We start from the raw sequence: 251,122 nt of genomic DNA on the forward strand, positions 1-251,122 counted from the left end.
GCCATTAAACTGTTATTCGGCATTAGTAATGGGTAATTTATTAGCCCATTACTAATTCAGACCATTTTAGGTAAAAGTCTCAGCTAATGAATGTGTGTCATGGAAGTCCATGACTTTCTTTGGAAAGTGGGCAAATGACGACAAATGATTTAAGCCACCACACCTTTTTTTTTTAATATATATATTTAATTTATTTATTTATGTTTGGTCTTTCTATAATAATAATACACAGGTACTTTCAAGCACTTCCAAATCTCAATGTTGACAATCAGTGCCTGGAGAGTCACGCTTTCCTCGCAGAGAGGAAACATGATTGCAAAGTTGGGAGCCAATGTCATTCCTCGCCGCAGCTGTTGTTGAAAGCTTCTTTTATAGACTCTTACCTCATCATAACCGGGTTATGAAAATATCATCACTCCTTGTGTCTGTGTAACGATGGGAGGCACTGGAATGGTGTCATCTCCGCTGTGTGAGTAGATTAGAAAGTCATATGCATTATTATTTGGCTGTTCTAAATTGAATTAACAAAGATGTCACTGAATACTTGCTTTGAAACGAGGCATTGTTGAAATTTTAAGGAGCTATTTTTTGTCCAGACATTTTCCATCCTTCACCTTGAGTTCATGGACTCCAGTTTTTTTTTCTCATTTTCACATTTTTTCAGACAGCCTTTAAAAACAAATTCTATACCAGAAAAAAAAAAAAGAGTTCAGCTCTTTGCGCTGTGCTTATCATATCATGTATGACGGTGTCTGTGTTCAAAACAGAAGAATGTGAAGTGTCAAAAGTGCGTTAAGAGCCTTCTCGTAAATTACATGAAGAGGCGCGTGGGCTTGCAGTGCCACTGAGGAAAAATTGGACAGAGGTTGTGATCTAGGGGCCGCCTGTCTGTCAGTCTGTGGGAGTGAGAGTGTGCTGCTTGGGAGCTGACTAATTGACTGTCCAGAAAAGCAGAGCGTGCGTTTGTTCAAACTCCCGCCAGCGGGCGGGCCACTTCAACTCCAAGCAGTCATTTTATTTCACTCGGTAGAAATGAAGACACGATGTGACTTTCTTGACAGTCGTGATCTCAACTGTGGCCCAACAAAAAACGCGTGTCTGTCTATGCCGTCATATCTCGGATCTCATTGTGGCTTATAACAGTGGCAACGTCTGTGCCCTTCCACAATGTACATACACATGATGTCACTGACAAGACAGGAGCCAAGAATGACAACATAATGTCACCAGTATGGTGCTCTCCAAACGTGGATGTACAGTACCTTTTGAAGGACTGTTAGCATTTGTTGTGTATTTTTATTTTTTTTTTTAGACAAAATCAAATTATTTTATTCAGGACAGAAAGCTGGCTTGAGTTTGTCAGTAAATTGGATCTCCCAAGTTGAGCATTTGTGTGAGCCCCTTTAAAAGCTTTGCTGTCATTACAATAAGGCCAAACAAAAGTTATCAGCTTCACATGATAACCACCCAGACTGATGTTCAGCATCCCCACAAGCTTGGGAAAATGACATCTTTCAAAACATTGAACCTGGATGAGTCATTTTCTGATAATAGAAATCCTTATCTGTCTGTCGCCGGCTTTTGTTTTGAGTCTATTACAAGGCTTGTGTATCTTGAGTAACAAAAAAGAAGTTATTTGATTTGAAATGGAAGAAAAACAAAACCCCCTCTTCTGTCCGGGTATTTCTAGGTGGGTCACGAGCGCCACACTTGGTTGCCCACTGACACTAATCCACATTGAAAGTCGGCAGTCGCTTGAGACCCAGCAGCCAAAAGCAGGAAAAACATAACTTTAAATTGCTGTGTACAACTACTTTTACAGCTGAGTGAACACTTGCAAGTCTTGTGTCATTGCGTCCATTTTTAGGATTATTTCTGGTCACAACCTCTGGAACTTTCTGCATTCAGCTTTTATAGATAAACATTCACAAGTTTGTCAATGAATGCTCGCTGAACTGAGGTCTTGTACGCTTGTTTCTTGTGTGGTATGCGGTTCGCATTTTGAACGCCTTTATATTTCTCAATATTTGGGCCAATATTTGACCTTTGACTTGTGTCTCTGGATCTCTTTGACCAAGTTGACAGCTCTCAAACGGACTTTTGTTGTTGCTCTTTTCATGTAGTTGTGGCTCAACCTGAAAAGGCTCCGAGACATCCTCGCCACAGGAGTGCATCCTTGCTTCGCCGAGGAAAAAAACATTGCTCATTTCTCTGATCTGTTGAACTATCCCCTGGAGATGAGGTTTTCATCTCTATTTCCAATGAATGTATGAAGAAAAACAAAAGACACCAGTGTTCTTCAAAGGCAGCCGAGAAGATCTGTAACGTCAGTGTAGAGTCCCTCATTCATATCACATGAGGATCTCCCCGGATTATTTATTTTTTTAAATACAGAACATATGAAGGTTCTCATTCTCACTTTTGCACAAGTTGCTTGCCGCATGTCATCTTCCGTACTGTACCACTCCTGTGGTGCCGAGGAGCACCAATACTATTTTGTCAAATGCGTTGGTTCTGGTTTGGATGACCAGAGCTGGTATGTGTAGAATTTGGACTGAGGTTTTGTATGTCTAGGCAGTGGCTTGACCTCTCTCTGGCTCTCATTAGGCTTCTCGTCTGAGACAAGGAGGCATGGAAAGAGGAAATGAAAGAGACAAAGTCACCATTGCCTTCTGTCCCTTCACGTTGTCACTTGGAATGCCATCAGAGAACCTGCACGTCTGTCAAAGAGGCCCCTTAAACATGGACTAACAGTATGGAGGCAAAAAAAATAATCTCCCAACTCAGAGGGCGGCCATTTTGTTACTTGCCGACCACTGAAAATGACATCACAGTTGCTCAGGGCTCAGGTGACAACTAATCACGGTTCGAACTGACTCAATAAAGTATTCATCGACGTGACACAGTCGACAAAATGACCCCAAAAGCAAATAAGTGCTTTTTCTCTTTTGGTGGTTAAAGTGATGAATACAGTAGTGGACTTGAGTTAAAGAGTGAATAAATAACACTATGAGTAAGGTTGGTATTGGAAAGTGTTGCTGCGTGTGTCACTCGGAGTCGTTAGCCACTTCCTCCTCTTAGCAAGCGCAGGCCACATGACCCCATAAACATGATGAACAGTCTGTCTTCAGATACCTCCTCAGGTTAACTCCAAAAAGGTTACATTTTCCCCATAAAGAATTTGTTTTATTGTTGAATAAATTCAACTGGACATAGACCTACTGTACCTCCTCTAAATACTCTGTGTGAGGAGCTCCTCATTAAATGAGTATTTAAAAGCTCTCCTAGCATCTTACAGTCACGAATGGATTTTTTAAGACGTCTCAGTGGCATAGCTGCACATCGCTTAGCAAACACGTGACATTGATTAATGCACAGTAAGGTTGCTTTTATGGGGTTCACTGTAATGCCACACCATAATTTGGAGAGCATTAACTCTGCTTGTTTGACTTTAATGGAAACTAGGGACAGGGGAGCCTCACGTTTGCCAGCCAGCGTCCACTTCTCTCACGCCTTGGCCTACAAATCCTCCGTTTTCCTTCCTCCCTTACAAAAGTCATGCATTTCCCCTCCATATCTTTTAACCCTGACTTTTATAGATTGGAGTTTCCATGCATTGCTTTAGGGAGAAACAGACCCGATTGCTGCATAAAAAAAAAAAAAAGACTTCTCTTGGTAACCTAAATGGCCTCAAATATTAATCACAAGAGCAAAAAGTACATTGTCAGAATTTCATGATGTCATTTGTACTTGTGAATGTGAAAATGTAGCTCTATCTATTTTAAATTTGTCTAACTGTACATTTCAGAAGCTACGGCATGGGTGGAAGTAAACCAACCATTCACATCTACCGTATTTTCCGCACTATAAGGCGCACCTAAAAACCTCCAATTTTCTCAAAAGCCGACAGTGCGCCTTATAATTAGGTGCGCCTTATATATGGACCAATATTGAGCCACTACAGCAGGCGTGTCCAAAGTCCGGCCCACGGGCCAAATGTATACATCTTATATATGGACAAAGTTTTAAAATGGGCCATTCATTGAAGGTGCGCCTTATAATCCAGTGCGCCTTATATATGGACAAAGTTTTAAAATGGGCCATTCATTGAAGGTGCGCCTTATAATCCGGTGCGCCTTATAGTGTGGAAAATACGGTAAATGATCACCAATACAATTTCAACTGTAAAAAAATAAAATGGCATAGTGGGTAGCGCATCCAATAAAAACAAAATAGCAGCACTCGGAGCTGATCCAGTGAGTTGTGGCAAGGGCTCATTAGGGCTCACGCGAGGCGCGGTGTTACTATGACTCATAAAACAAAACATGGCCACAGCTGTGGACGTCGCTTGTGTATACAGTCATGTTGTGCAAGAAGGTGCTTGGTGCACTGAGTTCTCCTCAAATAGTCCGACACTTGTTGCCCATCAAAGAGTGGAGCGTACACCGAGGGCCAATTGTTACTCATCTGTCAAATTTCGATGTATCCAGTCAGAATATCTACAAAGTTAGTCACAGAATGACTTCTGTAGCGCAAATAGTGATTCAGGGCTTGAATACAAATGGGATCTTTAGGATGACCACCACATTCGTATTTTATACCTAAACCACTATTTACTGCTCATGAGTCAAGCTTGTACAATGAGTAGGAATATTCTTACCGCTAATCAATGTTGAATGAATTCGTAATGTGATTAATTTACATTTGAATGTACATATTCCGAATACACGTAGTGATGGAAAATGACATTTATCATCTACTATATTTTAAATTCAAGTTATAAGACACATCCCATATTTTTGCCAAGCACTCATCTGTACTGTAATATCTAAACAAATGTTCCTCACTTTTATTTTGCATATTTCCAGACTCAAGTACTGCCAAGTGACGCTTATCTATTCCCCGTGCAAAATAATCAGACATCCCACGAGGTTTGAATTCATCTGTGTTGCATCATGCCCCGGCATCTGGGACCATTTGTTTGTGGCATTTGAAGCTTTCCGAGGAGCGGATGGAACCTGAGAGCCTCTTCTATTCCCATGAGTTCAGGATGTGCATCATCTCCCCTGGTCCACCACGGACTCACGCACGTCGCTGTCCACAAACTACAGCAGATGTTATTGAGTGTGCGTTTGTAAATATTTATTTTGGGGAGCCGTCATTGGATGGAGGCGCTCGGTCGATGGGGTTGCAGACAGATCCGCAAATATTGTTCTTTACATTCAAATGCGTGTTTACACAAAGACTCCCCATTGCCCTTGAAAATTTCATAAAGGAAGAGGGCGAAATGCCCTTCTGATGTAGTATGAAGTAAATTCTGATGTCTCGGGAGAGATGAGCAAAAACATTTTTTTTTTAAATTTAGCTCAAAGATCCCTTTTTCCTAATGAAGATTAAACAGGCATGCTGAAGCTAGTCTGCTTGGATGCGAATCATTACCACAGCTAATTACTAGATAAATCAGCCAAAAGGCCTATCTTCAAGGCATTTGATCTCCAAACTGATGGAAGATTAGGATGAAAATCATCTCGTGTTTGGATACATTGTTATGTGCTGTTCTTTTTTGTGTTCACACAGTGTAGATGTGATATCAAATGTGTAGATGTGATATCAAACGTGTCTCGAATAAGCAATAACGTAACGAGTGATCCAGGATCTTTATTGGTTCCGAGACGTAACCAAAATACATCCAAATTTTAGGCCGCACCTTTTTATTATGGTTAAGCTAATATTTTATTTCAAGGGTCCTGACAAAAAAACGTATTTATTTATTTATTTATTTATTTATTTATTCCTTTCTTTCTTTCTTTCTTTCTTTCTTTCTTTCTTTCTTTCTTTCTTTCTTTCTTTCTTTCTTTCTTTCTTTCTTTCTTTCTTTCTTTCTTTCTTTATTTATATATTTATTTATTCATAGCCCCTCATAGATATACTCTGAAATGTTGTATTTAGTCTTATCAGGCTGGTGTAGCAGTTCACTCGCCTGACATTAAGGACTGTTTTCCATCCGATAGGCTGCAGCTTCTCGTGACCCTGAACAGCAGAAAATAAAATGAATGGATGGTAGAAGCTTGTAAGTTGCAAACACATTAATATTTCATTTGGTTTTCCATTCCCAGAAGTGTGTGGGCCAAACGTTCAAATATTCCATCCAGCCAACTTCTAATTCGCTTTAAAACATCGTTGACCCAAAGATGGCATGGATCGTTAGCTCACATGAAAGATCGGCAATTCATTAACCGGATTTTTATACAAGCATGTGTAGTGATCATCTGTGTCGTGATAACAGCCCATGTATGATCCAACATTTCTCATTAGCTCCATTCCCACAGCTGGAGGAATGGACCGAAAAAGATAGCCGGCGCTCACTTTAATTGGTTCCTTTGGTACTCCACATTCGCTGCATGGAGCGCAGAGTTGGGCCTCAACATCGGGGCCTTGCTCTGCCATGCTGGGTTGGTGTATGTATGTGTGTGTGTGAGGGGGGGTATGGATTGTTCTTCTGTAATGATAAATTCCCTTTGTTGAAGCCAGTCAGTGAGGTCTGTAATAGTGGGTGTGGCTTCTCGCTGTGAAACGGCCTTTCTGTTTTTACATATACTAGAGAGTATCCACAAAACATGGCGCCATTTTTATTTCTTTTTGTGCAACGGCTGCCCTCCCAATCCTCGTGCCGTCTTCCATCTCTCTGCTCTGTGTTAGCACGCATATATTCTCACTGGAGTGACATGAGGAGAGCTTTATCGGTCAAAATGCAAGCCAAGCCTCTCCCTCTCGTGTTACACAGGATGGCGACTGCTCTGTCTGCGATGACCCAAGGGTGGATGCAAAGCTAAGCGTCAGGGGGGTTAAGTTCCAGTTATGGCCATTAGAAAACACTCGCTTCCTGTTTTATATGCTTTCTGGATCCATTTCAAATTGGGCTCCACTGAGTGATATTGTGTATGACTGACAACACATCTGATACGGGTGGCGCTGTTTGTCCAATCGGATTTCAGCCACTATTTGCTGCTATGCTGATCTCGTAATCAGTTGCGCTGACAACTAATCTGACCACAAAAATGACATCAGAGGCACATAATAAAATGCCTAAAGTCATGTCTCTTGTGTTTGTATGTGTACAAATATGGTTGAATAGAAAACTTGCGTAAGAGTAGTTGATGTATCATAGTTGACTCCGTATTATTAAATGAATAACACATTCTCAATCAAAATGGTCTTTACTCGATAATCCGCAAAGTGGCTTGCTATTTGTGAATAGGCCCAGAACCTCATTCTTGGACCAAGATGCTTTCTGATCAAAAGCAGATGCGCAAAACAAATCAAGAGTCAACTCTAAAGATGACATTGTATGTGTCAAACCCCGTGTGGCCAGATGACTTGTGCATCTGATATAAATTAATAAATTCATCGGGAGATAACGGAGGGACTATGAAGTTACGTGAGTGTGTGACTTGCGAGGTCAAACAAAATCCGCAAGGACGAGATAAGATTCATCCCATCCCTATTCTCCATCCTAGCACAACAAAAGCAGTCACTTGGTATTCCGCGCGGATAAATTGCGTGAAGACGTCGGGACCCACAGCAAGGAGGGGGTCGTTTTCATATCAGGCATGGCTTTACATCTGTCTGCCTTTTGTTTTGAAGTCCAGATGGAATCTTCACGCAGGCAGCTAGCCTTCAAGGCAATAAGGGCCGATAACAATGTTTGATGCCAGTTGTAACTGGGGACAGAATGCAAGTCTCCAGAGACAAGCGTGTAATTAACAGGCTATCATAAGTCTAAACAATGTGAGGCCACATGGGAAACACGCTCAGATCGGAATGGTTCGATTTCACAGGCAAAGGAATCACAAATACTTTTGTTATGTGTTGACATTTTGGTGTCAAAATCTTGGACTGACTGATCATATAAAAGTCTGCTATCATGTTTAGGGTTAGGGTAATAGTTCAACCTCCAAATCCATCCAAATCTGTGATTGCATTACATAAGTAATAATGACAAACTGCTACTAAAAGTTTTATGATGTCAAGATTTCAACTACTTTCTCAAATCGACTTTGAAATCTGGAAAAAAAGGACAAAAGGCCCCTTTATAATCGGTATTTCATTTTCCAAACTAAAATGAAACATTTCCAGATTGACTCACAGTTTGTCAAAGATACAAAAATGATCATGCTGTTACTTTTAAAACGACTACAAACAAAAGTCTCCGACGAAACCAGCAGCCATGTGATCCCAGCGGCTTTCCTCCTCATCAGCGTGCGCTGGCATCGCTCACACGTTGACATAATGCTTTAGTGAAGCATAAAGAAATCCCCAGCAATAAAGATATACTCAAAACACATGTTTGCCTTGTGCCTCTGGAGCCTTAATCACGTTCACTGACAGCATTACAAGACCCGTGTGAGGAGAACGCTGGCCAATATTCACTTTTCCTATTACTTAAAAAAAAAAAACTAATCCAGCAACTAAACGTTTTTTTTATTGAGTGTGAGTCAAAGCTGAAATTTCTTGTATCTGTGAATCGATGACCTTAAATGTGTGTCCATGTTTACAGAAACGTGCTGGAGGTCATCTTTCCAACCGCGCAGAGTGGACGTCACGCTGATTCCCCGACTGGCAAGAGGAAGAAAAGGACCAACTCATTTAAATGCTGAGGTAGGCCTTCCCCATCAGGGCAGCTTTTCCGCCAGCCCCGTCACTTGGGCCCAACCTTTTCTCCCACTTCACCTCTTGGAAAAAATTGGAACATCTACCTCAAAACATACAATGCCCCAAACCTTCTTTTGTGGTGATCATGAATACAAAGTGTCTGTTTGTAGGACATCGGAACACTTTTTTATCTTCTTGTGCAAATTCTCTTCTACATCTGCTCTGGATTTCGGGAGAGTTGCAGGAAAACTAAATGCTTTGTTGAGCCTTGTCTGAAAATGTGTGTAGGACAATGAGGTGATTATTACTGCGCTGAAATGCTCAGTGATGCCACGTTGCTCGAGTTGTTATCAAATGCCAGCATCTGTGAATCAGCTGCAGAACAGGTGCTTCATTCTTATCATTGACACACACGCACGTACACACACACACTGCTGATGATTGAATGTTTGAGGTCAAAGTCATTTAATGACACTTCTTTGTACTGCTGACATTTTCGACTGTTGTTCCCACTAATTGGCAAATCACATGGACATCGGTTTCAGCGCAACCTTTGGAATATTTTGCTCTAGTTTGGTGTATTGTGAGGTATCAATAGTTTTAAAAGATCTTGAGTTTACCGTGAGTAAAGTAGCTGAAATAAATGATCCCATATTTTGTATTTTTGCGAGCCTTCTACTGCATCATGTCAACACTTCCGATGGGAATAAATATTTGTTCATAGAGCCAATTAAATAGAAACTTGCAGTATTTAGGTTGTAGAGATACAGATGAAAAGTGCAACGGATTTATTTGACCATTTTTGTAGCCGCTCATATGAAAGCTTGAAGCATCATCCTCAAACTCCGGTTACCATAGTAACTTGACAATTAATATGAGCCTGATCTGAGAGGCAACATCAACATGGCTCGGATCCAAGACATAAAAAAAGGCGTGCCAGACTCACATCAGCCTCACCCGACCGCTGAACGCTCGCTTGGTCTAGACACTTCATGCTGGATTCTGACTGCAGCGTGGTCACCATGGATACGGCATGCTCAACGCCAATGTCTTTGCTATGTGAAGGCCATGCTGCCTCAAATGCAACTCGAAGCATCTGAAATAAAAGTGTTGACTCTTGGCCTGAAGATGAATTGCAATCTAGCGTTTTATTTAATTGTGATAAATATTCATTCACTTTTTTATTCATCATCCAAACCGGCAAAATGGTGATGATTTGACCTGGATAATTGATTGTTACAAAATGGCATGTTAGATGATAAGATTTTCCACATTTGCTTGTGAACACAACCCCCCCCCCCAAAAAAAAATGCAGTCCAACCTCAGGGTGACTTTAGAATTCAGAAGACAAACTTTTATCTGCCCTCTCCTCGCCTCTCTTTTATCATCTATTCTGTTTGTTTGGTTAGTCCCCGGGAGAGAAAGTGCTTGGATGGAGAAACTCATTTATTGCATCTCGCTGTCAGTCTCCATCAAATCATTATCCTCCTTTCCGACTCATCCAACCATTCTCAGGCTGTATTGGTTCAAAATATGACCTCTTGAAGATAGGACTAGATTTTGCTTTTGTTGTTGTTTTAAATCCCTTGAAAGCATTCAAACTAATTGCACCTCTTTTGAGTACTTCTGTAAATAATCCACCAGTAACCGACGGCGGCCACATTTTCTTGTCTATGGATTTCCGGCGTCTCGTCGATGCTTGTGATGTAAATATGGACACAGTGGGAAACCTCTCGGTTGAAGCTACAGGTAGCGTTCAACCGACAATGCGTGTGCGTGTTTGTGTGTGCGCATCCCAGGTGGGGGTCACGCATAAGAAAAAGGGAGCTTGAGCAAAGAGTGAGGGTCAAAGGGACAAAGAAGGAAATTCGTCAAGCAGGAGTCAAAAAGGCAGTTTGTTTCCGTGAACCCAATAACAATGGCTGGGATTGTCAAGTATGTGAAACGATGACTATTAAGATAACTTTTAAGATGATGGTCTTTTTTTTTTTTAAAGCCTTGGTCATTTAAAAAAGCCTTACTACTGCATGGTCCTTTTTTTATATATATATATATTTTTTTTTAAAAGACCTACTATGCATGGTCAACCCTAACCCTAGTTTGAAACCCAACTTCAAAATCCCACCTTCTGTCTTCTGACTGGCCGAAATGACAATAACAATAATAAACCTGTGGGGGAGGGGAGGGGGGGGGCGTCAGCATTTGAGAACAGAGGGCTATTGAGAATCTAAGTGTACTTCCTCCAGGGCTGATGTCGGTGCTTGTGATTTTGCACAGCTTGAGAATATTTACCTTTCACACAGTGTCAACACCGATTCAGCGCCGAGGAGGGTCAAAATGAAGTCACCTGCTTCTCAAAATATCCATTATATTGTGCCCAATATATTCATAATTTAAAATGACATGGCATGCGTACACACGCATACCAACTGTAGCACGAGTTTGTTTGTACAGCTTGTTCAAGACACTATATGGTCCGATTTCCCTTACTCATTCGATGTGCGAAAAGTGGAAGGAAATCAAAAGCCGTTTCCTTCACGTCGACTGTCGTGGCTCGCAGTTCCCTCGTGTTCGCGGTCTGCGGGTGGGTACAGACTTGCAGTCAGCCTGCAAAAGTGAATGAAGCCCAACCAGTTGCCAAGAATAACAGAAGAAACTGCTACTCAAAGGCACCAAGCACACTCTAGACGTAAATGTCGGTGGTCCAAGCGTGCTCGACGGCAAGGAGTGGCTCACTCGATTCTGAGTGATCACTCAGCCAGACGTCTTTAACCTCACCTTCAACCATCCCTTTCTAGGTTATTTGTTCTTTCACTCGTTAAAATAGCTCAACATTGTCAATCTTTGAATTAGACAGGGAAGAAATTATGATTCAAATACTTCCACTAACTCCTCTTTCCTACGTAGATTAGAAAAGTTTCTCGTATTGAAGTCATGGACTCGTGTTTTGCAGTGGTCGAGATATGCCGCTTCTTTTCTCATTTAAATGCTAATAACTTTGAGGACATTGCGCCTCTGAGTGAAGGTGAAACACCATATTGGACGTTTTGAGTCATTTCAATTGCCATGACTGTGCTCGCGCTGGAATGCGGAGGGTGGTCGGCCCATACAGTATGCTCTCCAACGACTACTCGAATATAATCTGCAACCCAGCACGTTTTAGCACAGTGCAAATAAACAATCAGCTTTTACTGAACTTTTCCGCCTCAAAAACATTCTGTCAGTGATCTCTTGAAGCCCGTAATAATCCGAAATGTTGATTTACCACCTGCCATTCGTAGACGCCCCGCAGGCAGAGTCCCTTAGAAATCACAGCTCCCATCTCAGCAGGAATGTGCGTTTCTCGACGTAACTTTAAAACAATTTCATACACGATGTCAACGGTAGGGGTGAAACATGCACTGGCAAGATTTTGATCAAAAATATTATGGTGCAAGCCCACTTAAGAGCATGGAGTGTTTGGGGTGATGTACACAGCTCACCTTCAATTCGCATCAAGCAGAACGTGCCTGCAAGTGTCGATGCGCTGCCAAGGCTGACAGTTGACACTTTGGATCCTTTCACGGGGCTTGAATAGATGCAAAAAGTGGAATGACTTGGCTTTGTGCAATCTAAAGGTCTTTGCCTCTGGAGGATTCAACTATTTATCTCAAATAGAAAAGTTGTCCAGAATGTGCATGATGTCTTCTGGCAGGAACTGGACTGATTCCTTTTTGGGCCAAGTCGCTTGGAAAAACATTCTTCTTCTATGCTGGGTCAGTTTGAAGATTGAGGACTTTGGAGCCAACATCCTGCCTCCATATGGAAGAAAGGATGAACAGGACAGCTCCCTTTGACCCCATTGAGGTGACAGCTGAACACCAGACAAACTTTTTTCCCCCACCTCAAATGGGCTTGATGGTGAATCAGCTGCATATTAAAGAACCAGGTTGAACTAGAATTAGGTGCATGTAATCTGAACGGAAGAGGGCATAGAATGGATTGTGATTAAAAAGAGGACAATCTACGTGAGCAGATGTTCAATCATTGTACGAATAAAAGAACAAATTAAACTTTTTATCATCACTTTCAGGTTGGCATCTACATGAATAACATTCCTTGCCCTTTTCTTACCAACAAGTAACCCAGATAAGGCTTTAAATTTGTGATCATTTCAAGTGGCATTCATGACATTGTCTGTGCTCTCATTCAGTCAAATGGATTTATAATAATGTCACGCTGTGATAACCTTTTAAAAATACAGACTGTCATTTAAATTCCTTTAGTTGGGGAAGATTTATTTGATAAATGAGTCAATTGAGAAATGCTTCTCCGAAGTGCCGCGTACAGTATCCTCCGCTCCGCGGCCGGTTGGGCGAAGGGGCGGGCGGCTCGCCTCGGCGTTGCCCGCCCCCGTGGGTGTGTTCAGCACAAGTCGTCCGGCCTCCGCATCCACCTGCTCCCACCCTGCTTCTGCCTCTCGCCAGTCAGGAGCGGCCAACTTTTAGCCAGCGACGAGCCCACGCTGCGTGTCTGGCTGGACCTCTTCCACCTCGGGGACTTAGAGATGTTGCTTGCGCTGCTCGCCTTTCGTGCACCGACTGTCAAGGCTCAAATGAACATTTTGAATTTCTTTCTTTTATTCTCGTGCTGATATAGCGGTGAGCGAGCGCGCACAGGTACACTGCTGCTTCTGAACAAGGACCGTTCAGAATCAGCACCGGGATTTAAATATTTTTGAGCTCAACTTGGACGCAAAAGTGATCGATATTGGATTTTTTTTCTTTTTCTTTAATTACTGTCCAGAATGCCTCTGAAGTTTGGTCTTTAATTTAGACGCTTTGACAGCCAGGTAAGTGATTTCCTTATTGTTTTGTTTTTCCTCTCAGCATGCTATTTTGACTACACCTGCAATGTAGATTCAAAAATCTCCCCCCCCCCCCCCCCCCCCCCCCCCCCCCCCTATTTAAACGAAATCGTATTTCACTGTTGCTTTTTGCAGTTGAACTAATAGCTCAGCAGTCTGTTTACTGTTCTGTTGACCATGTGTAGCCAAGACTGCCAATCTGTCACACACGTCTGAGTCTAGATCCCATTTTAGCAACACCTCATCTTTATTGTTTTCATTCTCATCCTATCAATTTTTTCAATGTGAATGTAGAGATATTCCTCAGTAACTGGAGAGATTGATTTGTTCATAATGTTGCTGCATGCATTTATAATTCCTTACATGGCCGAAAGGTTTTGTTTTCAGATAATGCCAAAATTATACTTATGGTGAATGCATTCAAATATGTAAAATACTAAGTGGGAGTAGATGTGCTTAATTTATTTTTTTTACACAGAAAATAGATTCTTCTGAATAGAGTCGACCTTCTACTCTCCTCGTTGTCATTTGCTCGCAGTGCCTTGTTTGATTTCATTTGCTGGTGTGAAGGACTTGGCTCCTGTCTCAGAATAAACAGCTGGCTGGTTAACAAATGGTCTGTAAAGAGCAGAGGTTTAAACAGCTGCTTTTGCTCACAAAGCCACTATGGCAAAGCAATTTGGGAGCCGTTTTGTCTTTGCCTGCTTTTGAAATGGGGACACCAGGCAGGTCCACCTGTAAAGTGCGTCTGGCAGAAAGATTGGCGCGTAGTCATCATCGCAATTACCGTAACGTGTTCAGACACTTGGCGCAACATGTCTGGGAGGATTGTCTTTTCTTTTTTTTTTCTTAATTAATATTTTCTAAATTCACCAGACATCACAGCTAAAAAATATTTCTCTGATGGCCATCATTAATTAACCAACTAAAAGATGTTTTTCCACACCCACTGTAATGTCAGTATGCAATATTTATTTTCAGTTATGCCATCCACACATTGTAGCGTCCCCAGGAAGCACATAAGTTACAACCGTAATTTGAATTCTTACTTTGGCAATATCTTATCCGATAGGAATGTGGTTTTATTTGCGGCGATGGAAACCACACAGACACACACACTAAATATGTACCAAATGGAAATGGGTAGCAAATCTCCAAAAGCTTGGCTCGGTTCCATCGGCATTCATTGACTTTGAGAGGGATCCAGTTTAAGTTCAGGGCTGCGTTTCCACAACCCGCAGGGATGAGCCCCCTGGGAGCCACTCAGTTGACTTTTCACATCACTTCATAAACAAAAGCAGCGAAAGAATCTGGCAGATTTATAATGTGCAGTTTTTTTTCCCTGATGGACTCAATTTTGTTCCTGCAGATTGTTTTTCTTTCTTCTTTTTTGGGGGGGTTAAATCACTGATTGTGTGCTACTGGAAGTGGATCGGCCATGCAGCTGCACAGTCTGTGGACAGTGCACATCATTGTGGCGCTGTGCAGCTTTGCCCTGGGGAACCCAATGAGCAACGACCCAATGGCTGCGCCCCGTGTCTTCGTCTCCTTCAAAGGTAAGGCCTGATCATCTTTGTAATGATTGATTTTCCCGTAATTTTTCCGTCTGCCGCAGACCGTTATTGTTGCCAATGCACTCATGTATGAAAGGTAAGCAGAGCTGCATTGTGTTTCTGGGCTCACGGATTATTGTTAGATAACAGTGTTGGCTTCTGATAATTATCACTTCCTTGATTGCTTGGTGAGGATGTTGAGGGAGGGGGAAGAGGGTGTTTATATTTGGTGATGCGCCACCAAGTTGCTTTCATTGTCTTGTTTTCCACACTGTGTGAAAAAAAAGAAGCTGGCCAAACACTAGCTGGAATGTGCAAAGTCTCGCTCGACAAGATCCGGCTCAGTAACGAAAGCCGGACTCACCACTGGCCGAGAAGTATAACAGGGCGAGATTTGATGAGGAGGCTCCTCAAACGGTTTGATTTTGAAAAGACAAGAAAAATACACACTGTAGTATATTATTCTTGATACTTCCAGTATTTTGAACTATTGAGAAATGCGGTTTTAAATTGGGAGTTTCATAATGGTTTTTTTCCCCGCTGTTCTTTGTTCAGCCTCTTTTAGTCATTAGTTGTAATTTCAGGTAATTAACATGCGGACTGTATTTAATCACATTGGTTACACTTGCCAAACCAATTATGGAGAATAATACGTTGTGCGTAATAACTTGTTGACCGTGATGTGATCATTGCCCGGCGATGTGTATTTTATGGTCTTTGTTTGTGTGTCAGTGGCTGCTCAAATGAGGTGCGATGCATTCTGTCGGGGTCCGAGTTAGAGAGCATATTAACAAGAGCAAATTGCCAGGATCACTCGAGCAGAACGACATCCCTGAGGCCCGTCCAGCTCGCAGATCAAGTCTTTGATTAGCATCAAGAGAAAAGCCGAGGAAGCGAGCGGCGGTGGCGCCCCTGTTTGCTTTGCTTTCCATTTCCCAGCGCTCCCTCCAACAAGTTGACTTCATTAAGTGGACCGGCACGGTTCCTTGTGGAAGTCGTTTTCTTTCTTTAATCAAGAAGGATTTAACACATCAGTGAGCATAGCCAGAGCCCAGCCATTTTCATTTTACATTTCAAATATTATTTTAGTCAGCTTGGATTTTTTGACAATTTGTGTGTCTTCTTTTCTCTCTGTGATTCATTGCAACCAGTTCATAGTGAAACGACCTCATTGGATGCTTTTGAATTGGCACATTCTTGAATGAACTCTACTGAGATAATTTGCAGTCTGAGGCAGGCGCTCCGCTTTGATATGAAAAAAAAAAGAGGCTGGACTGCGTTGCCTACCTGTTTGGCTCTCCAGTCGATATGAATTTCACCGTCGACTGAAGCTGCTTCTCTCAGAAGACTGCTCCCCCTACATTCAATATCGTGATTCGAGCTGCGTTAATTGCTTTTGAGAGGCCCATGCAGTCCTCACCTTGGCAAGATGGCTGCACTTCTTCTGATGCATTAGGATGTGCAGTTTTGACTTGAGTGCTATGGGAAGGTGCTGAAACTTGTAAATTTGTTTGCAGTTATTGTTATTATTTATTTTATTTTATTTTATTTTATTTTATTTTATTTTATTTTATTTTTTATTTTTATTTTTATTTTTATTTTTATTTTTATTTTTATTTTTATTTTTATATTTTTATTTTCATTTCAGTTGTGCACTCCGTTTTTATGACAGGGCAGTCAATGCATGCAGACAACAATGTTGTAAAACAAATGTGAAACGGTTCCCAGAACACTTGTTTGAAAACGGATCATCTCCAACGAGACGTGAAAGTCCGAGGGAGAAACTTTACACGTAGAACTTTGTCCAAGCTTATCACGACTTTTGCGCTAGTAAACTGAGGAGAAAGGGCAGCGTTAGCAACAAGTCTGCCAGTTTCGACAGGAAAGGTGTAATCAATGTCAGATGAGGAACTTGTTTCCACTGAAGGAGGTGCAGCGCTGAAACAAATCTAGCCCCAGGTGATCAGTTGGCATTTGAAGATTAGTTGAGACAAGACTGCCGTCGCCAGCTAGTCCACAGAGACGTTCTCAAAGTTAATCTGCAGGTTTAAGTGAATACTCAAAAAGATTTGGGTCTGCCTTTAAATAAGGGAAGCAATCCACTGTAAATCAGTCTGCTGTATACTTTAGTATTGTATGGTAAGCATACTGCTACTTCACTATCGTTCCTCCATCTGGAATAAAATCAAGGCCAAATCCACTGGGACAAGAGAATGTGGGTCACCTTTGCCACAATACAAAAGCTCACCAATGGCTTTGCAGGTGGCAGTGATCACTTGTTATTCTAAATACAGCTCATCTGCATTCTCTACACCAGGGGTGTGTCAAACTCATTTTTTTCGCGGGCCGCATTGTAGTCATAGCTTCTTTCGGAGGGCCATTATGACTGTCAACCCAAATAAATGTATGAGCACCTCATATTATATACAGTAAAAGCTACGAAACAAACCGACAAATAATTCGTTTTTAAATCAGACGAGTAAAAACTGGTCAAATATTTAAAAAAAAAAGAAATTATTAAAAGTGAAGACAATTTGCAATTCTAGTAATGACACACGAATTTGATGCACAATTTGGCTTCGCGGGCCACATAAAATGACGCGGTGGGCCCTATCTGGCCCCCGGGCCTTGAGTTTGACACCAGTGCTCTACACTAAACATCCTATTTTAAGTTCCTAGCAAATTCTTTGGCTATGAACGTTTGTGCGTGGCGAGGCTGACCGCAAATCAATATTATAATTGCCTGTCCAGGTAACGAAGTAATAAGTGAATCTGAGAACTGGGATCGACTGTATATTTATCTTGAACACCTAGAAATACAAACAGGCGAGGAAGATATGAACTGAAAGTTAGTTTCGAAGTGCACCGGCCGTTAGTTGTCAGCAGTTCACTGTCAGTTCGTCTTTGGGCGTGTCCATTTACAGCTGCTTCGTCATTTAAACTAGTAAATGTTTAAACGGACGACACATTCTGGTGGTGTTCCTGTGCTGAGTGTTCAACGAATAACAAATTGACAAAATAGTGTCAGTGCAATTCTCCGTTTCCTGAAGCAGTAAAGACTCGTTAACCTTTCACACTGGATCCGAAAATCTACAGTTTGCGAATCCTGGCATGGCAGAGGTGCTTTGTGGTGCCTTCTGAGAGTGTTCCACCTGTACGGCATCCCGAGTCGAGTTTCAGGCTCTGTCTGTGGCCAGCCTCCGTGAAACTGAGACTCATTGTCCAAAAGACTGAGGACCCAGTGTTGTCTGTCACTCTTGTGTTTCAAGCACATGTTACATTTGTTTCCTTACTCAAACCACTCCTCCCTTAAAATACAAGATGAGAGGAATCACTTTGTCCCCGCCGCTTTAGTTTCTCCTTTTATGCATTTACACGGACGTTTATCTGCACACTTTAGACGGACAAGCGAACGCATTAAATGATTCCATATGTTAAACCCGCACAAGACAGAACCGGGTTCTTTCCTGAAATGAAAAAAAGCTGGCAGGGCAAACGCCGCAGATGATTTCTGTCAAGACCTTTGCAAACGTCTTTATGAATGTACAGAAAACTTTCTTTGTTCAACCTCTCAGACCATCTCAAAAGGATATAGAGCGACAATGTTAAGCCACACTGGACGCATTTATTCTTCGTGTCCGGGGACGAGGCACCAAAACTGAAGTTTTTAATGTGAACACTCTGAAAAATCAGATTGGTTCCAACGAATTCTCGATGCCCGACCCTCACATTTGGGTGACTGCATCTCGTCACATAGTCATTCCTGTTCCGTGTGGCTCATAAGTGGTGCTTGTGAAGATTGTGAAAGCTGGTCTCCATGTTCGTAACTAGCGTAAGAACCCTCGAGCGCAATACAAAGCAAGCGCTTTGATGTCTTTGTGGTGCCGTGGTTTTGAAATGCTGATTTGGAGATCTCCCGATTCCTTCCTACTGCCTGTTTTTGGAGTAGGTGTTAATTCTAATGTGTGAGGATGGACTTTAGTTAGCATCCATTGAGACTCGCGCTGACCCCCTGGAAGGTTGTTTTTGTCAGTGACCCATCCTTTTTGACTCTCTCCCCCCGGCGGTGCCTCCTTGTGATTGGTGACAAAGTGAAACCGAGGAACTCTGGCATGCAGTTCCCCTTGTTTTTTTGGCCTCACCCACACGCAATGAAGGTCCTAAAGCTGCAGGGGCGTTTGTGTAGGTTTGGGTTTTTTTCAAAGAAGTTCATTCACGCTCTGGGAGACCTGGGGGTGGCCATCAAACTGGCATCAGACTTTTTTTTTCGGTCAATGAATGTGGCGCAGAGTCTCCCGCTGGACCTCCTCCGTGAATCTTATAGATTCTCCATTCCACGTTCAAAGAGCACGCTGTGAGAGGATGGCAGGTTAGAATAGAGGTGAAAAATGAGGTCTTTACATAGAACGGAAAATAGAAGTAGCAGTTTAAATACGACAACTCATTCTGGCATTGTGCTCAATGGAAAGTGGGCGATGCAAATGACAGAGGATGAAAAGTTCTAGAGGTAGCGTCAGTAAAACGATTTGGTCATACCCTAATGTTGCTCATTTTGTTTCGTCCCACCTCCTTTTGATTTGCGCAAGATGCTTAAGCTCCGCAGCTACGAGAAGTTTTTTTGTAGATGTTTGAGTGAGAGAGGCCACGACTACTAAATCCATGTTTGACTTCCCAATTGCTTGTTTTTCTACTTAGCCATTGAATGGAAAGGTAATGAATACTTTATTGCTAGTTGACCATGTGACTTCCAGTGGGTATATTTAATTCCCCCCCACCCCCCCAGGAAAGTCCTGCGGTGTTTCCCAGAGTTTGCAAGTAGCCTGCTTTGCATTTCCTCTCTGAAAGACAAACGGCCTGGAATCCAAGATGAACTGCTTCGACCGAGGGAGGCAGAAAAATGTTCACAGAGAAACGAGGCACGCCGAGGTTGGACTGCTAGTTGTTTTCCTCCATTCTAGGAGACAATCCATAGTCTCCCCCTTTAAATCTGAAATGACTGATAGCGATCACTCCTGTTTGATGCTCTGTCAGCCAAATTGTGACAAGTATTATTTTAACACCTGCAATTAAGGCAGTTACCTCCCAAACCCTTCAGGACCAGAAAAAGATTCCACCTCTGTCACATGCCTGGACCCTGTGGGCAGCAATGGTTTTTCAATGCAGACAAGCCATCAAGAAGAAAAAAAAAAAGCTGATGGAACCAGCTCGAGGAAGACGGGCAAATGAGCAGGAGTGAAGGAGATCTTGCTGTTTTTCTAAATGTGCATGAGGCATTGAGAAAAAGTCATTGATTGGAATTAATTAGCTCAGAGAGATAAATGATGGTTTGGGGCAATGTGACTCTCTCATTGTGGTGTAGTAATTCTGTTCTACTTGGACACCAAGAAAACTCAGATAAGCATAAAGTAATTGTACAGTCCACATGGTGGTCCCCCGAATTGTGACGCACAGCTATTCCGATAAGCTTAAAGTCCTTACATCCTTTCATATAGTTAAGACATAGCCCGGGGAAGATCGAGTTCTGACATGCTCCGAAATAACAGCAGGCAGCAGGATTAGTATCAATGCAGCAACAAGCCTTTGACTCCCGGCCAGCGCTAACCTCTGCCTCCTCATCGCTTTGAGTTGAACACATCCCCGATCTCTCTTAGCAACATGAACTGGCGGCTTGGCGATGGCCTCTTGACGTCTTGAGGAAATTCACTTTCATCAGAGGGCAAGTCTCAACCATCTATGAATAGAGCTGTCATGACTGTGGATGGGGATTCGAGTTATGTGGGAGCCAATGGGAGCTAAGCTCCCACCTCCGAGGGCCCCCGCCCCCCCCCCCCCCCCCTCCCATAAAGAGAGACAATTAGGGCTCCCGCAGTTCTGTATTTATAACTTGAACCCTGTTTTGAATGCATCTGATTTTTAATCCTTTCAAATTGTTGTCCTCCAAGTTTATAACTTGAACCTTGATGTGAAAATATGACGCAGAAAAATAATGATTACAAAGATAATCATGTGTCTGGATAATTATCCCGTCTGTTTCAGGACCTCAAATATTTTCATTATATCCTTGTTGTTTACTCGACTTTCTCAAGATAATCGAGCTGGTTTACCACAATTTCTGTTTTGACTTGTCTCCTTTGAGGTCAATAAAAACGTTTTAGAGAAACATTATTAATTACTGGGAAAGAGCTTTTGTTTAAAGTTGTTTTTGCCTCAAGGTTTGAAGGGAAAGTTAAGAGAGTCACCGTGCTTGGATTCAAATCCAATGCAATTATTCTTTTAAGAAAGATGAGGTGAAGCCAAAATATTTTATTTGTGAACGTTGGCGCCAATCTTTTGTTTTTCTTTGGTTTCTTTCGTTTTTATTATTGTCTGCTCTCTCGGGAATCAACTTAAAGAATATAAAAAAAACTCCGATTTTAGCTCATTATCCCCTGTTGGAGTCGCTCATACAGAGGTCAGAATGTGGCATATGCTGCCCGCCAATCAAATATCAAGACTGACAGGTGTATCTCTATGTTTTCAATCCAAAGTGTGGAGAGACTGACTGGTCATTAAAATTTTGATTTTGTCATTCTTCAGCGCTTTTCCTCAGCTGTCAAACTGTCCAAGTTTGTTCCCATGTGTGGTTGTCACCTCAGGCACAAGTGACATTTTTCAAGCAGTGTTCCTCTTGTTTAATGAGGAAGAACAACGGTGATGGGAAATACTCGCTGCATGTATGGTGCTTGCCGAACTCAGAGGAGCAGCTTACAGTCACTTGTGTTCACGCCCACAACGGCACAAATACCTCACTCATTTTACAATTCTTATTTACCAAACATTATTGTGTGATTTGCTGTTGTGTAGAGACAAATTCCTCCTCCCTTCTGCTGACTTGTTTTCAAGGCTGCGTCCTCTCTGGGGCTTCGCATGTTCCATTAATACCTTACTGGTGTGTTACTTTCTTACTACATTTTGTCTGATATTGATCAAGCTTGAAAGTGGAGCCCTTAAGTGAATGCGTCGAGCCTCCCGGCAGTCGGTGATTGACAGTTGCTATTTCAACTTGCGATTCAAGGTTACTTTGATTAGTTCTGTGGGAAGCAGAGCAGCAGTGCAAAGCTGATGAAAGAGGCTCGTTGTGTCTCTTTTAGCTTTTGACTGAGACTGTGTCCATCTATAAAATAAAACAAACAACTCTGAAAGGACAAATTAGAAACATCGACGCTTGGTTTAAGTGTGCGACCTCGACGTGTGAAAAACAGGGGTTAGCTTCAAGAATGCACGCCCTCGCCCTGAAGAGCGCAAACACAAACAAGCACGCTTTACATCAAATCTCTTTCTCACTCACTTGGTCTTATTCTTCCTCTCTCCATCTCCCGCTGATTGTTTCAGCCTGTTAGTTGCCCAGAGATTAACAGCGACAAACTGGGATGTCTAAATCGGCTTGGCAAACTCACTGACCCGTCATCCCCGCCGTCCACTTCGCACCTTCACCTCCTCTTATCCATTATCTCCCTTGAATCACCTTCCATTTGTACAATAGGCTTGCCTGCACATGCTGTCTGAAAACATATGTTAGTAAATAACGGGAAACACATATTCAATCCAAATTGGGCACTTGGACCTGCAAATCATACATATAAGAGCTATGAAATGCCTTTAGTCAGGTGGGGACAGCCCCTCCCACTAGATTAATTATTTACTTCTTTCAAGAACCAATTATCTTGTTCTGCTTCAGAAACAGGATAAGAGCTGAGAGTCTTAGAATGCCTTTAAAAACAACCGTGATTTAGCAACAGCAAGCTTCTACCATCACCGTGCATGTTAGAATGAATGACCTCAGCACAGGCGGTGTATATACAAGACGGTTCATGCCATGACCCTTTGGGGGATGCAACCCTGTTGGGACTTCCCTTGGTTGAGTGTTCCAGCGAGACGGTAGCAGCCAGAAACACAAAGCTGTTTGGAGAAGGATAATCACATTTGTTTCAGATGAATAGAGATGGAAAGTGAGGAGGCCAAATCTAGTGGCTGTGCTGACATATACTTTGAAATTCCGGATTTGTCTTGTAATCCCACTTCCTGTCTGGGAAGGTCCGGCTCGACTGTCTACCCCTGAGCGGACAAAAGGCTTTGTGGGCTTCATTTGTTTTGCTTTGGACTGGCATGCCAGTGTAGCAGGATGAAGCTTTTCATTCTGATTACAACCAACGTGTTTAAAGAGGGCATCGATGCACTGTAGGACGATCAGAAGAAGATGCTTGGTTATACATTCTAACAGAGTGAGAAACTACACAGGAGCATAGTGGTAGGAAGAAACTTGGAATAGATCCACAATGACTTCTGTCACCACCAGTCCGGCTTTCCCCTCATTCTCACGAAGGGGCTGGAACAAACGGGACTCCCACGTTGTGACGCCCATACAGCTTCAACAAATAACGCATTCATGGCTACGGGGCATGGCAGTGGGTGCCCCGTCCAAAGGCTGCTGCGTCCTGTGTTTTTCTACTCGTAAATCTTCCGCTGACTTGTCAGGATGCACCTGAGGCAGTCATTGTCCCGTTAAGACGTTTCGTCACCCCCGCAGACTTTTTTTTAGCTAAAATTTGTAGCTCTAGCAAAAAAGGGGAAGCGTTGTGTTTTTGTAATTCATTATTTAATTGCAGTGTTGAGAAATAGATTTGGACAATTAAGATATAAATATAGGTAAAACTGAATGAACAAGTTCTGCTTGTTTGTTGTCTGGTGACACATTTCTGGTCTGGGGCACATAAATCTTCAAGCATTGACTTAAAGTTGGACAAGAATAGCATTCCAGCGTCTGGAATTGGCCATCCCATCCGACAAATGCATCTTTTTCTTTTTTTTTTTAAAGTTCCAACATTCCCACAGTGACTGATTTCTCGACATAGTCATCGGTGCAACATTCCACACCGGGAGAGAGGGCTTTCCATCTTCATTACAGCAAAACTGTCCAAAATTCATATCTATGTCTGTTTCCGAGACATTGGGCAGAGATGTGGAGTGTGTCTCTCCCTCGAGTGTGTCCAGAATGTGGGGATTATTTTTTGACATGAGTCTGCGACCTGCCAAGATAAGGAGGAAAGGTAATATTGCTCATTCGGACAGGGCTCAATATTTAGTCTTGGGGTCTTATCAGAATTCCTCTGCTCACTTGCAGAACTAACTACTACAGGCTATTTCTGGTCTCAGTATTTGTATTAAAACTAATGTATCGTGCAAACTGTATCTTTGCTGAGCTGGAGCGCAAGGATTTGGAATTGTTAGAAAGGCAGAGAGGATTCAACGTCGTGTTCATTGTGATTTTGTCCGTGTCCGTCAGCCTTGTGAAATACATTTGCGATCCTGTAATGCCACTTCACCTCAGGCAATCCCTGTTTCCTGATTCTACTCAGACTGAGGAGAGATAACACTGACCCTGAGCTAATCCCGGATTAAACCAGAGCAGAAAGCATTGCCAGTGCTTCCCAATGACCTGTGATCTCATCAGGTCTCGTGGCTCAGGTTGACCAGCATTTGTGGAAGCTCATGCTGGGGAATACAACTCTTTAGATCAGTCAAGAAAAGACTGCATAGGATTATACTGTACATAATCAAGCAATCAGTTGTTGGCCGGGAACCCAGAACACATGTTGAGTGGAAGATGATGACGTGTGGAGGAATTGGCGTGTTTTGGGACAAGGACATTGTATACTGAGCTGCAGGCAGTTAGTAAGAACACAAGTTAAAACACAACCGTGCTCTCTTTGGGAGGAGGGCGGGTGTCTCCTTCCCTGCAAGTTGTCTTCATTCCATATCCACATATATGTCTGTTTTGAATGATGTGATTGCTGCTGGCAGGGGCTACCGAGACAGGTTTGGTCACAATCAAAGTGAAATTTGGACTTTTATTATGCTTGAACTTGGCCACTGAGATTCTGCAAACCACACCTTACTAAAGATGTTAGTGTTGTCAGTCAAGTGCGGTTTAACTTTTGCAGCATGAGCTGGCATCCGTGACACGTGCAAACCCGTTTGAACTCACCACACAAATGACGAGCGCGTCATGGCTATTTGATTTACGCTTAACCCAATTGTTACACGAATATTTGCAGTGCGGTAAGCGTGCATGAATTGGTCATGCCTGGAGAGTGATGAGCAAGGATGCCATTTTGTTTATTTAGTGCTTTTAGAATAGACTTGATAATTGAGACACCAGATCCTCCTGCCCCCATCGTCCTTCTGCCATTTTTGCCTGTCCATCAGCATTCAGGGCTTGGCAGGCAACAGCGGAGCTTAGGTGATGGTAGCCAGAAGCCTCGTGATAAGGCCGTCGTTTCGCATGAGAGCTCATCAGAGCTGACAGCGAATACAAATTGGTGCCATTAGCAAAGGAGTGACAGGGGATAGGCCAGGGAAGGGGCTTACAGTGAATCCTAATTATAGAGCGGGTGAGCACCCGTAGGTCGGCACGAAAGCAAAGGGTAGTAACGAGGTGCCTGTGGTGGGCAGCAGGAAGGGTCACCCCTCCAAAGGCAAAACAGGACCCGACGGGAGTGGTTGTTCATGTTAGCGATATGTTAGCACTCGTATAGCGAAGGATCACGTGTGACGTGTTGAGACATGAGAAGGTCACACCTTTTCCCTTGTGAAAAGAGCTCACAGCAACGGAATACAAACAAACCACAGTAGAATAGCTCGTCTTGATTCCGCTTCATGATATTATGTGCATTTGCGTGCTATTTGATGAATGGGCACCTATCTGAGATGACACAGTGGCCGAGCTTCTAGCTGCTCTATTATTCTCCACCCTCAGTCTGCAGAAAACAGGTGTCAGATACCGTCCCTTTTCATTTACTAGGAAAGCTAACCGCAAACACAGAAATCACATACTTTGCCGACGGTGTCATCTCTTTTATTGCCGTTGCAACGTCACAAAGCAAAACTATCCACGTGAATGTCTGCCACAAACACAAATAGTGCTGACGTCGCAGTTTGTTGTGTGGGAACGTGCCGTGATTGGATTTTGTGACGAAAAGCAGCCACACGCACAGCAAACGTGCCTCCTAATCTTCCTGATTGTCGTTATACCGTATCAGGTACGTCCTTATCCTGCTAATACGCGGTATCACTGTGAGAAACTTGCGCTGGACAGATAACAAGGAAAGCCATCGACTTGAGATATAAGCTGCCGGACAGGAGCCAATTCGGACAGTCTACCATTTTGGCTAGTTCGTGAGGGACGGTGCTAGGCCGGGGTTGTCCGAAAACTGTGTTGCCCTAGTTAAGCTCTTCCAGCATTTATTTGATTCAATCATTGCTGTTCAAATGTAAAAGAGCTTTTCGGAGACAATAGATTTGTTGCACCCCCTCTTAATGCTGAAAATATTTGGAGAATCCTAACACCACCTTTGTTTGATGTGTAAGAGCATGACACCACTCCCACCCAACTTAAAGACCTTAATTATTGCTCCTGCCTTTCTAGCGTGTGATCTAACACTCCTCCTTCAAGTGCCTCAGGACACAGCTCAGGTAGACCAATGTGGATGTGATGTTCTGGAGGTTAGTAAGGTAAAGCTTGTGTCATACTTTCGGGTCCTTTGAGATAACGACGGGTTTTTAAAAACGTTTGCTTACAAATGATGAGATGGTAGTCAAAGCAATCGCAACTGATTAATCGTTTCGACATTAGAGTATGCTGACGCATGTCCTACAGTTATTGCTTCTCAGTTGCACATTTCATTCACAAAGTGGAATCCACATATCAAAGACTTGAGGAGGATGATTGCTCCACACTTGGCTCATCATTAATCATCATGACCCCCCCAAGCAATAGCTTGCTTGTTTACTTTTGATATCCCTCATCATGAAACTCCAGTTGTTCAACAAGAAAGCGCACTGTTGGCAGTGCTGTGTGCTTTTATTTTTATTTGAAACCCGAGCCTGATGTTCTCGACTACCCATATCACTGTCTGGTTGTGAATGTGCGATGCATGGCTTCATGTCGGCCGCACCCTTCATACCTATCCATGTTGGGTTTTTTTTTGGCTCCTGAACTTGAAAAAGATCTAAAAACCAATGTATTCTGTTTTTATGGATGTTTTAAATAACGTTCAAATTCCGTTGGAATATATCCTGCATATGAAAAAAGGTTATTTCTTTTACATCAGGTTCAGCTGACATATTCAGGACTCATCTTTCTAAACTTGCCCTCTTTTGCATCCTGATATGTTGTGTGAAAGAGCGCTTGTCTGTGTTCAGCAGACTGAACGGTTTGGATGCTTTTTTTTTTTTTTTTTTTTACCTGAGGACAGGGCTCATGTTCCTATCGGGCCACCTGCATACCACACAAGTGTCCGTGTACAGGTGCATGACTCGGAATGAATATATTGCTGAGTGCAAGGATCTTATTCCCTCCCTGGTTTAATTTCACCACTATTGCCAGTCCAACGAGGGATTTGGGAAGTATTCAAAGCCATTACTGAAATCCTTCTCAAAGACAGAACGGCAAGTCTTTACACCAAAATATACATGATGTAATTGTTTATTTTTTATCGAGCAACGGAATGACGTCTGGTCGCAAGTGGTCACTAGAGGCATATGATTAGTCGTAGCGACTCAGATGCCAGGCGTGAGCTAACGTGTCAGCTTGTAATCGGATCACCTGAGATGCACATTAATGTCAGGTCTCAACATTGCCAAAGTCTTAACTTAAGCTTTGAGTCATTCACTATAATGAAAGAGCAAAGTTTCCCTACAGGCTTAGCTTTTGTCAACAACACCATCACCTCATGCGATAGGTGTTACATTTTATAAGGAGTGCATGAAGTCAGAGAACAATCTTGACATGTGGCGTAATGCCTTCAGACCACACCGTATATTGTATTTATCGGATTATTCTAAGCTTGGGTTACACATGTTTGTTCTGTACGGCGTAGTTCGCTACTCTGGGATTTGTTGACATTCCCGCCTCAGCTGACAGAAGGTGACGTCCCGTCCAGCTATAACAAACATACTGAAGAGTTGCTGAAAACCTGCCTCAGGAAGGACTTTGACTGCTCCTTGCCATGGTTGCGCATGTGCAATATGTGTCTGGCCTTTGTGTTCGTAGTAACACACACACAGGAACACAAACACCGTAGCTCGAGCGGGTGTACGGGGAGTCATCATTCAACTTAAGTCTCCAACACAAATAATCACAAGATCAGGCCACACTGCACGGTTTTGACAGCTGTCTATCTTTTGGCTAACGCGTAAACATTCACTTGATGGGCACTGCGATGAAGTCAAACCTCCCAAATATAGCCAATGTCATTTTTAAAACATTTGCTTATTATTTTAAATTGGCGAAATAATTGAGTGGTATCGGTGGGTCGCTCCAGTTGAAAAATACTTTTGTCCTACAGTATGCAAATTGGAACTCCTCCTTGCTTCTCTCCGATTGATTGTATCGGAGTGTGTTTGCCCATGGCGTGGCACGGCCTCCCTGCTTTGCTTGCTGGAGGTGGCTGAACCCACAAGACCGTACCAAACAAACACTCCAAAACATGCTGTTGGAAGATTGGGTTACTCTTGACGTGAGAGGACATGTTTACTGCATTGTGTTACCAGAGGCACACTCCAAGCTGACCTTCACCAAATAGGGCTGAGAAGAAATGAAGATCAAAACTTTATGCTCGTAAATTGATACTGTAACAGTTGAGCTCTGATTTATTCAGGTCAAGTTCATACCCAGCGAATCTCAGGTGTTAAACTCGATATTCTCTGTACATGATGATGATGTTACGTATTCGTGGCTAAGCTTCAAATCTCAGTTGCTCGTGGCTACCTTACCCATAAAAAGACTGCTTAGGTGACCACTGTAGAAGGTCTTCCGTATGTCTGGTGTGTCATTTTAGGATTTGATATGACAATGTCTCTTTCATGGAAGTCATGATGAAAGACTTTCCAGATCTTTAGATCTACTCAGGTGGTATTAAGCCATCAACACCATGTGACAGACACTCAGTAGCACTTCTTCCTAATGTGTGGGGTTAAGTTACATTCCTGTTTGTTGAAAACCATCAGAGAACTCCAAAGGGATAGATAGGCATGCCACTGAGACCATTTAGTTGGACAAGTGATGGTTTTATCAACGCACTTTAAAAAAAATATTTCTTCGTCCATACAGAGCTGAGATCGACTGGTACGGCTCATCATTTTGCCTACCTCCTCAACACATCTGATTACCGGATCTTGCGGATGGATGAGGACTATGACCGCATGTACATTGGTAGCAAGGATCACATCCTCTCTCTGGATCTCCATGACATCAACAAAGATCCTCATATTGTAAGAACTGCTTTTTCCATCACATTTTTACCGTTGCCCAAACTGTTCTGCTCCAGTGCACCAGCAGCAGCCATTCGCATCAGCTCCAATTTAGTTTTTCTTGGCGTTCACTTTCCTGTTGTCTAGTGAGTCATTATCAGGCTTATAGAGTTAGGATCATTCCTGCGGGGCTAATATTAGCCTTGGTGGACGTCCATCGAAAACGTAGACTGAAACGTTCATAAATGCAAGTGACGTGTAACATATGAACTGTTTTCTGCTCGCAGATCCACTGGCCAGTGTCCGAACGAAGAAAGATGGAATGCCTCGTAAGTGGGAAAGACGCCAATGTAAGTATGACGCTCAACAGCAAATCTGTCGTCCCAGCGCAAGTCATGAGATTTGGATTATTTTCAGCGGCAAAACAGCCTTTTATCAAAAAATGTTTCGTTGAAAGTTGGCACTTGGCTCCATATTGGAACATGAAGCTTTTTGTAAGCATGCAAAAAAGGGTTGGAAAAGTAAACATTCCAGGGAAAGATATTGATAATATGAACATTAACCTTTGGGCTGTGGAGGCACAAATCAAAATAAAATATCTTTCCATCCATCCATCTAAAATGACGGTCGGTATATAATATCAAAAATAACAAATTGTTTGTATTCTTCCTGACTGGAAGGGTATGAAAGTTGTTTTTTATTCATATATTGGCACAATTATGGTCTCTTAATCTCTTCAGGAAGAGTGTGCCAACTTCATCCGTCTAATTGAGCCATGGAATAGGACACAGCTGTATGTCTGTGGAACAGGCGCTTACAATCCCGTCTGTACTTTTGTCAACCGCGGACGAAAATCTCAGGTAAGACTTTACAAAAAAAACACATCATTGTCCAATGATCACCTTGAGAGCTTTAGGACCTCATACCTAAGATTATTCTCTACCCACCTCATGGTAGGGTACTTATATTAATAGCTAATGATTTTCCAACACTATTAATCGTATTTGTGGTACTTTGGCTGTAATGAGGCACCGCAGATTGACTCGCTCACAGCTGTTGTCCCAAATGAGCTGTTAAAGGAACTCAGCCTTTAATAGCGCCACTGGAATTCCCAAAACCAAGCCAGAAATCATAACCTCCCTGTTCCTTCACATTAAAACCTCACACTTGTTTAAGTATTGTACTTGTTTCCCAATCATGACCACGGGACTTCAATAAAAAGGGCGCGTTAGGTGGAATTGACTACTGGACTATCCCGGGAGAGTCGATTAGGAACTGTGCTGAGAACATGCAGCAGCAAGTGTGGCTTTTATGGGTCGCTTATTGCATCTGGTTTCGATATGGCCTCTTCTAACAAAGGTCTTCCATCTTTTTGGTCAACTTTTTAATCTCTTTAAAGAAGTTCCCAGACTTTTTTCCATTTAAGTGGCATAACACGCCGACTGTGTTGCTATCTCCCGTTGTAGACATCCATGTATCTACAGATGGCGCAGGCCAGAGGAAGGGCCAATCGTGCCGCTGAACCCAGCGCGGTGCACGAGACACTCGGACTAAAGGTGTGATGTCGGCCTTCTGCGTGGGTTCATAATGACAAGCTGCATGTGCCATTTCTTTGTGTCTGGCCATCACTTGATCAACCTTTTCAACCCTATGCATGCTCTTTGACCATTTAGTGCACTTTGTTTTATTTGTGGTCAACCCCCTCCCTCCACTGGTTTTAATAATGTTTCTGTTAACATCATGATCTCATCGTCCTTACGTATCCATACTCTGATGTTTGTTATTGGAAGAAGGCATGTTTGTAACAGGGCTGGTTCTTAAAAATGATATTAGTAGGACAAAGGCTTCAATGCACGGCATATCACAGCTGCACATGGACGACCGAAACAAATCTGATTGAACAATTTAGCTTTTAAAAACAGAAAGGTGCCGTCGGCATCGGTTCCACACGGCCCTCAAACTTCAACAGGAATTTTTAGGCGTCTCCTCCTCGGGAGGAAGCAGGTTTCGTCAGCATCGAAGCCACTCCAACAGCGGGCTATTGTTAGCCCAGAGCAAACACAAGTCATCTGGCTGTGCAGCAATGCAAATAAAAGGCCTACACATTTGAACATGTTCTCCGAGCATTTGAAATAATTGACTCGTAGTGGCTTGAGTGAAAAAGTGATCTTGTCACATTATTTGTAGGACCCTGTAAGCATATCCACTACAGCAGGGTTGTGATTTTAATCAAATTTGAGTCGGAGTACGTAGAGGGGTGGAGAGCCAACGTGAGTTTGCTACTGATGGACCATGACAGGCATCGCTGTCCCTACAGGGAATTGAAACGAGGATTTGACATGATTTGCCGGTGTTGGAGGTGCAGCCATAGGACATGCCATTGCATGCCACTGATTCAATTTTTCTCTCATAAATTCCTAACAATCACTTTTCACTGCTGGCGTGCTGGGATGCGGCAACCAATCTTGGTCTTGTTTTCACTGTGCTGGATTACAGGTGTCAAGCGTAGACCTGTACCACCATAGGCAGCAAGAATATGAGACATTTTTGCATTATGCTGAGAGAAGCAGCACAGGGCACATTACAGCAGCTTCCAAATCCCACCTTCACACTGCATATTTCTTTTTCTTTTTTTTTTTGTGAATGCACACTATCAGGCCTCAAAGGTCCCACAGGAGTCCGAGAGAACCGCATTTTCCCAACCCAAGGGAATCGCTGTGACAAGATCAAGAGTGCTGAATTTAATGCCATCTCCATCTGACTTTGTAATTGCAGGAAGACATTTTCCATTTGGAGCCTGGCAAAGTCGAGTCCGGGAAAGGAAAGTGCTCCTACGACCCTAAACTCAACAGTGTTTCAGCTTTAATCAGTGAGTGTCATTATTATTATTACCATTATCATTCATTATCATTAGATACTGTATGTGCTGCTTTGTAGATTTTACCCTTTACAATCCCTAACAGGTTTTGATTTGGATGTTCCTAAAAGTGTTGATGCTACCATGACACACTGAGTAGTTTTAAAAAGACAAACAAACAACCATTTTCATTCCATTCGTGAAGATGGTCCAAGGTCATATCCAGATCTCAAACTCGAAAGGTAGTCTGTCATCCAAGTCCGTTGTCATGTGTCGGCAACATTCAATCTACCAGTCGGCTGTATGCCACATTACACATGAGATCAAATCATCCGTCAACGTTTTAATGATGGATGGGAATATACGTCATGCCGCAGAGAACTGGGACATTCAACGTAGAGTGGGAGTGTGGGGGGGGTCTTTGTTTCCTCCGCACCCCCCCTGCCGTCCCACCTGCTCTCTAGTGGGGCCCACAAAGCAGCTGGACCACAATCACCTCGCCTTCCTGTGCCATAACGAGGCTGGCGTACTGTGTACGCGGCCCATCTGTCCGCACACATGCACTAACATTTTATGCCTTAATCATGTGTGAAGGCTTGTTGAAGACGTTTAAGAGACTGCTTCTGCAAACAATGCTTTACCTGTAATTTATCATCTTCATTTTCGGGGTAACTTTTAAAATGGTAATTACAGACACAGCAACCTATAATGCAGTCTTAAAATGATACACTGGATTGTTAAATTATTTTATACCGTACATTTTGTTCCAATTGTGGCTGCAAAATTTGACTAAACCATTTGTATTTCATTTTCAGACGGTGAACTCTACGCAGGAGTCTACGTTGACTTCATGGGAACCGACTCGGCCATTTTCCGGACGTTGGGAACAAAGATTGCCATGCGAACCGATCAGTACAACTCCAGATGGTTGAATGGTAAACGTCTTACTTTTTGAGGACATTACAACCAAATAGTCAACTCCCCCGTCCATTCGGAGTATCTCAACAAGTGATAAACAGGAAATGCATTCAGTATATAAAATATGTCAGCCTCTTCTACCCACAGATCCCACTTTCGTCCATGTGCACCTCATCCCCGACAGTGCGGAGAGAAATGACGACAAGCTGTATTTCTTCTTCCGGGAGACATCCTCCGAGATGGGCCAGAGTCCCGTGACCCAATCCCGCATCGGACGCATCTGCCTGGTGTGTGTTTGTTTCAGGCTGTAAACATGACGAAAACAAAACCACATCCATCTAAAAACAGTCCCGAATCTCCTTAGTCTCAAGAGTCAGCGGGCATGTTTATGTTAGTGTTTATGTGTTGAACTGCTATTTGACCAACACTGATGTGCTGGAATCCACATGTGTCTTTAACCTTCCTGTCCACAATGCGTGCCTCTGTCTGTTAGGCTGCCCTTTGCACTCTCACCTTTTGACCTCACAGCCTTCTCTGTCTGATCGTCCCACAACACTTTCAGACCAGTTCAGAGTCGTACTTCATTAATCAGTATTTTATCCACCCCCCCAAATAAAACCTATAGGCTTCATACAAAGAAAAAAGTATCTGCAGAGATGTTCTGTAATGCTTTCTTACTTGTAACAAAAAATGGTAAATATAGATTGTCATCTTAGCTGCTCAATGTTTTGTTTATTTGAGAGTGTCATGCATTCAGCCGGCACACAAACATCCATCCCTTCCACAGTATGTTTTGTCAAGGTCTCGGGAGATGTGGTCTTGTCATTCATTCTTCGTCACGCATGTGGACATGGCACTTCTTCTACAACTTTCTAGTCCGTCCTTCTGAATTGCAGACCACCTACGGCCTTTTGCGCAAACATACATGCGATTATATGATGAATATATCCAAAAATATAACCCAGCAAAATTCAAAAGGATTTTGTTTCCGTCATGTAGCAATAATAATAATGCTCTCCTATCAAATTGTATTGTTTTTAAGGATAATTCCAGTCTTACTTTGCATTTAACTCCACCACAGATGGAAAAGTATAAATACGAGGAGACTGTGTTTACCCCCCCCACCATCCTCCATTAAGCTTCCTCGTAACGCAAACCAACATGTTGAGCTTTGTGTGGGAGACTCCACCTGTGGTTTGTTTTCATTAGAGTAGGAAGATGAGTAGGCGGATCGGATGTGCGTGTGGCCAAACGACAGCAAAACGGTTTTGTATTCTTTCCGCAGAATGATGATGGCGGTCACTGCTGTCTAGTCAACAAGTGGAGCACCTTCCTCAAGGCCAGGCTCATCTGCTCCGTACCAGGGGCAGATGGGATGGAGACGCACTTTGATGAACTCCGTGAGTACAAAATACACGCCTTGCATTGTCATCACTTTCATATTTCACCTAAACAGACAATTAAATACACATTTAACTCCTATGTGGAGTTTTTATTTATTTATATATGTATTTATTTATTTACTCCGTTGTGGAGTTTATTTATTTATTCATTTATTTATATTTGTTTATTTTATTTTTTTATTCATATTATCAGATACATTGACCAAAGTCTAACATTTTTTAAAAGGGGAACCGAACTTGAACGTATCACCTCAAGTAGAAATACAAATACATTCTCCAAAAGTTAAATCGGAGAGAAACTTTTGTGACCATCTATGCTTGAAGTCTAGTATGTCACGCAGTTAATCATTTTGACAGTAAGTATCAAATTGCTTTGACTAAAAGACAAAATGACGAGATTTATGAAAGGCATATTTAATTCCAAGTACCTGTCAAATACGATCACATCTGATATTGCTAAAAGAAAAACTATTCTAGAACAGCACCTGCCAAAAATGTCCTATATTCATACACACTAAGGCACATATGCTGGATCTTTAGCTTTCTTCCTTCTTTCTTTCCTTCCATTTTATGAGCCATCAAGGGTACTGTAATGGGACACAGGAAAACACACACACATCATGTCATTTCTTTTCAAGATGTCTTGCACAAGTCTCTTTTTTGTGTGTGGAAAAGGGATGGTCTGCAGATCAGATCACCAAATAGGAATGTGTGTGACTGTGAGAATCGCAGCCTCTCCGGGGTTGGGGGGGGCAGTCTATGTCCCTGTGTGGTTTAAAATAGAGGCATGCATTAACTGAGGACTGATGCACCAGCTCACGAATGCTCTTGAACTCATGTCAAGAATGAAAAGTGCCATGCTGAAGGTGTCTGATTGGAGTTGAGGCGGCTTTATCATGATGACCCACTTCTTGCTTTCATCTCAACCCCTCTGCTGTCCCCAAATGCACCGCTTGCTTTTTATGGCTGACAATTATTTCCTTTGAACAACTGGACTTGAGAAATATGTGACACGTCTGTTACTGCGCAAAACAATGACTCTAACTTTTGACAAACGGTGCTCTGATTTGAGTGACACGCTTCTTGTAACTAGTTCTTTCCCTGCAAATTGTTAGATGAAGTTTGCATGTTCTCCCCGCAGTTGTGTTGACTTTCACCTGGCACGCTAAAGAAAATGGACAGCCGGAAGGATTTCTGCAAAATGGCTGGCTGGAAGGATTTCTGCATAATTTATTTATTTAAAGTCCTGCTCAAATGTCACATGACCCACCTGACCTTTTATAGCTACCGTTTACCTTCTTGTGGGATTTTGGAGCTTTTCAGAGAGTGAAGACAAAATCTCACTTTGTCTAAAGGCAACAATTAGTAGCTTTTTTTTTCAACAAAGATGAATATTCAGCATCTTTTGCAGAGGACTTCCTTTCAGGGAGGGTGGGGGTAGGGGGGGTCTCTACAAAGCTGCGTTCACCTGTGTAAATATTTAAGATGAGTATGATGTTGCATTCCTTTGTTTTCTTTTTGCAGTGAAGTAATGTGAGGCCTTTGTTTTGTCTTGCAGGTGACGTTTACATACAGCCAACACAGGACACCAAAAATCCCGTTATATATGGAGTCTTCTCTGTCTCTGGGTCTGTTTTCTGCTCGTCAGTACAATTATATTTGCATTTTTACGTGTTCATCTTACCTAGAAATATTCTCTCTCCCTTCCTCGTCACAGTTCTGTTTTCAAAGGCTCGGCCGTTTGTGTCTACTCTATGGCTGACATCCGCATGGTCTTCAATGGACCTTTTGCCCACAAGGAAGGTCCTAATTACCAGTGGGTGGCCTACACGGGGAAGATCCCGTACCCTCGCCCAGGCACAGTAAGTCTCACCTACAAGTCTAATCTTGCATGGACCCCACACGCGAATCCCACGACAAGCTGGCATAACATTGATTTTGCTTTGCCCAAAACCACAAATAGAAAGCAAAGCACGGTCAGCACAAGTTAACTCAGTATTTCTTTAAGTCAGGTCATTATGTGTGTTTTTCTACACCTGAGCATGTTGATTCGGTTCTTTCTGTAGTGCCCCGGAGGTACATTCACCCCCAACATGAAATCCACCAAGGACTATCCGGATGAAGTGATCAACTTCATGAGGAATCACCCAGCCATGTACAATTCAGTGTACCCAGTGCACAAGCGCCCCCTAGTGGTGCGAACCAACGTGGACTATGAGTTCACCACCATTGCAGTGGACCAGGTGACCGCTGCGGATGGCAACTATGAAGTGCTTTTCTTGGGAACTGGTGAGTTTTGTTTTTACCTTCACACAAATACTAGGAGTCACCTCTTTAATGATGTCACGAAATGCGTCAGTGGTGGTTATGATAACATCAAGTCAAAGGCAGGAGCAGTGTGAAGTTGAAATGATGTGGACAACCTGTTGAGAGAATCCCATAGAGGGATTTATAATTCAAATAAAATCATTCTTACAGTTTGTGCTGGTGTGGTACCTGCTGGTTTGACCTATTAAAGCAACTCATTCTATTGGCAGAAACTTTCAATAAAAAAAATACAATTGCTCTTGATGTGAGAATTATCATCTGTCGGAGGCTGCTCAGAGAAATAAGTGTGTGTGTGTGTGTTTGTTTTCCCCACAGACAAGGGAACAGTTCAGAAAGTTATCGTTCTTCCCAGAGATGACCTGCAGACTGAGGAGCTAGTACTGGAGGAAGTTGAGGTGTTCAGGGTGAGCATTGGTTTTGGGTGTTCTATATACATATACTCATATATACATATAAACAAACACACGCGCACATTCGTAGATTGAATCAATTTTATATTTTACATATTCTATAGCTCGGTCTTTATAATTGCTACTTACCTCACCCACATAATTCCTTTGTTTGACAATTTCCATAGTAGATAGAGAAACCACTTTGACATTTTTTTTTTTATGTTTAAGGTTGCAACCCCAATTACAACAATGAAGGTGTCCTCTAAAAGGGTAAGCATGTTTGTACAACTTTTATGTTTAGGGGTAGAGACCATGAATTGAAATGATAAAAACCTATTTTAAGTGCGGTTCAGACGGATTTTTTTTGTTGTGATTATTTTGATGATCATAGATTATTATACTATGTGTGTGGAGGGAAAAAACGAAATCGATTGAGAGTTACCTTAGTTTTTCAGTTGTGCTTTTTTCGGGAGCAGCATTGTGTTGCCTGATTTGACATTGCACCAACATTTTCTTTGCACCTCTCGGTTTCTCTCACCAGCAACAGCTGTACGTGTCATCTGCGGTCGGGCTGACCCAGCTGGCGCTTCACCGCTGTGATGTTTATGGCGAAGCGTGTGCCGACTGCTGTTTAGCCAGAGACCCGTACTGCGCTTGGGATGGCAAGTCGTGCTCCCGTTATTCCGCTTCCCAGAAAAGGTGAGCGCCAACACACATTTAAAACTTTGTGATGCACTTAGTGAAGACTGTCCGAATAGATTGGACACAGGATGATTCATTATTATGAATGATTAATTTCATAGGATACATATAGGAGAGTCTTTCTGAGTTATGCATCTTTATCTTAAAAAAGTAATCATCAGAATCATACTATCTGTTGTTGAATGGCTTAATGGCTTTTTTGATTTCGCACCACAGGTCTGACCCCTTTAGACGCAGCCGAAGACAGGACGTCAAATACGGAAACCCTATCCGCCAGTGTCGAGGCTTCAACTCCAACGGTGAGGCGCTTGTTTTTCAGACCGTCCCCAAGTTTGCGTTTCTGCTTTTGTTGACGCTTTTGTTGTCTTTGTTAAAAGCGATCATGTTACTCATTGTAATGGGCCCTAATGGTTATATTGTGTCAATTTTATGGTAATGTGTGGAAGCCAAGTGCTTTGATTTGCCACTCCTAAGATTTTGGGTGAAGGGAGCTGATGGTAATGAGTCTTTTTGTTGCCATGGTAACGCTTCTCTCCTTTTGCCCTGCAGCTAATAAGAATACTCTTGAGATGGTACAGTACGGGGTGGAGGGAAGCAGTACGTTCCTGGAGTGTCAGGCCCGCTCCCCGCATGTTGTCATCAAATGGCATCTACAGCGAGATAACAGCGACCGCAGGAAGGAGGTGAGATGCAAGAAAATGTGCTTTTCAAAGATGCCAATGCTAGTGAGCGCATGGCATTTGGATTTATCTCTTAGAACAGCCCTAAACTTTGAGATAAATAATTCCCTTTGAAGAAAAGAAGAATACAACTCCGGTTTAATGCAGACCAATTGATCACTTCACTCCTGTCTATTTTTCTCTTCAGTGAAGTCCCGGTTTATTTTTCTCTTAGGCACTGCAGGGACACTGTCACTCTTGAATAATGCAAACTACCCGAAAGGTCATAGTATATAGAGTGTGGACCCTTGGACTCCAAGCAGCTTCTTTTCTCTGAGGCTATTCAACCTTCAATATGTGCTCATTTGAATGCAATTTTCCCCATGGCTTATACAGTATACTGAAATGATGTCTCGGTTTACTCTCAACTTTATTTGGTGGGAAGTCTCGATTTGTTTTGTTGAACTACATCATGTTTTATTTTCTGCGTAGATGCGTTCTGACGGTCGGATCTTAAAAACAGAGCAAGGTTTGCTCCTGAGGTCTCTGCAGCCTTCCGACTCTGGAATGTATCAGTGCACTGCCACGGAGAAGAACTTCAAGCACACTCTCGTCAAGCTGCAGTTGGTGGTGCTGTCAGGCCGTGCCGTCAATAACGCCCTGGTAGAAGGCGGCGTAGGCTTGCTGCCATCTTCTCTCCACTCCAGCACCCAGTGGACTCCCAGCACAGTCCAATACAAGGACCTGCTGACCATTCTAAGCCAGCCCGAGATGAGCCTCATCAATCAATATTGCCAGGACTACTGGCAGTTTGGAGACCCCGTGCCGGGTGCCCTTAAGGTCAAAGACCTCAAAGAGTTCAAGGAGCACAAGAAGCCTCGCAATCGCCGGCATCATGGGGACGTGGCGGAGGAAGAAGAGGAGGAGGACGTAGAGACATGAGGAGGCCATTTATGTCCCAAACACCTTCCTCGACCACCTTCCCCACCCTCAAAACTGGGAGGGACTCATTGAGTGAAGCAACAAGATGAAAAATATATACACAAACCAGAAAAAGAGGCTTAGACACCCCCCCCAACATCCATCGTTTCAAAGCGTATGCTACTTCAGTATTTATTGTAGGTTGTATATAGTAGGCCTGTCATTCTGTGGATTTATTTGTACTTAAAAGAAAACAGGCTCTTGTGTATAGGTAACTTTGGGGCAAATCTTGTTGTTGTTCAATTTATTGTCGCTGTTACTGTCATTACAACGCTCGTCTGTCACATGACATTGGAGACACTTTGTGCTATGGAGTGTGTGAGCTGCAGGGAGCCCAGCTATGAAGCTCTTCATGTGACAGGGGAAAAAAAGGAATTGCTCATAAGAGGTGACGGGATCGCTGTTGTTTCTTGGCGCGGTATTGCAGAAACGCCTGGCGCACAACCCCGACATGGATGCATGTGGACTGACACTTAGGGGACCATGGACATGAAGAATAGGAACAGTTCCTCACTCTGTAATATTCACACTGTTTTAACCAGAAGATAAGAAAAAAAAATGTCTTCTTTTTATCAAATGTATTCTGCTGCGAGTTACCCTTACGTGAACGTTACAGTGGACAAAAATAGATGATGCAATGGTGGGGCTTTATCAAATGCAAATTTCCTATATATTGAGACTGCGGTGCAATAAAAAGTCAAGGTTTTGTATAAAGGGCATTCTTTTAGTTTTAAGGGCCAAATGCAACAAGCACACTTGTAGACATCTGTGAATAATGTAAAAAAAAAAAAAAAAAAAAAAGGTTTAGGTTGGCAATAGGTTCATAGAACTTTTGTTCTTCTGACATCTGTGTTAGGAAAGGAGATTTCCATTTACTGTATACACAACTGAGCATTGTAACAATGTTGTGACACTAACCAAATATTGGGAAGCTGGCTTTCTTTGTGTGCATGAAAATGTATTTGTACTGCGTTTCTAATAAGGTGTATGTGTGGTCTGTTTTGTTTTCCTGTTCCTACCTTAAGGGATCAATAATAGGCTTTGTGAATAATTGCTAGCACAACAAGGGTAAATCTGAATGTGCTGCAGCTCCAAACAAACTGAAATAATCATTTGTAACTGGACATTCAACATTTTTTGGTATGTTTTAAAATGACTTTACTGTATAGTACCATTTATTTGTACTCTCCATGTAAATGACTGAGTTAATATACAGTAAATGGTTGTGACAGTCCTGAAGTAATTAAAAACAAATGTTTACAAACTAAAGAAAGATTTATTTAATTTAGACAAATTAGGCCTTTAACACTCTTGTCACTTGTAGCTCAAGAAAAATACTCAAGCAAAAATGCAAAAAAAGTTTGTCTTTAGGTTCTGCATTATTTTTGCTATATCAGATTTAGAAAAACTAAGCTAAACAAAATGAGGGGACGTTACGTACTGACCTAAATGTGCAAATTACTTGTACCATCCCACTCCATTGTTGTTGCCAACTAATAAATTAAAGCTCTATATTTTATAAGAATGGAATGCTTTCCCCACTCATTGTGATGAACTTGATCCTGGATGTTTTCTATGTTCTGCCCTGAATAAAGTTGTATCTGTTCAAGTGTTAAGAATGCATATTTGTGTAAAATACTCCTCACATTTGCAGATAAATAACCCGCTTACTTGTCTCATCTTTACGCCGTTGCTGTTATTGAATAATAGGACCTGCTATGATAAGGGATCAAATCTTGTGTGATTAAATGTTTCCCCAGTCGAGCCCGCAAACCTTGCAAAAACAGAGTAAGACTTTATTTTGGAATTTTTTAAAAATAATGGGCGATTCTCTCCCAATTACATCCGCCGGTTCAGGTGAAGACGCTCGTCTCGGTCACGTGACATGTCACCTCAGTCGAGCCAGGTAAGCCTAGCAAAAATGAGCAAGAAACAGAGATGTTTGGAACGCTTCCTTGGAAAGGGAAAAAAGCCCCATGAGGAGACGGAAGAAGAAGAAGAGGCTACGACTTCTAAGAATCGGAAAGCTGCATTTAAAAGAACATTTCTGGAATCCTACTTAAAATATGGATTTATTGCCTGAAAGACAAACCTTAACCACTTCGGGTGTCATTGTCTCCGATTACGCCTAGATGGGACCGGCTCGTTTCTGAGAAACACACTCCCACTAATTCAACTAATGGTGAGTTTTATTTTTATGTCGTTTATACTTGTTTTTATGCCAGTCATATTATTTTATTTCATCGTATTTGTATCCATCCATCCATCCATTTTCTGAACCGCTTAGTCCCCACGGGGGTCGCGGGAGTGCTGGAGCCTATCCCAGCCGTCATCGGGCAGTAGGCGGGGGACACCCTGAACCGGTCGCCAGCCAATCACAGGGCACACAGAGACAAACAACCATTTGCACTCGCACTCACACCTAGGGACAATTTGGAGTCTTCAATCGGCCTACCAAGCATGTCTTTGGGATGTGGGAGGAAACCGGAGTGCCCGGAGAAAACCCACGCGTATTTGTATATTTATTATAAATGTATTATTTATTTAGCTAAATCACAGGTGTCAAATGTAAGGCCCGGGGGCCAGATACGGCCCGGCACATCATTTTATGTGGCCCGCGAAGACAAATTGTGCATCAAATTCGTGTCATTACTAGAATTGCAAATTGTCTTCACTTTTAATAATATATTTGAACAGTTTTTACTAATCTGATTTGAAAACAAGTTATTTGTCAGTTTGTTTTGTAGCTTTTACTGCATATAATATGAGGTGCTCGTACATTTATTTGGGTTGACAGTCATTATGGCCCTCCGAAAGAAGCTATGACTACAATGCGGCCCGTGAAAAAAAATGAGTTTGACACCCCATTTAGATTCTAAATGTATTATTTATTTATATAAAGGCCGGTCCGCGAAAATATTTCTGACACGTAACCGGTCCGTGGCGCAAAAAAGGTTGGGACCACTGCCTTAGACTCTAAGGCATTTTTCTAAGGCTTAGAGAATGGGAAACAGAGCTGACACTAGAGGGACCCATCTGCATATGCAAGAGTCGGAAAAAGATGATTCATTTATGGATAGCACGAGTGCGGATGTAGGCTTTTTTTTTTCTTCCTGAAATCATAATGCTTTTTCATGGCACTGAAAGAGACTTCTCAGCAAAAACGCAAAAATTGATCAGAGATACAATGAATTTAATTTTATTACCACCAACTCAATCAGGTAGAACATTACAGAGCCCACAAATGCAAATTAGGACCACTAGTCCTGGCAAACATCACAACCGCAAAATACTGTGGCAGACACGGAACACAACAGTGAGAAGTGTTATGGGGACACATAGTGTTCAAACAGTACTGACTCTTTCTGTCATCTAAAAAAAACAGGATGGACTACATTACATCATCTAATCATACAAACATCTCTGAAATTCAGAATTAACATCATATCAAAAACTCCATAAGAAATAATAATGGAATTATCTTCACCACAAACAGATGTTAAACTGCAGCAACAAATCAACCTTTAGATACGTTGTCTCATTTTTTATCGAAAATACATCTTTCTTCATCACTTCTATGCTATGGACAATATTTTTAGTGAAGACAAAATGTGCACAGTCTGTTTGTTTTCTAATGGACTCGTGTTTTAGGGTGTTAGCTCAGGACATCAACTGGCCCAACAACGCCTGTCCGCGCACGCACAAACACAAACGGTCTCCCATTGACTTGGTGGCCAAATGGCTGCTTGGCAGGGACCGCAGATTTCTAACAACAACAACATTAACGCGGACAATCCAAAGGACAGCGAGAATCACAGTTTCTGCAGCCTGTCAAGTATTGCTCAGTTTTCTTTCCAACTCCTTCTGTGGCTCATAATTAATGCTCAAGGGGACCCGTGCCAAGAATGGGGAGATATTGATATTACTGGACATCAGCAAGTAGATCTAAAGATGTCAGCTAAATTTAAAATGAGTGTTTATTAAAAAATGTATGCGAACTACATGAAAGACATATGATGTGAGTTAATGCACGTGTCAATGTGGTACAGGAGTATATATGATATATGGCCTCACAATGAGATGTTACCAAACAATAAATATAATCAATTTGGATGGCATCAATTCTATTGTGATGCCTTTAGCAAAGAAAAGCTACACATTGATTTTAAAACGCATCGAGCTGCCGTGAGATGAGGACGAAACAAAGTTAAGGACAATCTTACAACGGTTTAAACACGCTGGATGTCAGTGTAAAGTTGGAACCACCAAGTGGCTGTGTACAGTGAATATATAAAAGGTCTACACACCCCTGAAAAACAAGTTTTTTGTGACCAAAAGAAATAATTTAAGTCTATAAAACTTTTCTAACCATGAATGTAACCTATAAGGTGTACGACGCAATGGGGAAAAATCTATAAAAGAGAAAATAACTGAAATAAGGTGGTTGCACAAGTGTGCACACCCACTAATGCAACCACATTATTTGACTTATTTTTACTTCCCCTCTCCCAAAAATTTTTTATAGGTCATAATAATGGTGGGAAAAAGTGTTTATCTTGGTCTTGTATTTTCCACAACACAAAAATCTTGCATTTGTTTGAACAGGGGTGTGTCAACATTTTCTATGACTTTAAATGCAACATGAACAGCAAAAAGTGAGAAGGCATGCTCTTTTAGCTACTTCTACAAAGTTGTCTATGTACAAAATGTTTTGACCTACAACGATGAGGTTCTTTCCTGAGCACGGAGTAAGCAAAGGACCAAACAGTTTTGTTGTTCTGTGCTTATGTGAGAGATCACGCCAGGGTCAAACACTTGGCCGTGTCAGCTTTGTGAAAGGTACGGTAGATATGACAAGCGCAACCTTAACACAGTTTTCAAGTCGAAACCTTTCTCTGATTTTAAGAGCAAGTACTGGCAGAGAGACATTTCCCAAGTCAGCTTTTAAAAAAAAAAAAAAAAAGAGAATCAACTTGTTAAATTCTTCTTCTACTAAGCACAGAGACATAACAGAAAAAAAGTCTTTGTTAAGCCACAGCTTGACAACAAATCTGCTCATCCCCCTAAAACTCAAGGAAATATTTCAGAGACGCTGTTCTACACTCGGGGCTGCTGAAAGATGATGCAATTTGTTTAAATAGAATGCCAATGCAATGCAGAGCACTCAGGAAAGGTAGCTCACAGCCTCCAAAAGAGAATAATGCTGCAAGTGAAAAAGAAGCGTCACCATGCTAGCAGCTAATGTACAGTGTGCAGGGGTCGACGGGTCTGCAGAGGTCACAGCGGTACGAGCAAGTTGGGTGGGGGGGGTGACCTAGCCTTGTTCATCCTCCGCGTCATTGCCACCATGGAGCGGAGCCACGGTATCTCCATTGCAGCCAGACGTGGGCTCTGCTTCCTGCGGCGGTGGCTCCGCCCCATCCACAGACTCCGGAACCAGCACGTTTATCTCCGTGACGGTTTGGGGTGGTGCGGCAGCAGCAGGTGAAGGTGCGGACGGGTCTGCGTCAGCCTCGGGAGATGCCGGGTCTTCTGCGGCGCTGGCGGCCGGACTGGAGGCCTTGCTGTTACTTTGCTCGGTTGCTCTCAGTCTCTTCATGATTGTGGTGACCCGCACAGCTTTCTGTCAATATCAATACGCTCGTCATGTTTGAAAATTCAACCATCTGGAAGAAGGGGACTCACCTTCCATTTGGCTCGAGCAAAGTTCTTCTCAATTTGCGCGCATACGTTTTCCTTGATGTTTTTATCCGAGGCTGCGCCGCCGGAGATCCTGTTTTATAAAAATGGGGACAGAGAACACAGAAATCATCTGGTATTCAATTTCTCTGCTCGTGTTTACAAAAGAAAGTTCGCCAGCGGCTACCATTCATGGTTGATAGCCTCCTGGGCTGTCAGTCTCTGCTCTTGATCCACCTCCATCAGACGTGAAACCAGCGTCTTTGCTGTCACAAGGAAACGAATGGAAACTTCAAAAAAGGCTTGATTCTTTTGATGGATGTCACATTTTATGTTGGAATATTTCACTTTTACATCAAAAGAATGCCAATACGAAATCTAATAATATAAAAGTACCTGAATCTGAGATCTCATCCCAGTATGGAGAGTCAAACTCATAATCGCCTGCGAGGATCTTTCGGAACAGGTTCTTGTCATGATTTTCGTAATCATCTTCATCACTCTCATCATAGAAAGGAGGGTTGCCTGATAGTCTACACTTGCAAAAAGATAAGAAATTGCAAAAAAGCAAACAAACATGAGCCTAGTCTCGTATTCTCAAAAATGTTCAAATTGAGCATGCGTGACCTAACTTTGTAATCCAATACAGGTATGTATTTTGAAAAATATTTTGATTTAGCACGAGTCACTATAATGCAGAATGCAATAAATTATCAGTAGTAATTGACATCATAACTCACAGAATGTACATGATGACACCTGTTGCCCAACAGTCCACAGGTCGACCGTATCGCTGTCTGCCAACCACCTCTGGAGCTGCACAGGAACAAAAAAATTGGATAAATTATTGAGTACAATTTATACTGTTTCATTCGTGTTTTGATATGCTTCAAAATCTCACCCAAATATTCAGGTGTCCCACAGGGGTCTTTGATTAATCCATTCTCCAACTTGGCAAGATGGAAATCACTGATGACTATTTTAGAATGCTTCAGGCGGTTGTAGTAAACCAAATTCTCCAACTGTGCCCATTAGAAAAAGTAAATGTCACAATCATGTTGAATGTAGATTGAAAGAGTTGAATGTGAAAGCTCTGAAAGAGAGTCACATGACACCTTTAGATTTCTGTGGACAATTTGCAGGGAGTGGAGGTAAGCGACAGCTTCCAGGACCTGGCGCACCACATTGCTGGTATCGCGCTCTGAGTAATAGCCTTGGTCCAGGATCCAGTCAAACACTTCCCTTCCTGTTGCACTGAGAGAGAAAATGATGTCACATCTCTACAGAAGGTGTACATTCATAAATACCGTTCTGTAATTAAAAAAAGTTGAAAAGCTGGACGTTCCCCGAATGAAGTTGTTACTATACGATCAACGTGGCAGGCCGGAATAATGACAAAAATACAAACAGCCTTTTCCCCCTCCTTCAAACTCACAGTTCAAGAAAGATGTAGTATTCCTTTTTAGTCTCAAAGACATCCACCAATTGGAGAATATTGGGATGCTTCACCCTGAGGAGACCAACAGTCACGATGAGAAAGCTTTCATCCATTTGTTTACAAACAGTCAAATCTGACCCCAAAAAAATCAAACCTGTTACATAATCCATTTGGAAAAATAGTATGCAACAAGCCATATATATATATATAATTAAATTCATCTTATTATCTTTTGAGGCATCACAAATAAAGCCCGTTGAGAGAAACTTGATGAATTGAAATGAAGTGATGTTGATTAGCAAGTAAGCATGTGTTTCTATCCGCAGCATTAAAAGGGGAAGCTCATCAGGAGCCAAACTGTGATTCCCCTACTGATTAACTATATTACATTAAGACTTAAAACGGAAGCCTCTTCTGCTCATTAATTGCATTCCGCAGCAATTATTCGCTGCCGTTGACAATAATAAACTGCTTACGTCTTTCTTGCTGACGCTTAAACTGTAAATAAATGTAATTGAGAGTAACTTGAGTGCAGACGTTGGCACAGGAGCTGAGTGCTACATCAGCTCTATTGTGACGATATCTACATACGGACATTCAAGTTATTAATGCTACAAACTCAACAACATCAACGATGTAGATTTTCCTCGCTGGCATGACAGTTTGAAACGTCGTTTTTACCCTTGTCCTTAAATGAATCACATTGCACTGTTGTTTTAACTAGCTGCTGTATAATTTTTGTTTGTTGTTGTTGTAGCAGTACAAAGTTTGTCTTTGATTTCTGAGTAGAGTATTTTCATGATGGCTAAAAGGGTCTTTGAGTCTCTGAGTCCAAGGGAGTTTTAAATAATCAAATGTGAGCAGAGACGCTAACAAAAGCATTCTTAGTTTAAAACAAAGGAACTTACATCTTTAAAATGAGGATTTCATTTTTTGCAGTTTTGCGCACCTTCCTTCCATCCTTTTTCAGGAACTTTTTGCATGTGTACATTCTCATCGTGTTTTTGTCCTTGGCCCGGAATACCTCACAAAACTCCTCCCTGGAAACAAGAACAGCCTCCAAAGTTGAATGTCACATAATTTAAATGTTGTCTTTTTTTTTTTTTTTTTAGCAAACATGACTTGTTCAGCGTGTTTCAAGGAATTAACCAAACTATTGCAGATAAGATGTAAAACCTTGAAACAGATTATTTACAGTACATTGGGATTATATACTATGGGGGGGAACAAAATCCAAACACAAACATTCAACGCTCGGCGCTTCCACTTTATATTGAGACATTAAACTGAAGTTTGGAGATATTTGCAGTACTCACGATTTAACAATTTGACCCATGTCATACTTGTCGGTCACTTCTGAAGGACTGTGGTAATCCTTCTTTTCGCCAATTGTTAAACAGCCAAATGGCATAGCCACTCCGGACCTGTTGGGAGAAACAGACAGAGACTATAGATAGAGAACAATATTTTTCCAACCAAAAAGTCACCATATTTGTATTTGGGAGAGAGAGGCAAAGTGTCAGTATTGCTTTGGTGAAATTTACGATGACCTTTTGCGGTTCAAATGTTTTCTTAGTGCTGTTTTCGTACACGTAGAGGACAAGAACGGCTTTTCATCTTAGTCATGGCGGAAGGTTCGTATAAAATGTGGCTGGTAAATGCTGAGGCTCAGCATTGTTTAACTCCACTTCAGTAAATCAGCGACCGCTCGGAGTCGTCAGCACTTCCGTAAGTTGCTGAGCCAGAAAGACACCGCACAGGCGGGCGGGCGGGATGGATTTGAAAAATAAACATCAAATGCATGTTTGCCAAAACTTGCTGATGTTGAAGCAAGTTTTTTTTTTGGATAATCACTCACATTCGAGTAATGACAGACAATTTCCCGAGGATGTAGTTCCTAGCAGCAGCAGGAAATGCAATCTTGCCTAATCACTAAAATGTGTTGACTGATAGCATAGACATGCCGCGGTTAGCCACGCAGTCAGCTTTGACCCAGACACACAAACTAACTGCTGAGGTACAAATCCACCCCCGTTTATCCATTTGTATTTGATCGTAAAATGACATTATCTGACCTGCTCGTTGTTCTCTGGAAAAACGTAACCATATCGTAGACCTTCGTTGTTTCCGTGCACAGAAACTCTTTGCTCTTTCTGAGTCCAACTTTGCTGAGCCAAAGCATTTATCCCACGGACGGTAAAGTGAAAGTGACATGAAGAGATGCAGAGCCAGCAAAGGTCGCCCACTCGCATCAAGCAAGGAACACAAACAAAAACAGGAGTTCAGAGCGCAATTCTTTTTCTTAAATGACTTTGTGCTGACCCTTGTCCACATGCATGCCGTTATACGTCAGCTTGTTGAGTTTCTATGTTCTTAACTGGTCAGCAATTCGTGCTCAAACCTTTTCAATCCCTACTGACTGACTCGCTGGGTTCTGGCAATCCTTATTTTTTGGAGCACTCTGTGACTAAAGAACACATTTGAACAATGCTCTGAGTTTCCTCGTGCTCAAAATTGAACTGGACATTAAGAAGCAACATCCTGCATGATCATGGTACTGCCTCACTTTATTTTGTTTGACAAAGAAGAATGTTCATGTTAAAGTTTGTCCCTTCTCCCCACCAATTAGAGCCGCACTGACGAGAAGCAGCAGACGACAATATAGTGATGAAAAGTATATAACGAGGAGAAAAGATCGGGATTTCACATAGAAAGTCACTGAAGAGATGGAAAGTGAAATAAATAAGTAGGCTGCTTGGATCCAAATAAAGATAGTGCGGTTTAAGAGTAGCCATGCATACACAATTAAATGAATTATTAATATAACGGTCTCCTTGTCTGCTGTGTTTCACAAGCCCCTGCGGTTCATGTTTTACTTGGATTCAGAATCTTTATATCCCGGAGCGCTTGCTTTTACAGTGTACAGAGAGCACAGACATGGCAACTGTGGCAAGCGTAGTAATAATTATCAAGCTTCTCCTTTCAGCCGTCCTCAAATCCCTCATCAACTTAGCGCATATCTCTGATTCACAATTCTTGAGAATCTTTTCAATTTCTCATTTGTTTGTTATATGGAGCCTGTGGAATGCAATTTCATTTTAGGATCTTATTCATTTGTTGCCTGCTGTGCTGTCACACCTACAGTACGGATTTAAGTCCCATTGAGTAATAGCTTGTGAAAAGAAAGCCTCACCTCCCTCACTCAGCGGCTAATGGCCAAATTACTGCTTGTCGTCAAAAAGAGCAAGACGGCGTGATGGTAAAAACATGCAAGTTGCACTTTTATGCATCAACCAGCCCGCTGGCGCTTTTTTTATGTACCCGCCACCTACCTGAACGTTATCGTCTCGCTTTGGGGCAGGGAAGTCTCATTAGAAGCCGAAGCATTTAAATCATATTTATGTTATTGCAAAGCCGGTGAACAGCACCTCGGCGCTTGCTTGCAATAAAACCGACAAACTGAAACATGCTTGTTTCTGCTTAGAGAAACTTCACACCTGCAAAACTATTGATTTCCCACCAGCATGTCAGTTTTGCCGTGAAAATGGATGTAAAATCTGTACAGCTCCTCTCGGTCAATCGAGGGCCAAAACATATTTTATTTATTTTTGTCTAGATTACACAAATCCATCCTGAATAAGAAATTCTGCAGTTTTGTCTCATCAATTATTAACCCAATTCAAGAAGCTAACTCTGCGTATCTTGCTAGCATTGGTTTGCCAGAGGCAAGGTTTATATTTGCTCATTTACATTTTCAACGTGGTTTACTGTACAGAATTTCACTTCCTTGAACCCAGGGGTGTCAAACTCATTTTTTTCACGGGCCGCATTGTAGTCATAGCTTCTTTCGGACGGCAATTATGACTACCAACCCAAATAAATGTATGAGCATCTCATATTATATACAGTCAAAGCTACAAAACAAACTGACAAATAACTCGTTTTCAAATCAGACCAGTAAAAACTGGTCAAATATTTAAAAAAAAAGATATTAAAAGTGAAGACAATTTGCAATTCTAGTAATGACACACGAATTTGATGCACAATTTGTCTTCGCGGGCCACATAAAATGATGTGGCGGGCCGTATCTGGCCCCCGGGCCTTGAGTTTGACATCTGTGCTTTAACCCCAAAGTTTCACACATCCTTTTTTGTAGCGCTTGTTTTAAAATTAACAACACAATGTTGCTGTCCTGCACCAATAATACTTGAGTGGTTTCTTTACTTGACAAGATTCTTCTTGAGAGAAACCACTGCCAGCTCATGTTGAATTTATGGTTCTTGTCCAATAACCAGTTTGTGGGTCCGTTCCTGCGCAGCTAAACAATTCTCGGCCACCTTTCAAACCAACCGATTCACAAAAGCATATGACCTAAATGCTTACGTGTAATAGAAATGCCAGATATCAGGCCGGTTGCCATGGTAACACTTGTGAATTAGCATTCTTTCCACAGGAGACCACATATTCTTTAAGAAAAAACAACTTTGCCTGCTGCTGTCCACTCAACCAACGAGGGCGAGTGCATGTCCTACTGTGAGACCTAATAGAGTTTAGTAAGTGGTTCTGCATATGGCCTTGAAGAACCCTAAGATCCTCCATGTGCGATCGAGTAGTAACCACATTTACTAGTCCTGCAAAACATGAAGAAACTCTTAGGTTAAGGTTGATGTACAGTCAAATTCTATTTTCATTTCCAGTCTAACTTGTGTTCTGTGACAACATTGGCTGAAATGAAATGCAACTCTGCGGGCAGGCAGGAAGGATGGAGCCAATTTTAACGAACTGACTCATCTGACGCAAACAAGTGGCTGCAGCAAAAGTGGACACGTAACACTAAAAGCCCACGGGGTTGATCCTCTGATGCATGCTTGGCCTTTCTCATCTCAACTAATGGGGCTCGAAGAGCAGACTTGCCACACTACAAAAAAGAAATTCCATCTTTCACAAAGCTAGACTCGAGTTTCTTTTCCACCCACGTAAATGAGGAAACGTAATCGCGGAGGCCTTTCTCCAGTCAATAGTAGCAGTCTGTACCTAAATATACTTGCCTCGGTTTTCCTGCCTCATGTCGATGCACTTAATCTGTTTTGCTGTCTTGTGATGTGTGGCGGCGCTCACCGAGGAGAGCGCCCAACGTGCTGCGAGAACAAGCCGGGTGGAGCGGCGTCATGCCAGCTTCATACTGTGACAGGACATGGTGACGTGCTAGGAGTTGTTGTCGCTTATGGAGCAACCATAGCCACCAAGTTCTTACCTGATGCACTTTCTTCACCTGTTCCCCAGTAAAATGGAGTTTGAACTGGAAGTTTGGCATATTTATCGCATTAATTCAAAAGGTACGCCATTGAGTTCTGTTTTCATGGTTCTGAAAAACAGCTTGACTCTTTTCAGGTAGCTTCATGTAACATTGGAATCGGTTCCTCACCTCAGTTGCTAATCTGACCATTCTCTGTGACTGTTGTTGGTTGCCTTGGTTACAAAGTCTTCGACTCCCGTTTCTGCTTCGGGGGTGGGGGAATGTTTCATACGGCACATATGTAGGGCGCACGTATTTTTCCCCTGTTGTTGTCTGTCTTGAAAGTGCAATGAAAGATAAAACCACGAGGATCACTCCTCAGTTATAAATAAAACCTATTCCAAAAGTATCATAAAGGATAGTCGCTACCAGCTGTCACTCATCTAATGAACTGAGTTGGAGACTACTGGTACAATAATGGCGGAAATGTACACAATGACGAAAGTTTTCCTCTGATGGTAATAAATAATAAATATTTATGTATATATAGTAAATAAATATAAAAATAGTAATAGATAAATAGATAAATAGATACATAGATAAATAGATAAATAGATAAATAAATAAATAAATATTACTGACTTGCTACTGATGAAAAAAAAGACAACTGAAGTAGTGATCAAATCATATTTTCAGAATGTCACTTGTGCTTCATTAAGTTCTGATTCAAAGGTCGACAGAAAGCACACTGGAGCGTGATAGAAGTCCATCTATTGGAGTCATGCACGGCCGGTTGTCATGCAACTTTAACAAAAGTGAATTTCCCGTGTCATTCAACCGTCAAGAACATTACAACATGTGTTGGTGTTTATTTTGCTACCTTTGTTCCAGCAAGCGATTGAAAATGCACTGGCGGCTGTGTCGATCCTTCTGTGGGTGGAGGGATTACAATTCGTTCTAACCAGCGGGGGTAGGCAATATTAAATTAACTAATGATGTTTACCGTTGACATGCAGTTGTTTCACTTAAGACCAGTTGTGCTTTGCATTACGCATATTGAATTTAAACCATTACAGCAAAAATCCTGTGAACGAGCAAATCATCGTGAGCCGCAATGTGGACCATGCTAAATCAAAGTTTAGTGAAAAAAGCTCAGGCTGTAATGTCAGCAATGAAGAGCCCAGCATGTCCATCACTTGTGGGGCAAGATCAAGTGAAGTGTAAGCCCACATCTATTTTCATTAAGAGTCTGGGCATGAATCAATGCCAAGGTGAAATATTCATCCGTTTCCATTTCGAATTCCCCTTCAAACATTCTATTTGTGGATGGCATGGCGCTTTGATGCTGTGAGGAACGCTTCCACTATGGAGAAGACTTGGGGGGTAGACAATCCCCTTTTGCCGGACAGCTCGACACTTTAGTCATTGATACTTCGAGCAATTGAGATCCACTTGATGAATTAGTCTCAGTTTGCGAGTACTACTCAAGAAAAGAAGAGTCGTAAAAGTGTCATTCAAGTAAGTGATCCTTGATTGAGAGAATGATTCTTTCTTGCCAGTATCCTCGCATGATATGAGGAGCAACATTTAAAATTTCAAAGGAAGATAAAGCTGCTCAAGCACCTATAAAAAATGAATCCCAGCTTCCCTCAAATTTGAGGAATCTTTACCAAATTTCTTTGGTATCCTTGAAGGGCAAGATTGTAATTTTTGATTCAGAAATAAATGTTATCACACCAGGTGTCAACACTACATCTTAAATTCTGTATTATTTCCCTTTATTACCTCCAAGTGCAACATTTGCAGTGTTTGGATGCGAATAGTGTCAATAGTCTTCAGCAAGAATCTTGCACAAGTCTCCAAATAGCCGAGGACTCACTAAAATGCCATTATACTTTTAATCTGTACTGTACGCAAATATTTAAATGCAGTGTGGACAGTGAAAATGCACAAAGTATTTGAAACTAAGTCAGAGGGTGGAGGTACCTGTATGCACAATCCCGAAGGTATTGCTTGTATCTATTTTGGAAGAAGCAAAATCATTGCACTTTCCTCTTGAGCCCTGCTCTTTCACCAGTTTTTTTTAATTTTTTTTATTATTATTAAGCCCGACGCCTCATTTGCAAAGCAACCCTCCCATTTCCATGAGACGGCAGCGCACAGAATCAAGAGCACTTGAAGCAGCGCTCCCCGGGGATCTGGTTTCCTACAAATTGCTACAGACCATTTGCTAATCTTCTGCCCTTCCATCAGCAGCAGCTGTGACTGCCATGGCCCACCTTGGGCCCACAGCAAGTGTGGACCTCTTCTAGAGCCAAACAAGTCATTACGTATGGCTCATTGGTGACTGCATGGATGAATGACTTCAAACTCCAAGTGGAAATGTTCCCATTGTGCATCATGTGTATGTGGATTGCTAGAGAACCAAAACTATCAGCAAAGAGCAGGATGGCTTGGATTTTGGACTACAAGGCAATGCAGATGGTGGCCATGGTTACAGTGTTAGGGAGTACGAGTACAAATATGCAATGTCCCCAAGCTATTGCGGAGAACATGAACGAATCAGACAGATTAGTGTCAGTGTGGCACCGGCACGATAGTAAAAAGTCTCATCTGCCGCAAAGCGGCTTTACTACAATCTGCATCAACTCACATACAAAACGCAATGAATGACTTCCTAAAAAGTACATGTAGAAATAATTTTTTAAAATGTGGACTGAGATGCTAAAATAAACATATCATTGTCCTAAAAAAATGTACAGTCAAGTTCGGTTTTGGTGATTTTGTTAAATTGGGTGAATTCTATTTATGTAGTAGGCAGTGTCTGTATAGAAGTCAGTGATTTCTTAAGTGTCACATGAGACGCAATATGGAAATTAATAATATAGGAGCGTCTCCTCTCTATGTTAAACTTAACAAACTTATTCAAGCCATAAAGAGATGCAGGTTGCAGCACCTGAATTGCAGCATCTGGCCTGATGGATGGAACTGGTGCATGCCAGGTGCGCACTGAAAACTATGAAATACGCTACGTGTTTTAATCTCAACTCTTTCTTCTCAAATAAAAGACAAAGATGAATGGCATTCTTTGCAGAGCGCGGTTGCGTGCGTCCGCAACAAACTTGTGGTGTCAAATAAAAAAAAGAATAAATCCATTTAAAAAATATACAACACAAAACGAGATAGAAGTTAATTCTCGTTTTCACTGCGATTTTCTACATAGAAGATCATTTGAAGCAAACTTACCTTAACACCAAATTCCGTCTTGAAACGGTCTTGAGTTAAAAGACGACTTTTTCCCCGGCAGTGAATATCTATATGCTAAATGTGTGCCAGGTGCGTATTATGAAAGTTGTTCTGGAACCAAAATGTGCTGTAGTAATGTATAGTGCACCATCTGTTGTGCCGCTGTGCTTCAAGCAGGGTGGAGGAGAAGAGGAGAAGAAGAGGAGGAGGAGGAGGGAGGGGACACGCGCAGAGATGCGTGCATGCTCGCAGCGAGCACACGCAACTACGGCTACGTCACCTCACTTTCACTGTGAGTTAAGACTTCATTTAAAAAATTGGACCGTCACATAAAAATAATCCAGATTGATAATTTGCCAGATTATTTACAGTTAAACGGGTAGCAATGACACTGCATTGTTGTCTCTGGACGTTGGCCATATTTTGGCCATTTATGACTCCAGCCATTTGGTAACGAGCTTCTGACCAGTTCCACTCAGGTTTGTCGGGTTAATAAGAATCTTTGAAAGCTTCCCTTTCAGTTTTTTAGCTCTAGAACAGTGATTGTCAATCAATTTTGTGAATCATTTACCCATCCAAATTATGTCAAATGTAGCTGAGATTCCTATAATAGACATAAAGATGCAAATAAATAGCCTGTATAGGTCTATCCTCCTTCGGTGCAAAATTAAATAATATTCCGCCACAGAAGTGGTTCCGAGTTGCTTCTTGGTTATAATGGTGGTCCCTTGGACAAAAGAAGTTGAAAACCCCTGCTCTAGAAGGATGTTGAAGCCAATGGAATGAGAAATGAGCGAGTGTGTAGTTTGTGGCAGGGGGATAAATTAAACAAGATTCGTGCCACTTGATGAACTTCATAAACAGAATAACTTGCTTATGGCATCTGTTGAAATGAAATTGAAAAATGGTGCTGAAAGATTTAAAGTCTTGATGATTGAGTCCCCAAAGTCATTTCTCCCCTTTTTCAAGTGAGGTTATATCCACATTGGCGTGGTAATGAAGGAAAGTCGTATTTTCTTTTATTCGTCCACAAAGTAGACAGCTGTTATTTCTCTGTTCTGGAACAAAGGTGTCAGCCGGTAATGTGTCACCTCGAAGATGTTCTCATGGGAACTCAATGTTCTGACCACAAAGTCAACTTCCTTCCAGTCACACATGACTCCTAGGTGGGTTTTAGCCTCTTGGTTTAGGACCAAGAGTCTCATTTTAGTGACAGTGGTTACAGTAACAGATAGTAACAGGCAGTAACTAATTATCTGAGACATCCTGTCATCTCGCCACTGTTTCTCGAGCAAGCCGCGTACTTCTATTCAGAGCTTCCTGCTGTTTTCTCTACAAGTGCCTGATATCACAACAGCAGCCGCGGCCTTGTAGTATCACAGTGCTCATGCTGGGGTTGCTATAGCAACGGCTGATGGGAAGCTTTCCTTCTCTTTTTGTGTGCAGATTGAGGCAATGAAGAGGGAAATAGGACTTTATACTCGGTCACCAGCGAGATCGCAGCATCTGTAACTTGTCTAAACGCCAGCCGAGCCATTACAAATCAACCTGTTATAATTCCTCATTACGAGAAACTTAAAAAATGCTGTAATGACTCCAATGTATGCCTCACTGCTGGTAACCATCCATGACTGATGTATCCTCCGGCAGAAAAAGTGCAGTATGGCAGCCCCCCCCCCCCCCTCAAAACAATCTCTCCAAAAGGATGTGAAATCACAACGGGCACAGCATGATGTGCGCCGCCCCTTCACAGGGATACCGCATGCTGACACATTAGTAACTCTGAAAGGTCACAGCCAAAGGCAGAAAGTGGCCGTGATAATCATCGTACAACATAAATATGTGCGTTGGAGGTGATACAGTCGAATTATATAATCATTATATTTTTCCTATAAAAAAAACAATCGTTGTTTCCATGGTTAAGTCATTTATTTCTCGTTTTGAATTAGGTTCATTGTGGCAAGGATAAACATTTCCTAATCACACTTTTATCATTCTTTGACCGAATAGATATGTGTCTACTAGAGGGAACACGTGATTAGCACACGCAGTGTCCGGAAAAATGTGCTGAGCAACAGCAAAAGTCACCAGCAGCTTGTCAAGCCGGGCACTTTAGATCCATCTGTCAGACTGACATCACACCGATGGATCGGCCATGTACCAACGCTGTTATTGTCTTGGTGTGCAGGAGGAAGTGAGATGCCTCCCACTGTGCTCAAGCAACAATTGTCAAGGAAAAAAAACATTAAGTAGAATGAGGCATTTAAAATCCAAGAGCTCCATTAACGCTAGACCTAGCTTGGTGTCCTTCACAGGATGTGTTGTTGAGCTAGCAACTAATTTATACGGAGATATTGGTGATGATTCCCGCACATGGTCTCCATCTGTGTGTCGCCCAGCCAAAAGCAGGTCACGCGTGTAGTAACGGCTGCTCCTTAGTGCTATGCTCCTCATGCGCAGCTCTGGGCAGGAGAAGCATGTGTCAAAGCGACTTCATGACAGCATGCTTTCATCCATCAGTTACTTCGCAGCAAAAAAAAAAAAAGGAGACAGCAAATTGTGCTCTGGTCTCCAGGGTTGCGCTTTTCTGAAGTTTTCCTCGAGCTTGATTTTGTTCTTACAGCTGTGGACTCATGTACGTCATGTGTTAGTTCCTTGTTATGCTTGGGGAGTTGAAGGATAATGGCAGGACATCAATTGGATGATGTAGTAGATGTGTAAGCCTTTTGGATTGACACTACACGCTTCAAAAAAATCTTCCACATGACCCAATACAGTAGGTTATTTCAGCGTGAAGAGAAAGAAAGCGTTGCAAGTGAAATCCTCAGATGGCTATTAGATCTTTTTGATGCAAGGTTGAAAATCAATTTAACTGCAAGATAAACAGATATAGATGTACAGGCCAATTAATGGCAATATGCGCGTCAAGCAAAACATCACACCACGGCAAATCTAGAAGAAGAATAAAAATGGGGAAAAAAATCAATTTTGCCCTCGGCAGTTTGTTCCCAAACAGGGGGTGAATCTGCCAGAGCAGGACACCATATGTCAACTCTGCAATCCATCCACACGTACGTACATATGACAACACTCTCCATGTGAGTTGGCTGACGGAAATGCAACATTAGGAACACTCAGGCAATGACATTCGATATTTCGGTGTATTCAAAAATCAAGCAAGAGAGGTTAAATGACAACTTGAAATCACCTACAGGTGTAAGTAAGAGTGTTATGAGTTACATAACTTTGTACTTCACACAGTTACAAAAAAAATATTAGCAGGTTTTATGGAGATGATTCATCATTCAAAAGTGGACTCCATTGATTGCAGATAAACCAATGTAACCATGGTAACCTGGCGAACAGGATCTAGCAAGATGACAGGCTGTTGATGCGGCAATGAAGCCAGCCCGGTTGTGTAATCCTATAAACCTTGACACTCAGATTCATGTGGCGCGCTTCACATCTTCATACCTGGTGAGAAGTGTGGGATTTCATCATGAAAAGAAATATGCAGGAGTCGAGTCGAGTAGCATTGATGCACATGTGAGAAAAGGAAAGAAGAATTAAATGTTCTCCTTATTATTTAGTCTAAATACCACTACTTTTTTTTCATTGTGATGAATGAATGTGTGAATGAGGTGAGTGTGTGTGTGTGTGTTCGTGTGTGTGTGTGTTATGAGCCGATGGCAGTGGTGGGTGGGTGGCGTATTTATGCGCTGCAAAGCGATAACATGGATGCCACTTGAACATGCAGCGTTTTGTCGCACATCCTTTGCTCTTCCCACATTAGTCGAGACTGATTAGCCCTCTATCGCCATCTTTTCTTGGTAGAAACATGACATGGGTTCATTTGGACTTTTCCATTTGTTAAATGGCTGCTCCAGGATGCAAATTAATTTCAACACATTTTAAATGTAGAGATTATTTTTGTGTGTGTATAAAGGTAGAGAGAAGGTGTTCATTTTTAGGAGGAAAACATTACGCAGCAGGGCTGTTATAAGAGGACTCTAATTGTCTCCTTAACAATTCCTGTGAGGAAAGATGTTCCTTCTATGCTTGGAGCACCATGTTTTTTGCACTCCACTCCTCCTTTTCAAATTATCAAAACATGTGCTCGGTATACAGTATTCATACTTCCTCTTGTAATGATGCTCCTGTGGGGAAATAAGAAAGAATACTCCCTCCATTAGTCATAAATACTGCAACGATCATCTCGTGATATCAACACACATTGCGCGCCACCGGCCAGCACGCGATCTGCACAATTAACGATTATCTTGCAGCCGGCAATATGTGTCGACTTCACATATATCCCAGAACGTGCGTCAGTGAACGTGAATTGAAAAGGTGAATGCAGTCACAGGGAAGAGTGAGCCAAAATGAATCAATCCTACATGCAGCGTGAGATTATTGCTGACATCATGTCTTTAGCCTCCTACGGTGCCTGGCGAGTGCGTTTAGAATGCAATCGCACAGAATGTTTGCTATGATTGGCGGATCTCAGCATGGATGAACTTCCCTGAAGTGTTGACTTTGTTTTGACTCGGAGCTTATACTTAAGCACGATATCATTTCATGGATGGTGCGCGTTAGCAATTTCTGTTGCTGACATTAAGCTTGAAAATTAAGCTTTACAAATACTCAGCTTGACTTGGTTTTGTCGCCACAGATCCCCGTAGACAAGAAATCTCATATTACTGTAGATAGGAGGAAAATAGATTTTTTAAGTGAACAAGCCTCTATTCATTCTACATCCATCTCACAATGTCTTCGGGGAATGGATTTTCTATCTATGATTGCATCTCTTCCAGAAGCAAAGCACGATGCTGGGGAGAAGCGGGAGAAGTGTCCCTGCTCTATCGTTGGTCCGATAATCCCAAGCACGGGTGAGCTAAAATGTCAGCAGGAAACATCCTAGCGGCCTCCGCTGTCAAACGGAGCACCGCTTCCCTTAATACACGTCATACAGAGCGCTCTGATTGTCACTTACTAAAAGAAGTATTCATTTCATATTCATTCAGTCATTGGAAATAGAATTGGAGGCAAACCGATCCTGACCATTCGCGCAAACATTTGTGGTTATGTCCTGGGTAGGGGTGTAACGATTCATCGATACACCCCTAGTTTGTAACCCTAACCTTGATTTAAAACCCTGGTCGGAAACCCTAACCCTAGCTTGAAACCCTAATTAGCAATGGCAAAACTCCTTGGAAACCCTGGTCGGAAACCCTAACCCTAGTTTTGAAAGCCTAGTTAGAAACCCTAATCTTAGAAACCCTAAAAGTAGTTTGAAACCCTCGTTGGAAACCCTAACCTTAGCTTTAAAACCTAGTTTGTAACCCTAAGCTTGGTTTAAAACCCTAGTCGGAAACCCTACCCCTTGTTTGAAACTTTAATTAGCGATGGCAAAACTCCTTGGAAACCCTGGTCGGAAACCCTAACCCTAGTTTTGCAAGACTAGTTAGAAACCCTGATCTTAGAAACCATAAAAGTAGTTTGAAACCCTCGTTGGAAACCCTAACCCTAGCATTAAAACCAAGTTTGTAACCCTAACCTTTGTTTAAAACCCTAGTCGGAAACCCTAACCCTAGTTTGAAACCCTAAATAGCAATGGCAAAACTCCTTGGAAACCCTGGTCGAAAACCCTAACCCTAGTTTTGAAAGCCTACCGTAATTTTCGGACTATAAGTCGCGGTTTTTTTCATAGTTTGGGTGGGGGGGCGACTTATACTCAGGAGCGACTTATATACATATATATGTTTTTTTTCACTTTTTTGGGCATTTTATGGCTGGTGCGACTTATACTCCGGTGCGACTTATAGTCCGAAAATTACGGTAGTTAGAAACCCCAATCTTAGAAACCCTAAAAGTAGTTTGAAACCCTTGTTGGAAACCCTTACCCTAGCTTTAAAACCTAGTTTGAAACCCTAACCTTGGTTTAAAACCCTAGTCGGAAACCCTGAGCCTAGTTTGAAACCCTAATTAGCGATGGCAAAACTCCTTGGAAACCCTAGTCGGAAACCCTAACCCTAGTTTTGAAAGCCTAGTTAGAAACCCTAACTCTAGTTTTGAAAGCCTAGTTAGTAACCCTAACCCTAACCTTAACTCTAACTAACCCTAAGTCTAACCCTAACCCTAACCGTAGTTTTGAAAGCCTAGTTAGAAACCCTAACCCCAACCCTAATCCTAACTCTAACCCTAACTTTGGAAACCCTAGTCGAAAACCCTAACCCTAGTTTTGAAAGCCTAGTTAGAAACCCTAATCTTAGAAACCCTAAAAGTAGTTTGAAAGCCTCGTTGGAAACCTTAAGCCTAGCTTTAAAACCTAGTTTGTAACCCTAACCTTGGTTTAAAACCCTAGTCGGAAACCCTAACCCTAGTTTGAAACCCTAAATAGCAATGGCAAAACTCCTTGGAAACCCTGGTCGAAAACCCTAACCCTAGTTTTGAAAGCCTAGTTAGAAACCCCAATCTTAGAAACCCTAAAAGTAGTTTGAAACCCTTGTTGGAAACCCTTACCCTAGCTTTAAAACCTAGTTTGAAACCCTAACCTTGGTTTAAAACCCTAGTCGGAAACCCTGAGCCTAGTTTGAAACCCTAATTAGCGATGGCAAAACTCCTTGGAAACCCTAGTCGGAAACCCTAACCCTAGTTTTGAAAGCCTAGTTAGAAACCCTAACCCTAACTCTAGTTTTGAAAGCCTAGTTAGTAACCCTAACCCTAACTCTAACTAACCCTAACCCTAAGTCTAACCCTAACCCTAACCGTAGTTTTGAAAGCCTAGTTAGAAACCCTAACCCCAACCCTAATCCTAACTCTAACCCTAACTTTGGAAACCCTAGTCGAAAACCCTAACCCTAGTTTTGAAAGCCTAGTTAGAAACCCTAATCTTAGAAACCCTAAAAGTAGTTTGAAAGCCTCGTTGGAAACCTTAAGCCTAGCTTTAAAACCTAGTTTGTAACCCTAACCTTGGTTTAAAACCCTAGTCGGAAACCCTAACCCTAGTTTGAAACCCTAAATAGCAATGGCAAAACTCCTTGGAAACCCTGGTCGAAAACCCTAACCCTAGTTTTGAAAGCCTAGTTAGAAACCCCAATCTTAGAAACCCTAAAAGTAGTTTGAAACCCTTGTTGGAAACCCTTACCCTAGCTTTAAAACCTAGTTTGAAACCCTAACCTTGGTTTAAAACCCTAGTCGGAAACCCTGAGCCTAGTTTGAAACCCTAATTAGCGATGGCAAAACTCCTTGGAAACCCTAGTCGGAAACCCTAACCCTAGTTTTGAAAGCCTAGTTAGAAACCCTAACCCTAACTCTAGTTTTGAAAGCCTAGTTAGTAACCCTAACCCTAACTCTAACTAACCCTAACCCTAAGTCTAACCCTAACCCTAACCGTAGTTTTGAAAGCCTAGTTAGAAACCCTAACCCCAACCCTAATCCTAACTCTAACCCTAACTTTGGAAACCCTAGTCGAAAACCCTAACCCTAGTTTTGAAAGCCTAGTTAGAAACCCTAATCTTAGAAACCCTAAAAGTAGTTTGAAAGCCTCGTTGGAAACCTTAAGCCTAGCTTTAAAACCTAGTTTGTAACCCTAACCTTGGTTTAAAACCCTAGTCGGAAACCCTAACCCTAGTTTGAAACCCTAAATAGCAATGGCAAAACTCCTTGGAAACCCTGGTCGAAAACCCTAACCCTAGTTTTGAAAGCCTAGTTAGAAACCCCAATCTTAGAAACCCTAAAAGTAGTTTGAAACCCTTGTTGGAAACCCTTACCCTAGCTTTAAAACCTAGTTTGAAACCCTAACCTTGGTTTAAAACCCTAGTCGGAAACCCTGAGCCTAGTTTGAAACCCTAATTAGCGATGGCAAAACTCCTTGGAAACCCTAGTCGGAAACCCTAACCCTAGTTTTGAAAGCCTAGTTAGAAACCCTAACCCTAACTCTAGTTTTGAAAGCCTAGTTAGTAACCCTAACCCTAACTCTAACTAACCCTAACCCTAAGTCTAACCCTAACCCTAACCGTAGTTTTGAAAGCCTAGTTAGAAACCCTAACCCCAACCCTAATCCTAACTCTAACCCTAACTTTGGAAACCCTAGTCGAAAACCCTAACCCTAGTTTTGAAAGCCTAGTTAGAAACCCTAATCTTAGAAACCCTAAAAGTAGTTTGAAAGCCTCGTTGGAAACCTTAAGCCTAGCTTTAAAACCTAGTTTGTAACCCTAACCTTGGTTTAAAACCCTAGTCGGAAACCCTAACCCTAGTTTGAAACCCTAAATAGCAATGGCAAAACTCCTTGGAAACCCTGGTCGAAAACCCTAACCCTAGTTTTGAAAGCCTAGTTAGAAACCCCAATCTTAGAAACCCTAAAAGTAGTTTGAAACCCTTGTTGGAAACCCTTACCCTAGCTTTAAAACCTAGTTTGAAACCCTAACCTTGGTTTAAAACCCTAGTCGGAAACCCTGAGCCTAGTTTGAAACCCTAATTAGCGATGGCAAAACTCCTTGGAAACCCTAGTCGGAAACCCTAACCCTAGTTTTGAAAGCCTAGTTAGAAACCCTAACTCTAGTTTTGAAAGCCTAGTTAGTAACCCTAACCCTAACCTTAACTCTAACTAACCCTAAGTCTAACCCTAACCCTAACCGTAGTTTTGAAAGCCTAGTTAGAAACCCTAACCCCAACCCTAATCCTAACTCTAACCCTAACTTTGGAAACCCTAGTCGAAAACCCTAACCCTAGTTTTGAAAGCCTAGTTAGAAACCCTAATCTTAGAAACCCTAAAAGTAGTTTGAAAGCCTCGTTGGAAACCTTAAGCCTAGCTTTAAAACCTAGTTTGTAACCCTAACCTTGGTTTAAAACCCTAGTCGGAAACCCTAACCCTAGTTTGAAACCCTAATTAGTAGGGGTGTAACGATTCATCGATACACATCGATTAATCGATATAATGCTCTACGATTTGTTGGCATCGATGCTAAACGTAAACATCGATCTATATCGCCCGTTTTTGACCTCGGACATTAGACGCGACTTTATTTTGAAATCCAGTTCATTGTTGCTTGCTTCCTGTTTCCGGGAGCAGTGCGCGGCGTGTTGTGTTGTGAGCAGAGCAGGCACGTGAAAGGGCAGCCGACAACTACGCGGCTCCTGGGCGGGCTGGTGCTATGGCTAGTGTCCAAGAAGACGAGGAAATTCGCTCCCCTTTGGGCTTCAAGTCATTCGTTTGGAAGCACTTTGTAATTTCCTAAATAAAGAGTTTGCAGTACCTTGTTGATTTTGCGTATGAATTGTTATAAATCAGGATATTGTTCTATATCGATCGTAGAGCACTATATCGTGATGTATCGTGAATGAATCACAGCAGGCTTTAAGATATCGGCAAATATCGTATCGTGATTCTTTGTATCGATATGATATCGTATCGTTACAAAACCCGCGATTTACACCCCTAGTCCTGGGTATTGCTTACCCCCAAAAACAGCACCTCCTAAATGTCAGATTTAGCTCTCTTGAGGTAGCAGAAAATGCAAAATGGCTCTGGAGAGCCTGAGGTTAAAGACGTCACTAATTCTCTGCAGAGACCCTCCAAGAACCAAATTTTCCGGGAATAGAAAGCAGTGACGTGCAAAGCACAGCGGATGCCCGGTGCGACCCGCTGATTTTGAATCCCCCTTTTGAGCATTGTCAATGCCTTGATAAATCCCGACTCCCAGGCGGAGTCTCTATTCAGCACATAAGCATTTTCAAATAAACAGAACTGTTGTGTTGGTATTACAACCCAGTTGTCTCTGGCTCTGTGCCCACTGGACACAAACAATGTTTATCCTTCAGGCTGGCCAGTTGCAATGATTGGTGCTGCTCAACAATCTACTCCCTCCAAACATATTTTGGGTTAAGCGCCTAACACATGGTGTTTGTCTGTCTCACACGCTGTTTATCACAAAAGCACCATTGTGTTGACAAATATACCAACATTTGCTTTCCCAATGTTTCACTGCGCCGGGTGGACCACAGATGCTGGTCATTGACTTTTTACGATATGCTTGATGGTGATATCTCACGATATCACACTGCACGCTATATTTGCTTTTATTTTGCTTTGTTTTACGCTGCCAAATGAGAATCTGCTCTCGATTGCCTTATGTAGTATACAGCCGATGCCATGAAATCTAGCAACAGCTCTACAATCATATACGCATATTACAATTTAGTCACAAAGGTGGAAACTCTCGCTTTGTAGTCATTCAAACCTGCGTGAGTCAAAATGTGTAAAGGTTATCTGGCCAAATCTTGGTGATTTTGGTTATTATTATGATTTTAAAAGGCCTTACCTGACCAATACCCCAACTGTAAATTTAAAGAAAAGTCTACTATCCGGAAAATGGCCAAATTCTGTCAGGGTATGTAAAAATATGAGCATGACTGTATGTCCTACGGCAAGCCTCGCTCTGTGGATCCTCCGAGGACTTCTGTGAGCTAGACTAGGAGGCTCGACCGCAGACGCACAAACTCCACCAGGAGCTTCTGAGTTTGACAAAGATGGAAGACGCAGGCAGAGAGTGTGAGACTCTCCATTAAACAGAAAGGCTATTCATTTTTAAAAAATCGATGATAATCAGGTATAAATACGTTTTAATAGCGAGCTGGCGTGTGAATTAAACTTGCTTTTCACAAACCCCCACACGGTGTCTGCATTATGAGCAAGTGGTAGGTGGTGAGTTGTGGTCGACGTGTGCTTGTGGGTAGAGAACAAGATCACTTGAGGAAGATGAGAGCCAGTCCATTGACTGCCAAAAATGGACTGCATTTGCCCAGACACTGTCAAGAGAACATTGGCAGGAAGAAAACATCTTGTTCCTTTCCAACAGACCCAGATGTTGCAACTAATTGCCGTAGTTATCAGAAGCATTGAAAAAGCACGGACGACTCCGTGATTAATTTGAGGAAAGTTGTCTCCTGCTTAGAGCAGTTAATTCCAGTCACATCCTTCCGCAAAAAGAATTCATGCAAAACAATTGAAATGAAATATGAGAGTCGCAATTTCCAACAGCATCTCCAATCCCAACTCACAATACACAGATCCCAAACGGCCTTTTTTAATTTCAGGTTTCTCTACTAAAAATAGTCTTTTTGAGAAGCTACTGTCGTGTGTTTGAACCGAATCAACAATGGCGTAATCTGCTAAATCCTGTTTTCACAATTTGGGCATTTGATGGTGCAAAGCCAGACGTGGACAAAAAGAAGGCTTCTTTGGTACTGCGTAGGCGTCAAGCATGCAAAATATTATGCCTTTCTAATAATGGCAACAACAGAAATATTTTGTTGATGTAACAACAACCAAATGTAAAAGTCAAGAGGTACACTCTGCGGAATATAATCAAGTCAATCATGTATCAAGCAATGACTTCTCCAGCAAATGTTGAAAATCATATACGGGGCAGGGTGGTGAGAATGAAAGAAGTGAAAATATATATAATTAAACAGCAATATATTTAGATCACAGGCTTATGGACTTTTCCATGGTAACATTAGGAAGGTGACAAGTGCATATGGGTTGAGGATGGGTGGGTGGCTTGGAGATGCTTGGTCGGCAGCCCTGTGAAGCGGAGGCGGGGATTGTGGCGCCAATGGTTTACAGGGGGGGCTGATGTGATGGCTCTTCATTGCACTTTTGTCGTGCTCAATCAAGATGTCCACACAGTTGCATAAACCGCCATTTGGCAAAAATAGGCTGGGCTTTAATTTGGACCAGGGATGAGTGGTCAGACAAGACAACAATAAACAAAGATATTTTGAAATCTCAGGATTGATTCTGTTCATTTCTCTTCCTACAGTCACAGCCTTCATGTGATTGCCGCAGTTATGAGTGTGGCCATAGGAGGACCGGACCACTTTTCTCGTCACGCCAAAGGCTGACACGCAGAGCTTCGAGAAGACTCCAGCGCACTCCATGCACTCTAATTAAAAGCTTCGATTGGACAAGAGTTAGCAATTAGAGTGGGTGCTCCAACTTCTGCATGTCCCCGGGGAGGTGCCAAGGGGAACTCCCACTCATCCATTATTGTTTGAACTACCCTGAACGAGGTAAATTATTCAACTCGGCCTGAGCAGGTAAGTCACTCCTTGGTGTTTTTAGTCCTCAGGCCAAAGTCAACATGACTTACACTATATGTGGCAGGTGCAGCAGTGTGACATTAGTGGACTTTTTTTTTTTTTACATTTCAGGCTAAGGTCTAAAGATAAACAGTTTCATTTTTCAGTCATCCATAACTCAACAGATTTGGTTTTTTGTTTGTTTGTTTTGGGGGGCCTCTGTCCCGTTTCACCTCATTTGTTGCAAAGTCCCAGGAAAAGCTGAGCTATCATTACTGACGCAAAGCATTGCAATACTGCTGCCATCCTACACATACTCATTGTGAAAACAACCGTTACCATGGCAACAAGCATATCACAAAGAGTGCACATTAGGAGTCTAACAAAGCACAGTGGACCTTTGGAAGCCGGGACTGTGATAGGCTGATATTTGAACCGTCTTCTCCCCTTTTGTTTACCAAGTCCAGGGTGACTTGAATTCACTAATAAAGAGTTTGTAACATTTGTTTCATTTTCATTTTGCAACGTTGTAAAGATTGTGGTGGTTTTGCTTCATTCATGAATAAATAAATGTCAGTCTTGGTGAGAGCAGTTTGGGTTTGTTTCCTTCAATACTCATTTCCCATATAAAATTAAATGACACAACTTAAAGTATCTGTCACAAGATTACGCGCAATTACAGACCTTTTCTGTGACATCAGTCTTACTGACGGCTGCCTTGGTGTAAGTTAGAGGAAATATCAGTCCAGCACATCCTGGCACTCTGCACACAGACCTACGCACTGTCTGCAAGAGTTGTTTTTAAGATAGTATTTGGATGATTGCCAACTTGGATCAAAATGTCAGGAAAGCCTCATGCTTTTGTTGTATTATTTTAGTTTTTGCTTCTCTCTTCTGCCACCCCTTATTGGGGGCTCAATCATTTGCTTCTGCAGTGTGAAACTACAGGCTGCATTTAGTATTTTCAATTAAGCAGAAAGCATTTCTTTTGTTACCTGTAACCATTGCACCATTTCCCCAACACCTGTTGATTTGATACATAGTATTTAATTACCTTTATAAATGAAGTCAATAAATAAATCCAGCAGATACATACAAAGTTATGAAAAAACTCACATCAAGTTGCTTCAGGCGCAAAAGATGTCACAGTCGAGTGCATTTCACGTTAGCGCGTCTCTCCTGAATTTTTTAAATCAGCTCAATGGCTCATTATTTTCGCTTCTGGGCTGAATGTAATTTTGTTGTAGAAATTGTTTCTTCTACCAGCTAGGTAATTGTCTAATGTGCCAGTATGTCTTGTGATAAATAATCAGGATTTTTTTTGCGCCAAGCAAACAGTCATCATTAAATGTAGGGCACACATCAAATTGTGCCTCAGCTTGCCAGAGGAGCACTAAAAGTGCTTAATCGTGATTCAGAATGACGCATCAGGATTACATTGAGCCTTAGACCAGTGTTTCCCAACCAGTGGCAACTCTGGTGTGCCGTGAGAGATGTTCAGCTGTGCCGTGGGAAATCGTCCAACATTAAATACCGAGCGCATTGTAAAGAGGATCGCCAAACCACAGGTCAGTTAGCGCAACGCTTGGTTCTTTTTTCAGTTCATATGACTTCAACCAGTAGGTGCCGGTAATGGACATTGAAGCTGGTGCCACCGCGCCGTAAATCAAAACGAAGAAGAAAATGACGTAACTTCCTGTTTACGAACGAGTCGTGAATTGCATTTCCCGTTCACCAACTGAACGGAGATGTGAGTGAACAAGTCAGTGAGTGCTTCTCTTTGGGTAGTTTTTAAATAACGTGTATGCATATGTACGCCTAAATATTGTTATCCAATATATCTACTGCAATTTCACATTCGATTGCTGGTTTGAAATTTACTTTCAAATAAACATTTATGTTAAAACTTGTCTGGTGTTATATTCCTTGTTTTTTTATTCGCCAATTAAAGCATAAAAATCTGACATTTGGTTAACTGCTTTATATGACAATATGTGTAGGTACACCTCATGGACACTTCAATAGGTACACTACACGAGGTAAAAAAAATAAATAAATAAGAAAGTGTTCTGAACGATTCTTTTGAACAAACCTTTTGAGTGAACCAATTCTAAAGATTCAGTTCACTTTAAACTGGAATGCACATCACTAGTACAAAAGAGTGCAGACGACCACAGGCTGCCAGGTTGAAATAGCCGACTGGTTAGTGACATGGGCTCTCGCTCGGAAAGAACTTGGTTCGATCCCATGTGCGAACATCTCCCCAAATAAGCTTTTAGAATTCGAACATATGCAAACAAATGCAAGTATTTATGTGTAAATACATAAGGTGGCCCGCCCCCAAGTTGGCGGAGCAAACCAATGGATCACGCCCACTACCTAGTATCCAGTAGTGTAAGGGGCGAGGGAAGAGCGTTAGGGTTCCAAAGTAGGGTTTAAAGCTAGGGTTAGGGACGGGCCACCTTATGTATTTACACATGAATACTTGCATTTGATGGCATATGCATACGCAGCGAGGGTCCAATTCTAAAAGTGTGCCTAATAACAGGCCACTTTATTAGGGAAATAGCATGGTCAAAGGTCACAGGTATCAAGCTCTTGTCCTTGGGGCCGCGTTCCAACATGTTTTCCAAGTGACCCTCGTTAAGCGCACCTGCGTGAAAAGTTTTAGCTCCTTTCACGTTCCACAGGAGCTAAAAGTTTTCACGCAGGTGCACTTAACGAGGGAATCACACGGACACTTCATTAGGTACACCGCCATTTTTAAGTGTACCTAATAACAGGCCACTTTATTAGGGAAACATCATGGTCAAAGGTCACAGGTGTCAAGCTCTAGTCCTTGGGGCCGCGTTCCAACATGTTTTCCAAGTGACCCTCGTTAAGCGCACCTGCGTGAAAAGTTTTTGGTCACTTTCACGTTCCGCAGGAGCTAAAAGTTTTCACGCAGGTGCACTTAACGAGGGAATCACACGGACACTTCATTAGGTACACCGCCATTTTCAAGTGTACCTAATAACAGGCCACTTTATTATGGAAACATCATGGTCAAAGGTCACAGGTGTAAAGCTCTAGTCCTCGGGGCCGCGTTCCAACATGTTTTCCAAGTGACCCTCGTTAAGCGCACCTGCGTGAAAAGTTTTAGCTCCTTTCACGTTCCACAGCAGCTAAAACTTTTCACGCAGGTGCACTTAACGAGGGAATCACACGGACACTTCATTAGGTACACCGCCATTTTCAAGTGTACCTAATAACAGGCCACTTTATTAGGCAAACATCATGGTCAAAGGTCACAGGTGTCAAGCTCTAGTCCTCGGGGCCGCGTTCCAACATGTTTTCCAAGTGACCCTCGTTAAGCGCACCTGCGTGAAAAGTTTTAGCTCCTTTCACGTTCCACAGCAGCTAAAACTTTTCACGCAGGTGCACTTAACGAGGGAATCACACGGACACTTCATTAGGTACACCGCCATTTTCAAGTGTACCTAATAACAGGCCACTTTATTAGGGAAACATCATGGTCAAAGGTCACAGGTGTCAAGCTCTAGTCCTCGGGGCCGCGTTCCAACATGTTTTCCAAGTGACCCTCGTTAAGCGCACCTGCGTGAAAAGTTTTAGCTCCTTTCACGTTCCACAGCAGCTAAAACTTTTCACGCAGGTGCACTTAACGAGGGAATCACACGGACACTTCATTAGGTACACCGCCATTTTCAAGTGTACCGAATAACAGGCCACTTTATTAGGGAAACATCATGGTCAAAGGTCACAGGTGTCAAGCTCTAGTCCTCGGGGCCGCGTTCCAACATGTTTTCCAAGTGACCCTCGTTAAGCGCACCTGCGTGAAAAGTTTTAGCTCCTTTCACGTTCCGCAGGAGCTAAAAGTTTTCACGCAGGTGCACTTAACGAGGGAATCACACGGACACTTCATTAGGTACACCGCCATTTTCAAGTGTACCTAATAACAGGCCACTTTATTAGGGAAACATCATGGTCAAAGGTCACAGGTGTCAAGCTCTAGTCCTCGGGGCCGCGTTCCAACATGTTTTCCAAGTGACCCTCGTTAAGCGCACCTGCGTGAAAAGTTTTAGCTCCTTTCACGTTCCACAGCAGCTAAAACTTTTCACGCAGGTGCACTTAACGAGGGAATCACACGGACACTTCATTAGGTACACCGCCATTTTCAAGTGTACCTAATAACAGGCCACTTTATTATGGAAACATCATGGTCAAAGGTCACAGGTGTCAAGCTCTAGTCCTCGGGGCCGCGTTCCAACATGTTTTCCAAGTGACCCTCGTTAAGCGCACCTGCGTGAAAAGTTTTAGCTCCTTTCACGTTCCACAGCAGCTAAAACTTTTCACGCAGGTGCACTTAACGAGGGAATCACACGGACACTTCATTAGGTACACCGCCATTTTCAAGTGTACCTAATAACAGGCCACTTTATTAGGGAAACATCATGGTCAAAGGTCACAGGTGTCAAGCTCTAGTCCTTGGGGCCGCGTTCCAACATGTTTTCCAAGTGACCCTCGTTAAGCGCACCTGCGTGAAAAGTTTTAGCTCCTTTCATGTTCCACAGGAGCTAAAACTTTTCACGCAGGTGCACTTAACGAGGGGATCACACGGACACTCCATTAGGTACACCGCCATTTTCAAGTGTACCTAATAACAGGCCACTTTATTAGGGAAATATCACGGTCAAAGGTCACAGGTGTCAAGCTCTAGTCCTCGGGGCCGCGTTCCAACATGTTTTCCAAGTGACCCTCGTTAAGCGCACCTGCGTGAAAAGTTTTAGCTCCTTTCACGTTCCACAGGAGCTAAAACTTTTCACGCAGGTGCACTTAACGAGGGAATCACACGGACACTCCATTAGGTACACCGCCATTTTCAAGTGTACCTAATAACAGGCCACTTTATTAGGGGAACATCATGGTCAAAGGTCACAGGTGTCAAGCTCTAGTCCTCGGGGCCGCGTTCCAACATGTTTTCCAAGTGACCCTCGTTAAGCGCACCTGCGTGAAAAGTTTTAGCTACTTTCACGTTCCACAGCAGCTAAAACTTTTCACGCAGGTGCACTTAACGAGGGAATCGCACGGACACTTCATTAGGTACACCGCCATTTTCAAGTGTACCTAATAACAGGCCACTTTATTAGGGAAACATCATGGTCAAAGGTCACAGGTGTCAAGCTCTAGTCCTCGGGGCCGCGTTCCAACATGTTTTCCAAGATTCCCTCGTTAAACACACCTGCATGAAAAGATTTTGTTCATTTTCACGTTCTGCAGGAGCTAAACGTAAAAAACGCATACTAAGCAAGGTTCCAAGTCTAAAAGCACATTTATGTATATGCACACACCTGGGATCGAACCAAGTTCTTACCGAGTATGACCCCTTGTCACTAACCAGTCGGCTATTTCGACCTGGCAGCCCTTGGTCGTCTGCACTTTTTTGTACTAATGATGTGCATTCCAGTTTAAAGTGAACTGAATCTTTAGACTTGGTTCACTCAAAAGGTTTGTTCAAAAGAATCGTTCACCGAATCGTTCACAACACTTTCTTATTTATTTATTTTTATTTTTTTTACCTCGTGTAGTGTACCTATTGAAGTGTCCATGAGGTGTACCTACACATATTGTCATATAAAGCAGTCAACCAAATGTCTGATTTTTGTTTTAATTGGCGAATATAAAAACAAGGAATAAAACACCAGACAAGTTTTAACATAAATGTTTATTTGAAAATAATAATAATATTGAAAGTAAATTTCAAACCAGCAATCTAATGTGAAATTGCAGTAGATATATTGGATAACAATATTTAGGCGTACATATGCATACACGTTATTGAAAAACTACTACAAGTGTTATAAAATCAAGATTACCCAAAGAGAAGCATAATCTGATGATGTATAAAAGGGGTAGGAAAAAAACAAGCAATAGTCAAAGTCTGCTTTATTGTCAATTTCTTCACATGCCAAGACACACAAAGAAATCGAAATTACGTTCCCACTATCCCACGGTGACAAGACATAGTACACAATATACATACAAGTAAACAACACAAAAAAATAAAAAAACAAGAGGGCACAAACAATGAATAAATAAGATAGCTTCTTCCTTCTCCTTTTTTGAACATGTTGATTTATGTGCCATGAAATTATGTGAAAATGTGAAAAAATAAATAAAAATAACGGCGCATCCCTTCATGCAATAAAGTTAGCCGTTAGCTTGGAGAAAACGTGCATAAAAGAAGTGGTGTTTCAGTGAGTGGGTCTTTCTTTCCTTGGCAAATCGTAAATCGACATTCTGGCTTACATAGTTCACGCCAGGAGGGAGACGCAACACCTTCATTGATTGATCCGTTGATGCACGGGAAGGAAGGCAGTTGACCCATTGACTCGTTCGCGAACGGGAAAGTCAGGATTCGATCCCTCACTGATCCGTTCTCCCGATGAACTGGAAATGCGAATCACTCACTCACTGATTCGTTCACTCACAGATTCGTTCGTTGGTGAACGGGAAGTGACGTCATTGTCTTCTTCGTTTTGTTTTACGGCGAGGTGGCACCAGCTTCAATGCGCATTACCGGCACCTACTGGTTGAAGTCATATGAACTGAAAAAAGAACGAATCACTTCAGGAAGTGAATCGTTCACTCTCGTTCACTGGGGAAAAAACAAACCGTTCTTTTGAACGAATCGTTCACTCACGAGCCAACACTAACAGCAACACACACATAAACTGAGTATGTGCCGATGCCACAACATGAAATCTCAAGATTCTCCGATTTGCCGCGCATGCACGATTAGCAAGTGGCTGACCAGGCCTTGCGCTAACTGACCTGTGGTTTGGCGATCCTCTTTACAATGCGCTCGGTATTTAATGTTGGACAATTTCCCACAGCACAGCTGAACATCTCTCACGGCACACTGGTTGGGAAACACTGGTCAATAGTATGTTCAATAATTCACTTGACAGGAGTTTGTTGTGCCATCCTCCCCCACGGCTTTTGCAATGTTCTAATTATTATGCAAATTGCTCCTGCAGGGTTTGAAGAGCATCAGGTTTTCATTAGATTTTAAGATGAGTGCTAATTTATTTAGTCGTGTGTGTGTGGTGGATGCATCACCGCTGGCTGGCGTGGGAGGCAAATGCTGCCACGAAAAGAAACGAACGCTCGCATGCACGTTAGCTTGGATTTTAAAAAACTGCATTTGCCTACTGAGCCCCGATACGATAAAAAATTACGGGACCAGGAATCGTGTTGAGATTAACTTGTTTACCTCGGTTTATCATATTTATATTCAGTTCCAGTCTCCATCCAGCACTGCATTTGCCTGCCATGTACTTGAATTTTTCATGATCGTGTAGAGTTGCCTATTTGTCCTCTCCAAGTCGGATTTGGTGGCAAACTTTCAGAAGAAGTCAGCTCTTGAGTAATGCCTTTGATACTTGTGACAACGTGGAAAGAATAGTTTAGAGCAGGGGTGTCTAACTCGATTTCTTTCGCGGGCCGCATTGTAGTCAGCTTCTTTCGGAGGGCCATTATGACTGTCAACCCAAATAAATGTATGAGCACCTCATATTATATACAGTAAAATCTACAAAACAAACTGACAAATAACTCGTTTTCAAATCAGACGAGTAAAAACTGGTCAAATATTTAAAAAAAAAAAAGATATTAAAAGTGAAGACAATTTGCAATTCTAGTAATGACACGAATTTGATCCACAATTTCCTGGGCCACATAAAATGATGTGGCGGGCCGCATCTGGCCCCCCGGGCCTTATGTTTGACACCTGTGGTTTAGAGCATGCTGTATTTATCGTGCCAATTTCAGAGCATGTACACTTAGTGGTCAGTTTAACAAGTTCACAAAATAGTATTGGTGATATTGGACGGTGATAAATTAATATTACCACCGGATCTGTAATCTGACAGAAATCAAAATGCCGCCAAAGATTTCTCAAAATATAGGAACGAGGGGGCTTGTTGTGAACATCTTATGTAATTGTCACATCGCTCTGCCACTCCACAGATGGTCCAGCAGAGGTGGGCAGTAATAACAGCACATCTATTTCGACATAGGAGCAGTGAGAGCTCTTATCCCTCTCAGCAAGCCTACACTCTGACAGGAGCCTGAGCTAGTACTTGATGAGCGGCACCAAGGCCACATACTCTAACATCATTAAAAATGGATGCCGATGGCTAGGAGAACGTCGCTACGAAGGTCCCGCAACACATATGGCCCGAAAGTCAGATAGTTGAATAGAGCGCTCATCGATTTTGATGAGCAAGCAAGAGGAGGGTGCTGAGAGACAGGCTGGATATTTAAGATTGATGCTTTCCTCATGCGTGCGTGCCGTCTCGCTTGAAAAAGGCCGTGATGAAGGAGAGCAAAAAAGCCACAGATTATTGGTATGGAGATGTACAGTAGCTGAGCAGATGCATGAGTAGAAAATATGTCCTCATTAATTTCTTCCACGTGTCAGAGTAAAAAAAAAACAGCTGTCGTTTGCATGTTTGAAATATAGTAAGTTGAAGCTGTTCGTATCTGCAGTCCGCCCACCAATGCATAACGAGCAAATCATTTGATGACTCGGCATTACATACTGTTTTGTATATTAGTAGACAGCTAGGAAACAACTCAAATATGAAAACAAACTGTTTTGTAACTGGAAATGCTGCTGATGTTCTGAAATCAGCTCAAAAGGCCACCGTGCACCGCCGCCACTAAACAACAATGGGCACATTTAACTCCTGGTGGCTCTGTAATGGTTTTACATCCACTAGGTGGCCAGATATTCCAAACAGATTTAATGACACCGGGCTTCATTACTTTTACTATGGGCCGTTCGGTCCCCGTACAATTAAAGCCAGTTCTTAGATTGAGCGGCCAGCAGTAAGTCGAATCCTCAGCTCAGGCTCAACCGGTTCAACATGTTAAACATGGAATTGGAATTTGCAAGGCCAATTCGGGCCAGAAACGCGGCAGGACTGCTTCACCATGGCAACATGCTTGCGTACAATACTCTGAGCATCTGACGGTGCCCTCATGTGCCATGGGATGACATATTTTTATGTCACCACGAAAATGAGTTCATTATCTTCGTTCAGATTTGGAGGCTCCCCACAGTGCACCACTTTTAAGCACTCTGATTCGTGCCCCTTAATTCTTTCCAAACTCGATAGTCTGCTCACACTGACAGCAGAACGGTTCTCGAATGATGTTGACATTAAAAACACACACAGCAGAGAAGAAGAAACATTTATGTGGATAAGTAAGATATCAAAGGGCACACTGCATAAGACCTCTCGGTGAACCCTGCTCAGGAGAAACGTTTTAAGATGCTCCGAGAGTTATAGCCTGGTTTATCTGTGGGCTCAGCACTGCAAAGTGAAGGATTTTGACATCTACATTGGGTTCAGTTATTCTCGTTATCAAAAGCCCCACTATGCTTTGGCAAGATGAAAAAAAAAGTATCATGTTTATTTCCCTCTGGTTTCCTTTGTTTGTGTCAGATGTGTGAGAGTAACGCGAGGAGTGTGTGCCGGTGCAGGGGGAGGATGTTTGTTTGGTTTATTTGAGAGGGTGATAGAGTGGTTGTCAACTCTGACTGTCTCATCTGCTCTTTTAATTGAAAATGTATGAGCTTGCGTCTACTTAATCTTCAGGGCAAAATAAATAGGTGACAGGAAAAAATGAAATGGTGCCTAATTGGGGTGTTTTCTTTCTAATAACTCAGGCTACAGCGACATAGTTTGTACACTAATTTAAAAAGATGATGGGTAACAGATCGGGGTCAATTGTGTTGCTAGACGACTGAAAATAGAGAAGCGTCGCTATGAAACATTTTTATCCATCTAGAGTTCCGAGCCGACAAAGTATGTAACGCAACGCTGACCTCTAGCGGTCACTATAATATTACACGCTTGAAATGTTTACAAGGGGCACCCAAATCATTATGACACAATTCTAAACAAATAAATATTTATAATTTATGACACTTTCTCAGACATGAGCTCAATACGAACATCAAATTTAGTTTTTGGTACATTTTGATACATAAATATTTGGAACAACCACATTGCTTCCCTTTATCCGAGTTTACAAAACAAACACTGGACTGCAGGGCAATTAAAAGCGTATATTTGAATGTCATACTAAGGCAAATTGAAAGCCGTTTGAGCATTTATTCAATATTTTTTGAGAGCCACTATAACATCCATGTAGGCAACTAGTACAGTGTCCTCACTTGCAAGAGAAGTCAGTGTATAAATAGTCCAAACTACGACAGCGATTGTCCTTTTGTTTGGTTTTTCCACTGCTATATACTTTCACACACTAGTCGTACAAGACAAAATTAGTGCTACTAGTGCGTGGCACTTGTGTGCAGACACACACACGGCAGACCAATGGACAGCTGCTTAAGGGTAAAACATACTTGAATGAGTTTTTGTCCTCTTGTGTTTCAAACTGATGCCAGGTCAGTTTGAAGGGGATACGATCAGGAGGAGACGGAATCCGAGTGACTATCAGCGTCCGTGGAGTCGTATTCGTCAGCAGACTCTGTGAGTGCTGGGTAGGGCCTCGGCTGGTCCAGGTTGACATACGTGACATTCAGACTGATGTAATGTTCTCCTTCGAGGCTCGAGAGGATGCTGGTGATAGCAGACACCAACGTGGCAAAGTTAGGCCTCAATTCTGGATCCGGGTCCCAGCACTCAAGCATAATGCTGTACCTGTAACAACAAAAACAATTTGAGTATATTTGCATTGTAACAATCAAGTTTGTGATGATTTAAGATATCATACTGAGCAAGGCAATTTAGGAGTAATTTAACACAAGATCATTATTTACGTATATACACTATTTGTGACATTTTTGTTTTGGTGCCGATTGATTCTGATGAAAAAAGTAGGCACCTTGGCTCACTGAAGGTTGAGAAATACTTAGCTGAAGTTAGATGTGAAGCAAGAATGAATGGCTTATCTATTCTAATCTACCACATGCAAAGGGATTTGTCATTATCGTATTTTCTAAAGAAAACATGTTTCATGGTAACCGGATGTGTGTGTGCGTGTGTGTGTGCTGTTTCTGTTGGGCATATTAACTCCAAAACGCAAACAAAGTATTGCTTAACACAGGTTTCCCAACCTTTTTTCATCAACGACACAATCTGTGGAAAAAATCTCGAGGCACACCACCAACAAAAATGTTATTGTTACACAAGCTTCTATATAAAAATGAGTAATTTTACAAGAAAAGACGTCGTGAAACTGCTATATAAAAAAAAGTCCCATTCTTATCATGATCAAGAATACATTATTGTCCCCTTGGGGCAATTTATTTGCAACAGCAGTGATTAAAAAAAAAAAACATCCCACATTTGCATTTACAAAACAATGCATTTGGAACCATAAATTTTTTTAATCTTTTGGTTCTAAACCGTGGGGCAGTGAACCGGCGCCCCGATACAAGTGTCTGACCAGGCCTTGCGCGAACTGACCAGTGGTTTAGCAATCCTATTTACAATGCGCTCCGCAATTAATATTGAACAATTTCCCACGGCACAGCTGAATATCTCTCACGGCACACGGCTTAACATACTGAAATACTAAGCGGTGGACAATTTACAGGTTCCACACTACTGAGTCACCATATGTACATCTTGCCGTATGAAAAATAATTAGTATTGACGGTGGAAGTTTTATGTTAAGTTCAAATAAGGCAACAAAGCACTACAATGTTGATTATAGTAAGACTTACAGAGGGCCAGGGCAGTACTGAGGTTGAGGAAGGCGCCTGCCCTTCAATAAGTAGTGCGTGATGTCATAAGGGTCCACTTCAGGGTAAGGGCTTGCTCCTCTCGTCAGCATCTCCCACATCAGCACGCCAAAGGACCACTGCTCCCATGACACCAAATATGAGAAAATAGAAAAACCTCAAATATCATTTTCCCTTAACTTGACATTTTGTTTTGCTTACCACATCGGACTTGGAAGTGAATTTCTGTGTCCGTAGACTCTCAATGGCCATCCATTTGACGGGCAGTTTGGCCTTTCTGTGGTCTTGAATACTGTAATACTCCTTGTCAAAAACATCTCTGGCCATGCCAAAGTCTGCCACCTTGACTGTGTAAGATTCATCCAGCCTAAGACAGAAAACCAAAATAAGATGTCAGTCGGTCGATGGAAGAACAGCTGATTTTTCTGTGACCCACATGCAGTTGCGTGCTGCGAGATCTCTGTGAACAAACTTCTTCTGAGCCAAATACTCCATCCCCTTGGCGACCTGCAGTCCGAAGCCAATGAGATCTTTCACAGTGGGGTTCTAAAAAATAAAAAATAAATGTTTTTTTGATTCGAAAATGTTTGATTCTGCACACGAGTGGGACAAAGAATATCCCACCCTCTTCTGGCAGCGTATGAAGTGGCGCAGGTCTCCGTGTTTCATGTAAGGCAGAACCACCAGAGGAAGACCTTCCTGTGGCAGGAGGATGCCCAGCAGAGACAGCACGTTGATGTGATGGAAACTCTTCATTATGATACCTTCCTTCAAAAACTGCTCCACCTCTTCGACATCCGTTATCCCTAATGACACGGCATGTTTGGAAAAGGTCCATAGGATCTCAGTAAAACCTTTGGAGCAAACAATCATGACTCACTATTCAAAGACTTGACAGCGCAGTGTTTTTCTCTATTGCTATGATCCGTGAAATATCCATGATAGACTGTTCCAAAATGACCTGGACCAGGAAGAGAAAAAGGTCAGAGAATGATCGCCCCTAAACGCACCACTTCAGTTATATCTTACCCTTGCCAATGATGCGATGGTGTTGCACGAGGAGCATTTCAGCCGGAATAAGAACATCCTTCACCTCCTCCAATAACTCTGGTCTAAAACTGGAAATGGAAATTTTCTCTGCAGCCATGAGAGGCGTGAGAGTAATGTCTATACTGCCTGCAGCGTAGGACAGGCTGGGGAAGGCCAAAGGCCCGGCGACGGGAGACGGAGGATTTAGGGGTACTACTGAGAAAAGGATATGAAAAAGAAAGTCATCGGTCAGACAGACAGCTAGCTAGAGTTGTGTTCTGAGTCGGAATGTCACCTCTCCTGTAGTCGCCAACCGGTGACAACTCAACAGAATTTGTCCCAGAACGGCTTGCGCAGTGGGCCAAACGGCTCTCCACCATGGAAGCTGAAAAATATTTCACATGGTTTTAATTATCAACCCCTCATGAAGTGCGCAGACAATGAAACACTGAGGATGTTCTGCTTGAGAGACTTGCGTGATTCAACAAGTCAAGGTCCACGCAGCTACCTTTCTTTTTCTTCCTCAGGTGCTTCATGACAGCAAAGGCCAGCACTGCCCCGGCTACCAGAGCTGCGAGGATCCCGAGCACGATCCCCACCATGTAGTGGCTGCTGACCCTTATTACTCGACCCACATTGTGGACCTGTCCGTTTATGGAGATCTAGAAAGCCATTACGCAGTCCGTCATACATTGTGAAGGAATTCTGTTCTCATTGCACCATTTGTATACTATGTATAAGTATATGTAAGCATAAGCATAAGTATATATGTATAAGTATATATAAGTATAAGTACGTATATGTACTGTATAAGCATAAGCAAATGTATATGTATAAGTATAAATATGTATATGTAAGTATAAGTACGTATATGTATAAGTGTGAGCATAATTATATGTATGTATAAATGTAAGAATATGTATGAGTTTAACTCTAAGTATGAGCATAAATATAAGTATAATGCTAATCTGCACCTCGCTGATTGCCAGGTTGTGTGTGTGCTAATTTCATTTTGGTTTCTACAGAAAACTCGATGATATTTTGTCCGTCCAAAGTAAATGAAAGCCCTGTCAACGAGAAACGGGGATACAGCTGCCCGCCTCTGTCTAAACAGTTCCTCAGTTAACATGTTCTGTTTTAGTTGTCCATTCCACAAAATGGATAATCGTATTATTGCAGCTTGCGGCTGTTGTTGAATTTCAGAGACTATGTGAGTTTAATATGACAACATTTTTTATTCTCTCTGAAAATATTGCCTTATGTCTTTATATTTGATGCGAACATTTTGGAATTACTTCGACTTCATGGTGTTGGGAATTATAATCAATTTATAGTAAATGATTAGGATTAATGACTAAGGTGGAAAGATTCCTGTGGGACTCACCTTCACAGGCAGTCCTTCACTTGGGATGGTTAAGTTTTTGGGAATCCTGCAGGTGATTTCATTATCCAGGACTTTAGCATCACAATCAACACCGGCCACCGTCATGATGATGGTCATGCAGGAGCTCACCAGATTTAGTTTCTGATGCTATAAACAGTGAGGAAAATAAATGAAAAACATTATGGTCATGGAAAATGCCACAACTGACAATCCATGATCAGCTCTTCATCCTTACATGGAGTGAAACTTCATCAAAGCCAGGGTATAAATGCAACTCGTGTCCTTCTGTTTCAAAGGGTATTGGCTCGCCGTACGGGTGGTAGGAAAACTCTTTGTTCCAAAGTCCCATTGCTCCATCCATGTCGAAGGACAGCTCTCCTTCCTCTGTCTCGTCCCGTGGGAATACCGGAGTGACACATTGCATCCTTGTGGACAAGGCCTTGCCGATGCATTCCTGGAAACAAATGACACGATCATATTTGAAAAGGCCTGTATATTATGAAGACTTTTTTTCCAAGGTACAGGAGTCATTCGGGGCTTGGTACCCTTGTCACAGGCTTCAAGTGGCTCTCATTAGGTCTGAAGTGGATGATAGTACGATAAACAGAATCCAGGTTCTCTCCTTCAATCAAAATATTTGATCCCCTGGAGTTCAAGCACAGACAAGTTATTTCAAAAGAGAAAAAAAAAATCGATTCAACTTTATGAAGTCCTAGACTTTAACATTGACAGTTACTTTGCTGTTTTACTAGCCTACCTGTCAAAGCTACAATCAGGCAGGACGGCTGTAATCTTGGGGTTTTCTTTGTAGTAAAAAACCTTTGTTGTGATGACGGGAGACTTGTCGATGAAAACACTGAGAGGTACGTCCCTCACTTCTGAGATGGGCTGGGACAGACAGACGATGGAAGACATATTGCCTTTGGGCTTTGTGACTCTGCAAAGAGGCAAACAGATGACAGTTGAAATATATCGACACATTTTCAATCAATTTTTTGCTTATCATAAAGGGTGAGGCATTCTTCAAATTAGAGTTGACAAAGCCAACAAACATGATGGGGCACGTCTGTGGAAGAACTTACTTCAGGAAGTCTCTCAAGGTAGTACAATATAAAAAAAAAAAAAAACATTTCAGACCTTTTTATAGGACAGGGCACACCATCAAGCGTGACTCTCCTTGTCCTTCCGGCATCCAAGTGAGCTCCAGTCACTGTAATCAATGTTCCCCCGATGAGAGGCCCATAGTTGGGCTGGATCTTTGTGATGTTAGGTATCTGCATACGATTCCATCAGTTAAGACACATAAGATCTAAAAAAAAATGTTACTCCAGCTCAAAGGTAATCATTCCGATTTACCAGAAATGTAAAACCGGGCATTTGTGCCTTGCCGTCAATGGCATATCGTCCCTCCACCTTCATGCCTCCCTCGCCCTCGTGCACTTCCACTGTAATGTTGACTGGTTTTGACAGATCGGTAGCCCCGGAGCGAATCTTACACACCAGGCTAAAAATAAAAGGACAGAAAAGATTTGGATCAGCATGCCGTGGAGCTCTGTGAAATATTAGAGATGATTGAAATCTTTCAATAGAAGGCAAAAGTGCACCCAGCGGGAATTTGTGAATTCCGAGAGTTTTTTTTTTTTTCCACATAATAAATGATACCAATTTAAAGTAATTACTTCCAATAGAACAGATGCAAATTGAAGCTCACATAGTTCACTCACTGTGTGTTGTTACTCTTGACAGGAAGCACAATGCATGATGTCTGTCCCAGTCTAACCTGGTGGCTTCTGGAGGTAATAGCGGGTCTTAGGGGTGACTGGAACTCCCATCCGCACACTGTTAACTCTGTTTGACCGTCAGGGGGAGCAGTCCGCGGGAAGAACTGCATCGATGAAGCAGAACTTACAGCACGACTTGGAAATGCAACCGCTATTGGGTAAAAAATGATTTACATCTTGTCCAGGAGTCAAGAAGAAGACTAACCCCGGTGATCCGCGGCGGGCAGGACTCATTCCGCCAATGACTCGAGCACTCGCTCTCCCATGAACACACGCCCGAGCACCAGCCACAGCTCATAAACTTCGGGGCTCTCAGACACATGGCACAAGTCAGAAAGTGTTGACATCCCGGTCCTCTCTGTGGGACCCGAATCATCTGGAAGTGACATGAACAATTCGAGATAAATACGCATTAAATGTGTCTTTGTTTCTTTACCTTGTCTCCGACCACAAACAGGAGATACTCTGATGAGTAAACTGCAGCAATGGAGGAGATCCTTTGGTTCTCTGCCAAAGAGTAATTGGCAAAGATAATCGGGCTGGATCTTGTCAGCACCAGCTGCAAGCACAAACACGATTCAGGATGACAACACATGAATATCAATACAATCACCTCAGGGGCATATTCGAAAGAGAATGAAGCGGACCTGCAGCAGCCGACCGTTGGAGGTACCCATATGGGCAACGGTCTTGTTGTCAATGGTGGTCACCAACAGAGAGGTGAGGAGGACGTTTGTCATCTGCCGGTTGAAGAGGTCCACTCTGTAGTAGGGCTGGGAAACCATGGTTGGATGGTCTCTGCATGTGGCATTGTTCTCCATGCTCTAGCACAAAAGGCCACAAGCAGCAAACGCAGATGATTTAGGATGGATTGAACGTGACTAAAACTCTTCTTCTTCCATCAATGCCTTGAAAAGTCATTGCGATTGGCTCACCTCATGAGGACAGCTTTCACAGGGCTGGAAGTGGCAAAGTCCCCTGGACAGTTGCTCGGGTCCAGATTCACAGCAGTCATCCACCCCGTCGGCGATGGCCTCGTTGACGTTGTCCACAGGGAAGGCACACAGGGCTGAATCATGCTCGGTGACTCCATTGTCATCCGTGACGGCGAAGACTCCATAGAGGATGTCATCCTCCTCCTCCGCGCCCAATTCTTCAGCCAGCTCCCTGCCGGCTTTGCCAAAATGTGCTGCCTGAACCACATTGTACACCACATCCCTGTAAGGTTCACCGACCACGTTCCTCCGCCGCCGTTTCGGTTCAAAACGACATTCCAGGATGACCTCGCGGTATCGTTTCATCTCCCATTCATTCCGCGGAAGGCGGCCCAGTCGAGTTTGAAATGGAGATGAATCCTGGTCCGGACTCTCTCTTTGAACGGAGAGGAAATACACAAACTCTTGAGTGAAAAAGCTGTAGACATATTCAATGTGGTAAGTCCTCCTCAGCCCGGGAAGGACAGTCAGGCCGCGGACGTCGCGGTAGAAGCCGTCTTCGGTCGCCAGAGGTCGACGCACAGATATGGACTTCCTTCCGTAACGCTGAGTAACACTTTCATTGACGCTAGCGGCGACAAAGAAGTAGACCGTCTGACCTTCCTCCACCATGGTGACTTTGGTACCAAGAGGGCTGGCGACACAGTCGGGACAGTAAGCGGCAGAGTTTGAACCGGCTCGAAACAAGCACTTGGAAATAGATGGTGGCTCTCCGTCGTTGGTGAGTTGGTGAAAATAGCAAACGCCATACTGGGAACTTCCACACGAATACAAATACATGAAGAGGGTGTCCAGCAACAACACCTGATTGTTTGTGTCCTCCGAGAAGTTGGGGTCTCTGTCTATTTGACACAAATCACAAACCTGACATTCCGGACTCCCCACCGGCCCGGTCCGAAGTCCCCATGTCTTCTCCAAGCTTCTGTTGACGGCTTCGATGACATTTTGCGAGGCCACATACACTTCCTGGTAGAAGGAGTTGTTGACAATGTTCTGGATCGGGCCACGGGCTTGGAAAAAGGGCATGGTGTAAACCACCGAGAAATTGACTGTGTTTGGGGCCAGGGAGGGACAGCTGGCCACGGCAAAGGCCAGCAGAGTCTGAAGACAGACACACGTCCCCCACTGGGGGGTCCGGCCGGCCATCCCCACCTGGGATGCAGAGTCGGCCACCAGCACTCAGGGTCACCTCCGGGTATGACGTCCAGACAAAAGCATCTTTAACACCAGGTCGAGGTATCTGGATGAAAGGAATAGTCAAGATTGAGTAAATGAACAATTGTTTACAGTGTTGGAAATTACTGCTAGCAGGAAGGGCTGTCATAGCAGAGATCTGCTTGGATGCAGCTCAGCTCACACTAAAAATAACTTCATTCACAGTTTACTGCCTTCAGCAAACTGTACTAGAACGGTTATTTGTTTTTATTGTGTAAATACAGTGTTACCTCACACTGCTGTGGAGTGAATCCGATTTATTGGTCATTATCAAACATTTGTCTCTAACAACCGGTGGTTTCTATGCTTTTGGTCAATTTCTAGTTTTCCAGAATAGAATCTATTTATTTCCAGACACTAGGTAGCACTTGAAAGGTCTCCATCCTGTGCAGACATTACTAGTCAATGATTAACTCAGTACATCACACTAAGACTGTGCTCGCAAACCCTGGCCTCTCTAGTTGACATTCATGTCACAACTGTTACGTGCTTCACGAGAGGAATGATGTCCACGCATGGATGCGCTGAGAAAAGTCACCATCAAATTGCCCGTCTTTTCATGGCTTAGCATTTCATGTCTACTTATAGCGACAAGCAAAGTCACCAAAATATTCCCGAATCAATATTTCATGTTTATTTTTCAAAGGGCACAAAGTTATTATTTAATCTTGAATAGTGTTTTAAATTAATAATTCATGGAACGTCACATGTTTTGTTACAATCCAACAAGTCAAGTGACTGAAAGCCGCTGTAGGTGAGGGTCTTATTGTGGTGCCACTGATTACGTTGGTAATCTAGTTGTGATTTATCAAGAAAATGGCTCCAACCGAATTTCCTTTTTTGTTGTATATTCTCCGCAACGATGTTATTTAGAGGTGAGCTTGAAGGTTTGACTTGGGGCTAAATCAGTGTTGTCAGTAGTCAGGAAATTGGCTGAGCAACTTGGTTCTTTGCTGAGACAAAAGAGGATAACCATTTTCCATCTATCAATTGCAAAGTATCCGCTGGGATTTGAAGAGGCGGGCTGATCTGCAAAAAGTCATTATGTTAAACGTATTGTGAGCCAAGACAAATATTGATTAAGTGGAAGGGCAGGCAGGCAAATGATGCACCTTGGGGGCTGCTATCTCTGAGAACTGACTTATTTATTTCCCCTGTATTCTTCATGGTAAAACTACACAGAAAAGTGATCATTCAAAAGTTCCGTGACTGACAGTGGCCCTTAAATATACTTCCATTATAAGTCCTTAAATTAAATTAGATTTTTTCTCGTGTGTCACGTGAATACAATCGTTATAGTCCATACAGGAAAATTAGTTTCAAGTCGTGTTTATCATTCTAAAATGGGATTAAAAGATTACAATCAGTACATAACGTCAAAAAGTGCGCTCATCGTTTAACATCTTAATTTATTTGAAGAGTTATTTTGCTCACGTTGATAAGGCGACTTGACGTCCTACCTGAACGGGACGTCAGCAGCATCGTAGCTTGGTTCTTGGCGTTCTGTCCCACTTGTCAGTTCTCTGGCTTACCTAATGTGAGGTAAATTGTCCGAGAATTGGCGTGGTTCATAGTTTGGATTTCTCTACTCGAGACTCTCGGCACGCTTTCGTTCTGCTTGCTCCTCCTCGTCCCCACGCCTCTCGCTTGACAGATGCCCGAGACGCCAGAGGCGGTTCAAGTGGACCCAATCAGCTGACTCGCTTATGTTTACACTTGCGAGATTCTGGTACAATGCAAAATTTTAAAATTGAACAGTAGAAATGGATTGTCAAACAATGACCTCCCTGTCACTGTGGGAGGTGAATGCAGTTGGGCAAAAAAAACTACAATATTGATTATGTTGGCTCTTAGATCAGCTCTTATGATTGTTCTCATCAGGTTGTGCTTGACTAACCGTACTGCAAAATGTTCCTTTACAGTTAACTTGTTTAGGAAACAGAAGTGCATGTTTAATGCAGGTACGCATAAGACTGAAAAACAGTTTCCATCACCACTCTGAACTCTGAGAGAAAACAACACCAGCTATAATACAACACCAATATTCCTTTAAAACTACGTGCAATAACTATTTATTCTTTACTTTTTGTACAAACCTCAGTCAGGTTAATATAAATACCCACATCGAACATACTGTAAATAAAATCTTTTACTTTTATTCTTAGGCTTATAGTTATACTGTAAATAAGTTCTTTCACTTTTATTCTCAGACTTCCTTTTATACTTTTTGGAATTGTTGTAATGTTTGCACTAGAAAGGGAGTAGCACTCCAAATTTCGTTGTACAACTTAAAGCACTAAAAAAATTACAGCGATACCAGTGTTGGTAACTAAAGTTTCAGTGTTATATTTTCTTGTCATACAAAACATAGACAGAAAGATGCACTGTTTAATACTTTTATTTATACACAGTATTTTTTTTTATTTTATTTACGGTCCTAAATCATTTAATTGCCTTTGAACTTTGCCATCAGTTAAAGCATAAAAATGTGGACCAAAAGAGATGAAGTTTACTCAAATGCAAACTGATTAAAGCATTTTCATCGATACGTAAGTGCAGCGGTATTCTAATTAAAACACACAAGAAACTGATGACCTTACAGTTCATACAACCCACAATTGTGATCCATGACGTTTCTGTGAAGTGTCATTTCATGCATGAACATACCATAATGTAAGTATGATCGTGGTCGTCCCAATTAACGGTCATCATATGCAAAACAAAAACAGGAATGCAGTTACTCATCGTTACAATAGAAGAATTCCAGTTATCACTGATGTGGTACAGGAGAGTTCGAGTTAAAAACTTTTGTAAGTCATGTAAGGTGTGTTGTGGGTGCTACAAACAGTTCTTAACCATACTAAAAGTAATAAAAATAAGATATGGCTTTAAAAAAAAAAATCTCAGCCATATACCTGCTTTTACTGTTAATTTAATGGCAACTAGGCGTGCATAGCTTTGATACTGAATTTAGGCATAAACCCGAAACATGTTCAGGCTTTACACAGACAAACGTCAGTACGTTAAATGACTCAGGATGAAGAGTCGATCCTCCTCCTTCCTAATCCATTTCAGTAGTTTGTTGACAGCCGAAACGGCCAACGCCTTTGTGCCCAGGGGACTGAAGCACAGGTAAAGCTCAAAGCCACTAGTCACCTGCAGGGGGAACAAACTGCACTGGTAAACTTCAGCTTTGAAAACAAATTCTATTTAATCCAGTGATCGAAAACACCAACACTCACCCATGCCATCATGTTTTCAGTTTCACCACAGCGGTAGTAGGAGCGTACGGGTCGTGTCGGATGGTGCACGTAACTGTGAAGGTCCTGGTACGAAGCCATGAGCCTCTCCTGCTCTTCCTCGGACTGGTACAACAGAGGAAACTCTGGACTGGAGGCAGAAAATCAGATTAACTTTGATTGATTTGAAACCCAGAGTGAAATATGTAGCTTCCCACCTGGTATACAGCCCAGAGCTCTTTGATTTGTACATGAAGTGCCTGAGTTCAGGAATGCCCACTTGATCCACCGAATAGCTGCGAGACTTGAGCGCCTCCTTCAGGGCTTGATAAGCACTGCGCTTATTCAGCCTGTCGAGAAACTTCTGCTTGCAGTCAGACATGTTGAAAAAGTCCTCTCGGTCAGTTGAGACCAGGATAAGGCACAGCTCCGAAGCAGGTTCCAAATAGGAAATGTGAGCATGGAAAAATCCCGCGGTGTTGAACTTTGGCAGACAGATAGGCGTCCAGCCTTCTCCCTCTCGAAACGATGAAGAGGAGCCAACCAGGTTAAAGACCAGGTGCAAGTCTATGTGGTGTAGGAACTGGTCCTTTTTCCGAACCAGAGTAACCAGGCGGTCTCCGGCCAGAAGAATGGAGAAGACGAGATTTTTGGATTTGGCGGCCTGCAGACTGGACGAGATGATGTCCCGGGACGAGCTGGGCAGCGGCAGGCAGGTGACGGCGCTGAGCAGCAGGCCCGGGTCGCGGTCCAGCCGATACAGAAGGTTATCGGTGAGGTACTCGGAGCCGGCCAGCAGGCGACGCAAGTCATAGTTCTGCTTGTGTTGGAAGATGTGGTTGAGCTGGGTGAGGGTGAGCAGGCTGACAATCTGATAGTAGACATACTGCAGCTCTCTCAGCAGCTCTTTGTCTGACAGACACGTGCGGGACACGCCCACCAGGACCAGTGGACTCTTGGTGAGGAAAACCACTTTGCAACCATCTGAGAAAAGAGATGTTCATTTAACAAAAGTGTCCTTTCTTTGGCATGCACTTTCTTTCCTACGATACGCCGACATCATCTGTGAGGTCTCGAAAAATTCAAACTAATTATGACTTTTTCGAGGTGAAGTGTGTTCTAACCTGCATGGATGGAGCGGATGACGTTGTTCTCGGCCTCGACAAAAGATACGAGGGCCATCATGACTCCCATGGTGCTGGACAGGGCCTCTTCTGTGCCGTAGCGGCTGTAAATTGGCTTTCCTGCCTCGCTCAGCACAAACATGTGCTTCTTGTGGCTCCTCCATGCCTCGCTGAACACATCTTCCTCTTTGGTCCTGCAGTCTGAAGGACTTTTGTGTTGCTCTTTCACAAGCGCTCTGATACCCTCGCCACACTCTTGGGATTTGAGCATCTCGGCCTCCCTGCGAGCCTCTTCGGCCTCTGCGGTCAGATCCTCAAAGGACTGCGCGTGGACAAACATGGCGCTTTTCTGACCTGCACCTGTGTGAACCGGTCATGTTCATTCACAATGTGTTAAGTGTATGATACTGAATGAGCAAGACAGAAAGTCAACAACAAACTCTATGAAGATAACAAAAAGGATAAAAGACACAACAAGGGTAAAAGTTGGTCAGGGTAGTAGAAGTAGTTGAAGAATTAGTAGCAAAATTCATGCAATCACTTTCACACCAAAGTGAGGTTAATAAGTGACAATGTTATTCTTGTATGCATGTTTCGTCACACAGCAGAGCACACTGGCTACTTTTTCCCAGCAGACAGTCAAAGTCAGAAAAGTGCTGGTGGAAACTTGAATGCTATCATTAACCAATGATGACTTTGTTGTTCCATTAGTCGCTCCCATAAAGTCCGTTTGAAACTGAGCATGCATAATATTGGGAACCTGGATAAACAACTGAATATCAAAAACGTTACAACAGGCATCTTCCGAACTCTTGAGATGATGAAATGGAGCGAATGGATTGCAGATTGTCAGATTGATTCGTGGTTGAATTTGGAGAGCCTCACCTGGTTCTGTGCCCTCCACCAAACCTGGTGTAGGACTGTCAGCTCTCTCAATACAAAGATGGTGCCCAGGTGTCAGGGTACCATTCTCCCATGGCACAGATGGTCGTTGGCGTTCTCCATCCATCACTATTACAGCGAGCACATACACACACCTAGGAGAAAGTACACACGCAAACTACATTATGGCCAAATTCACATTTATTTGCATATCATTAGGCACTTGTGATTTTGTATTGGAATAATAAATGCATTTACCTGTTGGCATAATTGTTGGCTACTTTACATTAGCGGAAAAATATTACAGAACGGCATAATAACCCATCTCAGTGTGACATCAAACTAAATCTAGTTGTCATCGTGGATTTGTAATATTTTGTGAACTTTCCAATGTCGATTTTCAAAGAGTAGAATTGAACTTACTATCAAACCCAGAGTACTTGGAAATTCCATTAATAAAGATGTCATTTTTGAGTTAACGCTGTCTTGAACGCTTTACATAATTCACGTTGTATACGCGAAAGACGTCAGAGATACTCGAGGAGAAACTCGACCGACTTGACAACCGACTTTCGATCGGATGGGCGAATTAAGCCTTGACTCATGTCTAACTCGTACTTGTGTCGCGGTTTTATGCAAGAAACAAATAACCACCTTTCATTTCCAGAACTGTCTGCAGCTATGCTCTCCGAGGAATCGTCTCTTCTTCTTCTTCTTCCTGGTTGTCAACCGTAGATACATTTTTGGCCAGCACGGATGCGGAAGTGAAATTGTGGGATATGAAGTTCTCCCCACTTTGAGACCTAAGAAGAATCGCCTGCGAACTCTTCCCAACCACTGATTAAAATGAAAACAGATTAATTAAAACAGAAGTAGTTAAATCACGGGAAAAAAAACTGTCGTGTGTTATAGGGATAATTCAGTAAGTAAAATCAAGAACAAGAAAAAAAGAGCTTTCTGAACGCTAACAGCGTAAAAACCGAGCCTGAACTCGGACAGTTAACGCAACATATGGGCGGGGCTAGTTTAGTATTTGAACGTATGGCGGCGAGAGAACGTGAAGTAAAATAATCGAAAATCTTCATCGCTAACTGCAATTTAACTGAGTCCTGATTATAAATTCACATGACACATTCAAGATAACCCACGGTATGTATTTATTACAACAGACTATACAGTGATTTTGATGGTATGTCTACTCTGTTGAGGCTACTTGCTATTGTTAGCTAACCATTGTGGCTCACGTTCAACCATTTTCTGCCATACCGTTTGTGTAATGCGCTTTTATGTTACTGCGTTCATAACAGGAATTAAGATGCCTATTCGTGCATTTTGCACAATTTGCTGCGAATTATTGGACAACTCCAAAGATGTTGCTGCCATCAACTGCGGACACACGTTCCACAGTACCTGGTAAAGTCATCCGATTGAATGCAAACTGCGTATTTTAATTTGTTTTGGTTGTATAATTTGTTTTCTTTTCCTCACCTACTAGCCTCCTTCAATGGTTTCAATCAGCCCCGACAAGAACATGCCCAACGTGTCGGAAACAGGTCATTTGTCCATCACTGCACTACTACTTTTCTCACCAATGCTGATCTCAACTCAAAAGACTTAATCCTCTGTGTATAGGCCAGCACCCGGCAAATAATCTACAAGCTCTATTTTGACAGTGGTTCCGACGAAGCACGTTCAGCAAATCCAGAGAGCTTGGCGGTACCTCAAAATTACATTTCAAGATTAGCACTAAAGCATTGAGTCATATAGTCACTGTGCACTTCATCTTCTCAGGATGAGCTTCATAGGCTGAAGGCTGCTTTAAGCTTGAAAGGTAAACTTTTGTTTATTATTGTTTCTCGGTCAACAATGACTCCCAGTCAATGAAATAAATGTTTGATGTTTTTTTTAGAGAGAGACTGTCGGGACAAACAGAAAACACTGGTTGATTTGAAGAACACTGTGGAAATACAGAGGAGAGGCTTGGACAGCGTGCAGAAAGAACTTTTAGAAAAGGGCACGTTGTGTTCTGCTCTCAGAGTACGCAATCTGTTCATTATTTGAATTGGTCTCAGTTTCAGAAGTCTATCCCACATTGTCCACATTTTGTTTTTATTACTGCACAGAAACAAATGACTTACCTGGAGACTCAACATGTGGATGCTCACGCTGCCAAGGACGAGACCCGTAGACTGAGGACCAAAATAAAAACCTATGAAAAGTAACTGCACTCAAATTCGGTTGTCTTGAGTAATTGTTCTGCGTTCTTTGTACCACCAAAGTCTTTGCTTACACTGCTGCTGTGTGTCCAGCATGGCTGTTTTGTTACAGGGCCAAAGAACTGAGGTGGAGTCCATGATTACAGACATGGGTGTGAGTCAGGCTGCTGTGGAGCAGCTCTCAATCTTCTGCATTTCTCTCAAAAAGTATGTATGACTCCAAGACTGTGATCTTTCTGAGGCTGGATTTACGCTGCAGGTCCAAGTGCTATAAATCGGAATTGTCACTTAAACCACACAGCGTACGATCCAACCCAATTTGATTCCTGTCGTGATCCGATGCATTCATTGCATCGCCTGCTTTCTTTTTAGAGAGTATGACAGGTTAAAGGGAAACTTGAAGTCTTCTAATGACATGTGCGAGAAGCTGAGGAAAGACGTGGTCACCTCCAACAGCAAGGTGACATCCATTTAGCAAGTCGCTAATCATGCACATTTGCATTTGTTGTCGTGCTGTTTCAGCAATAGTTTCTGTGCCATTTAGTTCCAAAAGGCCTCTGTTGAAGTGACCCGAACAAAAGAGGACATGAAGTCTCTGCAAAACGATCTAGTCAATGCTGACAAAGAGATATCTGTAAGGCGCAGCAACACGATTATTTGGGCACTCGGGGTCAGAGGAACCCACGTTTTCCCGCATACGTGTCTTTCCATAGAGTTTGAAGAAGAAGGTGGAGTTTCTTCAGAAATCTCTGAGCACCCCAACGAGGACAAATGAGATGCTCAGTCGGCTCGTCTTTGAGAGGTAAATTCCCATACAGTACACCATACAGTTCAATTTGACCAATTCTGCTCACCAGGCTTTTCCTTTTTCCACATTCCAGCCCCGCTCCGATAGATCTCAAACAGCCGCACCTCCATCAGCCTATAGATGGTGACGATATTGACCTCAATTTAACTTGTGATTTAATGACACCCGATTGCGCAGCCAAGAGACCAGCAAAGACTCCAGCCAAGAAACCAGCAAAGACTCCAACAAAGAAGATGCGTTTAGAACATCAGCCGTAAGTATTTTCTGCAGAGTTGTGTACTCAAAGTGTGTTATTTTGTCTTCAACTCCAGATTAAATATGTAATAAGTACTAATTGTTTACATTTATCAGGGCGTTGGTTTCCAAACACAATGAGAGGATATCAAGCAAGGTATCTTGAAGAAACGCTTCGCAAGGTCTGCTTCCAAATCGCAAGTATTTCTCACTCAGGACTTTTGTCTCTTAGGCCCGAGAGGAGGATGGAGCCGTGGATCCTCTTTTTAGGAATTCGCTGCTTTTCCGAAGAAAGGCTTTTGGTAACATGCATGAACCTCAGAGGACGTTTGGAGCGGTATGTGAACCTGCCTTTCATTTTGAATGTCTTTACATTCAATTGGATTTATTGTAAGGTTGTTAAGTCAATGAAAGTGCTTCTCATTTCAGGTGAAAAGTGGTTATGATGGCTTAGGAGGACGAACTACATTCATCCAACCTGTATCCGTTTGCTCTGTATCGTCTGACACGTTTAATCTCTAAAGTGAACGGCAACGTTCCTTAACCCGAACCTCTTCCACAGTCTTCGTTGGCAGTGATTCGCCCACTCATGAAAGCTCGAAGAAAAAAGGTGATTAGGCCGACAGTAAAGACAGCACCGTGCCTGACAATGGACAACTACCTTGAGTGACAAATCACAAATCGATGCAATGTGAAATGTTTGACAGGGTTCTTCCCATTCATCCCAAAATGGGACTCTTTTTGAATAACAAAAAATGTAAAGGCAGTTAGGTGGCTGACCACTTAATGTAATTTTTTTTTGTGAAAGCAAATTTCCATGTGCGTGTGTGTGTAAACACTTAAAAAGTTTTGTTGGCGAGACTATTTCCTGTTTCAAATATCAGTGAATGCATCGTGGTCATCAAAACTATTTCAGTTAATATTGAAATATGGTCTTTTTGCACTTATTTCATATATTCTGTGTTGTAATGAATCATGGTTTTCCAAAATTAGATGTCAACATGAACTGTAACCCAACTTCAATAATAAAGACTATTTTTATTAATGTGTTTACCCTTGGTCGTGCTTCAGTGGTGTTTTCTCCAGGAGAGGGCGCTATAAACACTTTTTACCGTAGAGGACGCTGCAAGTGCTGCATTGCACAGCAAACTCGGATGTTTTACAAAACGCCATTTCACAACAATGTGAACGCTTACAGGCTGTGTTCAAAATATCGTTGCAATTATAACGGAACATTGAATGCGTTTCCAATTTTCAAAGATAAATATGCGGTGTATTTTCCAAACAACTTTCAGTGCAATCAATCCTCACTCCAGCCCTTTTTGAACAAACAGAGGCCTAAAGCTTAACAACACTGAAATCCATGCAGTGCAACCAGAAAATAATACGCCTCGTCAACCCCAAGAGACTTCCACTGTAGGCTTCATTTTTCTGTGGAAGAAAGGTCACCAGACAGCTTATTTTTTTTCCGAGACAGCGTTTTCCAGGGCAGGTTTACGAGCAACAATACCTTCTTGATGGCGGTAAATGAGAATTCTTTCTCGTGCTGAAGAATTTCGCACTGAAAATGAGCTGTGCGTGCCTTTAGAAATCTCAAAATGAGCACCCCTAGTATATATATTAAATTGAAAATATTAGTCACAAAATATTGGGGATTTGGGGTGAATTTTCTAATTGAATGTAGACTGCCCAAGGCTTTTTTTAGTTTATAATTTCCATTATGGTGAGTTCTTTGATGTCCATTTATGCGTTGGTCGGGAGTCAAATAGCGAAATCCAGGAACATTGCTGGTGATAACAAGAAGAGGGAAGTAACAGACCAGATAAATGCTTTTTTTTTTTGTTTCATTTTGCTGATAGTGTCAATAAGGGCGCTTGTGATGTCACGTGATGAATCAATTGTCTCACTTGAGTCTCCTTTACTGTGATCTGTCTGGCTCAATCTTGGACTCGCCGTTCTGTTTGTCGTTGGATTTCTGCGACAGGTGCGTCGACACGGTGGCCGCCTGCGCCACAGCTTTGAAACTACGCTTTCGCTTCTGTACGTTCTGCTCCGGGTGGAAGATGATCACGTAGACTTTGGGGACGTAGAGCATACCCAGCGACACGGTGGCACTCAGGCTCATGGACACTGTCAGAGTGGTGGTCTGGATGAACATCTTGGAAAGGAAACAGGAGCAGATCAAAAATCTGGGCATGCATAATTTAGGTACACCCAAGAACGTATAAGGGATTACTAATTTATGCAAATGCAGGAGTAATAATTACAGTAAATATGATCCTTCGGCGGAAACAGCAATACGGAACCGACGAATTTACGACCAGTGTATGTACAATGAGTCTTTATAGAGGCCTTGATTGACATCAATTCTCAGTTGCTCTCGCCAAGCCAACACCAATAATGAAAGTTGACTTCCCCTGAGATTGACACAGATGAATTATAAACTCATTATTCAAGTGAACTGTACTGCTTATAAATAAAACAACACACATGTGCCATAAATAAGATATATTTGTGGCATGAATAAGTCATAAATGCTACACTACTGGGCACACATCTTCAGCAGTATCCCTTCGGAATGTTTTTTTTTTTTTTTTTATCAGCTCATCCATGCTTTTTATCTGTCACTCAATGACCCACCCCCACACCTGATTTCTGAAAGGAGCTGTAGTGATGTATGGATTGGATTGATGTGCTTATGGCCCAAGGCAAGCTTGATGCATTGCTTTAGAAATCGTCAACGAATGTGAATAGACAGCAAGTAGAGGCCAGCCTGCACGTGATCCTGCACATGGAGGGAGGATAAATAATATTTTCATGGGATGCTCAAAAGTCTATATTTAGAACCCTTATTTGAGTGATGATTTATTGAATGGGTTGTGATTCAAAAGGGTTTGTGTCCATCCCCCAACTCTGACCTATTTCCTTTCTGTCCTCTCTTTCCTATGTCTCTTTATTCCCATTTCAAAGAGGTGAAAAGATTTTGAAAGCACCACAGGCTTGAATTGTTCAGGCCTCACTGGTTGATAATACATCTCTTTATTAGTCTTCTTTTTTTTTTTTTTATATATTTTCCCCAAGTTGTGTTCTTTGTGACAATAGAAATAGCCCGTGAGGTAAATGAAATGCTGCCTCTAAGTAAAAGGATGCCAGGATGTCCGGTAAGTGGAATGGGAAGAAAATAGTACGAGACGACCAACTTGGGTTTCATGCGGACCATTTGAAGGATTTCATTACACAGTGTGTGCGTGTCATCATTTTCGATTGATGGCAGTTTTCTGCCATCAAGCGACATTACGTTTTTTTCTGTGGCGAAGGAAACACTTTGCGTCCATAAATGTGATCACGGTTTCTGGACATTAAGCCACATTAAGCTTTTTACTTTAAGCATTTTAGACTTGCCCCACCCCCATCGCCTTTGCTTCTCATCTGTTTTTACTCTATTTGTTGTATTATTTTCAAAAAGGCGAGGCACACATGCTCTTAAAAAAAAATGAATTTAAAGAAAACGAAAATCAAACAAAGTATTGGGATTGATGATTAAACTAAACTCTCAATGCCTAAAATGAGAAACAAAGTAACTGGTAGTAGGAACCCGACTTGGGCAATAAAGGACTCACAGGAGCAGATAACAAAACATCACTAGACAAGAAGACAATCAACTGGAAAGAAATAAAAGCAAGGAACTAAATCCAAATCGACTGACGAGACAACAAGGAAACACCAGGACAAGACATATTGGCTGTTTGGAAGACACGTGGGACCGAGTTAATAACAAGACACCCAAGGAACGCGTGACCAAAATGACCAAAACCCAGAATTGAAAACCCCAAACATGACTTGAAAGTACCTTCTCAGTCGATTGCGCAGTGCCAAAGAAGATGGGCACAAAGGCCAGCCAGATGATGCAGGTGGTGTACATGGTGAAGCCGATGGGCTTGGCCTCATTGAACGTCTCGGGAACTCCTCTGCTCTTGATGGCGTACACCGTACAGGTGATCATCAGAACGATACTGTAGCTCAGACACAGGATGAGAGACAGATCGGACATGTCGCACTTGAGAACCCCTCGGGCAAACTCAGGATTTGGAGGCTTCTGCTCTTCGTAGTCGATGATGGTGTGCGGGGGCACCACGCCGAACCAAACGAACACACCGAGTACCTGGAGAGAAAGCGCTGTCATTAGTTTGAATCGGAGCTAAATGTGAGTCGAACCGGCTCGCGTCTACCTGCACCGAGATAAGAATGAAGGTGATAATGAGCTGAGAAGTAGGACTGATGAACTTTGGTGGCGTGACCGACTTCTTGCCCTGTTCAAAGATGCGGTAGATCCGGTTGGTTTTGGTCAGCATGGCGGCATAGCTGATGCACATGCCGAGCCCCAGAAGCAGCCTGCGGAAGGCGCAAACCCCGACGCTGGGCTCGGCGATCATCAGAAAGGTAATCAGGTAAATGAGGAAGATGCCCGTCAGCAGCACGTAGCTGAGCTCTCTGCCGGAGGCTCGGACGATAGGGGTGTCGTTGAAGCGGATGAACGTGCCGATAACCCCCGTGGTGGCCAGGATGCCCAAAATTGCCAGGAAGACGGGGATGATGGCCCAGGGGGAGCTCCACTCCAGCTTGATGATAGGCGTGGGCCGGCACCCCGTACGGTTTTCCAGGGGTCGCATGTCGAACGGGCACATGTCACAGCTGAACTCGTCCAGGAGATACTGGTAGCCGTCACAGAGCTCACAGTGCCAGCAGCAGGGAACGCCCTTCACCATCTTCTTCCTCTCACCGGATTCGCACGGGAAGCTGCAGACGGAATCTGGGATCTTGCGGGCACCGCCTGACCATTGCATCTCCTCCGGCTATGAGAGGAGCACACGTAGTATTGTTATTGTCGTGCGCTCAAACTGAGCTCTTCGCAATTTGTTGTTGTTTAGACTGCTTTCTTCGTTGTCCCCAATCAGCTAATGAGTTTGCGTCTCTCCCTAAAACACATCTTACATTGAGTCGCAGGTGGTTTGTCCATTGTCCAATATCCTTATAGCCAGGGTTGGAGACATTGGAAAGCTGATACTGGAAGATGTCATATCGTCCAGGTGCGTCTCCATTCTCATTGAACATCACACCGGTTCCAGCACTTCCTGTTGGACGGAAAGCAGTGTTTGAATGGCTTTTAAAATACAAAGGTAAACAAACTCAGCACAGGCGATCTTTTGAAAGCTAAGTGCATGATGTGCTTTAGTGAAGGCTCTCATGCACTTCAATGGTCTTTCACTACACTTTCCTCCGGTGCCGTAACGTGATTGGACGTTCCTTTCAGTTGCCCGTAGGCCAACAATCAGAAGAAAAAAAAACGCCATACAAGCCAAGGTCATCTTGCAAGAAGCGAGCAGTGAATATGCTTTCACAGAACATTTTTTCCCTTTTTGCAAAAGGTGACTTTTTAATGAACGATGATGAAAAGCGTTGAACGTGGAGGCAGCCGCAGGGATGCGCCGCGTTCTAGTTTTAGTCGAGTGCCATACATTAGCGGACACAACTCAAGCTCAGTTTAACCTCACAGAAACCCAAAGTCAAATCTTTTTTTCATGAGCACCACCACGCATTACGCAAGAGGGGTCAGAGAAAAGCCAACTTTGAGATCGTACCATTGAAATTGACAGAGCGAATGTATTGGAGGAGCATGCGTCCCTCCACGGGGTCCATCTTTTCACAAACGCCCATGGAACCGGGACACATGTCCATGTGCATACTGTGTAAGGCGTGAGCCATAGCGTAAACGGCGTCGATCACAAACTGCACCTTCCCCTCCTGTTCATACACAGAGTCTCGACTTATTCTCTCTTCACCTAGGAGAACACAGACGTGTCGCATCAGGTAAACAACATTTAGAATTCTTCACCTCGATGACTTCTGTAACGTGGAATTTACCTGTACATTTTCTTCTGTCGGCTTCGTATTTGATGCCAGGCCGCGTTAGTTTACACTTGAAGTCGTCCTCCCAAAATTCAGCAAACCAAATGTTCCTTCTGTTGTTTTCCAGAGATCTTGTCGTGAAGTATTGGTCAAATCCTGAATCGTTTTGCAAAATTTATAACGTTATATTTCCGTAATTGTGGTAGAGATTCAATTTCTCCGTTTGGCGTACCGTCAATAGAGGCTCTTTTTGGCAAGATAGTGACGGCGCCCTCCGCCACCTCCTCCTGGTCTTGGATGGGGGAGTTCTTGGCCCCCCAGCTGTCGGAGCCAACAAATAGAAAGTGGCCGGTCAAATTGGCCTTTTTAGCAGCTTGCAACACTCGCCTGCAAGGAAAAAAAAATTCAGATTTAAGACAAAAGTCATTTCTTAGTTTGAGAGTGAGTAGACAAGATGCATGGAAACGATTGAAATATGTTGAATATTTTGCATTCACTTTATCTTCTCACCCCGATGATGCAATCTGGACTAATCAGACAGACATTGCTCCGGACAAAAAAAAAGAAAGATTTAATTAAGATAAATTCCGAGTCATTGCTTCAAAGCTAATTAAAAGCATGACTTGATAATGGAGTTCAAAATGCAAATCTCTCCATCTCTCTTGCATTGTGCTTTGTTTTTGACATTGTTTTTCCTGACATAATTATTTTACTGAGCATATAAATTGTCACATGGCAATCATTTAGCTCTTTTGAACCGACTTGCATCTTTCACATAAGGTCTTGAGAATGCAACTCGTCACCATCAAGATGACCGTTTCCTGCTGCACTCACTTGATGTCGTCCTCATTGGCAAAGATGATGACCCCGCGAGCGTTGGATGTCTCCATCAGCCTTTTGATGATCTTCTCAAACTCCCCAGGTCTGGGCTCTCGAGGAATTCTTATGGACTGTGCAATACACAGCCCCCCTGTGTTGCACATGTACAATATGTTATCATTCTTTTTGTTTGCGCCCGTCTCTGCATCACATGACACCTATTTGTCTACAAAAACACAAAAAATATAGGATCAAGAAATATACGGGTTTCATATGACAAGTAATTGTTCTTCTGCTGATTACATTTAATACATTTTTATCTTAGTATGAGCAGTGTGATTAATGGCTGCAAGGGACATGTTAAGGTTTCATATTAGCATAACATAATTCAGTGCACGTGCATGCGTCCGTGTGCGTGCGTGCGTGAGTGAGTGAGATCAGGTATCGTGAACCCTGGTAACATCTGAGTAGCCGGGGGCTTCACTCTGTGTGCTGGATATTAAATTAATATTAATGTGACTGCAGTGTAGACTCAGAAAAACAACCTGCTTCTCTGGATATCTGAAGGAAAGCGTCAACTCCACTCTCTCCGTAGTTGCCCTCGGAGGCTAGTGTTGAGACGTAGTTCCAACCCATAGCTTTCACGATGTCCACCATGGCCTGGGCCTGGTAAGAATCGGGAGGTACCACACGGGAGAAGAACTCGTATCGACTATTATCGCTCAGCTCCGGGGCGGTAGAGGCGTAACTGATTTGGGGAATCTGAAACACACAGATGGATCCATTTCTTGTATGTCTTGTTGTTCTAGTCCATCTTGTAAACCTTTTTGAGATCTCATTAGCTAGTTAAATAAAGAATGGATTCAAATTGTACAGTTTACAGTCCATAAATTGATGGCTGCGTCGGAACGCTGACGCACTGCAGGGGATTAACATCCCAAAAGTGGACGTTCATTGAGAGAACTCATTGTTAATTCATTCTCAGAAAGGAGTGAAATAAAGACACAGCTGTAAAAGCATTTGTTTGAGAGGGAACACAAATGAGAAGATTAATTCAGAGGTGTACTCCGTCTTTACATCGTTTCAACTCTGACCCAGCTAATGCCGCTCGCTCCCTGTGCCTGGCTTAACGGCGAACGCTCCGAAGCCACGTAGAGGAAGGTAGACACAAGGGGTAGAGAAGGGAGAAGAAGAGAGGAGAGCGAGAACCATTTCACAGATTATCTGGAAGGATTAGAGGGTTTTTAGTCAAATTACGTTAAGCACAGAGGGAGAGACAGAGATCAGGGACTAGAAAAAGGTTAGCATTTCTCAGTTGTAAGCCATACAATATATTTAATTCTGGAGGGCGCTTTGCTGCTTTGCGTTTAACCCCATCGAGTTTGCTCATATGTCCTTCTGAAAGGGATGAGCAGACTTCTGAATGGAAATTCCTCAAGTACAGCGGCCGAGTGTCACTGGCTTCACAACCGTATGGATTCTAAATTCCATGTTGTCGTATCAGTATTGTCAAGGTAACACAAAGTTGTTATATTCCTATTGGTACAACTTGTAGTCGAGGAGAGGTGAGCAGTGTCAGACTCAAACAGAATAAATCCAACAAGAATTTCAAAAGGGGTTGAGTTTGCTGTAATTCTCGATCCTTGGAGTATTTTGCCCGGAACCTCCAAACATTTTATCAAAGGATAATTCAACTTTCCCAACTTTAAACAGTTTTCATGAAATAAAATCTCATTTGTCTTGATTACATGTCTGAAAAATACTTTTGTCAAAATATCCCAAGTAGCAAAAATTATAGCACATTTTTTACTCCCAAGCTTCAAGAGTATCCAAAGCTAATTTCGCTAACACATTGAACAAACGCTAATGTGGAGTAATGCTGCAGACTCCGTCCGGCATTAGCTAATTTGCGTCAAGAGAGGAAAAAGTTGGTATGGGGGTTATTGTTATTTAAATTAGCCACACTGTAATGTCACAGTCAGGCAAATTCAAAACTTGCAGACGCATTTTCAAAAAGAGGCAGCTAACAAAAATGTACTTGTTTGATTAAACATTATTGAATGTGAGCCATTAAAACATCAATTGTACAATATATAACCCCTTTACAATTCCCAGAAGCGGTTTATAATTTGCAAAAGAACATAAAATCCTAATATGTCTCATTTCAAAAACGAATTGTAGGCTATTTAGAGTTCAGTCACTTTGCCGTACGACATTAATGATAATAGAAGTCTTTTTTTAATTTCCCTAAAGTGGTGTGTATTGGTTGAGACGCCTCCTCCTCTGTTTCAGAGCAGATGTTCAGTGCACATCACAGTGTGTGTGAGCGGAGAAGCATGTGCAGCAGAGAGTGCAGCACATATGGACAGTTGGCTGAAACGCACCATTTAGCTAAATCTACTCCTCCGCAAGTTGCTGTTATCCTGGAACCAATGTCATCCTCTGGCCTGATGCTCTATTTTCAGCCCAGGGTCCTGAGCTGCTGAGAGGGGCTTAGTGGAGGTTGGGGATCTATCATTCTGTAGTTAACATCTGCCCTGTATGCAAGCTGCCGCTCCTTGGCTCCCAGGGAGCATCCTCATCATAAAGAATGCAAGTCGCCCCCGGGAAGGAGAAGAAATGCCTCTAAAACCTTGCTCGTTTGAAACCGTCTGTTTTCATCTTGCCGTATCTGTAGATTTGCAGCCATAGCGTGGCGGTAATTCGATGAAAACATGACATCGCGCATGTAGGATTTAGGCTCAGCTGTGACCGAACGTTACTATGAGCAGCGTAATCATCACAGGTCGATTGTCTGGACAAAAGCTACAAAACAGATTAGCCGGTGGTGGTCTAGGTTAACTCAACATGCCAGCAAAGCTGGATTTTACTCCTTCTCCACACTAGGGTGCCCAAATAGCCTGATGTTACTATCATTGGGCCCCTGGGCTATATTCAGTCCCTTCATGTTATTCCATGCGGCTCATGATAGATTGAATAACAGCCATAAAAATCCTAATAAACAAATTCAGGAGCAATCATAATCCAAGAAGTGTAACCGTCTCACACTCTAGTCCACAGGTGTCAAAGTCAAGGCCCGGGGGCCAGATACGGCCCGCCACATCATTTTATGTGGCCTGCGAAGACAAATTGTGCATCAATTCGTGTCATTACTAGAATTGTAAATTGACTTCACTTTTAATATCTATTTTTTTAAATATTTGACCAGTTTTTACTCATCTGATTTGAAAACGAGTTATTTGTCAGTTTGTTTTGTAGCTTTGACTGTATATAATATGAGGTGCTCATACATTTATTTGGGTTGACCGTCATAATGGCCCTCCGAAAGAACCTATGAATACAATGAGGCCCGTGAAAAAGATGAGTTTGACAACCCTGCTCTAGTCACACACACACAGTCCATAAACAAGCACAGCGAAGCTAGCAGTTCTGGCTAGCAGACATCAAGCAGTGGGTTTAATTTTTGACTGGTTAGAAATGAATGGCTTTCACATCAGCACACTTAAGGATAAGGATTTTTTTTTTTCCAGGAGTATGCGAGCAGAAGTGGAAGACATCTTACCGAAAAAAGCCTGAGCACGTTGGCCACCATGATGGATACGGAGCTGCCGGAGGCCCCGATGACTCCAACCACCCTCTCTGGTTTGGGGAGGATCGGCGGCTCTCCGTTGGCGCAGCGCACGTCGGACGTGTCCTTTTGAATGAGGGCTTGGACAAAAGTCAGTGATTGCTCCAGCGCGTAGGTATCTCTGGAGCAGGTGTCCAGTATCCGGGCTCCCAGTGTGATGTTGGGCAGCAGATCTGGGTCACTGTTGATCTGGTCCAGGGCATACAGCATAGCTTCCAAGCGATGGATTCCCTTTTCTCGTTTAATGTCTCCACAGGGCACTCCCACTGGCCCTCGGGAGTGCACTGGGAATAACCCCCCGAGGGTGATGTCACCCTCAATTTTGAGGGACTGGGGCTGGATGCCCTGCTGGGCCCGCAAACTGGGAAGCGTCCCCACTAACAGCATCCACAGCAGTCTGGACAATTTTCCGAGCCAGCTGCAAGGATGGGATGAGAGGCCTTCTGATGTCATGATGCTGACCAGCCGAGGGACTTGGAGCACCACACCTCTCCTTCTACCTGTGACACCCGCAAGGTCATTCACAATGAAGGTCCTGTCATCATATGCTTTTTCCACTTTGACAATATCTGACATCATCACTTGATACGCTCTTTCTTACTTGCGCATGTTTATTTATTTGTTTGATTATTATTTCTTTACAGGGCTGTAAACGCCTGTGGATTTAAGATATAGTACTCTTTGTGTAAATACACTCACTGGACACTCCATTAGTTTCACTGATGCAGTCTGCTGAGATCTAAAATTTGATATAGCTGCAGCATAATTTTGTTTTTTATTTCCATTGAGACTGCCAGAAAGGTAATAATGCTACAAATTTATTTTGGTTTTATGCAATGGATTTCTTATATTGCAAACATCAGCGCTACTATATACTGCAAACAACTATAATAAACATTTTGAATTATATCATATATTCATTGGGAATTAATGATTTTAAATTGGTGTACTATGATGCTTGACAGCTCAGCATGTTGGGGGCACGCGACAGTTTGGCTAATTGTGCCGTAATTGAACGTATGCAGTGAATGCAGAACATGCTTTATGATGATCATAATGTTGGTTATTAAATCAAAATAAATTTTTTTTTAAATGGCTGTAACACAGATAATGTGCATCTTCCATTTAGCAAGTAGATATCTTTTATCGTCAGCAAAGTACATAACATAGTAAACGTGATAAATTTTGCAAAAACTGGAAACACTATACTGAAACATTTCTAAATTGCATTCACAGAAGTCCATAATACTCTGGGCAAAAATAACATTACATCACATTTGGGGGGAAAAAAAAAATCTGTGGCCCTAAAACTCTTAAAGGTTACATAAATGGTATCACATTTTGAAATTAAAAAAGAAAAAAAAAATCACTCACCTGCCCATTCTTCACCACCTTGTGGACCAGTCTTGATTTTATGGCTCACACGTATCCATATTTCTTTCAAAGCGCGATTCTATCTCAGAGGCAAGGAGTCTTCTGCACACCAAAGATAGATTCTCTATCATCTCACGCGCAAAAACAAAAACCCAAACTAAAAACGCACTAAAAACTTGGAATTGTGATGCACCAAACCCCCAAATGAGTGCCTGAATTTTCCGCCTTTAGGAAATGATATCATGGCAGAGTCGAGGAAAAGTGCAGGGCAGGGTTAGGAAAAAAAGTGCACTATCACAGCAGTGAGATTCTACAAATCACCGCCAAATCCCTTAAAAGCTCTTTCATACTCTCGCTCGTTCTTTTCCTTCTGTGCGCATCTCTGCGCTGGTGCTCCACCCTCCTCCTCCTCCTCCCACTCGCTCCGCTGAACCCACTCCTTCCTCACTCAGTCAGTCTCTGGGTGCACTAATGGCCACAGATTGGGATTATCATGCAGGCGTCTGTGAAGAAGCCACGGGGTGGACTAGCCCGCTTCCCCCCCCTGTACGGCTGAACCAAATAGAGAACTCTCTCCACCCCCACTATGATGGACCTCAGTCACTTTGAGAGATTAGATGAGTGATTTGATTCATGCACTCACACACACACGCACAGAAACAAACATGCCGCGCTCACACACACACATACATTCGCTCTCATTCTTTCACCCACCTGTCAATATTAGCACCATGCAAGGAGAAGCAAGTAGTTGCATCTGGTTTAGTGGAATTTCTGAAGTTCATCAGCCCCGAAATGGTAAATCGCAACAGGGAGTCAAGCAAACAGTTGAAGCAGTTGACCAGTCAGCACATTTATTAGCATCGTGCTTTATGACTCTTTTATTAGCCTGTGGTTAATTCATTAGTATCTCGCCAAGACGCCTGCTTTATGCCTCAAACACTTTTCATTTCTTTCAGTTCAAATTACAGAATTTAGATTCCATAACCTGTCAATCTAAATCTCAACTATGTCAGCTACCAACTTTTTTGAACAGCTGCCAGCATTTCTGTATGCAAAAAAAGACTCATATTTGTGTTCTATTTGAGTTGTATTTATTGTTAAGTGTCTACATTGGGAAATATATTGAACTTTAAAGTTAAATACAACTTGGGCGTACTTTCGTGTACCACTACCTCTAGTGGTACTTTGAGGATCACTGGATTACGACATGAAGAATACACTTACTGATGTAATTCTTGTTTTCCATTTGATTGTTTCATCCCTCCATCCACTTTGCAAACTGGAGTGCTGGAGCCTATCCCAGGTGACTTCTCGCAGTAGGCGAGGGACTCCCTGAACTGACAATCACAGGGCACACATAGACGAACAACCATTCGCACTCACACCTTCGGGCAATTTGGAGGAGCCAATCTGCCTACCTTGCATGTGTTTTGGAATGTGGGAGGAAGCCAGGGTACCTGGAGGAAACCCACCAGGCACGGGGAGAACATGCAAACTCCACACAGAAAGGCCGAAGTCGGAATCAAACCCTGCACCAATAAACTGCGAGGCGGACGTGCTAACATTCGTCCAGCGTGCCGCCAATTTGATTCTTTCATTTTTTTTTTTTATATGGCTTCCTATGACAGTGGTAGTTAACAGCATATACGAAATGGTGTTTGAAAAATTGGACAGAAACTACCCTAAGAAAATGGACTTCTCCAGGCCATCCTCTGCCTTTGTATATTCCAGATGAGATTTGAAGTACTGGCTTTTATACTGCGGGCTGTGCCGGACGTACTCCAGGTAGTCCGGCGTGCCAGGACAGATAACGTTATCGGCCAGCAGGATACTCCCTTTCCTCAAGAGGCCGCATTCCTGAGGAAACAGTGTCAAAGTTAGTGCTGTGCGGGGCGGGGCGCTAACGTCAAAACGCCATCAGTAGAAAATAACCTGCCTCCATCAGTTTGGTGTCGAGAAGGTAACGATTCTTCCAGTGGTCCAAAAAAACCAAGTCAAATGTTTTTACTCCAAAATGCGCCTTCAGTTTAGGGATCCATTCACCAGAATCCCCTTCAACTAACTGCACCTGCAGAAAGAAAAAACAGGTGCATCTCTGCCTCAAACTGCTTGTTTATTGAAAAGCAGCAGAAGCTTTTACCTTGTCACCAACACCCGCCCATGCAATGACTTGCCGAGCGATAGCGGCATAGTCGGGATTAAATTCAAGTGTAATGAACTTGGCGTGAGGTGGCAGCAAACTGGCGATACGAACTGCGGAGTAGCCGCAGTAGGTGCCCAGCTCAAGCACACAAGATGGATTGGCCTCGGACACCACAGAGTCAAGAATGCAACCTATGGCAAATATGGGGCGGGGGGCATGAAAATTACTACAATATAAGAGAGCATGTATAGTATTTTTTATTCAGCTATCTAACAAAAGCATCTTTTTTTTTCTCCCCCAAACAATATCTCAGTACCTTTCTCGTTGCCTACGTTCATGGCCCACTCATTGTGGGTGCAGAAGTCATCAATGGCTTTAACCACGCTTCGAGGATCCCCTCTTGTGGCCGTTTTTTGTACTGCAGCAAGGAGCCTCTGAGAGAAAATCAAAACGGTACAGACAGGCACAATGTAACTATGTCCATTTGTTTTGATGTTGTTCAAATATAAATACAGCCAAACCAAATTCTTGAATTGCTAATTTGCACTTTTCAAATGAGCATTTGAATGAAGCAGAAAAAAATGCAACAGTAAAGTATGGTTAGTTAAGGGTCTCCTACTTTTTATTTGCTATTCCAAAATATATGGAAAAAAAATATTAAGTCTTTTATCACCCCCACCACCCCCACTTTGATTCGGTTGTCTTATCTTATAGCCTATAGGCTAAATTATTGTGACTTTTTCAGCTACGTGAGTCTACTTTCACACCAGTTCCGAGTGTGGCTGAGGTCCCACCTGAGGACGTGTGGACTGGGTCAGCTTGTCCAGTACCCATTCCACAATGACATCATGCCAGAAGAGTGCCAGGCCCCCATGATACTGCACAGTGCAGGGGATCACCCATTTATACAGCGAAAACAGTAGAACTGCTCCGCCAGTGCAGCTAGCAACCAACCACCACATCCTGCAACCAAAAAAAAAAAGGTCAGTACTGCTCAATCATACAATACTGTAATCACAAGCTGCATAGAGATAAATAGAAGCTCCCATGTCTCCTTTCACTCTAGGCTCTCCCTTTGTATTGGGCTAATGAGATGGGTGTTTACTATTCAGTGATGCTGTTATCTCTTTCAGTATCTTCCAGGCTGGAAGTTCCAGCCACACACAGTATGATGAATATCATTTAATATCAACTGTAATAAGAAGAGAGTGTTTACAGCCTGTGCTGGTGTATTTTTACCACGCAGGGATAAAATATCAAGTTGGACATACATGAAATGGGGGACAGGAAAAACAAGCAACATCATAAACCCATACGTCCATGCCAAAGCTATTTTTTTAGTGTCGCTATGGTAGGCAACAGCTTAGTTGCACAGAAAAACGACTATGAAAGCCGAGCCACGGTTGAGCTAATGCCTTTTGATTTGCGGTTTGAGTTGCATGGCAACTGGCTGCGGGTTAGGGGGCTGTGTCACAAAAGGCGGACTAACCGGACTTTCACCTTTCCTTGTACAATTCCCATGAGATGCAACTTGACGTAACCATTCAAGTGCATACATGCAGACAGAGAATAAGATGGCTTCAAACATAGACTGTGCATCAGAAAGGAGTTGAAAGTAAATGGCAGAAATCTACAATTTTAGTGCTGTCTTTTTTTTTTCTTTTTTTTTTTCTTACATGCACATGAGTGGTCAGTTTAACGGGGTGTCACGAATCAGTTAATGTGCCACGATGTTGACTAACGCCCGATGAACACAACTCACACCTTTTAAGCCAACAGAAAATCACACTTACGTTTCAGGATGACGCCGTGTGTCGCCTCACTCCTGCACGCAAAACTTGCAAAAGTCAATAACAAGACATGTCGACGTGTGTTTGCGTTCACACTTAACTCCTCCCCTCCCCTCCCTTCTCCTCCAGCCTCCCGTCGCCCCTTCTCTGGGGGCAGCTCCAACGTGACCATGCAAGGAATGCGCCATAGTTCAGCAACCCGCACACAAAATTACATTTAGCTCCTCCTCCTCAGCGCAAACTGATTTATTAGTGAGCGGCGTACTGTACAAAACGTCAGCCAGTTCAAATGTAATTTGTTCTTTAAAAAAATGAAACTAGAAAGTATACCTTTTGGATACATAACAGAAAACAAACTTAAGGGTCATTCTGTCTGAATCCAATGGAACTGCCGTGAATATGCAAATCGCCTGATGGGAAAAGGCACAAAGGCTTTGCACATGATGCCAGCACCAGATTTGTACAATAAAGTCCTCCAAGTCCAATGAATGGGAGAGAAAAAGGCCGCGGCCAAAACAAGGAGGTCAAGTTAGGTTGTTGTGATCCACGGGTGTTTGAGACATTGGGCCGCTGTGGCTCTTTTTTCCGGCTGAAGATGCAACATGGTCAAGAGGAACGAACTGAACCGGGTCGCTTCGTCCTGTGGCCACTCGTACTTGTCCAGCAGAATTTCCAACAAGCTCCACGGCTTCAGCTTTGAGATGCGCCTGAGTTGTCCTGGATGAAGTTGACAACCGAGTCATTAGTTCACGCAGAATCGCGATAAGATTCACCTGGAAAAATTCAAGGGGGGGGTCTCGACTCGAATTTCTAACCTACCCACCCCGAAATTGCATGTGACTGATGGGCAAAGCTGAGATAGTTCAAGTTTGCGTACATTCGGATGTTTTACCTTTTTGGTTGAAGAATCTTTTGGATTTCTTCCCCGAAAGGGCCAACTTGGATGGAAGAGGTCCCAGCAGCTCGATGATGTGTGCAATATGATCTAAAATGACAGCCACAACATTATAATCTATTACTGCTCGATATATGGAATAATAAAGTGTTGTGGTCTTATTATTCTAATCATTATTTCAAAGCTAACAAAGCCGACCTTCTTCACGGGAGAATGCGGTCCCTGACTGGGGGTCAAACAGATAGTCCCCCGTTGCGAGCTCGAAAGCCTAAACAAAACACACATCGGTGGGTGTCTATGACAATATTTATGCGCTGAAGTTGACTGTTGCCCTTCTCACCATGCAGCCAGTGCTCCAAATGTCAGCCGGGGTGCTGTAGTCAGCACCAATCAGGACCTCCACTGAGCGGTATTGACATGTCTGGATGTCCTCAGAAAAGTGTTTGTACTACGGGACCCCATGGATTGCACAACATTTAGTCAGTCAAGAGTTCAGTCATCAATGCCTGGATTGTAATCGGCAATGGTGAGTGTTTTCTCTCCAGATGTTATCAATACCCTCTTACTCATGCTTTCATTTATGGCTTGTTACAATCGATTCAACCAAAACACATAGTATGGAAGCCCTACTACTGCACTTGACTTGACCAAAAATGCTGTATGATACCGCCAATATAATAGATTCTTCTCTGATTGTTCTATCACTCACCACCCAGCAAGCATTGCCCAGGTCAGCAATTTTAACAAGCATCTTGTCCGCGTTATGTGGCAGTAGAAGGTCAAGAGGCCCCTCACAGTCATTGTTTCCTAAGAAGGAAAAAAAGGTCAAGGATGTCACTGATTACACTCACTTGGAGTGTTCCGGTTTTGCTTATCTGGATTCCCACGATTGAACTTTGTCCTTGTGTGTTTGCATTTTCCCCAACTTTGATAAGGTTTGATAACAGACCAATGGTAAAAACAGATGCACCGGGCTCAGGAGTCTCACTCTTATTCTGTGTAAACCAGGGGTGTCAAACTCATTTTTTTCACGGGCTGCATTGTAGTCATAGCTTCTTTCGGAGGGCCATTATGACTGTCAACCCAAATAAATGTATGAGCACTTCATATTATATACAGTAAAAGCTACAAAACAAACAAATCAGATGAGTAAAAACTGGTTAAATATTAAAAAAAAAAAGATGTAAAAGTGAAGACAATCTGCAATTCTAGTAATGACACGAATTTGATGCACAATTTGTCTTCGCGGGCCACATAAAATGATGTGATGGGCCGTATCTTGCCCCTGGGCCTTGACTTTGACACCTGTGGTGTAAACTAACCAGGCCCACCTCACCCACAGGCTTGTTAGTTCCACTTGCAGCGTCTTAGATACAGGTACAGTACACTGCAATGAAAATACGCCTCCTTGTGGCCCTAAACTGGTATAGCACTTGGTAAGGAACACAATAGATTGTGCGTAATCATGCTCTAAATTTTTGTTTGCTCATTTTTTGTTTGTTTATTATTTTTTTAATTCAAATTAAATCCAGTTTGTCAGTTATGTTGGTCATTCTTTATGATTATTCAAGAATTGCAAATACTGACCATGAGGAGAGAGTTGTTTGTCTGGCATCTGGTGTAAAAATAAAGATCTGGATGCAGAAAAGGGGGCATCTTTGGTGATGTCTGGCAACGAAGAGGAGAAGTTTCTGTGACTGAGCTCAGGCGAGTCCAGCCTGTCGGACAAGAGCATGGTCTGTCTCCTTAATGTGACATCAGAGTCCGGGAGCAATGTTTGACAGGTGCCAGACGGAGTTGTAACATCATATAGGCCATCGTGAGGTGGTTTTTGACTTTGGTCGGATGTATTCGCCTTGGCTCGCTGCTTCCTCTCTGTCCACCTCAGGCGTTTTAGATGCGACCTTGAAGCCTTGCTAGACTGCAAAGAGAAGAAGTTGCACGCCAACCTTTTGCATGCAGCCCCCTCCACACACACAATTCAAAGTTCCCCAAAGCACAACATAACACTTACCCAATTCCCAATGTTTTGGAAAACCCCCGTCAACCTTCCCATTAATTTGGACAAACTCTAACGGGGGGGTGAAAAAAAAATTCAAATTGATGACTCATGCAATATATTTTCAGACATATGTAAATGTTAAATAAATGGTTCAATATACACACCTTTTTTTGTTTGGCAGTTGAGCTCTCTGGAGAGGAAAGAAAATAAAACTCATAATGTGAACAATTTTTAAGAAGGTCCACTCGGCAGGACAGTCAACTTTGATGCAGTTTAATGAATACTACACTAATTGTCCTCGAGTTGGATACGATCTATAAACAGGAAACACAAATGGCTGTGAATCCAATATCCTTAGTGTGGACATCTCCAAAGTCCCACACTCCGGTTTTTACTGGCATGTTTTTTAAAAACTTCTAACTTCTCACACAAGAGCCACAAAAAACTCCTTTGTGACTAAATTGAAACATTACTCCCTTTATCGGATTTGAATAAATGCTGTGCGCTGTAAAATCACTAACTCAAACATTTAAAGCCTCATCACTAACTTGGTTCGCTGGTCAATACGGCGGAATCGGGCAGTTGCCACAGTTTGGTGTCAGCTGCCAGTTTCTGTACGTAAACATCGTCCACCCGCAAGAGGATGTTCTCCGGCTTGATGTCTGTGTGTATGATCTTGCACTTTGTGTGCAAGTATTCTAAACCTTGCAGAACCTACAGTAAGGATGATGAAAAGTTAGAGGAATAGAGTATTTATTCAGAAAATCTCAATTTAGTCACCTGTCTGATGATGCTTTTGACACAAGGAAGCGGAAGACCAGTGTAGTTGGATTTGACGATCCACCTCAGGAGTTGGTGGCCCAGCACCTCCAGGACCATGCAGACATCTTGCGAGCAATTAAGGACATCACTTGATATCATAGAGTAGTTTTGTTTCGGGCTAGACGCAGAGTAAGGATACGCTCTCCGTTCACTCCTGAGATCCTGAAATCATCGATGAGGTGCACAATTGTCTGACGTTTAGGATCTCTGGGGTCACTGTCCCTCACCTGATAGCCAAAAATATATTCAACTCGAGCAAATAGCAATTGAAGCATACTGGAACTGAGCTCACTGACACATTTGAGAAGTTTGATCTCATCCATGGCTGTCTCTGTAAACATCGGAGCACTTTTCACCACCTTGAGAGCGACAAAGTGCCTTCTCCTGCATGAGAAGAAACAAAATGTTTGTGCCTTATTGTTAAACTACCTTTAATTCCCAGTTCATTTCCATAAATTCCCATAATGGGAATGTCTACCTCCCATTCTAGATTCCCATGGAATTGTATTTTCTATATATTTACCAAAACATTTCCACTATCCATACTTACACCATATCCCAGCAGAGCCACACCGTGGAAAAGTGACCCCATCCCAACTTTTTGACCACCTGGTATCGGTCCTCAAAAATCTCTCCAACCTCTACAGGATAATAACCACCTGCAACACAAAGTGTCTTGTAAATGAAAACTGAAGGTCTAACCAGGGTGGTCAAGGTTTGGTGCTGGCGTGTTGTCTACCGATCCCATAATCTGACGGGTTCTCCTGTTCGTCATATGATCCCGCAAACTCCGGCGGGCCAGGATGAGCTTCAACTGGATGACAACGTGGAGGAGCTGGACTGGCTGGGGGAATCGATTTCGGACTCCCGGGTGAGGTCGAGGGCTCAGGGGCGGAATGAGCGCTCACGTTTAGTTGTATTTGTCGCTCAGGGGAGGTGGCGGTAACAAGGGCTGATAGAGTGGCAGCATAGGATGTGGACATTTTTAACAGGAGCCTGCTGAGTCCAGATGACAGTGACACTTAGAGCCGTCGAATAAAGTCAAAGTCTGCTTTATTGTCAATTTCTTCAAACGTGGACATGAGGTGCATTCTGAAGATATTTATTCAACCTACTTTACAGTTACACTTTACTGCGTAACCTTATTCATGAATTCATTTACTTTGAAAAGATGCTTTATGTCCTGTTTCTATCTGGTAGACAGAACTATGTCTTAAGGGATTCCACAGGGTTCAATTTTAAGGCCCCTGCTTTTCTCCTTATATTGTCTGCCCCTTGCGCTCCATATTGAGAAAGCAGTAGTTTCTTGAGGTCTTTTTACAACAGTGCACATATGTGTTTATAAATCACTTGAGGTAGCTTGTTTGTGTCACTGGATGAGTCTTTGTAGTGACATTTCCAATGAGCCATGCAGTCAGTGAATGCTCAACATGTATTTTTAGCCAGTCAAATAGCGTCCAAAGTGAAACCAAACTGTTCCAAATGTTGTTAGATTCATTTTTAGTGACTTGTTGTTGTAGGAAAAACAAGATTCAGAATACATTTTTTTTCAACCATATAAAGTGTATCCAATGGTGAGCTAAAAGTGCGAGCCATTTCCCATCCATATACAGACAGCACACCAATGAACAAGTGGCACCAAGGTCACTCATTCCTACTAAATAAATTCAGAAACGTACTTACTTGGTGTCTGATATATTCCGTTATAATCTTCCCGTAATAAGCACGGTGCACAAAGTTAGCCATACACAGTACCTCGGTCTCGTATGCTCTGGCCCTCTCTCTGGTGGGACTGCCAACACTCAGTCCAGGAATAGCCAAGCACTTGACGTGCATGCCGTGTTGCTGCATGGTTGCTGCTACAACAACAGACTGCCCTTGGAAATCTATACTGGAAACAGCATTTTGCGAGGCAAGGCATGTACATGTGCAAATGGCATACACAGTAGTGCAATATGACAGCTGTGTGGGGGGGGGGGAACATTTTAAAGTGCAGTCACAGACTTGATAAGTTGAAGCAGATATACAATAGTCACAATAGAATATTTACATTTATACATGAAAAAAAAGCCAAGAGTTGAACAGGGTAAATTCGCATCTGGATGTGCAAATATATTCAAAGGCACCCGATATTATTGAAATATTTACTTGAATAGTACAGTAATTAACTAATTTTTAATTTAATGATTGACAATAAATGTTATTCTGGAACGTTTATCAGCCAAATACCTCCTGTCCACAAAACCTAGTGACAGCCTTGGATGCCGGTATGAAAGAAAAAGTACCATCCACAAGATGTCGCTCACGCTATCAAAACCACATTTTTTGAGGCGTAAGCCTATTTGCCAAAACCAAACTCTAGAGGCGCTAAAACGCTTTTGAAATTCATTGCCTTCATTGATTCTTTCTTGTTTTATTACAATTTCGGACTTGTTGAACAGGAAATTATTGTAGATTCAAATATATTTACACATTACATTTAGCCCTGATGACTGTTAAGCTGCTATGCCACTTTAACAATAATACACAGACTTGAGAAAAGTCAGAATATTGAGTTGACCTTCACAGAAATTCGTGTTACGTGACTCATCCTGTGATGCAAAACTATTGATTGCAACATGAAACTTTATTGTAGTAGAATGAATGCACAATTTCATACATACGGGTACATACAGTATAGGGAAGGCCTATTGAGCCTGATTTCATAGACCTGCTAATAAAAGGGGGTGGAACAGTGGTATTTAAATATATATTTTTAAAAAGAGACTTGAACATTAGCAAGTCTGCGGAATATGATGCTTCTAACACATGAATTCCCACACTGACGGATGAGAACACGCTACAGTAGGTTGCTACAAAGTGGTCAAGTTTATGAATATACTATCAGTCAATTTTGCTCTTGAGCTAAATTCATAGCATTTTTCTCAACTCTAAGAAAAATAAATTTCAAGTCCCAGTGCACAGACATTTGGTCTTTTCAGAAAACTGTATAGCTGTGTACAGTAGAACATTAAATCAACATGGTGCGACATTTTTTTTTTTTTTTTTACCAGAGTAGGAAATATTATCAACATACAGTATCAAACAAAAAAATTACATTCAAATGAGTCCATAGATCATAAATGGCAACTAAGTAATTACGCCCAAAAATATGCTTGGTTCTGTTTACATCAAATTAATTACAAGATTATCTGATACTCACATTTTCTGAGGTTTATGTGGCAGAATGATCAAAAGACTAAGAAATACATGTAATGGAATATAATCCGATTTCTTTTGTTTTCAGACAACAACAAGAGGTGATGTAAAATAACAAGTCAAAATGCTAAATCATTGCATATACAAATCTGCAGAGATGAACTCGCAAAACATTTTCTGGCGTGAGACCTGCTCACTCAGTCACTCTGAACAACAGCAGCCCTATTCTCTTCATGCCACCAGACTCACTTGTTTTTCTTCACAGAGAATCAAATTGATTAAACGTGGAAGCGGGGTTGGTTACATGTGGTTAGTTTAAAAAAAATAAAAATAAAAATCTTATTGTTAGTAAGGGAGTAAAACATCTTGTAAGTTCTCAACGCAATCCATCCCACACTATTTACAGACAGGCTGATGATGACTGTCAACATTGCAGCCCGACATCTCTCATGGTAGCAAATCAAAGGGAATTTAAGGCTTAAGATGTTCATAAAGTGCGCTGTATGACAGCCACATCCCCTTTAAACTGAAGAAAGCAACGCACGTTCTTGTCATACAGTACAAATGCTACTGTAGTACAGTAGATCTCACAACAGCCCTCAGCTTTGTTTGAAAATACATCTATGACATTGTTCCAAATTCCCCACATTTTAGTGACATCGTGAACTGCTTGACTCGATTCAATTCATAGAGGCTAAATTACAAGCGGTACGGGTCAGTAGAAATTTTGCTCTATTAAAAACATGGAGGCACTCCCATCTGCTACTTTCTTCAACTTTTGGGTATCAACATTGACAAATTGGAATGGTTGTAGAATTAATTACAGATGAAGATTGAGGTTTTTTTTTTATATTATCCACAAACACATGTTCACTGGCATGTTATAATACTTGTATATTGAGCAATATATTATCTCTTCAATATAACTTTTTTCGAACTCGGGAGATACAAAATAGTGATTTCAACGTATAGAAAAAAAATGAATATCTTGGGAGACTTCTCTGTGTTATTATTGAGGAAATTGTGAAGGTACCATGAAGTAGTGCAGCTTGACCATATTAGTAAACGCTCACCTCCTTTGGGAGTTCTGGGTTCAGCGACATCAGGCTTGACAAAGCTTCTCACACCGTACTGCTGCTGTCGTTTGTTAGTCGTTTTTCTGCTGAGGTTGCCATGTTTTGTTTCCCTGTTGAACTCACATTGTAGCAAGTGGTCTGTACTTGGAGTCAATGCTTGGTATTTTGCATGTGTGTGTGCACGTGTGTGTGTGTGTGTGTGTGTGTTCCATTGCCTCAGACAAGGGTGCCCGGGTCTGCGTTGGGCTCCTTCGGGGCCCCTTCTTGTGTCTGTGAGTGAGGAGTCTCCTGATAGAGGGACAGCTCCATTGACCTGTTGGGGAGGCAACACGCATCAAAACTCCACACAAAGTAGGCAGGAACGTGCTGGATCTGGATGCTGTTTTGTTTTGTGAAAAAGATGTCTCCTCCGGCGAAGCGTAGGAGACATCAATCACAGCAGATGGATCGACCACGCGAGAGTAATGCAAGCCGCAAACTGATAGTGCAAAGACAGCAATACTGACCTGCCATGCAGCGGGTGCCCATGAAAGCTGGCTGACTGGGACATTTGAGGCCTGTGGGGGTTACTCGCTTCACCTTGAGCAGACTGGGCCGGGATTGCTAGAGGGTGGGGGTGTGACAGTCGTGAAACGCCTGCTTCGTGGCTCTTAGGGGGATATCCAAGGGCGTTACGAAGGTACCAGTCTCGGAGGCCTTCCAGAGCCAAGGCTTTGTGGAGGCTTCTCGTTGAGTCCTCGGGGGTCGGGAGGGAGAATTGCGGGGCTCTTCGACTGAAAGCAGGCCCGGAGAGTTCCGTCTGGTAGGGGAGGAGGTTGGGGATGGAGGACGTGGTGGTACCGGCGGCAGGAAGGTGTGACAACAGGATGGCATCCTGAGCGTTTTGCTGCAAGGGGATAAAGGGTCCACAAGATTTGGTTCTGGTGACCTTGACCCTGCGCATGTCAGCTTGAGACCCTCGACCAACCACGGGGCTGTAAGGAGGCGCGGCGCTCGGGAGGTGCACCTGAGAATGGGAGAAACCGTTTGCATGGGGAGTAACTCCTCCAGTGGAGGAACAGTGAGAGGGTAAGTCCTGCCAGATCCTGCCTGTGGACTGGAAGAGGTTGTGTTGCACTTGCATCCTTTGCTGCTTTCCCCAGATGTAGTCCATCAGCAGCTCATTGTAGCCCACCCCCCTGGCCCCCATGGACAGGCGCATTTTGGCCTGCTCCCCAGATCCGTCCACGTGTTTTTCGGGGCTGCTCAAGTGAATGTGCCGTAGTTTCCCATCCGTCAGCGTTTCCGAACTCTTGTAGGGCCCTCCTTTAGGGTGCATCCCATTTCTGGGCGCCGGGTCGTCCGGAAGGCTGGACCGATCCAGAAGGGCCTCCGAGCTGTTACTGCGTCTGGCTCTGGAGTTGTAAAGGCCGCTTCTACGGTCCGAGGAGGAGCCCTCCTGGGCGAGTGGGATCATATAGGGCACATCTGGACTGCCGGACCACTGCTTCGACCCGTTGCTCCCCGACACCTCGGACCTAAAATAATGAAGGTTGACGTAAAGCTGAGAGCTTTTTAAATCCTCCAAATGACTTTAAGAAACTTTGACGCCAGAAAGTCTTTGTATTTACGCATTCAATAGAAGTACGATTCTTTTATTTACATTTCTACATCTCCATGTGAATATGACTTGTAAATGTTGCCCCCATTGTTTAACCCTCAGTTGTTAAATTTCTATAGACTTGGCGGCAGACTTCCTAAAAGACAAAAAAAAACCCCGCTGGTGACGAAATGCTCGCTCCTCCTGAACCTGGAGGAAAAACATTACCTGACATGAACACTGATTGGTGCCGTTCGGGCCAAAAGTGGCGTCGCTGGAACACTTCTGCCTTCAACATTAGATGCACTTCTTGGTAAAGAGTGAGTTGGACTGTGGAAGATACAATCAAAAAGAAGCCATGAGTTGTAGAGAATGGACTAAATTTAAATAAGGGGAAATAAACTGAAGTTAGGAGTTTACAAACACACATGAAGCAAAAGGTACCTGACAGAGCTTGTGACAGAATTGCGCCGTGTTCTCATTTCATAGTAAATCTCTACTGGAGAAAGTTTCCTGCTGATCCTGTGGTCGGGGCTGCCGACAGTGAGCCGAGGCTGGGACAAAGAGCGCTGATCGGCAGCCACGCCGGGAGACGACTCTTGGGAGAGAAAATACAAAGAAGGGCGGATCAAATCAAGGTGGTGCGCATTCGAATTTCAACCTGTGAATTCGATTTGAAAATTGAGACCATACCATTGTCATGTGACGTTGAATCGGACATGGAGCTTGCGCTCTCTGACATGACACCGTCCTCTGGAAGTCAAAGCATACCAACGTAAACCTTAGCCAAAACCTCATCTGAACTGAATTTGAATGTATAAATAAAGCTTTTATTGTATTTTGTTTCGAGAACGCATTACCTACCTGTGTGACATCCCCGATGGACCGTCCTCTTGCTATTTGGGATGTTTCTGTCCGACTCTGTGTGTCTGTACAGAGCACCGGTGAAGATGGCTTTCACCTGCCTTCTTTGGGCCGCTTCATCTTGCAGCTGGAGCATAATCACTTGCGTTAGGACTGGAGTACAAACGGCAAAGCTGTTGACTTACATCTGTCCTGGGAGGCGGGCCAGTTCTGCGTTGCACCGTTGGGGGTTTCTCCCCTGTCTCCAGGGGGAACGCCTGTGGCAACTTCCCAGTCAGCTCCTGCGGAGGAAATCAATTAGCTGAAATCCCTCTCACTGGCCTACAAGGTCCGAAGATTTTCTAAAAGGACACCACTTAAGAGATTACTTGAAGTTGCTATAAAAGGGTCCTTTTAATGCTTCAGGGCTCTGAGCAGTTATGGCTTAACTGACGTTTTGGCCATAAATTACACCTACGACGATAACAGTGAGCGGCGTCGAAACTTCTAATTAGCGTGACACGAAAGGAAGTCAAAATGGAGTGCGGTGAGTCACTCTAAACACACGGATGTGTTAAAAGGCTGTGAAAAAACAGCCGAGGGCATTATGTGGAGACAGCTTTCGATGACGGGATATGATATCTACGCTTAATAATTTGGAGGGAGATTGTGATGATGCATCGGTCTGGGTTGCTCCGTTGTCTGTCCCCATTTTTGCGTTATTACACTGATACAATGTGCAAATATTAACGACACACTGTTCCTCCTAAAGTGAAGGTCAAATGTCTCCAAAATGTTATACGCATGAATTTATTTCACCGAGCATTGTTTGAGAAGAAATGCTTGCAACTTTTTGAGTTGCTGTGTATAATAGTTCTCATTAAATCTCAAAGGCGTTGTGTGTTTTCAAGCTGGACTTTGCACTCACCGCTTCCTGGAAACAAACAAGTTTGAGCTCCTCCACGCGAGTGCTCAGCAGAGCCTCCAGGGCCTGCTTCCTCTCTTGCAGAACCGCAACCCGCTCAGCCTGCAGCTTGCCATCGTGGCACACTTGAACATCTACGCAACACATTGCGCATCATCAAGCTTGAGAAAGTCCCAATCATTATTAAAGTCATCATGTCAGGTTGGATTTACACTTTTACAATAGGTGGATGTACGTATATTGGGGTTGTCTGCTGCCAGTCACACACAAAGAGTGTGACAGCTGCGTGAACAAAAGGCCTTCACACTTGCAGATGTTGTTCCAGTTGGTGGTTCCACTGAGACAAGCACTTTTGTTTTCACTCAGTTGGACTGTTCGAAAAAACACTGGCTGAAAAATTCCTCCAGGCCTTTGTGGACTTGCCTAGACATGAAGGTGTGCGCATTTTACGCCAAAGTCTGCGGGGACTCTTTGCAAGTCATTACTCACCCGGAGCGCCCACCAAACCCATGGATGTAATCAGATGGCCTTTGACCTCCATGTGATTTAATTGCGGGGTCTTGACAATTCACGCTCCCGGCCACAGCCTCACCTGATGATGAGAAAAGCAGGTTGCAATTCGACATGCAGCTGAAGTCCAGATGTGAGCTGATTTTGCCCACTGACCTTGTTGGGTCAGCCATGCGCTGCCCTGAGGTGTCGAGTCACTGGTCAGCGGGGGATGGTTTTCGGGTCCCCTCGTTCAAACGGAGCATCGGGAGACAGCGATTCTGATTTGGAGCTTACGACAGAACCCTTCGAAAGATGTGGAAGAAATTTGGATTTGAAATCAAGCTAATGTGACTGTCTTGCTATGCTGCAATATTTGTCCCACTTAAACAAGCACACAGAATCTGAATCAGCAAATCTACTCATCTGACACTTAACATAATGCCCCATTACCTAAAAATGAATCACCAGCCTTGGTTTGAAGCTTAAGAAATTTTAAAAAGGCAAAGTTCTCGTGGCTCGAGGCACAGTATGAAAGTAGGAGTCTAAAATTACCACAGTGAATTCATTAACAAGCCATTAATTTGCAAAGAGGATGTGAAATGGGAGAAGTATGGTTAATAATGTATTCAGACAAATCCCATTGTGTGTGATGTGCAAAAATAGTAAATGCCACAAGTGTTCAGTGATGCTACCGTGACAGAGAAACAAAAACTCGCTTTAAACGGGGTTTAGTTCACTAGCGGTCGACTCAACCGAAATCACTTTTCATTACAAATGTGCTTGATTTGGCACAAACTGATGACTAACATGTCCTCCCATAGCAGAGGTTTATTCCCATCAAAGGCTAAAAGACCTCCAAAAATAGTCTCAGTTCTTTTTCTGCCAAAATCCACTCCCTCAACAATCTTCGCAAATCACAACCAGAAAGAAAGAGGCATCCCGCTGTCTGCTCGTCAGCCGAATAAATCATGAAATGCTTTCGTCAGTTAGCGAATCGGGATGGCAAGCCTTGAGGGCTGAATCAAAATCACCCCCCCCCCCTTTAACGTTGCTCCCATCAGCATGACATCTTTTAAGGCGAAACGTCTATCTGCTGAAAGAAGCGAGCTCGACCCGCTTTTTGAGTTAAGCGAGATGTCGTGTTTTGTTCCCCTGCTTCAAACAACAGTGAGTGAAGTGTGCTTTGTGTGCACACATAGTTGAAATACTTTGCACCGGCTCCTGTCCGGGGACCTGAGCTCGTAACTGTTGTGTGCTTTTGTCTCGTACATGTAAAAAGCAACAAACTCCCTGAGAAGACAGAATTGACCATTTGGTAGAGATCATCTTCTTGGATGGTTGCCAAATGGTGTTGATGAGACTTCTTTTTTTTTTTTTATGTCTGCTTAGTCTGGAAACCAAAACATTTTCATACGACATCGCGAGGTACAACACTGCACTCCATTTTTAGAAAAGTTCAGCTCAGCAGCATTAAACTTCAAGCTTTCACGTGAATTAAACCGAAATTGTTGAGCTCCTCGGCTTGTCCAAATGGTTGTAAAACACCAAATGGATTGTAATGACCGTCCCGTAACACACCTGTTACAATGAATCTACCGAAGCACCAAAACGTCGAAGGCAAGAATCATTCAAATCCATGATGTGTTCTTTTTTTTGTTAGATTGTGTGAAATCAAATATGCATTCCAAATTGCTGTCCCACAAAAACAAAAAGCAACAAGAACTGCCACGGGATCAGACAAACGCACCTGAGGATGTACAGCGCAAAATCTTGAAACATCTGGTGTGCAGATGCACGCGAAGATACAGGTAGAAAAAAAAAACACGGGACTGCATCGCATTCCTCGGAGCAGCCTGCGGGAGTGCCGGCAGGAGGGATCAGATAAACTGGGAGCTGCATCAAAGGGAAGATGGAGAGCCATATGAACAGCGCAGATATGAATGCGAGGCGATTATGGAACACGTGTTTTGTTTTGCATGGACTGGGCTGGGTGGGAGGGGGGTTGGGCAGGGGCTACGTTGGTTAAAACATGAGCTGTGCGACGCCAGCGAGCTTCCTCTGTGCCGCTCGCATCACACGAATGCAAATCAACAAGGAGTTTAACATTCAAGTCTGCCGGGCCAAACGCCGAGGCCCACGACGTAGCTTCAAATCCGACAACGTTCAGATGTTCTCCTTTTTTCTCTGCTTCTCACTGCTGAGACCGCAACACTCTGTGGAAAGCTAAGTTACAACTGAGAAAAAAAAATCTCTCTAGCCATGATCACAATGCTTTTGAAAAAAAAAATGTGTTTCTCTAATCTTTTGGTCAAAAATCAAGTGGTTAGATGCATTTGAGGAAGCTACGCCACCTGGACAAAAGGCGGAGCCACTTTCAAGCGGCGCCCGGAGTGAAACAATCAGGAAGATGCGCTCTCCTTGTCATTATGGCCGGCAAGTTTCAAAATGGTTTACTCGAATTAGTGTGATGTGAAAGGGCCTTGACCTCAACTGCATCAAACCACAAAAGAGACAGTGAGTCAGTGACCTCGCTTTCCGGATGACTGGACAAAAGATAACAAACACACTTGTGCTTTGGTCAAAATAATCTTTATCATCTGTGCATCTGCTGTTGGGACTCACAACGTGCTTGTTCGCTGATTGTTAGCGCTGAGCGACAATAGCCACAGGTGAGGTCGGCCATGTTGACACAGCTGCTGCTGTTGTGAACATACACACAGTAAGCGGACAAGGTTACAAATATACGTTCCCACTCAGACGAGGGAACTTCTCCTTCTTGTCCAACTGTCTCAGGCTACAGATGTGACCAGTCATGATAACGTGTCCCGACCGTGGCCCCGTCCGTATCCTCTCCAGCGGGCCTCATATATTTGATAAGCAGAAGACATGTGACTTCTGTCTGCACGTGCATGCGACTCAGTTGCAAGTCCAACAGAACTGTGTTCCGGTGTTTGTCGTCAAAGGTTTGAAAACCATCCATCAATGTATTTTTCTGTACTGCTTCTCATGTTCAGGGTTGCTGGAGTCTCCCAGATGACGCCCAGTAGAAGGCAGAACACACTAAGAACTATTCACACTCCGATTCACACCATCACCGAGTGAGAATTGAACCTCCACTTGCCTGCACAGAAGTGGTGAAGCACTTCACCATCAGTGACAGAAACAAGACTAGCTTCAGCGTTCCATTTCCTTGAAATACTGATTCATTACATATTTATCAGCATAAAGCAGGGCAGCTTAGCTTCGACTGACCGACTCCAATAAAGGTGATTTCTCATCTCTGGCCTTGACACTCACCTTTGCACATTTGACACAATTGCTAGGAGTGAAATGAATCGAGATGGCTATCCACCTGGATTCTGCTAAGCCAAGGTGGGGGGAGTAATAAGGAAAGGAATGTGGCTCAAACGTCGGAGGGGATTATTTCGATACATTTTCCCTTTGCTCTCAAACACCTCGACCCAAACCGGTGTGTAGTCCACATTTTTATGTTCTACTGTGCCTGTGATCTACTTTGTTGATGTAAGACTTCAAAACCGCACACGGTGTAGTCGCAGCCATCTGCGAGCGCTAATCATATTAGCAAGAATTTTGATCTAATTCAGGAAGAAATGTGTCACCCACATTCACAAATGTAGATGCGCCCTGAGACCTGATTCCTTGTACTCACAAGGCTTATCTTCTTAAATCCGAGCTTGGGAAAGAAAAAAAAAAGGCCTAGAAGCTTCCACCCAGACCAGATTTTGGAATGTTTTCACTCAGTGTCTTAAGGGCAAAATAAAGACTCATGTCCTGAACTCAACTGCAAAATGTAGAGTGATCTGGGTCAGCATCCACTCCCCTGTGATGTTTGATAGAAACACACAAAGTGGTGTAAGAGGGAGTGGCTCATTGCGAAGCAGATGGGTGGACATGAGACCAGAGAAGAAAAACAAACACAGCAGCATGTGTTAAGGAGATCAGGATGAAAGGCTGCAATAAATCAAATAAAGCATGTCTCTTTGGGAAAGGTGTAACATCCCATTAGGTAAATACAACAACAGCCGACACAACAGTCATTACTTTCCAGAAGGGTTGTTTTGCAAACACTGCAAGAGGGACACTCGCAGAGAATCCCCCTGCAGGCATCGACTGACCCTCACAGTCTTGTTTTTTTCCAGACATCCTTGTTGAGGAATCTCTTAATGATAGGCCTTCACACTCATGCATGTGAGAAAGCAGCAATAGCATCCATAAAAACGCAGAAACATGCCCGTCTGTCTGTATTTCGCTCCATAACAACTCAGCAACAGGGGGAAGCATGACACGCATTTCTTCTCCTGTGAGCCTGCACGCGTTAATTCATTTAGATGTGCTTGCAATCCACGACATGTGTTGCCCAAAATGACCCACTCACTCATGCAAACATTCACAGCGGCCATGTGTTCAAAGCAAAGCATTGGTGAAAATAACATTTGGGTTCTTTTTTTTTTTTTTATCATTCACATACATTGCATTTAAAGTGGCGTCTCGGACGTGTGAGGCAGAATCCACGGACGTGCATCTGCATAGCCGCAGACGGCAGTATCACACACACACACGATTAATAAAATTAAAAAAAAAAACACCTTCATATACTGCGACTCTCAATGATGGAGACAATATTTTTGCATTTATTGATCTTATCTTTATGTTAAATTAGTGTTACACTTTGAAGAAGAAACACGTCTTACCGGAGAGCATGACCGATGCCTTGGGAGGACTCCGTGGTTCTCAAGCCGGGAACGAGAATCATTGCTGACGGACACGACATCCTCTTCTTTCTCCCACAAGCGAAGAATCTTTAACGGCACGCACCACGCGTCCGAACCGGCTCGTTCATGGTAGCTCCGCGTCCAAATTGTGATTCCCGCGAGCAGTTTAACGACCGACACCTCTAGGACCCGAACGCCAGTACAGAGCGGTCCGCATCCCAGCTGAGCTGAACCGACTGACTGGAGCAACCTCCGGAAACAAGAGCGCTAAACCCCGCCCACATGCAGCACGCCCCCGATGGAATCCAAACGAGTACCCCTGGCTGCTTCTTTCTTCAAAATTAACCAAATTAAAATAAAACTAAATAAACGATTAAATGAATAAAAATTGTGTCGAAAATCCACGCCGGTGCTTGTTGCTGGCATTTCGCGATACACTCACAAGCCACAAGAAGATCAGGGAAAGCCAGTGGCAATTCCTATCGTGTCGACTAGATGGCGCTCTTTTTCTTCTTTCTTTACAAGTCCAGTGTTTCCCAGCCAAGAACCAAGAAAATTCTAAATTTCAACATCCGTTCAACATTCAAAAAACATACAATGCAAGTGCTGGTCGTCGTCAGCAAAAGGTGTTTACATTTTTCAAAATCAAATGTAATTCATCTCCATTGGAGCACATTGAGGCGTTCAACACCTTTCAGATATTAAATAGTTTCCTTGTCCAAAATTTAATACATTGTAGAATCTGGTACAAAACACGAAGACATCCAAGTGTAACTAATTTTATATTGCAGGCTATTGTTGGCATATTTAAAGGGCTGAGATTGGAAATTACAAAGACAGGGGGAAAAAAACATACCACAGGAAATTGAAACAGAAATTGTTGAACATTTATGATTGAGCTCCATAAAGTCTGCCTAGCAACAACTGTGTGGCGTGACCTAAAAAAACGAACAACGCTTCCATCACTGGTGTTCAATGGATTATAGATACTGTCTTGTTTGTTCACTCTTTGCCATCACTATTGGAAGTAATCATAGAAACAAATTCGACACTACATTGTATTTTTGTAATAAAGCATTTTAATCTACTCAAATTTTCATTTGTATGTCTTGCCATTGGATTCTATGACTGTGAGACACCAGTAATGTTTTCATGGTCCTTGGGGTTGCAAGAGGAAAAAATGGAGCCCGGTTTTATTCTAATTTAGCCACAGGAGGATTTTGCCATTCTGGATTTTGGATCACGGATCAAAAGGATTAACAGATATATCTGTCAGACAATTGTACAATACATCTACTCGAAGGGCCACACCATTAGGTACACCTGGTCAATGAAATAACACCCATAATTAAAATTGGTCCATATTAAAATATTTCCACAATATGGCTTTAAAGCAAACGCTGCATAAAACTCAAAATATAATAATTTTATTGTGCGAATAGATTTTAACATTTTGCATAGCAACATTGATGACCCAGCTAACTTCTACAACGGATGTGGAGTAAACCCTTGGTGTCAGCTTTCATTTTTGGAATCATACAAAAGACAATACCTAGGAGGTAAGGACCACTGCACGAAAGAAATCAATGAGTAGCTTAACATAATTCATGTTCCATTAAGGTTTCTCATTCATTCTGAATAAAATCAATTTAAGTGATGATTGTGACAAACATGACAAACATTTCCCTGTGCCATTACTGCCTCGATGACACTTTTGTTGAAATGAGAAATTTGTCACATTTGATGGGGGTGACCTCTAGATTTCTTTATCATGTGATTACAATCTGTGGCCCATCATCCTAAAAAACCTAAGCGTGGAGATGATCATGCAATTTTAATGGAAATATTATTGGAACAATATCTACAAACTGATGTAACCAAAACTTATCGTGTTTAACCAATGCCCAAAACCCACATAACCTTGTCAGAGATGATTAGTCGAAAAAAAAATATATATATAATTACCAGGGGTACTTCATCAAATCCAGGTTATCTGAGATGACTGAACCAATCGATTATTAAACCAATATGCAGGCCGTTGGTTAAATAGGGCAGTGGCACGATAAACATGGAATAAAAGTGGGCGTGGCCATGGGACATCTTTCTTACTGAGGGTTCAACTTGGCCAAGGACAGCCAGTGTGAGGTAAAAGATGTGAAGTCCTACATGATTCCTCAAGTACATGTTGAACAACCACAAGACGACCTAAACTATAAGCCTGAGCGCATTTGGCAAAATTCATCATCCTTTAATGGGGCCAAAAAAAATTAATTGCGGGATTTTGGAATGCCTTTGGTGATCCTTCAATGGTACTACTCACAGTTCAATCTGCAGAGTGTCAGTGTACTGAGAAGAAATACCTGGCGCAGCAGTGCTCTCTGCCTTGGACCCACTTTCATTCTCAGTGTCAAGTTCAACATCGTCAATCACAAAGCAGTTTACAGTAAAAGCAGATGTTCACGTTTTTCTTCACCAAGAACTCGCACGTGGAGGCCCGTTCTAATGTGACGGGGGTGTGGCTGGATAACGGCCCTTTGAGTGGCAAGCCTTGGCATAGGGTGTATTTCTCCAGGCCCAAAAGCAAACTGACTACTTTGGTCGAAGAGGTCAACTTCTGCGGGAATTTGCGGTACAGCGAGTGGGTGGGTAAAAGTGGCTGCTTTTGCACGGTGACCTGATAGAGGAAGCCCGGGTCGATCAGCACAATGGTGTCAGACAAGTTGGACTGTTTGGAACACTGGACGATCTGAATCTGCGGGCCTTTGGCCATGATTGCATACCAGAGGATCGGCAGTGAGGTGCAGCGCAAAGAAGTGAGCAGATTCAAAAGCTGGTTATCACTGTCCTCCGCTATTTCAGCTGGATTGTCGGCCAAACTGAAGATTTGTGTGATCTGTGAGATGAGAAAGGAACTCAGTATAAACCACAAACAGAATGATAATATTATCTTTTCATTAAACGCTTACCATAGGCAACTCATTATCCTCCTCTTCAGCGGGCCTCGGACAATCTGTCTCAAGGTGAGACTTGACTTCATTCCTTGGGTTTTGCTGGTCCTGCAAAAAGACGAAAATACAGAAAATGGATCGTGCATCACAAGAACTCGTCTCAGTAGATTTCACAATAGTGTTTAAAACTCTAGAATGTGGTTGCATGGCAATCAGGACGGAGTATGGGAAATTTACTTAAACACCTTTTTTTTTTTAATTGTGTTTAAAGAAATTAATCCCCCCCCAAAAAAAAATTAACTTGTTCAATTCATTGTGACACAATCTGTCCAATAACATAATAGCAGCCAACTTACTTGAGAGGCTTTATTGTTGCTTTGGGGTCCGTCCCTTTTAGCCAATTCTTGATCCTCCAAAATGGAACGATTTAACTAGGGACGCAAAGGATTATGTCATTTGTCATGATGTTCCCTTGTGGTGTCATAAGCATGTGAAATCTGCCAATTATCAAACCTGCTTAGTTTTGTCCATTAAGTTAATGTCGTGTGTGTGACTGCTTGAGGGTTCGGAGCTCCAGCTAATCTACAAAGAGAACACTATGAAAGCATTTCTGTCTCAAGTATTTAAAAAAAAAATCAATATTTAAATAACAGTTGAAGAAAAAACCACACTACAAAAAGAGTAAACTAACATCTTGAAAGTCGTCGTCCTCGTCACTGAAGTCCCAGCAGCCTGGTGGCAACTTACTCCTCTTTAGTTCTTGTAAATTTGTCTTTCGACTGTACGTGTAGTGAGGCCTTGGCCTGCCTGGTAGTGATGGATCATCCGACCTATAATCACCTTGAGACATCTGGAAGGGGAGCAGGTGCCTCTGCAGAAAGAAACCAATGCAACCTTGTCAAGTCAGTAGAGTGGAGCAAGTAGGCAGCATGAGGACTGGCAGCCTTGTACCATTGCCTGTCTCTGACACTGTCGGAGGCGACACTTCTGACGCTTTTTGTTGCTGCCGCCAAACTTGGGTTTGTCAACGCAAAAATCGCATGTGCCGCAGTCCTTCCTGCAGAGGCACGCGTTGCATTCTCCGCAGGCACGCCGTTTCCGCTTCCTATGCCACTGAGAATATGGACACGTACACGTATTTCAAATGGAGTGCACTACTTGGCTCCAACCAGAAAAGCTCCTCCAGGCTGCATTTTTCTGCTCAACATTGAGTTGAGAGTTCTGAACAAGCAGAGATTTTCCCAGAGGTTCTTTTTAAAAAAAATTTGAGAACTTTTTTCCTCATGATTGATCACAGAAATGCAGTCTACAATGCCCACCCCCGCCTGAAACTTTTCAGTATCGTGAAATATTCGTCCAGAAATTTCTTCATTATTGCTTTTACTGGCAAAAGAAAGGAAACCAACACACACCACTCACATCATCATCATCATCTGTCGAGTAGTCATCGTCGTCCTCAAAGTCCATGTTGGACGAAAGGTTCTCGGTTTCACTGCTTTTTACCTCTGGCTGCTGCAGGAATAACAAAACAAATGAATGAATAGAACATGGATCACGCCTTCCCTCCAATGTAATTTATTTTACATAACTGTAATTAGTACCTGAGAGTCTGTAGGTTCCTCCTGCAAAATACATCAAATGTATCTCATTATTTGCTTCCTTCAAAAACCCTCGGGACATCGTCCATTGTAGAGGTCTTACTCATCAAACATAAAAACTCAAACATTGTCCAAATGCTTCTGCAAGCATTTTGTGAAAACAAAACAATCACCTGCAAACTCATGTTGTCATCCAGTAATTCGGAAATGTGGTTTTCTGGCATCTTCGGGCTGACACTTTCTGTTTCTGAAGGCTAAACAGAAGGGAAGATCATTTGGGAAATTGTGACGTCTGCTACGAATTGCTGTGCTGCCGTTTACTTACTTTGCGAATTGGACAGAGACATTTGCGCATTCTGCAAATGCGCTTTCGGCTCTCTGGGCTCTTGCAGTTGGCACACTGGCCACAGTCTACAGTCATGTAACATCCCACACACTGCCCACAAGGAATCCACTGCAGGAGGTGTAAACACGAGATTAGAATTGCAGTTATGACATGTTACTCTGTATCATCTCACCAATGTCAAATTTTGCTGTGAGAAGTTGCAACCAATTTACTATTTTTTTATTTTTATTTAGCTATAATGGAAAATGATATTTAATTACTTGCATACGTAGTCAATGAAATATGATTCTTGCAGAAAGTGTGACAAATTTCATGTCTTTTTGGTGAATTAAGAGACAGCCAGAAGCAACATAAACCAATAAGTGTCATGCAAACAGTGTGTCGACACGACATTACCTTCCGCAAACGAATCAACGGATGTTCTATTGTCTTTGAAGCTGAGGATTTGAAAAAGAAACGTCCAGAGTGAGTCAATACTTAAGAACGAGAAGGATTTTACTTCCCAGAGCAATTACTTCAAGATACTCTTTTTCTCATTCTGAATGATACAAATTGACGGACATACCCCAACATGAAGGACAGGAGGGTCTCTTTCGTTGTCTGTCGTACCACGTGCCAATGAAGGACAGACCGCATTTGGAACACAATCTGTTGAAAAATAGAACATCCATAGTTCTGCTGTTCTTTCTTGAGTTTATTAGGGCAGTCATAGAAGTAGCAGTGGCGGTAAAAGTGCAAAAAGGTTCTTCGCTAGTGTTGCGTGGAAATAGTTGAGATTCGATTTCAAACAGTGAACTCACAATGTTTTATCGTCTGGCCCAGGTTGTCCTTTTATGGAGAGGTGCGATTTGGATGTGGACGGCAGACGGAATTTAATTTTAATACTGGGCACAATGGGTTCATTGCTCGGAGATTCGTGGGTCTTCTCATTAGAGATGTAAGATTTGGCCCAAATGTTAGACGGGCGCTTGGGTTGGGAGTCCGGAGTATCCGCCCCGTCTCCTCTCTCCATCCAGCTGGACTCTGAGGAGGACCGCTCCCGTATCTTCTTCTGGTGGTTCAAAAAGCGAAATTTTAAACACGGCATTTTAAATGTATATTGATATTTAATAAAAAAAACGACAATACCTTCCGTCTGCCTCGGGTTTGTTTTACTATGCCGTTACAGAACTTCCCTGCCTTGTAGTCAAAGTTTGAAACGTCTTGGACTCCATCAAGCAAAGTCATCAGCTCAACTCTGCTTCTCACCCGATAACCTTGAGGACTGTGAATTGCAAAAAGTGATGACAGTTATCCCGATCACAGCATTATTTTCTAAGTGGTCAAGAAGTTATTACCTGAGGTAATAGACATCCATTTGGCCAACACTAGAACCAGATTGTCGAATAACCTCTTTGCGTTTCCAACCCTCTCCAAGTTCAGGGAAATCAAACCATCCCTCATCGGGATGTGTACGCTTGCGTCGAGATTGAAAAATCCTAAAGTACAGAAAACAAGCTATAATGTGTTTTTACAGTTTGTAACATAAGGTTAAAATTATCATTCAAAGAAATCACTTATAATCACATCATAAAAAGTATATCTAGAAACTAACGTGAACGAATTCAAAACCTTTGTCAAATAAAACTACATGTACTATTGATGAAAACAGCTTATTTGCCTTTTCATTACGTTTTTAAACGTTACATTTCAATAGATTTTCTACATCTCTGCAAAACTGAATGAAAAGCAGATGGCATGAAAATATAACTGAACTTACCTATTGAGAGTCTTTTTAACACTCTCACTGTCTTTTACACTGTGACTCTTTTCACTTTCTCCTGCGAGGCTTTCGTCATCATTATCACCTTGTTCATCGTCTTCCAGCGGCTCTAACCAGTCAGTGGGAGGACAGCCAATCGTGGGCTTTTCTTCCTCCATCTGAATCTCCTCTCTTTGTTCTTCCCCTACATGATCTGGCATGGTGCTTCCTGATGTATGATGTTCATGTGCATCCTCTACTTCACTTGTCTTCTCTGTGTTTTGTCCCGCATCTTCTTTATTCCCGGAAGGCTGCAGGGGTTCCTCGTCCATTGGTGCAGCAGTTGAAAAGAGCAAGCCCAAAACAGACAAGGCTGTTTTGAGGGGATGCCTGAGTTTGTCCAAACTATTTATATACTTTCATTTTATTTGATGTCGACTTCGTTCATCACACCATCTCGCATCCTTCAGGGTCGTCTGTGGCCTCTAGAACTGGACGAGAGGTATCAAGACATGTCGTAATTAAGCACAAGAACGTTATGGCTATTACGGATCAAATTTTAGATCATAGCATCGGGTGAGGCGTGAATGAGATGCTAGATGTAAGCATTTAATGCATTACAAAAATATTAGTGAATATTTTAAGTAGGCTCTAATGACTTGCTGTTTACTTATGTTGAGTCATGAGAAACGATGGGCGGCAAATTTGCCACAAATTTATTTAGATAACGGTAGACGATCTTCTAATCGAAGAGGTCTAAATTCTGTAGCTTAATTGCTATTAATGGCTTCATTCGGAGACACACCAAATAATACATTTTGTATGCCAGTCGGCGCTGGGTAAACCAGGTATAAGAAGCGCGTTGTACGCTAACACGAAAGCTAAGGCTAACGTCATGGTCGCGTTGAAGAAATGCCACGATTCTCAACCACACTAGATTTTGAGTGCTACCGATCAATGCGCGTTAGTCGGTTTAATGGGTCAGTAAAATCACATACCTCTACGGTTATATTCTCTATCTAACTGACAAGACATCACCACGATGCCGTTGTACTCTGCCAGGTGCTAACCTAGCTAGTAGCATGTAGCTGGCACCGACGGAAGCTACGGTAGGACCAAAGAGGCAACCGAAGATGATAATGGTCAGCAGAAAAGTTTATTGAAACACACTCAGATTTATACCTGGTGACAACGTTTGTGTTAATTATTATATTTTGTATTGCGTCATTAATGTGCTGGGGGATCTACGTGGTAAAAATGCGTTATAATGAAGCCAATAGGTTTGTGTCGTGAAACGAGGTCGTTAAACAAAGGGGAGTGGGGTGAATCTTCAATTCGCTGAAGTACTCTTTGTCAATGGACTCGGTCAGCAGCCTTTGATTGGTCAAACGTGAGTTTCACTTGGCTGCATGTTGTGCTAGTAGCATGCACCAAACATGCATCATCTTTGCATCCGATGAAGCACAGAAGATGCATTTAATTTTCTTTTATACAATTGATATTTTCATTCAACCTCTATTCGTCCAAGTGACGTTTGATAAGTTCCTATTTTGCAATGGCGACCTGGCTTTAGACATTAAAAACAATGAAAGGTAAACGCCAATACAATTAATACATAATTGGACAATGTGATGTACATGAAGCAAAATAGACACTATTAACATAATGTGATCATAAATAACCAGAAAAAATATTAAAGCAAAATACAGCTCCACGACCACCATCCTCTTACCTTTCGGTGGCCACGCGCTAAAATTGTCAACGGGGGTCGAGAGATTTGTGCATCGCACTCGATATTCATCTCTATAAAGATATCTACAATTTGTCCAACACTAGGATGGGTACCGCAACAGGATTGATCCAAAACACTGAAGCAAATCAACAACAGCTTTATTTAAGGTGTCAATTGCAAAAACAGCACTATCTTATTTAGTTGGGAAAATATATCTTTACCATTTTAACTTAATCATTATACAACAACGTAAACATAATTATTCAGATAGTAGAAATTGCTTTGATTTAAAGCAAGACATTTTTCAGCAAACTTGTCATCAGAAGCAGATTGTTTCCACTATCTATCCTTGTTACTACGAAGATCTGTGGTCAGAGCATCGTGCTGGATGGTTTGGTGCAACATCAATGCGAGCAGACCAGCCCTGTTGGTCATAGCAGTCCTAACATTGCGCTCTTGTTCAAAGAGCTCGTCCAACTTGTACCACTGTGGGTGCAGAAATTTAAGTTACAAACTTGCGTTATCTGAAAAAAGGAGGGTCCACTCCTTTAGACCACACAAAGTAATAAATACCCACCACTCTGACTCGCTCCAGGTCCACTTCAGCCCTTCTGAGCTTCTCCCAGTTGTAATGTTTGTTACATTTCCGTTTGGAGACCCTGCAATATTCGCCAATCAACTCAAAGACATTTTTCACCAAAGGGCATCCGCACACCTCATCCACAGGAACCTGGACACATCGGGAATGAAATGTAGAGGGGGAAAGAAGAAAATACCAATAAAAGCCGGAAATCTTGGGCCAACCTTAGGATCCCTTGAATGTTCTGGACACAAAACCTGAAGCCTCTTGCAGTACGTTTTGCTTTGAGGATTGTACACATCACAAAAGAGTCTGGTCGCTCTACGGAGAGAGAAACGACGACAGCAAAAATTGTGAATCAACTGAACTGACAATGGTTTTTTTTTTTTCCATGTGCATTTGTTTTACCTACCCTTCAATTCTTGTCGGGTACATGGAACCAAAGGAGGTCTGACTCTCATACTGTCAAAAGAGCAAAATACATTCTTAATCATGCATCTATTTTCTCTACCGCTTCTTTGTGAGCCTCATTTTTTAGCATGGCAGGCAAAAAACGAAGAATTGGGCCATTGTTGCAAAAACGATTCAAGAGCAGCAACCGTCCACCTTTGTTTACCTTTTATCATTCAATTCTGAAACGGTGGCTGAAATGTTCAAAGTACGCACCTTTGCATAGCACCTCTCCATATGTCTAAGTGCAACTTTGGGATTGATGGGATGACTGCAGGACACGCAAAAAATCTGAAGGTCGGTGTCATCTCCCTCCCCTTCATTCACCTGAAAAACAGGCGATGGAAAACGGAGGTGAAAAACAATCTCGGTGACAGCACATTTTGGGGGGGGGGGGGAAAGCAAGCTCACCTCCTCATCCTGCTGCACCGCCTGCTGCTTGGCCTTGGCAATGATGCCTTCCAGTTCGTGGAAGCGACGCTCCATTTCGGTGAGGCGCAAGCGAGCATTCTGCTGCTCCTTGCGAATGCGCTCCAGCTGCTTTTTACCGTGCTCTTCAGCAATGCACGGGCTCTGCTGCCACTGCTGGATACGCTGAGGGAGTATCTCGTAGATTCGACTGTGGACAGACGTAAAAACGCATTCGACAAATGACCAGAATGGGAAATGAAAACGGAAAGCGCTTACTTGGCGGCTAACTTCATGCCACAATCCTCCGAGCAGTATTTGGAGTTTGCTCTTGAAGCCTCAACGCAGTTGGGCCCGAGACACTGATGACGCCCGGCGTGATCCCGCACGTCACCCCTGTCACTATGTCTGCTTCTGTCCTTGTGCTTTTGCTTCTGTTTGTGGCGCCGCGACTCTTTCTAAACAGATGAAGAACATGTTAATACGTAATGTCACAAGACAACTGCTGATTGCTTACTTTCTTGTCAAACTTCTTCTCTCGTCTCTTGACGTGCTTCACTTTCACAGCTTTCTTTCGCAAGACGCGACCGAAAAGCAGTTCGTCGTCATCGTCATCAGTCGCCCACCCCTAATAAAAAAAAAAAAAACAACAACAAAAAAACAGCGGAAGATGGGTTCAGCATGAAATTGCAGCCAAAACATCTTTTAAAAGTTCCCAGTTGGTGTGCTTACCATGCTGCCGTGAAGCCCTGCCGCTTTGTACTGCCGGTAGAGATCGACCTCACTGTCATAGTCGTCAGAGTAACGCCTTCGTCTGCGGTGGTAGTTCTCTCTTCTTTCGCGCAGATATTGTTCCTGTTCTTTCACACGAAGCATTTTCTGTATGAAACAAGAAGCAATTGCTTTATGCTTCATGCAAAAGAAGACCGGGTGCAATTAAAATGACAATTCGACAACTTAAACCAACTTTGTTGAAAGAATAACATTATTTTTGCCTTGATTTTCAGAATTCAACGGCACAGTTGTTTTTTTTTAAAAACATACCCTTGCTCGGACCTCACACTGTCGAAATCTGCACTTCTGTCTGATTTTATTGGGACCTCCGAACTTTTTCATGTCTTTGCAGAAGTCACACTGTGCACAGTCTTCAGTCCTTCTGCAGGGCTCACATTCGCCACACATTCGCACCGAACGCTTCACCTGAAACACAGAAGACAATTTGCGCTTGGTAAGCTTAGTTTAGGAAGCTTTAGAATGCCATTTCATTCATGCTTCTCTTGACGACCAATCTTAATATAACAATGTTATATTGTTATATTCAACACAATCAGTCTGACGGATGTTAATTATGATGGCACTGTAATCAAATAATTTTTTTTTTTTTTTTTTTTTAAATCTGGACAATTGGAAAACTCACTTTTGAGCCACGCCTCCTTTCACTCCTGTAGTCCGGCGTACTTGGGGTGCTGTACTGTCTTTCAGTTTGATCCGAGTCTGGTTCCCTCTCTCTGCTTTTCTTTTCTTTTCTGTATTTTATCTCCAGCAAGGGGTTTTCGTCTTGTACAAAGAAGGAAAGAACAATGACTTCTACTTTACTTAGTCGCATGATGAATGTGACTAAGAAAGGCTAACTATTTGGAGGGATCACCTCTGCATCTCATGCAATACCACTCTCTAATAGCCTTGGCCATCTTCTCTGTTATATTAATGCAGTTTCCATGGAACCACTCATTGCAGTTATCGCAGCCACTAAGGGGAGCAAACACAGCATTTAATTTAAGAGCATCAGTCAGCAGAATCTAGGTGATGGGATGAAACAGCAGTGGTGTGCTTACATCATGAAACAGTTGATGTGTGGTTTCCTGCAAATACAATACAGTGGGGCATTTTCCACATCCATACTACCGCTTTCTGGTCCCGGTGCCGGATCAATATCAGACGCTTCACTTTCCTAGAAAAATGCAAACAATTTTACAATGCTGTACGTTGAAGGGACAACGTTGCTGTTGACATTATTGTACACAAGAGTCTTGCTTGACAGCCACTTAAAATGATTGTATAATCGTTTCAAAGTATATATTAGTTCAATCGTGGTTAACGCTCGTGCCGGTCAATTATCATTTTCAACTAAAGAGAGTTGTTACACCACAAGTTAACATTTCGGTCGGTTTCCAGGTTTTCATCATCACTTCTGTCGCGAATGTACTCTTGGCGGCGTACTCTTAGGCCATGTTTATATCGGTCTACGACACAACTAAACTACTTGAGCCTATCCTATCTTTATACAAATAAATAAATAAACGCCTGTAAGTCCTTACCATCGTATTTAAATTGCCTGGGGGTCGTCCAAGAAATACAGAAGACATGAACAGCAAATTACAGCGACCTCTTACCGAGCTAACCAACATTACCCTAGCTTCGAATTGAAGCTACGCTGATTACGTCACGTCCGTGGCGTTTGGCAACCAGCAAATGTAATACCGCCACCTACAGGACTGACGTTTTTAGTGAATGAGTGAGTGAATGAGTGAGTGAGTGAGTGAGTGAGTGAGTGAGTGAGTGAGTGGTTTTTTTCTTTCTTTCTTTCTTTCTTTCTTTCTTTCTTTCTTTCTTTCTTTCTTTCTTTCTTTCTTTCTTTCTTTCGTTTAAATTACCTATCCTTAGGAAGTTTCATTATACTGCACTAACAATTGGATTTTTATTTTTATTTTTTTAATAAAGCGAGGTCCGTAGGACACAAATGGCGCGTGTGCACACGCACATATCGTGCACGCCAAACCTAAAGGAGGGAGGAGATTATTCAGGGACAGAAGGAGATTCCGTTTGTTGTAGCTCCATCTTTACTGCTGAACTCTTTAATGGCATTGTGAGAGCAATATCACAAGAGAGGGAAAACTATTGAAGTTGTGCCTGAGGCTCCACAATAATGACATAACAAGTAAGTACAATCTGTTGGTTTTTGTTGTTGTTTTTGGAGGGAATGTGAAATTGAGAGCTTAATTGTATATGTGGTCTTAAATAAATGTATGTATGTGGGTTTAAATAAATGTGTCCAAACAAAAATGCAGTCCCTTCAGTGATTAATTCCATTGAATATTTGAAGTTATTTTGGAAAGATTACATGCAAGTATGTATTTTATCCCATCAGATGACCATATGCCTTTTGAGTACTTTGACAGTTTCATGAAATATTTCAGATGGCTGACGTGAGTGTATAATTTTATCTGAAAATTAAAATATCAAGCTTTCAAAGGCACCTGAGAAAATGTATAATGAATAGCGAAATGAAGTTCACTTACATTATCAGATAGTCGTCAGCATATTGAAGCACAGCCTTTCATAAAAATGTTTCCAAAATGGATATTAATAATAGATTAACCTTGCTGCCTTTTACCATGATGGTCACTCAATAGTAACATTGATGACGCCAATGCAGTGTATGCAGGGAATGTGCTTATGTTGATTTTTTTTTCATGGTAATATGGTATGTCTGTGTAACACATTTTGTCCTGTACATCCTCTTCAGTCAATTTTCACCCCAAGAAAGTGAAACGCAATACACATGACCATGGATGCGAAACCTAGTCCTGCAGACGATCTTGAGAAGTTGGATAATGGATGTGAAGACTCAAATGCGGAAACAACTGATTTGGCGAGACCCGGTGTATTGAACAGCTGCTATATTGATGGTGAAACAGGTATTTTTACAGTGAGTGGCCAACTCAGAATTTGGGCTTGTTTCACAAAAGCTGGAGCAGGGACTTACTCCTAAGGCCCAGGGGCCAGATACGGCCTGTCACATCTGTTTAGGTGGCCCGTGAAGACAAATTTTACATCAATCATTACTAAAATTACAAATTGTCTTCACTTTTTAAAAAAATAGAGATATTGCTAGCAATTTTTACCATTCATCGTTTTAAACTATTTGAACAGTTTTTACTAGTCTATGATTTCAAAACTAGTTATTCATCAGTTTGTGTCATGTAGCCTCTACTGTAAATAATATAAGGTTTTGACAGTCATAACGGAATGAAACTATGACTACAATCCGCGACAAAAATGAGTTTAACACCCCTGTCCTGACGTGTTCCATTCAGAGACCCAAGAAGAGAACACTCAGAACTCGAATAACAAATCACTTCAAGCAGGATCTGCAACTGATTTGAGTTCTGTGGAGAAACAATCACAGCTACTGCCCGCGTTGCTGCTCTCCAGCACCGACGAGTTACTCACATCAGCCAGGAAGTGTCAAGAACTAAAAACGGACACGTTCACCGTGATGCCACCCGATGACGATGGTAAGGCCAGTCTACTTCTAAAACACTTGAGCGTTCCTTCAAATGATTTTTTTCACCTCATTTCATGCACTTCCTGAGACCTGTGCGCTCCAATCCTGTTGGCCTGCCTGTTCTGCCATCCACTGGATTGTTTACTGGCCACATTCAGTGGGTGTTGCCAGTGCCTGTGCTCTTCAATTTTCTGCTGCGAGCCCACCACTGCACAGAGTCTCCTGAATATCACTCAACACTGTAATGTATGCCCGTGTCCAGAACCATGCTGCTGCCAAGGTGACTGCAGTTGCTGTGACCTTTGTCTCCAGGCAACAGAATGCCTGGATCTAGCCATGGAAATCTCTCAAATGCTCTACCACTAACCTTGGCAGCACGCAGATAATCACACTTCAACACCTGAAAGAATAGTTTATTTGTTAAAAGGTGCTGAAAGACACTCCATTGACCATGACCCAAAAAAAAAAAAAAGCGCATTTGACAAGTGACACACAATGTTGTTTGTATATTTGTGACAGGTTGGATGCACTTCAGGTTTTGGAAAACAGGGTCTATTATTTGGTGCTTGATTTTAGAATTGGACAATCAGGGGCACTAAACTAGCTAATTTGAGCTAAAAGAAGAAACAAATGTGCCTTGGAGTGCTTGCGGGTAGTAGGAGAGGACAACCAATCACATTAGTCAATGTGCCTGCAAAACTAATTGAGCTGCTAGTCCAAGCATACAACTTTTAAAAATATACTCTGAAACAAATTGTCAAATACAGTACATGGGTGTTAGAAAAACATGCATAGGCAAGTACACATTCATTCAAGTTGCATGATGCATCAGATGAAATAAATGCCTTTTTGAAGTTTATCGGTATTTCATAGTATAACTGCAAAAATAGTGGTTTGTTTAAAAGAAAAATTGACTTGGAACACAACAAATTTATAAATCATTTGACATCTCCAAAAGGAATAACTGGAAAAAAAAAAAGGAAAAAAATCAAACTATCTGGTAAAATCAGCCAGTGATCACCAAAGTTAATGGAGATGAACAATCACAAACACAAATTAGTCACAAAAAACAAACTACACCTCACTCAACTGTTCAGGTATCAAAAATATTGATGCACTACAGTACTACTGTAAAATAGACAAATAGATCGGATGGGGTTTTTTTGTGATGCTGAAAATATTGAAAAATAGAACAGTGATTTGTATTTTCCACTGCAGCTACACTTTAAGAAGTCCTGCTTTGGCTAACTAGCAGCAGCAGCAGCAGCTCTTAAAAACAACACGCACCCACGTGTGTTACAGTAGTAAAACTGATCACTGAGTGTACAGACTGCAAAAACATAAGGTGCAAAAATAGGTGGAGAATAAAATATTCTTATATACACCGTGAGGAGGAAAAATATTTCACCATGTGCCAATTCACTTTACGCATATCCCTTTTGTTCGACCCTCTCGACAGCCCAACGAGGACACGTGTGAAAACCCTGATTCCTGTCCAAAAATAAAACCTATATTTCTGCATCTATTTGCTTTCGTCAATACTGTCACATTAATAAGGCCAATATATCTTCCCTGTGTATGTAAATCCAAGCAAAATGTATATTACTCTTAAACTTTAAAAAAAACATGTAAGCATGTTAACATACATGTAAGCATCCCTATAGCGTACAATATTCTGTTTTAATACTATATTATTGTACTTACTACTTACACACCCAGATATAAGCACTCAACCAGCTCCAAATAGGATCAATAACCAGGACAAGGGAGGGGTGGGGTGGAGTTTTAGTTAGTCTCACTAACATTTCGATCTGAGTATTTACATGAAAACGTTTCTGCTCAACAGTCCTACTGGCAAACTCACCAAACGTAATAGACATTGAGTCTTTGCGGTCGCGATTGCGTCTCTCGGTGCGCATCACAAGTCTTCGTCCATCTCAAGGCTGCTCCTGCGGCTGCTGCTTTTCGAGGCGCCCGGTGACAAAGGTGAGAAGAGGGGCTCGGCCGCCGCCTCCGGAGACAGGGTGCACCCGTCGTCCATAAGAATGTCCCCCAAGCCCACGTCTGGGTAAAGCGCCGAGGCGGAGGTGTCCTCCAACTCGGCAAAGCTCAAACTGCCCAAGTCTAAAGGGCTGCTGATGGTCACGCCGGCCGGACTGTCTGAGGAAGGCGGGGAGAGGAAGGCGGTGGGCAGGGGCTGTCCGACGGCTGCCGCGCCCAGATTGAGAAGGGTGAGCCCGGACGTTGCGTCTGCGCCGGGATGGAGGGACTGGCCATTGGCAAGCCTTTGCTGGTGCTGCTGCAGCAGGCCGGGACCGGAGCCCAGGCCGGGCGAGATGCTGGCGGTGTTGGAAGAAAGGCCGTGGACACGTGCTTGTAGTTCCAGCTCCTGAGAACATCACCAAAATAGAGTCATTTCATCTACGCCTGTCATGTATGTTGAAATGACATCAATTGCAGAATACTAAGGCATTCGGCAAAAATTCCTAAATAAAACCAACATTCACCTGGGTTACCAATTCAACTTTTACTGACCAAGAAATACCTACCTGGATGCGCAACATTAAACTGTGGTTGGCTTGTTCCAATTTCTTCTGCCGCAGCTCGACATCCTTGGCACGCTGTTGCTCCTTCTGCAACTTGCGGATGTAATCCACAGAGGCCTTCAGAATGGTGCCTTTGTTCCAGCGCATCTCACTGTTAACAGTGCAGGCATGAGCAAGTTACACAGAAGCAGAAAATAACATGTTTACTCGATGGCTCCCAAAAACAACAACACCACGACATTCATTCAAAGGTTGCAAAATCAAAGTAGCACTCACGGGTCACTCGACTTTGGTACGAGAGTACCAAGCTCCTTGATACGGTCGTTTATATTAAATCTCCGCCTCCTCTCGACTGTTAGAAACCAACAAACAGTGAAAGATGCATCGTTCGTGTTATGTGTCACGCAGCAAGAGAAGATATAACAACAAAGTGACCAGACAAGAAAACTCAACGTACTAAGGTTGTGGTTGTCTTTCTTTTGCCTCTCCTTCATAAAAGCTTTGGTATCAACTTCTGAAAGACAAAAATTGTGTTTCAGGAAATTCCTCGGCAAATCTGATCACACTGTTTAAGTTTCGTGACATATTGCACACGTTTGACCGTACCGGCAATTTCCCTTTTGATATTTGGAAGATCCGCAGGACAGGAGTTGCTGACAGTAAGGGTGGGCGCTGCCATTCCAGGGCTGTGGTACACATCCAGAAGATTTCCTGGGAGCTAAATAAAACAAACTTAGTATCAAGCGGCTGCAACATGAGCCGACTGCCGAAGCGGCCTTTTTGAGAAGTCGCAATATGTGAAAAGCACAACTTCCCCGTTTTTGTTTCAACTCTTAAAGCAACCACCTCCCTGGGATCCCAATTCAATCTCGTGTGCTATCAAAGAAATAAAAATTGCCATCCTTAAGTCCAACAAATGTTTTGCCTACCATCATTCAAGCACGCAAAAAGGTGCACATACGTGTAAAAGCAATCCGTTGCTCCACTTGAAAGATTACAAAGTGGCTTTACCTCGCTGTGCTGCTTTTTTCTTTCTTCCAACATCACCATAATCCTCATTTTCTGTTAAGTGGCAAAAGTTCCGCAATTCCTTTGTGCCGGTAAACCTTGTAGCTTTGCAAGGCACGTTTCGATGAGTACTAAAGCCTTTGTCTGACTTCTTGCTGTGTGTATTCTCACTAGTAACCCCGCCCAGGCAGCACGTTTGTGACAAATGCTAAGTGCGTGCCAAAAGCACTCCAACAGCTATTCCTGCTTCTCAATTCCATCGAGATAAAAGACGCCCCATTCAAAGAAAAACAAAGCATGTATACTTAACAAAGACGGGTTTTATAATATCCTATCATTTCTTAGTGAAAGTGCAGGAACATTTGAAAGGTCAAAGCACACATTCAGTAAAGGAAGCAGAATTGTTCTTACCGTACTTGGTAACTGAAGACCCGAGTCAATCAGCGTAATGATGTCGTCATTAAAACTGGATTCAAGACTAATTATATCGTCGATAACATCTTCGATCTATAAAAAGAAGGGGGGCAGGAAACAAGTGGCACAATCTTAAGTAAAGATGATCACTCTAAGCTCATATACAGGGCAGGTTTTACAATAAGGACTAAATATAAAGCACTAAAAAAAAAATCAAAAAAAAAAAATAAATCGGCAGATTCATGTCACAGACGTGCAAGTGGAGAACCAGCATGGTCAATCTACTGGTGCAGTATTTAACATGGTACTGTGACATCAGGACGACGAGTATATGATAACAAAAGGCATGCAACGTTAAAGTGGGACCTGGGGCCACATCGCTGTCGAACAAACGAAAAGTAATTAAGTGCAAAGTGAGATGAAGGATTGACTTCAAACTTCTCCAAAAACACACACTGGAAGTTAACAGAGACGCAACTCTCGGCAAGAATGTGTCATCTGCCGCGTCAGCAAAGCGCTGTTATAAAAATAAGGAATCGGGCATACTTCCTCCTTGTTGGAACTGATGTTAAGGAGCGCCATCGGGCTGTTGGGGGCGCTGCTGGCGGTGTGAGCCACCTCGGGGGCCGAACTGCACTGTGGCACAGGCGATACACCGAGCGTCTGAGTAATGGCGTTGTTACTCAGAGTGGTGGAGAGGTACTGCTTCACCTGTTGCCTCTGAGCCTGCTGGATGTGATACTTGGTGGGGTTCTCCAGGTGGCTCTGCACCTGCATCAGTCGAGCGGTGCGGAGTTCAGAGCTTGCGTTTTCGACAATGTGACAGACGAGCAAATCTTACTTTCAGCACCGCCACGGGAACCTGTGCGGGAGGCGGGCGGGCGGCATTTGGAGGCAGTGAGACGGAGATGGCAGGAGTGGAGTCAGTGGGCCGCAGCTGAGAGGCAGAGGCTTGTTGCTGGGCCTCTCGTCTCTCCTGCTCCTGAGCTTGCTCTCGCATCAGCTGCTGCCGCATCAACACACGCGACGACATGGCTGAAGATGACGATCACGATCTAAGGATAAAGCTGTAAACAGAACCAAAGAGCATTTTAGAACAGCAGGGCAAGGGGTGAGTCTCACACTGACCATGAGGAATTGCTCTGAACTGTCTACTGAAGTGGGTCGCGATTGAGCTACAACAGAAAAAGGCGGGTCCCCGTGTGATAACGGTTGAGAACCAGTGTTTTGATAATTCTTCATCAAACAGTCTGTTGACAGAAACTACTAAGATTGATCTAATCAGGGTTGCAGTGCCGTTAGGTGGGGGGATGTGATGACTATGAAAGACCCATTGGGCATATGATTGAAAGGGGGGAAATAGACCATAAAACTGCAGTCGTTATGAAAAGGCGACTGATGGGAGATTCCTTGCATGTTTTAAAATCCCTGACGTGACACCTACACAAAAGTAACTTTTCATGCAAATTGACTGGGTTCTGCTGAGCTCTGTATGAGAAACTATCTTGTTAGTAAATAATATGATCAGGGCTTGAAATCATCAACGCAGTATCAAGTGAATCGCACATAAAATGTTCTGAATGTGTAGGCAATAATGACTTAAATTTCCACTTTAAGGAAACTGACGCAACTGCGTGACATAAGAATGAAACAGCCTTCAAATCCCGTGTGAACAACGATTTAATGTACTATATTAAATTGAAGTCGCACAGTCACAAATTAGGAGTGCTGGCTCGACAGGTAAGTGTCGGAGGCCCCAATTAACTATTATAAAAGGTGCAGATTGTAAACAACAGGATAACGCACCTGATAATTTGTTTAGTTGTGCGTGTTATCAATCAGTTGCCAATATAGACGTACGAATTTAAATTCTGAGCTTTGGTGTTTAGGTATGTTAGAAAATGACTTATTTTTTAAGCGAAAGTTGTTGTTACTTTGCTAGCCAACTAGCTATGATTGTAGAAGGGGCTAACGTTACCAGGTTAACACGTTCAAAGTAGAAATATAACTTCAAAACATACTGCAAGAACACAAATGTTCGACAGGATCACTGCCATGAATCCAGTAGATCTTGTGCTTTTCTGTCCATTCTATGTCGTTGACATAAAGTAGCAGCTGCTGCTAGCTATGGCCGTCCCATCCGGCGTTGTTTACCTCGAGCCGACGTGCTGAGGTCATCGCCCGACTTTTTACCCGGAAGTTGTTGCCAATGGGAAAGCGATCGCGTTATTGACTAAAATTGGGAGTCAAATTAATTTTGGTTGTGGGTCGCACAAAAGATAAAGGTTCCTTATGAGGGGCGTTATATCTGTGAAAACAACATATAATAAAATAATTGCCTCATCATGTTAGCAAGCATGTTAAAAGGACAATTTGCAATTATTTATTTATGACTTAAACATGACACCGAAACTTGGAAAAAAATTGAAAAAAATTAAAAGGATTACAAAAACAAAAAACAAACAGACCAAAACTATTTTAGTATTCTTTCTTTAATCAACTGTCACAAAAGGAGAAATCCATTGCAGCTGTCAAGGTGTCTGACAGCTTGGTACCAAGTTTGTCTGTAGAGGAAAAATATAATAGATCACGTTAGATAGAAGTACACATTATAGGAATATGATTCTTGAAGTTAAGACACAAACCAGCTCTTTTTTGTTGCTTCTTCCGCTTTTTGCGAGCAGCCAGAAGTGCCTGACCTTGTTGTAAAGGATCTACATTAACAATATCCTTCAAATCTGGAGCTTTGGATGCAGGACCATTTTTAGGCAATACGCTCTTGAACTTTTGAGATTTTATCTCCACCGTCATTGCTCCAAACTATTGGATGAGATAAAATAACCTTGATTTGGCAGGGTTTATTATGACAAGACAGACCATTAAAAACTAAGCCACATTCCATACACATTGAAGTTTTTCCATACCTCTGGATCCTGATCATCCCCCATTGATTCTGTTTCATTTATAGAATTTGACTCTTGCACTAACTCTCCTTCCATTTCTTGGTGAAAGTAAGCTTGAGCCTGGTTGCCATTCGTCATCCCCCTGCTTTCGATGCAGAATCCCATTTGAACATCAGAACAAGATGAATCTGAAACATGACGCATTAAATTCAGGTTTGTACTCCCACCTCGGTTCAGTTCATTCATAAAAACATCAACAAAAACATTTGTGAACTGCTTAGTCTACCAATTTACCAGAGCAAATTGTACAGTTCGATTCAGGTGAAAAGAGCATCTTACCAGCAAGAACTTCCTGATTTCCTTTTTCAAGTTCATCCCAATCAAAGGCTTTACCCATTTCTGTCACGATTTCAGCGCTGACATGCATAGGAAGCGTGTGTGTCTCAGGGGGATGTGTGAAATAGCTGATCCTTCCCCTAAAGATGACTTGAATTAACACTTACGTACCCTAACATTTGTAGGGCTTTGAAAAACAAATCAAACATTTGACCCACCCTGTCCAGTCCATTAATACGCTTTTTGCGGCTTTGTCAGTGTCAGGTAGCCCGCCTTTTCTCAGTTTCCCCTTCCGCCGCGCTAGCAATGCCAAGAACTCCAAAGCTGTGTGAAAGTCAGGAACTCCATAGTGCTGGAGAATCTGCACAGCCATGAAAATGTATTACAGCACTGTGTCACGGTGTGCAACACTTACAACTTTTATTTTTTTGTCAGCATAACAAGGGTATGAACGCAAACGACATACTTGTGCCTTGTTGCAACGTCGCAGGATGGCTTCAACGGGAGGAACTGGATCAACCAACTGTTCAATTTTTACACAATTCCGAAGAATCATTGCAGCGTCACTTGTTGACGTTGCCATGACGATGCCAGGACAATCAAGAAGCTTGATGTGTTTGTCCAAGTGCACTTCTTGAAGGCACCTACATAATCAAGCAAATTCATCTTTAAAAAAAACTTGTGAACACAACGACAATGGTATTTTGGAAAAAACTAAATGTTAACTTTTGAACCGGATATAGCATACGGTACATAGCAGGTTCATTATTTTTCTTATTTGAGATTTTTTTTCCAGGTACCTCTGCTTGGTAGAGGATGGATATGCAAAACATCCAATGAAAAGTGGTGACTATGATAATAAAGGTGTCACCAATCAAATATGCTTCACTGAATTACTTACTTGGTGACACCAGGAGTTGCTCCAACACTGCATGCTCTTGCACGTTTCAAACTGTTGATCAAACTGCTCTTTCCCACATTAGGAAAACCTGAAAAACAGAAGCCAAAGTTACAAAGATCATCATCGTCATGGAACAAGAGCTTCCCTCCTTTTTAGAAAGTTTATCATTGCTCATTGTTTTTGCGGGCAGCACAGACACCTAGTGGGAAGCATTTCCACCTCACAGCAAGAGATTCTGAGCCATCGTGTTCTTTTGTTTTGTTGTTTCCCCATGTTCTCAAAAACATTGCATACGTTAATTGACGACTCTCGTAGGTGTGAGTAAGTGTCATCTTTGCTATGCTAATATCACCGTACAACATGTGAAGCTATCATGCAACTGTCGTGGGTGCTTACCTACGACACCGACGGTGATAGCCGTCTTTATATCAAGGTTGCGGCAGTAGTTGCCGAGTAGCTTCATCAAGCAATCTGCACCAACACAAGCGCTGCTGCTGAGGAGCTCTGTGGTGGCTTGAGTCACCTTTACATTACTGCGTTTCTGATGAATACAGGCAAAACTAGCGTCAAGTGTAATATAGGACTCAGAACAGTGACAAGAACCTTTTGGTTGACTGTATACAGTGAAGAAAAAAAAAAAGTGTAGCCAGATGTGTGTGTGACATGTACCAAGTTTTTGGACTGCTGTTGAGTAGATGCCTTGAAAGCCACTGTTGGAAACTCATTTCGCAGATATTTAATCCACTTCTCCACAATTTCCTTTGACACTAAATCTAGAATCGTAATAAAGCGTCAGACAAGTCCAAGGATTATTTTAAACATCTGGAGAATTTTTTTTTACATTTAAAAGAAAATTCTCTAAATGTGTTGAGTGGAGCCTACCAATTTTATTTAGCACTAACACAATCTTTTTGTTTGTTCCACTTTGAATGACTGCCTGCTCAACCTGAGGGCATCTGCACCCAAGTGGGTCACGTGCGTCCAAAACTTCTAAGATCACATCTGAAGCCTCCACTACCTTTAAGACAGAAATTAAAAGATATTTAAAACATTACAAAGCTCGGCATTCGGCATAACAGCTGTGTACACAGCAAGGTGGAAGGCAAATTGGAAAATGACCTTTTTAAATTCTCTATAATATGCTTTTCTTGAATTCTCATTTTCAAAGTGCACATGTTTTTCCAAACTCTGCATCTCTGTTTCCTGTGAAAACACAAAGAGGGCAATATAGATGACAGCAGATACAATTATAGTCGTCATCTGTGATGCCAAATTGTGGTCCTTGTCCTCAAAATGGCACTTTATTTACCCTCTGCTCAAACTCTCTCTGTCTCTGAAGGATGTCATTATGAAAGCTTTGCAAATTCCTCTTCTTCATCAATTGCTGTTCTCTGGAGATCTTCTGCTTTTCTTGGAGTTCTTGAAGCTTATGGGTTACAACAAACAAAAATAAAACACAACTTTATTTAAGCGACAACAGTGTTCTGCATGAAACTGTGATAAATTACTTAAGACTTGTATCGGAGTGAAGGTGAAAGTTTACCCTTTGCTTTCTTATTTCTTCTGGATTTCTGTCCTTGCCATGTTGCAGATGTGACGCCTTAGAATTTGTGGCACCTGAAGCATCAGCATTCTTCCCATCGTTATTCTGTGTTTTTATAGCATTTGTTTGTTATAAACACACATATATTTCGGTCCATCAAATATGATAGCGCATAATTACAAAAACACACTTAAACGTAATCAGCCATCTACTTTATTTTTGACTGAGTAAGCGTCAACACTAAAAGTTAAAAGTATAAGTGTAAAGAATACACGTACCTTGCGTTTCCCCAAAAAAACAAGGCGTTTAGCTCGTTTTTGTTCTGTAAAATACAAATCAGATATATAACAATATGCAAATTAATTCGTTTAAAGTTGATTTTAGGGACAAAAGTCCATAACAAAATTCCACGCACTTGATTTAGACATAGCTCCAACCACACCGCGTTCACGTGTGCTACAATAATGTGAGCATGCGCAACATTCCTAGCGTCACTTCCGGAATTTCAAAATAAAACTCTTATAACACCCACTTATCGTTGTTTGGAGACGCTGTTTAAAAGATTATACAAAATACTCGTGCATTTTTATTGGTACGAAATCATGAGTGCAACATCCTGTGAATGATAACAGAAAGAAATTAAGAGATTGAATGCCTGCTTTTTTTGTTTTATTTTTCATTTGCAAGAAAGCTTATACTAGACAAACATTTGTAAGCAAAAATAAACAATAAATATGACGGCTCCCAAATCTTCGGTAGCTAAGCACTTTAAGCAGGAGCCACAGAGGAGACTTCTGTCTTTGACGTGGATACTTCAGAGCCGTCATCAACTTGTTTGCCAAAGAGCTGCATGATGCACGTGCGAAACTGATGAAAGAAACCCCCCCAGAATTATTTGTCGAATAAAGTATTGATTGTGACTACAATCATTAAGGTTGCCCATTACCTGTCGATTCATGAAAACGTAGATGATCGGGTTGTAGATCGTTGCGCTCTTGGCAAAGTATGCAGGCATCGCTGCAGCAAGAGGATGGAAAGCATATCCAGGATTTGCCGCAGCAAAGCAGGCAAAAAAGGTGTAAGGTCCCCAGCAGACAATATAAGCCACGATCATGACGACCACCATCCTGGATACTTCTCTCTCTGCTTTCTGAGTGGACTCCGATTCCTTCTGTTGCAAGGCAACCTGCGACAAAGAAATGGAAACCGTTAGACCCAGGCTGGGAACTATCACGTACAGTATCATGTAGTTGATTTGACAAACGTACAGTTCTGATAGCCCACCACACTGCAAGGTAGCAGAGAATAATGATAGCCAGTGGGATTAAGCAACAAGTAATCATCAGGACAATCATGTAGGACTGAACGCCGGGGTCTTCACTTCCGCTGAATACATCAGGTCCGCAGGACGTCTTTAATCCGTGAGGCCAATACCTGATATGACACAATTCTTGGTTTCTGTGTCAACTGTCAGCACAGTGATGTGAATATCATACCTGCTCCATCCAAAGATTGGGGGAGCACACCATACGGCTGACCAGATCCAAGAGAACAAAATTCCACCTGTAGCCCACTTGGCATCAAACTTAACGTTTCCAAATGGTTTGCATACAACTACCCATCTCTCCCAAGAGATGATAGTCAGGGACCAGAGAGCGGCGATACCTACGGAAGAAGCAATCTTCTCAAATAAGGGAGACAGAACAAGGAGTTTAACTTCTAAATCTTTTGGGGGGGGACTCACCACAAACTGAGACAGTGTAGCCCTCAAATATGCACATTGGGTGTCCTAAGATAAAATAACCAAAAAACTGGTTACAAACACTGATAGTGCTGGCAAAAACAGTTTCTCCCAGATCAGCAATAGCAAGATTGACCAGAATCCAGTTGAGAGGGTGACGGAGTTTCTTGAATTTTGCTGTCGCCACCAAGACAAGTCCATTGGTGAATACTGACGCGAAAACCACAAAAATCATCCAGCATGTTGAAGCATTGTAGACCCATCGAGGTGCAATGTGGTAGTTTGGACCTTCGAAAGGATCTGGGGAGTAAAATAGATAAAAAAATTGTAATTTTATACATTTGATTTGATCAGAAAGACAATTTGAGTAGTTTGTGCAAAACCTATTCAAAAAAGTCTGTTGCATTGTCAATATTATAGCTTTGTACACGTTCACAAAAAATCATTTCAACTCGAATGTTTCAGAGTCTCTAAAACATTGTCATCTCCTCAAATGTTTTTTTTTCTCTAAGGGACCCAAAAAAAGTGCAAAAATTCCCCACTCAAGACTTGCTGTCTCCATTCTTTAAAAAAAATGGCTTACGGATTTCATAAGAACTAAAACAATTATGGTACCGTACCTCTGGTATTATTGCTGTTTGTATAAGAAAATGCAGATTCCCTTGTCGTCTCTTGGTATCGCCTGGCAGCAAAAACCGGTTTATCCCAAGCCGCTGCCATTTTGACAGCACAAGGAGCGCCTCTGCAATTTTTCCCCACCTGCACTTGTCTTTAGCTTTTATACGTTTACTTCTCAGAACTGATAGGATTAAGGCAAAATCAAATCATAGTCGTTGGGTGGTGCGTTGCAGCAATCCGCAAGCCAATGAGCTGCAACTGTAATTAAAACCCACTAGTAATTGGTTTAAGACACCAAAAGCCATAATAATCCCATTGCAAAGCAGATTTCCGTCCTCTTACCAAACAGGCGGATCAGTTACTGAGCATAACACAAATGTGGGACGGAAGTAGCACGTTTGTACGGATTTGGGATTTGGAACTCAAAGTCCCGCTCCGGACAAAAATAGATTGAAACTGGATATTATTACTCGTCTGCATCAAGACTACTGTTACGTGCCATTTGGTCACTCCCTTCTTACATGCCTACATGTGTGTTACCTACTTTGCTGTACTGTGCAAAAAAAAGTCTCTTAACTGAATATACCCTTGGGGCTTATATTTATGATAATCAACTAAACTATTGAATGGTACTTCAAAGAGGTCAAAAGTAAAAAATTGAACCAACATTCAAAATCACTGAGCACGTGCACCAAAATCATCGCAACAAGTTTTATTTAAAAAGAAATCTCTGCAAAGGTATAAGAAAATGCCGATTCCCAGTTTGGTATGGTAAAAAATGTTTCATTGCATTTGTACATTTTTAAATATGTTATTGATAATCATATGAATTGATATGCAGACAATGATTATGTTAATGTTTCTCACAATGATTAGAAAAGAGATAACTATTAATCGGCAAAACTTTATTGATACAAATTTTGGCAACTGTTTACATTTGGAAAAGATCACATGCATATTCCAAGGAAATCCCAATATCCCATCACTGATGAGCTATCATTTGGCTAACAAGCCCCTGGGCTACTCATGTGGTCCCTGGGAGCTCTCTGGTGCTTACGGGTATCAAGTTGATAACCACTGCTATCGGGGTTAACCAAGTAGTTGTTGACTCGTGATGGAAGCTGGACACGTTTTGAATAATTTCTAAAAGAGAGGTCAACTCAAAGCAGGCTTGTTCAATGCCCTTTTGATCCGCAACGCTGACGTCATTGTCCTCATGGATAAAGGGTTAGGGTGATTAACGCTATCCATCTATTTACCGAAGGGCTTAACCTCACGGGGGGCGCCGTCGTCCACGAGCTTATTCCACTTGGCTTCGGGCAGTTGGCGGCGGACACTGGTTGCCATCCAATCGCAGGGCATACATCAATCACACATGCAAACAATTTGTAGTGCTTATTCGGCCTACCATGCATATTTTTGGAACGTGGGTGCAAACCAGAGCACCCGGAGGAAACCCACGCAGGCACGCGGAGAACATGTAAACTACACACTGGATCCGGAATCAAACCTACTACCTCTCCACTGAGGCAGACGTGTTAACCAGCTTTACATCGTGCCGCAGCCATTAATTCATTCATCTTCCGAATTTATACAAATTCCAAGAAAATAAAAATATCCCATCACCGTTGATCCATTTTTTTTTTACTAGCCTCTGTGCTACATGTGGTCCCTAAGGCGACTTGGTGCTCACGGTTATCAGGTTCGTAAACCCTGCTATAGGGGATAACCACTACTCAATAACATTGCTTCCAACAGCATGACAAAATAAGTGAGTGACAGTTGTAGTTACTGACTTTTGAATAATCCCTCTGGAAAGCAGGATCATTCAACGCCCTTCTGACCCGTAATACTCACGTCATTGACCTCACGGAAAGGGCCAAGTATAAAGGTGATTAGCACCATCCGTCCATTTTCTGAACCGCTGATGCTCACGAGGGTCGTGCTGGAGCCGATACCTATTGACTTTGGGCCATAGCCGGGGTACACTCTGAGCTGGTTGCCAACCAAATGAGCATTCACACTCACAATCAAACTCAAGGACAATTTGGAGTGGTCAATTGGTCTATTCAGGCTCCAGAGCTTCGGAATGCCCTACCAATGGATATTAGAACTGCTACCTCAGTAGAAACATTTAAGACACGTTTAAAGACACATTTTTATGATATGGCCTTTAATTAACCTGTAGTGGCTGATTCAGCTGGAGTTTGTGTTTTGGACGGATGGATGGATGGATGGATGGATGGATGGATGGATGGATGGATGGATGGATGGATGGATGGACGGACGGACGGGCGGGCGGACGGACGGACGGATGGATGGATGGATGGATGGATGGATGGATGGATTAACTTTGTTACCTTCTAAAAAATCTGGGTGACCAGGTGAACTCTAATGCCCAAACCGACTAAGGCAGATTATATGGTCAAGAAGTTCCATCCACAGAACTGATTGGTAAAGTGTAATTAAGTCTGACAATTTAATCTCTCCGGAATGAGGATGACCCGACATCCTGGCAAAGTTCATTGATCCGTTAATTATGTGCCTTTCAGATGTTCGCTTCTTGGACAGGTTGCGTATTTGATGGTGCTAATGGACTGTTGAGGACTTCATGTGCAATGAGGATGCTTTTAAGAGGGGTGGAAGATTTGAGTTTATTTATTTATTTATTTATTTATTATTTTTATTTATTCCGGAGTTTATAGTTTGAGTGTTTTGGTCCAGTCACGGAAATTAGAGCTTCCTACCCATACAGAGTATAGTCAGTAGACGAAGCAAGTTGTAAATTCCCTGTAAGTATGTTTTAAATGAGTCATGATAGATTAGTGTTTGAATGTAGAGAATTTGTTGAAAAGCACAACTATTTATAATTGTTTACATTGACGACTGCGCCGCCATTTATTTTTGTGAACGTTAGACCTTAATCATTTTTTATTCTGTATTTGTTAGTTTTACACCTACCATATTAAGAGAAGGTCCAAAGCCATCCTGGCGTTAGTGACTTATTGTGCAGAGGTATTTAATTACCTGGTTAGCAGAAAGGTTCTGAGGCAATTTTATCTGCATAGGGGTTTTTTTCTTGCAAATTATTATTTGTTGACTGCCCAAACTGGAGTTGACGCTTGAACTCTGACATTTCGAGGGTAAATCTGGAATTCCGCTAGTTCTGAACTATTCCAGTTCAGTAAGAGTTCACTACCAGCAGAACTCAGATTTGCTCCCGATTACCACCAAGAGTTTTGAGACGCTTCAGGATCAGCAATTAACAAATATATTTGAAACTAATGACACTTTTGTTTTGTTTTGTTTTGTTTTGTTTTGTTTTGTTTTGTTTTGTTTTGTTTTGTTTTGTTTTGTTTTGTTTTGTTTTTACACTGATGTGACAGGCCGGCACATTTAATTTGATATCAGGTTATAATCTCTTGGAAAGACTTGGCTGTAAAGTGAAAAAATATACTCGGTTAGTAAGTAAACAAGCGTGGACTGCCTTATTTTAGGACAACAACTCGTGGATTAAAATCATGACCATGATTCAGGGTTGCTTGTAACAGGTCAGAATTGATTCAAATTCAACCTAATTCTGCAAATTATTAAAGGCTTACTTGTTGTTGTCAGTTGTCTTTCTATCATCTTCTAGGTTCGTTTTATGTCCATGTACTTTGGATGGGAATTCCTTATGCATGTAATATAGCGCCATCAAGAGGTACACGTCTGCAAATACTTCAGTAAAAAATGAGATTTAAATGAATAAAGAACAAAAAAAGACAGACAACTTTGAATGCCAACATTTTTATTTGGTTGCTGAAGGTCTTTTGGGCCTTTCTAGCATTTATACACATCATTTTGAAATGTTTTTTGTTCTTTGACAGTGCCATACTATATTGCAATTCATATTGTTTATATTGTGCAAGTCTATCATTGAACAATTTAAGCAGGTCCAACTTTAGAGACTTCAGTGGTTGACTGACTTGTTGAAGATTCATCGTCATCTCCTCTACTCATCCCCAACATCCCCTTCATGCAAGATTGAAACTGAAAGAAAGAAGCAACATGAGAACATTGCTAGGTGGATGTGCTTCATTTCTTTGCAACACTCATATACAATACAATACAATACAACTTTATTCATAAAGCGCTTTCACAACAGCTGTAGCTGCAATACATCACAGTGTAAACTAAATTGTTTTTCAATACCTAAATAGATTACAATTAAACATTTTTTACTTTTGTACTGCGTGCGTTTGTAAATACTATAAAGACATTGTTGTTTGTGTGGTAAGGCAGGGATTTGAACACGTTGACGATGTAACATGAGAATAACCTGTTTGTTGAGAAAGATGTAGATAAAAGGGTTGTAGACGGTTGAGGCTTTGGAAAGACAGGAAGGTATGGTGGCCAGCCTCAGGTCGAAAGGTTGCCCACGGTTGTTGGTGACCCAAACGGCAAATGAGGCATACGGCATCCAGCACACTAAGAAGCCCAGTACCATGATGACAACCATCTTGGTCACCTCCTTCTCTGCCTTCTGAGTGGAAACCGACTCACTCTGGAGTTTTGCGGCCTGCTCAATAAGAGACACTGATGGATCTTTTTTTCGACAATGGTTGGCAGGAAATGAAGTCACACGTAACTTACAGATTTCAGCACAAAAAGTAGCTGTGAGTAGCAGAAAACAATTGTGACGAACGGTACTGCAAAGCAGAAGCAGAAGAGGAACATCACATAGGACTCATTGTTAAACTTGTTGTCCGTGGTGTACCAATCCGGACCGCAAGAGCACTGCATTCCTTCAGGGATATACCTGAAGACAGACAACCATTACTATACGTGCATGATAACACAATATTTTTATAAAGCCAGGTTTATTTTCAAGTACTTACCGGCTCCACCCGAACAGCGGAGGAACTGCGGCAATCAAAGCAAAAACCCAAGTTGCTACACAGCAAGCAATAGCGTGAATAGATCGGAAGGCAATGTTTCCCAGAGGTTTGCACACAACCAGCCACCTTTCGAAAGCTACCACTGCCAGAGACCAAAGGCTTACCATACCTGTAAGAAGACAAAATGGGGGGAAACGCATAACTTTCCATGTCAATTTGAATGTACTAAAGCCGACCTTGGCACAGTCGGCCCGGCCACTTTATTCATTTATTTATTTTTTATTCATTTATTTAACTTTTTTTTTTAAATTTACCATCAATGATACTGTACTTCCCAATTCCTTTTATTTATATGTTTGGTGGTTGTGGCTAGGAACAGTTAATATGAATTCATGGTTGGTACGCGCAATTACAGTTTTTATTGATTGTGTTGACCTGTTTTAAAAAACTGGGAACCTCTCAGTCTTCATCATCACCATTTCAGCAGAGCAGAAGACACCTCATGCAAACGTGTTAACACATTCTCACTGGATTAACACAGTTTTGCGACCCTTTTGCAAAATAGTTAATACAGATGTCATTCAAGAAGTCCATTATTTTAGCCATAAAACTCCCTGATCAGTACGCAATCACTAAAAGCACCTGTCACAAAGGAAGAGGAGTCCTTGTGCGAGGTGGAGGTATAGTTGGAAGGGCTCAGAAGAAGAGACAGAAGCGTATCGCTTGTGGCTATCACTTATACTCTTATAGTACAGGCCTACTATGGATTTTTGTTCTTTCCTGTAAAATACTTTTTTTCCCTAATTTCTCACAGTAATTGATTTTATTTTTATTTTCATGTACGTATTCTCTGCGGCGGCACAGTGGAGCACTGGTTAGCAGTCCGCCTCACTGTTGAGAGGGCGCTGGTTTGATTTCACCTTTAGCCCTCCCAGTGTGGGGTTTGCATGTTCTCCCCGGGCCTGCGTGGGTTTTCTCCGGGTCCTCCGGTTTCCTCCCACGTCCCAAAAACATGCTTGGTAGGCTGATTGAGCACTCCAAATTGCCCGTAGGCGTGAGTTCGGATGGTTGTTCGTCTCTGTGTACCCTGCGATTGGCTGGCAACCGGTTCAGGGTGTCCCCCGCCTTCTCCCCGATGATAGCTGGGATAGACTCCAGCACGCCCGCAACCCCCGTGGGGACAAAGCGGTACAGAAAATGGATGGATGGATGTGTTACTTACCCCCAAGAGTTGCAGTAAATCCTTCAATCTTGCAGGCAAGTGGTCCCAAAATCATATATCGGAAGGCAAAGCAGTAAAAGCAAGTGAAGGAGCCCACACAGGCGACAAGGACGTTCGCCACAGCCAAATTTACCAGGATGTAGTTCAGGTGAGATCGTAGCGTCTTATATTTAGCGGTGCATGCAATAGTGGCGATATTGACGGCTGTGCCAATGGCAAATATCAAGAACATAAATGCTGACATGGAATAAAAAATCGCCTTGCTCCCTAGGTGATCTTGGGGAACCAGGAATGGGCTGAACAAAGTAATGTTGTCGGTGTCCAAAGGAACAGGGATCCAGAAGTCATCTGGGAGCTCCATGGGAGATTTCCTTCTCATTTCTCTACCCGAGTAGGTTTATGTTATGGGCAAAATTAAATGAAAAGAAAAAGAACAACGGTCACGATTTTTTTCGAGTGAAGACGACTGGATAGCTCTGTATTTGTGACCAAAAGCTCTATTTGTAGGAACTTTTAATGTTACTTAGGCTTCACTTAATTGGATTAAGGGAGGGATTTAAAGCTTTGTTTTAAGCCCAAAAAGGGAACGTACAGGCGTACATATGTGCGGCAGTTCACGCACATCACGCCCACTAGTAAGTGACTGATAGTCGTCACTACCAAATCTCATTTCAGAAAACATCACGAAGATAGTAAAAATTCTGTAGAGTTCAGAAAAGTTGCAAAAGCACATTACTTTAATTTTTTTGTAGTTTTTTTGGACCTTGCGAAAACATGCATTTATAGTTATTTACAATTGAATGACTCTTTAGTGCCATAAATATCAACACCGTCTAGGCAGGTGCAACTTTGGAGACTTCGGTTACTGAAGATGTTGTCGATGATGATGAGTCGTCATCCCCACTACTCATTCCCATCATCTGCAGCATGCATGACCGGAACTGTTATGGATCAAAGAAAAAACAAGATGAGTACAAGAAGACCTGGCTCAAGCTTTTCGACTAACAATTAATATTATTGTTGTTACGTGACTAGAAGAGGTTGGATGTTTAAAATCAAACAGACCTGCTTGTTAAAGACAACATAGATGATCGGGTTGTAGACTGCGGAGCTTTTTGAAAAGCAAGAAGGTATGGTGGCCATTCGCAGGTCAAAGACTTGCCCGCGGTTAAAGACAACCCAAAGAGAAAAGCTCGCATATGGTAGCCAGCACACCAGGAAGCCAAAAACCATGATGACCACCATCCTGGTCACTTCCTTCTCTGCTTTCTGAGTGGAGGCAGACTCAGCCTGGGCTTTAGCTGCCTGTGCGGAAAGAGACAAAACATTTGGTTAGCGCTACAAGCCAAATCGTGATCCATCACAACTCAGGAACCAATGAGTGATTTTTCTTACCATTTTCATTGTAATGAGCAGCTGACCATAGCAGAAGATAATGGTAGCAAGGGGGACAGCAAAGCAGAAGCCAAAGAGGAACATCACATAGGATTCGTTGTTGTACTTATTATTTGCGGTGTACCAATCGGGCCCACAGGAGCATTGCAGGCCTTCTGGAATATATCTACGAAAATCAGACAATCTCAATCTGCTTTTGTTTGCGCACTGACTACAAAGTGTGAAACTCCGTCGCTACTGACCTACTCCATCCGAAAAGCGGTGGGGCCGAGGCAATTACTGCAAACACCCAGGTGAACACACAGCAAGCTATGGCATGGTCCGGTTTAAAAACAAAGTTTCCCAGAGGCTTGCAAATGACCAGCCATCGTTCGAAGGCAATCACAGCAAGAGACCACAGGCTTACCATACCTAGTAGGACAAAAGAAGGCTCTTAAACAAAGAATTGAAATTCATGCATGTTTGCGTATATTTCAAAAGTAGGTTTCAGCTCACCCCCAAGTGTCACCATGAAACCTTCAATCTTGCACATCAATGCTCCAAGGATGAAATATCTTGATGAAAAACTGCAGAACGCCGTGGAAGAGCCCACACATGACACAATAAGATTCGCTACTGCCAAGTTTACCAGAATGTAATTCAGATGGGACCTGAGCTTCTTGTACTGGATGGTGCAAGCAATGGTGAGGACATTGATGAACGTTCCCGTCACAAAAAGAAAGAACATGAAAACAGCCATGCCGTAAAAAGTGAGGGCACTCCCCAGATGGTCCTGAGGAACCAGGAACGGACTCAGCGATGTGATGTTGTTGGTGTCCAGAGGGATAGGTATGTAGAAGTCTTCTGGCAGCTCGTTGTTCCGAAGTCCCCGCATTTTGCTCTTTTTGTTTTCAGAGGAGCCAAAAACACCGCTCCGCTTCCTCGCTTATGATGTGCTTCAACCAATCAAGTGTGGTGAAGGAATGAAACTAAATAACAGATGTACGGATTTCTAAATCAAATGAAATAAATGAATGCTGCAACACCAGCAGCCTCCCTAATGTCTTACTCGGTCCCTCATGGAGGACCATTTATACAAAGTGCAAAGGAAATCACTTTATAGGATGAATTACTTCTATAATTGGCTGAAACATTTAAGTTTGCATTAACTGACGTAATTCATTTAGCGGTTCCTGTCGTGCGTGTGTTGACAAATAGGTTAAACTGCATTTTGGGAGTGGCTGAAGTCAAAGGCCATGTCACTGGATCACACCGCTGATAATTTGTAGGTCACATTGCGTCATATTACCTCAATATCAATTGATATATGTTGTTTGTGTCAAGTATCCCAGTCTTTTTCATCATTAGGTTATGGTACACTCCAATCGAGGAGCACGTACCCATGCATTGTCAAAACGTTTGGAACCCGGTTCGACAAATAAATGCTGAACTCTAGTTCTCAAGTGCAAATTACTTGAACCAGGTTAATCCCATTTTCTTAGGGGAGCACAGAGCAGGTCTTTGCCTGCTAATCTGGTTTGCAACTGCATCAAATCTTCTAATCTGACTCGCTCCAGCCCTGTCTAATCCACTCTTCTGGTTTAACGTGAGATTTGTGTTGCCTCTTTGGCGCTTTGCCTCCTTCGAGGGTTTAATGAGCGCTCAAGACAGTGAGAATGCTAATTTGAAGAATTGTAATAACTTCACAAAATATCATGTGCTGCTATAAGAAGTGAAAGTCCCCACTGTGGGATCATAAAGACTTACAGGTATCTGATTTGGTCGGCTCGTTTTACAACTGACCATTCTGTGATCCCTTTCAACATTTGTGAAATGATTGCTCTTTGTTCTGCTAAGAAACATGAAAACTTTTGTTTCCATTCTTCTCCACGTCATCTCACAGCAATCAAGATGCCCCCCCCTGTTGTCGTACCTGTCTGGGCGGAAGGATTTGACCAGTCTTCTTACACTCCCTGGCTTATAGGCCTACATCATGAGCTCTTTAGGGTTTCAAAGTTGCTTTCATGGTTGCTCCCTAATGCTCTTACTCCACATAAACCGTTACAGGAAGCTCAACGCAGTGCATAAGATCAAGGTTTTTCTCTGTGACCACTGACCTGTTCAACCCGCTGGTCTCATGCTTGTATGAATACCTGAAACTACAGGAAGGAGCAAAAACTGCTGAGTTAACCCATGACTTTCCTAAGAGTAATTTGTGCATGCGTGTGTTTGCTTGGCTGTTAGCATTTTGCTCAGTCACAAAGATACACTTTAATTCAATAGCTGTGCTCTTATCTTTTATCAGAGGTAATGTACTATGTCCAGTATATTAAACATGTAGCAAATATTACATAAAAATGTTATTTGTCAAATACTTACTTTCAAAACAATAACTTAAAATTGCTATTATAAAATTTATAGTAGTATTCATTTTGTGTAAGTATATTATATACTAGTATTTATTTTACCATTTCAAATCACACTGGAAGATTGATTGATGAAGATGGATAACATACTTTTTTTCTCTTAAAAGATTAGAGCAAACATTGAAATAAGGCCAAACCATGAACAATATGTTGCATGAAATAGATTTATTAAAAAAAAAAAAAAAAAAAATCAATTTAATGTCCCGAATACACCAGTTATACGGTACGGTAGTGCAAGAGGTAAGAGGAGGAAGCCTGACATTTAACGGACAAATATCATATTGCAAATATTGACTGAGAATCACTTTATACATACTTCTTTTAGTAGTAGATCGTAATTTTTCAAGTTGACCAGTCCTAGTGACGCTCTAAATTAAGTGCCCTCTACATGTATACAACGCTGTATCGATCAAGTTGATAAATCATAGATTAATAAACTTTGAATAGGCAATTGAAGAATTCCATCTAAAATATGTAAATTTAGCATGATCAATATAAGATCATAGGGGTAAGGTCCAATGGAGTCTAGTACATTAGAATGTCGCTTTCTTTATTTTGTTCCATTTTTGTTCTTGTTTTTAAAAGCTTTTAATGTAAGGATGCGGTTTTACTAATACTAATGTGAACGGACAATAATATACACCGACGGAAGGCGTAACCATAACTACACTACATGTGGGCGTGGTATTTATTTATTTTTCAATAAACGAGTGATTGTTTTTATATTTAAGATGGAATAAGAGTATTGTGAATTGCTGCGCATGTGTGAATGAGTTTAGAGTGGTGTGAAAACAGAATCCACTGCAAGACCAGGAAAGAAAACGGATGTCGCCATCTTTAGTAAGGGACAATAAACCTCGAACTATTATAGAAATACGCTGTAGTTATTTGTACGTAGTTGAGCGTTGGCATACTATTTATTTCGACTTCTTATAAAAAATACTCTTCGCACACGTCGTTGTTCGCCGATTGAGTGTGGTAAATACAAACTGTATTTTAATTTGTAGTCAACATAGTCAGCAAGTTGTTCTCCGTCGCCATGTTTGCTTTGGGTGACGCCAACTCTCTCCATTTTCCTCCGCCTCTGGTTGTCAAGAAGATGGCAGCTTCCAGGCAGGCATGAGAGGAAATATTTCTTCGCAAATCGAATGAATTTGGATTATTACCACAAGATAAGACCACCCATCAGTACTTTTGCAAATACTGCATCGGATTAGGTAGGTGAATATTGCAAGGATATCCCCGTTTTGAGTTTGTACTGTTTTGTTGTGACAAACCGCCCGGCCATTTTTCTTGTGGGAGCTGCACAAGTAGGCCGATTGTGAAAAGATGGCTGCTTCCACTGACGGCATGAAGCACAATAACACTCTATTTATGCAGTTCGATTAGCCTTGGCTACATTCCACGAGTTTTGTTGCAACTTTGTTTATGTCAGGTAAATTGTGCATATTAGAACATTGTGAAAATACTTTGCATTTAATTGTAAAAAATTGCGACGCTTTGACAGATGCTAGCCGCTCAAGCTAACACTTTTGGGTTTGAGCCGCGAGCCGCTATCGCAAGCGAGGTTTTAACAGCAAATGTCTCAAGTTTATGTTTTGATACACAACACATAATGAATGATCAGACAAGGCATTTGGTTATTGCAATCCTCTGTGTTGTTCCAACTTTAATCGTGTGTTCCTCTGTTAGCGAATGCGTCGGAAGCGCCCTAGATAATGCTAAGTTTGCTAGCTACAACATGGCGACTCCCAGAGAGGCATGAAAAAAAAGCCGACTGGTGGTCATAAGTTTCATCTGTGATTTACATCTGAGTTGTAGCGGTACATATCATTGTGCGTGGTCGTCTGCTATTTGTTGTGAGTTACTGTAATTTGTAATGTCGCTCTGTTCATGCAGCCGGTGGTCGTGTATTTTCCCCTTTCATTCGCTTCCGCCATTTTTCAGACTGGCACTATCGTTAGCGGGGGCTTGTTTGGTTACAAGATGGCGGCTTCCATGGGTCGAATTCAATGGTTGGAAACAACTAAGGCCAACCGTGGATAATCGGGTGGTTATTTATTCATAATTGTACAGTATTATTGTTTGACCTGGTCCGCGAAGTATTCATCTGTAGAGGTGACCCGATGCTGTCGTTTGGCTTCCGTTTTTGGGAAGCGTTTTCATCTAACAAAGCTAACAGTCAAGCTCGACTCGGGCGCACCGAATGAAGTTTGGCGCTGTGGAAAAGTTGGTATTCTTATCACGTTAACTCGCTCTAATTTTTCTGTATACAGTCATCGCATCAGCGTACGAAATTCCCTGTTTCCTTGTTTTTCGACAGAAGTCATGTCTGTCCCTGGTTCCGTGGTGACTGGGACCTCGGTGTCGGTTCTGCAACCGCGGTGGAAACGGGTCCTCGGATGGTCGGGTCCTGTACCCCGGCCCAGACATGGACACAGAGCCGTGGCGATCAAGGAGCTGATGGTTGTTTTTGGCGGAGGAAACGAGGGGATAGTGGATGAATTACATGTCTACAATACCGGTAAGATTAATTTTACACGTATAACTTTGCTCATTGAACGTGTGTGCTCGGAATATGAGCTTCGCTTTTGAACATTGTATCATTGATAAAGCGTACGCGTAGGCACGGCAAAAACTTTCGCAAAAGATTAACTTTAGCGGGCACAGGCCGCAGCAGGCCTAAACAAGATATTCAAATTTCTGTACATATCGCCCCCTGCTGGCCAAAGATCCGTATGGCTTATTAAAAAAGGCGGGCTAAAGTAAAATGGAAGATTCTCGTTTCGCGTTTGTCCAAAAAGGAGTAACAGTTGCTGAACCTGTATTTTCTGCATTTTACTTCATTGTAGCGATTGGTTTGTTAAATATAAAACGTACCCAGTGAAAATGTTGATCAAATAAAATAATTTAATTTGGATAATCATAATTTTACCGAGTGGGGTGTACAATAGTGTAATTATTCCACTGTGTTTTTAATTCCTAGCTACCAACCAGTGGTTTATCCCTGCTGTCCGTGGTGACATTCCACCTGGCTGTGCTGCATATGGATTTGTCTGTGATGGCACAAGATTACTGGTGTTTGGTGGTATGGTGGAATATGGAAAGTACAGCAATGATCTCTACGAACTACAGGTAAGTTTTCGCTTTCATAAAAAAAAGGGAAAAAAACATTTTGCATGTCCTGTCCTAATCACATACTCTCGCCAAAATGTGTTTTTGGAAATGGAAATAAAAACCTAGCTGTGACTGTCTGATTTAGGCCAGCCGATGGGAGTGGAAAAAACTGAAAGCAAAAAACCCCAAAAATGGCCCTCCTCCCTGTCCACGTCTTGGTCACAGTTTTTCCCTGGTGGGAAACAAATGTTACTTATTTGGTGGACTTGCCAATGACAGTGAGGACCCAAAAAACAACATTCCCAGGTAGTGCCCTCAAAGTGTTTGGCATTGTATGTTAGTGTGCAAAATACCCATGACTGATGCAGGGGTCTCTTTTTTTTTTTTTTTCCTTCCTCTAGATACCTGAATGATTTGTACATACTCGAGCTTCGTGCTGGGTCCAGCGTCGTTGCGTGGGATATTCCAATCACATATGGAGTCCTGCCTCCTCCTCGCGAGAGCCACACTGCAGTGGTTTACACAGAAAAGACAAGTAGAAAATCTCGACTGATAATCTACGGGGGAATGAGTGGATGTCGCCTTGGAGATCTGTGGACTCTTGACATTGGTAGGTTTAGAACTTCTTTTATTAAATTTAAAAATACTCAAAGAATGATAAATTGCTTTTTTCTTTTTTGCCTGTGTTACACTTAACTACTTTGTTGTTAACTTTAGATACCCTAACATGGAACAAACCATCAGTGAGCGGCACAGCACCTCTTCCTAGGAGTCTGCACTCTGCCACAACCATCACAAATAAGTGAGACAATTAATGCTCCTTCCTACCACACACTCTTTGGTTTCCGTTAAGTTATTTTAACGTTGCCAGCCTTCTGTGCCATGTTGCCAAACTGTGGTCGTGTTTACTGTACAGGATGTACGTTTTTGGCGGATGGGTTCCTTTGGTAATGGATGATGTCAAAGTGGCCACACATGAGAAAGAGTGGAAATGCACAAACACCCTCGCCTGCTTGAATCTCGGTAGGTCTGACTGCAAGTATATTTTCTTAAAAGAAATCTTGATTGAATTGAATTGAGTTGTTGATTGGTTTACATTTTTTTCTTTAGATTCTATGTGCTGGGAGACAGTATTGATGGACACCCTTGAAGACAACATTCCCAGGGCCCGTGCTGGCCACTGTGCTGTGGCTATCAATTCCAGACTCTATGTTTGGAGCGGCCGGGATGGATACCGTAAAGCATGGAACAACCAAGTTTGTTGTAAAGACCTCTGGTATCTAGAAACCGGTATGTGTGCACTTTTGTTTAAAAAAAAATTCATTGTCTTGCCTTATTCAAAACGTTTGTTGTTGTTGTTTCCCCCCCCTCATTTATTTATTTATAAATCCTCCATGCAACCAGAGCGGCCGCATGCCCCTGCTCGGGTGCAGTTGGTTCGTGCCAATACCAACTCCCTCGAAGTGAGCTGGGGTGCAGTTTCCACTGCAGACACATACTTGTTGCAGCTGCAGAAATACGACATCCCCGCAACACCAGCTGCGGCCTCGCCGGTCATGAGCTCAATCCCCTCGCAACCCATCACCTCTCCTAAAGGTCCCTCTCTGGCTGCTGCCGCACCCTCTCCACAGACTCTGTCGCAAGCCGGTACGACTGATGCTTCCTCCTTTTTTGCTCCCAAGGGAAGCGCTATAAATGTGTAGTACATAAAGGCTTACTGCATCTTATCTTTTTTGTTTTACAGCTGTGTTGAAGGTTGCTGCCCAGCAATCTGCGACAGGCGCATCTGTCGTTACAGTCCGCCCAAGCCAGCCTGGGAAATCTCCCGTCACTGTGACCTCCCTTCCTCCTGGTGTCAGAATGGTTGTGCCTGCCCAGGCCACCCAAGGCTCGGTATGACCAGATATGCACATCAGAAGAGTTTCCGACAACCAAATGATCAATTATTGCCAACATCTTCTGATTTCAGCCAATTGGAAGTAGCCCTCAGATGAGCGGCATGGCAGCATTAGCTGCTGCAGCCGCAGCAACACAGAAGATTCCGCCGGCATCTGGTGGAACAGTACTCAATGTTCCTGCAGGTGCCACAATTCTCAAAACAGTCGCTGTTTCCCCTGGCACCACCACAGTAAAAGTTGCTTCCCCAGTCATGGTACGTATTGAGAGACAAACAAAGAACCGTTTTTAAAAGTACGTCAAGCAGTCTTGACCAAAGGTTGTTGAAATAAATGTGTGCGTACAGGTCAGCAACCCTGCCACGCGCATGCTGAAGACTGCTGCAGCTCAAGTGGGCACAGCCGGTACATCCTCCCCCACCACTACCACCAGGCCCATCATCACTGTGCACAAGTCTGGTGCAGTCACTGTGGCTCAGCAGGCCCAGGTGGTGACCACTGTGATGGGAGGAGTTACCAAGACCATCGCCTTGGTCAAGAGTCCTCTCACCATGGGCAGCGGTGGCACTCTGGTGAGAAAATTTGATTTTTCACAACCGGGAATGGCTAGAAGTCATAAAAGGGGCTAAGCTTTGCCTCGTCACGTGAAAATCATGTCCCATGAGCACTGTTGGATGGAGAAATGTTCGCCGACAGTGATGTTATTTATCGTCGTGACAATCGCGTTCAGCAAAGAATTGAATTGTCTCGCTCCTATTTCGGCAGATCTCCAACCTTGGAAAGATGATGTCTGTGGTTCAAACCAAACCAGTGCAGACATCAGCAGTCACAGGCCAGGCTTCCACCAACCCTCTCACTCAAATACTTCAGGTAGACTCTATGTAGTGCTGAGAAACTCTTCATGTGGGCACAAAATGGCTCTCCTGATATTTTGCAAATTTTCCCTGTCGCTGCCCAGGCAAAGGGTCCTCTGCCAGCCGGCACCATTCTGAAGTTGGTGACCTCTGCGGATGGGAAGCCTGCCACGATCATCACCACCTCCCAGGCCGGAGGCGCTGGAAACAAGCCCACGATTCTTAACATCAGTGGCGTATCAAATGCCTCTAAACAGGGCCCTACTATTATTAAAACCATCCCCATGTCAGCCATTATGACCCAACCAGGAGCAACAGGTCTGAACTCCAAAAATTTGGACAGCAGAGAAATGACTGTATTGAAATTTTCAACAAATGCAAGCGACACAAGTCTTAGAGCTTGATGTAATGCATTGTTTTCGGTCCTGTAGGTGTAACAAGCAGTACTGGAATGAAGACCCCCATTACAATCCTTACAACTAAGGTGATGACCACTGGAACACCTGGCAAAATTATCACTGCAGTACCCAAGCTCGGAACGGCAGCTGGCCAACAAGGATTGACACAGGTACACGCATGAAAAACCTGATCGAAACATTAGTTAGTATGTATTTAGTTTTGCTGTGTAGCATGTGCTGTGTATGTACAAAACGATTCACCCTGACTCTTCTGTTCGTAGGTGGTTTTGAAGGGCGCGCCAGGACAGCCAGGGACAATTTTGCGCACTGTACCCATGAGCACAGTTGGCGGCGTTCGACTTGTTACGCCAGTGACCGTGTCTGCTGTTAAACCCACTGTCACAACCCTGGTTGTCAAGGGAACAACTGGTATGACAATAACTGTAGTTGCTTCTACGTTTTTTTTTTTGGTATAGCCTCTTCATCATACTTTTGTTGTCCTTTTATATTTTTAGGTGTGACCTCCCTTGGCACAGTGACTGGTACAGTCTCCACAAGCTTGGCCGGCAACACTGTGGACACTACCAACGCATCTCTGGTTACGCCCATCACCACATTGGGCACCATTGCTACCCTGTCCAATCAGGTCATCAGTTCACCTGCGATAACTGTGTCTGCCGCCCAGACCACCTTAGCGTCGGCAGCCACACTGCCCGCGTCCACCATCACAGTGCAGGTGAAATATGCCTCCATATTTTCAGTTATGCGAATGGAAGTTCAGTACAGTGTGAAAATGTTGATTCAATTCTGAAAGTACAAATGAGCTGCTCTTAATAAGGTACCAAGAAGAGTGTTTGATTGAATTTTGTTTTGTTTTTGTAATACTTTTCTTTGGTTCCCCCATCCCAGAACCAGCCCACTCAGGTCACTCTGATCACAACTCCCAGTGGCGTTGAAGCCCAGCCAGTGCAGGATCTGCCAGTGTCGATCCTGGCGTCACCCACTTCTGAGCAGCCCAGCTCTTCTGAGGCTGGAGCTGCTGGCGATGGGTCTGGGACCGTAACATTGGTCTGCTCTAACCCGCCATGTGAGACGCATGAAACAGGCACGACTAACACGGCCACAACTTCGTCTGCTACCATGGGCGTAGAGCAAGTTTGCTCCAATCCGCCATGTGAAACGCATGAAACGGGAACCACCGCCACAGCCACCACCTCCTCCGCTCCAATGGGAGCAGGGAAGGTCTGCTCAAACCCTCCTTGCGAGACCCACGAAACGGGAACCACCAACACGGCTACGACGGCCTCATCGAATATGCCTGCTCTCCTCATGTGCTCCAACCCGCCATGCGAGACCCATGAAACGGGCACAACCAACACAGCAACCACAGCATCAGCCAGCATGGGCGGCGGAATTCCGCAGGTGTGCTCCAATCCGCCCTGCGAGACTCATGTGACCGGCACCACCAACACATCCACCCAGGCGTCCTCCAACATGAGCGAAAGCCAGACCACCGGCACAGTGCAGAGGGTTTGCTCTAATCCGCCTTGTGAAACCCACGAGACCGGGACAACCAACACGCCATCGACGGCCACTTCCAACATGGGAGGAGACCAAACCAGCTCAGCAACCAATGCCGTTCAAAGAGTTTGCTCTAACCCACCTTGCGAAACACATGAGACTGGTACCACCAACACCGCCACCACTGCCACCAGCAGTCTTGAGACAGGAGAAGGCACAGGTATACTAAAACTGGCAAACCATAACAACAGCTTTCCCACTACACGCGATGCATTCGATTATTTTTCACCCGTCGGTTGAAGACGTGAAATTGCGTCATGTGATTTGCTTTTGGTTTGACTGCAAATAGGACGAGTGTCTTTGTGCATCTCTCAGCAGCCCAGCAGACAGATGAGGTAACTGAAGGCACCAGCAGCACTGAAGAAGCCTCTTCCACTGCAGCACCTGTTAACACCACCCAGGGCAGGGCCATCACTACTGTCACTCAGTCCACGCCAGCACCTGGGCCATCCGTACCTGTAAGAATAACACGCAGACCTAGCAAACCATTGTAGCCTGACTCTTGTCAACGGGTTCAAAACGTTTGGTTTTGTCGTTGATGATTTCTGCTCCTCCATTTTTGTTCAGTCGATCGCATCAATCACAGAGGGGGTGAGCGCCGAAGCCAGCTCCACAGAAGAACCCATGCAGACTGAAGCGACTGCATCAGCAGAAGATGCACCAGCAGAGGAGGGAGCCACTCCGATGGAAACTCAGGCAGAAGTAAGTCAACTGTCTCACGACGCTTGTGTTGTTCAAAGATGAGCACAGCCAATTTATGTACTGTATGGTTACCCCATTTGTCATGACGTATGTTCCAGACCCAACCATGGTGGCTGAAAATATGGAGACCAGATAAAATGTTTGTTTATGAATAGAACTGTTTCTTTGATGGAAATCCACCCCACCCCCCTTGTGCTTGGGTTACATGAATCCTATTAACCATAAAAGCAAACTAGAATTTGGCTGTCCTATTGACACTTTGATTGCTGTGATGTTTTTTTTTCAGGGAGACGCAGCAGCCGTAGCCACAGCCACAACCTTGAACCTGCCATCTGAGCTCATGTCTGAGGGCCAGGGGGCCACGCTGATGGTCACAGGGCTATCGGACGAGGAGTTAGCTGTCACAGCTGCGGCAGAGGCCGCTGCTCAGGCAGCGGCAACTGAAGAAGCTCAGGCCCTGGCCATACAAGCCGTCCTCCAGGCTGCACAGCAAGCTGTGATGAGTGAGTTTTGTTTACTCGGCCCAGCCGCGCCTTTGAATTTTTATCCTACATTTTTCAAAAGCCATAGATGCTGCGGCTGTCTAAAGATACAGACACCAATTGGTTTTGTGCAGACGAAAGCGATGCAGCCGGAGAAGGCCAGCAAACCACCACCATTCCCATCATGCTGACACAGCAGGACCTTGCGGCGCTGGTTCAGCAGCAGCAGCAACTTCAGGAGGCCCAGGCTGCCGCCCAGCAGGGTGCCGTAGACACAAGCATGCCCACCGAGGGTCTCGCTCCTGCTGACAGCCTCAACGACCCCTCGGTGGAGAGCAACGGACACAGCGAGATGGCTGCAGCAGTAACGAGTGCTGTGGCCGCCCTACTGCCACGCACCACCGCTGAGAGTAAGGCCCCGCCGCACACGAGTTGGGCATAAAACCTGGCTCGTACACCTGCCAACTTGTTGAATCTCAAAAATGCCGCCACCTAGTGTTCTTATCAGGAAGCATAAGTTGAAGTTGAGGCGTAAGTCAATGTTCCACAATTGATTGACAAGGAGAAAGAAAAAGATTTCCATGGCTGTCGTAGCTATATATTACCTTCATACACAGACCATTATTTATTTTCACCTGGATGTTTTAAATCTCTGACACCGTTCACCACCTACATTTCATATCGCTTCAAAACTCGTTCCTGATGGTCAGGCGTTCTGAAAAATTGTTGTAGTATTATTCCACACACTGCATGACGGTTCACTCGTGCTCGGTTTAAGATGAAGGGTCTTTCTTTCTGTCTTTCTTTCTTTCTTTCCTTTAATCCTGCTTGATGTTTTATTAAAAAACTGTATTCACGGTTCCTCTCTTGCTACTACTTATCCACAGCACTTGCTCCTTCGAGTACATTTGCACCGGTTGTGTCGGTGACCAGTCCAGCCAAGTTGCAAGCCGCAGCTGCGCTAGCTGAAGTAGCCAATGGCATTGAGGGAGAGGTGAGTGAAGTGTCTTGCTGACCTTTCTTGGCAAGAATGCAATCTGGAATCTGCATTGACTGAATGGTTATCGTTTTGTTTGTACATAGAAGCAAGCCCCTCAGCCCACCCCCGTGAAGCCTGCTGTGAAGAAAGAGAACCAATGGTTTGATGTTGGAATTGTCAAAGTGACAAATATGGTTGTCACTCACTTCTACGTGCCAGCAGATGATTCTCAAGGAGATGTAAGTCTCTTCTGAAGCCACCTTTTTATGCCTCAATGTCTTACAAAGTACTTTTCACATCTGTCTTGTGCCCATAAGGACGATTCTGGAGTCATTCCAGACTACGGTCAGATGAAGAAAATGGAGCTTCAGCCCGGGACAGCATACAAGTTCCGCGTTGCTGGCATCAATGCGTGTGGCCGCGGAGCCTTCTCGGAGATATCCGCTTTTAAGACTTGCCTGCCGGGATTCCCAGGCGCACCGTGCGCCATCAAAATCAGCAAGGTAAAGTCACAACCTATTTTACTTTAGTCATTTGTTTGTTTTCAATGCAATTCAACTTTGCTTTGTTCAGAGTCTTCCTAGAGTTTTTTGTTTCCAAATGTTTTGGCTGAGACGCAAATGGTCCTGAGCAAATCAAAGTGTTCCTGATGACAAAATATCTAGAATGCTCCACCGAGGTAGTATCTCTCTGGCATATCTGGGGAATAAGAGTGCAACTGTTGTGTGTCACACAGAGCCCCGATGGCGCTCACCTGACCTGGGAGCCGCCCTCTGTGACGTCAGGCAAGATCATTGAGTATTCGGTGTACTTGGCAATCCAGAGCAACCAGACAGCTGAGGCCAAGGCCTCCACCCCGGCCCAGTTGGCGTTTATGCGCGTGTACTGTGGACCCAACCCCTCTTGCCTGGTGCAGTCTTCCAGCCTGTCCAACGCCCACATCGACTACACCACCAAGCCGGCCATCATCTTCCGCATCGCTGCCCGAAACGAGAAGGGCTACGGTCCAGCCACTCAAGTTCGATGGCTGCAGGGTGAGGACCGCAATTTTCAAACCTATGCCTCCGTTGTAGAAGATTGGACACAGTGCTTTAACCGGCATTGTGCTTTGTAGAATCTGGCAAAGACGGTGCCTCTGCAAAACCGGCGGCCAAAAGACCGGGCACCTCTCCTGATACGTAAGTACTTACTTGCGCCATGGAAGGTAAAAATCAAGACTTGACATCAAGACTTGCTCTGCTTTTGTGTGCTCTTCCAGTAAGACTACTGGTCCAAAGAAAGCAAGGACGGACCAGTGAGGTTGGCCAGAGACCTTCCCCCTTTTTTTTTTGTTTTTGTTCTTTGCCTACTTGCTGTCCTTTTTATCAGGAAGACCTCTTCACCCTCAATGTCATCCTAATCGCATCCCCCCTCTATCCTCAAGTCTCAGACCAGACCGCAATGGAGGCTGAACACCCAAACGAAGCCGAGATTAAAGTCAATCTGAGATGTTTCTGTAGATAAAACCCTCTTTTGTCCATGTTCTGTTGGCCGTGATATTTGTAGCGCGACATAACGTTAGAAGCACATTATCTTTTTCAGTCAAATCCCCGTTCCGCCATTTTAACTTTGCTTTTTTTTGGGGGGCTTGTTTCAGTAGTATAGCAGTATAGAGAAGCATTTACATCTTTCACAAACTGGGAGCCAGACTGAGCGCTATGTTACTTTTTTTTTTCTTGTGAATCCTGGGGGATGTAGAGAGAGACTACATAAAAAAATGTACAGTGATGGATCAAGGTTGTGGAGGCATTAGAGTAGATGAGAGGAAAAATCGGTATGGAGTCAAATAAAGCACTTGTCCTTAACGAGAGGACATTTTTTTTTCTCTCTCTTGTTTTCTCTAAATTGCTTCATCGGGACCCAAGTCCGTTGAGTTGTGATGCTACAGGACTCCTGGTAACATTGTCACTGTGCTTTTCACCCCAAGAGGCATCCGGATGTGGTCAGGAAAAAAGAATGACAATTTGTCGAGAGAATCAACCTTGAACTTTGCTTCGACTGAGACTTGCAGCACGCATTCACACACACACACAAATAATTGCAAAATCTTTCCCAAAAATTAGCAAACTGTGGTGCAGATCTTTTTGTGTAGTTTATTTTTGTATTTTTAAGCTCCCCCCCTCCCCCACTGTGTATGTTGTGTGCATTTTTTTTTAATCACTTCTTTCTTTTTTTGTATCTATTGTTCATCCCTCCCCCCAATAGATTGTGTTTGTGGGCAGATGGGTGGCCATGTTGAAGTTGCCACTATATTTTTAAAAGTTGTCATTCAGTTGGTTGCTTGTTGTTAACAGGTGGGAAGGAAAGAGCAAGACTTTTGTACGTATTTGTTCCAAGTAGAACTGCAGAAGTTATAGGACTGAAGGGAACTTAAAGTGGACCCAGGGAGAGATTTTACTTTGTTTACTCCACCTTTCTCGATGCTTGTGTGTTGCTTTGTTTGCCAAACAGGAGTTTGACGGGATTCATAACCACCCCCTTAACATCCCACTCAGTTGTCCTATGCTTTTTTTTTTTTTTTTTAAGCTCATGAATGTGGTGTCTCACCTCTTCATTATTATTTTTTTTTGGTAGAATGTCAAATTATGTTAGTAGGCATATTCCCCGATCCTATCGATGTATGTGAATCCATGTAATAAATTTTAATTTTGTTTTTCCCCTTTCACGACTCTGTATTTCAAGATGCAAAGGGCGTGCCCGTCATCTTTGAGGTGTGACCCGTGCTTGACTTTGAATGAGGTTGTCTTGAGCAGGCGAGCTTACATAGCCAGAGTGCACACTCACTTGTAAATTAGTTCGTTCCTAGAGCAAGAATAAAACAAAACATCAAACAATCACGTTGGCCTTTTATAGAATTACCTGTGACAAACCTTTTACATATTGGTCATCTCTTCATTGCCTTTTTGTGTATTTACTATGAAAGAAAAAGTTCTATATACAAAGATCTCTATAGTCTCGCTGATTCTTTTCCGATTTGCCCGTGTCCAGACGATTCTCCGACAGTACATTACAGCGCCAACTTGTACTGAGACGTGTAGTCTCACTGCACGTGTTTGTTGTTTTAGCAAGGTCATCCATCTCTGTTGTGATGATACTGGCCACATGTCACCTTTTGGCTCCGCTCGCATCTAAAGTACCGTTTGTGGGTTCGCTCGGTTTCTTTCTCTGGCTGAACTTTGTCTTCATATGCATCCTTTTTTATTTTATTTTTTGTGCGTGTCAGTGTGTCCGTTGAACAAAACTAGACATGCATGCAAAAGCAGTGTATTTTGGTAGTGATGCCTTAAGTTAGATTCATAACGCTGAAGGTTCTACAAGGAAAAACAAAACAAAAACAAAAAAAACATTGAATAAGTTTGTTGCTCTCTTCACATGGTATTCAAGTGTGTCCTTTGGTTCCTCAGTACCTTTGCAGGGTCACTCTTTTTGCACCCTTGTTAGATAGGTCACCATCAGCAATGCCGAGACGTGTTTGAACTCTTCCCTCCACGAGTGGTGCTCTCAGCACCGGCAGTCGTTGCGAGTTTTTTTCTCGGCCGATCGCAAGTTACCTGGAAATGTCCTGTATTTTCAAATGTGTGTTTTTTTTGTACTGTAGGGAGTAATGTATCTTTTATCATCAAAAAATAAACATGGTAAACAGATGAGCTTGCGTTCTCATTTTTACCGTTCCGGCCTATCGGTGGCCGCAACATGACCACCTGCACCGACCGGTCTGGGTACCGATTATATGGCGAGCTCACATTGAAAACTACAGCAAATAACTTAAAAATGGCATCAATACACCAGAAGGCTGCAAGTGTTCATTTAAATAGTTGGCTCAAGATTTTGAAAAAGCAGGTTTACTTGCTTTTTGGAAGTAAGTAAAGCACAGGTGTCAAACTCAAGGCCCGGGGGCCAGATACGGCCCACCACATCATTTTATGTGGCCCGCGAAGACAAATTGTGCATCGAATTCGTGTCATTACTAGAATTGCAAATTGTCTTCACTTTTAATGTCTTTTTTTTTTAAATATATGACCAGTTTTTACTTTTTACGACTGTATATGATATGAGGTGCTCATACATTTATTTGGGTTGACAGTCATAATGGCCCTCCGAAAGAAGCTATGACTACAATGCGGCCCGTGAAAAAAACGAGTTTGACACCCCTGAAGTAAAGTCAAGGCCTCAAGAGTAATGTGTCATAGTTGTGTGTGTGTGTGTAGGCCCTGTGTGGCAGAGATAAGAGCACTGCCTCCACACAAGTTGATTTCCTAGGAATTGTTTGGCAGTCCTCTGCATTTTACCAGTGACACATCACCGCAAACGCAAGTGCCATCCCCAACAAATGCATAGCATCCAAATTATACGATACCGTGTCAACCCAAATTGGAGTGTTTTTGTGTGGCAGTAAATGATTGTTGCCCATGTATTTGCACATGCTTTACGTAAAAGTTCGGGCGTTACTTACTGCCCTGTGTGTGTGACAGGGTTGGATTCCTGGCCTCCTCCTATGATCTTGATAAGCACTTATCTAAGCGGAGCAGCCCACTCGCACAGCGGCACAAGCCACATCCCTGCCCAGTTTGGCTCATCTCACTCACACATGCTCACCACTCCACTCTGGTACTCAAGCATATGAGCACCATCGGCCCTAAAAAGCTAAAATGTAAAACATTCATTGCATGTTTCGGCATAACACACTTTCAACCTTCTGAGTCTTGTTTCCGTTCAATATTGTTTTAGGAATTAGGTCGGTGCCAGTCAAAAGAGTGATACAGCTCTAACCTGTTTTTAAGGTACCATGATAATAATCATCTAATAAAAATAAACTACCTCCTCAGTGTCAATTAAAATGGAGACTTTTAAAGGAAAATTATACCCTTGGATAATTATTTTAAAGTCTAGCCTCATCTAAATGGTTCAATCCCGAAGAACTGTTGCAAAAAATGCTAACCCGGTATGCTAAGCAACATAGCCCTCTGAATACAGAAAACAAACTGCTGTTTTATTTTATTTTGTTTTCAATTGTTTAGATAAATATCCAAAGGTTGAGGGTTATACACATTGATTGGTAGTTTCTCTTTTCTCCCGTGTAACCTCATGCTTAAACTTAACACTGTGGTTGAATTGCCGTACTTTGCACAAATGCGTAAACTTTTTTGGTCCCTAATTTCCCTGAAAACTGTAAATGAACAAAGAGAAGAGAGTGTCGCGGGCACTGCTTTGACTATCAAATGGCCGCCATAGTGCGGACTTGTGCATCTCCATGACGGGTCCTATCACACCACATCTCACTGCAGTGCTTTGCATTGCCATGAGAGAAAAATCATTCTTTGTCGCCTACTTAGAATATTTGTTTTCTTCACTTGTCAGTCAAACTCACTGTGAACCTTTAGAGAGAGGCATCTCAGTGATATTTGAAATGTACATGGCAAAATTCTCATAATAATCTGCATGCTTGTTTCCATCATTGAATAGGATGATTTAAAACATTTGGATTTTTGTGTTCTTCTGGATACATATTTTATTGGATTATTTGATAATATTGCACTTTACAGTTGAAACTACAAAAATAAATCTGCATTAATGTATTTGGAGATTATAGACTTCTATTTTAATGTCTTAATTACAAACATTAAGTCTGTAGTATTTTTTAATATTTTTTTCTGCATCTTTTTTTGGAGGTGTGTCTCTCTGAAAATTGACCCCAATCCCTCCCACACCCTGTGGGCCCTAAACGTTACTGCTGGTGGGAGAAACTTTTTTTTTCAGGCAAGGTCCGTCAAGTTGTGGCACCCTCGACCTAACAGGACACACTTTGTACCAAACATTTGCGCCCAGCTCAACTTTCAACTCCTTTAACAGTTACATCGCTTAAGGTAGGTCAACTCACATCTGTCACCAATGTCTGCTGACTAAAATTTGTTTTTGCATGTCAAGTGTCACTTGTTGAACTTTTGATACAAATCGTAGATGCTGGATGCATGTGTACTTTCATGTATATTGTAATTTCTGTTATTGAACATAATCTCTTTTGATCGGCTCTGATTGACATATTTATAGTATCAATACATCAGATGTAGCTGTCCTATGCGCTCATGAGTTATCAGCTGAACATTCTGTGCCAACATGTTGTGTTATAATAAAATAAAATCAAACCCCGAACAGACACTGCAATTACTAGTAATTCCATATTTAAATTGTTGACATTTATTGGGATGCAGTAGATTCATGTACGTCAATGTATTTTTGTTGTGACATTTTGCCTAATTTCCATTACTTAATGTAATCATGCATCAGGGTGATTTTATTTTATTTTATTTTATTTTATTTTATTTTATTTTATTTTATTTTATTTTATTTTATTTTATTTTATTTTATTTTATTTTATACCTACCCTCATTCATACCTTCTGTAACGTACATGCAGGCAGCATGGAGGAGTCTTCAGAGCCATCTCACTGGGTGTCTTCATCGCTGCTGGGCTCAGATACTCTGGCGGCCTTCTCTTCTGAATCCGGTCTTCTGCCTCCAGGAGAGGACGGAGATGCCTTCTTCTCCAGCCAGGACGCAGACTACACCAACCTGTCCTCCTTCTTCTCCAGCCCGAGTCAGAATCGAACACCGTCCACCTATAGGAACGGCTCTGGTCAGTGGTCACCCTTGAATTATTTTTCTCCTCTTCCTCTATAGATGGCTAAGAAGTTTAAACGTACAGCTACATATTGTCTCCAGACAGCCAAGTGGATGTTTCTGTATTTTGTAGATGAATCATTACAGCTTTCACACAACTTTTCATGACGTCTGTTCTGTCCAAAAGTGCGCCAAGCGTTCACCTCACCGAGTCTCCTCAGCAACCTCCAGCTGCTGGACGGGCCGACCGCTCACTCCCTGGGCTCGGCCTACAATCCTCCCGACAGCACCTGGAGCGGCAGCCATCTGAGCAAAAGCACATTCCCCACCTCTTTGTACATGGGGCTCTCCTCCTCTCTCACCCCTTCCAGGGATGGCTACTCGTCCCCACTTCGAGAAAGTCCTCAACCTCAGGAGGCCCTCAAGGCCGAGCGTATGAGTCCACTTGAGGGGCCGACGTCCTGCAACGGGTTTCTAAATCTGACCCCTGCGGTCGGGGGCATGTATACGCCGACATCCCACTCGCACACGCACGTGCTAAGCTCTTACGGTCCATACATGACGGGCCCTCAGGACTACGCCGCGGCCAACTACTACAGCAGCCCCGGTACCTGGATAAGCCCCGCCTACTCTCCAAAACTTCGCAACAAATTGAGAATATCCACACCAGGTGAGAACAAACGTATCGTATTGAAGCTGTTAATGTACATGGACTGTAAAAAAAATATATTTTGGGGGGGGAATCCTAAAAAGTCATTTCGGTTGGGAAAACGTTAAAATATAAATGACTGACATTTATGGTCACGATGAAAAACAAAAAACAAAGTGGATTTCGCGCATTCACAGTTGGACTTTGTTTGAGCAGAGGCCAGAGAGTGTGTTAACTGCGGAGCCACGGCAACCCCACTTTGGCGCCGGGATGGAACAGGCCACTACCTGTGCAATGCCTGCGGACTCTACCATAAGATGAACGGCCAGAACAGACCTCTGATCCGACCCAAGAAGAGATTGGTATCGCTATATATTATACGCTAACAGGGGCATTTCGTGGTGGGCAAAAAAGTGATTAAAAAAGCAAATGGTCTTTGGTTTTCAGATCGTCAGCAAGCGTGCAGGCACACAATGTGCCAACTGTCAGACAAGCACGACAACACTGTGGAGACGCAACGCAAACGGGGAGCCCGTGTGTAACGCTTGTGGCCTCTATTTTAAACTCCACAATGTGAGTTCTTCCGCTTTGTATCCGCAGTTGTGTACTTTCACCTACAGCAACTCCCACATCAAATTCTCCTCACAGGTCAACAGGCCCCTCACGATGAAGAAAGACGGCATTCAGACTCGCAACAGGAAAGTGTCCAACAAGAACAAAAAAGGTAAAAAGGCAGCCATGTTGGAGACGTTCGCTGATGCCGCCCCGTCGCTTTCCGCCGAGGACAACGGCGGGCCCTTTGCCCTCGGCCATGCGACTCTCCTGACTTACAGCCCCGCACCTCACCTCATTCCCGGCCCATCGCCTCTGCACGCTTCGGCTCCCTTAGCATACCCGCACCACCGCAACCTGGGCATGATGCCCACGTTAGTTTGAATGAGGGTGAGTGCGGGCTAGCTGGTGATGTAAATAGAAGCAAACTTGATGTAACTGTCTTTTTGATTATTCACGGTGTGAAGATATTCATAAGTGATGTCACGGTCTGCACTGTAAAAAAAAATTGGGGGGAAGTTTAAATTGCGCAACATAAATTATTAACATCTATGGCAACACTATTAGCATGTCATTTGGTTCTAAACAATTTGCAGAGTTGTTTTTACTTACATCTTCAATTTGGGGGACAATACATTGGATGATTGGTTGTCAATATATACCAAAGACTATAAAAATGGGACCCACTGCCTCCCTGCTTGGCACTCAGCATTAAGGGTTGGAATTGGGGGGTTAGATCACTAAATGATTCCCGGGTGCGGCACCGCTGCTGCTCACTGCTCCCTTCGGGGATGGGTTAAATGCAGAGACAAATTTCACCACACCCAGATGTGTGTGTGTGTATATATATATATATATATATACACTACCGTTCAAAAGTTTGGGGTCACAAAATTGTTTGGGTGACCCCAAACTTTTGAACGGTAGTGTATATATTTATTTAGATAATTATTTATAGATTATATATATAATCTTCTATGTAAAAAATCTTATAATATATATGTATACTTATATTCATAGATTATATATAATCTTATACAAATATAAGATATCATTTATAATATTTAATTCATAATATTTTATTATAATAATATTTACACTACCGTTCAAAAGTTTGGGGTCACCCAAACAATTTTGTGACCCCAAACTTTTGAACGGTAGTGTATATATATATATATATATATATATATATATATATATATATATATATATATATATATATATATATATATATATATATATATACATATAAATATATATATATATACATATGTTGTTGCACTGCCCAACTTAAAAATTTATCAAGGATGGCTGCCTAATAATTTTTAATTCATCCATTTTTTTACTGTTTTTGTTTCGTTTATGGTGTGTTTGCTGAATTTATCATGACATATAAACAATGGCCAAATGAATAAAACGTGTGAACCCGTGTTATGGTGGGGGTATGATGTGATCTGTCCCTCGCGCGTGCATTTTAAAACAAGTCAAGTCTTATTCAAATTTAGGATTTTGACTACAGACTGCAGCAAGCACATTATAGCAATGTTTGGTAGTACGTATGTGTATATTTTAGGGTGAGAAGCGGAGTTGGTGACACAGTCATGAATGGAGGATGGCTGATTAGTTATCAGTGGGACTGCAGACCTCCAACCAGTCTCACCTGCAACTGGCAACGAACATTCACTGCAGTTGGCAAATTGAAGACAGTAAAGTGGAATAAGTGCATTTATTAATGTCAATTGCAATAACACTATCTATTTTTCTAATGCGAAATATGTTCCTTGGCTCAGTTAAAGGCTGGGAAATACCCCTTCAAATCTGCCCTTACATAGTATCGTCCTGAAAATAAACAGAATACGTATAATGTATAAAATAGTGCGACACGAGCGCCACCAAAAGGACATCAATGGAAACTGCAACCTTGTCACCACCCTCCACGTACACGCGCACACACTCGCCCCAACTGACATATGCAGGATGTATGCCTTCCCTGCAGCTGAAAGATAAAAATGTTGTGGAGTTTGCAATTCACGGTTATGCATTTAACACTCAAATACTACTGCTAGATCGAGATCCGCAAACGAGGGTGACTAGATTTGGGTTTCTGAAAAAGAGGACACCATTCTTTTGGGAGGTAACAGTGGTGGTGGTGGTGGGGGGGCCTCTCTAGTGGTTAGTGCATATATTTTTTTTCCTAATGAGATATTATATATAACTATTGTCATGGAAGTCAAAATTAAAATGACAACAAAATATTGGTTGCAATAATAATTGGCTTTTTTTTTTATTCATATAATGGCATTTCTTGCTTGCATTTCAAGTAAAAAAGTCTGACACAACTCAAGGAACACTTTCAATATTTTTTTGGGAGGGGGGGGCAGTGTTAAGGAGTGCCATCCAAATATTGTGTCCAAAGTAATGATGTTTTCGATTGTAAGGCATGAGTTTAATTTCTTTTTTCTTGCTAAAATGAAAACCTCAGGCTCTACTTTTATTCATAAATGTTTTATTGAAAATGTGAACATAACTACTATACATCATATTGGCAATTGAATACAGGTTTAAGAGCATTGATCCAAAATATATATATATCTCTCTGAGAAATGAAAGCACGTCTAGTCGATAAGTGAACAGGCTACGGGAGGCAAATAAACAACATGGAAGTATGTACAGTACAATGAAACCCTGGAACGATGTGAATTTTTGGGCCACTTCTTTTAATTGTTGTCTAATTAAAAGCATGCATTTCCAGTTTTGTAATCAAAACAGCAAATAATTGGATTATTCTTAAATATAATAGCAACCACCAAATTTGGTGGGAAATGCATTTCATCAGACAACAATGGAAAGAAAGATCTTTCGAACAACAAGATCAAGGCACACTTTCATGCGTTTGCATTTTCTTCTTGCAAAGATATTTCACTGGTGCATGAAGACTCTTCCGCGGTTACCGCTTCCTTCTCTCCTGTGTCTTTCGAGTCGACCGGCTGCTTCTCTTCTGTATCTGTCGAGGTAGCTACTGACTCCTCTTCCGTCGAGTCGGCTTGCGAGTTCTCTAACGTTTGTGTGGAGTCACCCGCGTGCTTCTCTTCCGAGTGTGTGGATTTATCTGCCTCGTCTTCCGCGCGTGTGGAGTCTCCTGTCTGCTTCTCTTCGGGGAGCATCGAGTCACCTGCCTCCTTCTCCGCCTGTGCCGAGTCACCTGCCTCCTTCTCCGCTGGATGCGCCGAGTGGCCTGCCTGCTTTTCAGTCTGTGTCGAGTCGCCTGGTTCACTGTTGCGCGGGTTCGAGTCACCGTTTCTCTTAGCAACAGGAGTTGGCTCGATTTCTGGCTCGCTATCCGAGTCGATTAGAATGGGCTCTGTGCAAATGTTCTTTGCAGAGGAGGCGACGGTCTTGTTTCGGGCCATATTCGGAACGCCAGACTTGAGCCGACCGGGCCTGTCCCCCGAAGCGCTTTCAATCTGGGCGCTGGGGAAATCAATGTCGTGTTTGACTTTCTCGAGGGCCTGCGTGTCAAATCCGAGAAGTACAGCCAGGTTTGATTTCTCACATTCACTTTTGCATTCTCTCTGCATGGTCGCAAAGTGCTTGCATATGTGAGATTTCCATATCCAGAGGCTCGTGGACAATTTTTTCTCTTCGGCGGCGGTAGGATAAGGACGCTGATTGAAGTAGGACTGTAGGAACTTTTGGCGAGCCTCAAATGTCTTGTGCTCATTGTTTCGCTGATCCACAGCGAGGTCCCCGATACGTGTCTTCGTTATAGCGGTGGAAGGAAATGTTGAGTCTGTGCTCAGTTTGATCTTCTTGGAATAAGTGGCCACGCGTGTCGGCAGCACCCTCTTGAGCACGGGCATTCCGGCCGAGTTGAGCGTCAGGGCCGACTTGGCACCAAGACTGGCCTGCTTCCTTCCAACCGCTCTGCACTGGACGAGATGCAGCGTTATAGTGGAAGCCACCATGTTGCTCGTGTACACTCCCAAACAATGGATGCACTTGTAGGTCATCTTCTTTTCAACGGGATGCATCGTTTGGAGTACCTGATGTCGCTGCCTGAGGTGAAAGGCCAACGGATTTGCCACCGATTCTTTCACAGGGGTGCAACACAGCGGGCACACTGTCTTGCTCGTGTCAATCGCTTCCCTGTTTGTGCAGAAGGAACCTTCAAGCACTTGCGTCTGGGCGAGGGAAGGGGCCACTTTCCGGACAGACTTTTCTTTCGCCTCGGATTCGTTCATGTTAAAGGTGAGAACGTGAAGCTGGACGTTTTGTTTGATGGTGAGATCGAACATTAGCGCCGCCGACCCGGGTGGTCCTACAAAAACGTTAAAGTGGGCCTGCTGCTCGTGCTCAAGGAGTTTCTCAACACTGTGGAAAGAAGAGTGGCACTGTGGGCACGTGATGCCGTGTATTAGCAGATGGTTGAGCAGCGTATCACTGGGCAAGTAGCGGTTGCAAAGCAAACACTTGCTGGTGAAGTTGTGGATTTTCATGATGTACTTGGCCATGGCCCACACTATCCTCGCCTTGTGCGCACTTTCAAAATGAGCGCTGTAGAGGGTCTCGGGGAAGAGCTCGTTGCACACTGTGCATATCTTCCATTTCTGGGTCTGGGATGTGTTGGCGGCAGGCACATTGCCGCCGTCTGCGGTGGCAGTGCCGCAGGGGGCTTTTGCGTTGACCTGTTTGGCCGCCCCCAAAGACGGACTTTTACACACGGGGCCCGTGGGCTTCAGGTAGCCAATCACCGGTTGTGCTTTGGCGTTAACTGCGAGGGAGGACCCCCCGTTGAGAATCATCGAAGACTTCTGGGACATGCTCGGCAGACTGGAAACGACAACATTAGCGTGGCCGATCATGGCGGTTACCTGAGCGCCTATGCGCTCATGGTACTCGATGACGTGCTGCACCAGCGACTCGTAGGTTTTGGCTGTAAACTTGCAGCGTTTGCAGAGAATGTTGTCTCCGTTAAAAGAAGCGCCGTTAAGGAGTGACGACTTGGGGATGATGCGCAGATACGGCGCGACGACGTGCTTGAAATGTTCCCGGTAGATGTGCCTTCTCACGGCATTGTAGAGACTGTCACGATAGGTGCATTTTTTGCAGAAGTACAAAGACCTCGTACCACCGAGGCCAGACTTGTTTGTGGCTACTTGTCTCTGTTTGGCTGCATTAATCCTGGATATCTGCTGGTCCAATTTGTCCTTGTGGAATACTCTAACATGAATCTCCAATGTTCTCTTGTTTGCAACAAACGTGCAGTACGAGCAGTTAAGAAGAACTTTATCCTGAATCAATCTCTTGTGCGCATGGCGGTAGTGATTCTTGTAACCCGCGTAGGTTGCGGAAGAAAAGCGACATTCTCTGCAGCAGTAAGGCCTTGATCGGTAGTTCTACGTGGAAAAAGAAGATGCATTACATGGCGTGCTGATTTCAATGCAAGCACTTAAAATGAGAAAAAGCTTTACCTGTATTTTGGAGAACGAAGGATGCCAGCCACATATATCAGTGTGCACGGTCTCATGGAAAACTTCCTCACCAGGACTAAAATCTTTGAATTCCTGGAAGAATGAACAGAAAACACACATTTAAAAAAAAGTCCATAATATGGAACAACTAGCAGAAGGAATCAAACGAATTAATACTCACATTTACCGCCTCCTTGCAGAACTCCAGTCCAATATCTTCGAGTGCAATTTTCACCTGTTTCCTGGCTTTCCTCAGTTTGGTCAAGTCGTTCACAGGGATTTGATACATCGCTCCTGACAGACACATTTACAACGTCCACTCAGAGCGTTTTCTTACACACAAACCTCTGTGTAAAAACAGATTTAACCAAAACTTGACCATGAGGCCCGACTCTGCTTGGGCGGGCGGGCAAGCTTCGATCAAGGCGTTTCGCACGACTGCGAATCAGTGCTATCGCATTCAGGAGCCTTTCCACTAAGCCGATCGGTGTTATTGAACAAAAGCAAGACTCGTTTTGTCAACTTTGTGCGCCAGCGATGATGTGGTGGCTAATATTAGCTGTTGTGTTAGCTCCCCTCGGTACGATTAGCCCTCTTAGCGTCACAGCATCCTTTTTGATAGGACCGCTATTGCTTTCTTCGATGTGTGTGCATTTTTCTCACCGGGGGTGATAAGCCAGGATTGGCTGATGAGCTCCGTGGACAGGTGACAATAAATAAATCAATTTAGCGGCCCTGCTGAGACTTCCTCAGTTCAAAAAGCCGGTGCGGATGCTCTGTTTTGCGGCTAGCTCACAAGCTAGCTAGCTTGCAGCTATTGCAAGCGCTTGGAATTCCGCAGCGAGCCGACGGAAGGAGGGTTGACACGATAAGAGAAAGGATGCAAGCGTTGCGGAGACCAACGTCGTCCACAATGATTCTGTCAGCACCACCCAGTGCCCAGCCTGAAAACTGAAAGCCGCCCGCTACCCTGCCTCAGGTAAGGTAAAACACCAAAGTAAACCAACTCCGATTCCAAAATGGCGAGTAGGGAGGGAAAAAAAACGGAAGTCCTAAGAGGCACTTGTCTCCACAGCCAGTGTTGAATTTCACTTTTGAAATGAAAATTATTTTATTTTCAGATTTAAATCGCTCTGGATTATGACGCTGCTCACCCCCAGCAAAATTAGCTGTGCCTGGCCACGTGCAAACAGAATGATCTAATCTGATGCCGTTTGACCAGGGTAGGTCAACATATCACTTCAAAATAGTTTTATTTATCAAAACGAAACTTATTTATTCTAGTTATTGTGCATTTACTTTATGCAGTTAAATCTTGTACATTTTAGGTGTCAAATTTAAGGCCCGGGGGCCAAGTTTGACCCCACTGCTTTATTTCATGTGGCTTGCTGAACCAAATCATGCACATTCTCTTCATGTTTCTTCTTCTTTATGAAAATTACAAATCGTAATCTGACCTGTCCTTTATACATGTGTTTTACTGTACATGGTTTTACAATCAGAAATGAGTAATTAGCATTTTCTTTTAACGTCATTTAACATCATTTCATTTCACTTATCTAACAATCTGTCTGTCATTCTTAATTTGCCCTGAAAAATCACATGAAAAAGCCTGTTCAATTTTTTTTATTCCAGCGTTTCCATCACTTCCAAGACAACAATGCGAGGACCTGTCATTATCAATGTGGTCACTTTCCTGTAGTCCAGGTAGAGTACACACTGACCGTTCACCTGACACAGTAACTGCCGTACCTAGATTAAAAAAGGCAGCTTTTGAAGGAGACACTTGTGTTTTTTTTATTGAGCAATATGTTCTTGTTTTTATTTGCAGTGTCGCACGCCACAGGCATGACGATTCTAACCTTGACTCCGGCAGCTGCTGCGGGGCTTCCGGGGTCAACGGCTTGCACATAACAAGGAGCCGCGCCTCTAATGACAAAGCCCCAGCCAAGTGCATCACCCGTCACCTGCGATCACGGTAAGGGAATTTGTTTTTTCAATTCATATTTTTAGAATCGCGATAAAACAACACCTTGAACCTTTAAGTGTGTGGCAGATTATGCTAGACGCATAATAGTAATACAGCATATATACTTAAAAAACAAAATCCATAGCAACTCACCGTCAACACTCTCTTGGTAAATTGCGCTCCAGGTGCCAGCAACTCTTCGCAAGTAAAATGTCTTTTAAGAACTGCAAGATCAATCATTTCAATGTTAACCAAACAATTGGACAACAGTACATACCGCATTTGACTTGTACACTTGCCCGAGTCTGGGTTACATCTTGCGGCTGAGGTCAAAGACAGCTGAGCAATCGGGGGGAATCCTGCAGAGTGAAGCTGAAGGGAACTCGAGCTGCCTCGCCGGCCACCGGTCACAATTTTAAGCTCTTGCCTGGCTCCCACTATTGTTAAATTGCGTGAATCACTTGAAGAGGAATATGCGATAACCGGTGAAGAAAATGCACGTTTTTTCAACCTGACTGAAAACCAGCAGCAGGCTCCAGGGGCGGATTTTTGTGGAGAACAAACGGACTGTCCGGTTGGCTGTCTTCTTGTGACGACGCCACTTTGCCTTGACAATTGTCCTGCTCGTTTTCACTCAGCAGTTCGGACAAACGTCGTCTGCGCCGGAAGTTGATGCGGAATTGATAGAGAAGCCCACTGTCAAAGAAATCGTGTTTTTTGGCCACTATTGAAGAAAAAAGACGAATATTAAGCTGTATTTGTCGTTTCCGGTCGCCAAGCGTCATGTGCTTGCCGTTCTCCCACCGTGCTGAATGATGCCTTGCTCTTGTAAAGCGCGGCACAGCTCCAGACCCTGGCACCGGCTCACTGCCTCTCCATTTTGGAGGAGCCAATCAATTAGCTGGCAGCCAAGAAAGGAGCGCTGGTACGCAACACCGTGCTCCTCTCTCAGCTGCAGAATGGAGTGCTTGTCCCCAATGAGACTAAACCCAAAGAAGAATGCAGATCTTATTCGGGGTTAGAAATAAGAGTGTCGCGTTAACTCAGAAAATACTCCAACCATAACGCTAATCTGACCGATTGCATTTCTTAGCTCATTGTTGTGGTTAGTGTTTGATCTGTGCTGCTTGTTTAAGCTCTTACTGTTCATACAGTCGTTGTCCTCTCATGAAGATTTTCACTTCTTTATTGAAGGGAAATGTACCATCGTCTTTGCGGAAACGATATAGCAGTTTGGCATCCTTGAATCCAGACCTATCACAAACTACCAAAAAAAATTGTCTTCAAAAAAAAAAAACCAATAACATGGTTTTACATTCTTCTTTTACTTTCAATTTACCATGGTGCACAATGTCCTGATCCATGAGGTGCTGCATCAGATGTACGGCCGTTGTCCGATCCGGCGCCTCCTTATGGTTCACGAGCCAGGTGACGAGCTCCTCGGCTACAAAGCAGTTTGGGTATGTTCGTAGGTGGTAGCGTCTGTCCTTGATCAGTTTTCCATCGTGAAGCCTCAACCTTGAAGGACGTTTATTGACATCACGCAATGGAGCTCTGAAATGTGTCTGTCTGTTTCATCCTACCTGAGTTGTTCTCCGGCAATCATGACTTCAGCCTTGTGCTGACGAGCAAGGGCCTTTCTCCTGATGCTACTTGTTCGCTCCATGTTTGTATCATCTAATGACTGGAGCGTCCGAGTAAAGCTAACACTTGCTTGTGGCCCTTATGTGTTTACAAAATAGACATGGGCCGAATATCATGTGGGAAAGAGGTTGTGTATACATGGATGAAAAGAAGCAGACAGAGATGACATTCACTCAAACAGTCATCACTTTTTGCTGATCTATTTTTAGTTTACCTTGACTGGGGTCAGACGAGCACCACTGCAACATCTAGTTGCCTTTTTTTTTCTTCCTTTCTTACTCAAACAATGTCCTCAAACCCTTCCTTTAGTGAACATCACTGCGTCAGCAAATTTATTGGGACGCCTGCGGTTAAACAAATGTCCACGGTGTGGCAGTATTGACTCGTGGAGTCTCAGACGGTGGTGTCAGGTGACTCGTTTTGTTTTTTTTGTCCACGAGATGTAACGGACAGTGTTGGTTTACTGATTGCTCGTTTTGACAGCAACCGAAACATGTTATTTGCCCATTTTGTATCTTGTGCATACTTGCATACTATGCAATGCATGTATGGCACGAATATAATTGGTAAAATAGCGACAAAAGTGGGTGCAAGTCAGACACGTTGCAAACTCTATGCAGGCTGTAATGTGCGTGACGTGTGTTGGTCAAGTGATGGTCACGAGCAGCTCTTGGCTCTTGCCTTTATGCAAATGGACTCCTGCGCGCTGTGATTGGTGAGCAGCGTGGAGGTGTCGTCTGGAGGGCGGGGACACGGAGCCTGGGCAGCTTTATGAACTAACTGTTCCCCTCCTTTGCACAGTCAGACGTGCGCGTCTAGTCCTCAGGCACAAGTGGAGCTTTGCTTGGTTCTGTCCGTTGGATGCTGCTGGAGTTGCGTTTTCTCTTCCGGAGCGAAATCGAATTTTTATGAAGGTTTTCCTTTGGGGCGAATGAGTGTAATTTCAACGACTGCATGAACCTAGTTGTGGACATTTCGGAGCTCTCGCAAGGTGAAGATGAGCAGTGAAACGCACTCGCATTTGGGACTGCAGAAGCCCTCGATGACTTTCGTCAGCGACTTTGACTTAATGAAGTTCGGCGTGAAAAAGGAGGCCGTGCAGGCCATGGAACGATCCCTCATCGGGCCCTGCAACCAGCTCCACAGACCAGACTCGGTGTCATCTACCCCTGGGAGCACACCTGGCAACTCCATGCCCTCGTCGCCAAACCTCCCTCCAAACGAGCTGCGAAACAACCCCGAGGACTCCTTTTGGATAACTACCAACGGGGCTTACCCTCACCCTCAGATGTACCCTCAAGCTTTTGGGCTGACCCCAGAGGATGCAGTCGAGGCGCTCATCGGGGCCACCACGCAGCAGGGACACCCGCCCGCGCCTCACGGCCACCAGCAACCACCATTCCCGATCGAGTACGAAGGCTACAACCAGCTCGGCGAGACCGCGCATCACTACTCGGAGCTTTCGGGTGCCCCAGAAATGCTCCCGAGTAGCCACTGCCAAGACCCCTTTCTCAAGAACGACATGGGCAGCGCCTCCCCACAGTTGCCCGACGAGGTCAGCGGAGCGCACCACAACCATGGCCACCTTCAGGGGCAGCACCGGCGAGCCAACCCCGAGTGTCACTTTTCAGATGACCAGCTGGTGTCCATGTCGGTCAGGGAGCTCAATCGGCTCCTCCGGGGCCTCAGCAAGGACGAAGTCATGCGCCTCAAGCAGAAGCGGCGGACCCTGAAAAACCGAGGCTACGCGCAATCGTGCCGCTACAAGCGCGTCCAGCAGAAACACATCTTGGAGCACGAGAAGACCAGCCTGGTGTCCCAGGTGGAGCAGCTCAAACACGAACTCAACAGGCTGGTGCGAGAGAGGGATGCGTACAAAATGAAGTGCGAGAAACTGTCCGGTCCAAACTGTTACCACGAAACCGGGTCAACCAGCGACAACCCTTCCTCGCCCGAGTATATCATGTGAAGTGTGTTGATTCTCTGCAAGGAGTGAGACGTATGTGCTATATATCCTCTCCAAAAACCAGCAGCCAACTTCGCTTTTCAACAATCACTTGCTCATTGTTTAATTCATGTAAGATTCAAATATCAAATAATTGTAGAGCGGTTCAACAAGTGACGAATGAAGGCGCTCAACGAAGCATGCATGCAGGACATGTGAGCTGTTTATATCTGCATTTTGTGTCAAATCACATACTTGAAATCATCCCCAGCAGTTTCTTTTTATTTACATTTTAACCCCACTTGATTTTGCTTTTGCTTAGATTTTTTTTTTTTTTTTGGTATTATCGCTATCTTGTGAATTCAAATATACATTGAAGACAATGATGCTAGTTTTCTCCGCAGCATTATTTTTACCGAGCTGATTCTGCTGGACAGACGTCTGAATTCTTTACACTTGCTTATCGTTTTGTAAAGAAAACACAATTATGCAAATTGCTTTTGTGTTTTTCATATACTAAGGATCAATAAAATGATTGTGACTTTTTATACCAAATATCATGTCTTTGTGTCATTTTTCACTTGTACATTTTTGGGCCATTTAAGTCTACTATTTCTATAAGAGTGCAATCATTGGAAATGTCACAGCAAATTACTTTTCCGGCAAACGAAGGGCCAAGTGCTTTCGCCGCTTCCATGACCTTTAGTCTTCAAGGAGCGCCGCTTCCTGTGCGATCCTGACATGCAAAAGCGCTGGCAGGGGCTGTGGGGCACAGATAAAGCACAGTGGAAATCAGGCTTCCCCTCTTCTCCCTTCCTCAGACAAACACATCACATCTGTATTCTGTGACAGGGGAAGAGAGAGTCGGCAATCCGCAGCAGCCCGGCGCGTGCACACTCCTCTGGACACCTCGAAAGGAATGTTTGCACTTGATACCTTCTTTCCCCCCCCCCCCCCCCCCTCTCTCTCTTTTCTGCACCGTTTGCCACTTTGTAATCCATAAGCACGCTTCCTCAACACATTTCCTTCTCAGTTCAGGAGTGCAATAATATTTGGATGACCAAGCTCCTGCCCAGGCTAACATGATAAGAGTTCTCACAAACGACTTTCGAGCCTACTTCAGTGACCCTTCTGCAAGACCTAAGCAGGTGGCTTTACTTAAGGGCAGCATCTTTTTGACGGGGCACCGCTTTCTCTCATGTTTGACCCCTGACTGTTTTTTCGCTCGCCCTGCTCACCACAGGTGCAAAAGCGCTTTCCCTTTGAAAACAGGCTTTGGTCCTGTACTTCTTGCTTCTGGGACTCCATTAATCACGTAGCAGATGAGATGGCAGACAATATGCTAACTGATCGCAATATAGATTGGCACCCAATACATGAGCTGTGTCTGTAATGTCCCTTTTATAACAATTATAATGATATATTGATTTGTATTTCATCACGTACACGTCACAATATTTCCAAAATTCACTCTTAATGATGAACTTGTTTTACATTTTATGCTGTCACATGTCACGGTAGATGACGCAACTCGTTCGGTTTAGCTTGTAATATTTGTCTTTATTTACTTGGCATGTTCTAAAGCTTTTTACGCCCTTTCAAGAAGCGGTTCGTTGGAATCTTTGACCACGATCAACCATCGCATTTGGCTTTAGAGGCATCAGCAGCCTAATAACAGTGCTTGTGTTGGCAGGGAGAGAGTCTTTGTGGTGCCTGTATGACAATGCGCCGGCTGCCATTGTAGAAACGATTAGCCAGCTCTTTTCCCTCGAATGTAATAGGCTGGAGCCCGCCGCTCATCCGCCCCCCCTCCCCACTCCACTGCAAAGACCCCAAGCCCACAGTGCCCGAGGCAGGCTACTGAGTCAGCAGGAGGGAAAGGTGTCTGCACGTCTGTGGCATCAGAATGGAGAAAGGGAATGATTGCACACGGAAAAAAAAAAGAAAAGCCGATGATGAAGCGGGTTAAAGAGGAAGCATCATCATGTCTTGAATTCTTTCAAAATCCCTACCGCAGAGTTCTTTTTCAAATGGTGACCAATTGACACAATGTATAACGCTTAAAGATGTTTACGGGAAAATGTGAGCTTTGCCAGTGTTTGGCTGCGTCTCAGACAGAAGAATGCTGCAGAGAGTCGCCATTGTGTGGGCACAGGCAGAGGAATGCAGGCACACACGCGGACACCAATGAACACAACCGGAGGCCTCCGACCTCAAGAGATGGCCTGGGCCAAAAGATACGAGAGTTCAGCAGAGAACTTCCTATTTGGACCCGGGGACTGACTTCAGAAGTGCCTGTCAGAGATTAGATGGACACAAATGTCAGTTAATCAGCTGGGTCAACATTTGTTGGTTACAAACAAATACCGCTGATCAAGGAGCAAACTGACGATTGTTGCTAATCTTTGACATCAGTCGGTCAGTTTTGACCGCTAAAATCTGGCGGGCTCCAGTTGCAGATTGGTTTTTCTTGACAGTTGTTTTGCAACAGAAAAGCGATGGTCGTCTGCAAGCACCCTGTCACGTGAGGCGCAGAGCAGTGATTTGGACGCTGGACAGGATGGACAAGGGGCTTCCTCTTTCACTTCCTATATGAGGAGCCAGTCAAGTGACTCTTTGTGAGAGCGTTAAGCTTGTATGTCGCAGGAAAACGCAGCTTGGATGGCTGCGGTTTCCGCTCAGGATGTCCAGTCGTTTCTGGGCAGTTGTGACATGGTGAATCACGCCGTGATCACACACGTCGCACGCACGCAAAATGAGCAGTCGTTTGATTACATCAGAAAAATGGCGATTCTTTGCTTTTGCTTCAAAATTGCACTTGTGTTCATTCATGTCCTTCAGGGACATTTTTTTTTCTACATCCTGACCGATTCCTCAGTCATTATGAACGTAATACTTGGTAATGACTAACGTTATCACATGCCGCGCTCCGTGAGATTCTAGCGAGCGGTTTAATATGTAGCTCCTCAACGACAATAAAACTTCTGGAGTTATCTTTAAGGCTTCCCAGTGTTCTGCCTGTTTACGCGTGAACTTCTGGGGATCTGATAGGAGGCACTGCTGATAAGGAACTTGTCACGTTTCACTGGACACCACCGTGGCAGCTTCGACAAAGTCCCGTCACATTACCGAGCGTGTACTTTGGTCACGGGACAAAGGGTGAACCTCTGTAATGTAATAATTATACAGATTCCTGCCATCTTGATAGAACGAGATTGGAAAGCAACTGATGTTCCTGTTTGTGATGGACACGTCTTTCTGCTTTTTTAGCGTGACGCTGCAACTTTGAAAGGGGGGGGGGGGGTTATCCAAGAAAGCCGAGCTCTTTCCCTTTCTTTCCCTGTTAGGATTTCCTGTCCTGTTTTATGGGGGTCATGCAGCTGGCAGGCGCCCTCCGTAATAATGACAGGCAACCATTAGTGGACAGTAGAAAGACAAGCCACGGAGGTTAACTGGGCCGAAGCCCGCTTCCTATCTTTAGGCCTGATAATTGTGTCTCTTAGTTTGGGAAAAGCAAAGGTTTGCTGATTAAGGCTCGGCGTCTTCTCAGATGCAAGCGTGCGGCAAACTGCCGAGTTCAACTTCGCTTGGACGGAGCCAACACACGCATGCTATCTCTTATCTCCTGAATACAACATGACACATTGACATCTAGAAAATCACCGGTGTTGTTTTTATTGTCTTTTTTCTTCTTTTTTTTTTCCCCCCTCAAGAGGCCTCGACAAAAAAGTCTTTTAGAGGATTTTAATCTGTACAAACTTTTTTATTTTATGAATCTCTGTTGATCCTAATATGGTGGACAAGACAATATGGCTGTGGTCATGTGTTCTTGAGAACTCTAACAGGACTGCTTGAAACTGGGTGTGTCACTCTCCCACTAATGTGTCATGTTAACATCTCTGTCGTGTCATAACTTGTATCTCATGGCTCTCTAATGGTGCCTGTGAAACTTGAAGTCATGTTACCACTTTACAGCGCTACAAGTCTTGTCCACACCCAACATTGGGTGGGATCACTTTTTTGACAGTCAGGGAGGAGAGACCAATTCACAGACTGCCAGGGATCTATTTCGAGCCTTTACACGACAGTGAACCCAATCTTGTTCTTGGTTCACATACAGGAAGTATGCTACTCTGAGTTTGGTTTGACTTACTTTAAATTCTTTCTGACATCGGATCTACTCTTAGATATTGCAAAGTTATTTGTTGAAAATACTGGTCGTGATATTTGAAGCGACACTATTTGCACACTCTAAAAACGTACACGTTCTGTTGTGCATTTGATGCCCACTTGTTTTTTTGCAGATGAAAAATAACGCAATCGAATCATGAATGTAATTTCTACCAAATAGCGAAAAAGAAAGTCAGCCCATCTCTGCCTATTTCAGTTTCCCCCGTGAATGTCAGGACTCAAGATAATTAAGTCTGACGTTTGAAGAGCTTTCTTGTCACCATTCAACAGCTTGGTACCCTCAAGTGATATTCACTTTGTTAGAGCAAGTATGCTCTTCATTCTGAAGGCCATCCCACTTAAGAGGAGAAGGGTCAGATTGCTCCACGTCAGCACTCTTCTGATTAAGCTAGAAACTTTCAGGCATTATGTTCGTTCGGTGCTTAGTTAAGGGCAACGTACGTGTAGATTTTAAGGGGCTCCCCGATCCACTGCCAACATGTTTGAGAGCAGCAGCCCCTGAGTGCTAGCTAACATGTCCAGGCTGCATGACAACATATGTTGGTGACCTTTGACTCCAAGCGCTGACCTGAGCCCACATACTGTCAGGTGTTGCGCAACATTCAACTGTCTTAATAGTTGGCGAGACTCACCGTCTGTTTCCCGTATTTGTTCTGGACAACACACACACACATCTGAGAAGATCGTGAAAAATGTAGATTGGAGGAGCAGAGGAGATCCCACTTTGGATCAGGACCAAAATGTGTAGTGTTACAGATGCAGTAGCTACACATGCTAATTTTGTTTTTAAGATTTATGCATGAGGATTTAAGGATGTCCTGGGGTAAAATATACAACAGAAATATTTACACTGTTTACATAGCCAAAGTTTTTTTTATATTTATGAATTATATGTTGTCTAATCGGCTAACAAAAAAAAGTCCTCCTTGGCTCTTGCACAGTTTAATAATATCAAAGGCCAAAAAGTGTATGCTTGGCACAAAACATTTGCTCTCGGATTGTCAGCTTCAAGTCTCTTTTGTGAATGTGAGGTCAAAAGGGCAGCGCAAGTGGGAGTGACAGTAGAAAGGCAGGCCGATGGGGCTAAATTTAAATCCGAAGAGGAACAGCCTTGACTCGTGTGTGGACCCTCTTTCCATACCACGTTGTCAGCATCCACATGACTTTGTGCCAGTTTTTTATTTGAATACACCATTTGAATGGCTTGAGGTGTTGGCGGTTGATTGGTGGAGTTGGTGGAAAGCTCGAGCATCGGCCTTTCCCACACAGCAAACTCGGAGCATTTTCACTGAAGCTTTATCAAGCTCCGATCACCCGATAGATCGTTTGGAACTTTAGATTCTGCATAAGAACCTTTCACGATTACCATAAGAAGTTCAATCCTCTCAAGGCGCATTTCTTGGATGAATTGAGGCTGGAGAGACGTGTGCTTTCCAGTCAACAGTGAACCTGTCAAATAATAGCCAAATGACAAAAGTGTGTCAGTTATGCCTTCAGTGAGTCTTTTTTGTTTTCAGTGCGGCTCGCCTCGAGGGCTACTTGAGCATGCACACCTATCTGCGCCGCTATCTCGACAGTATATCTGTGTCAGCAGCGGACTGAGACAGGATCATGAGAAATGGAGGCGATCCTGGTCCTCAGGCCCACAGATAGGGGTGTGCTCTTAGACGTAAACAGGTTTTATGTGCGTCTATGTGTATTTATCAGCTTTGGAAAGGTGGCATGACGAGACTTCCCACAGGAGAGAGGCTTGTCATCCCACACTTTCCTCTCCTCGCTCATCTTACTCAGTCACATGCTTCTTATCTCTGCATCTGCCAGGCCATTACGGGTTGCTGTGAGCCGCAGTGCCATCAGTTTAGTTTCCATTCGGCTTGTCCTCATCAGGGTGAGCTGACTTTGGGCACCCTGGATTGCCCGTCGATTAGCCTAGCATGTATCCTTTGGGAATGTGGGAGAAAAGCGAAAACCCAGGTGAGCACGGGGTGAGCATGCCAACTCCACACAGCGAGGCCCAGAGCTGAACCCTGAACCGCAAAAGTGTGAGGCAGCCACGAAACTCCACCATGCTGCCCCACTGCGTTGTCATTTTTATATTTAACGAAGATGCAAATTCCGGCAGCGACGACATCATAAAGGTGACGCCTTGGCTCCATTGTGAGCCAGCATCACAACGAGAGCTTGACCTTGCCTTTTGCCTCTTGGCTGTCTGACAAAGCAATCGCCCGTGCTCTGGTGCAGCACAGCCGTCCTCTAAATGAAAGTAGCACGGAGACGAAGGGCAAAGAGGCCTATGGAATATCAATGTGCAATGCTCTCATTTAAGATTAAAGCTTTGAATAGAACCCTATGGAGTCGCTCGCCTAAGAAATGCTTGACATTTTACCCTTGCTGACTCTGGATAAAAAGGTGTCCTGCCCCTCCGGTAGCATCACCTCCGCTAACTAGTGGCCCCTCCTCAACTTCCACCACCCCCTCCCTCCTCCAAATTCATTGTGAAGTTATTGACTGAGGCTCTAGCCACACTTGGAACAAATAAGTAAAATGGATCCTCTTACTGGCGGCGTATGATAAGAATACTGAAATACCCAAAAGTGTGCGGCTCAGCAAAATGACAAAGTGTAGAAGGGGAAATATGAAGCCTCTGTGATAAACCCTGAAAAAAAAAATGTACCACTAGATGGATACGTGCAAGAAAATATGCACTGACGACGTATATTTAATTGTGAGTCTTATATGCCAGTTTATGCTAATACTAAAAATGCTACTTTTTGAAATACAACGTATGACCAAGTAGCAGCCTTGCTTCAGCTTCAATTTAAATCTAAAATATTGCCTTACCGCTGCACATTTCTTGATGACTATTCCCGCGTAATGTTAATTGTGCTTTTGGTTAAAAAGAAAAAGAAGTAACGATTTATATTTAAACGATCTCATTCAAAGTACTGCAGCTATACTGAAAGTGCAGATGGGAGTATATATATTTAACTAGTGTCATCTCTTTGAGCACACTATAGAGAATGATTTAAAAATGTAGTCTATATGGTGCTAACCGCACTCGTGATAAACAGAATTCCACATCACGCTCCGACTCTGCAGTTAACTGAATCAATGCAATTCCACTTGTGCTGATCTTGCAAACTGAGACCCTTCCCCCATCCTCTCTCTCGCTCTCTCTCGCTCTCTCTCGCTCGCTCTCTCTCGCTCTCTCGCTCTCTCACTCTCTCACACACACACACACACACACACCCTCGTGGGGCAGGTCTACCCGTCGTAGCGTATTAGCAGTGGAAGTCGTCACACAATCAAGACAAGGCAGAGTACGAGACGTCAGGCCAATTTGTTTCCTTCTTGGCGCTCCATCACATTAGCAGCAGAGCCATACCCTTGAGCTAAATCTAAGTTCACACAGAGGGAGCGGGCTGCTGGACAGCATTGTCAGCACCTTTTCGACGGCTGCTGACATGCAGGCGCAGACTGACGTGGAGGAAAAAAACACAACAACAAAAAAAAAACAGGATGGTTTGAAATACGGTCCTACGGGTGTTCCCTTTTTTTATGGGCTTGTCGTTCTTATCCTGAGGCGAGAAGCGAGAACATTTAACAAAAATGCGCCACAGTCAGAGGTTCGGCTCATCAGAGTATTTAGTCAAGTAGAGGGATTTCCGCTCTGATTCGGGTCACAGCCTAAATGTGCTACGACTCCCCGAGTCAGAAGACAAATACAACCCAACAAAGCCAGTCAATAGTTCAATTATCTACGTGTCTGCTTTAATTAAACATATAATTGATCAGTCAAGGACAAATTATAGTCATCCCATTACCCATTAATCTAAAAGATTTGGCATGACCACCACTTGACCTCATTGTGGAGTGAGTGGCCCTAATGTAGCTACTGTTGGCTGCATTTCCCGTCATAATATGTCCAAAAGCGGCTCCGGTTTAGCTAAAATAGTTAGAGGGGAAAACAGCATCATACTGCTTACGTTTGACTTTTCTAACTGAATTCATGAATATATATGAATCCATCTTGGATCTCAATCTGAAGCTCCCTCCAGCTGCTGCCATTGTCTTTGTTGTCTCAGAGTGATTTTTTTTTTTTGCAAGATGCTTCAAGTGTTAGCCTGCAAATCCTGACCAGGCTGTTTTTTTTTTTTAAATATATGTGAACCTGTATTTTGCTAGAGTCTCAATTGTTCGAATAATGGCATCTCGCATTTTCATGGCAAGCTTGCAAAAATAATAGGAATTGCAAACCATACTAATTTGTTCACCAGTGCAATTTCTGTGATTTTTGATCTTATGCACACAATTTAAGCACATTCCTCCTTCTTTTATGACTGAAAATTTTGAAAAAAGCAACTTGTATAGCATGTCCTTGTCGTACTCTCCCAAGTATGACAAGCCAAGAACGGCACACGCGCTTTGCGTGAATGTATGGCCAACCTTTGGACTTCACCACTACTCGCCTTAATAGCTCAATCTTATGGATCATTTGAAAGCCTGCTGAGACAGACAGATAGCTAATGGATTGCAAGGCAAATCAATGACCAGATCAATAGAAGACTCGTCAATAAATGGATAGAGCGCCACTGTAATAGACACCAGAGTTAACGGTGAACGTTGTAGAACAACATTGTGTGCCACACTCGCCTTGTGCGGGCCGTCCTGGCTGATAAGGTGTCCCGTTGAATAATGCAGACAACAAACTCATTGACACAAGAACGCTACATACGTGACATTTAGAGGGCCAAACCCCAAAAACAATGGACTGAATAAATAAAACATCCCCAGCAGTCTCATGTGATTTTGCCTTAAAGGCAGTGAGGCAGCACCCCACAAAAACAAGCAGTTGATGTTATATATATATTTTTCATTCTATTTCATAATATTTGATGCAGAGGACAAAACACACTGGACTGCTTGTTTTTGGAATGTGCAAAGAGTACCTCAGGGCCTTACCAAAATTCAAAGTTTTTTTTTTTTTCTTCTCTCAGAGCAAAGATTAGGAGACGAATGCAACAATTTGTTTCAGCTAAAAGACGAGCGTACTGTACTGTCCCGGGACACGACGTGCCGTGCGCAAGCGGCTCGCCGCAAATGTCGATTGTGTGGGACTCAGGTGCTTCTGTGACCGGAGGCTTAGTCATCGCTTGCCGTTTCATCATCCCGCAACATCCCGCTCTCCAATAACCGCATTCCACGCTGTTGAGAATAGGCAGCGTCGTAAAGGCATTCTATGCGATGGCCCCGCTTACGTCAGCTCGTGCCACTTGGACACGCAAGTGTTAAGACGCTACAGCTGCTTCTAATGGGCCCGTGCCATAAATCTCTGGAGAATGGCTGCTTTGAGAGGTGGGCGCTCGCTCAGGAGCAGCTGTACCCGTCTAAAAATAGTGCCAAGGCTGCTCCTGGCACACATTGAAGTAAGCATGCAGTTCAGCACACAAAGCTAATCAACAATAACTCCCACCTGCATTGGGCCTAGCATCATCGCTATTACACAGGAAGCCGGGGCCTCGTGCGGCGGGAGCGTCAGCGTATGTCACCGTGACTCACCCTACAAAACGAGAGAATCGTGACCACAAAAATCAAACACTTTGCAAAACATTCCCACTCAGCACCACATACAACAAACGCTGGTCAAAGTGACAACCACTAGTTAGCCCCCCCCTCAAAAAATATCACAAAATTCACACACTAAGCTGTTTTTTTTATCAGTGTCTCTTTTTAGTCATGTTCTGTAAGGGCTGTAAGTACAAACAGAAATACGTACGTCCGTAACACCCAGCACTGAAATGTTCAGACGAATGATAAAAATCCAAAAGAATCATTTCCAAGCACATCACTTGGATTTGGGTACTCCCACCTAAGGAAATGTGATTGCTCAACACATTTGCTGGCAGTCTGTAGAAGTGCCAAATTGGGCCTCTGGGAGTCACTGTCGCTCACAAACTGACAAAGGAAGTGCAAGTACTCATACTTCAAACTCATCAAGCACGTTGGTGATAATGGAAATGAAGAGGTCAGGATCAGGCAGGCTATTTGTGTTACATTCTGATACGGAGCATTTGACAAAAGAGCTAACTGAGCTTCCATTGAGGAGGTGAGAGGACAAGCAACCGCATGCAGGCAGAATCCATCCTGTGCAGACATTGAGGCAGCCTATAAATAAACATGAAGACGTACGTAAATCCAATAATCAATCGTGTGACGAGAGCAGACTGTCTGCTTCATTCTGATCTATTTGCTCCTGTGGGACTTGTGGCGGGGGGGGGAATACTGCCGCAATAGAAAACCATAAACACCGACAGGCCCTCATGGCTGCATTGTGCTCATAAATGTTTTATCATAGAAGCTTGCAAAAACTCAAATGTTGTCGAGATGCGCTGTCCAACACAGAAGTCCCTGCAGACTCTTAACTTGTACAGAGTGAATTTTATGAAACTGTAACATCCGTTTATTTATCTATTGCCAATACTCTCGATTAAGGCACAAAATTTCAATCCTCTTAATTGCCAATAAAATAACTTTTCATAAGCACTCCTGAAAGTATTCCATTGGTCGATTCTACCAGCTAATATCAGTCTCACAGTGGTGTGGGAAATCTCTTCTATTTCCTGTTTTTAGTTCCGTTTGTCTTTGCAATACTTATTTCCATTGATTTTTATGATTATCTCGATGCTCGGTGAATTTATTTAGTCTGAGAAAACTTCAAGAGATAATAAAGATGAGTGATTTTTTTTTAATGCACTTAAAATGTGCATGAATAGAATGCAGAAGGTCATTTGAAATTTGCATAGCAGTGGTTTGTAATTCTTAAGACAATCTGGATAACTGGATTAGAGCCCAACAAAACGTTATCATATGACACTTTTTTGTCAGAAATGTTGACAGCTTTTACTTGGTTACCATTTGGTGGGGGGGGAAAAAACCTTTGGTATACTTACCTGCACAATACTTGACTTACATCTTCAACAATTGGTTAATGTACTTTTGTGCTCATCTTTCCGACAGATTGGCAAGAAAAAAATCCCAAATTTGATATTATGAGAACGAGTGAAAATTGTCTTAATTTCCTCCTTCCCAAATTTCAACACTGCAACAAAATCTGATGACGGTTTTTGATATGCAAGAAAAGCGCACACTCTAGCGGCCGAAAGGTGTAAGTGATGCTTTGTACAAGTAGGCCTTTTTTTAATGGCAGCTCCCCCCACCCAAGAAAAAAATATATAATCTCGATATTGTGTTTTAATTGACACGTGAAGGGAAATATGCAAAGGCTCTGTGTTTACCTGTGAGCCTCAGCTAATAGGTGCACACTGTTGTGTTGTGGCTCCCCCGCTGCTCCCCTAATTACAGCCGGTGGTTGCTTTGCAGCAACCTAATAAAATCAAATACGACGCTCTTCCATATTAGTCCCATTGTATGTACTTGCAGATCAGTCCTCTCTCAGCTCTGCCATTTTACATAATGAATGCCATGGCTTTTGATGTGTTTGCCCGGTAGGAGATGCGCGCTCCGCAGGAGGAGCCAGCCGCCCGAGGCCCTGCTGTTCTTACCTTCTTCATTTAAAAAAATGGTTAAACGCAGTCTGCTGAATTAAATCGGAACGGGCGTAATGTGGCATTGTGCGAAACACTCTCTCGTTTTCTAATTCACTCCTTCTGGTTCATTGCAGTTAGTTGCCGTGATGCTTAATTATTTTGTATCGTTCCAAAATCAAGGCTGAGTACCGGATAACATTTTTGTCATTAAGCAGTCAACTGGCAATTAGTATCCGTGTCATAAACATGCACAGATTGAAAGACGTGTCAGATGGTTTGAGTCGGTGAGATGCTAAAATGAATGAGCCTGGCTTGCTATTTTGGCCAAGCTATTCACATATGCGGGCGGGCCTTTGTTAAGGAAAACACTCAAGTGCACGAGTGGATCCAATAAATGATCTCAGGAGTGTACATCCAGCAACCGTGCACGTTACCAAAGCTCACTCTTGAATGTCATTCCACTCACAAGCTACAGGTATATCTGAAAACGTTTGAATAGTTTATAGGTAGTATGAGTTTCTGTTTTGTTTTTTTGACCATTGCCTCTTTAGAGACGATGGAGCAGATCCAGGTCCGGAGTTGATATCAGGCACTGGCACATGTTTGAACCGGAGCTACCAATATGTGGTCCAATAAATTCTCAATGGAAAAAACTACCAGTTGGTGGTAGTTTTTTTTTCTCCAATTATTTTTGGACCCAACCGCAGATAGATTTTCATAATGTTATCAGACTTTAAAAATGAAACTTGACATTTTGCCTTAAGGGAAATTATCAAATGAAGTGCAAATGTTCTTGTGCTAATTAAGACTTTGTTTTGGATCTGACTCTTGTGTTGCCAAAACTCCAACAGGCTTCCTCCTTTGCGGGTTCATAAATGTGTATACATTGATACGGAATCGTCGCACCTCAGGCGGCGAAGCATTCGACACATCAAGCTCAGCGGGATGAAAACTGAGCACACTTCCCACTACAAGAGCCAAAACTCTGATGTGTTTCTATCCATCCCAGCGGGGCTTTGGGTGCACGATAGGAAGTTGAAAACACTCTTCGTGCCAGGCTCAGCAGCATTTACGTCCGTGCAAAGCCACATTTTTTTTTTTTCCTCTCGTTTTTGCTTTGCGATTCAGAAGGACGCTCAGTAGAGCATTGCTAATATGGCGCTCTAAACAAATTCCTACCCCCTGCTTCTCTTCTGTCAGGAAATATGCTGCGGGGAAAGCTGGTTCTTTGAAGAATCATTACAAGAATGATTTTTATGAAAGGGAAAGAAATGCAGTGTTTCAGTCCGATTAGGGTGTGTGAATAGTGCTTCTTGTCTATGCTCGTAATCAATGACAGAGCTTCTCCAAAGTGTCTCAGATGCCATCTTGACTAATTTGGTCGAGACACTAAAGTTAGAAAAAAACAAATAAATCCATCACTAGTGCTTTTTCTCTCTTGTGCTGGCACTTTGCTCCCTGGTGTGTTTTGAAGCTGCCGAGGCACTGTTCATGACAACTTGTTTGGAATTGGACTTACAGTGAACACAATCAAGAAGCAAAGAAAAGACCATTTATTATTAGCAAGGCATAAGGAGCAAGTTTATTTCAAATCATATACCACAGCCATGTTTGATATAAACAGCCACCTCAGTACAAAGGCACTTCATTCATAAAATAACAAATGTGCTCAAATTATTTAGGGTTGAATCAAATACAGATTTAAAAAATAATACCCAAAAAAAACTTTAAATGTAGCCCTGTCAACTGGCGCCATTTAATTGATTTTATTTTAAAACTAACAATTGGTCAAACTTTTTTGCCATAGTGTTAAATATAATTTTATATATCAAAAGTACTCAGGATCGGTGATTACTCAAAGCATGAGACGCGTACTGGTATCGTTCTGAAAAAAGTGCCATAGAACATCCCTAATTGTCTACATCTGGAAGTTATTAATCCCAGTAACAGTAGTATTGCACAATTGCTACATCATTAGAGCAACTATTATTCCACGACCGTTACAGCCCAAGTTATAAAGACAGGATAAAAAAAAATACAAGAGAAAAGCAACCATTTGGCATGTGAGGAGTAAAGTGTAGTGTCCACATCTGTCATCATGTGACAGTGGCTGCATTTTCAGCAAGTCGTCGAGGGTCTGGTCCCGGCATGGCTTTGTCTAGCCGCCATCTACCCTGAGTCATCACGGCAATGTCTGCTAGCTCTTGCCGTTGGGCCAGCGCGGCCATCATGTGTTCCAGTTTGGAGCGGATGGCCGAGTAGTGGTGCTGGCGCTCTTTCGTCAGACTGCTGAGGCAATCCTTCAGCGTGCCAGCTGGAGCTGCCTGGGTGGGGGTGCTCATACTAAGAGAGACGGTCTTTTTCTGGCTGAGCGCGGTCACGGGCCGGGTGGGATCGGGCTGCCAGGTGAGCTGGAGGTCCGTCTGCGCTTCACCGTCCGCCACTGAAAAACTGGTCTGGGTGGCCACGTGGCAGGACACCACGGTCGGGCGGACAGGCTTGCTCGCTGCCGACTCCTCTGCCGGAGGATTCGGACCAGCGGCAAGGATTTCTTGATCCAAAAATTCGTCACCTATAGTTGACGTGTTTGAGGCGCTGCTGCCGTTTTGACCCACTTCCAGGATGGGACCCTCGCAGGGAAGCTGTAGGGATAGAGTGCTGATTTTCTGGCCCGGTGTGCTGGTCAGACACACTTGCTCTGAGGGCCTCTCCCTGCTTGGGAATGGGGAGGAGGTGAGCAGATGCTTGTTGGGAATGTGCTCGAGGATGGCACTGTTTCGTACACTGGCGAGTCCTCGGGCATTCACGGGAAGAGACTGCGCATAAAGAATCCGGAACTCTTCATCAAACTTTTCTGTTATCTGACCAGAAAGCTCAATCAAGTTGCTGGTGTTCAGTTTGCCATCGGTCCAGTTGAACCTGCACACAAAAAGACTGATCAACATTCTCGACTAGGGCAGTATTTTATTATTTTCATTCTTCTTTCATACGTCTGCTCGGAGTAGGTTTGATTGGCTCTCGGTTTTATGCAACATCCTTATTTATTTTGCTACATCTTGACTAATGTAATAATTAGCGGGTTATCGTTTCCTATGTAACAACTCAATAATGGCTGGCCCAAAAAGATCATTTCTAAATGCTAAATTATAAATAAACACATTTCTCATTTCTATGGAGCGAAAAGATAGATACCTGTATGAACCCGTAGCTGCACGGTTGCCATCAATCAGCATAAAGCGCTCATGAACTCTCCCAGTGATCCTTGTTCCTGATCTTGTATAATAAGTTGTGCCGGTTATGCTTCGCACTCTCATTTGCTTCAAGAATAAATAAAAAAAAGAGTTGGCAACAGTGAGCCGACCTAAAATCTTTAAGGATTATTTTAAAGATTGTGTGCCAGCAGATATTGACACTGCAGCGGGGGTACCTGAAGGTCATCCAAGCTGACGCCAATGTTTGTGCACATCTTGAGGAAAGCGGGACAGCTTGACTGGTCCAGCAGAATGTAAACGGGGACTTTGCGGATGGAACACGCCTCTTGAAGATCTTTGAAGATATCCAGGTCTGTCAGGGAATCTGTAACTATGGCAATCACCTGCAGTGGAAAATTACAGGGAACATAATTTACTTTCAGGGCTGCGGCTGTGTTTTTTTGGATGCGGCACATGATTGTGTTTTCATTTGTATCAAATGCAAGGTCTTATTGGAAAAAATCTCAGCACGTGTGTCAGACGCACCCCCCCATGCAATATGTGTGCCGATGTGCCGTCTTTCGACGGTCGTCTGTTACCATGGCAATCGGCAGCAACACTTGGTCAGCAAACAAATTATTCACCCCCCTCTCTAACAGGACAAGCACCATTTTTATAAGAGATTTGTTTTGCGCAGATCTTCCATATTCACCAAGAGGGGTGGAATTTCACAAGCCGTTGTTGTGTGTCGAGGATTAGACACGGATGTTAACGTAATCGCAGATTTAAGTCTTCAATCTGCTCATAGACACGTACAATCTGAATCTGCCTTATTTGAATGAAAATGCTTGGATTATTTTAAGGAGCGTGTGCCAAAATGTCTGCCCAATGACAATTATGCACGGTTACAGTCTTTTGTACAGCAAAAAGACACTGGGCTCGGAGGGCCTCGCTACAATAAAAGGCCTTGATAATTTCTCATTACCAGATTGATCTGGTTACTGCATTTTCCACAAATAAAATATTAATTTGGCTCCACAGAGGGAAGTACTGCTCTCTAATAGAAGAGCAACCAAACTCAGCCAAAGCGAGTTGAGACACATTTGCTGCAGTGGTTGCAAAGGCCCGAGGTCCCGCTGAAACCACACAACAATTTCTTCTTTGAACAGCAGACAGGCCTGACAGCTCAAATAAGGCACATGACACCACAATGAATATTCATTCGGCTTTTACCTTTGATTGTCCCTGCTTTTGGTCATTTCATCTCATTAAAAAGGCAGATGACAGAAATCAGGATCAAACTAAATTCCTTGGGGACTATCCAACATGATTTTAGGATGACATTTTGTTTTAGTTCTACTATTCCTGTAAAAGCAAAAGGATTTGAAGTGGTAGTGGTCTACCTACAAGACAGCCAAAATCAAAGTATGTGTACTTAGTTACTTCTTCAAAGTACTATAAAACAGTGGCGTATACACTATACTGTTTTGTACTTGTAAATGTTTCCAGTAAGAAGTGTTAGGTATGGTTTATGTAAGAGATGTTGCAGGCCTACAGGATTGGAGCGTACCTCTCTGGCACTGCTGATCATTTTCCTTGCAGCTTCTTTACAAGCATAGATGCTGTCGCCATAACTCGGCTGAAAGTGAGCCACAGCCCTGGTGACTCCCCGATACGAGCCCGCGGTGAAGGCGGGCCAGCCGATCTCCAGCGGCGGCGGCTCCACGTCCGACATCTCGGGGAAATAAGTGACCGACAAACAGTCGACCGAGCTGCTGAGAGTCTGCCCCTGCAGCGCCTGGTCCTCGCCGAGGACCGACACGCGCTGCGGGGCGACAGCGGCGTCCCCGACCCACTGGATCTCCTCATCCGACAGGAAGTTGGCGATGGACTCCTTCCTGAGAAAGCTCAGAAAGTTTTCGACCCCCCCGGTCAGGAGTTCCTCCAAGGCGAGCCGGTGTCTCTCAATGTAGACCTCCTGCAGGCTACACTGCGCGGCCCCTGTGAAAGTTGACTTGATCCTTAAGAGCGAGTCGTCCAGGCACTGTGACAGAGCCATTGCTTCTTTCCCTACCTGAGCGCTAACCGTTCCTTGGGTGGAGGATGTTTGACCTACAGGTACAGACTTTCGTATTTTGTGTTTTCCCCTAGTTCCTGTTTGTCCCGGTTCGCCATTGGTTGCCGGTGAACACTCCCAGGAGAATGGTGACTTTCGATTGGTCCCGCTGGACTGTCAATTTAATGTAAACACAATGTGATTGGTTGGTTTGGATGCAAACATGATTTGCTGTCGTTCACCCCCGCACGCAGCAGCGAGACCTCTCACTCTGGTGTTTTTTTTTTTTTTTTAAATCGCTTATTAAATCTTGCTTGATTCCGTCGTTGACAGCAACAACTTCTTGTGAAGGATTTTAGTTGGTACAAATACTTTGCTAGATTAGTTTTGTTGAATTGACGTCGTCTAACACTGCCCTTGGTTTTTCTTATCCTGAAATCTTGCCCACCGGTGTTATATCAGCGTTATGCTTATCATTATAGTTCAGAAGGGATTGCATTCGGGATTATACACTAAACTGTACATTATATGTTTAATAATTTTGCTGCTTTTCCCACCTATACCTTTTATTTTGCATTATGCAGCTTGTCTATCTATGGAGCCACGCTATACTTCCTGCTGACTTTGACTGGAAAACTATTATACAGTACTATACAGTACCAGCGCGACTAATACGCGCACTACCCAGTTCACGTCAGGCCTCGCGCGACTCGCGTGACGTCAACTTTTTGTTACGCGTTGTAACTTGTAACTAGTAGCGCTGTATGGCTTGCAGCAGCGTGTCGTCGTAGAGAAGACTTGTAGCTGCAAAGATGTCGCGGCATTTTAAATCAGGTAATGAAATAAGAAAGAGGTATTGACTTCTTAACATATTAATTTATATGAAGAAAAAAAAACGTTTTAGACCAGGTTACTAAAAGGCAAGCTGCTATTAGGGGGCATTCTATTAACTGGGGAAATACGGTAAATTTAAGTGCAGCCAATTTGTTACTTCTATTTACTTATCTACTAAACCTGATGCTGTTACTGAGTAGGAGGTGGAGCAGCTGTTTATATAAAACTGAGTAATTGTAAATGTTTTTCATATTAAACTTAATTTGAGTCAGTCAAATGTTGTCTCTCTGGTCTCTCTTGGAGGGTGTTGACATATTTTTGCCTCGGGCCCCCTGGAGGTCTGAAGGCTCTGAGTATACAGCACAGTTAACTTTTATAGCAAAACAGATATGTACAATGCTACAGGATAATCGCAAAGAACCTTTTGAAACAAAGTTACAATACAGAAATGTGAATGTTTATTGCAAAAACACAACATCATGGCCTTCTTTGGTGTTTATTTTGCATATGGTTATGTGTGAATATTTGGGTTGTCAAAGTTAAAGCGTTGACTTTAGAGATTATTTAGAATTACTGGGGGGGGGGGGGGGGGGGGGGTGAACAACTGCTGACCTATAACCTCTGCTCACTTGTTTAGAACAAAATGGTACGCGATGAGTTTTGAGAATTGTTTGTATGAGCAGGATATTAAAAAGATGCCTATAGAGCTGAGTCCACTTTGATCGTTTTGTGCAACTCTTGTATTTTACGGAGAATTGTATTCAAAGATCAAGTAAAGCTATTCGAGCAGTCTTTGAATCCAAATATACTTACTATTTGGTGGTGAAAAATATGATTTATTATATTATAGCATCTTTCCAGTGAGAACTTAATTTCTGGAACAAAAATGTGAGAATCCTGCCAATGAAAGCAGCTGCTATATAATGAAACTTGCAGCAACTCACTGTTCACACCACACCCACATTTTTTGTGTTTATGCAGCGGTTTAGCAATTGATAATCTAGTTGTTCCTGAATGTTATTTTAAGGCAACGTCTTGAACTCATTCCTGGACAAACTGGTAAGACAAAACTATTATGGCAAAATAAATTTCTAGTATGTTTAAAAAAATGGTGTCACATTACACTGTGCATCCTGCACAGTTCAGTGGATTCTTCCTGATCTCAATCTAATGTTTACAATATTTATATTATTTCATTAAGAATTGTATTACTTGCTGGAAAAAAAACCTCGCAAGAATGGGGAAAACATGCAAACTCCTGAGAAGAACGACCAAGTCGAGATTCTACCACACTGTCCGTTTCTAAATTATTAATTGTACAGTATAATTTATAATGTAGCCTGTTGAGAGCTGCTCCTGTTGAACTGACATGTCAAGAACTGCAGAAAAGACACGCAGGCTCCAGTGCTAGTGAATACATCACAGCAGCTCCGAGCAATCCCATCATGCCATACATATGGGATGACAGTATTTGCCCTCCTTATGGTCGTAGTTGACCTGGTGACAATCCCGTTTAGGTACATCCAAACGTCGTAGAAGAGGGCATGAGCTGAGATTCAAACCCGGGACCCTTTGATTGTGAGGCAGAGGATTAGCCCATCGAGCTGCCCGTGTGCTTTTTGCCTTCCTGTTATTTTAACATTGTTGCAGAAAAACGCCAGTATTTTGTCAACATGGAGTGTTTGGACTTTCAAAAGTAATAAATCATCCACCCACCCGCACAAGACGCTCATGCTGTTCGTTTATTGAGCTTGAATCCGTTGAGAAACAGCAATGCTGTCACATGCGCTTAGATGTTTTAGTAACTGACATTTTGACCTGGAATTACATTACTGTCCAATCCACACAAATATAAATAGAAGAAACCGAGAAAGTACGAACCCAACAGGATTCCAATCCATGTACGGATTTTTGATGACCAAGTATCCAGGCAACAGATATTTGTTTTGGATTACAGTATAAAATATGTTTAAGCCTCGGTCCATATAATTCTGGATTTCGGGGCTGTGTGCTGGAGTGTGACTCCACGGGGAGTCACGCAACTAACCCAGGGTCTATATCATATCCTATTGCTGGTAAAAACCACTTTCGGAGATATTAAGTCTGTTTTCATTCATCTCAGTTGTATTTGGCTGCGTTCTAGCCACTCTGGTGCCTCGATTCTCGTGTGCCATCCTGTGTCTCAGGGGTGGTGACGTTGCACAGAACCAGTCTATACATCCCCCCCTGCTTTTTTTTTTATTACACACGCTCATCTATCCCCGCCCCTCTCCAAAATTTGAGATGAAAGGGCTTCTGGATTTTGGATGACGCTCCCAATCACGTGCTCCTAGGAAATACACTGGCTATATTTTTTGGAGCTGCCTCGTCCTGCATCGCCGACCATAGTTGTTTTGCAGCGGGCCGGGCAGCTCCTGTCATGTAATGTACCTTGCCGTGGTCACTGACGGGTTCACGCTAGTTCGCCGGGTTCACTTGAGGAGAGCCCCCACCCCCTGCTCGCCTCTTCTCCTCCTCAAAGCGCGGCGATCGGAGCTAATCCAATATTATTCATTTATATATTCATGTCGGATTCCATTTTGCCGTGCCGACTGTTGAGGTAAGGACACATCTACTCTTTCTGGGACGGAGCAGTGCGAGCTGCGAACTTGTTTACCGAAATGACGTCTCGTTCTTGAATTGTGGATGTTGATCCGCTGCTGTAGTTTATATGAAGTCGCCTATGTATAAAATGGCGACACTAGGTGGAGGGGGTGGAGGATTTTTGGGGGGGAGAGGGGTTGACTGTTCCTTAGCTTTATGTAGAGTGCCAGCTGACCGTTGGCAAGTGTCTCGGGAGGTCGTGTGAGGCTATCTGAGCCTTGTGAATGGACTTGAAATGGCTTTACGCGTCACTTTGTCACACTTGGAGCCCGCCGATCTCCTCTGCGTGTGCGCTCCAGCTCGCTAGCTATAGCCTCCAATGTGGCGGATCTGATTATTGGTTTTTTTTTTTAATATTGCACAACGCGCCGCGTTTCCTCTCTTGAGCTTTATGAGTTGGGAGAGACTTCCAACCCAGCAACACTCGCTACATAGCACTCACGCAAAACTGTGGGCTCACACATAACATAAGACGGCCGAATCGCACACGCACGCACGCACAAGTGTCACAAATCTACACTCTTCATGCACGTCCTGCTATAGTAGGCCCAAATGCACAGGACTCTCTCTTTCATTTCCTCCTCTTCCTCCCACCAACATGTGCTTCTGCCCTCCTCACACACCCACTCAGTCACACACGCGCTCGCGCGCGCGCACGCACACATCGACACAAGTCCTCAAGGCTCGCTCATTGCTACATATTTTTCCGGAGTTTGGATTGCCAGTGGGGTTTTGGATGTATCACTTCCTGCGAGGAACATATTTTATAGGTGTACGTAAGTACTCAGATCGCTTTAGGAGGCATGTGGCTGTGTTGGGACTCCAGTATCTACTATGTTGTGGCCCGCAATGTGTCCCAGAATGCATCTTGAAAAGTAGTAAGCAACTATGATCACTAGATAATCAAATGTACTGTACTGAATTCAACGATGAGATGCACCTAAACAGAAAAATAACTTTCTGTTTTGGGGTATTTGTTGTTTGGCACGTTAATATAGGTAGAGCAATCCAACACAAATAGACATAAAGGGCTCTGGCAGAGCAACACTGTTCTCTTATGCAATCCTGGCACATTTTGGTGACAAAAAGTAGACTAGACTGGTCTAAGTTGTGGCGCAGGTGTTGTCATGTGATTTCGGTGAGTTTGATTCAGGGACAAGAAGGCGGATTTTGCTGTTGTGTGGTGGATGTGATCGTATTTCATTCATAAATATGACATCAGCGTGCATCGAACCCTCCGAATTATTGTCGAAATCAATTCGTTGAATGCATAATTAAAAGCAACCTTGTACTGCGGCACAACTGACGCATGTGTGTGTGTCGGGGGGGCGTGTGATCAAGGTTTGGGAGGAATGACTGAATCCTTTACTTATACCCTACTCCCTAATCACAATATAAGAATTTTTAGGGGGAATCTGTCAGTAAACTCTGCAGTGAATCCTCATGTAGAGCTCTGGGAGTAGGGATAGAGTGAACATGTCTCCCCAAAGTCTCTCCTTACCGACTGTTTGTTGCCACTATGGACAGCATTGTGGCTTCCACGAGGCCGGATGAATCGTGGCAGCCTGGCTGGCTCGACAGGCGTGATTCACTGGCAACTTTTGGCAATGGGCTTTAATGATTTCACCATGTGACGGCGTTACATGTAATGTAGGTCAAGGAAAGGACTGAGGTTTTCCGTAGGGCCGTTCCAGAACAAGTGTGGAAGTCTGCTCCCCTGCGGACATGCTTCATACTTGATTCGTGGGCGTGTGCGCGCTTGACCAGTAAGACGCGGTTGGCCCGGCCAGTTTTGTGTGCGTGGAGGTTTTTCACTCCAGCCGGATGTAGACTGGGAACGGGCTGCCTTGTTTCGGAACTCTACTCTAATGAGGCCAGCCAGTCTCCCTTTCATCCAGTCAGAAATAGGACTGCGCTGTGGTCCGCTTTTGTCCCTCAATCGGCAGCCGACTGTGAGTAGCTGTGATTTAAGTAACAGTCTTAGCTACAGAGAGGGAGAGATTTCATAAAATTAAAGTCAAATGTGAAAATAGCATTTGAGACAAATGGCAGATGAAGTGGCTAACGCCGAGGCAGCGTTTACTGAACGCAGCTCACTTTCAGGTATACGTTTGGTCTGTTATGGTTGATGACGCACTGTTGACTTTTAGCTGTGGGCTAAAATAAGAAGAAAAAAAATGCCACTTTGTGTGGAGTGAATAAATATAAATATGAGCCTCGCATTTTGAATTGAAATATAGAAAAAAAAAAATATATATATATAAATAAATACAACAAAAAAGTACATTTAAAAATTATAACTATGGTAATAGGATAATATTTACTGGAATTCTGAGCTTTTGAACCCTTTGAAATATAAATCGGTCTCAAAGTGATAATCACAAAAATGTTTATTGATCAATTTGTCAATCGATTAGTCAATTAATTGTTGTAACTCTCATCTCCATAATGCCCCTTTTTCATCTCGGTTTGTTGTTTTGTGCTTCGCTCGTCTCCTGTTGAGTAAAAATGGTCTCCTTCAGAACGACCCCCGTTCTCCTCATTGTTACTGTCGCATCTTGTGCCGACCGAAGCGTGCTTTTGGCACTTTGCCGCAACTACTGTGGCGCTATTCCGAAGTGTAAGAGCAACCACTAAAATGGAGGGAGAGTGTGAAGGGGCCATCGTAACTATCTGCCATCACTTTTACTTGTCCTGTGACGGCTTCGCAACTCTCTCCATCGAAAGACTTTTTCTTGTTCACAACGGGCCCCTCAGAGTGCTCACATGCCGTGGAATGGCGGAGACGCAGCGAAGGCACATCACGCCTCTGTCTACCTGCAAAATTGCACTTTGTGTGGTGCTCTGCCAACTTGTTTATTGTGCTGGGGTGTGTGTGAGACTCCCACAGCTCAAAATGAAACCTCTGCCAAGGGAGGTCATATGGCAGATCTAGCTGACTTGGAATGTTCAATATTCCTCAAGTTCTAAGAAGAGAATCAACTGTCTTAATACCAAACCAATCAAAGGTCCTGTTGTTTTTCATGCAAACCACAACGCAGGGTTCGGTTATTTCGCAACTACGCAGGTGCAATTTAGTCAAGGCTTTCAGCTTTTATTTAGTGCCGCTTTTGTCGTCCGTCTCTGCTATATCGAATCTCGGGTCTCACTAAAACAGCGTGTTTGCACAGTTCCAAGCAAAAGAAACACTTGTGCTCCGGGGGGGGGCAAAGAACCCCCTGCCACTTTCTCTGTCCCATGCATGAGCTGGCAGTCGCCAGGCTTGGAGGTGGTTGCGATGTCCGCCATTTTAGGATGGACTGTACAATGTGTGGTACGCCGCCATCTTTCTTCTTTTTCTTCTTCACTTGCAAAATGAATGCCTGTCGTCTTGGCTATAGAACTGAAGAAGTTATTCATGAAAAGTGATGTAAAAGGATGCATGACTCAGACTTTTTTTTTTTTTTTTTTCCCTCGGCGCGCCATGGTTTATTTGTCCGTCGTTCATCTGGGCTGCAGATAGAAGGCTCTGTAAAACAATGTACTCTGTGCCCTCACACGTAACAGCAAACATATGCGTGGAGACACTAAGGATGTCACCACTACGTCTGATTGAGAAATATGGTGACGGGCGTCATTTGAAGCACGCTCACTTGTGCTATTTCCTTAACTAAGCCCGCCGCCGATAACCATTGGAGGAGCGGAGAGGCGGCTTTGGGTTGCCAAGGAAGAAAATGGCTCAGACCTCACCCGAAGTTGTCTGAAAAGGGGCGCGGACGCTGAATGGACTTTTCAACCAAGTGGCTCACACGCTCGTGTGGATTAAAGTTTGTCCTGCGCCAGATGCAGTCCGAGGAATTTGGTGTGTATGAGTCTTGAGGTTGGTGGGCGTGTGCGAGTGTCTCGGCACTGAGTGTGTGTGTGTGTGTGTGTGTGTGTGTGTGTGTGTGTGTGTGTGTGTGTGTGTGTGTGTGTGTGTGTGTGTGTGTGTGTGTGTGTGTGTGTGTGTGTGTGTGTGTGTGGCATCGTGGGCAAGGGGAGGAGAAGGGTTGCCATGGCAATGTTAACACATGAGTGGCACGACCGACCGGTCTCCCAGTGGACGGGGCTACAGTCATGGAGGTAAAGGGGGGGGGGCTCTGTGTGTGTGCATGTGTGTGTGAAAGAGAGAGAAAAGGGAGGAAGAAGAAAGCGAGATGGCTGACAACACCTGCGTCGCAGACGTTCAGACACAAACACTCAAGTACGTCGGACACAGACATAAAAAAAGGAGGGCGCGGCCGAGAAGAAGACACTTGGAGGTCACGTTTTGTCTTGAGCTGGACAGCCAGTGCGGCGGCCGCTCTATTAACGCTGTGCTAATCACCCTGACATCTCCCACTTGTGCTTCAGCACACGTATCACTCCAGCCACATACTTATTCATGCTGCGGCGGCAGCGGCGTACAGTGGCACACATGATGTCAAAGCTGTCCACTCTGCTTCGTATGTTCTTCCCAGAATGCATCACGGTGGACAAACGCCAACCGTCCGCAGTGAGACGGCTTAAAAGCCCAAAGTGCCGGATCACAAGTGAGCCGACATTGTTCCCAATCTTTACAAGACAGTGATATTCTGTCTCTGCTTTATCTCGGTCTTATATTTAGGTGTCCAGCTGATCCACTCACATGACATCCAAGTCTGTATTGGACACCAGGCAGAATATGTTCCCTCTGGACACATTTTCTGATCTTTCAAATTGATCTGTCAGGGCTCTTCCTATTTTGCCCCATTTAGAGACCGTTTAAAAAAAAAAACAATGCAGGCGTGGATCACTGTCAGGGCAAATGAACCAGAAAGCAAATGTTTTGAGAGCGAGCGATTGTTTTCTCTCCTTTTTTCCTTTTGTGGCAAACTCCGTCGCGTCAAGAGACTCCTTGCCAGTGATTTGGTTCAAAGAGAAAGATTTGAGAGCGTCGCAGGCGCTAAATGTTGCGGAAGTGAGGAGGGAGTGTGTGAGAGTGTGTAGACGTCCAACTAGGAGGTGTCAGCAGGGAGGAATATTGAAAGAGCGCCGTCTGTCATCATCATCACTCATCCTCTCGCTTTACTCCCAGATGTCTGAGTTTTGTCTTCCTTTGTCCTGCCTCGTCTTCCTCCCGCCGCCGCCGCGCTCGCCTGTCACATGAAGGCGCAAACCCAAATCTCTGTTTGCTCGTGTCAACTGTAGCTGACCCAACAATCTGGGAGTGTCTGCATCAGTGGGCTGTTTTGAATTAAATTTTAATGTCTAGCAACCACTTTGCAGCCTCGCCTCCCTTTCCGGTGGCAGCGCGCCGTCGATTTTTCATGTTGTAATATTCTAATTGCTGCAGCAGTTTATGAAGTGATGAAAGGGCACCGGTGCTGCTTGCGGAGGTAGAACCACTCGGCCGTATAAAAGTGCAGATTCTAATCAGACATTAATGACATGTAAATATAATAGTGGATAGTGGAAAGGACGATATAAAAGCAGGCCCTCCTTCAAATCATAATGCTGCCATTAAATCACATTAAAGGTAAAAAAAAAACGCACCAGAATGGAACCTAATCCCATTTGGTTGGTAACGCTTGTTTTGCATGTGGGTAACAGTTAAGCAACAAGGCTCTCTGTGAGCGTGGGTGCCCAGGAGAAAAAGTTTGCACCAGCGTGGCCATGTGACACCATGCGGGGGACAACGCCACTCCAAGCTTTGTCCAGCTTGCCACCGAAACACAAATCCTGCCTTTTCACGGGCACCATTGAATGGCCCTTGTTTTGTGTCTCAAGTCACGCTTTCCCAGATAAAGTAGGCCCTTCTTTGGATAGGTGACTCGATTCTTTATGCAAACCGTCAGCTCGTCTCGGGTTCTCCCGGTGAGGGGCTGGGCGGTTTTAATACAGAGCGTACTCGACCCCCTCGATGACTGTTGCCTCGTTTTAACGCAGCTGCTCTTGCATTGTTACAAAATGACCTTCTCTATCCATTCATCCATTCGTGCATTTGCTCTAGCAGCGTTTCATGGCTTCTTTTTTTGTTGTTGTACTACAATCACAGTCACTGATTCGTATTTATCAAACTTCTGGCCATTCGGGAAAAAAAAGAGAGTGACAGAGCTCCAGACATCATTGTAATCAAATAATGCTGTCACAGTGAATATATAAAAGTTGCCCGAAAGACACCCAAATAAACATAGTGACGCACCTTTAATGTGAACCCCGAGTCTGTTTTCTATCAAAAAGATGGCCGTGGCGTAGATTAGTTTAATCACAACAGCACGGCTACTCCGCATCAAAGCCCTTCAATGTACATTCATTGAAAATTCGCTCGCCTTGTTTTTTTCCATACAAACACTCACTGTAATTATGTTTGGACAACTGCGCCAGCGTAGTTTAGTGATCCCCTAAGGTGCGTCACAAACCTTGAGACCATTGTTTCTCAGGCTTCTAAATGACCTACCAAAACATAACAGCGTCGTCGTGTTTTCTGTTGACAACCAAATTGGACCTCAGTGACGCAGAGACCGACAACGGGAGACAAATTGAAACGCCACATAAATGGGAGATTCTAACCCAGAGCTTATTGATTAGAATCTGAAAGAATCTGCGCAGCCACAGTAAATGTGCTCAATGTTACTTGGTGTCAACACTCCAAAGGCATGGCCGCATCTTTCATACAGATGTTTGAAATGTGCATGCCTCCATTCTACTGCTGCGTGAACACACTTGTAAATCTTTTGTCGAGTGAACAAACACAGTGTCCTTAGCGGGGGTTAATTGAGTGTTCCATCAGAGGGTATCATGACCTGTCTGGCACCAAAACATACAGCACATGCCTGCGTCTGGATGCAGTGAACCGGGATTACTGCATAAGATGCCGGTGACCTACTTTTTTATACTGTTTGTTTTGTTTTGTTTCATTCTTTTTTTTTATAATTCCCCGTCCAAAAGCAGCAGCTGTCAGTCGTAAAAATAAAATAAAAAATAAATAAAATAAAATAAAAAGAGTCACAAGGAGCCATTGAGTGCTGTTGGGCAGTCATTTGAGGGTTTTAATTCCGGATCATGTTCATTTTTAATTTACCAGCCACTGTATAAAAGAAAAGTCTGTGGAACGCTTTTTCAAATTGCGAAATATGTAACCATATAACCGACATAATAAGTGCTAAGCGCTAACTAAATCGGAGCGGTTGATGTTTCTCTCAGTCACGATCAACTCGCGCGATGAGTTTAAACCGACAGGAGCGAGCGAGCCAGCGAGCGAGCGCAAGTCGCTCTCCCCAACTCGCCACACGTCGACAATTCTCCAGTCCCAGAAAAGGAGAAATATGATCGGAGGTTCTGTGCGTGTCACAAGTTCATTCAGGGGCCAGAGCGTTTTCTCTTGTTTTGCTTTTTTTTTTTTTTTCACGCCTTTTACTTTCCGTTCCTACATGGCGATTAAAGCCAGCTGTATCTCCGAGGTGACACTAACCAGGAGAGAGTAGCCCTAGGTTTTTCTTCTTTTTCTTTTTTGTATTTATAACACGCACACACAAAAAAACAGCATTAAGTACACTTGCGCAATCACAAAACCTGGTACACGAGCTGTATTTCTAAACTTTTTTTTGCCATTTCAAAATTAGTAAATGCATGTTCACTCTCATATTTTCCAATTTGTCAAGCCAAATGTAAATTCAAACAATAAAAGGTTATTATGGGCAGTTGTACATCACTGCAAACTAAAATCACAGCCATAAACGATAATTAAATGTGAATAAAAACAAAGCATGAATAGAAAGAATATCATATAATATCCAGATGGTGCCGATGGAAATGTAACGAAGTGTCGCGTGTATATTGCGTGTCACAAAAATGTGGACGCAGTCAACTAAATAGTCTTTTCTTTTAGGATGATACCCATTCGATATACATATACATATTATAGTGTGTGTGTGTGTGTGTGCGTGCGTGCGTGCGTGTGTGTGTGTGTATATGTATATATATTTTTTAAATTATTATTATTTATTTTAAAAAAAAAATTGCGTGTCACAAGAATGTGGAAGCAGTTAACTAAATAGTCTTTCAGATGACACCCAGTCGAATGCTGGAATTTTTAAATTGTAGTTTAATTATTTTCCGTGTGTGTGTGTGTGTGTGTGTGTGTGTGTGTGTGTGTGTGTATACAGGTTTCGAAATATCCGGTATATCTTGTTCAGTGCCAACTTCCCTCTTAAAAATGAAATGAAAAGTCATGGCTTCCAGAGACAAAGCCAGCGTGCATATTTTTGTATGTTTTTGCCTGCAGACAATGTAAAACAGCTGGAAAGGTGGGATACACATCCTACGATCAATCAAGAGAGTGGGGAAATACACCCCACTCAATAGGTTGAAAATCCCTGAGGAAGTGTGCGGCTAATATTTATTCACTGATAATAACTCCTTGCTTGTGGGAACCAGGTGGCGTCTGGCAACAAATATCCTCCCGCAAATCACATTGCTCGCTATGCACCTTGGCTATAGTCGGCGTGCGAGCCTCCAGTTTAATTACTCTTTTCTTTGTTTCTATTATGAAGCGCTGCTAAAAATAATTCCGTGGACACATGCCATTAATGATTAGCTAGAGTTAAACCTTAGGCAGCAGTCAAGGAAAACAACAAATATGGCAAGCATGAGACATTGTCACTATGTTGATTTGCATGGTCTTTTTTTTTTTTAATTGATGAAAAGTGACAGCAAGACAGTATTTTGAAAATTGAAATAAATCAACAGAACACTGACAGGTGGTAATGATCCTCGTTGCGCGTGCGTGCGTGTGCGTGCCTTGCTCTCACACCTCCTTGTTTAATTGTTGTTGTCTTTGTATAGTCACATGCATTTCAAAAACACTTTTTTAAAGACAAGTCTGACACGAGGCTATTTCGAATCATCAATAAGTGCTTTGATGCTATCAATAGCTTTTCAAACCAGGGAACTATAAAATATATCCGCTTTACTACGTCGACCTGTGGTTGCAAATTGTACTCGTATAAGCCGGTTTTATTTGGAGCGAAAATAAAAAAGCTCTGCAAGTGTGTTACTCGAGTGGTGCAATTGTGGAGCAACACCACCTACATTCACACCTACACTTATTACGCTTCATGTTAGCTTCCACACATTGACGCTGCCGTTGTTTGCACACCACGTCCTTAGACTCGGTCACCCGCTTTGTGTTTTTGGACAATTAGCACAAGTCCGACTGGTGGGCTTATGCGATGTGTCTTTTTGCCCCTCACAGGTTCCCTGGGAGCTTTTAAAGTTGGACAAGGGTCCCGCGGCAGCTGAAAGCATGAAGCAACACTGTGGCTGATCCATGACACGAAACTCCGCCCGCCCTCTGCATCCGACCGGACAATCAATCACTCACTTTCCCATCTCCACAAAGCTACGCGATGGCCAGCAAGAGGAAATCCACCGTACCCTGCATGATACCATCCAAATCCAAACATGTGCGCGAGGAAATTTTCCTGGGCTCGCTGCCAGAACTCCTACCCACGATCCCGGAAGACGGCATCCTCAGCATCTCCGGAGAGGAGTCTGGCCACGTCTCTCACAAGTCATCCAAATCCGGATGCAGCAGCGAGGTGCAGAAAGGAGGCACGTACGCCTGTCCCCCGTGCTCTTTCGAGTCCAGAGATTTGAACTACTTTTTGGATCACATGCACAACTACCACCTGGACTTCAGGGCCCAGCCCACTTTCTACTGCCTGAACTGCGCCGTCTCGGTCGTTCGCTTCGAGGCTCTGGCTCTGCATAACGCCAACACTCATCCGAAGATCATGGAGGGCTCGACGACCGCCTCGCTGAGCGTCAACAAGAGGGACGGCCTCACCACAGTGGAGCAAAGCCTCTTCACCGACAACGGCGACCACTACCGGGAATCCGGGATCTCCCTCAGCAAAACCCCCATTGCCAAGATGATGAGAGCCAAGGGAGAGCACAAAAAGATTGTAGTATCTCACACCGTGGAAGTATTGAAGAAAGCCAGTGGGACCGATGCAGAGCCCAGCATGCTGACAAATGTGCCTGAACTCCAAAACGGGGCTCTCAGTCTTTCTGGCGCCCAAGCTATGCCGAGGACAGCTGTCGGTCACGTGACTGCGACGACGGTGTCCAACCAAGTCTTTCACCAGCACATTCCCTCCCTGTACTCCCCGCCTTGCTCGGATTCCAATAAAGACCTTCCAAAGGTCATGATCCCCCTCAGCAGCATCCCCACCTACGATGCCGCCATGGACACCAGCAGCTTTCTAAAGACATCCTTTGGCAAGTTCCCTTACCCGACCAAAGCTGAGCTCTGCTACCTGACGGTGGTGTCGGAGTTCCCCGAAGAGCAAATCAAACTGTGGTTCACTGCCCAAAGACTCAAGCAGGGCATAAGCTGGTCTCCGGAGGAAATAGAAGAGGCCAGGAGGAAGATGTTCAACACGGTGTTCCAGGGCAGAGCACCCCAAAAGCAAGCTGCCACACAGCGTCATGTCAATCACATTGTTACTCACCACACCGTAATGGCCCCTTCGGGTTCCAGAGGACCAAACTTCACCATGGCTGAAGTCCCCTATGGTGGAGTGAGAGCCAGGCCCATCGGAGCCATCGCCAAGCAGGCCAGCATGTCAAGCAACCCCCAGGTGACGAGGCTCTCCTACTCCACTCCGCTTCTCGCTCAGAAGGTTCCGTCCCTGGTCAGGACGATGCCCATGCCGACCAGGAATATTCAGCAAGCCGGCGAGCCGGAGAAGAGCGGCCACGGCGCGGAGGCGGCGTGTCGCAGCAGCAGTAGCAGCAGCACTTGCAGCAGTAGCAGCAGCAGCATGGCCGGCTATTCCAGCGGCGCTCCTAGCGCTGAGAATGCTTCCTGGAAAAACGGCAACAACAGCGGCCCCGCCGACGGCATCCCCAGCTTCGCTGCCTGCTCCTCCAAAGTTAGCAATAACGATTTGCACTATGTTGCCACTACCCCCAACGACAAGACACGCAAGAGTTTAGTGACGCCACCGGAAGGCTTCAACAGTCACGGCGCCGTGGAAAACACCAGCAACACCAATCACAACAATCATAACAGCGCTGCCGCCATGGGTCCTCAAGAGCAGGCTGACACCTCGAGGAAGGACGAGCAGCGGCGCATCAATCAGAGCAGCGACAGCAGTATTAGCAATGAGCAGCGCGCCACCAAAGATGGCGCTCCCGCCACCAAAGATGGCGCTCCCGCCACCAAAGATGGCGCTCCCCACCTGAACCACGCCAGCACTTCCACGACTCAAAGCACCACCAGCACCGCCGTCATCACGCAAAGCAGCTCGGCCGCCACGGACGACGGCAGACGCAGCAGGGAGTTAAGCATCAAAGGCATGTCAATCTTGCAGCAACTTATCAAGGACGACGACCATTTTACCGGAAACAGAAGTCGCTCGGAGCAAAAAATTGAACCCATCAAAATCAACTTCAAGAGGCTGAAAATGAATGAAAGCGAGAGCGCCTCCGAGACTGCGCATCAAGAACACAGGTCGGAGATCGCCGAAGGGTTCTTCTCACCCCCCTGGGCCAACAAGAGCGCCCAGCAGCTGCGCATCCTCCGCCAGGCTTTCTCCAGCGCACGCTGGCCCAACAGTCAGCAGTACGAGGAGCTGAGCGTACGGACGGGCCTGCCCAAGTCCGAGGTGGTGCGCTGGTTCAGCGACAGCCGCTACAGTCACAAGAACGGGCAGCTCAAGTGGCTGGAGAGCTACCTGCAGCCGGCTGTGGATGCAGAGGAGGCCGGCGGCAGGGGAGACCTCCAAGCCACACTGCAGATGAAGCAGCAGACGGCTGCCAAACAGAAACATCTTGCCGTGAACAAAGCCCTCCAAGGAGAAGGCGAAATAAACACTGACCAGCGGCTTCGATGGCAGGATTTCAACTCGCCGCTGCACGCGCTGATGGCGGCCGAGGGAAGCGGCGAGCTCATCAGAGCTGAGACATCCGCGCAGCCGGGAGTCTTGAAGGACGCCTGGCCGGAAAGAGACCGCCGTCAGCAGCAGCAGCAACAGCACCAGCAGCAGCTAACTGCCACTCAGCCAATTATTGAACAACCCAATGATGCCAATCAGACCAGGTCAGTCTAAGAAAATGCTAGAACTTTATATAAATTACTCATTGACAACATTCAAGAATCCATCCATCCATCCATCCATCCATCCTATAGATGGAGCAATAACACACCTTGTTTGAGGCGTATGGATGCCTCTAGTCATTCAGTCATGCTACATCCAGCCAATCAAGGGTCTGAGCTAAAAAAAAAAAGAAGAAGCTATTTTTAGGTTAGGCAGAAGTCTAGCCCATTGAATTATAGATTTAAGAGTGCGTGCTAATACGTGTGAATAAATCATAACAATTGTGTGCAGTGGGGTGACACGCTCCTAACCTTGGGATCAGAGCCTCACCTGTTTGTTTGCTCCTGTCTAGGGATCGCCTGAGGATGGAGCTGCTGGAGGTGTGATGAAGTCGCCGGCGTACAAGGCTGGTTCGCTCCCGAAATGAGTGTTTGTAATGACAGCAAATGTGATTGTAGCTGGACCGTAAGACTCTGACTGTAACTGTGAATACCCCCCACCCCCCTTCTCCTTCTCCCATCCTCTTCCTCCTCCATCTGCCATCACTTCCTCCCATGTCAGAAGAAAGAACTTCTCACCTTCTTCAGTCCTGTGATGTTTCAGCCTTTCATGCTTCTTTGTGGTCGTGTGGGGAGGGTGCACAATGAGGTCAGTGTGAGGGATCAAAGAAAAGAAAGAGAAGACGCACACTGACTGGAAAACTGACTTGAATGAACAAAAATAGGACGGGATAAGGCCGAGAGATAATGTTTTGGGGTCAGCGCCGGAAATCTATATACAGTATATGATCGAAACTGCACTATAAAAACGGGGTTGTACTGACTGAATGGACAAAAGATGTGTCAAAGAAATGTTATTGTTGGCTTTGTGATATTTTTTACTTTTTTAGCAACCAGTACTTCAGCACTGCCTTGACTTTTACGTTTTTTTTTGCTTTTTTGTTCCGATTCTCTTTACTTTTCTAGTCACTGTAAGTCCAGATGCAATCAAACATGTTTTATTTAGACCTGTATCAATGTTGGTGATCACTTTGTGGTTCGGCTACACGCAAGAGACTATAACAATGCACTAATGAAGACAGCAATGCTCAAAATCCCACTGCCCCACTGCAAAGGTATTGACAGCTTTGCCCGGATCAATAACCTACAAAGCCCTTGCAAGCTGAACAGAGACAAGCCTGTCACGCTAACGTTGCCTTACTCAGCTCTGTCTATGTGTTTATGGCCTGTTTGTCGCATCAGCTCGCTTTCCAGCTACTGCGCTTTCTGTAAAAAGTTCAAGAAAAAAAAAAAAGCAGAGAGGGGGAGAAAAAAAAAAAAAAAAGCCAGTGCATCAAGGATCGCTCGCTGTTGGTCTCTATCTGTGAAAAATCGTGTGCTGCTTTCTGTACACTTTGGAGATGTTTTAATATGAGCTGTAACTGTAATATTGTATCAAATCTTGTGACTGGCCAATTGTCTTTTGAAAGCTAAATTACCAATTGGATCTTTTGACACTGACAGAGTGAGATCTGGAGCTAGCTAGAGAGCCAAATGGGGAGAAATTCTCTTCTGAATTTCCTTGTTTATATAAACATACAGTCACTACATGGATATCCTATTAAGCTGCATCCTTGTCAAGCTGCTAATAGCTAAGAACGGTGCTATACCATCCAAAGTGAAATTGGAGGTTCATCTCCTACCAGCAGTGTATGCACTTGTGTCGAATGTTACAAATTTATTTTGGTTTGAGATAAATAAAATCTGGACTTACGGTGTAATGATCGCTTACAAAAAAAAAAAAAGAACTTTTATGAAATAGCCTGATCATAAAGCACTGTTGTATCATCCTTTCTACACTTTCTCTGAATCTTTACAGAATAAACTGAATACTCACCAATCAGCAGTGTTAAGTTATTTGTTCCACAGCCCACCTTGCGGCGAGAGTGAAGCGATGCCAGAAAAAGCTGCGGGATACGTTTGAACTGACTCTGTATTGCTTGGCGCGCCACCTGCTGGCGAAACATTGACACTGGCTTAAAACTGGCGGAAAACGGAAACTCGGCCCGGTTCCATCTTTTTTCTTCTTCTTTTTACTTCAAGGCAAAATGGGATTGGCTTGGGATTGTTTTGTTTGGTAGACAACGACGCTCTCACCATAGTGCAAATACTGTTGTGGAGCAGTGTTGGGAAAGTTCATTTTCTACGCGAACGAGTTCAAAGTTCAGTTCACAAATTTTAACATCACTGCAGCACGGAATGCAGAGCAAATACAAAGAACCAAAAAGAAAAAAAAGATCTCAACAGACAGCTGGTAAGTTCACTTAAATCCTCCTTGCTGCGCTGGCGGGGCACTGAGACGTGGAAGAAATGTGTGTTTGATCGGTGGATACTATTGTCTTCAATTATGAAGTGAAGACTGATTAAAAACGCATGTTTCTTCCTGCACATGTCACATAATTGAAACGGATTGAAAGTATTCACTGCTTAAACGCTTGACAGCCATCACCCTACAATTATTAAATTGTATAGTAAGGCTCTTTTAGTTAAAAGATTAATGTAAACTAAGGCTTTTGGGGTGGGGGGGGAATGACCATGTAAACCACAGGTGTCAAACTCCAGGCCCAGGGGCCAGATACGAGCCGCCACATCATTTTATGTGGCCCGCTAAGACAAATTGTGCGTCAAATTCGTGTGTCATTACTAGAATTGCAAATTGTCTTCACTTTTAATATCTTTTTTTTTTTAATTTGACCAGTTTTTACTAGTCTGATTTGAAAACGAGTTATTTGTCGGTTTATTTTGTAGCTTTTACTGTATGAGGCAGGGGTGTCGCATTCCAACATGTTTTCCAAGATTCCCTCGTTAAGTGCACCTGTGTGAAAAGTTAGGATCCTGCAGAACGTGAAAATGAACTGATCTTTTCACTCAGGTGTGTTTAACGAGGGTAACTTGGAAAACATATTGGAACGCGGCCCTCGAGGACTGGAGTTCGACACCCCTGGAAGCTAGGGTTAGGGTTTCAAACAACTCGTCTGATTTGAAAACGAGTTATTTGTCAGTTTGTTTTGTAGCTTTGACTGTATATAAGGTATTCATATATCTATTTGGGTTGACAGTCATAATGGCCCTCCGAAAGAAGCTATAACTACAATGCGGCCCGTGAAAAAAATGTTTGACACCCCTGATGTATAGTAAGGCATTTTTTAGTTAAACAAACAAAAAAACACCATGTATGGTAAGGCTTTAAAAAAAGGCCACGTATAGTGAGCCTTATTTGTTAAAAAATTACCATGTACGGGTAAGGCTTTTTTTTTTTTTTTTTTTTTTAGAAAAAAAAAAAAAAAAGCCCATGTAAAGTAAGACTTTTTTTCAAATGACCATGTATGACCATGTATTGATTTTTATGTACAAATTGAATTTGGAGTGTTGACCAGCATTGGTCGATAAGTTTAAGTCGCCAAAGGACAGACGAGACCTGCTGAAATGCACACAGAATACACAAGGAAGAAAAGAGATGGTTTGATGTGTGGGGTTTTTATTTTCTTAACCTACGATGAGCATACAACTTAACATGATCAAATGCTAGGACAAAAGGTCAAACAGGAATAGGATGTTGACTTAACAACTACTTACATCAACTTTCCTATCATGAGTGGAATAAAATGAATTCACATTAAAATGTTACATTGCTTTCACCTCATTATACAGTCAACTAGCTAAAATCGTAACAGATTGATTATTTTTTGGCAAAGTCGATATCCCTCACACGCTTTTCTCCAATGAGAAATACTTTTCCTTTTACAGACTTAAATACATTGAGTTCAAGTAACAGGGCAGGGGGTTTCTTTTTCTTAAAAACAAATTAAGTTCAACCCAAATGTAGACTTTAGGGGGCAGAGTAGCAGCTTCAGGGGATGTGGACTTGCAAGTGACAGGATCAATATGACTGATTCACATTTACACTGAAAATAAAAGTCCCTGATTGAGAGGCTGTATAACATATTCACATTCTGCTTGCTTAAGTAAAAGTTAACATGGTTGCAGTGTTCCTCCAACCCCCAAAAGCTAGCCCACTTCCCACACATCCACATGCTAAACACCATTTTAAATAGTCCAGTTTAAAATAAATCACCCTAAAACAGAGCTTTTAAGGTCGGGGGCCTCTAAAACATACGCACGCTCGCTCGCTCACTCACGCCAAACTCACATTTGTCCTTGTCCTCAAAAGGCTTGTGGGTGGTATTAAGGAATTCATTTGATTTGACTTTATCAAAATATAGATGCATTCATAATACACAAAGGGGCTAAAATAAAAACAGTGAATGAAGATACAATGATAAAAAGCATTTTTTCTCTCTTTTTTTGCTTCATACACAAGCAATAGGACCACAGAGTTCAAAGTTCAGGCATCGTCACAGGGAGAAAAATGTGAAGGGGTGGGGTAGGGGGTCATCCAACTACTGGCACTATGCCTTGATGCTCAGTTCAGCTTGATGCCTGATCGCAGATCAGATGTTTAGACTACCACTCAAATGTGGCCTCATCTTTTTTTTTTTTCCTGCCAAAACCTTATCGGGTCAGTCCATCGAGAAAAAAATCATTATAGTAAAAACAAGTATCCGATTAAAAAGTAGCGTTAAAACCACAACCTGGAATTTAAAATTCAAAGTCTTCGTCTGCCATGTCGATGGCCCAGGCGAACTTCTCGCGCTGGGTTTTGTTGTAGATCTTCTCAACGGGAATACTCCACTTCTTACACCTGACAAGGGAAAACAACATTAGCGGGCTGGACATGAACAATTTAAGAATTTGGCGAGGAAACCAAAAAAAGTCACTCACCAAGCCACAGAGATGCGAGGGTCAAGATAGTTGAGCTTGGAAGTGCCGAGCGCAATTTGCTTGTTCTCTTCGCGATCGGTGGCCTGCACTTCCAGCTTCATCAGCTGCTCTTCTATCCTCTGGACGGCCTTCTTCTTGGTCTCCACGGCCCTGCGCGGTCGACGCCCGTCATTACATGAGCCGAACTGACGCAAGCAAACGTGTGCAGCGCATCTAAACTTCACTCACTTCTTGGATTTTTCATCTCTCCGTACTTTGGCATCGGCCTTGGCGCTCTTCAGCTCTCGTTTGGCGTCCGACAGCTGGTCCCTTTTCGCTTCGATCTGAGACCAATAAAAGGAGACAATTCGGTAAGAGAGTGGTCTCATGCTTCCAGGTTCTTGTCACAGATACAGGAGCATGTGATCGATCATTTAGAGGCGGGAAAAAAAAAAAGCAAAACCACCTTAGTCTGCAGGTTCTGCATGGACTTCTCAAACGTCTTAGGTGGCGCCCTCTGGTGGTTACATAGGATGGCCACAGCTCTGTTGGCCCTGTTGTAGGACAGGATTTTGGCTGGAACGTTCTCATCCACTAGAGACAAAATAGCAACAGCGTTGATTTGTCAGTGGCAAAGACAGATGCTTTCCCGTCATGGATGTGGTTTGAATTTTTTAGGTGAGACTCGCCAACGACGGCGTACCATTTGTGAGCTCTTTGAGCTGTTGTTGCAAGGTGATTGATGCATTGTATGTACGGAAAACCTTGGCCGTCAGACCGTCCATCAGCTCCTGAAGGTGCTTGTTGAGAATCGAAGTCTGCCAAAACGAAATTGGAACAGCGTGAACAATATGCCAACATTCCAAATACATCCCTCCCTCTATGTTGAACGAGCGGTACAGTGGCAATGCCCCAGTCGGAGCTCAACCAAACACGCCCCCAAGTTCAAACTCTTTGCGGAGTTGAAATATCTAATGTAGCCCGTTTAATTCAGGTTGTGTTGTGAAGTTGAACTTCAAGGCACTTACATTCAGGCGATCAAACAAGTCGTCATCTGGCTCTTTGTTTTCCATGAACAACTGAAGATTTTTAAAAACCTGCAAGAGAAACAACAGCCATGATCCTAAGTTTTTGCTGAGGCAGTTTTTTCCTTGGGCGTGCCAACTCTCACCCTTTTTTCCACAGGGACTTTGTTGTAATATCGGATGGAATCTTTACCCAGGAAGTCAAATTCCACTACGTACTCTTGACCGTCGTTCTCGGGATAGAGTTTGAGGTGTTCCACTCTGAGGGAGCAGCAGCCTACTGTGTCGGCAGTCTCTCCTTCCTCTTTCTCGTTTCCAGCTCTCAGAGCCAGCTGCGGCACACGAGAGAGAGCAAGCCGGCCGGCGTTCACGTCGCATTCCCGCCGAGCGCTTCATACGAGGCTGCGCTGGAGCTCACCTTGTCAATGAAGTAAAGCGCCACGGCCCTCTGTCGAATTCTCATCTCCTTGGACTTCCAATCGTCGCGATATTGCGTCCTGATGCGGTCCACGCATTTCTTGAGCCTGCGGGCCGTTTCATACTTTTGCCAGTCCTTCTCTCCCTGCACACAAAGAAATGAACAAGACTTATGAAACGATTCAAATGTTTGGACCATTCCGTTGTAGTCACGGTTCAGCTCCCTTGGTGTTCTCAGATTTCTACTTTTCTCAACAACTTATCACAGTTCCAACTATTTGAGTTGATATGATCAATCGAGGTTGTAGCCTACCTTAATCCTTGAGCTGGGATTCAACATGATGTACTTGATGGAGCCTTGGATGTTCTCAGTCCACGACACCAACCAAGTCACCTTGTTATCATGACGGACCTCTTTCCACTTTGTGCCTGGAGGAGGCTGCGGGTGCTTGGAGTCCCTGCGCGCATTATTAGATTTATACAGTAAATTGAGAACGTTACCGTGCAATACTTAATCCCCTGACATGTTTTAATCGAGAATACATATATTCCTTGAAACATGTACAGGGTGACTGCACTTGAGCGTGTTGCTGCCCAAAAGAAGGCTCGACAGCATTGAGGAAAAGCACTAACTTGCTGCAGTTGATGATGATGTCTTTGGGTCGGATCCGGCGTTTTAGCATGCCCATCTTGGGATGGTCCCCGCGACCACGGAACAGGCCGGGCGGCTCAATGCGGAAGTTAGCAATGCGTTCCCTGTGGTTGTCCATGATGCAGAAGCCGTACTCCTGCAAGAGGCGCTCGTTCTCCGCCTTTATTTTCTATCAAGGGGAAAACAGGTTCATCCATCAATGCCGTGAGTACAAGAAATAAAAAATAAAAAACGTGTGGGGGGAAAAAAAACTTGTGTTAGGAAAGGTTAACATTTTGGTTTTGCAAACAGTTAGTGTTTACCAATTTCTCTTCCTTGGACATGGCCTTTCTGGCTTCAGTCTGAGCCTTGAAGTAGTCCGACATCTCAGAGAAGTTGCACTTTTTCAAGTCTGAGATTTTAGCCTTTTCATCTGCGGTCATTTCCTGAATTAGGGAAGAAAAAAAAATCATCCTATTAATTAAGAAAAATTGGAGCTACCAGGTGCTAAATGACTTGGTTTCTTTTTCCACCTACTTTGCGCCAATCTTTAAAAAAGTTTTTTCGAAAGATGTCCTTTGTGGTGTACTCATGGTCCAGCATTTTGGCAAAGAATGTGGCTACCTCTTCTGCCTCTGGGTTGAGCTTCATCGGCTTACCTTAAAGATGAAATGATGTGGTGACCGGCCAGGTGGATGCACTGTTATAAAAACGTGCCGTCCGTTTCTTACCATCGTAGTAGAAGTTGACTTTGCTGGGGAGTGGCTCGTACGGTGGCGCAAACACCGGTCCTTTGTGTTCCAGAAATTTCCACTTGACACCGTCCGTGTATCTCTCCTCTTCCCACCTGGGAACAGTAGCAAAATATAATCAACGTATAAAAGTATGCGACCAAATCTACTCACAACATTAACTCACCATTTCCACTTCTCTTCTGGTTCCTTTTTTGCTTTCTTTTTTCCATCAACAGTTTCTCCTTTTTTATTTGTCTTTTTAGGCTTGATGTCCTAAAAAGGGAAGAGAAAAGGAAGCAAGTTGGCTCAACCCAAGCTGCGATTCAAATCTAGTTGAGATAGCTTGACAGTCACCAAAGTCTTTCACTGATTTAAAAAAAAAAAAAAAAAAAGAGCCCCATATTATGTACTTCACTTGCCTCAATCGCTTTCCTTTTCTTGTCCTTCCTGTCGTTTTCTATCTTTACTTTCTTGGGTTTAAAATCATAACTGAAACATGAACACGAAAAAAGTTACATGACCGAACATGACGTGTTTGAAATATGTTTCTTGGCCACTCACTCGTCGTCATCATCCCGCTCTCTCTTTAGAGACTTGTCGTGTCTCGGCGAGTGGTAAAAATCATCGTCAGGCTCACACTTCACATGTGGCGGGCTGAAAAAGCGGCAAGACCGTCATTCTGTGATTTCTCCGCACGGTTTGTCGACGTATGGGCCGCCCCGCGTATCACAGGGAATCCCTTAAAACGGAACCCAAGCAGACATACCTGGCGAATCCATTCTCCTTTTTGATTTTACCATCAACAATTTTCATCTGTAAAGACAAACACATTTGTGACTTAAGTCATTTGGTTCAAAACTTGTTGTATTATTACTACTTGGTGTGTAAGAAAATAATTAGGTAGTATGCCAGCCACCGAGCATGCGTTATTTGGAGCTCACCTTTTTCTCCTTGTGCTTGTCTTTAAATTTGTCTGTGCTTCCATCCTTGTGCTTCATCTTCTCCTTATCTCGATGTTTTTTTTCAGATGAGTGCTCGCTGATGCACCAAGAAATGAAAAACACATATGTAGAGGTCAGCTTGAGCGGAACAAAATGATTTGGGCAGCAGCCGAGTCAGGGAGGTGAGCACTTTGCAAATTGGAAGAAGCACGTTATACCCATTGCCATGCTTTAGTTTCTCCCGTTCTTTATCCTTCCTGTGGTCCTTGTGTTTGTGTTCTTTATACTTATGCCTGTGGGAGTCTACAAGAAAAAAAAAAAAAAAAGACAGTGTGAGGACAGTGGCAACCAAAATAAGGTTTCAGTTTTTGTATATCCCCTTAAGATGTGCAGGTTCAATGTTGTATCAGTTGTGTATGACCACAAAAGGTTGGCTCCTTTCGGCTTTTCCCCGAAGGCGTCGCCACAGCGAAATACCAGTTGTTTTTCCCCCAGATGATTCGCATGAGAAGTTTTTGGCTCAGTTTTTACGCCGGATGCCTTTCCTAACGCAACCCTCTGCATTTACGCGGGCTTGGAACCGGCACAAGGGAGACGCTGACGTGTGCCGCTATGGTTGCATATGGTTCCCTGATCGGGAATGGAACCCAAGCCGCGGAGACGAAAGCCCCGCATCCTAACCACTGGGCCATCAGGGATCAGGGGAACAAAAGTAATCACTTCAAATCAATGAGACAAGCTCACAGTAACCCCGCCCCTTCGTGGCATGTTTAAGATAATGTGAAATGATGACATGTCACGACGTGCAAAAGAGCACTTTTCTCCTTTCGCTCTACTTTTCAGTTAAGAAAGATAAACCGAGGCAGACATGCTTTTACTATCGTGGATTAACAAAAGCAGACCGCAAGGAGTGGGTGGTTTTGTCTAAACTGATTCTCAAAGTTGCGTGGAAATGGCAGCAACTATTTTCACAAATTGATGAATCTGTTGTATTATTACATGCTTTCATTCCCATCCTTTTAGTCAACAAATGGCATTATTTTAAACTGACATTGCCAAAGACTCAAATTATAATACTGGCGTGGTTAGTATTGTCAGAAAATAGGTTGTGTGTGATTCTACAGTCTGCTTTCGAGGAGAACTACAGAAATGAATTATCCAAAATAATTGTGAGCAATGTAATAACTGAGTGGTTATCATATAAACTAAAGAGAAGGCTACAGACTTATTTTCTTTCATGTATCCTTTTACTACATTGTATTGTTTGGTACACACTTCACCCTTAAAACAAAGCACTTGGACTCAATGTGTTTTTATATCTTGATTAATAAGGTTTTGATTGATTAAATTATTGGCAACACAAGTCATTGCCCCCACCCCAAAAAATATTGTGTGCCAAGTGTCAGTTTTGCAAGACATACAATCACCTTGTCATTCCTCATATTGGTGATACTTGGGGCCTTACAATAAAATGAAAACCAAACGGTTTGAAATTGTATAGGTTAAAACCCCTAGTTGCTACTTTATGTCAAGTTAAATGCTGCCCGAAGCATGGCGCTGTCAAAAGTTACTTTCTCTTGGGCGATGAAAATGTTACCCCCCCAGTGGTGGAAACACTAATTACGGTGTCGGGTGTCGTAAATAAGAACGTTGCTATCGCCTATCACATCATTTTCCCGAGTGAAGCGTTGTGGAGGCGAGATGAGGCGTCCTCTCGGCCATGTAGAGGCGGCGAGCTTGGGTTCAGCTCGCACTCGCAGTAGTCAGGCCGCTGCGCCGAAAAAGAAAATGGCGCAGAGACTAAGTCCTCAACCCCCAAACCCTCACTTTCAGGTGGGAAATTCGCCCGGTTAACGTGAGCGACGGCTTCAGAGAACACGAGAAATCGATAAAACTCCTCTAGATCTGTCCAAATAGGCATTCCAAGTGGCGATATTGTTTTTCAAAGAGCTGTAGCGAGACCTCCCTTTTGAACAATAGACGCTTGTGAGTGAAAGAGAGGACTTAGTCTCTGGACGCCATTTCTGTCCTCTGCTCTAAACTAATCTCATGTTGTAATGTATCACCGAAGATATGTACAAATGAGAGAAAGGGCATTTTGATCGTGATCTATATTAGAAGCGAAACACGCTTACCGTTTATCCGAGAGCCACAGTCATTCTGAAATATATTAGAAAACAGACAAGGGTTACATTTCGTAGAAGCTAACCAGCCGGCGGCTAACTAACTTTGAACTTGCTGGATGGCCAATCGACACTATCTTAGCTTCTTAGCTAGGTGAGCTAATGTGCTACGCTGGCTGGTAATATGGCTTAGCGGCTCGAGCGAGATGCTAACGTCACACATTACCAGCAGCCTTTCGGCACTCCATTCAAATATGCATCCAAACACATGAAGACTAAGCGATAACTGCCGTGTCATCAGTAACAAATGAAGGATACAAGTTGTCAACACATTATTATCATTAACAAAACGAGAAGACTTAAAGAAGACACTCGGCCAAAGCGCATTAGCATCCACTATTCACAGTTAGCCAAGTTATCCTGTCAAACCAAACAAATGCAATGCCAGCAGGCATGTACGGGCTGAATATTGACGGGGGTGTCATAAAATGTACTCAGCGTTACCTGGTCCTCGTTGTGGGAATGGTCCCCACTCATTTCCTAAGCGGTGATTGACAAAAAATAAAAATGACAAACGTGAGGGGGCAACCACACACCGGCGAGCAGCAGCAAGCAGAATGAAGAAAGGGCTGGCTTGTGCAAGACCTAAGTCCCAAATGAACAACAGAGCGCATGCGCCTGATTTAAATGGTTCGCAACTGTAGCTCCTCCTTTGGAGGAACGTGTTGCTTTTTACTCAACATTCCCAGGCTGAGTGTCACTGCATTTGGTTGAAACCGCAAAACCGGCTGGATGCACGGCGACATATCGAAAAGAGTTGAACAGATTGTTCACAAAAATATTCACTATGTCAAAACATTAGTTTATTGTATTATAATGAAATGATATCCTCTAGTCCTTGGAATGGTGTTGTGCTATGACTTCAAACATGGAGGTAACCAGAATGTAGGACAGAGAATGCAAGGCAGGCCAACCTGCCCTCGGTAACCTTGGGAGCCTTCAGCGCTAGATCTCAAATAACAACTCAGGAGTTTCAGACTACAGTCGATGTGCAACGTAGAGAACGTAAAGGTCACTGGCCATGTGTTGCACGATGTTAACTGACAGAAATGTTCTTAACCAAAAGCTCTTTCAACAACAGCAGCAACGTCCAAGCTGCTCTATGGGTCATGTTAACATATTAACCCCCCCCCCATAGTAGCCCCTTTGTTATTCTAAACATATTTGATAGCCCAAGATAGACGCATGTGTTATTTGCAAAACTGCAATAAAGCAACTTTCTTACATTCTCTAAGTTCAATGGTGATTAAAATTGTGCCTAAAGCGTGTATTGGTTAACCTGTGAGCAGCCAAAATAAGATGACGCGACTCAGTTTGCTGAAGTAATGCTGAGTTGGCAAACCCATTTCCATCCAAAAGAGGGCGCTAAAATTCACAACGTTACACTAAACATTTACACTCGCTTCCCATGTGATTTTGGACATCGATGAAAGGGTTCTTTACATAAAAACGCAACTACTACTTAATATATTGCTAAACGAGTGACAATGTGCATTATGCACCCTAGTAACTAACTCATTACAATAACAAAAACTTGTTTGGGGGAGGGTGGCGGTATCAAAATGTGCACTGACATTTTGTCGAATTAAATAATTTGATGAATCAAAACCAATCCAAATAGAATTCGAAACTATGAAACTGCAATGTTTCCACACATCGAAATAACACACCGTGCAGCTGTTTACAGTGAACACAATCTGACCTTATTTGTACTTTTTCCATTCCACTTGAGACAAAATATGAAGGAGGTCAAGGTGGCTCCAGCTACCTTTTAGGTCTACCCCAAGTGCTTGAATAGATTTATTGCATGAAATAGAAAGAAAAGGCATAAAAGCATTTACATGTGACATTCTAAATCTTACCATAAATACCCAGTATTCATGACAAAAGGAAAACAATAAAATAAAGCAATAGAAATGTCTAATTAAAAAAACTTTCATTTTACTCCTCTCATGTCTGAGTATGTAAAGGAAAATTGTAGTGAGCTACCATAGCATTTCCTTCCGATATTACTGCATTATAAGGTATGTAAAAAAAAATAAAAAAAATCACTGACGACTGTTTGTATTCAATAATGAAAAATCTGGTTGATAAAGTGCAAATGTATTATTAAGCCACTCTTGCAAGAACACTGTGTCCTTGTCGTCATACATTTAAGGCCCCTGATGATTTGTACTAGAAAGAGTCATTGCTGGCTTCTGGTATAAAAACATGTAGGAGTCACACAGCAGCCTGCGTACAAGCTCGGGAGCACACGAAGGGTTGGCCCGTGCTTGCTCCTCCTCAGACATGGACAAAAAGTCACCCAACTCTGGACAAGCTCGGATCTCTGGGATGTTGTAGCCCCTTTGATCATCACCTGACAGGAAGAGCAGCGTTGAGATTAGACTTCAGATTGAGACGTGATAGAAGAGACAAAGTCAGAGTGCATGCTTATCTGCATTTGTTGAGACTGCTTTATCAGAACATGTCATGAGCGACGGTTTCATTTGAAAACATGTCAGCGTTTGCACAAACATTTTGGGGGGGTATTATGTCATTGCCTAGCTAAAAAGAAAAAAAAAATGATGAATCATCCTCACCGCATCTGTCTGCCATGCTGTCAAAGAAGAGCCAGGAGTGTGGGTCAGAACCGTATTTGACAAAGGCCACATAGTGACTGGTGTGAATGCAAAGCACCGCAAACAGCTGCAAGGTGTGCCGAGCTGCAGGGGAAGCTGCGGCTACCTCAGCTGGAACCGCCAAAGGTTTTGGGCTATGCCCCAGGCGCGAGGGATGCCTGTGCACCTTCAAAACAAAGAAGCAGCAAAATAAATTAAAATGTCGTGTTTAATACTGGGGGTGTTGCATTTTTAAATTTGTCTTGCCTGTGTGTTGCAGGTTGTGCAGTATTGTTTAATTCTTCCCGGATGCAGTTTTTGATCTGGCAGACACTGGAGACACTCGTGCTCTGCCAATTCCCCACAGATAAAACATTGCCTGGGTGCTGTGGGAACATGCAGAGATCATTTAAGAAGAAGAAAAAACATTTTTTGTTTGTTTTGATATTTACGATAGTGTAGGTTCCTTACAGTTGTAAAGTAGGTCGGCGATGTCCAGCTCCATGGATGGAATGATGTGAGAGAACATTTTAAATTTGTTTCCAAACCTTGGCATCTGAACTATAAGACAGGATGGCATCTAGAGAACAGGTCAAGTAGGATATTAGAATTAAAAGGATGAAACAGTGATATCTTTTTTTGTTTGTCATACCTCTTCAAACTTGACATCGGATGACAGGCAGGAAGTGTCCATCAGCTGTTGCACGGTGGGTATCTGTGCCATTTGCTCCTTTTCCAGAAAGATCTGGAATGTGTAAGCCCCTTGATAACTTTCACTTCTCGACCTGGTAGAAATGTGTACTTTGTGATTTCTCAGCCATACAGAGGAGATATTGAGAACGAGACCACCCAAGGTCCTACCTGAGTTTAAGCAGCGGCTCAATCCCAAGAACCTTCTGGAAGAGAATTGTGATGAATTCCTCTGGGTCTGCAATGAGAACACAAATGAAATCGATAAATAAGACGCTTGACATCGTTCATGCTTTTTAGCAACAACGCCTTATAGGAAAAGGACTTGGACCTTTTTCGTCTGTTCGAAATGTGTCACAGCCAAGATGATTGCGGAAATTCATCACGCTGGCAGCAGGCACGAAGCCTTGTCTGCAAGAAAAGTGTTTGAGAGCAAGGAAAATGCCATGTTAGTGAGAAAACAATAATACCTGCGTAAACGGTTGACTATTTTTCTCAGTGTAGAAGCAATCGGCTGCACAGTGTCTGCAGGCCAACGGCAGATATTATCCAGGGTCACGGAGGAACTGAACAAACTGCAGAAAGAAAACAACAGCTTTTATCTGGATGCACTTAACTCCTTAGTCGCATGACATTTTTCAAGACGAAAAGTCACGTTACATCACAGCACCGCTTCATAGTCAGCTGTTGTGGTGGGTGGTGATTCTGAACTGGTTCTACCTGAAAAGTGTGGCATCCAGATAACAGGAGTTGATGTGGCCTTGGATCCCTTTCATTCTTCCCACTAACAAAGACATGACCTCCGATTCAGCAATGGGTGCCACATACTCCTCAGAGTCCACATATGGAGGAACTAGAGCACACAAAAAACACTTTTTTTTCTTTTCCAGTGATGCAACAAATAGCGACACATTTAGTACTTTGAAAACAATCTTTATTTAGCAATCCAGGTCTTGGATTATAAAAAGTGGTGCAGATTTTTAATTACTAAAAGGTTAATGTTCCATTGCATTCAGCAATTACCTGGAGGTATTTCCGCTTGGCTGTCGATGTCACTTGCTGTGGAGGAGCAGACAAACCTGCTATCGGGGTTGCATTTAGTAACAGGAACAAATAAAGCCCTGCTAATTTTGCAAGTGAAAAATCGCTGGCCTTTGTAAGTCCCATCAGAACAACCGTTCACATCGTAGTCCTGATGCACAAAATAGACCAAATCATTTGCAAATATTCACAAAGCTAGTTAAAAGCCTTTCATGCGAATCTTGAGACTCACCAGTTCGAGTCCAGCCCATTCGGAGGTTTTTCCTTCAAGGACACCCAGCCACCTCACAACCCCATAAACTGTAACCCCTGTGTCGGACACAACCTCCACCATGGACCCCACCTCCAAAGGTGCACATGATGTGTTGATGCTGCTTCTCTGCTCTGTACGTTTTTCTTTCTTTAGTCCATGAGATCTAAGAATTGGCATGGACTTGATGCGCAGCACCTTTTTGTTCGTGCCTGTAAGAAGTTAGGGAGGGTCCGGGTTAAAAAGTCACATGACATATAGTATCTTTAATCTTGTGACATGTTGTTGACAGTATGTTCGGAATACTATGCAGACAACTCTGAAAGCACGCCAAGCCATGTGATGACTCCACTCTTCTGCATTCCAAAGCAACTGGACTCGTTTTGCGACTACAGCGCATTTTCTGATAGCACGACATGGACTACATACATACCACCATGTTGGCCAGGATTAGAGTTGAGTCCCAGGGGGATGGAGTAAGATGGGACCACCTGGATAATGTCTGCAGCACTGAACAGGGGCATATGAGCAGGCTTTTTGGATAGTAAAGCAGGAGCATTGTCCTAGATGACAAAAGCAGATTGTGAAAAACAGACAAAGTCGAAGTGCATAGCTGCTCAATTAAGTCCTAATGATAGTTCAAGGTTTCCGAAGTTAATTGTTGGACTGTCAATTTTTACCGTGACTGGTTTATAGAGTGCATGATGTACGACAACTCAACACCTACGCAAATATTAGCTTGAGGCGCCTTAATGCTCACTTAAGGTTTATTATCACAAGCGTCAACAATTATCCTGTAATGGAAATGCTCCTACCACAAATTCCACTTCAAATCCCAGCATCTGCAGATCCTCTTTGTTTTCCTTCTTCCCAATCTGCATCAGGTTCTTCACCACTCCCGGTTGATGGCCCTTCCTGTGCTTCACCACCACCAGGTCATCCACAGTCAGCTCACAGATGGCCGAGAACAGCTGCGGGTTGCACAGCAGTTCCAGGCGTTTGTTCACGGAGGAGATGAAGAACAGGAGCTGAGCTTGGTGGCGGCTCAGGGGGTAAGTGTCCTCCTTCCGCACGACGCCTCCCTTCTTGGGTGCCCCCGCGTTTGACCCCCCGGAGTAGAGAAGCCCCATCAGCTCCCCGCGTTGCGTCTCCGATTCCATCCGACCAATGCATCCCCGATAGAAGCCTTTCCACGACTTCCCACGTGTGACGATGAAGAACTTCTCTTTTAACAACGGGATGGTCTCCATTGAAGTAAGTCTAGCAGGCGTTTTACGCAGTAAATCTGTTGACACGGGAAAACATCTTTACCCTCTCATTTGTTTCGCAGCAATGTTGTCAAAACAAACACTCACCTAGATTTTCCTTCGGGAGAGAGACGCGCCGCCACCCGCCAACAACTCAACGACAAGTCAGAGACTATTCGACTATTTCAAATTCGAAATCATGTTCAATAGCACTTTTTGACGAGGTATTTAAGTGAGTGAGAGTCTCCTTTGCGCGGTCACGCCCACTTGCCTCGGCATTTCATCTCCGCCCTTAACACAAAGTGCGTGCACTCACGGGGACACATTTCAATGACAGTGCGTGACTGCAGCTACGATTAGATAAGGAGAATGAATTTTTGCCTGACTCTGGTGGCGTAATAAGTTCGGCCATGCCACATTTAATTGCAGAAGTTTTCTTAGATCAGTAGGCATTTACTAGACTCCCCACCATTCCGTTACAATTTCAGAAACTATCAATATTGTAACGGTTACAGTATTGATCATTTCTGAAATTGTAACGCCCAATACAATACGCGATCGTGATCTACTGGTCGATCACGAAGGATCGATTGCATGACTTTATAAAGTAGGAGATGAATAGCAGGCTATCATCCATCTGCACTATATGGCGTTTGTCTTTTGATTGACATACAAGGCAGCCAATCTGATGTCTGGACTTTTGGCACCCTACGCATGCGCGTTAAACTCCGCTAACCTGGTCACCTTACTGCGTCTTTGGCCTCCAATTTATTTATTTTCACTATGTGATATTCTAAGTGTGTTTGCCTCATCTGTCAGTGTGCTTTGGTGAATGCTTAGGTGGATTACAAGTGCATCAAAAATTGAAACGCTGTTTCACCTAAATTCATCTGTTGTGGCGAATGAAATTTTAACGCTACCAGATGACATTGAGCAGAAGTCCAGGGCTCATGGACAGTTATCCTGAAAAGGAAATAAAGAATACACAATATTAAATAGTAATAATAACTTAAATAATGATAATATAAAGGAAATACATTTATGTTTTGCATTTTTTATTGTAGGCAGATCATTTTGACTTGATCATCTGCTCAACTAAAAGTGATATTTTGAATTACGCAACATTTAGCTATCGCAATTTGAAAATGAAGACATTACGCAACTTCTGGAAACTTAGCATGAAAAGACACAACTATTTTTTGCCACTAATTGATATTTTGAGTGACATGTTTGTCCTCACTCTGCTCATGTGACACGTCCCTCCCTGTGACACAGCTGGCATGCAAGACATTATCTTGACTGAACATCAACTTTACGTAATAGGCTTGGCGCTCCTCGGCGCACATGCACAAAAGAAAGGGACCAAAAAAAACCTGCTTTTAGGTGTACTTTCCCTCAACTTTCAAATGCATAGACGTTTTTCTAACATGTGACTAGTCGTCTTCAAAATGCACAGCATATATATCACAAGTTTAGTGTATTGACATTTTTATTTGAAGTTGATGGTCTAGAGAACCTGAGATTTGTTTCGAAAGGAATTGTCCATTTCTTAATCACATTGTTGTTCCTCACCACTCCAAAGACAATCATTTTCTGCCTTTCGTCTCTGTGGCCAGTTGTATTCGCAAGCTCCATCCTCTCTTCTGGAAACGGGGCTGCAGATCGGTTCAATTGGACAAGAATTAAATGCATGAGGCAAATCTCAACAGTTAGCATTTGTTAAATCGGCTTTGAACACTTACACCGTGCATTGGGTTCCATCAGTAAGATGTCATTTTCATAAACTAGGGAACGTAGTAACATCTAAAGTAAATGTTTTGCATTACGAGGAGCATTTACCTATTAAATTAGCAAACGTTCAACTGCATTGTTATTGCTACCTGGGTAATGGAAGTCAAACTGTGTCCGCCTGATATAACCAGTACCATATAGGTCCCAAATATATGCTAGGTTGGTCCCACTATTGTGGTTATCACAGGTTTTTTAAAATATAGGATTCAGTTTCACTATTGAGATAAGAAAACCAGACGCCAGCAGTCACCCCGATGGCGCAGGTGACGGAAGCAATGTGCCAATGTACAAGTGTTTTGTCACTGAAGCTTATCTTTCCTTTGTTATAGTTGATATCATCGTCACAGACCTGAGGCCAACCAGAGGCCACTTGCTGCAATGGTATGTTCTTGGAGGCTTGGCAAATCGCAAGATCAGCACAATACCTCCAGGTCCACATGCTCTTCATTTGAATCACAGTGAAACTCACCTGGCTTGGAACTATCAGTCAATTGAGACGCATCAAATCTCTGGTAATTAATTTTAGATTCACTGTTAAGTTCTGCATCAGGTGAGACTTCCATGGTCACCAACATCTATCTGTCAAACTCTAACTTCATTGTAGGTGCAGCTGTGCAGGTGTTGTCTTGCTCCTGCCTATATTTGAACTACACTTTGTAGAAAAACACGGCTGCTATCGTTGCCTTCCAACCAATGAGGTAATAATTAAAGAAACATAGACGGGTAATGCACTGTGTTGTATTTTATTGCTGTGCTTAGTCAAATACATGCAAGTAAAAAAATAGTATAACATATCAAACCTTTTACAGCTACAATTTGGATGGATATTTGCATCCATGAAAATAGTGCATGCAGCTGTAGCAGTATCAGCTCTGTGAATGCGTTACTAGTTGCCCTTGCAGCATTTTAGTGACTGTGGTTGCGATGTGATGGTTGTTGAAGTGGGAAGGAATGATGCTGGAACCCATGCCGAACACGATTGTGTCGCTGCATAGTGTTTCGGGACATGGGGTGGTGGGATGTGCTGGATTTTTGCATACAGGCTGACTTTGTGACCTTGTGCAAGACTTTAGGAGGAGAAAGTAATGCTGAGATAGCCATTTTCTTGCTTTCAATTGTGGACTGGTCACTGGCTGGAGCTGTTAAACTGAAAGAAAAAAAAAAACATATAAACTATCATTCAATGTACAAGTCCTCATTCAACAGGCTTCAAAATAAGGTTTAACATGAAGATGGACTAGTTCTATAATTACTCTTAAGTAAAGTTTAAATTTTTAATTTGACAAAATTTGATTCTTGATATTCAAAGACAACATGCAGCCTGTATACATTAAATTATTTACAGTAGTTTACCTTGTTTCTAGTTTGGGAATAGTTGTTGCAATGGGAGCAGAGTCTGATAATATAGCGGAGGCCTCCATAGTCGGGATATCAGCAGAACTGCCTTCTGTGGAGACAATTGAGGGTTTATGTCGCTGAACAATATCTTCATAAAGTAGAATCAGCAAGTGATTTTTTTAATGAAATATATATTCAATGTTATTGCTTAGTCAACAAGACATTTTATTTATTTATTTCCTAAAATGTATTGCAAATATGTAATTCTTTTGGCTTAAACACACAAACCACAATAGTGGGGAATTCCCTTGGTCATTACATTATTTTATTGTTGCCGTTGTTTTTTTCTACTTTTTTCTACTTGTATAAATTGCACAGTTCCTTGCGGGTTCAACCAAACTGTACAGTGGATGCACAACCAACCTTGACGACTAACTACAAGCCATTCCTCTTCCAGCACTTCTTCGGACTTGACTTCCTCAGGGGCGTCCTTGACTTCCTCAGGGGCGTCCTTCTCTGAGTTCTCTCCCCCAAAAAGCAAACGAGCGAGTTTTCTCAGCATTACTGCTTCTCTCTGATGTATTTGTCTTTAACCAAAGAGAATAATACAAATTATTAACATGCGTTCATGGTCGCATACCGATTAATTGATCCTCCTTTAGAGTTTGAAAGTTTGTCATATGACCAAAAAAATGTTTGGTCAGCTGACTAGGAAGGCCAATTCAAGATCGAGCGGTAAGTGTTTTGAATAATGATGCCCACCATTGTTAATGTCGCTCGACAATTGTGCAAAATGGAGCTTTGAATACCGTACATATTTGAGACATATGAATTCTATCGTGACGTCAATCATTGCATAAATGAATATTTTGTCGGGTCGGATAAACTTCGATCAGGAATAACGAACAATAGGCATATTACTCGCTGTACATATTATAGCTACAAATCTCTGTACGAATATAGTTTTTGTTAGACAATATATCTACAGATAACAAGATTCTTACCTTGGTTGAAGTTTCTCGGTTCGACTCACTGTCATACAGTAAATAACGGAGTTTGGTTTCTGTTTTTATTGTTTTGTTTTGGGTTTTTTAAAATAACGTTCACGATTTATGTGACGTTTTCGATTGTTTTTCAAATACTCGACCAATGAGAAACCAGTGTTTAAGCCTATGACTCCGCCTATGACGAGAAACCACCAATCAGAGTTCGCAAATCCGCCCCGCACACTTGGATGGAGGCACACAAAATATGCAATAAGCACCCGCCTGTCCATATGCCTCCACTCTAGCTTCGGACCCACACAGTGACTGAAGAAAAAAATGTATACAATTTATTTAAACGTATGTGACTCAGTCATTAGCCTTTTTTCAGACACTTATTGGGAGGCAGTCGTGTAAACTAAACTTCCACTCTGCAGGCACGCTAACAAAAACACCTCTTTATAAAACCATTACTGCAGCATATGTGCAATGAAGAAATATGCATGATTCAATGTAATACAGTTGGTTTTCACTGACTATGATTGAAACTTTATTCCTAAAATCTTTATGAAAACAATAGTTTCGCGCAACAGAATAAACTCATCAGAGGATTTCAGCATTTACATTGATTGATTACTAATTCATTCATCACCCGAACCGCCTATCCTCGCGGGCGTGCTGGAACCTATATCAGCAGTTACGTCATATAATTATGGGGAATTCCGAGTGTTACAGTTGACATAAAGCAACAAAATCACGTTTGTCCGTTAGGGGGCGCTTTTGCGCTATGAAAAATAATTCTATTTGGGTCACCCCCCCCTCCCCCCTTTGACATGTGCTTCACATGAGGGTCAAGTGGTTTCTTTGTTTACAGTTATAAAGTGAGACAAATTTGATCATATCGAGTAAACTACCGCTCTGCTACATTAGTAGTCGTGGCAAGAATTTCACAAAAACAGTTTCATGCCCGAAGCGTGCTTCAAATGACGCTGATAGGAGTATGCATGAATAGGAAATGAAGACCCGCATGAAAGAATCAATAGTGGAATCAACTTTGTTCATTGTTCATGAACACTCTTACCACCCGAACTGTTACATGGTATTTTAACTACGTCCAATAAAAATTCTGTATTTTAACTACGCCCAATAAAAAATCGACTTTTTCAATAATGGGCAATTTTGACTCACTGGCAGCATGAAATTAGTTTAACAATCTGTTTATTATTTTGGTTGTAGCTTGAATTGGTGACGTACTGCACTGCATCATCCTATGGGACTTTTTATGTTCTGCCCCATATATAGTTAAGTAAACATTGGAAACAATTTTGATGTGATGCAGTGGTGTGTTGCTGCAAACTGCAGTCGTAATCATTTTGAAATTGAGCATTGTTATTATGTAAATGCAAGTTTTGTGATGCAGCTGTTTTATTGGAGCTCTCAAAACTGTGCAAGTGTTTTTTGTTTCTTTGTTTTGTCCGTCTTCAAGGCTTTTTAAGTAGTTCAGCTAATGTGATCTGGTGACTGTGTGCGACAGCATATGATTTGGACCGTTTTCATTCTAATTAAACCCTTGAATGAGTCTTCTGTTCCTTGTTAAAGTCACCATTACTGCTCCCTTATGCAGCGTTTCCATATGATTTGAAGCTGTTGCCATTGTTCGCTCGGTGAACCACTTCCTTAAACACCATCAGAAATATTTACCCTCATTAACGAAAAAAATAATTGCAATATTTACGCCATCAAATTGAATTATGTGAAGCAGGAATTGAAATGAATCTTAGCTCCTTCATCTGCCAACCTTGTGAGCTCCGTGTTTGGTTTGCAGAAAGGGGTCATGAAGCCCCTTTCCTGCACAGAACAGCAGGAGGAGCCGAGGAGGAGGATAGAGGGAGCTGGTGGTGCTGGCGGTGGTGGGGAGGGCCCTCCGGGCGAGCACACCCCTACCGCCTGTGTCAGTATTTCAGAACACAGGCCAGCATTTAGTCATTCCACATGAAAGCTGCAGGCACGCTGGTCTGCTCAAACCTTTGGACTACTGGAACATACATATTTTCTTTCTTTTTTTGTATGTTCCCACTTGGCAGAGGACAATTTAGTTAACACTGTTGGTTCCAGACTGTGCGTCCCACCCGTCGCTGGATACTTTTACGCACAGTTGTTGAACACGCCAAAGGACAATGCCTCGCTCTTTCTTGGTTAAAAAGTACTTCGCCAAACAAAAGCCAAACTACAGTGAACTGGAATGTCAGAATGGTGAGTGATGAAACTTTCTATTTTAGTAGTTGCGTTCCGAAAACCTCCCTTACGTAATTGCGCACGTTAGTGAGAAAGCTCCCTTCTTCCAGTGTAGATGCTAGAACTGTATGTGCATAGTGGTGGTGTGTGGGGGGGTATCTCCCCCCCCCCCCCATTCCATTTTGCTGTGGCTTGACTCCACATCCTGTAACGTCTCGATAAAGTTGCGGCCCGTGCAACCCCCCCTTAGTGGCCGCAGACAGAGCGCCATTCATGTTACAAGCGCTTGTGAATACGTGGGAGGAAACGGCGCATGAAACCCTGCAATGGGGGCAACTTATCGCCCCCCCCCCCCCCCAACCTAAAATGGGCATCAAACGAAAAGATAAAGGGATGAAAGCAGACATGCAGCCAATGTGTTTGACCTGTTCTTATGTTAAATCTCAATTTATTTGTAGCCTGTTGGTGTCACTGTAGTCTGAACTCTGCCTCCATCTCTGTCTCAGATACGTCACTGGACAAATATCCTCTCGCTGAGCTCTCATCCACAGCCACCTGCTTGACAGCAGGTTTGGTGTGGGACCTCAGCGTCCTGCCTGCTCTCTACCTGCCCACCTCCCAAACAGATCCCTCGACCATCCCGGGTCCTTTGGACCTCAGCTCCCCGTGCAGCCTCAGCAGCAGTGCCAGCAGTAGCGGCGAGGAGGATGAAGGGCGTACATCAGACCCCCCCAGCCCAGAACCCGTGCACACGTACGCTCCCCGTCAGCGGATGAAATGTACCGGCGTCATAGCCCATGTCAGCCCTCCGGAGGAAGAGGACAGGGAGCCTCCTGTAAGCGCAAGCAGGCCTGCCTTCCTCTGCAAACACTGCCCGAAAGAGTACACCAGCCTCGGGGCTCTGAAGATGCACATCCGCTCACACACCCTGCCCTGCGTGTGTACCACATGTGGAAAGGCTTTCTCCAGGCCGTGGCTGCTGCGCGGCCACATCCGCACACACACAGGTGAGATCCATGTCTGCATGCATTGATAGAAAAGATCAAAGTCTAAATTTGAAGGCGGCGAGTCAGTCCCGTGTCGTTTGTGCTGATCGACAGATTCAATCACACGGGGGAAGCTTTCGTCTCATTGATCACACATTGTGTTTAATGTGCCGACAACAATGGGCGCCTTGCTAATTGTCTTATCGTTGTTCATGGGGAAGACGACGCCGTGAAGACAAAAGGGTTTTATCAAGTGGCCTTATCACTGAGCACTTGCTGCAACTTGTTAGCATGCTAATCTCGTTTGGCTGTGATTTAATCATGCTAATTCACTCAGGCTTGGACCGCATCAGTGCTTTGTTATCTACACAAGGCGTGTGTTTGTGAATTTGCGAATTCAAAGACCCTCCGCATCACCTGACAAAGGCCGTGCGAATCAATGTTGACACGTCTCGGTGTTCTTCCTTACGCAGGCGAGCGTCCGTTCTCCTGCCCCCACTGCAACCGAGCGTTCGCCGACCGCTCCAATTTGCGAGCTCATCTGCAGACCCACGCCGAGGTGAAGAAGTACCAGTGCAGCGTCTGCTCTCGCACCTTCAGCCGCATGTCATTGCTGCAGAAACACAGCTCCTCCGGGTGTTGCTCCGCTGCTGTGTGACAAAGCTCAGGATGGCGGAGGACCGAGGACTGGTGACAACCACTCGGTCCGCGATGCCAATGAAATTCCAGCCTTAAGAAAAACGGAGGGAATCAGACCTCATTGCGGATCTGAATTTTACAAGCCTCTTAGCCCTGCAGATTTTTTTCCATTCTATTTTGAAGTCAAGGCTGTCGGACCAAATCCGAAGCGAGCTGATCTTCCCTCGATATCAGCCCCTTTGCTGCCATTACGTGCCTTTCCCAAGACCAAATATGTACTGAACTCAAGAGGTGTTCGCTCTTGTCTCCGTCCCGGTGCCGGACAGCTCAGGATTGACAACCCAGACGCAGCTGCTGAGAGGTAGGATCTGCGTGGGTGCTATAAACCTCTCAGTGTGCCTCCAACACACGCAGAAACAGAAAAGCCATCGTGCACACACAGCTGTCCCCGGTACTGCGGCGTAGATAGACAAAGTGCTAACAGGTGCTTCGGGAGTGACCTTCGCCGGCGGATAGCGAGTCGCTTTCAAAAAGATGTCGCATGTTGCCACAAAGGACAGACGCTCATCTTAAGCTTTTATTTTGACCACAGCCCACCTTCCCTTTAACTGATGAGTTCCCACGATAGGAACTTGACAAGCCGTGCACTCAATGTTACCACAGTGTTAATAATACCAGTCAAAGCCATACGTGAAATGAATTTGTGCCGAGAGATTTCTTTTCTTTATCTTTGTCTTATTTACCTCATTAGCGTTTGTGGCTTTAAATGATGTTTGCAGTATTCAAATTGTTGATAACCAAATAGTTTCAAAGCGAAAAGGCTGGGACCAAACATATTTGGAAAAAAAAAAAAAAAAGTTTACACCATGGTTGCCTAATATGTGATGAGAACCCTGTAAATGGACAGTACAAAGATGAATTTGTAAACTTGTATGGCAATGTTTTATAGTGCAATGTCCAGATGATGTGTTATTTCAATTTTGTACCCTTGCTTGTGTGTTCCGTATTTTGTGTATGCCCAAAAAATTATTCTGATTTTCATTCAATAAAGTAATTTATGTTTATTAAAAAAAAGCTGTTTCTGGGTTGAGAAGGTCAGCAAAGGCAACGTGTACGTGCTACACCTGCCGTGATGCGGGAAATGAAAACGTTATGGTTCAACAAGGTCTGTGTAATCATTAACTGGCACTTCAGCATCTCGATATTGGACGTGTGGATGGAGTGAAGTGACCATTGTGCAAAAGCAATTTTGCAGATGTGCAGGTGAACACGCGGCATGACGGACCAACGGACGGGGGATGGAATGCACCTGTTGTCAGTTTCCACCTGCCGTCAACTTCCCGCTGTTGTCGCTGTGCAAACACAGCGACGTGCACACCCTGACCCAACGCCTGAATAAAAAAACTTTTTTTTATGGTGTAGTTTGTATTTAGTCTTCTGTGTCGATAAATAAAAGGATTATAATCTGGAGTTACCAAGTATAATGCAATTCTACAAGACTGTATAACCAGTATTATCCCATTATCACTCCTCTGATAGTGTCAATCAAATTGGGCATTATTATCTTCGTAAAGGCATTTTTGGGTGTAACTCTTGCATTGTAGATTGTGCAGATGCACCAAATGTGTCAAGTAACTTTGGAAGAAGACCTTAGAAGAAATCGCCATATGTTTTTAGTCACTCCGAGAAGCGAGCATGAATTTGAATGTGCACAACTTGATTTGAATTCCACAAGTGTGTCATGGTTGCAGCATGTGTGATGCGTTTTCCTCTTTTGTCATCAGGGATTGTCGAACGTGTCGTCCTTCTGACCTAGACAGTGAGTCATTGGGTTCTCACCTTCCCATGGCTCCGCTTGCTCTCCGTCAGATTAGTCAGGCAGTCGGGCTGCGTGGGCTCCGGCCCGGCCGAGCCGAGCCAGCCCAGAGTGAGGTAAACTGTTCCACGGCAGTTTCTTATTTCATCCTGACTCAGGGAAATATGTGTGCAGCCCCCAGGCAGTATGAGTTCCATTGTATAACTTCAGACTGGTTCTTTTTAAAGCGAATGATAGCAATTGTCAAACATCTGTAACGGGTCCGACCGCTGGATTTGAAGTCAATGATAGCGGTCCCCTTTGGCAATGATGATCTTGTGTCTCATCCGGGATGAGCCTATTAAACTCTCAGCTGTTGCAAGTTAGTTCAGGACTATTTTCAAAATGTCAGCTGGCAACATATCCCGAGGTTGGGATCTTGACTTGTTGTTTGACTCTTTTTTTTCTGCTGATGCCCATCTTTGCTTTTGGAAACACTTAGCGGCCATTTTTGAAACACTGAAAACCTCGCACACAAATAACTCATGATGCAATCTCTTTTGTTAATTTTAAATCCTGGCACATCTTCTATTCCCACTCCTGCCACAAAGGCTGTTCATCTCGACTTAGCCAAAGTAAAGCCTTAAACATTTGCTGCTTCATGTTGCTCTGCTTATTTCGGCCTTTTTATAGAGAAAAGAAAACACAACACGCTCCCCGTCTTGTTCCTTGAGGAGAGCAGAGGCCCTAAATGTGAAATCTGAGAGCGTTTTCCTGCTGTGTGCTCGACAGTGCCAGAACACTCACTGTAATTTACCAAAAGTGGCTGCTATTTATGCCATAAACCATGTGTTTAACATTCCTGAACCCCGTCATGTTTGTATATTCATCGCTCGCTCGCTCGCTCGCTCACTCTACAGCACTATTTCTATTTATGTGTGTGTGTGTCCCTCTTCGCAGAAGGATCATCTCGCCCCCTCTGAGACAAGGCCGACAGGAAGTGCGAGTTTACGTTGGCCCACTCCCCCCCCCCCCCCAAAAAAAAAAGCAGCTCGGCCGATGTGCTGCAGGGATCAAGTGCTGTTTCTCCTGCAACGCGGCCACCCCCCCCCCCATCAGCTGTCCCACACGCCGCCACGGCTGCTCAAATGGCCAGCCAAGATTTTAGGGTGGAGTT

General features: G+C 43.2%; 26 protein-coding genes, 1 long non-coding RNA gene and 1 other non-coding gene across 43 annotated transcripts; 8 read left to right on the plus strand and 20 right to left on the minus strand.

The window, feature by feature from the left end:
* The first annotated feature begins 5,903 nt into the window (after window positions 1-5,903).
* On the plus strand, window positions 5,904-12,817 carry LOC119123541. Its single transcript, XR_005098099.1, has 3 exons — window positions 5,904-6,070; window positions 8,558-8,658; window positions 12,347-12,817. It is a non-coding gene; the product is annotated as an uncharacterized LOC119123541 (long non-coding RNA).
* Window positions 12,818-13,090: 273 nt separating this feature from the next.
* On the plus strand, window positions 13,091-41,196 carry LOC119122988 (semaphorin-3F-like). Of its 2 annotated transcripts, XM_037251725.1 has the most exons (19): window positions 13,091-13,483; window positions 14,868-15,054; window positions 29,201-29,361; window positions 29,628-29,690; window positions 30,081-30,200; window positions 30,807-30,896; window positions 32,116-32,209; window positions 33,013-33,132; window positions 33,263-33,402; window positions 34,401-34,515; window positions 36,077-36,146; window positions 36,236-36,380; window positions 36,585-36,807; window positions 37,162-37,250; window positions 37,467-37,508; window positions 37,780-37,937; window positions 38,157-38,239; window positions 38,490-38,623; window positions 39,092-41,196. In XM_037251725.1, exons 2-19 carry the CDS (start codon window positions 14,937-14,939, stop codon window positions 39,539-39,541), a joined length of 2,415 nt encoding a protein of 804 aa, XP_037107620.1. In that variant the 5' UTR covers window positions 13,091-13,483; window positions 14,868-14,936; the 3' UTR covers window positions 39,542-41,196. The 2 variants fall into 2 exon arrangements, with proteins under 2 accessions (XP_037107620.1, XP_037107621.1); XM_037251726.1 differs by lacking the exon at window positions 30,807-30,896.
* Window positions 41,197-42,756: 1,560 nt separating this feature from the next.
* Window positions 42,757-55,386, minus strand: camkvb (CaM kinase-like vesicle-associated b). The gene is made up of 11 exons (XM_037252283.1): window positions 55,180-55,386; window positions 48,014-48,121; window positions 47,606-47,737; window positions 46,695-46,769; window positions 46,375-46,513; window positions 46,161-46,281; window positions 46,000-46,075; window positions 45,656-45,792; window positions 45,447-45,525; window positions 45,266-45,353; window positions 42,757-45,203 (listed from the first exon to the last, which is right to left on the minus strand). The coding sequence occupies exons 2-11, from the start codon at window positions 48,106-48,108 to the stop codon at window positions 44,895-44,897; spliced, it is 1,251 nt and encodes a 416-aa protein (XP_037108178.1). The 5' UTR covers window positions 48,109-48,121; window positions 55,180-55,386; the 3' UTR covers window positions 42,757-44,894.
* Window positions 55,387-77,434: 22,048 nt separating this feature from the next.
* On the minus strand, window positions 77,435-87,092 carry mst1rb (macrophage stimulating 1 receptor b). Of its 2 annotated transcripts, none has more exons than XM_037252088.1 (21): window positions 86,907-87,092; window positions 84,172-85,471; window positions 83,884-84,060; window positions 83,673-83,795; window positions 83,442-83,612; window positions 83,180-83,340; window positions 82,812-82,959; window positions 82,593-82,729; window positions 82,213-82,392; window positions 82,001-82,100; window positions 81,691-81,909; window positions 81,456-81,602; window positions 80,580-80,733; window positions 80,367-80,456; window positions 80,072-80,284; window positions 79,923-80,003; window positions 79,667-79,848; window positions 79,479-79,588; window positions 79,244-79,409; window positions 79,025-79,161; window positions 77,435-77,996 (listed from the first exon to the last, which is right to left on the minus strand). In XM_037252088.1, exons 2-21 carry the CDS (start codon window positions 85,375-85,377, stop codon window positions 77,762-77,764), a joined length of 4,137 nt encoding a protein of 1,378 aa, XP_037107983.1. In that variant the 5' UTR covers window positions 85,378-85,471; window positions 86,907-87,092; the 3' UTR covers window positions 77,435-77,761. The 2 variants fall into 2 exon arrangements, with proteins under 2 accessions (XP_037107983.1, XP_037107981.1); XM_037252086.1 differs by having other exon boundaries at window positions 80,072-80,287.
* A 736-nt stretch (window positions 87,093-87,828) lies between these two features.
* On the minus strand, window positions 87,829-91,481 carry mon1a (MON1 secretory trafficking family member A). Its single transcript, XM_037251850.1, has 6 exons — window positions 91,346-91,481; window positions 90,695-90,846; window positions 89,810-90,169; window positions 88,904-89,669; window positions 88,689-88,836; window positions 87,829-88,602 (listed from the first exon to the last, which is right to left on the minus strand). Exons 2-6 carry the CDS (start codon window positions 90,816-90,818, stop codon window positions 88,462-88,464), a joined length of 1,539 nt encoding a protein of 512 aa, XP_037107745.1. The 5' UTR covers window positions 90,819-90,846; window positions 91,346-91,481; the 3' UTR covers window positions 87,829-88,461.
* Window positions 91,482-91,684: 203 nt separating this feature from the next.
* Window positions 91,685-94,973, plus strand: LOC119123060 (TRAF-interacting protein). The gene is made up of 16 exons (XM_037251851.1): window positions 91,685-91,840; window positions 91,999-92,104; window positions 92,187-92,244; window positions 92,324-92,407; window positions 92,483-92,522; window positions 92,601-92,728; window positions 92,815-92,909; window positions 93,001-93,114; window positions 93,280-93,367; window positions 93,452-93,541; window positions 93,621-93,709; window positions 93,789-93,968; window positions 94,067-94,106; window positions 94,182-94,286; window positions 94,379-94,429; window positions 94,512-94,973. The coding sequence occupies exons 2-16, from the start codon at window positions 92,007-92,009 to the stop codon at window positions 94,617-94,619; spliced, it is 1,368 nt and encodes a 455-aa protein (XP_037107746.1). The 5' UTR covers window positions 91,685-91,840; window positions 91,999-92,006; the 3' UTR covers window positions 94,620-94,973.
* On the minus strand, window positions 94,968-106,200 carry grm6b (glutamate receptor, metabotropic 6b). 2 transcript variants are annotated; one of them, XM_037251847.1, is made up of 11 exons: window positions 105,678-106,200; window positions 104,238-104,812; window positions 101,221-101,437; window positions 100,691-100,826; window positions 100,089-100,243; window positions 99,872-100,012; window positions 99,589-99,789; window positions 98,942-99,081; window positions 98,179-98,802; window positions 97,800-98,111; window positions 94,968-96,107 (listed from the first exon to the last, which is right to left on the minus strand). In XM_037251847.1, the coding sequence occupies exons 2-11, from the start codon at window positions 104,754-104,756 to the stop codon at window positions 95,868-95,870; spliced, it is 2,685 nt and encodes an 894-aa protein (XP_037107742.1). In that variant the 5' UTR covers window positions 104,757-104,812; window positions 105,678-106,200; the 3' UTR covers window positions 94,968-95,867. The 2 variants fall into 2 exon arrangements, with proteins under 2 accessions (XP_037107742.1, XP_037107743.1); XM_037251848.1 differs by lacking the exons at window positions 104,238-104,812; window positions 105,678-106,200 and having other exon boundaries at window positions 100,691-100,901; window positions 101,221-101,339.
* A 548-nt stretch (window positions 106,201-106,748) lies between these two features.
* comtb (catechol-O-methyltransferase b) lies at window positions 106,749-109,729 on the minus strand. Its single transcript, XM_037251768.1, has 6 exons — window positions 109,617-109,729; window positions 108,618-108,786; window positions 108,140-108,257; window positions 107,821-108,014; window positions 107,617-107,748; window positions 106,749-107,537 (listed from the first exon to the last, which is right to left on the minus strand). Exons 2-6 carry the CDS (start codon window positions 108,783-108,785, stop codon window positions 107,358-107,360), a joined length of 792 nt encoding a protein of 263 aa, XP_037107663.1. The 5' UTR covers window position 108,786; window positions 109,617-109,729; the 3' UTR covers window positions 106,749-107,357.
* A 95-nt stretch (window positions 109,730-109,824) lies between these two features.
* LOC119123009 (SRSF protein kinase 2-like) lies at window positions 109,825-115,219 on the minus strand. 4 transcript variants are annotated; one of them, XM_037251765.1, is made up of 15 exons: window positions 115,016-115,219; window positions 114,072-114,328; window positions 113,883-113,991; window positions 113,629-113,716; window positions 113,472-113,559; window positions 113,291-113,397; window positions 113,059-113,224; window positions 112,675-112,700; window positions 112,523-112,579; window positions 112,096-112,429; window positions 111,218-111,315; window positions 110,849-110,956; window positions 110,707-110,776; window positions 110,506-110,598; window positions 109,825-110,330 (listed from the first exon to the last, which is right to left on the minus strand). In XM_037251765.1, the coding sequence occupies exons 2-15, from the start codon at window positions 114,313-114,315 to the stop codon at window positions 110,143-110,145; spliced, it is 1,776 nt and encodes a 591-aa protein (XP_037107660.1). In that variant the 5' UTR covers window positions 114,316-114,328; window positions 115,016-115,219; the 3' UTR covers window positions 109,825-110,142. The 4 variants fall into 4 exon arrangements, with proteins under 4 accessions (XP_037107660.1, XP_037107659.1, XP_037107662.1 ...); XM_037251764.1 differs by having other exon boundaries at window positions 114,072-114,331; XM_037251767.1 differs by having other exon boundaries at window positions 115,088-115,211.
* Window positions 115,220-115,939: 720 nt separating this feature from the next.
* Window positions 115,940-126,418, minus strand: ccdc120 (coiled-coil domain containing 120). The gene is made up of 11 exons (XM_037251763.1): window positions 126,158-126,418; window positions 121,620-121,748; window positions 121,443-121,545; window positions 120,957-121,087; window positions 120,235-120,330; window positions 120,050-120,176; window positions 119,879-119,938; window positions 119,630-119,783; window positions 119,414-119,515; window positions 118,113-119,123; window positions 115,940-117,919 (listed from the first exon to the last, which is right to left on the minus strand). The coding sequence occupies exons 3-11, from the start codon at window positions 121,492-121,494 to the stop codon at window positions 117,823-117,825; spliced, it is 1,830 nt and encodes a 609-aa protein (XP_037107658.1). The 5' UTR covers window positions 121,495-121,545; window positions 121,620-121,748; window positions 126,158-126,418; the 3' UTR covers window positions 115,940-117,822.
* Window positions 126,419-127,585: 1,167 nt separating this feature from the next.
* Window positions 127,586-133,921, minus strand: mbd1b (methyl-CpG binding domain protein 1b). 4 transcript variants are annotated; one of them, XM_037252008.1, is made up of 17 exons: window positions 133,810-133,921; window positions 132,830-133,302; window positions 132,408-132,548; window positions 132,199-132,334; window positions 131,871-132,121; window positions 131,636-131,718; window positions 131,467-131,507; window positions 131,050-131,178; window positions 130,898-130,978; window positions 130,728-130,748; window positions 130,546-130,635; window positions 130,078-130,239; window positions 129,818-129,997; window positions 129,640-129,708; window positions 129,483-129,557; window positions 129,145-129,234; window positions 127,586-129,071 (listed from the first exon to the last, which is right to left on the minus strand). In XM_037252008.1, exons 2-17 carry the CDS (start codon window positions 133,141-133,143, stop codon window positions 128,601-128,603), a joined length of 2,334 nt encoding a protein of 777 aa, XP_037107903.1. In that variant the 5' UTR covers window positions 133,144-133,302; window positions 133,810-133,921; the 3' UTR covers window positions 127,586-128,600. The 4 variants fall into 4 exon arrangements, with proteins under 4 accessions (XP_037107903.1, XP_037107902.1, XP_037107905.1 ...); XM_037252007.1 differs by having other exon boundaries at window positions 130,546-130,638; XM_037252010.1 differs by lacking the exon at window positions 130,078-130,239.
* Window positions 133,922-134,684: 763 nt separating this feature from the next.
* Window positions 134,685-138,432, minus strand: cxxc1b (CXXC finger protein 1b). Its single transcript, XM_037252310.1, has 14 exons — window positions 138,300-138,432; window positions 137,817-137,932; window positions 137,630-137,730; window positions 137,399-137,538; window positions 137,026-137,181; window positions 136,714-136,860; window positions 136,499-136,609; window positions 136,261-136,439; window positions 135,985-136,192; window positions 135,790-135,900; window positions 135,536-135,585; window positions 135,348-135,444; window positions 135,121-135,273; window positions 134,685-135,029 (listed from the first exon to the last, which is right to left on the minus strand). Exons 1-14 carry the CDS (start codon window positions 138,387-138,389, stop codon window positions 134,883-134,885), a joined length of 1,806 nt encoding a protein of 601 aa, XP_037108205.1. The 5' UTR covers window positions 138,390-138,432; the 3' UTR covers window positions 134,685-134,882.
* Window positions 138,433-140,666: 2,234 nt separating this feature from the next.
* Window positions 140,667-146,417, minus strand: tfe3b (transcription factor binding to IGHM enhancer 3b). Of its 3 annotated transcripts, XM_037251784.1 has the most exons (10): window positions 146,259-146,416; window positions 145,079-145,304; window positions 144,949-145,008; window positions 144,784-144,873; window positions 144,235-144,330; window positions 143,422-143,533; window positions 143,273-143,329; window positions 143,092-143,167; window positions 142,819-142,966; window positions 140,667-142,658 (listed from the first exon to the last, which is right to left on the minus strand). In XM_037251784.1, exons 2-10 carry the CDS (start codon window positions 145,268-145,270, stop codon window positions 142,188-142,190), a joined length of 1,302 nt encoding a protein of 433 aa, XP_037107679.1. In that variant the 5' UTR covers window positions 145,271-145,304; window positions 146,259-146,416; the 3' UTR covers window positions 140,667-142,187. The 3 variants fall into 3 exon arrangements, with proteins under 3 accessions (XP_037107679.1, XP_037107678.1, XP_037107677.1); XM_037251783.1 differs by having other exon boundaries at window positions 143,273-143,326; window positions 144,784-145,008; window positions 146,259-146,417; XM_037251782.1 differs by having other exon boundaries at window positions 144,784-145,008.
* Window positions 146,418-146,710: 293 nt separating this feature from the next.
* Window positions 146,711-150,401, minus strand: gnl3l (guanine nucleotide binding protein-like 3 (nucleolar)-like). Its single transcript, XM_037251780.1, has 15 exons — window positions 150,336-150,401; window positions 150,199-150,242; window positions 149,921-150,025; window positions 149,687-149,803; window positions 149,497-149,580; window positions 149,260-149,395; window positions 149,047-149,150; window positions 148,774-148,918; window positions 148,378-148,465; window positions 147,943-148,120; window positions 147,695-147,837; window positions 147,480-147,616; window positions 147,162-147,328; window positions 146,883-147,057; window positions 146,711-146,801 (listed from the first exon to the last, which is right to left on the minus strand). Exons 1-15 carry the CDS (start codon window positions 150,346-150,348, stop codon window positions 146,734-146,736), a joined length of 1,704 nt encoding a protein of 567 aa, XP_037107675.1. The 5' UTR covers window positions 150,349-150,401; the 3' UTR covers window positions 146,711-146,733.
* A 171-nt stretch (window positions 150,402-150,572) lies between these two features.
* LOC119123233 (red-sensitive opsin) lies at window positions 150,573-152,425 on the minus strand. The gene is made up of 6 exons (XM_037252161.1): window positions 152,282-152,425; window positions 151,665-151,961; window positions 151,417-151,585; window positions 151,189-151,354; window positions 150,867-151,106; window positions 150,573-150,787 (listed from the first exon to the last, which is right to left on the minus strand). The coding sequence occupies exons 1-6, from the start codon at window positions 152,379-152,381 to the stop codon at window positions 150,689-150,691; spliced, it is 1,071 nt and encodes a 356-aa protein (XP_037108056.1). The 5' UTR covers window positions 152,382-152,425; the 3' UTR covers window positions 150,573-150,688.
* Window positions 152,426-156,052: 3,627 nt separating this feature from the next.
* LOC119123589 (blue-sensitive opsin-like) lies at window positions 156,053-159,006 on the minus strand. Its single transcript, XM_037252796.1, has 5 exons — window positions 158,382-159,006; window positions 157,160-157,328; window positions 156,915-157,080; window positions 156,601-156,840; window positions 156,053-156,311 (listed from the first exon to the last, which is right to left on the minus strand). The coding sequence occupies exons 1-5, from the start codon at window positions 158,758-158,760 to the stop codon at window positions 156,207-156,209; spliced, it is 1,059 nt and encodes a 352-aa protein (XP_037108691.1). The 5' UTR covers window positions 158,761-159,006; the 3' UTR covers window positions 156,053-156,206.
* A 90-nt stretch (window positions 159,007-159,096) lies between these two features.
* On the minus strand, window positions 159,097-160,833 carry opn1sw2 (opsin 1 (cone pigments), short-wave-sensitive 2). Its single transcript, XM_037252795.1, has 5 exons — window positions 160,272-160,833; window positions 160,019-160,187; window positions 159,777-159,942; window positions 159,447-159,686; window positions 159,097-159,322 (listed from the first exon to the last, which is right to left on the minus strand). The coding sequence occupies exons 1-5, from the start codon at window positions 160,648-160,650 to the stop codon at window positions 159,215-159,217; spliced, it is 1,062 nt and encodes a 353-aa protein (XP_037108690.1). The 5' UTR covers window positions 160,651-160,833; the 3' UTR covers window positions 159,097-159,214.
* Window positions 160,834-163,481: 2,648 nt separating this feature from the next.
* hcfc1a (host cell factor C1a) lies at window positions 163,482-175,872 on the plus strand. Its single transcript, XM_037252793.1, has 28 exons — window positions 163,482-163,616; window positions 164,505-164,705; window positions 165,168-165,316; window positions 165,444-165,604; window positions 165,700-165,908; window positions 166,016-166,100; window positions 166,215-166,321; window positions 166,409-166,588; window positions 166,703-166,945; window positions 167,043-167,191; window positions 167,268-167,450; window positions 167,541-167,765; window positions 167,959-168,063; window positions 168,152-168,365; window positions 168,479-168,615; window positions 168,727-168,874; window positions 168,961-169,181; window positions 169,355-170,186; window positions 170,342-170,484; window positions 170,594-170,728; window positions 171,015-171,231; window positions 171,345-171,620; window positions 172,098-172,204; window positions 172,294-172,428; window positions 172,507-172,692; window positions 172,926-173,223; window positions 173,304-173,367; window positions 173,448-175,872. The coding sequence occupies exons 1-28, from the start codon at window positions 163,610-163,612 to the stop codon at window positions 173,485-173,487; spliced, it is 5,157 nt and encodes a 1,718-aa protein (XP_037108688.1). The 5' UTR covers window positions 163,482-163,609; the 3' UTR covers window positions 173,488-175,872.
* A 2,069-nt stretch (window positions 175,873-177,941) lies between these two features.
* Window positions 177,942-180,574, plus strand: gata1a (GATA binding protein 1a). The gene is made up of 6 exons (XM_037252381.1): window positions 177,942-178,092; window positions 178,643-178,861; window positions 179,033-179,515; window positions 179,711-179,856; window positions 179,942-180,067; window positions 180,143-180,574. The coding sequence occupies exons 2-6, from the start codon at window positions 178,648-178,650 to the stop codon at window positions 180,428-180,430; spliced, it is 1,257 nt and encodes a 418-aa protein (XP_037108276.1). The 5' UTR covers window positions 177,942-178,092; window positions 178,643-178,647; the 3' UTR covers window positions 180,431-180,574.
* A 1,958-nt stretch (window positions 180,575-182,532) lies between these two features.
* Window positions 182,533-186,359, minus strand: adnpa (activity-dependent neuroprotector homeobox a). Of its 2 annotated transcripts, XM_037251710.1 has the most exons (5): window positions 186,184-186,359; window positions 185,699-185,812; window positions 185,518-185,610; window positions 183,312-185,442; window positions 182,533-183,248 (listed from the first exon to the last, which is right to left on the minus strand). In XM_037251710.1, exons 2-5 carry the CDS (start codon window positions 185,804-185,806, stop codon window positions 182,932-182,934), a joined length of 2,649 nt encoding a protein of 882 aa, XP_037107605.1. In that variant the 5' UTR covers window positions 185,807-185,812; window positions 186,184-186,359; the 3' UTR covers window positions 182,533-182,931. The 2 variants fall into 2 exon arrangements, with proteins under 2 accessions (XP_037107605.1, XP_037107604.1); XM_037251709.1 differs by having other exon boundaries at window positions 182,533-185,442.
* Window positions 186,360-187,143: 784 nt separating this feature from the next.
* si:dkeyp-97e7.9 (DEP domain-containing mTOR-interacting protein) lies at window positions 187,144-189,593 on the minus strand. Its single transcript, XM_037251719.1, has 9 exons — window positions 189,070-189,593; window positions 188,826-189,004; window positions 188,630-188,750; window positions 188,291-188,469; window positions 187,998-188,210; window positions 187,786-187,923; window positions 187,640-187,710; window positions 187,380-187,484; window positions 187,144-187,269 (listed from the first exon to the last, which is right to left on the minus strand). Exons 1-9 carry the CDS (start codon window positions 189,150-189,152, stop codon window positions 187,144-187,146), a joined length of 1,215 nt encoding a protein of 404 aa, XP_037107614.1. The 5' UTR covers window positions 189,153-189,593.
* On the plus strand, window positions 187,387-225,498 carry si:ch211-232b12.5 (zinc fingers and homeoboxes protein 3). 4 transcript variants are annotated; one of them, XM_037251713.1, is made up of 4 exons: window positions 187,387-187,495; window positions 220,770-222,693; window positions 222,736-223,622; window positions 223,973-225,498. In XM_037251713.1, exons 2-4 carry the CDS (start codon window positions 220,924-220,926, stop codon window positions 224,004-224,006), a joined length of 2,691 nt encoding a protein of 896 aa, XP_037107608.1. In that variant the 5' UTR covers window positions 187,387-187,495; window positions 220,770-220,923; the 3' UTR covers window positions 224,007-225,498. The 4 variants fall into 4 exon arrangements, with proteins under 4 accessions (XP_037107608.1, XP_037107607.1, XP_037107606.1 ...); XM_037251712.1 differs by lacking the exon at window positions 187,387-187,495 and adding an exon at window positions 211,175-211,493 and having other exon boundaries at window positions 220,770-222,706; window positions 222,749-223,622; XM_037251711.1 differs by lacking the exon at window positions 187,387-187,495 and adding an exon at window positions 211,175-211,493.
* Window positions 189,913-191,630, plus strand: mafbb (v-maf avian musculoaponeurotic fibrosarcoma oncogene homolog Bb). Its single transcript, XM_037251720.1, has one exon. It carries the CDS (start codon window positions 190,128-190,130, stop codon window positions 191,097-191,099), a length of 972 nt encoding a protein of 323 aa, XP_037107615.1. The 5' UTR covers window positions 189,913-190,127; the 3' UTR covers window positions 191,100-191,630.
* fam83d (family with sequence similarity 83 member D) lies at window positions 204,346-208,168 on the minus strand. Its single transcript, XM_037251718.1, has 4 exons — window positions 207,575-208,168; window positions 206,241-206,408; window positions 206,006-206,130; window positions 204,346-205,732 (listed from the first exon to the last, which is right to left on the minus strand). Exons 1-4 carry the CDS (start codon window positions 208,061-208,063, stop codon window positions 204,910-204,912), a joined length of 1,605 nt encoding a protein of 534 aa, XP_037107613.1. The 5' UTR covers window positions 208,064-208,168; the 3' UTR covers window positions 204,346-204,909.
* Window positions 225,499-227,116: 1,618 nt separating the features above from the next.
* On the minus strand, window positions 227,117-234,950 carry top1l (DNA topoisomerase I, like). The gene is made up of 21 exons (XM_037251716.1): window positions 234,795-234,950; window positions 234,303-234,327; window positions 232,386-232,470; window positions 232,168-232,264; window positions 231,993-232,039; window positions 231,788-231,880; window positions 231,646-231,715; window positions 231,411-231,499; window positions 231,224-231,339; window positions 231,030-231,151; window positions 230,816-230,938; window positions 230,495-230,682; window positions 230,175-230,319; window positions 229,863-230,006; window positions 229,591-229,776; window positions 229,448-229,516; window positions 229,123-229,237; window positions 228,886-229,013; window positions 228,669-228,763; window positions 228,441-228,590; window positions 227,117-228,360 (listed from the first exon to the last, which is right to left on the minus strand). Exons 1-21 carry the CDS (start codon window positions 234,825-234,827, stop codon window positions 228,258-228,260), a joined length of 2,223 nt encoding a protein of 740 aa, XP_037107611.1. The 5' UTR covers window positions 234,828-234,950; the 3' UTR covers window positions 227,117-228,257.
* trnae-uuc lies at window positions 232,794-232,865 on the minus strand. Its single transcript has one exon. It is a non-coding gene; the product is annotated as a tRNA-Glu (tRNA).
* A 1,165-nt stretch (window positions 234,951-236,115) lies between the features above and the next one.
* cyldb (cylindromatosis (turban tumor syndrome), b) lies at window positions 236,116-240,723 on the minus strand. The gene is made up of 14 exons (XM_037251717.1): window positions 240,287-240,723; window positions 239,747-240,216; window positions 239,365-239,494; window positions 238,914-239,143; window positions 238,664-238,832; window positions 238,361-238,493; window positions 238,111-238,215; window positions 237,972-238,051; window positions 237,812-237,878; window positions 237,603-237,735; window positions 237,422-237,530; window positions 237,218-237,336; window positions 236,933-237,137; window positions 236,116-236,709 (listed from the first exon to the last, which is right to left on the minus strand). Exons 2-14 carry the CDS (start codon window positions 240,179-240,181, stop codon window positions 236,504-236,506), a joined length of 2,121 nt encoding a protein of 706 aa, XP_037107612.1. The 5' UTR covers window positions 240,182-240,216; window positions 240,287-240,723; the 3' UTR covers window positions 236,116-236,503.
* Window positions 240,724-246,232: 5,509 nt separating this feature from the next.
* On the plus strand, window positions 246,233-248,982 carry snai1a (snail family zinc finger 1a). Its single transcript, XM_037251721.1, has 3 exons — window positions 246,233-246,543; window positions 247,032-247,532; window positions 247,985-248,982. Exons 1-3 carry the CDS (start codon window positions 246,468-246,470, stop codon window positions 248,167-248,169), a joined length of 762 nt encoding a protein of 253 aa, XP_037107616.1. The 5' UTR covers window positions 246,233-246,467; the 3' UTR covers window positions 248,170-248,982.
* Window positions 248,983-251,122: the final 2,140 nt, after the last annotated feature.

This window comes from Syngnathus acus, chromosome 5 (assembly GCF_901709675.1).
Source record: "Syngnathus acus chromosome 5, fSynAcu1.2, whole genome shotgun sequence".
Classification (NCBI taxonomy): domain Eukaryota; kingdom Metazoa; phylum Chordata; class Actinopteri; order Syngnathiformes; family Syngnathidae; genus Syngnathus; species Syngnathus acus.

Coding starts and splice junctions, on each gene's coding strand:
- mbd1b (XM_037252007.1), bottom strand. CDS start 133,143: ATGGACGAGGAACCCCTGCAGCCTTCCGGGAATAAAGAAGATGCGGGA. Junction 130,979..131,049: donor GTCTCTGTCCAATTCGCAAA/GTAAGTAAACGG, acceptor CCTTCTGTTTAG/CCTTCAGAAACAGAAAGTGT. Junction 129,558..129,639: donor TAATGGACAAAACTAAGCAG/GTTTGATAATTG, acceptor TTGCGTCCCTAG/TTAAATCGTTCCATTTTGGA.
- mst1rb (XM_037252086.1), bottom strand. CDS start 85,377: ATGGCCGGCCGGACCCCCCAGTGGGGGACGTGTGTCTGTCTTCAGACT. Junction 84,061..84,171: donor GTGAAAGCTGTCCTCATGAG/GTGAGCCAATCG, acceptor CTTTTGTGCTAG/AGCATGGAGAACAATGCCAC. Junction 82,730..82,811: donor TGCCCGGTTTTACATTTCTG/GTAAATCGGAAT, acceptor AATCGTATGCAG/ATACCTAACATCACAAAGAT.
- opn1sw2 (XM_037252795.1), bottom strand. CDS start 160,650: ATGCGGGGACTTCGGAACAACGAGCTGCCAGAAGACTTCTACATACCT. Junction 160,188..160,271: donor TTTCATGGTGACACTTGGGG/GTGAGCTGAAAC, acceptor TTGTCCTACTAG/GTATGGTAAGCCTGTGGTCT. Junction 159,687..159,776: donor TGCTCATTACAATGAAAATG/GTAAGAAAAATC, acceptor CTTTCCGCACAG/GCAGCTAAAGCCCAGGCTGA.
- cyldb (XM_037251717.1), bottom strand. CDS start 240,181: ATGGAGACCATCCCGTTGTTAAAAGAGAAGTTCTTCATCGTCACACGT. Junction 238,494..238,663: donor CCAAGCGGAAATACCTCCAG/GTAATTGCTGAA, acceptor TGTGTGCTCTAG/TTCCTCCATATGTGGACTCT. Junction 238,216..238,360: donor CTGGATGCCACACTTTTCAG/GTAGAACCAGTT, acceptor TTCTTTCTGCAG/TTTGTTCAGTTCCTCCGTGA.
- fam83d (XM_037251718.1), bottom strand. CDS start 208,063: ATGGCTCTGTCACAGTGCCTGGACGACTCGCTCTTAAGGATCAAGTCA. Junction 206,409..207,574: donor TGATCAGCAGTGCCAGAGAG/GTACGCTCCAAT, acceptor TTTCCACTGCAG/GTGATTGCCATAGTTACAGA. Junction 206,131..206,240: donor TCAGCTTGGATGACCTTCAG/GTACCCCCGCTG, acceptor TTATTCTTGAAG/CAAATGAGAGTGCGAAGCAT.
- mafbb (XM_037251720.1), top strand. CDS start 190,128: ATGAGCAGTGAAACGCACTCGCATTTGGGACTGCAGAAGCCCTCGATG.
- gnl3l (XM_037251780.1), bottom strand. Junction 147,838..147,942: donor GACGTTGCAACAAGGCACAA/GTATGTCGTTTG, acceptor ATGGCTGTGCAG/ATTCTCCAGCACTATGGAGT. Junction 147,329..147,479: donor AAATCAGGAAGTTCTTGCTG/GTAAGATGCTCT, acceptor GTCATGTTTCAG/ATTCATCTTGTTCTGATGTT.
- LOC119123589 (XM_037252796.1), bottom strand. CDS start 158,760: ATGAGAAGGAAATCTCCCATGGAGCTCCCAGATGACTTCTGGATCCCT. Junction 157,081..157,159: donor CCGCTGTTCGGGTGGAGCCG/GTAAGTACTTGA, acceptor GTCTGTCTTCAG/GTATATCCCTGAAGGAATGC. Junction 156,312..156,600: donor ACATCTTTCTCAACAAACAG/GTTATTCTCATG, acceptor TCTTTCTTTCAG/TTTCAATCTTGCATGAAGGG.
- LOC119122988 (XM_037251725.1), top strand. CDS start 14,937: ATGCAGCTGCACAGTCTGTGGACAGTGCACATCATTGTGGCGCTGTGC. Junction 36,381..36,584: donor CGTACCCTCGCCCAGGCACA/GTAAGTCTCACC, acceptor TTCTTTCTGTAG/TGCCCCGGAGGTACATTCAC. Junction 38,624..39,091: donor ACAGCGACCGCAGGAAGGAG/GTGAGATGCAAG, acceptor TTTTCTGCGTAG/ATGCGTTCTGACGGTCGGAT.
- hcfc1a (XM_037252793.1), top strand. Junction 166,946..167,042: donor ACAGACTCTGTCGCAAGCCG/GTACGACTGATG, acceptor TTTGTTTTACAG/CTGTGTTGAAGGTTGCTGCC. Junction 171,621..172,097: donor GCCACGCACCACCGCTGAGA/GTAAGGCCCCGC, acceptor ACTTATCCACAG/CACTTGCTCCTTCGAGTACA.
- snai1a (XM_037251721.1), top strand. CDS start 246,468: ATGCCTCGCTCTTTCTTGGTTAAAAAGTACTTCGCCAAACAAAAGCCA. Junction 246,544..247,031: donor TGAACTGGAATGTCAGAATG/GTGAGTGATGAA, acceptor TCTCTGTCTCAG/ATACGTCACTGGACAAATAT. Junction 247,533..247,984: donor CCACATCCGCACACACACAG/GTGAGATCCATG, acceptor TTCCTTACGCAG/GCGAGCGTCCGTTCTCCTGC.
- adnpa (XM_037251709.1), bottom strand. CDS start 185,806: ATGTATCAAATCCCTGTGAACGACTTGACCAAACTGAGGAAAGCCAGG. Junction 185,611..185,698: donor TCTGCAAGGAGGCGGTAAAT/GTGAGTATTAAT, acceptor TCATTCTTCCAG/GAATTCAAAGATTTTAGTCC. Junction 185,443..185,517: donor CTTCGTTCTCCAAAATACAG/GTAAAGCTTTTT, acceptor TTTTCCACGTAG/AACTACCGATCAAGGCCTTA.
- cxxc1b (XM_037252310.1), bottom strand. CDS start 138,389: ATGTTGGTTAGCTCGGTAAGAGGTCGCTGTAATTTGCTGTTCATGTCT. Junction 135,445..135,535: donor TACCCGACAAGAATTGAAGG/GTAGGTAAAACA, acceptor CTCTCTCCGTAG/AGCGACCAGACTCTTTTGTG. Junction 135,274..135,347: donor AACATTCAAGGGATCCTAAG/GTTGGCCCAAGA, acceptor CGATGTGTCCAG/GTTCCTGTGGATGAGGTGTG.
- tfe3b (XM_037251782.1), bottom strand. CDS start 145,270: ATGTCGTCGCGTGTGTTGATGCGGCAGCAGCTGATGCGAGAGCAAGCT. Junction 144,331..144,783: donor TCAGTTCCAACAAGGAGGAA/GTATGCCCGATT, acceptor TTCTTTTTATAG/ATCGAAGATGTTATCGACGA. Junction 142,967..143,091: donor GTACCAAAGTCGAGTGACCC/GTGAGTGCTACT, acceptor CACTGTTAACAG/TGAGATGCGCTGGAACAAAG.
- camkvb (XM_037252283.1), bottom strand. CDS start 48,108: ATGCCATTTGGCTGTTTAACAATTGGCGAAAAGAAGGATTACCACAGT. Junction 47,738..48,013: donor ATGGGTCAAATTGTTAAATC/GTGAGTACTGCA, acceptor TCTTGTTTCCAG/GGAGGAGTTTTGTGAGGTAT. Junction 46,076..46,160: donor TGGGACACCTGAATATTTGG/GTGAGATTTTGA, acceptor GTTCCTGTGCAG/CTCCAGAGGTGGTTGGCAGA.
- si:dkeyp-97e7.9 (XM_037251719.1), bottom strand. CDS start 189,152: ATGGAGCGAACAAGTAGCATCAGGAGAAAGGCCCTTGCTCGTCAGCAC. Junction 188,751..188,825: donor TCAGGACATTGTGCACCATG/GTAAATTGAAAG, acceptor TTTTTTTGGTAG/TTTGTGATAGGTCTGGATTC. Junction 187,485..187,639: donor TTACCAAGAGAGTGTTGACG/GTGAGTTGCTAT, acceptor CCGTGATCGCAG/GTGACGGGTGATGCACTTGG.
- grm6b (XM_037251847.1), bottom strand. CDS start 104,756: ATGACATCAGAAGGCCTCTCATCCCATCCTTGCAGCTGGCTCGGAAAA. Junction 100,244..100,690: donor GCCAATGAGGACGACATCAA/GTGAGTGCAGCA, acceptor TTTTCCTTGCAG/GCGAGTGTTGCAAGCTGCTA. Junction 96,108..97,799: donor CTGCGCAATCGACTGAGAAG/GTACTTTCAAGT, acceptor TTCCTTTCCAAG/ATGTTCATCCAGACCACCAC.
- LOC119123060 (XM_037251851.1), top strand. CDS start 92,007: ATGCCTATTCGTGCATTTTGCACAATTTGCTGCGAATTATTGGACAAC. Junction 92,105..92,186: donor CACACGTTCCACAGTACCTG/GTAAAGTCATCC, acceptor CTCACCTACTAG/CCTCCTTCAATGGTTTCAAT. Junction 92,408..92,482: donor CAAATCCAGAGAGCTTGGCG/GTACCTCAAAAT, acceptor TCATCTTCTCAG/GATGAGCTTCATAGGCTGAA.
- si:ch211-232b12.5 (XM_037251713.1), top strand. CDS start 220,924: ATGGCCAGCAAGAGGAAATCCACCGTACCCTGCATGATACCATCCAAA. Junction 222,694..222,735: donor GCAGTATTAGCAATGAGCAG/CGCGCCACCAAA, acceptor AAAGATGGCGCT/CCCGCCACCAAAGATGGCGC. Junction 223,623..223,972: donor AATGATGCCAATCAGACCAG/GTCAGTCTAAGA, acceptor GCTCCTGTCTAG/GGATCGCCTGAGGATGGAGC.
- LOC119123009 (XM_037251765.1), bottom strand. CDS start 114,315: ATGTCCACATCCTATGCTGCCACTCTATCAGCCCTTGTTACCGCCACC. Junction 113,992..114,071: donor CCCGTCAGATTATGGGATCG/GTAGACAACACG, acceptor TTTGTGTTGCAG/GTGGTTATTATCCTGTAGAG. Junction 112,701..113,058: donor CGTATTGACCAGCGAACCAA/GTTAGTGATGAG, acceptor TTTCCTCTCCAG/AGAGCTCAACTGCCAAACAA.
- ccdc120 (XM_037251763.1), bottom strand. CDS start 121,494: ATGGAGGTCAAAGGCCATCTGATTACATCCATGGGTTTGGTGGGCGCT. Junction 121,088..121,442: donor GGGTTTGGTGGGCGCTCCGG/GTGAGTAATGAC, acceptor TGTGTTGCGTAG/ATGTTCAAGTGTGCCACGAT. Junction 117,920..118,112: donor GGGCACCCGCTGCATGGCAG/GTCAGTATTGCT, acceptor CCTCCCCAACAG/GTCAATGGAGCTGTCCCTCT.
- LOC119123233 (XM_037252161.1), bottom strand. CDS start 152,381: ATGGCAGCGGCTTGGGATAAACCGGTTTTTGCTGCCAGGCGATACCAA. Junction 151,962..152,281: donor AAACAGCAATAATACCAGAG/GTACGGTACCAT, acceptor TTTACTCCCCAG/ATCCTTTCGAAGGTCCAAAC. Junction 151,355..151,416: donor CCAATCTTTGGATGGAGCAG/GTATGATATTCA, acceptor GTGTCATATCAG/GTATTGGCCTCACGGATTAA.
- mon1a (XM_037251850.1), bottom strand. CDS start 90,818: ATGGATGGAGAACGCCAACGACCATCTGTGCCATGGGAGAATGGTACC. Junction 89,670..89,809: donor CATCCGCTCCATCCATGCAG/GTTAGAACACAC, acceptor CTCTTTTCTCAG/ATGGTTGCAAAGTGGTTTTC. Junction 88,837..88,903: donor AGCTCTGGGCTGTATACCAG/GTGGGAAGCTAC, acceptor TTCTGCCTCCAG/TCCAGAGTTTCCTCTGTTGT.
- top1l (XM_037251716.1), bottom strand. CDS start 234,827: ATGAGTGGGGACCATTCCCACAACGAGGACCAG. Junction 230,939..231,029: donor TTTTTAAAGATTGGCGCAAA/GTAGGTGGAAAA, acceptor TCCCTAATTCAG/GAAATGACCGCAGATGAAAA. Junction 229,517..229,590: donor AAGTCCCTGTGGAAAAAAGG/GTGAGAGTTGGC, acceptor TTTCTCTTGCAG/GTTTTTAAAAATCTTCAGTT.
- comtb (XM_037251768.1), bottom strand. CDS start 108,785: ATGTGGTGGTTGGTTGCTAGCTGCACTGGCGGAGCAGTTCTACTGTTT. Junction 108,258..108,617: donor CCCAGTCCACACGTCCTCAG/GTGGGACCTCAG, acceptor ATTTTCTCTCAG/AGGCTCCTTGCTGCAGTACA. Junction 107,749..107,820: donor GGGCGGGTGTTGGTGACAAG/GTAAAAGCTTCT, acceptor TTCTTTCTGCAG/GTGCAGTTAGTTGAAGGGGA.
- gata1a (XM_037252381.1), top strand. CDS start 178,648: ATGGAGGAGTCTTCAGAGCCATCTCACTGGGTGTCTTCATCGCTGCTG. Junction 179,516..179,710: donor ATTGAGAATATCCACACCAG/GTGAGAACAAAC, acceptor TTGTTTGAGCAG/AGGCCAGAGAGTGTGTTAAC. Junction 179,857..179,941: donor TCCGACCCAAGAAGAGATTG/GTATCGCTATAT, acceptor TTTGGTTTTCAG/ATCGTCAGCAAGCGTGCAGG.